The 288,358-nt window shown below is 48.5% G+C and overlaps 2 protein-coding genes across 2 annotated transcripts; one reads left to right on the top strand and one right to left on the bottom strand.

Moving 5' to 3' along the window:
* Positions 1-42,540: 42,540 nt before the first annotated feature.
* Positions 42,541-62,281, bottom strand: LOC134345898 (galectin-3-binding protein-like). Its single transcript, XM_063047242.1, has 6 exons — positions 62,084-62,281; positions 57,993-58,078; positions 57,024-57,215; positions 55,855-55,986; positions 52,963-53,230; positions 42,541-45,884 (listed from the first exon to the last, which is right to left on the bottom strand). Exons 2-6 carry the CDS (start codon positions 58,045-58,047, stop codon positions 44,798-44,800), a joined length of 1,734 nt encoding a protein of 577 aa, XP_062903312.1. The 5' UTR covers positions 58,048-58,078; positions 62,084-62,281; the 3' UTR covers positions 42,541-44,797.
* A 106,945-nt stretch (positions 62,282-169,226) lies between these two features.
* On the top strand, positions 169,227-287,626 carry LOC134345897 (disintegrin and metalloproteinase domain-containing protein 33-like). The gene is made up of 24 exons (XM_063047241.1): positions 169,227-169,358; positions 171,061-171,140; positions 171,539-171,615; positions 180,967-181,045; positions 181,574-181,650; positions 183,718-183,892; positions 188,619-188,684; positions 191,101-191,172; positions 191,897-192,063; positions 194,161-194,245; positions 203,072-203,214; positions 204,988-205,165; positions 205,422-205,511; positions 233,511-233,706; positions 239,015-239,123; positions 251,526-251,727; positions 252,163-252,258; positions 257,023-257,100; positions 258,026-258,134; positions 267,966-268,101; positions 269,422-269,497; positions 272,776-273,285; positions 282,804-282,901; positions 287,426-287,626. Exons 1-24 carry the CDS (start codon positions 169,271-169,273, stop codon positions 287,469-287,471), a joined length of 3,033 nt encoding a protein of 1,010 aa, XP_062903311.1. The 5' UTR covers positions 169,227-169,270; the 3' UTR covers positions 287,472-287,626.
* The last annotated feature ends 732 nt before the right edge of the window (positions 287,627-288,358 follow it).

Raw genomic sequence — 288,358 nt, 5'->3', positions numbered from 1 at the left:
GGAGGTGGCGGAAGTTACGGAGAATAATATGTTGGACCCGGAGGCTGGTGGGGTGGTAGGTGAGGACCAGGGGAACCCTATTCCTAGTGGGGTGGTGGGAGGATGGAGTGAGAGCAGATGTACGTGAAATGGGGGAGATGCGTTTAAGAGCAGAGTTGATAGTGGAGGAAGGGAAGCCCCTTTCTTTAAAAAATGAAGACATCTCCCTCGTCCTAGAATGAAAAGCCTCATCCTGAGAGCAGATGCGGCGGAGACGGAGGAATTGCGAGAAGGGGATGGCGTTTTTGCAAGAGACAGGGTGAGAAGAGGAATAGTCCAGATAGCTGTGAGAGTCAGTAGGCTTATAGTAGACATCAGTGGATAAGCTGTCTCCAGAGACAGAGACAGAAAGATCTAGAAAGGGGAGGGAGGTGTCGGAAATGGACCAGGTAAACTTGAGGGCAGGGTGAAAGTTGGAGGCAAAGTTAATAAAGTCAACGAGTTCTGCATGCGTGCAGGAAGCAGCGCCAATGCAGTCGTCGATGTAGCGAAGGAAAAGTGGGGGACAGATACCCCACATAGATTGTTCCACAAACCCAACAAAAAGGCAGGCATAGCTAGGACCCATACGGGTGCCCATAGCTACACCTTTAGTTTGGAGGAAATGGGAGGAGCAAAAGGAGAAATTATTAAGAGTAAGGACTAATTCTGCTAGACGGAGCAGAGTGGTGGTAGAGGGGAACTGATTAGGTCTGGAATCCAAAAAGAAGCGTAGAGCTTTGAGACCTTCCTGATGAGGGATGGAAGTATATAGGGACTGGACATCCATGGTGAAAATAAAGCGGTGGGGGCCAGGGAACTTAAAATCATCGAAAAGGTTAAGAGCGTGAGAAGTGTCACGAACATAGGTCGGAAGGGATTGAACAAGGGGTGATAAAACAGTGTCGAGGTATGCAGAAACGAGTTCGGTGGGGCAGGAGCAAGCTGAGACAATAGGTCGGCCAGGACAGGCAGGTTTGTGGATCTTGGGTAGGAGGTAGAAACGGGAAGTGCGAGGTCTGGGAACTATAAGGTTGGCAGCAGTGGATGGGAGATCCCCTGAGCGGATAAAGTCGGTGATGGTGTGGGAGACAATGGCCTGGGTCTCCTTAGTGGGGTCACGATCGAGGGGTAAATAAGAGGAGGTATCCGCGAGTTGTCGCTGTGCCTCGGCAAGGTAGAGGTCAGTACGCCAGACTACAACAGCACCCCCTTTATCAGCGGGTTTAATAATAAGGTTAGGATTAGTGCGGAGGGAGTGGAGAGCAGAGCGTTCCGAAGGAGTGAGGTTGGAATGGGGACAAAGGTGAGGCCCTTACTGAGAACAGAGCGTTCTGCCTCCGACAGTTGAAGGTCGGAGGGGATGGTAAAGACCCGGCACGGATGAGAGCTGGGATCAGAGGGGGGAGGGGGGAGGCTGGGGGTGTCAATGGAGAGGGGAGGGTTGGGGTGAGAGGAAGATGGAGCCTCTGAGGGCCCAGGAGCTGACGGTGGGATCTGAGGAAGACGGGGCTGCGGAGTGGTGGTGGGGGAAGGGGAGACGGGAGTCACAACAGACCCGGACTCCAGCAACGACCATGGACACATTCGAAGTGATTACGCAACCACCAACTGCAACTCCAGCCTTGAACTCCAGGCCGGGTCTTTATGTGCTGCTGTTGTGACTCCCGTCTCCCCTTTCCCCACCACCACTCCGCAGCCCCGTCTTCCTCAGATCCCACCGTCAGCTCCTGGGCCCTCAGAGGCTCCATCTTCCTCTCACCCCAACCCTCCCCTCTCCACTGACACCCCCAGCCTCCCCCCTCCCCCCTCTGATCCCAGCTCTCATCCGTGCCGGGTCTTTACCATCCCCTCCGACCTTCAACTGTCGGAGGCAGAACGCTCTGTTCTCAGTAAGGGCCTCACGTTTGTCCCCCTTCGCCCACACCTCAGCGAGTTCCGTGTTCGCCATGATGCGGAACTTTTCTTCCGCCGTCTCCGTCTCCGAGCCTACTTCTTCAGCAAGGACTCTTCCACCCCCACCGATGACCCCTTCTCCCGTCTTCAACCCTCCTCTTCTTCATGGACACCCCGCTCTGGTCTTCTGCCTGCTCTGGATCTCTTTATTGCCAACTGCCGACGGGACATCAACCGTCTCGACTTCACCGCACCTTGTCCCCATTCCAACCTCACTCCTTCGGAACGCTCTGCTCTCCACTCCCTCCGCACTAATTCTAACCTTATTATTAAACCCGCTGATAAAGGGGGTGCTGTTGTAGTCTGACGTACTGACCTCTACCTTGCCAAGGCACAGCGACAACTCGCGGATACCTCCTCTTATTTACCCCTCGATCGTGACCCCACTAAGGAGCACCAGGCCATTGTCTCCCACACTATCAACGACTTTATCCGCTCAGGGGATCTCCCATCCACTGCTACCAACCTTATAGTTCCCACACCCCGCACTTCCCGTTTCTACCTCCTACCCAAGATCCACAAACCTGCCTGTCCTGGCCGACCTATTGTCTCAGCTTGCTCCTGCCCCACCGAACTCGTTTCTGCATACCTCGACACTGTTTTATCACCCCTTGTTCAATCCCTTCCGACCTATGTTCGTGACACTTCTCACGCTCTTAACCTTTTCGATGATTTTAAGTTCCCTGGCCCCCACCGCTTTATTTTCACCATGGATGTCCAGTCCCTATATACTTCCATCCCTCATCAGGAAGGTCTCAAAGCTCTACGCTTCTTTTTGGATTCCAGACCTAATCAGTTCCCCTCTACCACCACTCTGCTCCGTCTAGCAGAATTAGTCCTTACTCTTAATAATTTCTCCTTTTGCTCCTCCCATTTCCTCCAAACTAAAGGTGTAGCTATGGGCACCCGTATGGGTCCTAGCTATGCCTGCCTTTTTGTTGGGTTTGTGGAACAATCTATGTGGGGTATCTGTCCCCCACTTTTCCTTCGCTACATCGACGACTGCATTGGCGCTGCTTCCTGCACGCATGCAGAACTCGTTGACTTTATTAACTTTGCCTCCAACTTTCACCCTGCCCTCAAGTTTACCTGGTCCATTTCCGACACCTCCCTCCCCTTTCTAGATCTTTCTGTCTCTGTCTCTGGAGACAGCTTATCCACTGATGTCTACTATAAGCCTACTGACTCTCACAGCTATCTGGACTATTCCTCTTCTCACCCTGTCTCTTGCAAAAACGCCATCCCCTTCTCGCAATTCCTCCGTCTCCGCCGCATCTGCTCTCAGGATGAGGCTTTTCATTCTAGGACGAGGGAGATGTCTTCATTTTTTAAAGAAAGGGGCTTCCCTTCCTCCACTATCAACTCTGCTCTTAAACGCATCTCCCCCATTTCACGTACATCTGCTCTCACTCCATCCTCCCACCACCCCACTAGGAATAGGGTTCCCCTGGTCCTCACCTACCACCCCACCAGCCTCCGGGTCCAACATATTATTCTCCGTAACTTCCGCCACCTCCAACGGGATCCCACCACTAAGCACATCTTTCCCTCCCCCCCTCTCTCTGCATTCCGCAGGGATCGCTCCCTACACAACTCCCTTGTCCATTCGTCCCCCCCCCATCCCTCCCCACTGATCTCCCTCCTGGCACTTATCCGTGTAAGCGGAACAAGTGCTACACATGCCCTTACACTTCCTCCCTTACCACCATTCAGGGCCCCAAACAGTCCTTCCAGGTGAGGCATCACTTCACCTGTGAGTCGACTGGGGTGATATACTGCGTCCGGTGCTCCCGATGTGGCCTTTTATATATTGGTGAGACCCGACGCAGACTGGGAGACCGCTTTGCTGAACATCTACGCTCTGTCCGCCAGAGAAAGCAGGATCTCCCAGTGGCCACACATTTTAATTCCACATCCCATTCCCATTCTGACATGTCTATCCACGGCCTCCTCTACTGTAAAGATGAAGCCACACTCAGGTTGGAGGAACAACACCTTATATTCCGTCTGGGTAGCCTCCAACCTGATGGCATGAACATTGACTTCTCTAACTTCCGCTAGGCCCCACCTCCCCCTCGTACCCCATCTGTTACTCATTTTTATGCACACATTCTTTCTCTCACTCTCCTTTTTCTCCCTCTGTCCCTCTGAATATACCTCTTGCCCATCCTCTGGGTCACCCCCCCCCGTCTTTCTTCCCGGACCTCCTGTCCCATGATCCTCTCGTATCCCCTTTTGCCTATCACCTGTCCAGCTCTCGGCTCTATCCCTCCCCCTCCTGTCTTCTCCTATCATTTTGCATCTCCCCCTCCCCCTCCAGCTTTCAAATTCCTTACTCACTCTTCCTTCAGTTAGTCCTGACGAAGGGTCTCGGCCTGAAACGTCGACTGCGCCTCTTCCTATAGATGCTGCTTGGCCTGCTGCGTTCACCAGCAACTTTGATGTGTGTTGCTTGAATTTCCAGCATCTGCAGAATTCCTGTTGTTTACCCACCTGTTTCTAATGTTCACTCATTACCCTGTCCATTTAAACCCCGCCTTGACTAGCATTCTCTGCCAGTTTGTCCCAGTTCTGACCTGTGTTGTTCCAGTCGGTCATTGTGACTTCTGCCAACTGATTTTGCCTGATTCTGTGTTTTGGATTTTACCCATTCTTGGACCTGATTTTTGCCTGTGTGCTCTGGATTGTCTGCCCTTGCCTGACTGCCTTTCCTGGTTAAGACCTCTACCTGCCATTTCGGATTTGTGCCTGCCTTCTGTTTTTGAAAGACTGTTGCCTTCGTGTTCCCTAATAACCCTGGTGAAAAAATATTCATTGGTCTGCACTTGAGTCCCACTGAACCCTGACAAATTATACCCAATCATTGGCTTGTCCTTCCTTACATTTGTGTTACATCTATCATCTACTTGTAAACCTGCTGGCTGATCCTCAGCTCTATCATACTGGTTCCCATCCCCCTGCCATAGTAGTTTAAACCACTTCCGGAGATTCCTACTAGTCGTTGATGGATTAGCAGCTTTTTACAGTTCCCCCTGTTTTACTTTACTGTGTCCAACCTGCTTTGAAACCTTACTTTTAAACGTGATATTGTTTTACTATGGCTACAAGGGGTGCCAAAGGTACTAAAGAAGAAGAAGAGCCTCCTGCAACTTTGGAATCTATTATGGATTTGCTTCAAAAACACAGAAAAGAATCTTCTGAGGCATTCCAGCAGAAGATAGGGTCGAGAAAGAGGAAAATAGAAATAAGTCAAAGGTACCGTGCAGCAAAGATGGCAAGAAGGACAGGCAGGTGAATAGACAGGATAATTTGCTGTGCAACAGAAATATAGCAAAATTGGTAACAAATACTGATCTAAATGTACTGTAAAATGCACGCAGCATTAGAAATAAAGTGGATGACCTTGTCGTACAGCTACAGGTTAAAAGATCTGACATTGTGGCCATCACTGAGTCATGACTAAATGATGGATGTGATTGGGAGCTGAATGTCCAAAGATACAGAGTGTATAGGAAAGATAGGAAGGTAGGTAAAGGGGGTGGCGTGGCCCTGATGGTAAGTAACGATATCAAATCACTGGAAAGAAGGAACATAGGATCAGAAGAGGTAGAATCCTTATGGGTTGAGTCAGAAAGAAAATGTCAAGATAATTATGGGGGATTTTAATATGAAAGTGGATTGGGAAAGTTGGGAAGGTAATGGATCTCAGGAGCGGGAGTTTGTAGAATGCCTATGGGATGGCTTTTTGGAGCAGCTTGTCCAGAAGCCCACCGGGGATCGGCTGTTTTGGATTGGGTGCTGTGTAACGAACCTGAGGCGATTAGGGAGCTGGAGGTAATGGAACCCCTTGGAAGTAGTGATCATAACATGATTGAGTTCAGTTTCAAATTTGAAAAGAAGCAGGTATCAGGTGTATCGATATTTCAGTGGAACAAAGGAAATTACAGTGGTATTAGAGAGGAACTGGCCCAAGTCGATTGGAAGAGTAAGCTAGATGGAGGGACGGTAGAGCAGAATTGAATGAAATTCCTACAAGAAATAAGGAAAGTGCAGGTAAAAATATATTCCAAGAAAGAAAATCATGAATGGAAAAATGGCACAAATGTGGCTAAGAGTGGTAGCTGTGTGGAACGAGCTTCCAGCAGAAGTGGTTGAGGCAGGTTCGATGTTGTCATTTAAAGTTCAATTGTACAGGTATATGGACAGGAAAGGAATGGAGGGTTATGGGCTGAGTGCAGGTCGATGGGACTAGGTGAGAGTAAGAGTTCAGCACGGACTAGAAGGGCCAAGATGGCCTGTTTCCGTGCTGTAATTGTTATATGGTTATATGGTTAAGGCTAAAATAAAAGCAAAAGAGACAGCGTACAAGGAAGCAAAAATTAGCCGGAAAAAAGAGGACTGGGCAACTTTTAAAAACTTACAGAAGGAAACTAAGAAAGTCATTAGGAAAGAATAGATGAATTATGTGTCACATACCCCGTGATGGGAATCAAGAACCAGCAGAGATGGAAAACAGTTTGGAGTCCAGTATTGCTATTTACTAATCATATTTATTAGTAACTGGGGCTCCACAGGGGACTGTCTTGTCTCCCTTTCTCTTCACCATTTACACCTCGGACTTCAACTACTGCACAGAGTCTTGTCATCTTCAGAAGTTTTCGGATGACTCTGCCATAGTTGGATGCATCAGCAAGGGAGATGAAGCTGAGTACAGGGCTATGGTAGGAAACTTTGTCACATGGTGTGAGCAGAATTATCTGCAGCTTAATGTGAAAAAGACTAAGGAGCTGGTGGTAGACCTGAGGAGAGCTAAGGTACCGGTGACCCCTGTTTCCATCCAGGGGGTCAGTGTGGACATGGTGGAGGATTACAAATACCTGGGGATACGATTGACAATAAACTGGACTGGTTAAAGAACACTGAGGCTGTCTACAAGAAGGGTCAGAGCCGTCTCTATTTCCTGAGGAGACTGTGGTCCTTTAATATCTGACAGACGATGCTGAGGATGTCCTGCGAGTCTGTGGTGGCCAGTGCGATCATGTTTGCTGTTGTGTGCTGGGGCAGCAGGCTGAGGGTAGCAGACACCAACAGAATCAACAAACTCATTCGTAAGGCCAGTGATGTTGTGGGGATGGAACTGGACTCTCTCACAGTGGTGTCTGAAAAGAGGATGCTGTCCAAGTTGCATACCATCATGGTCAATGTCTCCCATCCACTACATAATGTACTGGTTGGGCACAGGAGTACATTCAGCCAGAGACTCATTCCACCGAGATGCAGCACAGAGCATCACAGGAAGTCATTCCTGCCTGTGGCCATCAAACTTTACAACTCCTCCCTTGGAGGGTCAGACACCCTGAGCCAATAGGCTGGTCCTGGACTTATTTCCTGGCATAATTTATATATTACTATTTAATTATTTATGGTTCTATTACTATTTAATTATTTATGGTGCAACTGTAATGAAAACCAATTTCCCCTGGGATCAATAAAGTATGACTGACTTTAACTACGCAATACAATAATATAAAAGAGCGACTGGATCGATCTGCCTGATCGATCCTGCAAAACCCACTTTTCCTGCGGGCACAACAATGCTCATTCAGTGTCCAAACATGTGTCTGAGGTCTGTATCATCTGACCTCCTATTTATCTCACCGTACTGGGTACCACCTGTCATTCAAATAACTCCTCCTTCCTCTCGGTGAAGAAATGCTTTAAGCAGGGGAACTGTCCTTGAAAAGTGTGAACAACCTGCCTTCGGTCACCATAGCAACTTTCGAGATGCTCGGTGCTGTCTCCAACTCCAAACTCAGCAGAAATCCAAAGTTACTTCCAGTGCCTTAAAGTGACAGTCCCACAGTTAGTCTTCCTTCCTCTCTTTTACAAACAAGCTGTTAAATAACTCTCTCTCTTTCTTTTCAAAAGCACAGTTAATAGGGTACTTCAGGATCCCCTCACATATGAAAGGAAGTTGGCGATTAACATAAAAAAGGATACTAAGAGTTTTTAAAATATATGAAGAGTAGAAGAGTGACATGGGTAGATACAGGACTGATTGAAAATGATGCTGGAGAAATTATAATGCGTAACAAAGAGATGGCAGAGGAACTAAATGAGTATTTTGCATCAGTCTTCACAGTGGAAGACTTTACCAACATACCTGATAGCCAGAGGTCTCAGGGAATAGAATTAGGTACAATCAAGATTACTAGAGAGAAAGTGCTTGGGAAGCTAAATGGACTAAGAATAGATAAGTCTCCCGGCCTGGATGAGGTGCACCCACGGGTTCTGAAGGAGGTGGCTTTGGAGATTGTGGAGGCATTGGAAATGATCTTCCAGGAATCAATAGACTCTGACATGGTTCCGGAGGACCCGACGGTCGCAAATGTAGTTCCGCTATTTAAGAAAGGAGGGAGGCAGCAAAAAGAAAATTACAGACCTATTAGTCTGACATCGGTAGTTGGAAAGTTATTGGAGTCGATCCTCAAGGACGAGGTTATGAAATACCGCGAGGTGCATGATAAAATAGGCCCAACCCAGCATGGTATAATGAAAGGAAGCTTGTGTCTCACTAACCTATTGGAATTTTTTGAGGTAATCTCAAATAAGATTGACAAGGGAGAGGCTGTGGATGTTGTGTATTTGGATTTTCAAAAGGCCTTTGATAAGGTGCCGCATAAGAGGCTGCTTAACAAGATGAGAGCCCATGGAATTGCAGGAAAGGTATTGAAATGGGTGGAGCATTGGCTGATAGGCAGAAAGCAAAGGGTGGGAATAAAGGGATCCTATTCTGATTGGTTGCCGGTTACTAGTGGTGTTCCGCAGGGGTCGGTGTTGGGGCCGCTTCTTTTTACAATGTATATCGATGATTTAGATTATGGATTAAATAGTTTTGTGGCTAAATTTGTGGATGACACCAAGATAGGTGGAGGAGCAGGAAGTGTTGAAGAAACGGAAAGGTTGCAGAGAGACTTGGTCAGTTTAGGAGAGTGGGCAAAGAAATGGCAGATGAGATACAATGTTGAGAAATGTACGATTGTACATCAGGCAGATTATTATTTAGATGGGGAGAAAATTCAAAAATCGGAAGTGCAAAGGGACTTGGGAGTCCTCATGCAGGATACCCTAAAGGTTAATCACAAGGTTTGATCGGCAGTAAGGAAAGCGAATGCTATGTTGTCATTCATTTCAAGAGGAATAGTGTATAAGATTAAGCAGGTGTTGATGAGGCTCTATGGGGCACTGGTGAGACCTCATTTGGAATACTGTGTGCAGTTTTGGGCCCCCTGTCTTAGAGGGGATGTTCTGATGTTGGAGAGAGTTCAGAGAAGATTTACGAGGATGATTCCTGGAATGCAGGGGCTAACACATGAGGAGCATTTGTCAGCTCTTGGACTGTATTCATTAGAGTATAGAAGAATGCAAGGGGATCTCATAGAAACATTTCGAATGTTGAAAGGGTTGGACAGAGTAGATGTGGATAGGTTGTTTCCCTTGGTGGGTGAGTCCAGGACAAGAGGCCACAGTCTTAGAATTAGAGGATACCCATTTAAAACAGAGATGAGGAGAAATTCTTTTAGCCAGAGGGTCGTGGATTTATAGAATTTGTTGCCACATACAGCTGTGGAGGCTCGACCATTGAGGGTGTTTCAGGAGGAAATTGATAGGTATCTAATTAGTCAGGGTATCAAGGGATATGGGGAAAAAGCTGGAAATTGGAACAAGATGGGAGAATAGTTTAGCTCATGGTGGAGTGGCGGAGCAGACTCAATGGGCTGAATGGCCTACTTCTGCTCCTTTGTCTTCTGGTCTTGTGAAGTTCCAGCAACTTAATTTAAAAAATAGTTACAAAATTGGATTCTATTTTAAAAAAAACCTTAACTGAATATGATAAACGAATAGAAGAGAATGAAGCAACTCTGTCGATTTTGGATGTGAGAACTGATGACCTGCAAAAGCTTTGTGTAAAACAATCCAAGTCTAATGAAAAATTAAGACAGAAGATTATCGACTTAGAAAATAGAAGTAGAAGAAATAACCTACGAATTCTGGGCCTTGAAGAGTCAACTGAAAGTGATAAGCCTACGGAATTCTTTGCAAGCTTTTTGGCACAATTATTTCCTAAAATTTAACGTCTTTACCTATGATTGACCAAGATCATAGATCGCCTGTGCCCAGACCAGCTCCAGGAGGGAGACCCAGATCAGTAATAATCTGTTTTCATGAATTTCAAACAAAGGAACTTCTAATTCGTGAATCCCGTCGAAGAGGAATGATTGATTATAATGGCCATAAGATTAGAATTGTGGGGATTTCTCACCCAAGATCATGAATGAGCATTCTAAGTTCAAAAAGGTTATGTTGGAACTTTTTAACAAAGGTTTCAAGCCTTTGCTTCGTTATCCTGTTCGATTCAGAATTATACTGAGGGATGTCTCTAAGGAATGGCTCCATTCAAGTGAAGAGGCTCAGGAATTTTTTAAATCAGAAGATTAAATGTTCAGTATCTTTCTACATAATAATTGCTTTTACTTTTGGTAAACCTTTGTTGCTAACTCTCTTTTTGAATGCTTTATTTAGAGAATAAGATTCTAATGAGTTAACACCTTGTGTGTTCATGTGTTTTAAATTTTGAAAGGTTTTTATGATTTTATATTATACTTGAGGTTTTTCTCTATCAATAAGGCTTAGTATAGGTATTTTTCATTTTTTCATTTTGAAACTGTAATAATTAATTTATGTGTTTTTGTTATGAGGGTTCAGTTTTTCTTTCTGTCTGCTGTTTCATCTAGGTTGGAATGCAGCTAACCTTGAAATTAATTTCGAGCCCAACCAGTAGGTTTTTGGGGGGAATGGTAGTTGTAGCTGCCAACTGTCTATTGGCCGGCCCTCTGACTTTGGGGGGGGGGGGAATGAGTTTTTTTCTGGAGGCTGTTTTGGACTTTTAGCCAAAATCTGTTGCTTGGTTACCCTATCTCAAGGTTCATTATTTGGTTTTAATATACATTCCAGTGGTTATTACTCTAAACTTTCTTTTAAATAGTATTAAAAATGGATCAAACTATTAACTTAGTCTTAACGTGAAAGGATTAAATCACCCTGTGAAATGGAATAAGATTTTTGCCATATTAAAAAAACTTAAGGTCCCAATTATTTTTTTACAAGAAACTCATGTACGTAATTTTGACAATTTATGTCTATTTTGCTGATGGAGAGGGCTACATTTCATTCCTCTTTTCAGACTAAGTCTAGGGGAGTTTTGATTTTTATGGATAACACAGTTCCCTTTATCCAACATAAAGTAGTATCTGATACTAATGGTCATTTTGTTATAGTGTCAGGAAAATTAGATAATAAATTAATGGTATTTGCTAATATGTATGCCCCGAATATAGATGATTCAGGATTCTTTAAGCTTTTTTTTGTTTTTGCCAGATTTGAGTTTTTATTCATTGGTGATGGGAGGAAACTTTAATTGCTGGTTAGATCCAGTTCTAAACCAGTCATCTTCTAAACCAGCAACACTTAATAAATCAGCTTTGTTTATTCAATCTTTTCTAATGAAATGTAATATTGTTGATGTCTGGCATCATTAACATCCAGTAGACAGGGAGTATGCGTTTTTTTTCTCATGTCCATCACACATCTTCCAGGATTGATTATATTTTTATTGATAGCCAAATGATTCCATTAGTTTGATCCTGTGAGTATAAAGAGATTGCTATCTCAGATCATGCTCCTGTGCTTTTATCTTTAAGTCTCCCTGGCCTCCCTCAACTAAATAGGTTTTGGCATTTCAACTTTGCTATCTGATAAGGATTTTTTAAAGTTTCTAGAGAGACAATTTTTTTGAAGAGAATACACTGGAAGAGACTTCTAGTCTTATTATATGGGATGCCTTCAAGGCTTGTATTAGAGGACAAATTATTTCTTATACTGCAAGTGTTAAGAAAAAAGCTAATAAAGAGAGAATTGAATTAACTAATCAGTTGAAACAATTCGACCAAAAATATGCCTTGACTCCAAATCCTGCTTTATATAAAAGGCGTGTTGAAATTAAAACTAAATATGATCTTCTTTTAACTTGTCCAATTGAAACTCAACTCTTAAAAGATAAAGGTCAATTTTATATTCATGGAGGTAAAACAGGTAAATTGTTGCCTAACCAATTAAAAACCTTTATAGCTAAATGGCAAATTATTTAGATTGAAGACACTCAGTCCTCTTTTATTGTCATTTAGTAATGCATGCATTAAGAAATGATACAATGTTCCTCTGGAATGATATCACAGAAACACATGACAAACTGACTGGAAAAACTGACAAAAACCACATAATTATAACATATAGTTACAACAGTGCAAAGCAATACTGTAATTTGATGAAGAACAGACCATGGGCACGGTTTTAAAAAAAAGTCTCAAAGTCTCTCGAAAGTGCCAACATCTCACGCAGACGGTTGAAGGGAGAAACTCTCCCTGCCATGAGCTTCCAGCGCTGCAAACTTGCCGATGCAGCATCCTGGAAGCACCCAACCACAGCCAACTCTTGAGTCCGTCCGAAAACTTCGAGCCTCTGGCACCGAGCACCATCTCTACCGAACGCTTCGACCCCAGCCCTGGCAATAGGCAAAGCCGAGGATTTGGGGCCTTCCCCTCCGGAGATTCTCGATCGCACAGTAGCAGCAGCAGCGAAGCGGGCATTTCAGAAGTTTCTCCAGGTGTTCCTCCGTGCTTCTCACGTCCGTCTCCATCAAATCAGGATTGTACACGGCTCCTAGTTAACACATACGATATCATTTCGGAGTGGCCGCACGCGCTGCGTCTCGCCGCCATCTTCTCCTCCCCCTCCTTTAAATTTAAAGAAATTTGCAAAGCTAATGGTGATAGGATAACTGACCATTTAGAAGTTAATGATACCTTTAGAGAATTTTATTCTAATCTTTATAGCTCTGACCCTCATAAAGATATTACTGAAATGAATAATTTTTAGACCAATTAAACATTCCTACACTTTCTGTTGATAACTGAAAACAATTGGATCAACCTATTTCTTGTGAGGACTTTGCCGAGGCTGTATGTTCATTGCACCCGCGGAAGGCTCTGTATCTTAATGGATTTTCTTGAGAATTCTATAAGGCTTTTTCCTCACTGCTTATGCCTCATTTATGTTCTCTCACCTTATCTCTTTGCCTGCCCTTCGCCTCCCTTTTTTTGCTCATCCCTCCTTTTCTTTCTTCCATGGCCTTCTGTCCTTTCCTATTAGATTCCCCTTTCTCCAGCCTTGTATCTCTTTCACCAATCAACCTCTCTCCTCTTTACTTCACCCCTCCTCCTCCTGGTTTCACCTATCACCTTGTGTTTCTCCCTCCTCTCCCCCAACCTTTTAACTCTACTCCTAATCTTTGTTTCTCCAGTCCTGCTGAAAGGTCTCAGCCCAAAACATCGACTGTACTCTTTTCCATAGATGCTGCCCAGCCTGCTGAGTTCCTCCAGCATTTTGTGTGTGTTGCTCGGATTTCCAGCATCTGCAGATCTTCTCTTGTTTGTCAAAGAAATTCCTCCTCAGCTCCATTCTAAAAGGTTGCCACTCTATTCTGAGACTGTGTCCTCTGGTCTTAGTCCCTCCCACCACAGGAAACATACTCTCCACATCCACTGTCATTGCCTTTCAGCATAGGTTTCAATTCTTCTGAATTCTAGTGAATACAGGCCCAGAGCCATCAAACACACTTCATATGACAAGCCATTTCATCCTGAAATCATCTTCGTGAACCTTCTTTGAACTTTTTCCCATTTCAGCACATCCTTTTGAAAATAAAGGGCCCAAAACTGTTTACAATACTCCAGGAGAGGCCTAACCAGTGCTTCATAAAGTCTCTACATTACATCCTTGCTTTTATATTCTAGTCCTCTTGAAATGACATTGCATTTGCCTTCCTCACCACAGGCTCAACCTGCAAGTTAACCTTTAGGGAATCCTTCACAAGGACTCCCAAGTCCCTTTGCACCTCAGATTTTTGTATGTTCTCTCCACTTAGAAAATAGCCAACCTATTCCTTTCTTCTGCCAAAGTGGATGACCATACACTTCCCAACTCTGTATTCCATCTGCCACTTCTTTGCCAATTCTCCTAATCTGTCAAGTCTTTCTGTAGCCTCTCTACTTCCTCAAACCTAACTACCCCTCCACCTTCGTGACATCTGCAAACCTTGCAAAAAAGCCATCATTTCTATCATCCAATCATTGACATATAACATAAAAAAATCAGTGCCGACAAAGACCCTTGTGGAACACCGCTAGTCACCAGCAGCCAGCCAGAAAAGGCTCCCTTTATTTCTACTTCTTGCTTCCTGCCAATCAGCCACTGTTTTATCCAGTTAGAATCTTTCCTGTAATAGCACGGGCTCGTAGCTTGTTAAGCAGCCTCATGTGTAGCACCTTGAAAATCCAAGTACACAACATCAAGCGACTCCCCTTTGTCTATCCTGCTTGTTATTTGTTCGAAGAATTCCAACAGATTTGTTTGGCAAGAGTTTTCTTTGAGGAAACCATGTCTATTTCATCATGTGTCTCCGAGTACTTCAAAACCACATCCTTAACAATCAATTCCAACATCTTCCCAACTACTGGGTTTTGACTAACAGGGTGATAATTTCCTTTCTTCTGCCTCTCTCCCTTCTTGAAGAGTGGAATGACATTTACAATTTTCCAGTCTTTCAGAACCATTCCAGAATCTAGTGATTCTTGAAGGATTATTACCAATGCCTCCACAATATGTAGAGCCACCTCTTTCAGAGGCATACATCATCTGGTTCAGGAGACTAATCTACCTACAGATCTTTCAGTTTCCTAAGAACCTTCTCTTTAGTAATGGTAACTTCAAACACTTCATGACCCCTGGCAACTGGAACTTCACTGTATTTTCCACAGTGAAGAATGATGCAAAATACTTATGCAGTTCAGTTGTCATTTCCTTGTCCCCCAGATTACTACCTCTCCAACATCATTTTCCAGTGGTCTGACATCCACTCCTGCTTCTCTTTTACACTTAATGTATCTGAAGAAACTTCTGGTATTCTGGTAACATACATCAAAGTTGCTGGTGAACGCAGCAGGCCAAGCAGCATCTATAGGAAGAGGCGCAGTCGACGTTTCAGGCCGAGACCCTCCAGCATCTGCAGAATTCCTGTTGTTTGGTATTCTGGTATCCTGTTTAATATCATACACTAGCTTAATTGTGCATTCCACCTTTACCTTAGTGACTTTTTTAGTTACCTTCTGTTGGATGTTAAAAGCTTTCCAATCCTCTAAATTCCCATTAATTTTTGCTCTATTTTATGCCCTCTCTTTGCCATTTATGGTGGATTTGGCTTCTCTTGTTAGCCACGGTTGTGTCATCTTTCCCTTAGAATACTTCTTCCTCTTTGGGGTGTATATATCCTGTACTTCCAAATAGCTTCCAGAAATTCCAGCCATTGCTGCTGTACCAACATTCTGCCTGTGTTCTTTTCCAACCAATTTTGGCCAACTCTTCTCTCATGCCTCTGTAATTCCCTTTACTCCACTGTAATGCTGATACATCTCACTTTAGCTTCTCCTTCTGAAGTTTCCAAGGAACTTGATCATATTATGATCACTTGTCCCTAAGGGTTCCTTTCCCTGAAGCTAACTAATCAATTCTGGTTCACTGCACAACATCCAATCCAGAATAGCTGATCCCCCAGTGGGTTCAACCATGAGCTGCTCTAAAAAGCCATCTTGTAGGCACTCTAGAAATTCCCCCTCCTGGAATCCAGCACCAACCTGATTTTCCCAAGCTACCAGTATATTGAAGCTCCCCATGACTATTGTAACATTGCCCCTTTGGCATTAACTGTTTTCAATCTCCTTTTGCAATCTGCACACCACATTTTTTCTTCTGCTTGCAGTTCTATATACGACTCCTATCAGGGTCTTTTTACCCTTGCAGTTCCTTAGCTCTATGCCTTCCTGCCTATCCTTTCAATACAATGTGTATCCTTGGACATTAAGCTCCCAACTATAAACTAGCAATAGGTGGTTTGCGATGCGTCCACACCTGGAGTATTGTGTGCAGTTTTGGTCCCCTAATCTGAGGAAAGACATCCTTGCCATAGAGGGAGTACAAAGAAGGTTCACCAGATTGATTCCTGGGATGGCAGGACTTTCATATGAAGAAAGACTGGATGAACTGGGCTTGGACTCGTTGGAATTGAGGGGGGATCTGATTGAAACGTATAAAATCCTAAAGGGATTGGACAGGCTAGATGCAGGGAGATTGTTCCCAATGTTGGGGAAGTCCAGAATGAGGCGTCACAGTTTGAGGATAAAGGGGAAGCCTTTTAGGACTGAGATTAGGAAGAACTTCTTCACACAGAGAGTGGTGAATCTGTGGAATTCTCTGCCACAGGAAACAGTTGAGGCCAGTTCATTGGCTATATTTAAGAGGGAGTTAGATATGGCCCTTATGGCTACGGGGGTCAGGGGGTATGGAGGGAAGGCTGGGGCGGGGTTCTGAGTTGGAGGATCAGCCATGATCATAATAAATGGCGGTGCAGGCTCGAAGGGCCGAATGGCCTACTCCTGCACCTATTTTCTATGTTTCTATGTTTCTATGTTTTTATATCTATTTTAACGCAAGGAGTATTGTGAACAAAGTAGATGACCTTAGAGCGTGGATCAGTACTTGAAGCTATGATGTGGTGGCCATTACAGAGACTTGGATGGCTCAGGGACAGGAATGGTAACTTCAAGTGCCGGGTTTTAGATGTTTCAGAAAGGACAGGGAGGGAGGCAAAAGAGGTGGGGCATGGCACTGTTGATCAGAGATAGTGTCTCGGCTGCAGAAAAGGAGGACGCCAGGAGAGATTGTCTGCGAAGTCTCTGTGGGTGGAGGTTAGGAACAGGAAGGGGTCAATAACTTAAGAAGGAAATTAGGAGAGCCAGAAGGGGCCATGAGAAGGCCTTGGTGGGCAGGATTAAGGAAAACCTCAAGGCATTCTACAAGTATGTGAAGAGCAAGAGGATAAGGTGTGAAAGAATAGGACCTATCAAATTTGACAGTGGGAAAGTGTGTATGGAATGTCACATGTCCAGCAACAATGGATATGAAATTGAGTCAGGTTTTATAAACAAACAACGATATTTATTAACCTCTACTCAAAAACATCGAAAAGTAAACAAACTAGCTTAACTGGATCCAACAGGATCCCAACACCAAGCACATCTTTCCCTCCCCCCCTTTCTGGTTTGCTCCCTATGTGACTCCTTTGTCCATTCGCTGCACCCCCCCCCATCCCTTCCCACCGATCTCCCTCCCGGCACTTATCCTTGTAAGTGGACCAAGTGCTACACATGCCCTTACACTTCCTCCCTTACCACCATTCAGGGCCCCAGACAGTCCTTCTAGGTGAGGCGACACTTCACTTGTGAGTCCGCTGGGGTGATATACTGCATCCGGTGCTCCCGATGTGGCCTTCTATATATTGGTGAGACCTGACACAGGCTGGGAGACCATTTCACTGAACACCTAGGCTCTGTCCACCAGAGAAAGCAGGATCTCCCAGTGGCCACACATTTTAATTCCACGTCCCATTCCCATTCTGATATGTCTATCCGTGGCCTCCTCTACTGTCAAGATGAAGTCACACTCAGGTTGGAGGAACAACACCTTATATTCCGTCTGGGTAGCCTCCAACCCGATGGTATGAACATTGACTTGTCTAACTTCCGTTAATGCCCCTCCTCCCGTTCTTACCCCATCCCCTGTTTGTTTATTTATGTTTTTTTCCTTTCTCTTTTCTCCCTCTGTCCCTCTCACTAATACTCCTTGTCTTCTCTCCATCTTCCTCCGGGCTCCCATCCCCCTTTCCCTCTCCCTAGTCCTGCCGTCCCATGACCCTCTCCCTTCTCCAGCCTCATATCCCTTTTGCCAATCACCTGTCCAGCTCTTGGCTCCATCCCTCCCCCTCCTGTCTTCTCCTATCATTTTGGATCTCCCCCTCCCCCTCCCACTTTCAAATCTCTTACTATCTCTTCTTTCAGTTACTCCTGACGAAGGGTCTCGGCCTGAAACGTCGAATGTTATTCTTCCAATAGATGCTGTCTGGCCTGCTGAGTTCCACCAGCATTTTGTGTGTGTTGCTTAACTGGAAGTTAATCGTGTACGGCTATATCAAACAAACAGTCAAACTTAGAAATACTTCACAAAAAAGGGTAAATTCAAGCACAGTTTTAAAGTAGTAAGTTGAAAAGTCCAAGTGATTTTTACAGTCTTTAAGGAGAGACTTTGCTGCAGCAATAATTTCTCCAAAGAAAATGACAAATCTGCCGATCACAGTGAGCGATGCTTTGTCCAATGCAGTCACGTCGAATACGAAGTTGTAAAGTAACTGACCTTTTCTCTCAGGAGGGTGGACACTGCACAAACTGTCCTGACCTTGCAGGGCTTTAACTCAAACGTGCAGGCCACAATTTCCCGGACAATTCCAATTCCAAACAGTCGATCACTTCCAAATCACCAACCGTCGGTAACTTTACCCAATCCTTTGGGTTCCCGTACATCGGTAAGATCTCCACTCTCCAATACTAGACTGTAAAGGTAAATCAAAGGTGCAACAAACAAAATCTGGCAGCGATTGGCGAAACTGCCAGCACAACGTTTTCGCACCTTAAAATAAAAAGTAAAAACTGTGTCACACTTTGGCAGCTTCCTTAAATACCGTAGGGAACACGCCATCATGTGACATAACATCACCCCACGGCCATGAGACAATTACATCATCCCACTCTCCCATGATCAAAAGGTGGGCAAGTAACAGGAACCGGAGGAAATAACAGAGGTACTTAATGAATACTTTACTTCAGTATTCACTATGGAAAAGGATCTTGGTGATTGTAGTGATGACTTGCAGCAGACTGAAAACCTTGAGCATGTAGATATTAAGAAAGAGGATGTGCTGGAGCTTTTGGAAAGCATCAGGTTGGATAAGTCGCTGGGACCTGATGAGTTATACCCCAGGCGACTGTGGGAAGCAAGGTTTCAAGATAGCTAAGCCTCTGGCGATGATCTTTGCATCATCAGTGGGGACAGGAGAGGTTCCGGAGGATTGGAGGGTTGCGGATGTTGTTCCTTTATTCAAGAAAGGGTGTAGAGATAGCCCAGGAAATTATAGTCCAGTGAGTCTTACTTCAGTGGTTGGTAAATTGATGGAGAAGATCCTGAGAGGCAGGATTTATGAACATTTGGAGAGGTATAATATAATTAGGAATAGTCAGCATTGCTTTGTCAAAGGCAGGTCGTGCCTTACGAGCCTGATCGAATTTTTTGAGGATGCAACTAAACTGTCACATGACAGGCAGCTATGAATATAGAATTGAGTCAAGTTTTATAAAAAACAAACAAACATTTATTAAACTTTGCTCAAAAATAGCAAAATGTATTTAAATGTCTAACTTAACCAGAAGTTAACTACTACACGGCAACTCTGGAACAGTTCTTAAAAGGGTAAAGGCGAAAACAGTTCTTAAAGTGGTAAATTCGAACACAGTTCTTAGAATGGTAAATTCGAAAGTCCAAGAGATTTATGCAGTCAAGTAGGAGAGAATTTCCTGAAGTAAAGAATTCCTCGAGGACGTGTCGTTACTGCTGATCCCAGCTGGAACCTGCCTTGTCCACAGGATTCACGATGATGGAAGTAAACAGTTTAAAAGGAACTGACCTTTTTCCTGGCGAGCAAACCTTGCACGAACTTCCTTGTTCTTTGGGCAGGAGTTATCTCAGATGCAGGTCACTATCTCTTGACCGAAGAATCAATATGGTCGATCCTTTACGAAACTGCCAAACGACACCAACTTTACTCGACTCGGCGAATTCCTGAACTTTGGTAAGGTCTTCACTCTCCAATACTACTTATAATAGAAAGTAGAACTCTAAAACAAAACTGTGTCATCAGCTGAATACACAGCAAAAAGGGAGTATCTAACACAAAACTAAACTGAAAACCCTAACTTTGTCACCAGGGGTCTCCCTTTTATATACCTGTTGAGAACAGGTCATCATGTGACCTCACTGGCGGGAAAATTACATCATGTGACCTCCACAATACCATTACATCATCCTCATAAGACAGTCACAAGACATCCATGAAGTATGTAACAAAACACATTGATCAACGAAGAGCAGTAGATGTAGTGTATATAGATCTCAGCAAGTCATTTGATAAGGTACCCCATGCAAGGCTTATTGAGAAAGTAAGGAGGCATGGGATCCAAGGGGACATTGCTTTGTGGATCCAGAACTGGCTTGCTCACAGAAGGCAAAGAGTGGTTGTAGATGTGTCATATTCTGCATGAAGGTCGGTGGCCAGTGCTGTGCCTCAGGGATCTGTTCTGGGACCCCTTCTCTTCTGGATTTTTATAAATGACCTGGATGAGGAAGTGGAGGGATGGGTTAGTAAGTTCGCTGATGACACAAAGGTTAGAGGTGTTGTGGATAGGAGTGGATAGAGGTTACAACGGGACATTGATAGGATGCAAAACTGGGCAGAGAAGTGGCAGATGGAGTTCAACCCAGATAAGTGTGAAGTGGTTCATTTTGGTAGGTCAAATATGATGGCAGAATATAGTATTAATAGTAAGACTCTTGGCAGTGTGGAGGATCAGAGAGATCTTGGGGTCTGAGTCCATAGGACACTCAAAGCTGCTACACAGGTTGTGTGGTTAAGAAGGCGTACGGTGTATTGGCCTTCATCAATCGTGGAATTGAATTTAAGAGCCAAGAGGTAATGTTGCAGCTATATACGACCCCGGTCAGACCCCACTTGGAGTACTGTGCTCAGTTCTGGTCGCCTCACTACAGGAAGGATGTGGAAACCATAGAAAGGATGCAGAGGAGATTTACAAGGATGTTGCCTGGATTGGGGAGTATGCCTTATGAAAATAGGTTGAGTGAACTCAGCCTTTTCTCCTTGGAGTGACGGAGGATGAGAGGTGACCTGATAGAAGTGTATAAGATGATGAGAGACATTGACCGTGTGGATAGTCAGAGGCTTTTTCCCAGGTCTGAAATGGTTGCCACAAGAGGACACAGGTTTAAGGTGCTTGGGAGTAGGTACAGAGGAGATGTCAGGGGTAAGTTTTTTACTCAGAAAGTGGTGAGTGCGTGGAATGGGCTGCCGGCAATGATGGTGGAAGCGGATACGATAGGGTCTTTTAAGAGACTTTTGGATAGGTACATGGAGCTTAGTAAAATAGAGGGCTATAGGTAAGCCTAGTAATTTCTAAGGTAGGGACATGTTCGGCACAGCTTTGTGGGCTGAAGGGCCTGTATTGTGCTGTAGGTTTTCTGTTTCTACTTCCAGCAATGATTCAGTGATGCGTCCAACATCATACCTGCCAAACTGCAACTGTGCTGCAAGTTCGTCTACCTTATTCCATATGCGCACACATTCAAATATGACACCTTCAGTCCTGTATTCCTCTTTTTTTTATTTTGTTCGCCTTTTACATTTCAACTCATCCCGTTGGCTGCAATTTTTCCCAATCACCAACCTCTCCTCACTACACATTGCCTCTGTTTGTACACCAGAGTTGTACAAACTCATCCTTGGCACTATCATCCTCCGTTCCTACGATACTTCTTGCATTGAGATATACACAGCTCAGGACACTAATGACACCATGCTTAACCTTTTAATTCTTAACTTTGTCTGAGGTCTTACCAACATCTGCCTCCACAACCTCTCCACTATCTCCACTGTTCTGGCCCTCTGGTTCCCATCCCCCTGCAACTCTATTTTAAACCCCACCATGCAGCATTAACAAACTAATATCCCACTAGGATATTAGTCCCCCTCCAGTTCAGGTGCAAACTGTCCTTGCTGTACAGGTCTCATCTTCCTTGGAAGAGAGCCCAATGATCCAAAAATCATATGGCCTCCCTACTACTTCAGCTCATTGATCACGTATTAAGCTGTATAATCGTTCTAGTTCTGGCCTCACTAGTACGTGGCATGGGTAGCAATCCTGAGATCACAACCCTGGAGGTCCTGCCCTTTAACTTAGTACCTAACTCGCTGAACTGCCCATGCAGAACCTTGTCGCTCGTCCTACCCGTGTCATTGGAACCTACGTAGACCACTTCTGGATGTTCATTCTCCCACGTAAGAATGCTGGGGACTCGATCCCAGATACCCCAGACGCAAGCACTTGGGAGTCAGCATACTGTCCGGGAATATCATTCTTACTCACAGAACTTCCTGTCTGTTCCCTTAACTATGTATTCCCTCTCACCACAATTTCTTCTACCTTCCAGAGACCCGACCACTGTACATTTCCTGTGTTAGGTCATTACCCCCACACCCCCCGCCCCCGATATCTAAGGTGATATACCTGTTGTTGAGGAGATGGCCACGAGGTACTCTGCACTGGCTCCTTAACCCCTTTCCCCTTTCCCCTTCCTGTCACCCAGTTTCCTGTGTCCTGCACCTAGCTTTCCATATGTCCTATCTATCAGCCCCTCAGCCTCCCGAAATGCTCCAGAGTTCATCCAGTTCCAGCGCCAATCCTTTAACGTAGTTTATTAGATGTTGCAGCTGGATGCACTTCTCGCAGTTGTTGTCGTCAGGGACACTGGATGTCTCCCTGTCTTCCCACACCCCACAAGAGGAGAATTTCACTATCCCGCCTGGTGTCTCTACTGTTTCAAGCTGAGCAGATAGAAAGAAGTGAAAGAGAAAAGCGAGCTTTTCTTTGCTTTGTTTCTCTGACCGAAACCTCAAAGAACTAAACCCTTAAGATCACCACTCTGACTCTGCCCGCTCAGACGATGGCCACTGCACTTGCCCCCGCCTTCCTTTAATTTGGTCTTACTAATCAGTCTCAAACGCCGATTGGTTGCTGGTCAAAGCCTTGTTTTCACTCTCACGACCCATTGCTGCCTTTTATCCTTTGGCAGTGGATCTGATTGAAGTCCCTTCCTCTCAATACCTCTGATGTTCAGATTGGCCATTGGTCAAAGTTCTTTTTATGTGTTTTTTCCAAACCATTAATATAAATTAACGTAACATAAAAGGCGGGAGGAGGAGATAACAGCGCGCCGTGCGTGCGCAGCCCTCTGGTGAAAATGATATCGTATCCATTAAATAGGGGCCGTGGACAATTCTGATTTGATGGAGAATGGACGTGAAAGCACAGAGGAACACCTGGAGAAATTTCTGAAACACTCGTTCGCTGCTGTCATTACTGCATGGTTGGGAATCTTTCAGAGGGTAGGCCTCAAAATCCCCGGCTTTGCCTGCTGTTGGTGACTGATGTTGAGGTCGAATCGTTTGGACAGAGATAGCGCTCAGTACTCGGTGTCGGAGAGCTGATCAGAGCTTGAAGTTTTCGGATGACTCAGAGTCGGACTGTGGTCGGGCATGGCAGGGAGAGTTTTTCTTCCTTCTCCCATCTGCGTGAGATGTGGGACATTCGAGAGACTTTGAACTTTACTGTGCTCATGGACTTCTTCATCAAGTTATGGTATTGTTGCTCTGTTGTAACTATGTTATAATTATGTGGTTTTGTCAGTTTTTTCAGTCTTGGTGTATACTGTGTTTTGTGATATCACACCGGAGGAAATAATGTATCATTTCTTAATGCATGCATTACTAAATGACAATAAAAGAGGACTACGTGTCTTCATAATCTAAGTTAAAAACAGCAGTAGCCCCAAAACTGATCCCTGCAGAGCCCCACTTTTAACATCTTCTAGGTGTGAAAATTATCCTCTCACCATAACTCGTTTTCTGTTTTTGATCAATTCTGAGCCATTCGCACACCTTACCCAAGATCCCTACCTCCTGTAATTTGATTATTAACCTCTTACGGGGTACCTTGTCAAAATCCTCAAAGTCCAAGAAAATAATATCAACCGCTCTATTGTTACCATACATTTTAGTTGCCTCTTCATAGAACCCTGGCATATTAATGAAAACAAAAGTTCCTCTTTCTGAACCCATGCTGGCTTTCTGCTAACATGCCTGTTCTTATCAGTTGCGTTTCCAGCTCATTCTTTATGAATCTTTCCATTATCTTACCTATGATACACATTAAGCTTACTGGTCTATAGTTACCAGGGTCAGTGCAGTCACCCTTCTTATATACCTGGACGTTAGCCCATTTCCAGTTCTAGGTATTTCACCAGTCTTAAATAACTTTTGAAAAATATGTTAGGGATTTGTATATATAAACAGAGACCTCTTTAAGTAGCCTTGGATGTATATTGTCTGGTCCAGGAGATTTATTAACTTTCAGCCTTTTCAGCTGAAGCAGGACCCCACTTCCTAAGATCTCTAAGTCACTTAAAACAACCTCATGTTTCTCTACACTTACTGGCATAATGCTAACATCTTCACAGGTGAATACTTTAGCAAATTATGGTTAAGAGTATCTGCTACGTTCTTCTCTGCATAATTTATCACCCCACTATTAATCCTAATACACTTAACTCCCTCTTTGACTTTTCATTTACTTCTGAAGTGTTGAAAAAAATTATCTCGGGGTCAGTCTTAGCATTATCAGCAATATCCTTCTCAAGTAACACACACAAAACCCTCAAGGAACTCAGCAGGCCATCAATGGAAAAGAGTACAGTCAATATTTCAGGCCAAGACCCTTCTGCAGGACTGGAGAAAAAAGATCTCTTGTTTGTGATTCTCAACCTGCCTTTTAGCAATCCAAATTTCCTTCTTGACGCTAGATCTCATATTTTCATAAGGCCTACGGTTAACATCATTACTATTTTCCAGTATTCCTTATGTAGCTGTCATTTCTTCAATGATTTTTTTGTATATCTTTATTTATCCATGTAGTTGATCTATTGTTTTTATTGCTTCTCTTGACTTTGGGTATGAACATTTCCTGTACTGCATGTATTACCTCTTTAAATTGACTCCATTGTTCCTCAACTGACTCAACGTCAATTGAATTGAATTGACTTTATTTCTTACATCCTTCACATACATGAGGAGTAAAAATCTTTACATTACGTCACCATCTAAATGTGCAATGAGCAATCATAGTAATTTATAATAATTTATAATAAATTTATAGTAATTTATAATAAATACACTCAGATCAGTGTGAGTTGATCAGTCTGATGGCCTGGTGGAAGAAGCTGTCCCGGAGCCTGTTGGTCCTGGCTTTTACACTGCGGTACCGTTTCCTGGATGGTAGCAGCTGGAAGAGATAGTAGTTGGTGTGACTCAGGTCCCCAATGATCCTACGGGCCCTTTTTACACACCTGTCTTTGTAAATGTCCTGAATCATGGGAAGTTCACATCTACAGATGCGCTGGGCTGTCCGCACCACTCTCTGCAGAGTCCTGTGATTGAGGGAAGTACAGTTCCCATACCAGGCAAAGATGCAGTCAGTCAGGATGCTCCCAATTGTGCCCCTGTAGAAAGCCCTTAGGATTTGGGGGCCCATATCAAACATCCTCAACTGTCTGAAGTGAAAGAGGTGCTGTTGTGACTTTTTCACCACACTGCTGGTGTGTACAGACCACGTGAGATCCTCGGTGATGTTTATGCTGAGGAACTTAAAGCTGTTCCCCCTCTCAACCCCAGATCCATTGATGTCAATAGGGGCTAGCCTGTCTCCATTCCTCCTGCAATCCAGAACCAGCTCCTTTGTTTGTGACATTGAGGGAGAGGTTGTTTTCTTGACACCACTGTCTCAGAGAGATGACTTCTTCCCTGTAGGCCAACTTCTTGCTGTTGGAGATCAGGCTAATCAATTTAGTGTCACCGGCAAATTTAATTAGCAGATTAGAGCTGTAGGTGGCGACACAGTCATAAGTATACAGGGAGTAAAGGAGGGGACAGTACACATCCCTGAGGGTCTCCTGTGTTGAGAGTCAGAGGGGTGGAGGTGAGGGAGCCCACTTTTACCACCTGCCGGCGATCTGACAGGAAGTCCAGGATCCAGCTACGCAAGGCAGGGTCAAGGCCGAGGTCTCTGAGCTTCTTGTCAAGCCTGGAGGGAATTATGGTGTTGAATGCTGAACTGTAGTCCAAGAACAGCATTCTCACACAAGCATCCTTCTTCTCCAGGTGTGTAAGGACCGTATGTAGAGCAGAGCTATTGCGTTGTCTGTCAATCGGTTGTGATGGTAGGCGAATTGTAGGGGGTCCAGTCTGGGTGGTAAAATGCTGCAGATGTCGAGCAGTTCCTTCCAGTTTACTTTCTGAAGCCTTTGCCATATCTGTGCAAACTTTGCCTTTCTGAAATTCAATTTAGTGGCTTTGGTTTTTACTGATAGTCTCGAGGTTTTGGGGAGAGTCTAACAATGAGAATAATAATAATAAGACTAATAATAAGATCACTTATTCCTAAAGGCTCAACAACTTCCATACTCAAAATTCTATCCTGATTGTTCCAGAATATTGAATCTAGCCAGGCCTCCCCTCTTGTATCTCACTTTCCTGCAATCCATTAGTCACTGGGTCCTCCCATTCAATATTTTGGAAATTAATTTCACCCATAACATAGAAACATAGAAATCTCCAGCACATTACAGGCCCTTCGGCCCACAATGTTGTGCCAACCTTGTAACCTACTCTAGAAACTGCCTAGAATTGCCTATTGCATAGCCCTCTATTTGTCTAAGCTCCACGTACCTATCTAAGAGTCTCTTAAAAGACCCTATTGTATCCACCCCTACAGTCTTCGCTGGCAGTGTATTCCACGCACCCACCACTCTCTGACGTCTCCCTTGTACCTACTTCCAAGCACCTTAAAACTATGCCCCCCTGTGTTAACCATTTCAGCCCCGGGAAAAAGCTTCTGGCTTTATAACATCACCCAGATATCTTCACTAAGTCTCAATTCATCTCCCATCATAAGTAGCCTTGCATTTAAATTCTCTGTTACGTTCATGGCTATTCCTCCACCCTTATGATCTTGCCTATCTTTCTGAAGTAAAGTACTAGATTCATCACCATCCTTTGTATGCCAGGTTTCAGTTATTGCAATTATATCATACTTGTAATTCCTTATAATTCCAGCTTATTTATTTTATTCTTAATACTTCTTGCATTTAAACAGCCATCTTTAGTCTATCAAAGAACTTTTTCGTCCTATTCTAAACCATTTTTATATTTTTGCAGCCTATAATCAATTTATGTCCTAATATGTTATTCTCCACTCAGATGTCTAAACAGTTGAGCCTGGTCTGTTATAAGTTTCTTGCCCAACTCTGCCGCCTCCTTCCCCACAATACCCCAGCTTAAACAGTCCTTAACTAACTGAAGAACATGTCAACTAGCTAAAGAACGGACAACCTGTCCTTTCCTATGCCATTTGTTCCAATGTGGACCATGACTACTGGATCCACCTCAGCTCTGGCCAGGAGCTTATCTACTCATCCAAGGGGATCTCCCACTTGTAGTCCTGGTAGGCAACACACCTACAAGACTTCTTGTCGGTACACACTTGACTCTCAGTCCTCCCGATAACAGGTCCCCTACTATCACCACTTCCTTTTTATGGGGTTTAGGCTAAGGATTAGAGAGGGTCCAGACTCCCACCTCTGAGTTTTCATGGACATCATTGAGCATTGCTAAATGTTCAAAATGGTTGGACACTTCCAACTCTGAGGCTGGTGTTCCGGGGCAGTGTGCACCTCTTACCCCACGCTTCCTTCCCACAGCCACCTACCTGTCTCTTTCTTCCTGGTCTGGGGTCTCAACCCGTAGCTCTCTTGGGATGCACACTAGTTCCCTAAAGGACTCCTGGAGCACATCTGCCAATTCTCTAGTCATAGTCATACTTTATTGATCCCGGGGGAAACTGGTTTTCGTTACAGTTGCACCATAAATAATTAAATAGTAATAAAACCATAAATAATTAAATAGTAATATGTAAATTATGCCAGGAAATAATTCCAGGACCAGCCTATTGGCTCAGGGTGTCTGACCCTCCAAGGGAGGAGTTGTAAAGTTTGATGGCTACAGGCAGGAATGACTTCCTATGAAGCTCTGTGCTGCATCTGGGTGGAATGAGTCCACCGCACTACAACATCACAGGTCAGCTACCTCCTCCTCAAGTTCAGCCACCTTGTTCCCGAAGAGTGATGGATTAGCTAACATTTCCCGCATAATAACTCTCCAGGGGAGCAAGTTTCCATTGTTACGTACCCCGTAACTGGGTTGTCAAACCAGCAGAAATGGATCACTCAGTTGGAGTCTGGAGTACTAGAACTAAGAAAGTTTTATTAAAGAAATAAGCAACACAGTAATCAAAAGGATAATAAATGCAACAGTTCAGCAATGATAAACACACATGTGCACAGAATTAAGATAACAGCATCAATCAAGCTCTATCGTTGTCTAGGGGTAAATGACCAAATTTCAAAGTGACACAAAAGTTCAGTCCAATTTAGTTCAGTTCGCAGTAATCGTTGCCATGGCGATGGACAATGTGGGAGGAGAGAGAGAGAGAGAGAGAACGGGAACGACTGATCATTCAGAAACGGCTTCCACTCACAGACCGGCGATATTGCTCACAAGCAGCTTTCGGGCGGGTCCTTGGTGATGTCACCTGAGGTCACCGACTGTGACCTCTCCTCCAGATGCGGTCGATCCTCTGCAGTGAACCCGGCACCCAAGCGAGGGTAGACACACAGCGGGTTCCCGCTGATCGTACCTTTCCACCCTGTGCGTTGTCCGATACTTCCCACCGACTCGTGAGAGACGCACCGCTTCCAGGGTCTCGTTACCTCGGGTGTCGTGTGTGTGTTGCCTTAGCGAACCTGTCCCTTTTTATCCCCCTGCTGGGGTATCGCCTGTCCATCACTTCAAACAGTTCAGGGTTCAAAGGGGGAGCCGCTCCAGACAGCTCTCTCTCCCACGTCCCTTCATTACACATCTCCAGATGCTGTTTCATTGTGTCCCTTATCTCTCTCTTGAAGACAGGTGGCAGACCAACTGCTGATCACACAGGACAGCTAACATCTTATCTATGTGTATTCTCGTCACACCATGAATCCGAACATAATTGTAAGACTGACATTGCAGGGGCTGCATTATTATACTTTGGGGCGGGGGGGTGAAGAGAGAACTACTAAAGATTAAGTGATTGTATTTATTTAAGTTCATGAAAGTAAACTCCTATTTTAACCCCGGTGTACCAGACTGCACCTAACGCCTAACGTGTGTTTGGACCTTCTCCAGACTTTCTCGATTTGCGTCCCCGATCAGGCCTCTACTACCGCTAGTGCTAGTGAGCAGTTTATGCAAAGGCAAGAAAAAACGGCCGCCCAAGACAAGGGATAGGCTGGGGGGAAAAATTTCCTTTACGGCCCCTATAAGACAACCAAACACAAGTGATGTAAGCAGCCGCGTCCAAAGTGTAAAACAAAACAAAATAATGCTACAAACAAATCATTCACCTCACACTCTCCCAAACAACGCACGCAGTAGGCCCGCAGTCCCCAGCCCCAGCCCCCGGATCTGTATTACTACAGCTGTGCTGTTGGGTATTTCATTTTCAGCAGATTTTTTGTTTGTTTATCAGACATCCCACCTCTCCAGGAAGTTCCGGGAGTCTCCCGCATCTCGGTAGTGGCTCCCTGACGCCCAGAAATTATATACAATATCCCAGAAATAGATTTTTTGGAGAGGGTGAGCGAGCATCCTGATTGGTTTCCCTTCATGCTAAGAGTGGCCCCCAACCACCGGGCTACGAGGAAACAATGTGATTTGGCGATATGAAACGATATGAGTCAGCTGCACCTTTCCTCATTCCCTGTCACGCACTGTTGAATTTTAACGCACGCGAGATCATCAGTGACCCGAGACGAGCAAAGGAGTGGATCCGTGACCCATTTGTGAATGTCTCCAGTGAATCATCCATGTCAGTGTGGGAAAAAGATCAACTCCTCAAGCTTGCAAATGATTCAGTTTAAGATTGGGATTAAGATTATTAAACCGATTGAAAAATGGGGGGAAAAATTCCTCAGTTGGTTAATTCATCCTTATATGTGCTTAACAAGTGTTGATACAGTTTAAAGTAGTGCACAGGGCTCATATGTCCAAAGATAAACTATCTCGTTATTATTCTTATATTAATCCTATATGTGATAAATGTCATTCCAAGATAGTTTCTTTAACGCATATGTTTTGGTCATGTCCTTTCTTGGAAAAATATTGGAAAGATATTTTTGATATTTCAACGGTTTTGAATACAGACTTACAATTACTGCTATTTTTGGATTACCAATGATAGACTCAAATCATTTAACCCCTTCAGCTCGTCGGTTGATTGCATTTCTTACTTTAATGGCTAGAAGATCCATTTTGCTGAATTGGAAAGAGATTAACCCTCCTACTGTAATTCACTAGTTTTCGCAAACTATGTTGTGTTTGAATTTGGAAAAAATTAGAAGTGTGGTTTATGACCCTTCCATTAAATTTGAAAAAACTTGGAGGCCATTTATTCAGCATTTTCATATGATGTAATTTGACCATTTCCAAACTCATTTTACTTCTCTGTACTGTTGGTTGAGAGCAATGGAGCCGTCGACACTAAGGTTTTCTTCTTTTCCATTTTTACGTTGTTAGAATTGCCCAAGTCTTTTTAGAGTAGTTGACTAATTCTGTTTAGGTTAGTTTTTTTTTGGGGTGGAGTTTGTTTTTTTCTATTTTTTTTCTTTTTCATGATTTTTCTCCAGTTTTTTTTGTCCTGTATTATTCATTGTTATCCTACATGTTTGGGAGTTCTGTCAATTTATACTATTTGGTCTTACAATTACTCATTTTAAGTATAACAATGTATTTCCAACAATTTTGTATTATTGCTATGTTATGTTTATATTTTATGAAACTAATAAAAAGATTGAAAAAGAAAGAAAGCTTGCAAATGACGACGGGCTGAAAAGTATGTTTGACATAACATCTCTGCCAGCATTCTGGATCAAAGTCAAGGCTAAATATCCTGAGATAGCCACGAAAGCACTGAAAACGTTGCTTCCATTTCCAAAATATCTCTGCAATGAATGCAAGGAAAACTAAATTGTGGAATAGACTGGACATAAGGAACCCCCTTCGAGTATCGCTGTCTCCCATCACCCCTCGATAGGACCGTCTTGTTGCAGGGAAACAAGCCCAGGGCTCCCACTGATTCAGCGATATTGGTGTGTTGCAATGATTTTATATGTTCATATGGGGAAAATATGCGCTGTGTGTTTAATATCCAAACGTTACTTAAAATGTTATGATGCGATTGACTTATCACCTATATTCCGGTTGTGATTAACACCCCCGCCCCCTGTCGGCCGGTCCGCAAGGATATTGTCAATATTAAACCGGTCTGCTGTGCAAAAACGACTGCGGCCCCCTGCTAAGTAGACCTATCCGTTATTTATTTTTATACACACATTTTTTCTCTCTATCTCTCTCCTTTTTCTCCCTCTGTCCCTCTCACTATACCCCTTGCCCATCCTCTAGGTTTTTTCCCCCCTCCCCCTTTCCCTTCTCCCCGGACCTCCTGTCCCATGATCCTCTCGTATCCCTTTTGCCTATTACCTGTCCAGCTCTCGGCTCTATCCCTCTCCCTCCTGTCTTCTCCTATCATTTTGGATCTCCCCCTCCCCCTCCCACTTTCAAATCCCTTACTCACTCTTCCTTCAGTTAGTCCTGACGAAGGGTCTCAGCCTGAAACGTCAACTGTACCTCTTCCTAGAGATGCTGCCTGGCCTGCTGCGTTCACCAGCAACTTTGATGTGTGTTGCTAGACCTATCAGTTTTCTCTGTGGACGGGCTTTACAGTCGACCTCAAAAATAATGACAGTGTTGCTCACTGCACTGTTTGTAACAGTGATTTTTCTATTGCCCATGGTGGGTTAAAATGTAAAAGACATGTTGAGGTGAGTTTAACAGGTGTCATTCGTTCATTAGCATAGCTAACGTTATTTAAACTAGCTAGCTGGCTGCTAAGGAGCTATGCTATTGATGTCCTACATGATGAGGCCAAAGTCCCTGTAGACTTGCTTAAAGTTGAAATAGAATAAACATGATAATATAATATAAGTACATATTTTAATGTCACATTTGCTGCACATACCCAACTTGGTTTACAGATTAGACAAAATCACTAAACAAGGTATTACATCCACCCTTGGAGGTCGACTGTGGGGGGGGGGCGGTGGGGATATGGGGTTGTGGGGGGGGGGCTACCTCCCTGAAATGAGTTTTTGCAGGGTGGGATGTCTTGTATATTTGAAAAATGAATACTCAAATGGCAAAATAGTACAACTGTGGCTGACAAGGGAAGTCAAAGCTAATGTAAGAGCAAAAGAGGGCAGACAACGTGACAAAAATTAGCGGGAAGACAGAGCATTGGGCAGCTTTTAAAACCCTACAAAGAGCAACTAAAATAATAAGTGGGGAGGGGGGAGATTAAACCTGAAAGCAAGCTAGCATATAATATCAGAATGGATAGTAAAAGCTTTTTTTTCAAGTATGTAAAAGAGAAGGGAGAGTGGATATAGGACCTTGAGAAAAGGAGGCAGGAGAAATAATATCGGGGGACAAGGAGATGTAAATCAGTACTTTACTTCAGTCTTCACTGTGGAAGACACTAACACTTTGCCTGATGTTGAAGGGTGCGAGGGAAGAGAAGTGAATGTGGTTACCATTACAAGGGAGAAGGTGCTCAAAGTTGAAATACCCAAGGGCACATAGGTTACCCAGACCAGAGGAACTGCACCCTAGGGTTCTGAAGAGGTAGTGGTAGAGATTGTGGAGGCATTAGTAATGATCTTTTAAAAATTATTGGACTCTGCCATGGTGTCAGAGGACTGGAAAATTGCAAATGACACTTCACTCTTTAACAAAAGAGTAAGGCAGCAGAAAGGAAATTATAGACCAGTTAACCTGACCTCAGCGGTTGGGAAGATATTGGAGTCAATTGTTAAGAATAAGGCTATGGAGTATTTGGTGACACAGTACAGGATACTACAAAGTCAGCATGGTTTCCTTAAGGAAAAATCCTGCCTGATGAACCTGTTGAAATTCTTTGAGGAGATTACAAGTAGGATAGATAAAGGGGATGCTGTGGATGTTGTATATTTGGACTTTCAGAAGGCCTTTGACAAAATGTCTCCCATCAGGCTGCTTACCAAGATAAGAGCCCATGATATTACAGGAAATTTACTGGCATGGTTAGAGCATTGGCTGATCGGTATGTTACAAGAATCACCCCTTGTAATAATGATCAGTGAGGCACAGAGAATCTGTATTTAACAACAAGTAACTTTTATTATTTCAACTAAAAAAGCAGGTGGGTTCACACTCTTAACTGCCTGCGTGCTCCCTACTAGAACCCCTGACATTCCATGAACAGTCAATGAGGAGAAAGAGATTTTACTCAGGAAAGGATAAAATAAAACACTGGCCAGGCATTCCTCATGGTCCCGATCTCCACATGTCCATGGGGTCCCCTTATCCTCAATGGTTGGTCTCTGGCTGCTGGAGAGTTATCGCCCCTGTGTATTTGGAGCTCCTGAGTCTCGTACTGTTCCTGATCAATTGAATCATTGGATCTCCATCCCATTGGCTCAGTCTCACCTGACCTACCTGGGTCACCCTCTTACTGGTCATTGTACAGGGCTACAGCCAACATTGTTTCATGGCTCTGCCCACCCCAGCCTTGTGTATTTGTGTCCTTACACTCTGACTGGTCCACACCAGTTAAATGAGGCAACCCAGACAGAGTCTAATGAGATTACCGATTGCAGGTCTGGCATTTTACATAACAAGTCATTACTCCTCAGAGAATGGTCTCAGATATATTGCTCTGATTAGATTGTCCCAGAGCAAGGATCAGTTCAGAGTCCATCCCTTTATATAATAAATGGTTACTTGTTTGAGACTGGTCTGAGGTGTAGTAGATCATTACTTGAAGCTTCCTGTGTCCACATTCAGCTGCTCTGATTAGATTATCCAAGGGCAAGAGAGGCTTTGAACAGAGTCCACAAAATGGTGGGAGGAGGGGTGGAAACGAAGACAACTGACTTGTCTGCTTCCCGTCCTTGATCAGACTGAAATTTCTTCTGGCCAACAGGTAGGAGGTAGCAAGTGGGAATAAAAAGATCCTTTTCTGGTTGGCTGCCAGTGACTAGTGGTGTTCCATAGGGGTTGGTGTTGGGACTGTGTATGAATGATTGAGATGGTGGAATAGATGGCTTTGTTACCAAGTTTGCAGATAATACAAAGATTGGTGGAGGGGCAGATAATGTTGAAGAAGCAGATAGGCTGCAAAAAGACTTAGACAGTTCAGGAGAATGAGCAAGAATGTGGCAAAAGAAATACAATGTTGGAAAATGAATGATCATGCACTTTGGTAGTAGAAATAATTGTGCAGACCATTTTCTAAACAGGGAGAAAATGCAAAAATCTGAGATGCAAAGGGGCTTATGCAGAACAGCCTACAGACTAATTTGCAGGTTGAGTTAGTGTGAGGAAGGCAAATGCAATGTTAGCATTCATTTCAAGAGGGCCAGAATACAAGAGCAAGGATGTGATGCTGAGGCTTTATAAGGCACTGGTGAAGCCTCACTTTGAGTAATGTGAACAGTTTTGGGCTCCTCATCTAAGAAAAGATATGCTGCCATTGGAGAGAGTTCAGCCGAGGTACACAAGGATGATTCCGGAAGTGAAAGGGTTATCATATGAGGAGTTTTAAAATTCATTTACAGAATGTGGGCATTGCCAGCTAAGCCGGCATTTATTGCCCATCCCTTGTTTGCTTTCAGAAGATAATGATGAGCTGCCATCTTGAACCGCTGCAGTCCCTGAGGTGTAGGTACACCGACAGTGCTGTTTGGGAGGGAATTCCATGATTTTGACCCAGCGACAATGAAGGAATGGTGATATGTTTCCAAGTCAGGATGGTGAGTGTATTGGAGGGGGATTTCCAAGTAGTGGTGTTCCCGGGTATCTGCTGTTCTTGTCCATCTAAATGGTAGTGGTCGTGGGTCTGGAAGGTGCTTCTTTAGGAACTGTGGTGTGTTGTTGCAGAGCATCTTGTAGATAGTACACACTGGAACTGTTTGTCGATGGTGGAGGGACTGGATGCTTTGGGAAGGGGAACCAATCAAGTGGGCTGCCTTGTACTGGATGGTGTCGAGCTTCTTGAGTGTTGATGGAGTTGCACTTACCCAGGCGAGTGGTGAGTATTCCTGACCTGAGCCTTTTGGATGGTGGACAGGCTTAGGGAAGTCAGAGGATGAGTTACACGCCATGGGATTCCTAGCCTTTAACCTGCTGTGGTAGCCACGGTGTCGAAATGGCGAGAGCAGTTCAGTTTCCTGTCGAAGGTAACCCCAGGATGCTGATAGTAGGGGATTCAGTGATGGTGGTGCCACTGAATGTTAAGGGACGATGGTTAGAGCCTCTCTTGTTGGAGATGGTCATTGCCTGGCACTTGCGTGGCTTGAATGTTACTTGCCACTTGTCAGCCCAAGTCTGGAGATTGTCCAGGTCCAGCTGCATTTACTATCTGAGGGGTCATGAAAGGTGAGAATATTGTGCAGTCACCTGCGAACATCCCCACTTCTGACTTTCTGAAGGAAGGAAGCAGCTGAAGATGACTAGTCCTAGGACATTTCCCTGTGGAACTCCTGCAGTGATGTCCTGAGGATGAGATGATTGACCTCCAACCACCACAACCATCTTCCTTTGTGTCAGGTATGATTCCAAGCCGCAGAGGGTTTCCCTCCTAATTCCTATTGTCTCCTTTTTAGCTAGGGCACCTTGATGCCATACTCAGTCACGTGCTGCCTTGATGTCGAGGGCTATCACTCTCACCTCTGAGATTTAACTCTTGGGTCCATGTTTGAACCAAGGAGGTGATGAGGTCAGGAGCAGAATGTTTGATAGCTCTGGGTCTATACTTACTGGAATTCAGAAGAATGGGGGGGGGAATCTCACTGAAACCTTTCAAATGCTGAAAGGCCTAGATGGAGTAGATGTGGAAAGGATGTTTCCCATGGTGGGGGAGTCTAGGACAAGAGGGCACAGCCTCAGGATAGAGGGGTGTCCATTTAAAACAGATGCAGAGAACATTCTTTAGCCAGAGGGTGGTGAATTTGTGTAATTTATTACCATAGACAGCTGTGGCGGCCAGATCATTGGGTGTATTTAAGGCAGAGCTTGATAGGTTCTCAATTGGACATGGCATCAGAGGTTATGGGGAGAAGGCCAGGAGGTGGGGCTGAGGAGGGAGAGAAAAGGTTCAGCCATGAATGAACAGCAGGGCAGACTCGTCAGGCCAAATGGCCTAATTCTGCTCCTCTAACACCATAAGACCATAAGATATAGGAGCAGGAGTAGGCCATTCAGCCTATTGAGTCTGCTCTGCCATTCAATCATGGGCTGATCCAATTCTTCCAGTCATCTCCACTCCCCTGCCTTCTCCCCACACCCTTTCATACCCTGGCTAATCAGGAACCCATCTCTCTGCCTTAACTGCACCCACTGACTTGGCCTCCACAGCCACTCATGGTAACAAATTCCACAGATTTACCACCCTCTGACCAAAGTAATTTCTCTGCATCTCTGTTCTAAATAGACGTCCTTCAATCCTGAAGTCGTGCCCTCTTGTCCTAGACACCCCTACCATGGGAAATAACTTTGCAATATCTAATCTGTTCAGTCCTTTTAACATTCAGAATCTTTCTATGAGATCCCCCCTCATTCTCCTGAACTCCAGGGAATACAGCCCAAGAGCTGCCAAACGTCCCTCATACAGTAACCCTTTCATTCTTGTGAATCTTCTCTGAACCCTCTCCAACGTCAGTATATCCATTCTAAAACAAGGAGCCAAAAACTGCACACAATAATCCAAGTGTGGTCTCACGAGCGCTTTATGGAGCCTCAATATCACATCCCTGCTCTTATATTCTATACCTCTAGAAATGAATGCCAACATTGCATTCACTTTCTTCACCACTTACTCAACCTCTAGGTTAACCTTTAGGGTATCCCTCTGCATCTCCCCATCAAAATAATAGTCTACCCATTTATTTCTTCCACCAAGTGCATAACCATACACTTTCCAACATTGTATTTCATTTGCCATTTCTTTGCCCATTCCCCTAAACTATCAATGTCTCCCTGCAGGCTGTTTGTTTCCACAACACTACCTGCTCCTCTCTTTGTATCTATCTGCAAATTTAGCCACAAATCCATTAATCCCATAAGTCCAAATCATTGACATACGTACATCATAAAAAGAAGCGGTCCCAACACCGACCGCTGTGGAACTCCACCAGTAACAGGCAGCCAGCCAGAATAGGATCCCTTTATTCCCACTCTCTGTTTTCTGCCAATCAGCCAATGCTCTACTCATGCCAGTAACTCCCCTGTAATTCCATGGGCTCTTATCTTGTTAAGCAGCCTCATACATGGCACCTTGTCAAAGGCTTTCTGAAAATCCAAGTATACCACATCTACTGCATCTCATTTGTCTACCCTGCTTGTAATTTCCTCAAAGAATTGCAGTAGGTTTGTCAGGCAGGATTTTCCTTTCAGGAAACCATGCTGGCTTTGGCCTGTCTTGTCTTGTCATGTGCCTCCAGGTATTCTGTAATCTCATCCCTAACAATAGATTCCAACAACTTCCCAACCACTGATGTCAGGCTAACAGATCTATAGTTTCCTTTCTGCTGCCTCCCACCCTTCTTAAATAGCGGAGTAACATTTGCAATTCTCTAGTCATCTGGTACAACACCAGAATCTATTGATTCTTGAAAGATCATTGTTAATGCCTCTGCAATCTCTCCAGCTACTTCCTTCAGAACCTGAGGGTGCATTCAATCAGGTCCAGGAGATTTATCAGCCCTCAGACCATTAAGCTTCCTAAGCACCTTCTCAGCTGTAATTTTTACTGCACATGATTTACTTCCCTGACACTCTTGAATGTCCGGTATACTGCAGATGTGAAGACTGATGCAAAATACGCATTCAGTTCCTCTGTCATCTCTGCGTCTCTCATTACAATATCTCCAGCATCATTTTCTACCTTCAACTTTCTTTACTTTACTCTATTGTCGCCAAACAATTCATACTAGAGCATACAATCATCACAGCGATATTTGATTCTGCGCTTCACGCTTCCTAGATAACAAATCGATAGTAAATATTAAAAATTTAAATTATAAATCTTAAATAGAAAATAGAAAAGGGAAAGTAAGGTAGTGCAAAAAAAAAACAAGAGGCAGGTCCGGATATTTGAAGGGTACGGCCCAGATCCGGGTCAGGATCCGTTCAGCAGTCTTATCACAGTTGGAAAGAAGCTGTTCCCAAATCTGGCCGTACGAGTCTTCAAGCTCCTGAGTCTTCTCCCGGAGGGAAGAAGGACGAAAGGTGTGCTGGCTGGGTGGGTCGTGCCCTTGATTATCCTGGCAGCACTGCTCCGACAGCGTGCGGTGTAAAGTGAGTCCACGGACGGAAGATTGGTTTGTGTGATGTGCTGCGCCGTGTTCACGATCTTCTGCAGCTTCTTCCGGTCTTAGACAGGCCAACTTCCATACCAGGTTGTGATGCACCCTAGAAGAATGCTTTCTACGGTGCATCTATAAAAATTAGTGAGGGTTTTAGGGGACAGGCCAAATTTCTTTTGTTTTCTCAGGAAGTAAAGGTGCTGGTGGGCCTTCTTGGCAGTGAACTCTGCTTGGTTGGACCAAGTCAGGTCATTTGTGATATTGACCCCCAGGAACTTAAAGCTTTTGACCTGTTCCACTTGTGCACCACCGATGTAAATTGGATCGTGCGGTCCGCTACTCCTTCTGAAGTCAACAACCAATTCCTTCGTCTTGCTGAAGTTGAGGGATAGGTTATTGTCTTCGCACCATGCCACCAGGTTCTTAATCTTCTCTCTGTACTCAAACTCATCATTACCCGAGATACGGCCTACAATTGTTGTGTCATCAGCAAACTTATATATTGAGTTTGCTGGAAACTTGGCTACACAATCATGGGTGTACAGTGAGTACAGCAGGGGGCTGAGTACACAGCCTTGTGGGGCACCGGTGCTCAGAGTGATTGTAAAGGAGAGCTTGTCCCCTATTTTTACAGCCTGGGTCTGTCTGTGAGGAAGTTGAAGATCCAGCTGCAGATCTGAGTGCTAAGGCCCAGGTTCCGGAGCTTAGGAATCAGTCATCTCTGTGCCTCTCATTACAATATCTCCAGCGTCATTTTCTACCTTCAGCTCTCTTTTTCCCTTGATATACTCAAAAAAGCTTTTAGTATCTTCTTTGATATTAGTCTCCAGCTTCCTTTCATAATTCATCTTTTCCTGCTGAATGACCTTCTTGATTTCCTTTTCAAATCTCCCCAATCCTCTATCTTCCCACTAGCTCTGGCTTCCTCGTATTCCCTTTCTCCCGCTTTTACTTTGGCTCTGACTTAACTTGTCAGCCACGGCAGTGTCCTTCCATTCAAAAATTTCTTCCAATTTGGAATATATCTGTCTTCCAATTCCCTCATTTTTCGCAGAAACTCCAGCCATTACTGCTCTGCTATCCTTCCTGCAAATATCCCTTTCCAGTCAACCTTGGCCAGTTCCCCTCTCATGCCATTTAATTTCCTTTATTCCACTGAAATACCGACACATTGGAATTTAGTTTCTCCTTCTCAAATTTCAAAATGAATTCAATCATATTGTGATCACTGTTCCCTGAGGGTTCCTTAACCTTAAGCTCTCTTATCACTTCTCGATCGTTGCACAACACCCAATTCAGCACAGCTGATTCCCTAGTGGGCTCAACAGCAAGCTGATCTAAAAAGTCATCCCTTAGACACTCTACAAATTCTCTCTCCCGAGGTCCAGTACTGGCCTGATTTTCCCAATCCACTTTCATATTAAAATCCCCAACGATTATCAAGAGTATCAGATTGCCTTTCTGACACACCTTTTCTATCTCCTGCTGTAATTAGTAATCCACACCCTGGCTGCTGTTTGGAGGCTTGTATACAACTGCCATTAGGGTCTTTTTACCCTTGCTATTTCTTAACTCAACCCATATAGACTCCACACCTTCTGATCCTATATTACCCCTTTCTAATGATTTAATATTATTGCTTATGCACAGGGCCACACCACCCCCTCTGCCTACTAATCTATCTTTCCAATATACCGTATATCCTTGGAAGTTCAGCTCCCAATGGCAGCGATTGTTTAGCCAAGTTTCAGAAATGGCCACAATGTCATACTTGCCAATCTGGTATTTGAATTTCAAGATTGTCCATTTTATTTCTTATGCTGCGTGCATTCAAATATAACACTTTCAGTCCAGTATTTGTTGCTTTCTCTTTTAACTGCACCACACCTCTATTGCCCTGTAACTCATCCCACTGGCTGTGATTATGACTCATCTCCTGCTTGTCCTTTCTATCATCTCTGTTGCACGCTATCTTTGATTTATTTATGTTTCCCCCCTCCTCAGCTCTATCACCCAGGTTCCCATCTCCCTGCCAAATTAGTTTAAACCCTCCCTAACAGCTCTATTAAACCTGCCTGCTAGGATATTGGACCCCATTGGGTCCTGCAGTCACCCGTCCTTTTTGTACAGGTCGTACCTCCCCCAGAAGAGGCCCCAATGATCCAGGAATCTGAAGCCCTGCCCCCTACACCAGTCTCTCAGCCACACATTAATATGCCTGATTATGCTATTCTTGTGCTCATTAGCATGTGGCACAGGCAGCAATCCTGAGATTACTACCCTGGAGGTCCTGCTTTTCAGCTTCCTACCCAACTCCCTGAATTCCCTCTTCAGGACCTCCTCCCTTTTTCTACCAATGTCATTGGTACCAACGTGTACCAAGACTTCTGGCTGTTCACTCTCTCCCTTCAGAATACTCTGCACCTGATCTAAGACATCCCGTACCCTGGCACCTGGACAGCAACACAGTGTGGGTATCTCTATCAGGCTGACGGAACCTCCTGTCTGTTCCCCTCACTATGGAATCCCCTATGACTACTGCATTCCTCATCATCTTCTTTCCCTTCTGCACCACGGAACCAGGCTCAGTGCCAGAGACCGGACCACCGTGGTTGTCCTCTGTCAGGTCACCCCCGCCCCCCCATCAGTATCCAAAATGAGATAACGAATGCAGAGGGGGGTGGCCACAGAGGTGCCCTCTACTATCCCTACTACCCTTCCCTTCTCTGATCAAGCCCACTTGACTAACTCCTGCAGCCTCGGAGTGACTAACTCCCTGTAGCCCCTATCTCCTCCTCGCTTTCCCTAATAATGAAGCCGCAGCTCCAGACCCCCAACACGGTCTCTCAGGTGCACCTGGCGCAGATGTGGCCATCTGGGAGACTGGAAGAAGCCCAGGATTCCCACATCTGACACCCAGGGGAAGGCACTCACCCTACAGACAAGCTCTCTATTCCTCCTATGTCTTCCAGTCTGGTATAACTTTTAACATAACATCCCATCTCCTGTACTCAATACATTCTATGAAGGCCAATGTGCCAAAAGCTTTCTTTACTATCCTATCTGTGATGTGACTGGCAATGAATTATGGGCCTGTCATCCCAGTTCCCTTTGTTTTACCACACCCTTCAGTACCCTGCATTCACTGTGTAAGACCTGCTTTACACTTGTCTGCACTGAGTTCCATCTGCCATTTTTAAACCTATTTTTCTAGCTGGTCCATATCTCACTGCAAGGCATGATCAGTCTTCCTCACTGTCCCCTACATCCCCAACCTTGGTGGCACCTGCAGATCTGCTGATCCAGTGAACCTCATTATAGCAACAAAGGACCCAGCACCAATCCCCCAGTCACTCCACTAGTCACCATTCAGAGAAGTGACCATCTACTAACACTCTCTGGCTTCTCCCAATGTCAAATTGAATTTGCTCCCTCACCTTGAATGCCGAGCGAGCAACTGAACCTAGATCACCATTCTAGATCAAAGGTTTTGAGCAACGTAGATCCAGCCCTCAGTTGACTACAAAGCTCCTGTTTCATCCACAGCCTTTGGTTTGAGTAGGTCTGGTACGTTCTCAAAGGCACAATTCTTGATTGTCGATGATGACTGTGGCATATTCATTCAGATCTGAAGATGAATCTCTGAATATTGTCCAGTCCCCCGACTCAAAGCAGTCTTGCAAGCATTCTTCTGCCTCCCTAGACCGTACCTACTTGGTCCACACCAGTGACACCGCTCCTCCTGGCCTTCCCTCGCCCTGCTGTGTTCCATGATCTCCGTCAGGCACCTGGGAATGATTCCCAAGAGCAAACGCCACTCCCATTCTCATACATCCTCATTGATCCCAGATCCACCCTCCTCCCATCCACCTCCAGAGCCCCACTCTCCTCCCCCACTGTCGCACTGCTAGTGCTACGCATTCCCCACCCCCCCATCTCTCCTCCTCCCACCCCCCGCCTCATCATTATCCTCTCCACATTCTGTGCCCGCGTCCCCAACCTGTTGCCAGGGTGAAGTCCACAGGATCCACGCACAAATGGACAAGGACACATAGCATCAAGCAAGGTCGTTTATTGAAGGAAGCAGACAGCGGCAGCCGAGGAGACGGCAGGGACCAGAGCAGCTGATCATTCGGTAAGATCCCTGTGCACACAGAACAGGGCATGACGCTGACCTCTGGATTGGGGCAGTGAACCAACTTCACCCAGTGAACACACAGCCAGGCAGAGGGAGGGGATGAGCGTACCAGAGTAAGGGTTGGGCTTCATCGGGGCTTGGATGGTACCAATGGACTATTGGTGCCCGTAGGGTGGAGCGGACAACAGAAACAATGTGTGGCCCTGGGGTAGGGATGGAAGGTGGTGGTCTTGGGGGAGAGGGACAGGGAATGGTCAAGAGAGACACTGTATGATCCTGGGGTGGGAGGAGGATCTGGGGAGACGCCATGGTGACAGGGATGAGGGGAGGTGATGAGACGGGACAGTTAGTAGAGATGACGTGTGGGAGAGGAGGGGAAGTGATGGGGGAGGATAATCCATAGAGACGATGTGTAGCCCGGGGGATGTGGCAAAGAGTTTGTTGCTCTAGATTAGTGTGTGGGTCTCTGCTGATCACAGAACACAGATTCTGTGCACCCTCGGGGAGGATATCTGAACTTTTGGTGTACTGAGTTCCATTCTAGTCACTGCATTCAGGAGGAGTGTGAGATACAAAGATTTACTGGCAGGGAGCCTAAGAGTGTGGGGAGGTGTTGTACCTACCAACTTCCATGGGAAATGATTATGGCTGTAGATGCTGGAAATCTCCTGGGATTCTTTGAGAAAAGACAAAGAGTTAATGGATGTTGTGTATTTGGATTTTCAGAAGGCATTTGATAGGGTGCCACACATAAGGCTGTTTAACAAGAGCCCATGGCATTACAGGTACAATTCTAGCATGGACAAAGGTGCAGCTGATTGTCGAGAGGCACTGAGTGGGAATAAAGGGAGCCTTTTCTGATTGGCTGCCAGTGACTAGTGGTGTTCCGCCGATTCTTTTCATGTTATTTGGGTGACAGAATTGGTGGCTTTGTGGCCAAGTTTGTGGATGATTTGAAGATAGGTGGAGGGGCAGGTAGTGTTGAGGAAGCATGGAAGCTACAGAAGGACTTAGACAGATTAGGAGAATGGGCAAAGAAGTAGCAGATGAAATACAGTGTTGGGAAGTGTGTGGTCATGTATTTTGATAGAAGAAATAAATGGGAAGACTATTTTCTAAATGGGGAGAAAATTCAAAACTCTGAGGTGCAAAGGGACTTGGGAGTCCTTGTGCAGAATTCCCTAAAAGATAATTTTCATGTTGAGTCAGTGGTGAGGAAGGCGAATACGATGTTAGCATTTTGAGAGAACCAGAATATTAAAGCAAGGACATAATACTGAGGCTTCATACAGCATTGGTCAGACTGCAATGAAGAAAACTTAAAGGGGACCTGAGGGGTGGAGTGGTTTGAATCAGGAACTCACTGCCAGAGTTGTGAGTGGGGAGGGCAATGGCTGTCACCTAGTTTAAGAAGCCTTCAGACAGCCTTAATATTTAATTAGGATCGGTGTTGATATGGGCGTATGGGATCACTGCAGATGGGCATGGAAGTGGTGGGCAGGAGGGCCCAGGTCTCTCACGTCGCACTCAGTGACCGATGAATTACGCAGGTCCATGGTCTACTGTACACATTGGAGCCCAGACCGTCCTCTGAGACAGAAATGGATGGAGAGTGAGGGGTGAAGAAAGACTGGTGAGGACTGCTGAGGAAAGGATAAACTAGGGGTGGGGAGAGAGTCAGAGGAGAGACACGAAGAGAGTCTGCGGTAGGAAGAGAGGCAGTAGAGAAAGACTGGGGATGGGGCAAGAGACAGATGGACTGGAGGCAGGGAGAAAACTGGCAAGGGACTGGGGGTGAAGATAGACAGAGGGACTTGGGGTGAGGAGAGAGATGGCAAGGGACTAGGGATAGACACAGAGACAGGGGGACTCGGAGTGGGGAGAGAACCAGGGGTACTGGGGGTGGACACAGAGACAGCGGGACTGGGGGTAGGGAGAGAGATGGCAAGGGACTGGGGATGGGGAGAGAGACAGAGGGACAGGGGGTGGAGACAGACGGATGGACTGGGGATGGACACAGAGCCAGAGGGACTGGGGGTGGAGACACAGTCAGAGGGACTGGGGGTGGGGAGAGAGACAGAGGGACTGGGGGTGAGGAGGGAGACAGAGGGATTAGGGAAACGTGCGGGTTTATACTGTTGCTACTGGGCAGTTGGTGGTCCAATTCTGGACGGGTCAAACATAAAAGGGCTGGACGACAAACCGGAGGGTGGAAATGCCGTTATCACAGGCGAAGAGAGAAAAGTCGGTGCTGTTGTTGGAGGGCAGCACGGCTGTCGAGTTCTTCATCTCCTGCACGTAGGAGACCGTGCTGTTGTTGCAGAGCAACAGCACAGAGTTGCGGTAGGTGACGGTTTCTGGGGTGTTGTACGTGGTCAGCACTGCCACGGGGTACGTATCGTACGGACACGAGACGTAGCTGTTGCGGCAATGCTGTGCTGTTTCGTGGTAGTAGCCGGTCCACTGGAGCGTGCTGGAGCTGAACAGCCGGCTCAGGTGTTGCTTGGTCTGAAAGGAGATGCGTGGGGAGGAGGAGTAGTAGTAGGAATTGTAGCCGCCATACCTCTGTCTCCTGTTGTAGTATGAGGCCGTGGGTCCGTACAGACCAGTGCGCTGGTAGGGCGAGTCCATCAGACCGGAGATGGCCAGGGTCCTGCTCCATTGATTGGAGGTGTAGATGCGTGGCTGGAAGTCGGGGTTGTCCAAATCCTTGAAGTACTTCAGCAGCTGTGGACGGACCGAATGGAACTCAAAAGCCTCCAGCAGCCTTTGCGTGAACATGCTCTCAAACTGCTGGTACAGGCTGGAATTGAAGGACAAGGAGATGAGCTCCTCGGGAGACATCATCGGGAAGCGGATACTCTTCATCAACCGGTCAATGGCGGCAGTCTTCCCACTGTGGGAGATCCAAGACTCCACTGCCTGGAACAGCGTGAATTCACTCTCAATGACCAGATCTGAACGCTGGAGCAAGGCAACCAGGTCCGCGACCGACAGCTCATCCCACGCCGCCGTCTGGCTGAAGGTCTCACAGTTCCAGGCGAAGTACTGCAGGCAGATCTCCTGCAGCACAGGGTCCTTCACTCTCTCTGCATACTTGTAAAGCTCCAGCTGCTGCTGAAACGAACTGTCCTGGGGCATGAGTTTGTAGAAGAGCTGATCACAGTAATCGCGCACCGCAATGATCCTGTAGTCCGACGCTATGTTGTGGATGCACTTCACTGAAGACAGAGTGACAGAGATGGTCCTCGTGTAAAAATACCTGTGAGTAAAGAGTGACAGGAAGGGGAGGTGAGTGGATTTCATTCTCCAACTCCACACCTGGCATGGGAACTAGCCATGTTGGGCAGTGAGCACCCTTCCATATTAATCTCATTGCCCAGTATCACAATGACCATGTGTTTGAAATGCTCACAAGACACTTCTCAAACACTGTGCTCCAGACATTCACTGCTCTCTGGCTGAAGAAGACCCCCACACATCCCTTCCAAATCTCTTCCCCTCTACTCTAAACTCACTTCCCACTGAGAGTACTGGAGTCAGGCAGGTGTTTCCACAAAACCCAACAAGGTGTCCGTCTGAGATAGTCTGATCTGCCCACATTCTGGCCACAGATTCTAAATCTTTCCCATCATGCACTTCTTCAAATCTCCGTCTATAAACGTTGCATCTGCCACTTCATGACACTTGGAACAGTGCAGACGATTAGAGAAGCCAGCCAGGATTTGTTACAATCATCTGACCTAGTATATCTGTCCTTCATTATTTTGGTAAATAGTTAAGACGAGAGAGTACAAGGCATGTTTAGTAAGTTTACAAACACCCCAGGTGACAAAAGGTTATAAAAAATCACAGGAGAGTCATGATCAGCTGAGTAATTGGGCCGAGGATTGAGGACTGGGGAAAGGAGTTTGTTTCATAGAAACATACAAAACCTATCTCAAAATACAAGTGCTTCGGCCCACAATGTCACTCCGAACATGTACTTATTTTAGAAATTACCTAGGGTTACCCATAGCCCTCTATTTTATAAGCTCCATGTACTTATCCCGGAGTCTGTTAAAACACCCTATCGTATCCACCTTCACTACCGCCACCGACAGCTCATTCCACGCCCTCACCACTCTCCGCATAATAAAAAAAAAACAAACTTGCCCCTGACATCTCCTCTGTACCTACTTCCAAGCACATGAAAACTGCCCTCTCGTGTTAGCCATTTCAGCCCTGGGAAAAAGCCTCTGACTATCCACACGATCAATGCCTCTCATCTTATACACCTCTATCAGGTCACCTCTCATCCTCCGTCGCTCCAAGGAGGAAAGACCGAGTTCACTCAATCTATTCTCATAAGGCATGCTCCCCAATCCAGGCAACATCCTTGTAAATCTCCTCTGCACCCTTTCTATGGTTTCCACATCCTTCCTGTAGTGAGGTGACCAGAACTGAGCACAGTACTCCAAGTGGAGTCTGACCAGGGTCCTATATAGCTGCAACATTACCTCTTGGCTCTTAAACTCAATCCCACGGCCGATAAAGGCCAATGCACCGTATGCCTTCTTAACAACACTGTCAACCTGCGCAGCAGCTTTGAGTGTCCTATGGACTCAGACCCCAAGATCCCTCTGATCCTCCACACTACCAAGAGTCGTACCATTAATACTATATTTTGCCATCATATTTGACCTATCAAAATGAACCACCTCATACTTATCTGGGTTGAACTCCATCTGCCACTTCTCAGCCCAGTTTTGCATCCTATCAATGTCCCGCTGTTACCTCTGACAGCCCTCCACACTATCCACAACACCCCCAACCTTTATGTCATCAGCAAATTTACTAAAGCATCTCTCCACTTCCTCATCCAGGTCATTTATAAAAATCACAAAGAGTAGGGTTCCCAGTACAGCCTCGTAAGGCATGACCTGTCTTTGACAAAGCCATGCTGACTATTCCTAGTCATATTGTGTCTCTCCAAATGTTCATAAATCCTGCCTCTCAAGATCTTCTCCATCAATTTACCAACCGCTGAAGTAAAACTCACTGGTCTATCACTTCCTGGGCTATCTCTACTCCCTTTCTTGAATAAGGGAACAACATCCGCAACACTCCAATCCTCCGGAACCTCTCCGGTCCGCATTGATTTTTCAAAGATCATTGCCAGAGGCTCAGCAATCTCCTCCCTCGCCTCCCACAGTAGCCTGGGGTGTAAGTCATCGGGTCCCAATGACTTATCCAACTTGATGCTTTCCAAAAGCTCCAGCATATCCTCTATCTTTATGTCTATATGCTCAAGCTTTTCAGTCCGCTGTAAATCATCCCGACAATCGCCAAAATCCTTTTCTGTAGTGAATACTGAAGCAAAGTATTCATAAGTACCTCCGCCATCTCCTCCGTTTCCATACACACCTTTCCACTGTCACACTTGATTGGTCCTATCCTCTTATGTTTTAGCCTCTTGCTCTTCACATATTTGTAGAATGCCTTGGGGTTTTCCTTAATCCTGTCCCCCAGTACTTTCTCATGGCCCTTTCTGGCTCTCCAAATTTCATTGCTAAACTCCTTCCTGCTGGCCTTATAATTTTCTAGATCTCTATCATTACCTGGTTTTTTGAACCTTTCATAAGCTCTTCTTTTCTTCTTGACAAGATTTTCAACAGCATTTGTGCACCATGGTTCCTGTACCCTACCATCCTTTCCCGGTCTCATTGGAATGTACCTATGCTGAACATCACGTAAATATCCCCTGAACAATTTGCCACATTTCTGCTGTATATTTCCCTGAAAACATCTGTTCCCAATTTATACTTCTGAGTTCCTGCCTGATAGCTTCACATTTCCCCTGACTCCAATTAAACACCTTCCTAACTTGTCTGTTCCTATCCCTCTCCAATGCTATGGTAAAGGAGACAGAATTAAGATCACTATCTCCGAAATGCTCTCCCGCTGAGACCTGACACCTGACCAGGTTCATTTCCCAATACCAGATCAAGTACAGCCTCTCCACTTGTAGGCTTATCTGCATATTGTATCAAGAAACCTTCCTGAACACACCTAACAAACTCCACACCATCCTCTTGCTCTAGGAAGATGCCCATCAATTTTTGGTAAATTAAAATCTCCCACCACAACGACCATGTTATTATTACACTTTTCCAGAATCTGTCTCCCTATCTGCTTCTCAATGTCCCTGTAACTATTGAGATGTCTATAAAAAACAACCAGTAGATTTATTGACCCCTTCCTGTTCCTAACTTCCACCCACAGAGACTCCATAGACAATCCCTCCATGACTTCCTCCTTTTCTGCAGCCATGACTCTATCTCTGATCAACAGTACCACGTCCCCACCTCTTTTGCCTCCCCGCCGTCCTTTCTGAAACACCTAAAACTCGGCGCTTTAAGTAACTATTCCTGCCCCTGAGCCATCCAAGTCTCTGTAACGGCCTCCACATCATAGCTCTAAGTACTGATCCACGCTGTAAGCTCATCTGCTTTGTTCATGATGCTTCTTGCATTAAAGTAGACACATCTCAAACCATCGGTCCCAGCGAGTCCCTTCTCTGTCACCTGCCTATCCTCCCTCTCACACTGCCTACAAGCTTTCTTTATTTGTGAGCCAACCATCCCTTCAGTTCAGTTCCCACCCCCAGCAATTCTAGTTTAGACTCTCTGCAATAGCCTTAGCTAACCTCCCTGCCAGGATATTGGTCCCCTTCAGATTCAAGTGCAACCCGTCCTTTTTGTACAGGTCACACCTGTTCTAAAAGAGGTCCCAATGATCCAGAAATCTGGATCCCTGCCCCCTGCTCCAATCCCTCAGCCACACATTTATCCTCCACCTCACTCTATTCCTGTACTCACTGTCACATGGCACAGGCAGTAATCGTGAGATTACTACCTTTGAGGTCCTGATTCTCAACTTCCTTCCTAACTCCCTGTAGTCTGCTTTCAGGACCTCCTCCCTTTTCCTACTTAGGTTGTTCAGTACCATTATGTACCATGACCTCTGGCTGTTATCCTTCCCACTTCAGGATATCGTGGACACGGTCAGAAGCATCCCAGACCCTGGCACCTGGGAGGCAAACTACCATCCATGTTTCTTTCCTGCATCCACAGATTCGCCTGCCTGACCCCCTAACTATAGAGTTCCCTATCGCTACTGCCTTCCTCTTCCTTTCCCTACCCTTCTGAGCCACAGGGCCAGACTCTGTGCCAGAGGTACGATCACTGTTGCTTCCCCCAGCTAGGGCACCTCCCAGCAGTACTCAAACAGGAGTACTTCTTTAGGGGGACAGCCACAGGGGAACTCTCTAGTACCTTCCCTCTCCTGACACCCACTTGTCTGCCTCCCGAGGCCCCGGTGTGACCACCTGCCTATGGCTTCTTTCTATCACCTCCTCACTGTCCCTGACCAGACGAAGGTCATCGAGCTGCAACTCCAGTTCCCTAACGCGGTATCTAAGGAGCTGCAGCTCGACACATCTGGCACAGATGTGGCCATCCAGGAGGCTGGGAGTCTCCTGGACCACCCACATCTGACACACAGTACAGAACACCGGCCTCACAGACATACCTCCTATTCCTCACAGGTAGCTTACCTTGCCTGAACCCACTGTCACCAAAGCCCTGTTGAGCCAAAGCCCTCCTACTCTGTCTCCCTCTACTCCGTCACCTACTCTACAAAGCTGTCTTCTTTTAAATCCTTCCCGTCAGTCTAATTTGCTGACGTCCACATGCTTGCACAGTTGTGCCTCGATAAGTGACAGACGTTACATTTTGGTAAGACAAGTGAGGGTAGGACTTCCACTTCTCGCTGCCTCAGTGAAGCACCAAGTCTCAAAGACCCCAGCCCCCCCAGACACTCTCTCTTTTTCGGGCTTCCATCGGGCACAAGGTTCAAACGCCTGAAAGCACATACCACCAGGTTCAAGAACAGACTTCTATCTCACTGTTATAAGACTACTGAATGGTTCCCTAGTACGATAAAATAGACTCTTCACCTCACAATAAAGGTCTTGCCCTTTGTTGTTTACCTGCACTGCACTCTCTCTCTGTAGCTGTTGCATTTTATTCTGCATTTTGTTCTTGTTTTACCTTGATCGGCATCAACATGTTGTTATAATAAAGTGATCTGTATGGATTGCAAGCAAAATGAAACTTTTCCAAGGTACTTTATTATGTGACAATAATACACCAGTTTACTGTGAATGGCAGGGCCATGGGGACTGTTGTAGAAGAGAGGGATCCTTGGAGCACAAATACGTTTCCCTGGAAGTGGCATCCCAGGTAGACGGAGTGGTGAAAAACGCTTCAACAGTTAGGGATTGAGTGTAGAAGTTAAAGTTGTGCAAGACATTGCTGACATTGGGAGTACTGAGTTCAGTTTGGGTCACTCTGCTACAGGAGGGACAACATTCAGCTGGAAAGAATGCAGAGGAGATTTACAAGGAGGTTGCCAGGATTGAAAGGACTGAGTTATTGGGAAGGCTAAGAGTAGAAAGATCCTACAAGGATGGCACTGGTGAGGCACGGTGATGTTTTTCGGGCAACAAACAAAACAAATCTAACTATTCTGTTAATTACACAGTGGACTACGATCACTACGATCCACAGCCTCTAACTTCCTTTTGGGAGTTGTGCCTTTCAACCATCCGTATGACCTGGCAGCTTTGGAGGATTTGGCAAACTGGACTCTCGAGAATGCAATCACGACCTTGGTGCCCATTGCTGGAATTGGATTCTGGGCTGATTGAGATGGCAGGACCCAGCCCGAGAGCACAGAACAAACTGATGTTGAGTTGATTTAAGTACTGAGCCAGATTAAAAGGATAAAGGCATTGAGGTAGAACAAATCCCTACACCGTGAGGTTTTACTCGCCGTAGCGCTGAGCCGACTCGGTGGCTGTGGCCCGCAGTCCTCGGGTTCTGGGACCAGACACACTACTCAGTCGACTCCACGGCTGTGAAATCAGTTTTGGGGACTCTGTGCTTGATGTTCCGTGTGTTACTCGCTTTATTATCTGCACAATTTGTTCTTTTCTCACACATTGGATGCCTGAAGGATGTTGTGTGGAATTTTTTAAAGGGGTCTATTATGTTTGTTTATGTTGTGGCTGCCTGTTAGAAGTAGGAATCTCAGGGTGTATATGGTCAACATACTTTACCAATAAATGTACTTTGTACTCAGTTCCTGGGTGTGCAGAAGATTGAGGGGTGACCTTGTATGATCACAGCCTTTTACCCATGTTTGGGGTATCAAACACTGAAGAGTACAGTTTTCAGGGGAGGGGAAGAGATTGAATGAGGACACAATGAACAACTACTTCATCCAGAGAGTGCCCAGTACATGAATCAGCTACCAGAGGAAGTGGCCAAGGCAGGTATATTGACAACATTTCAGAGATGTCTGGAAGGGTACATGGACATGAAAGGTTTAGACTGAGAAATGGGCCCGTTGTAGGCAAGTGGGACTAGTTTTGTTGACATAATCCACTTTGCCCAAAGCTGCTGCTTCTCTGCTGTGTGACTCAAAATATTGTGAATGGAAATTGACAGCATTTTGATGAAGTTACAGAATACTCTGAGCACGGTCTACCCCATATTGTGTCTGTACACAATATTCTGAACACAGTCTACTCCGTTTTGTCTGTACACAGATCTCCAAGCACAGTCTACACCATACTGTTTGTACACAATACTCAGAGCACAGTCTATCGCATACTGTGTCTGTACACAATACTCTGAGTGTAGTCTACTCCATACTGCGGCTGTACACAATACTCCAGGCACGGTCTATGCCATTGTGTCAGTACACAATATTCCAGGCGTGGTCTACCCCATACTGTGTCTGTATACGATACTCCGAGCACTCTCTATCCCTTATTGTTTCTCTACATAACACTTCGAGTGCAGTTCATCCTTACTGTTGTTGTACGCAATAATCTAAACATCATCTCCCCGTGTTGTGTCTGTACGCAATTTTCCAACAGCAGTCTACCCTGTGTTGTGTCTGTACAAATACTCCCTTCCCTGCGTACCCTCTCCCTGCCCTGTCTCCACCAAGTGACCAGTGGTCTGAACTGGTCCCTTCCCTGGGGATCCCCTCCCTACCCTGTGCCTACCCAGTGACCGGGGTGACAACTGGTCCCTTCCCTGGGTACTCTCTCCCTACCCTGTGTCTACCCAGTGTCTGGGGTGAGAACTGGTCCCTTCCCTGGGTACTCTCTCCCTACCCTGTGTCTACCCAGTGACCAGGGGTGACAACTGGTCCCTTCCCTGGGTACTCTCTCCCTACCCTGTGTCTACCCAGGGACCCAGGGTGAGGGGGCAAGCAGTAGTTACCTGATGATGTCATCGACGTACTGCACACAGTCCTGAGACACTATCAGATTGAAGAGGTTGCCCTGGGCCTGGCTGAGCAGGTTTCCATCTGTGTGCAGTGACAGGATTAGCCTGTGTACACAGGAGCGCGCCTCTTCACGGCCATCCTCCAGGCTGTTCACCGTGATGTTCATGTCACAGTCCCTGCGACTCTCGTATAACTCTTCTAAAGACTTGTAGAACTCTGAAGTGAGGTCCAGTCTGTAGCCAAACAGCTGGTCCAGCCTCCCTGGAGAACAAAACATACTTCGCATGTCTCTGAAACACGCCCCTCACTGTTACACGCCCTCCCAAACAGGAACACCACACCTCTAAAGGTGGCAGAGTGGTAAAGTGGGGACAGCCAGTCTCATTGACATGGAAGTTGGTGCAGTTGTGGATAGTCTGGAAAGTTGTCATGGGTCACAACAGCACACTGACAACGTGCAGAGCTGGGCTACGGGGTGGCTGAGGGAATTCAGCCAGAAAAGTGAAGGTCAAATTTGAAGGCAAGTACAGGCTCAGTGGCAGAGTTCTCAGCAGTGTGGTGGATCAGAGGGATCTTGGGGTCCACCTTGGTAGATCTTTCAAAGTTGGCACACAAGTTGATAGGGTGTATGGTGTTTGAGCTTCATTAAGTTCAAGAGCCAGGAGGTAACGTTGCAGCTCCATAAAACCATGGTCATGGAATATTGTGTTCATTTCTGGTCGGCTCATTATAGGAAGAGGGTGCAGAAGAGTGTTATCAGGATGTTACCTGGAGTAGAAGGCATGTCTTGTGAGGAAAAGTGCAGCGAGCTCAGCCTTTTCACTTTGGAGTGAAGGAGGATGAGAGGCGACTTGGCAAAAACGTACACAGGAAGCACAAGCAAAAATGCGAACATGAGGGCCATAATTGTAAGGTGATTGGAGGAATGTGTGTGGGGTGGGGGGGGAGGTCGGAAGTAATTTTCTTTTTAAGAAACACAGAGTGGTGGGTGCATGGAACACCCTGCCGGGGGTGGTGCTAGAGGCAGATAGATTAGGGACTTTAAGCAACTCTTCAATTGGCACGTGGATGATAGAACAATGGAGGGCTATGTAGGAAGGAAGGGTCAGATTGATCTTGGAGTAGGTTAAAGGGACAGCACCACATTGTGGGCTGAAGGGCCTGTACTGTGCTGTAATGTTCTATGTTCTCTCAAATATCAAACTGAGAAGTATGGAATGTATGAGGTAGAGAATCACAACCTTTTTACAGGGTAGAAATGCTATGTACTAGAGGAAACTTTGTTTTCGTGATGGAGGGAGGGTAAGGTTTTTTGTTTAATTTTTACGGAGATTGGTGGGTGCACGGGGTGGTGGTGTGAGCTGGTTTGATGGTGGAACTTGAGAGGCTGGTAGACACATGAACAGCAGCAAGTGTGGGAATGTAGACTTCTGCAAGGAGAAGGGATTTACTTTGTATTCAGCACAAATATTGTGGGCAGAATGCCTTCTTCCTGAGCCATACTGTTCCCTGTTCAAACTGAAATGAGAGGGGAATGAACCATGTGCAGGAGGAAAGAATTCAGTTTAATTTGACATCATGCACCGAAGATCCTGTTCAGAGCCATATTCTGTGACTAAACATTGACGTATAATGGGTGGCAATGGAGCGCATGCCTTAGACAGGCTGAAGGGCCTGTGTCACTGACGAAACAAGCCACAAACACAACCATGTACCATCAAACTCCCAACCTCAGATCAGCTGCTGACTCTGCAGCAGTCAGTTCCACCACCCCACCCCACCATCTGTCACATCACCCCTCCCTCATCCCCAACAGTCCAGTCAAACCACACCAGCCCGACCCCACCATCCATCACATCACCCCTCCCTCATCCCCAACAGTCCAGTCAAACCACACCAGCCCGACCCCACCATCCATCACATCATCCCTTCCTCATCCCCAACAGTCCAGTCAGTCACCCCCCCACTACCCCTCCCCAACACTGTCCATCACATCACCCCTCCCTCACCTCCAACAGTCCAGTCAAACCACACCACCCCACCATCCCTCACATCACCCCTCCCTCATCTCCAAAACCCCGGTCACCCACCTCCCAATCACCCTCCACCCCATGTCACATCACCCCTCCCTCATCTCCAAAACCCCGGTCACCCACCTCCCAATCACCCCCCACCCCATGTCACATCACCCCTCCCTCATCTCCAACAGTCCAGTCAGTCATCCCCACCACTGTCCATCATATCACCTCCCAATCACCCCCCACCCCTCCCCAAGATACGAGACATCACCCTCTCCCTCATTCCAACAGCCTGGTCACTCCCCTCCCAGTCAACCCACCCATGACCCCTACCCCCCCATCAATCACGTCACCCTCTCCCCACCGTCTGTCACATTACCCCTTCCCTAATGTCCAACAGTCCGGTCACTCCCCACCGTCCGTCCATCACACCCTCAATAATGTCCAACAGTCCGGTCACTCCCCACCCTGTCACCCTCCCCATCATCTGTCTGTCCATCACACCACCCACTCCCCACCACCCCTCCGCAATATCATCACGTCACTCCCCCCCCCAGTGTCCAACAGACTAACCCCACCCTGTCTCACTCTCCTCTCTGCAATCTATCCCTCTCACCCCCATCTACCCACCCCACCCTTTCTCCATCTCCCTCTCCCCATCTCTTCCTCACCTTCACCTTCCCACGCCCCATTCCCTCGTCTCCATGCTCAGAGCAAATTCCAGCATCTTATGACCCTCATCATATAATTCTGATTCCACACCCCCCCTCGGGCTGGTGCTCATGGGGTCACTGAGAAACCCAGCATCCTCTGACACCCCTCCACACCATTCTCACACCGCCCCCCCATTCACGGGCTGGTGCTCACGGGGGTCACAGCGAACTCCAGCATCCTCTGAGTGTTGGCAGTCGTGGATCTTCCAGCCTTTGGTCTTGCAGTTGGCGAGAGAGGTCTCGGTTCCAGTACAGAACACATCATCCAGCAGGATTGGGCCTGACCCTGGGGGAGAGGCAGATTGGAGTCAGCACAGTCCCAGGGACACCCCTCACCTTAGGGTCATGCCCTCCTCCTCAGGGATCCATACTCTCTGGGTCACATCTCCATGGGGCTGAGGTGTGGGTGAGAGACTGTAGTCTTGTGCTGAAAGAGTGAGGTTGGGGTCTAGGGGAGACAGTGATATCAGGGTTCATGGGGTCCGGGTGAGGCAATAGAGAGGGGCTCAAGTGTCCAATGAGGGGCACTGGGGTCCACGCAGGGACCAGGGAGAGGGGCACCGGGGTCTGGGTGGGGATGAGGGAGCGGGGGGCGCTGGGGTCCGGGTGGGGACGAGGGAGGGGGAACTGGGGTCCGGGCGGGGACGAGGGAGCCGGGGGTGCCGGGGTCCGGGCGGGGACGAGGGAGCCGGGGTCCGGGCGGGGACAAGGGAGAGGCCATTAAATTAGGTTAGATTAGATTCAACTTTATTGTCATTGTGCTGAGTACAGATACAAAGCCAATGAACTGCATCTAACCAGAAACACAAAGAATAGTGTCATTTACAAAATAACTGCAAATAAAAAGTAAATGCTACAGCACACAAATATAAAAGTACTGAGACAGTACAATATGGGTGCAATACTGCTTAGCGCTGTGATGTGAGGTTCAGCAGGGTCACAGCCTCAGGGAAGAAGCTCTTCCTGTGCCTGCTGGTGTGGGAGCGGAGGCTCCTGTAGCACCTGCCGGATGGGAGGAGAGTAAAAAGTCCCTGGTTAGGGTGAGATGCATCCTTAATAATGCTTTTTACCCTGCCCAGGCAGTGTTTATGGTAGATGTTCTCAATGGTGGGCAACTGGGTGCCGATAATCCGCTGGGCAGTTTTCACCACACGCTGGAGTGCTTGGCAGTCTGATATGGGACGATTGCCATACCACACTGAGATTAGGGTCCTCATTCCCCACGACCCAATCAATCTCAGTTCTCAGCAAAAATAATATTGCTCACTGGTCGTTCCCTCCAGTGATCAGGGAAATACAGAGATCCCCATCCAGTCCCCTCACCTGATCCGAAGGCACCTCCACGTACGGCCTCCGTGGCGTTGAGGTAACCAAGGCTGCGGCAGACAACGTGAGCATCAGTGAGGTCCCAACCGTCATCACACACGGTGCCCCACTCTCCATCGTAGTACACCTCGACACGGCCCTCGCTGGGCACTCGGCCCCTGGACAGACGCAGGTCTCCATTCTCCAGCCCTGGGGACAAGCACACGTCAGCACCAGCAGGGTCTGGGGTTGCACTGTGTACTCACCGTCTCCCCGGTCTCTAAGCAGGGTCGGGGACGCAGTGTGGAGAGCGGCTCGACCCCGGTGATGGGCTTGTGGGGAGAACGTCATGCGGCCTGACCCCAGGGTGGGACGTCACGGTCTGACCCCGGGGACAGGCAGGTGAGGGGTGGGATGTCAAGCGGCCTGACCCCGGGGGTGGGCAGGTGGGGCGGTGGGATGTCTCACGGCCTGACCCCGGGGGCGGGCAGGTGGGGGGGTGGGACATCGCGCGGCCTAACCCCGGGGGTGGGCAGGTGAGGGGGGGGGGACATCACGCAGCCTGACCCCAGGGATGGGACATCACACGGTCTGACTCCGCGGACAGGTGGGTGATGGGTGGGGGGGGGGGACATCGTGCAGCCTGACCCCGGGGATGGGCGGGTGTGGGGGGGGGACATCGCGCCGCCTGACCCCGGGGACAGGCAGGTGAGGGGTGAGATGTCATGCGGCCTGACCCCGCGGACAGGCGTGTGATGGGTGGGGGGTGGGACGTCACGCGACCTGACCCCGGGGACGGGCAGGTGAGGGGTGGGACGTCATGCGGCCTGACCCCGGGGACGGGCAGGTGAGGGATGGGACGTCACATGGCCTGACCCTGGGGATGGGCAGGTGAGGGGTGGGACGTCACGCAACCTGACCCTGGGGACGGGTGGGTGGGTTGCAAGGCCGAACTACACTCAGGAATGTACACCAGATGAGTCTCACCTTCACCCAATCCCAGCAGGAGTAACATCAAACCCAGAGCGAATAGGACGGTCATCTTGTTCCTGAGCACAAAGCACAGATGGCAGCTGAAACAGAGCAGACAAGTACTCACACTCAGCCCTCACATCCAAAACCTCTGTGTTGTATATGGTCTGCAGGAGCCTAGTTTCTTGTGATGGTCTACATGTATAGAGAGAGAACAATAAATCTGATCTTGAATCTCCTTGTTGCTAGTCACCTCTCATCCTCCGTCGCTCCAAGGAGAAAAGGCAGAATTCACTCAACTTATTCTCATAAGGCATGCTCCCCAATCCAGGCAACATCCTTGTAAATCTCCTCTGCACCCTTTCTATGGTTTCCACATCCTTCCTGTAGTGAGGTGACCAGAACTGAGCACAGTACTCCAAGTGGGATCTGACCAGGGTCCTATATAGCTGCAACATTACCTCTCGGCTCCTAAATTCAATTCCACGATTGATGCAGGCCAATACATAGTATGCCTTCTTAACCACAGAATCAACCTGAGTGGCTGCTTTGAGCATCCTATGGACTCGGACCCCAAGATCCCTCTGATGCTCCACACTGCCAAGAGTATTACCATTAATACTATATTCTGCCATCATATTTGACCTATCAAAATGAATCATCTCACACTTATCTGGGTTGAACTCCATCTGCCACTTTTCAGCCCAGATTTGCATCCTATCAATGTCCCACTGTAACTTCTGACAGCCCTCCACACTATCCACAACACCTCCAACCTTTGAGTCATCGGCAAATTTACTAACCCTTACCTCCACTTCCTCATCCAGGTCATTTATAAAAATCAGAAAGAGTAAGGGTCCCAGAACAGATCCCTGAGGCACACCACTGGTCACCGACCTCCAGCAGATTATGACCCATCTATAGCCACACTTTGCCTTCTGTGGACAAGCCAGTTCTGGATCCACAAAGCAATGTCCCCTTGGATCCCATGTCTCCTTACTTTCTCAATAAGCCTTGCATGGGGTACCTTATCAAATACCTTGCTGAAATCCATATACACTACATCTACTGCTCTTCCTTCATCAATGTGTTTAGTCACATCCTCAAAAAATTCAATCAGGCTCTTAAGGTGCAACCTGCCTTTGATAAAGCCATGCTGACTATTCCTAATCATATTACGCCTTGCCAAAATGTTCATAAATCCTGCCTCTCAGGATCTTCTCCATCAACTTACCAACCACTGAAGTAAGATTCACAGGTCTATAATTTTCTGGGCTATCTCTACTCCCTTTCTTGAATAAAGGAACATCATCCGCAACCCTCCAATCCTCCAGAACCTCTCCTGTCCCCATTGATGATGCAAAGATCATCGCCAGAGGCTCAGCAATCTCCTCCCTCACCTCCCACGGTAGCCTGGGGTACATCTCATCCAGTCCAGGTGACTTATCCAACTTGATGCTTTCCAAAAGCTCCAGCACATCCTCTTTCTTAATATCTAAATGCTGAAGCTTTTCAGTCTGCTGCAAGTCATCACTACAATCATCAAGATCCTTTTCCATAGTGAATACTGAAGTGATGTTTTCATTAAGTACCTCCGCTATTTCTTCTGGTTCCATACACACTTTCCCACTGTCACATTTGATAGGTCATATTCTTTCACATCTTATCCTCTTGCTCTTCACAAACTTGTATAATCCTCCACCTCATTCTATTCCTATACTCACGGTCACGTGGCACAATCAGTAATCCCGAGATTACTACCTTTGCAATCCTGCTTCTCAACTTCTTTATTAACTCCTTGTAGTTGTTTTTCAGAACTTCTTCCCTTTTCCTACCTATGTCATTGGTACCAATATGTACCACGACCTCTGGCTGTTCTCCCTCCCACTACAAGATATCGTGGATGCGATCTGAAACATCCCAGACCCTGGCACCTGGGAGGCAAACTACCATCCGCGTCCACAGATTTGCCTGTCTGACCCCCTAACTATAAGAGTTCCCTATCACTACTGCCTTCCTCTTCCTTTCCCTACCCTTCTGAGCCACAGGGCCGGACTCTGTGCCAGGGGTGCAGCCACTGTTGCTTCCCAAGGTAGGCTGTTGCCCCCCACAACAGTACTCAAACAGGAGTACGTATTGTTAAGGGGTACAGCCACAGGGGTACTCTCTAGTACCTGACTCTTCCCCTTCCCTCTCCTGACCGTGACCCACTGGTCTGCCTCCGGTGGCCCCGGTGTGACCACCTGCCTGTAACTCCTCTCTATCAACTCCTCACTCTCCCTGACCGGATGAAGGTCATCAAGCTGCATCTCCAGTTCCCTAACTCGGTCCCTTAGGAGCTGCAGCTCGACACACCAGGTGCAGGTATAGCCGTCCGGGAGGCTGGGAGACTCCAGGACCTCCCACATCCGACACCCAGCACAGAAAACTGGCCTCACACACATAGTTCCATTCCGCAATTAACACAAGTAGACTTACCTCGCCTCGTCCCATTACCGCCTAAGCCCGTTGAGCCAAAGCCCCGTCATTCTGCTACCTCTCACTCCTCTGCCCGCTGGATATGGCGGTCTTCTTTGTAAACCTTTCCCGCTCTGCTGGCTGACGTCATGCGCCTGCGCAGTCTTGCCTCTCTTTACCCCGAGACTAAAATGCCTTCGCTCCGGAAATCCTTAGCCGTTCCACTCGCAGCCTTCTTGCTTTTAATTATGATATTGTTAGTTACCTCATTTAATCTCAATTACAAGCCTCAGAAGTAACTCCATCTGAGTAGTTTAAAGAAGAAAGGGTGAGAGACCTACCTGGTGGTAAGACTCTCCATCCGCAGCCTCAAGGTCCCAGTGATCTTCTCCTACAACGACTGATCTACTTTATTTAACTTCCTTTTACTGGCAGCAAATGCTCGACGAGCCACAAACTTTTAGCTCGTTCCTGTTGTCGCTCCTGAGAAGCGAAACTTATCAACAGCGAGTCTTTCAGACTCAAATCTTTCCCAATCTCACTTTCACTTCTGTAAAAACGAAACTCAGCAGCATCGAGACTTGTTAACTCAAATCCTTCCCCAGCTTGCCCTCGCTTGTCTGAAAACAAACGCTCCAGTAACGAGACACTTCTTAGATAGTGACCGTCCCCTTTTTGTTTCTCAGCTCCACCAAATGGTCTCGCTGAACGATCCCCACACGACTGACATTACAAAACCGCTTTCTCTCCTACTGCGCCTCACCCCTACAGCATTCAACTGACAGTCCTGCCCTTCCCTTCCCGTTCTGTTCTACGATAACGTCCCTGTCTCCAGAACCAACCCTCCCAAGTTCATCCACCTCGCCGAGAAGCCTCGTATATGAAAACAAATCCAGTTCACATCTCCTGCCTCTCCTCCCTCTTTGCTCTTGGATGTTCTGTTGCTCGCGTTCTGGCTCTTCGCTGCTTCACTTCCGCGCAGGGAAACACCCCCCGGGCAAGCGGGTTTAAACCCTCAGCAGCAGACCTGCAAATCTTCCCGGGCCCTACCTACCCCAGACCGTGTTTCTACTCAAGGGTTCAGGGACTCCATTCGGTTGTGTTCCCTGAGGGAGATTAAACTACTAAATTGGTTCATGGCTGTCTCAGGTACAGGTACCGTGCTTGTTTTACAGACTGATCGCACAGATCAAGTGCACTGAGGTAGAGCAAGGTAAACATCAATAGAATATAGAACGCAAACACGAGCAATTCTGCAGATGCTGGAAGTTCAAGCAACACACATCAAAGTTGCTGGCGATCGCAGCAGGCCAGGCAGCATCTCTAGGAAGCGGGACAGTTGACGTTTCAGGACGAGTCCTGACGAAGGGTCTCAGCCGGAAACGTCGACTGTCCCTCTTCCTAGAGATGCTGCCTGGCCTACTGCGATCGCCAGCAACTTTGATGTGTGTTACTAGAATATAGAGTTGAGTGTCACAGTTACAGAGAAGGTCCGATGCAGGCAGACAATAAAATGCAGATTTTCATGAGGTAGATTGTGAGGTAAAGATAACCGATAGCGTCCCTAATCGGCGGCAGGCCACAGAAGGAACAAGCCGCTGTCCCAGCTGTACCGTGTTTGCAAAGTATAAGGTTAGAGAAGATTTTACCTGCTCGTCCACCAGCACTTCCTCCTCGAACACAGCCGCTCCCAGTACAGTAACTGCTGTTCCGAAGGCCACTCCGCTTCGCCTTGGCTGCCGCACCTCACAATTAACCAACCGGAAATGTCTCCTGGGCTTTATTCTTCGCGGCCGAAGTACATTTAGCTACTCCCCTCAACTGCGAGGCGCGTCGGGGCTGAGACTTCTTACCTGCAAACAGGCCCTCCCCGTCCAACTCGAGGTCCCGCCTCCATCAGGAACAGCTCCCGCGCCTGCTCCCTGTAAAGTGTCTCCTCCTTCTATCTGCTGCCCGACCTCTGCAAATGACAAATATTCCCCAAAATTTGTCCGGTCGGGTGCGGCAGAGAAACATGGTGAGGGAGGAGTGCACCCAGTGTCAATCTGCAGCAAACCTCACTCCAGAGTTCCACTAAACTGTAAGAATCAGAGCAGAATTAACCAACTTCACCCAGACATCCCACCCTGCAAAAACTCATTTCATGGAGGTAGCAACCCCGCCCCCCGCAACCCCATATTCCCCCCCCCCAGGTCGACCTCCAAGGGTGTATGTATGTACTTTGTTTAGTGATTTTGTCTAATCTGTAAACCGAGTTGGGTGTATCCAAAAGTGTAACATTAAAATATGTACCTATGTTATATTATATTATCATGTTTATTCTATTACAACTTTAAGCAAGTCTTCAGGGAGTTTGGCCTCATTACATAGGACATCAATAGCATAGCTCCTTAGCAGCCAGCCAACCAGTTTAAATAACGTTAGCTATGCTAATGAACGAATGTGTTAAACTCACCTCAACATGTCTTTTACATTTTAACCCACCATGGGCAATAGAAAAGTCACTGTTGCAAACAGTGCAGCGAGCAACACTGTCATTATTTTTGAGGTCGACTGTAAAGCCCGACCACAGAGAAAACTGATAGGTCTACTTAGCAGGGGGCCGCAGTCGTTTTTGCACCGCAGACCGGTTTAATATTGACAATATTCTTGCGGACCGGCCGACGGGGGGGGGGCGGGGGTATTAATCACAACCGGAATATAGGTGATAAGTCAATCGCATCATAACATTTTAAGTAACGTTTGGATGTTAAACACACAGCGCATATTTTCCCCGTATGAACATATAGAATCATTGCAACACACCAATATCGCTGAATCAGTGGAAGCCCTGGGCTTGTTTTCCTGCAACAAGATGGTCCTATCGAGGGGTGATGGGAGAGACAGCGATACTCGAAGGGGGTTCCTTATGTCCAGTCTATTCCGCAATTTAGTTTTCGTTGCATTCATTGCAGAAAACGCCGCTTCAGAGAGATATGTTGGAAATGGAAGCAACGTTTTCAGTGCTTCCGTGACTATCTCAGGATATTCAGCCTTGACTTTGATCCGGAATGCCGGCAGAGATGTTATGTCAAACATACTTTTCAGCCGGCCGTCATTTGCAAGCTCGAGGAGTTGATCTTTTTCCCGCACTGACATGGATGATTCACCAGACACATTCACAAATGGGTCACGGATCCAGTCCTTTGCTCGTCTCGGGTCACTGACGACCTCGCGTGCGTTAAAATTCAACAGTGCGTGACAGAGAATGAGGAAGGGTGCAGCTGACTCATATCGTTTCATATCGCCAAATCACATTGTTTCCTCGCAGCCCGGTGGTTGGGGACCACTCTTAGCACGAAGAGAGACCAATCAGGATGCTCGCTCACCCTCTCCCCCTCCCTCTCAAAAAATCTATTTCCGGGATGTTGTATATAATTTCCGGCGTCAGGGAGCCACTACCGAGATGCGGGAGAGGTGGGATGTCTGTTCACCCATCGAGTCTGCTCTGCCATTCCATCATGGCTGGTTTAATATCCCTCTCAGGTCATTCCCCTGTCTTCTTCCCTTAACACTTCACACGCCCTCACTGCGGGGAAGTCTGATCACCTGGCTGTACGTCTACTCCCTGAGTATAGGCAGAGACTGAAGACTGCAGCACCAACAGTGAGGACCAGGAAGGTTTGGTCAAGGGAAGCACAGGAGCACCTACAGGACTGCTTTGAATCGGTGGACTGGACTGTATTCAGGGATTCATCTTTGAATCTGGATGAGTATGCTGCAGTTGTTACCAACTTCATTAAAACCTGTGTGGATGAGTGTACCTATAAAGATTTACTGTACATTCCCAAACCAAAAGCCGTGGATGAACTGGGGGTACATCATCTGCTGAAGGCCAGATCTGTGGCATTCAAGTCTGGTGACCCAGGCCTGTACCAGAAAACCAGATGTGATTTGCGGAGGGATATTTCAAGGGCAAAGAGACAATTTCAAACGAGCTTGGAGGTGACATCGGATGCACAGCAACTCCGGCAGGATTTGCAAGATATTTCTTCCTACAAAGAGAAACCCAATAGCATGAATGGCAGCGATGCTTCACTACCAGATGAACTCAACACCTTCTCTGCCTGCTTTGAACGGGAGAACACAACTACAGCTGTGAAGATCCCTGCTGCACCTGATAACCCTGTGACCTCTGTCTCAGAGGCCGATGTCAGGCTGTCTTTAAAGAGTGAACCCTCACAAGGTGGAAGATCCAGATGGAGTACCTGGTAAGGCTCTGAAAACCTGTGCCAACCAACTAGCGGGAGTATTCAAGGACATTTTCAACCTCTCACTGATACGGGCGGAAGTTCCCACTTGCTTCAAAAAGACAACAATTATACCAGTGCCTAAGAAGAATAATGTGAGCTGCCTTAATGACTGTTGCCCGCTAGTACTCACATTGACAGCGATGAAATGCTTTGACAAGTTGGTCATGACTAGACTGAACTCCTGTCTCAGCAAGGGCCTGTTGCCACAATAGGTCAATGGCAGATGCAATGTCAATGGCTCTCCACACACCTGCCAAGCACCAGTAGCCCCACTGACACCCCCTTCCATCCTGGAAGGTAAATGTTAAAGATTAATTTGGTTTATGATTGTCACACAAACCATGATAAAGTCAAAAACTCTGTTGTGCAAGCCTTCACAAGACCACAAGACAAAGGAGCAGAAATAGGCCATTCAGCCCATCGAGTCTGCTCCGCCACTCCACCATGAGCTAAACTATTCTCCCATCTAGTTCCAATTTCCGGCTTTTCCCCCATATCCCTTGATAACCTGACTAATTAGATACCTATCAATCACCTCCTTAAACACCCTCAATGAATGAGCCTCCACAGCTGTATGTGGCAACGAATTCCATAAATCCACGACCCTCTGGCTAAAAAAATTTCTCCTCATTTCTGTTTTAAATGGGTACCCTCTAATTCTAAGACTATGGCGTCTTGTCCTGGACTCACCCACCAAGGGAAACAACCTTTCCACATCCACTCTGTCCAACCCTTTCAACGTTCGAAATGTTTCTATGAGATCCTCTCTCATTCTTCTATACTCTAATGAATACAGTCCAAGAGCCAACAAACGATTCTCATATGTTAGCCCCTGCATTCCAGGAATCATCCTGGTAAATCTTCTCTGAACTCTTTCCAACATCAGAACATCCCTTCTAAGAACAGGGGGCCCAAAACTACACACAGTATTCCAAATGAGGTCTCACCAGTGCCCCATAGAGCCTCATCAACACCTCCTTACTCTTATACACTATTCCTCTTGAAATGAATGCCAACATAGCATTCGCTTTCCTTACCACCGATCCAACCTGGTGGTTAACCTTTAGGGTGTCCTGCACGAGGACCCCCAAGTCCCTTTGCACTTCCGATTTTTGAATTTTCTCCCCATCTAAATAATAATCTGCCGGATTATTTCTTCTTCTAAAATTTACAACCGTACATTTCTCAAAATTGTATCTCATCTGCCATTTCTTTGCCCACTCTCCTAAACTGACCAAGTCTCTCTGCAACCTTTCCATTTCTTCCACACTTCCTGCTCCTCCACCTATCTTGGTGTCATCTGCAAATTTAGCCACAAAACCATTTAATCCATAATCTAAACCATAGATATACATTGTAAAAAGAAGCGGCCCCAACACCGACTCCTGCCGAACACCACTAGTAACCGGCAACCAATCAGAATAGGATCCCTTTATTCCCACCCTTTGCTTTCTGCTTATCAGCCAATGCTCCACCCATTCCAATATCTTTCCTGTAATTCCATGGGCTCTCATCTTATTAAGCAGCCTCATATGCGGCACCTTATCGAAGGCCTTTTGAAAATCCAAATACACAACATCCACAGCCTCTCCCTTGTCAATCTTATTTGAGATTACCTCAAAAAATTCCAATAGGTTGCTGAGGCAGGATCTTCCCTTCATGAAACCATGCTGGCTTGGGCCTATCTTGTCATGCACCTCAAGGTATTTCATAACTTCATCCTTGAGGATCATCTCCAACAACTTTCCAACTACCGATGTCAGATTAACAGGTCTGTAATTTTCTTTTTGCTGCCTCCCTCCTTTCTTAAACAGCGGAACTACATTTGCGACCTTCAGGTCCTCCGGAACCATGCCAGAGTCTATTGATTCCTGGAAGATCATTTCCAATGCCTCCACAATCTCCAAAGCCGCCACCTTCAGAACCCATGGGTGCACCTCATCCGGTCTGGGAGACTTATCTATTCTTAGTCCATTTAGCTTCCCAAGCACTTTCTCTCTAATAATCTTGACTGTACGTCATTCTATTCCCTGAGACCTCTGGCTATCAGGTATGTTGCTAATGTCTTCCTCTGTGAAGACTGATGCAAAATACTCATTTAGTTCCTTTGCCATCTCTTTATTACCCATTATAATTTCTCCAGCATCATTTTCAATCGGTCCTATATCTAGCCATGTCACTCTTTTACTCTTCATATATTTAAAAAAAATCTTAGTATCCCTTTTTATGTTGATTGCCAACTTCCTGTCATAATTCATCTTTTCTTTCCTAATGACTTCTGTAAGTTTTTAAAAGTCATCCAGTCCTCAGTTTTCCCACTAATTTTTGCTTCCTTGTACGCTGTCTCTTTTGCTTTTATTTTTGCCTTAACCTCTCTCATTAGCCACATTTGTGCCATTTTTCCATTCATGGTTTTCTTTTTTCTTGGAATAATATTTTTTCTGCAGTTTCCTTATTTCTTGTAGGAATTTCATCCAATTCTGCTCGACCGTCCCTTCATCTAGCTTACTTTTCCAATCGACTTGGTCCAGTTCCTCTCTCATACCACAGTAATTTCCTTTGTTCCACTGAAATATCGATACACCTGATACCAGCTTATCCTTATCAAATTTGAAACTGAACTCAATCATTGCATTTGTGTATCAAAGTTCAAACAAAGTAAATTTATTATCAAAGTATGTCAATGTCAGCATATAGGACATATAACAAATAAACAAGAAATATCGAGAACATGAGATGAAGTATCCTTGAACGTGAGTCCATAGGTTGTGGGAACAGTTCAGTGATGGGGCACGTGAATTTGAGTGAAGTTATTCCTTCTAATTCAAGAGCCTAATGGGTTGAGGGGTAGTAAATCTTCCTGAACATGGTGGTGTGAGTCCTGAGGATCCTGAATCTTCTTCCTGAAGGCAGGACATAAGAACATAAGAAATAGGAGCAGGAGTCGGCCATCTGGCCTGTCGAGCCTGCTCCGCCATTCAATAAGATCATGGCTGATCTGGCCGTGGACTCATCTCCACCTACCTGCCTTTTCCCCATAACCCTTAATTCTCCTACTGTGCAAAAATCTATCCACCTTGTTTTAAATATATTTACTGAGGTAGCCTCCACTACTCCATTGGGCAGAGAATTCCACAGATTCACCACTCTCTGGGAAAAGCAGTTCCTCCCCATCTCCATCCTAAATCTACTCCCTCGAATATTGAGGCTAAATCCCCTAGTTCTAGTCTCACCTACCAGTGGAAACAACATTCCTGCCTCTATATTATCTAGCCCTTTCATAATTTTATATGTTTCTATAAAATCTCATTCTTTTAGATTCCAGTGAGTACAGTCCCAGGCAAATCAATCTTTCCTCATAGTCTAACCCCCTCATCTCTGGAATCAACCCGGTGAACCTCCTCTGCACCGCCTCCAAAGCCAGTATATCCCTCCTCAAGTATGGAGACCAGAACTGCACAACGTACTCCAGGTGCGACCTCACCAGTACCCTGTATAGTTGCAGCATGACCTCCCTGCTCTTAAATTCAATCCCTCCTATGTTTTCTTGTGACATCATTCTGGAGGAACGTTGTATCATTTTTAATGCTTGCATTTCTAAATGGCAATAAACGAGGACTTAGTGTCCTCATAATCTAATCTAATCCAGCAATAAAGGCCAACATTCCACTTGCCTTCTTGATAGCCTGCTGCACCTGCAAACCAACCTTTTGTGATTCATGCACAAGCACCTCCTAAGTCCCTCTATATAGCATCATGCTGCAATTTTTTACCATTTAAATAATAATCTGCTGTTTCATTTTTCCTTCCAAAGTGGATGACCTCATATGTACCAACATTATACTCCAACTGGCAGACCCTTGCCCACTCACTTAACCTATCTATATCTCTCTGCAGACTCTCTGTATCTTCTGTACAATTTGCTTTTCCACTTAATTTAGTGTCAACAGCAAACTTCGATACATTGCACTCAGTTCCCTCTTTCAGATCATTAATGCATATCGTCATATCGTGAACAGTTGTGGGCCCAGCACTGACCCCTGCGACACACCACTCACCACCATCTGCCAACCAGAGAAACACCCATGTACCCCAACTCTCTGCTTTCAATTAGTTAACCAATCCTCTATCCATGCTAATACATCATCCCCAACTCTATGAATCCTTATCTTATGGATAAGTCTTTTATGTGGCACCTTATCAAACACCTTCTGCAAATCCAAGTAAATAACGTCCATCTGTCCCCCTCTATCCACTGTACTCATTATACCCTCAAAGAACTCCAGTAAGTTTGTCAAACAGGATCTGCCCTTGCTGAATCCATGCTGTGTCTGCCTGATGGATCCATTTCTTTCCAGATGCCCACTATTTCTTCTTTAATGATAGCTTCAAGCATTTTCCCAACTACAGATGTTAAACTAACTGGCCTATAGTCACCTGCCTTTTGCCTACATCCTTTTCTGAACAGTGGAGTGAGATTTGCCATCTTTCAATCAGCTGGGACCTGCCCAGAGTCCAGAGAATTTTGGTAAGTTATCACCAAAGCCTCCACTATAACTTCTATCATTTCTTTCAGTACCCTGGGATGCATTCCATCAGGACCAGGCGATTTGTCTATCTTCAGGCCCATAAGTTTGCTCAGCACTACCTCCTTAGTGATACCTATCGTATCGAGGTCCTCACCTCCCATCACATCCATAACATCTCTCTTTGGCATGTTAGACGTGTTCTACACCATGAAGACTGACGCAAAAAAGTGATCCAAAGCCTCTCCCATTTCCTCATTATCCAGTATCAATTCTCCAAGGGACCTCCATTCACTTTAGCCACCCTTTAGTTTTATGTAATTATAAAACATCTACTATCCATTTTTATATTTTGTGCAGGTTTATTTTCGTAATCTAACTTCTCTTTAATTATTGCTCGCTTAGTGGGTTTTGTTGCTTTTTAAACTTTTCCCAATCTTCCAGTTTCCCAGTGAGTATTATGAACAAAGAGGATGAGCTTGGAGCGTGGATCAGTACTTTCAGCTATGATGTTGTGGCCATTACAGAGACTTGGATGGCTCAGGGGCAGGAATGGTTACTTAGAGTGCCAGACTTTAGAAGTTTCAGAAAGGACAGGGAGGGAGGCAAAAGAGGTGGGGGCAGAGCTGCAGAAAAGGAGGAAGTCATGGAGGGATTGTCTACGGAGTCTCTGTGGGTGGAAGTTAGTAACAGGAAGGGGTCAATGGCTCTACTGGGTGTTTTTTATAGACCACCCAATAGTAACAGGGACATCGAGGAGCAGATAGGGAGATAGATTCTGGAAAGGCGTAATAATAACAGGGTTGTCATGGTGGGAGATTTTAATTTCCCAAATATTGATTGGCATCTCCCCTAGAGTAAGGGGTTTAAATGGGGTGGAGTTTGTTAGGTGTGTTCAGGAAGGTTTCCTGACAAAATATGTAGATAAGCCTACAAGAGGAAAGACTGTTCTTGACTCAGTATTGGGAAATGAACCTGGTCAGGTGTCAGATCTCTCAGTGGGAGAGCATTTTGGAGATAGTGATCATAATTTCATCTCCTTTACCATGCCATTGGAGAGGGATAGGAACAGACATGTTAGAAAAGCGTTTAATTGGAGTAAGTGGAATTATGAGGCTACCAGGCACGAAACTGGGAGCATAAACTGGGAACAAATGTTCTCAGGGCAACCTAAGGCAGAAATGTAGCAAATGTTCAGGGGATATTTGCATGGCGTTCTGCATAGGTATGTTCTAATGAGACAGGGAAAGGATGGCAGGGTACAGGAACTGTGGTGTACAAAGGCTGTTGTAAATCTAGTCAAGAAGAAAAGAGCTTACAAAAAGTTCAAAAAACTAGGTAATGATAGAGATCTTGAAGATTATAAGGCAAGCAGGAAGGAGCTTAAGAATGAAATTAGGAGAGCCAGAAGGGGCCACGAGAAGGCCTTAGCGAACAGGATTAATGAAAACCCAAAGGCATTCTATGAGTGTGTGAAGAGCAAGAGGATAAGACGTGAGAGAATGGGACCAATCACGTGTGACAGTGGAAAGGTGTGTATAGAACCAAAGGAGGTAACAGAGGTACTTAATGAATACTTTGCTTCAGTATTCACAATGGAAAAGGATCTCAGAGATTGCCAGGATGACTTACAGTGGACTGAAAAGCTTGAGCATGTAGATATTAAGAAAGAGGATGTGCTGGAGCTTTTGGAAAGCATTAAGTTGGACAAGTCGCCAGGACTGGATGAGGTGTACCCCAGGCTACTGTGGGAGGCAAGCGAGGAGATTGCTGAGCCTCTGGCGATGATCTTTGCATCATCAATGGGGATGGGAGAGGTTCCAGAGGATTGGAGGGTTGTGGATGTTGTTCCTTTATTCAAGACATTATAGACCAGTGAGTCTTAACTCAGTGGCTTGTAAGTTGATGAAGAAGATCCTGAGAGGAGAGGGATCTAGAGAGGTATAATATGATTAGGAATAGTCAGCATGGCTTTGTCAAGGGCAGGTCGTGCCTTATGAGCCTGAATGAATTTTTTGAGGATGTGACAAAACAGATTGATGAAGGAAGAGCTCAAGCTTTTCAGTCTGCTTCAAGTCATCACTACAATCACCAAGATCCTTTTCCATAGTGAATACTGAAGTAAAGTATTCATTAAGTACCTCTGCTATTTCCTCCGGTTCCATACACACTTTCCCACCGTCACACTTGATTGGTCCTATTCTTTCATGTCTTATCCTCTTGCTCTTCACATACTTGTAGAATGCCTTGGGGTTTTCCTTAACCCTGCCCGCCAAGGCCTTCTCATGGCCCCTTCTGGCTCTCTTAATTTCCTTCTTAAGCTCCATCCTATTAGCCTTATAATCTTCTAGATCTCTGACATTACCTAGCTCTCCGAACCATTTGTAAGCTTTTCTTTTCAGTGAAGTTATTGACCCCTTCCTGTTTCTAACCTCCACCCACAGAGACTCAGTAGACAATCCCTCCATGGCGTCCACATTTTCTGCAGCTGTGACTCTATCTCTGATCAACAGTGCCACACCCCACCTCTTTTGCCTCCCTCCCTGTCCTTTCTGAAACATCTAAAACCCGGCACTTGAAGTAACCATTCCTGTCCCTGAGCCATCCAAGTCTCTGTAAAAGCCCACATCACATCTCCAGGTACTGATAAATGCTCTAAGCTCATCCGCTTTGTACACAATACACCTTGCGTTAAAATAGATGCATCTGAAACCGTTGGTCTGAGTGCGTCCCTTCTCTATCACCTGCCTATCCTCTCTCATACACTGTCTCCAAGCTTTCTCTATTTGTGAGCCAACAGCCTTTTCCCCAGTCTCTTCAGTTCGGTTCCCACCCCCCAACAATTCTAGTTTAAACTCTCCCCAGTAGCCTTAGCAAACCTCCCTGGCCAGGATATTGGTCCCCCTGGGATTCAAGTGTAATCTGTCCTTTTTGTACAGGTCACACCTGCCCCAAAAGAGGTCCCAATGATCCAGAAATCTGAATCCCTGCCCCCTGCTCCAATCCCTTAGCCACACATTTATCCTCCACCTCACTCTATTCCTGTACTCACTGTCACATGACACAGGCAGTAATCCCGAGATTACTACCTTTGAGGTCCTGCTTCTCAACTTCCTTCCTAACTCCCTGTAGTCTGTTTTCAGGACCTCCTCCCTTTTCCTACCTATGTCATTGGTACCAATATCTACCACATCCTCTGGCTGTTCTCCCTCCCACTGCAGGATATCATGGACACGATCTGAAACATCCCGGACTCTGGCACCTGGGAGGCAAACTACCATCCGAGTTTCTTTCCTGCATCCACAGAATCACCTGCCTGACCTCCTAACTATAGAGTCGCCTATCACTACTGCCTTCCTCTTCCTTTCCCTACCCTTCTGAGCCACAGGGCCAGACTCTGTGCCAGAGACACGGCCACTGTGGCTTCCCCCAGTTAGGCTGTCTCCCCCAACAGTACTCAAACAAAAGTACTTATTGTCAAGGGGTACAGCCACAGGGGTACTCTCTAGTACCTGACTCTTCCCCTTCCCCCTCCTGACTGTGACCCACTTGTCTGTCTCCCGTGGCCCGGTGTGACCACCTGTCTATAACTCCTTTCTATCACCTCCTCACTCTCCCTGACCAGACGAAGGTCATCGAGCTGCATCTCCAGTTCCCTAACTCTATGCCTTAGGAGCTGCAGCTCGACACATGGGGTGCATATATGGCCGTCTGGGAGGCTGGGAGACTCCAGGACTTTCCACATCTGACACCGAGCACAGAACGCTGGCTTCACACACATATTTCCGTTCTGCAAATAACACAGGTAGACCTACCTTACCTTGTTCCGTTACTGCCTAAGCCTGTTGAGCCAAAGCCCGATCACTCTGCTGCCTCTCACTCCGTTGCCCGCTCCGATGCTGCCCACTGGATATGGCAGTCTTCTTTTTAAACCTTTGGCGCTCTACTGGCTGACATCACGTGCCTGCGCAGTCTTGCCTCTCTTTTACCCCAAGTAGTAAAAAAAAATCCCTCACTCCAGAAATCAGCCGTTCACTCGCAGCCTTCTTGCTGCCTTATGAGAATAGTTTGAGTGAACTCGGCCTTGGAGTGACAGAGGATGAGAGGCGACCTGATAGAGGTGTATAAGATGATGAGAGACATTGACAGTTGGAGGCTTTTTCCAAGGACTGAAATGGCTAACACGAGAGGGCACAGTTTTAAGGTGCTTGGAAGTAGGTACAGAAGGGATGTCAGGGGTAAGTTTGTTTGTTTGTTTGTTTTGAAATGCAGAGAGTGGTAAATGTGTGGAATGGGCTGCCGGCGCTGGTGGTGGAGACGGATATGACAGGGTCTTTTAACAAACTTCTAAATAGGTACATGGAGCTCAGAAAAATAGAGGGCTGTGGGTAACTCTAGGTAATTTCTATAGTAAGGACATGTTCAGCACAGCTTTGTGGGCTGAAGGGCCTGTATTGTGCTGTAGGTTTTCTATTTTCTATGTTCTACTCTTGGTGATTTTGTATGCTTGAGCTTTTCGTCTGATGCCTTCTTTTACTTTAGTTATCCAAGGCTGGCTCCCCACCCTTACTGTCCTTGGAATATACTTTTGTTCAGCACCATGAAAAATCTCTTTGAAAGTCTTCCACTGTTCCTCAACTGTCTCACCATATAGCCTGTGGCCCTCGTCTACTCTAACCAGATCCTCCCTTATCCCATAGTAGTCTCCATTGTGTAGGCATAATACACTGGTTTTAGATTGAACTATTGCACCCTCCATTTGTCAGAGAAATTCAGAGACTGTCTAAAATATTTTCTAATGCTAATAGTCAGTGTGATAGATGTAAAACTGAGACAGCTATATTGACACGTTTTGGTCATGTTCTATATTGAAACAGTTTTGGAAATCTATTTTTTCTACAATTTCTAAAGCTTTAAAAATTAATTTACAACCTAATAAATTAACAGTTTTGTTCAGTATGATCCCTCAATATATTCATGGTATTTCTATATCAGACCAACATGTACAAACATTTGTAATTGCTTTTGTCACATTATTGGCCAGAAGGGCTATTTTATTAAAATGGAAAGATGTCTCTGTTCCCACTCTGATACAATAGTTCTCTCAGGTGATGTTATGTCTTAGTTTGGAGAAAATCAGAAGTCGAACTTTTGATCCTCGATTTGACTTTGAGAAAAGGTGGGGTTCTTTTGTCCACTACTATCATCTGATTTGAGTTAATTAATATGGTTTCCTTGTGATTCTTGTGTTAATGGATTTGGTTGGCGGATTGATGTTTTTGTTTTATGGAAGCTTGTATGGCGTATAGCTCCGGGGTTGTGCTCCCAATGGGGTTTTTTTTTTCTTTTTTTTTGGTAGTAGGGTTTTTTTTTGTTTTAGTTAATAGGGGTTCTTTTTTCCTTCTTTCTTTTTTCCAAAAAAAAAGTTTTAACATTTTGTTTTTTCTTATTATTATTGATATATTGTTTAGCTTGGTTAATCAGTTATTTGATAATTTAATTCTTATTGTACATATTGATATGTTGACTTGATTATTTTAATTTTTTTGTTGATTTTCAATAATAATTAATCAAAAGATTTAAAAATGAAAATGAGAAATTCAATCATACTGTGATCACTCTTCCCAAGATGACACTAACTACAAGATCACTGATTTTACCTGTCTCGTTGCACAGGATCAGATCTAAGATAGCACGTTCCCTTGTAGGTTCATTAACATGCTGTTTATGGATGCATTCTGTGAAGTCCTCTTCAGGAATGCCTCGACCAAGTTGATTCACCCAATCTATATTCAAGTTAGATTCCCCCCATGATAGCTACTGTTCCATTCTGACATGCCTCAGATATTTCTCAGTTTATTGCCTCTGCCACTGTAATCTTATTATTCAGTGGCCAATAGACAACTCCCACCAGTGATTTTTTCCCTTTACTATTTCTAATCTCTACCCAGATGGATTCAACATTCTGCTCCTTAGATCTTATATTGTCTCTCGCTTTTGCCCTGATCTCATCTTTAATTGAGAGCAATACCCCACCTCCCTTACATTCCTGCCTATCCTTCCGTATTACCTGATCTCCTTGGATATTTAATTCCCCATCCTCTCCACCCTGCAACCATGTCTCTGTGATGGCCACTAAATCATATCCCTTTGTATTGATTTGTGCCACATGTTCACTGACCTTACTACGAATACTACGGGCATTCAGATAAAGTGCCCTTACACTCACCGTGCCTTTAAAATCTTGTAATCTTTTACTCTTTTGCACTTGACTTTTCTTCACTCCACTCTTACTTTTCTCTTGTTCATCTTTTGCTTTTTCGTTATCTTGATCCACACTTATCTCTTTTATTTTTCTTCTCCAATCTGTTGAACCCACTTCCCTACTATTTAGTTTAAAGCCCTATCCACAGCCCTAGTTATGCGGTTCACTAGGATCCAGGTGCCATCACGGTTCAGGTGGAGACTGTCTCATTGGAACAGCTCCCTCCTTCCCAATACTGGCGCCAACTTCCCACGAATTCAAACCCACTCCTCCCACACCAATGCTTGAGTCATGCATTTAACTCTTGACCCTCTACCAATTTGCAGATGGCTCAGGTAGTAATCCAGAGATACCACATTTTTCATTCTGCTTTTTAATTTAGTCCCTAGCTGCTCAAATTCCCTCAGCAGAACCTCTTTCCTCATTCTACCTATGACATTGGTCACCACATGGACCACAACAACTGGATCTTTCCCCTCCCACTGCAAATTCCTCTGCAGGTCAGGTAAGATCTCCCGAACCCAGACACCAGGCAAGTAACACAGCCTTCGGGATGCTGTATCCTTGCGACAGAGAACTCTGTCTATTCCCCTGACTATACTATCCCCAATCGCTACTACATTTCACTTCTCACCCTCCTCTTGAATAGCTGCCTGAACTTCGGTGCCACAGTTAGGTTGCTCGTCCTTCCTACAGCCCCCACTCTCATCCACACAGGGAGCAAGAATCTCAGACCTGTTGGACAAGCTCAAGGGCTGAGGCTCCTCCAGCACTGTCTCTTGGATCCCACTACCCACCTCACTCGCAGTTACACCCTCTTTTGTCTGACTACAGACCGAATTTGAGGCAGCTAATCTAATGGGTGAGACTACCTCCTGAAACAGAGAATCCAGGTAACTCTCCCCCTCCCTGAAGTGCCGCAGGGTTTGAAACTCAGATTCCAGGTCCTCAACTTTGAGCCCGAGTTCTTCAAGCAGCCAACACTTGCTGCGGATGTGGTCACCAGGAACCACAGTGGGGTCCACCAGCTCCCACATCATGCAGCTACAGCTCATCACCTGATCCTGCATCATCCCTACTTTATTTAATTAGCTGTATCTTACTGACTTTTTGTTCAACCACGACAAAAGCCTTACCTGCTACTTACCTGTGCCTCCTTGCTGGTCTCTTGAGCCAAAGCCTCAAGTTACCACTCCTATGCTCACACAATGGCTGCTCTTTGACCCTGCTTGACTCTTATCTGCTCCTGTTAATAAATCGCAGATCAATTGGTCTGCTGCTAATGCGCTGAGCCTCATGAAACACGCCTTTCTCAAACCCTTCTGCCCGATCTGTGCGAAACTCTCTCTCTCTGCAAATCAATTGGTATGCTGCTAATGCACCGAGGCCCATGAAATGCACCTTTTTAAAACTCTTCTCCCTGACCTGCACGAAGCTCTCTCTCTCTATGCAAGTCGATTGCTATGCTACTAATGTGTTGAGCCCAGCGAAACTCTTTTTTAATATGTTCAGTTTTAGTCACCTACCTGAAGGAAAGATGTAAACAAGGTTGAAAGAGTACAGAGAAAATTCATAAGGATGTTGCCAGGTCTGGAGGACCTGAGTTGCAAGGAAAGATTGAATAGATTGGAACTTTATCCTGGATTCAGGAAAAGGGTAACCTATGGACTCACTTTCAAGGACTGCTTATCTCATGTTCTTCATATTAATCGCTAATTGAGAGATAGATAGGGTCAATGTTAGCGGGCTTTTTCCACTGAGGTTGCGTGGGACTACAATCAGAGGTCATGGGTTGAAGATGAAAGGTGAAATGTTTAACGGGAACATGAGGGGAAGCTTGTTCACTCAGAAGGTCATGAGAGTGTGGAACGATGTCCCAGCACAAGTAGTGTATGTCAGCTTGATTTCAACACTTAAGAGCATTGGATGGGTACATGCATGTTAGGGGTATGGAGGGCTATGGTACTGGTGCTGATCGATGGGAGTAGTCAGTTAAATGGTGCCATACAGACTAGATAGGCTGAAGATCCTATTTCAGTGCTGGTACTTTTCTCAGTACTCTCTGACTGTATGTGGGGGTGCACAGTTGTTTCTCAATGCTCTAACAGACAAAGTGTGCAGAGAAGGCATTCAATTCACCTGGAAGTGGAGCCCAGCTGTCTCCGATGTCACTTCATTCAACTTTGTAGGAGGTGATAGCACTCATGTCCTGCCACAGCTTTCAAGCATCCCTCATTGATTCAAGTTTGCTCCAGAATTTCCACTCCGCCCCTGTGATGGCTTTCCGGAGGGTTTGCAAAGATTTGGCATGGCATCAAAAACTTTGACAAACTTCTATAGATGTGTAGCGGAGAGTATACTAACTGGTTGCATCATAGCCTGGTATGAAAACACTAACGTCTTGAATGGGAAATCCTACAAAAAGCAGTGGATATGGCCTAGTCCATCACAGGTAAAGTCTGCTCCACCATTGGGCACATCTACGTAGAGTGTTGTTGCAGGAAAGCAGCATCCATCATCAGGGATCCCACCACCCAGACAATGCTCACTTCTTACAGCTGTATACAATACTTCGAATTAGGACTTATACAACTTTAACAAAACCATAAGACTATAAGCTATAGCAGCAGAATTAGACCATTTGGCTCATGAAATCTGCTGCACCATTTCATCATGGCTGATCCAATTTTCCTCTCAGCCCCAATCTCCTTCATTCCACCACCCGCTCCCCCCACCCCCGTATCCCTTCGTGCCCTAAGGGGCTCAAAACTGCTCACAATCTTCTAAGTGTAGCCTCACCAGTGCTTTATAAAGTCTCAACATTACATCCTTGCTTTTATATTCTAGTCCTCTCGAAATGAATGCTAACATCGTATGTGCCTTCCTCACCACGGACTCAACCTGCAAATTAACCGTTGGGGAATCCTGCACAAGCACTCCCAAGTCCGTTTGTGCCTCAGTTTTTTTGTACTTTCTGTCCATTTAGAAAAAAGTCAACCCTTTCATTTCTTCTACCAAAGTGCATGACCATACACTTCCCGAAACTGTTCCATCTGTCATTTTTTTGCCCATTCTTCTAATCTGTCTAAGTCTTTCTGTAGCCTCTCTACTTCCTCAAAACTATCTGCCCCTCCACCTATCTTTGTATTGTCTGCAAACTTTACAACAAAGCCATCAATTCCATCAACCAAATCATTAACATGTAACATAAAAAGAATCAGTTCCAATACAGACCCCTGCGGAACACCACTAGTAACTGGCAGCCAACCAGAAAAGGCTCTCTTTATTTCCACTCTTTGCCTCCTGCCAATCAGCCACTGCTTTATCCCTGCCAGAATCTCTCATGTAATACCACGGGCTCGTAGCTTGTTAAGCAGCTCAAGTGTGCCACCTTGTCAAAGGCCTTCTGAAAAACCAAGCACACAACATCAACCGACTGTTTGTTATTTCTTCAAAGAATTCCAACAGATTTGTCAGGCAAAATTTTCCCTTGAGGAAACCATGCTGACTACTGCTATTTTATCATATGCCTCCAACTACACTGAGACCTCACCCTTAATATTCGACTCCAACATCTTCCCAATCACTGAGGTCAGATTAACTGGCCTACAGTTTCCTTTCTTCTGCCTCTCTCCCTTCTTGAAGAGTGGAGTGACATTTACAATTTTCCAGTCTTCCGGAATCATTTCAGAATTCAGTGATTCTTAAAAGACCATTACTAATGCCCCCACAATCTCTTTAGCCACCTCTTTCAGAATTCTGGGGTGTACACTGTCTGGTCCAGGTGACTTATCCACCTTCAGACCTTTTAGTTTCATACAACATACACAGAAAATCTACAGCACATTACAGGCCCTTCGGCCCACAATGTTGTGCCAACCATGTAACCTACTCTACAACTGTCCAGAATTACCCTACTGTATAGACCTCTATTTTTCTAAGCTCCATGTACCTATCTAAGAGTCTCTTAAAAGACCCTTTTGTATCTGCCTCCACCACCGTCACTGGCAGTGCATTCCACACACCCATCACTCTCTGTGTGAAAAACTTTCCCCTGACATCCCCCTTGTACCTACTTCCAAGCACCTTAAAACTATGTCCCTTCATGTCAGCCATTTCAGTCCTGGGAAAGGCCTCTGGCTATCCAGAAAATCAACGCCTCTCATAATCCTATACACCTCTATCAGGTCACCTCTCATCCTCTGTCGCTCCAAGGAGAAAAGGCCGAGTTCACTCAACCTATTCTCATAAGGCATGCTCACCAATCCAGGCAACACCTTTGTAACACACACAAAAAATGCTGGTAAACGCAGCAGGCAAGGCAGCATCTATAGGAAGAGGTACCTCTTCCTATAGATGCTGCCTGGCCTGCTGCATTCACCAGCATTTTTTGTGTGTGTTGCTTGAATTTCCAGCATCTGCAGATTTTCTCATCTCTGCCACACCTTTGTAAGTCTCCTCTGCACTTTCTCTATAGTATCCACTTCCTTCCCGTAGTGAGGTGACCAGAACTGAACTCATTACTCCAAGTGGGGTCTGACCAAGGTCTTATATAGCTGTAACATTACCTAATGGCTCTTGAACTCAATCCCACGGTTGATGAATGCCAACACACAATACGCTTTCTTAACAACACTGTCAACCTGCGCAGCAGTTTTGAGTGTCCTATTGACACAGACCCCAAGATCTCTCTGATCCTCCACACTGCCAACAGTCTTACCATTAATGCTGTATTCTGTCTTCAAATTTGACCTACCAAAATGTATCACTTCACATTTTTCTGGGTTGAACTCCATCTGCCACTTCTCAGCACAGTTCTGCACCCTATCCATGTCCTGCCATAACCTTTGACAACCATCCAGACTATCCAGAACTCCACTAACTTTTGTGTCATCAGCAAACTTACTAACCCACCCTTCTACTTCCTCATCCAGGTCATTTATAAAAAAAAATCACAAAGAGGAGGGGTCCCAGAACAGATCCTTGTGGAACACCACTGGTCACCAACCTCCACGTAGAATACAAACCATCTACAACCACACTTTACCTTCTGTGGGCACGTCAATTCCGGATACACAAAGTAAGGTCTCCTTGGATCCCATGCCTCCTTACTTTCTTAAAGAGCCTTCCATGTGCAATCTTATCAAGTGCTTTACTGAAATCCATATACACTACATCTTCCTTCAGTTAGTCCTGACGAAGGGTCTCGGCCTGAAACGTCGACTGCGCTTCTTCCTATAGATGCTGCCTGGCCTGCTGCGTTCACCAGCAACTTTGATGTATGTTACACTACATCCACTGCTCTACCTTCATCAATGTGTTTTGTTACATCCTCAAAGAATTCAATCAGGCTCATAAGGCATGACCTGCCCTTGACAAAGCCATGCTGACTATCCCTAATCAGATTATGTCTCTCCAAATGCTCATAAATCCTGCCTCTCAGGATCTTCTCCAACAACTTGCTCTCTACTGGTAAGACTCACTGATCTGTATTTTTCTGGGTTAAGTCTACTCCCTTTCTTGAACAAGGGAACAACATTTTACTACCCTCTAATCCTCCAGTACTTCTCTCGTCCCCATTGATGATGCAAATATCATCGCAAGAGGCTCAGCAATCTCCTCCCTCACTTCCCATAGTAGCCTGGGTTATATCTCGTCCGGACCTGGCAACTTATCTCACTTAATGCTTTTCAAAAACTCCAGCACATTCCCTTTCTTAATGTCTGTATGCTCTAGTTTTTCAGTCCACTGTAAGTCATCCACACAATTGCCAAGGTCCTTTTCCCTAGTGAATACTGAAGCAAAGTATTCATTAAGTACCTCCTCCAACTCCATGCACACGTTTCCACTATCGCTCCTGGTTGGTCCTAATCTCACACGGCTCATCCTCTCGCTCTTCATGTACTTGTAGAATACCTTGGGAGTTTCTTTAATCCTGCTTCTGTAGGCTTTCTCATGGCCCCTTCTAGTCCTCCTGACTTCATTCTTAAGCTCCTTCCTGGCAACCTTGTAATTTTCTAGAGCTCTAACAGTACCTAGTTTCTTGAACCTTCCATAAGCTTTTCTTTTCTTCTTAACTAGATTTTCTACATCCTTTGTACGCATTGGTTCTTTAACCCTACCATTCTTTCCCTGCCTCAATGGAACATACTTACGCAGAACTTCATACAAATGTTCCCTGAATTGAACCTATTGAACACACCTTACAAACTCCAACCCATCTGAACCCCCCTGCTCTAAGTAGATGCTAGTCAATATTAGGAAAGTCAAAATTACCCATCAAAACAACCCTATTATTATTGAACAGTTCCAGAATCTACCTCCCTATCTGCTCCTTGGTATTTCTGTTACTATTGGGGGGTGGGGTCTATAAAAAAACACCCGGTAGAGTTATTGCCCCCTTCCTGTTTCCAACTTCCACCCACAATGACTCAGTAGACAGTCCCTCATGATTTCCTTCTTTTCTGCAGCCGTGACACTATCCCCGATTAGCAATGCCACTCCCCCACCTCTTTTGCCTCCCTCCCTGTCCTTTTTGAAACATCTAAAACCCAGTACATTCAGCAGCCATTCCTGCCCAAGACATCTAAGTCTCTGTAATGGCCACAACGTCACAGTCCATCTGCTTTATTTATGATATTCTTTGCATTAAAATAGACACATCTCAAACCATCAGGCAGAGAGCATCTTTGATCTAACATCTGCCTATCCTTCCTCACAAACTCACTACAAGCTGTCTCTACTTGTGCGCCAACCTCCCCATCCTCTGCCTCTTCTCTTCGGTTCCCACCTTCCTGCAAATCTAGTTTAAACCCTCCCCAGTAGCATCAGCAAACCTCCCTCCCGGGATATTGGCTCCCCTCCAGTCCAGGTGCAACTCATCCCACTTGTACAGGTCACCCCTTCCCCCGAAGATGTTCCAATGATCTAAGAACTTGAAACCCTGTCCCCTGCACCATCTCCTCAGCTACTCATTCAGTTCCCAAGAACTTTCACTCTAGTTATGGTAACTTACAACATTTCATGACCCCTGAGATCTGGAACTTCCACCATACTTCCGGTGTCTTCCACAGTGAAAACCAATGCAAAAGTACTTATTCAGTTCATCTGCCATTTTCTTGTTCCCCCATTGCTATCTCTCCAGCATTACTCTCACTTCTCTTTTACGCCACGTTTGTCCACCTTATTCCGAATACTACGCGCATTTAAATACAGCACCTTCAGTCCTGCATTCTTCACCCTTTTGAATTATGCTTCTGTGGTACAATTTAACTCTTTGCTCTGTCTGCATTTGTACCCAGACATTGGCCTGTCCTTCCTTACATTCATGTTACACCCATCATCCACTTGTAAACCTGTTGGCTCATCCTCAGCTCAATGAAACTGGTTCCCATCCCTCTGCCGTATTAGTTGAAACCACTCCCAACAGCTCTAGCAAACCTGACCGCAAGAATATTGGCCCACTCAGATTCAAGTGCAACCATCCCTTTTGAACAGGTTGTAGCGATGTGCTACACACAGCGCTAGAATAACCACACGGAGTCGGTGAGTTAGAGTTGCGATGAAAGAGATTTATTCAAACTTCGCGGCCCGCTTTAAAGCCTTCCCGTTCCCGCCCTCCCTGGGCGGGACTACCGTGGGGAATGCATATTCCCAGACCCTTTCCGCGCGGGATTTTCCCCTGCTGGTGAAGATGGCCTGGAGCTCTTTTTGCTGCCGGCCCTCTGCCTGCGCGCGCTGTTGTGAGCCGGTTCGTGGGTGCCAGAAAATGGGTCGCCACATAACACCCCCCCCCCCAGAACCGGCGATACCTCCCCCAATGTCCACAGTCTGGATCGGCCTCTGTTTGGGAGGTCTGCCCCTGCGCCGCGGTGCCTGAGCCTGGACCGGTTGTTCCAAGTCCACATGGGCCGGTTTGAGTCGGTCCACCGTGAAAACCTCCTCTCTCCCCCCAATGTCCAGCACGAACGTGGACCCGTTGTTCCTGATCACCTTAAACGGCCCCTCGTAGGGCCGCTGTAGCGGTGCCCGGTGTCCGCCCCGTCGTACAAAACGAAACTTACAGTTCTGCAGGTCTTTGGGTACGCAGGTCGGGCTCTGTCCGTGCTGTGAAGTGGGTATGGGGGCCAGGTTACCGAGCCTCTCCCGTAGTCTGTCCAGGACTGCTGTGGGTTCTTCCTCTTGCCCCCTTGGGGCTGGTATGAACTCTCCTGGGATGACCAGGGGCGCGCCGTACACCAACTCGGCCGACGAGGTGTGCAGATCCTCTTTGGGCGCCGTGCGGATTCCGAGCAGGACCCAGGGAAGTTCGTCCACCCAGTTAGGCCCCTCCAGGTGGGCCATGAGAGCCGACTTCAGGTGACGGTGGAAGCGCTCCACTAGTCCGTTCGACTGTGGGTGGTAGGCAGTTGTGTGGTGTAGCTGTGTTCCTAAAAGTCTGGCCATAGCCGACCACAGGCTGGAGGTGAACTGTGCTCCCCTGTCGGAGGTAATGTGGGCCGGTACCCCGAAGCGGGCTACCCAGGTTGCGATCAGTGCTTGGGCGCAGGATTCGGAGGTGGTGTCGCTGAGCGGGACTGCCTCTGGCCATCTGGTGAACCTGTCTATCATAGTTAGGAGGTACCGCGCTCCTCGTGACACTGGCAGGGGCCCCACGATATCCACATGAATGTGGTCGAACCTCCGGCGGGTGGGTTCGAGCTGCTGAGGCGGAGCCTTGGTGTGCCGCTGCATCTTGGCCGTTTGGCACTGCGCACGTTTTGGCCCATTCACTGACCTGTTTACGCAGTCCATGCCACACGAACCTGTTGGAGACCAGACGGACGGTTGTCCTGATGGAGGGGTGCGCTAAGTTGTGAATGGATTTGAACACCCGCCGGCGCCAGGCTGCTGGGACGACGGGGCGGGGTTGGCCGGTAGCTACGTCACATAGTAGGGTCCTCTCACCTGGACCTACGGGGAGGTCTTGGAGCTGCAAACCGGAGACTGCAGTCCTGTAACTGGGGATCTCAGCGTCTGCCTGCTGTGCCTCTGCCAGCACTGCATAGTCCACCCCCGGGACAGGGCCTGTATGGTAGGTCTGGAAAGTGCGTCCGCCACGACATTGTTCTTTCCAGAGACATGCCGGATGTCCGTCGTGTACTCGGAGATGTAGGACAGATGTCGCTGTTGGCGGGACTACCAGGGGTCGGACACCTTAGTGAACGCAAAGGTAAGCGGTTTGTGGTCTGTGAACGCGGTGAAGGGCCTACCTTCTAAGAAGTACCTGAAATGCCGGATTGCCAGGTATAGTGCCAATAGCTCCCGGTCGAAAGCACTGTATTTGAGTTCGGGTGGTCGTAGGTGTTTGCTGAAGAACGCCAGGGGTTGCCAGCGACCCTCGATGAGTTGTTCCAGCACTCCACCGACTACTGTGTTGGATGCGTCCACCGTGAGGGCAGTAGGAACGTCCGTTCTGGGGTGCACTAGCATCGCGGCGTTTGCCAAGGCTTCTTTGGTCTTAACGAAAGCGGCTGCGGCCTCTTCGTCCCAGGTAATGTCCTTGCCCTTACCCGACATTAGAGTGAATAAGGGGCGCATGGTTCGGGCTGCTGAGGGGAGGAAACGGTGGTAGAAATTCACCATACCCACGAATTCCTGCAAGCCTTTGATTGTGTTGGGTCGGGGGAAGTGGCGGACCGCGTCTACCTTGGCGGGCAGCGGGGTTGCCCCGTCTTTAGTAATCCTGTGGCCCAGGAAGTCGATGGTATCGAGTCCGAACTGGCATTTGGCCGGGTTGATTGTAAGGCCGAATTCACTCAGGCGGGAGTAGAGCTGGCGGAGGTGGGACAGATGCTCCTGCCGACTACTGCTGGCTATGAGGATGTCGTCCAAACAGATGAATGCAAAGTCCAGGTCGCGTCCCACCGCGTCCATTAGCCGCTGGAAAGTCTGTGCGGCATTCTTTAGACCAAACGGCATTCGGAGGAATTCGAAAAGTCCGAACGGGGTGATAAGTGCTGTTTTGGGGATGTCGTCCGGATGTACAGGGATTTGAGATCCCCGGAAGAGGTCTACCTTGGAAAAGATCCTTGCGCCGTGTAGGTTTGCTGCGAAGTCTTGAATGTGCGGCACAGGGTAGCGGTCTGGCGTTGTAGCCTCGTTCAGTCTGCGGTAGTCACCGCATGGTCTCCAGCCCCCGTTGCCTTGGGCACCATGTGAAGGGGGGAGGCCCGTGGGCTGTCGGACCGTCGTATGATCCCTAATTCCTCCATCTTCTTGAACTCTTCCTTCGCCAGTCGGAGCTTGTCCGGGGGAAGCCGTCGAGCGCGGGCATGGAGAGGTGGTCCCTGGGTCGGATGTGGTGCTGTACTCCGTGTCTGGGCATGGCTGCCGTGAACTGCGGTGTCAGTACTGATGGGAAATCCGCCAGGACCCTGGTGAATTCATCGTCGGACAGTGTGATGGAGTCCAGGTGTGGGGCTGGTAACTGTGCTTCACCCAGGGAGAACGTTTGAAAAGTCTTGGCGTGGACTAATCGCTTCCCTTGCAAGTCGACCAGCAGGCTGTGGGCTCGTAGAAAATCCGCCCCCAGGAGTGGTTGGGCCACGGCGGCCAGTGTGAAGTCCCACGTGAACCGGCTGGAGCTGAACTGTAGCCCCACCGTGCGGGTGCCGTAGGTTCGTATTGTGCTGTCATTAGCGGCCCTCAGGGTGGGTCCCGGTTCTCTGTTGCGGGTGTCGTAACTCGTTGGAGGTAAGACGCTGATCTCCGCTCCGGTGTTGACCAAAAAGCGGCGTCCCGACTGCTTGTCCCAGACGTACAGGAGGCTGTCCTGATGGCCAGCCGCCGTAGCGATCGGCAGCGGCTGGGTCTTGGCGTTTCCCGGGAATTTGCAGGGTGGTCTACTGCGGCGGGCCTCTGTGCCCCACCGCTGGTGGTAGAAACACCATTGTTCGTTGGGCTCCTCACTCCCGTCGCCGGGTTTTGTAGGCTCTGCTGCCGGGCCTGGTCTGGTCTGTGGTTGGGCACGCGGCTTGGTGATCTGTGCGACGGATGCCCCTCTCTCTTTCCTGGCATTCCACAGCACATCTGCTCGGGCCGCCACCTCCCGGGGTTTGCTGAAATCTGCGTCGGACAGCAGCAGGCATATGTCCTCGGGCAGTTGCTCTAGGAACGCCTGCTCAAACATGAGGCAGGGTTTGTGTCCTTCAGCCAGGGCCAGCATCTCGTTCATTAATGCTGACGGCGGCCTGTCTCCCAAACCATCCAGGTGCATTAAGCGGCGTGCTCGTTCGCGCCGTGAGAGTCCGAAAGTCCTTATGAGCAGGGCTTTGAATGCTGTGTATTTGCTGTCCTCCGGGGGCGACTGTATAAACTCCACAACTTGTGCAGCAGTCTCCTGGTCGAGGGAGCTCAGCACGTAGTAGTAGCGAGTGGACTCCGAGGTTATCTGCCGAATGTGGAATTGTGCTTCTGATTGTTCGAACCATAAATGGGCTCGCAGCGTCCAGAAGCTTGGCAGTTTTAACGAAACTGCGTGAACAGATGCAGCGTCGGTCATCTCTGGTCCAAATATCGTTTGGGCCGTCGGGGTCACCAATTGTAGCGATGTGCTACACACAGCGATAGAATAACCACACGGAGTCGGTGAGTTAGAGTTGCGATGAAAGAGATTTATTCAAACTTCGCAGCCTGCTTTAAAGCCTTCCCGTTCCCGCCCTCCCTGGGCGGGACTACCGTGGGGAATGCATATTCCCAGACCCTTTCCGCGCGGGATTTTCCCCCTGCTGGTGAAGATGGCCTGGCGCCCGTTTTGCTGCCGGCCCTCTGCCTGCGCGCGCTGTTTCGTGAGCCGGTTCGTGTGTGCCAGAAAGTGGGTCGCCACAAGGTCACAGGGTCGATGTGCCTGATCCATTTTGATTGGTTTTTTTGTGTGCAGGAGGGATTAGGAGAGTTGATGTGCTGATACATTTTTTTCTTTTTTTTTTGAGCACGGGGGATTTGGGGTTGATATGCCTGATACATTTTTGTTTCTTCTTTTTTAAACGGGGAGGTGGGTTTTGGGAGTTGATGATGGTGCTGCCTTTCTTTTCTTTCTTAGTATCATGGCTATCAAGAGAATTGAAAATTTCAGAGTTGTATACTTCGTTAATAAAAGGAACTTTTCAAACCTTTGAACTCTAACTTCCCACTAATTGTTGCTCTATTATATGCCCTCTCCTTGGTTTTGACTTCCCTTGTTAGCCGTGGTTGTGTCATGTTTCTTTTAGAATTCTTCTTCCTCTTTGGGATGTATATATCCTGTGCTTTCCAAATAACTTACAGAATTTCTAGCCATTACTGCCTTAACATCCCATCTCCTTTGATTTCTGAAGACAAATATGCCAAAATCTTTCTTTACAACCCTATCGATCTGTGATACACTTTCAATGAATTATGGACCTCTGTTCCCAGATCCCTTTGCTCTTCAGCACTCCTCAAGTCCAACTATTCATAGTGGAAGACCTACCCGGGTTGGTCCTACCAGTGCACACCTCACACTTGTCTACATCAAATTCCATCTGCCATTTTTCCAGCTGGTCCAGATCCCACTGCCAGGCTCTGATAGTCTTCCTCACTGTCCACTACACTCTCAATCTTGGTGTTATCTGCACATTTGCTGATCCAGTTAACCACATTATCATCCAGATCATTGATACAGATGACAAATAACAAAAGACCCAGCACCGATCCTGCAGCACGCCACTAACCACAGGCCTCCAGTCAGAGAGGCAACCATCTACTGCGACTCTCTGGCTTCTCCCACAAAACCAATGTCCAACCCAATTTACTAGCTCACCTTGAATGCCAAGCGACTGAACCTTCTTGACCAACATCCCATGTGGGACCTTGTCAAATGCCTTGCTAAAATGCAATGCCCTGGTTAAGAATTCTACTGCTGTGCTGTAGATAGTTCATTTTAGCAGATTCTGCAAAAGAAGTTTGTCCAGCTGGGAGAATGTTTTTGTTTCAGCTATAGACAAGAAGCCCTGAAGTTCACTTGGGAATGTTGGGTCAACCCATCAGGATGGTGGAATCAGGAGAAATTTCCAGAGTGAGCTTGGCTGAGGGATGGTAGTCTGATTCAGGGCGTTTGGTGGGATCTATGGAAGAGGAAAAATGCCTTTGGAAGGAGAGTGCCTGCTGCACAAAGTGTTTTGTGCAGATGGAGGAAGGGTCAATATTTCTGAGAAACAGACTGCTTGAGATGGATTTTGAGTGAAGTTCAGAATGTGATGTGTGCCTTCATGCAGACTGTTGGTCCAGTGCGTGAGTAAAACATAGAAACCCTACAGCACAATACAGGCCCTTCGGCCCACAAAGCTGTGCTGAATATGTCCCTACCTTAAAACTACCTAGGCTTACCCATAGCCCTCTATTTTTCTGAGCTCCTTGTACCTATCCAGGAGTCTCTTAAAAGACCCTATCATTTCCGCCTCCACCACCATCGCTGGCAGCCCATTCCACGCACTCACCACTCTGAGTAAAAAACTTACCCCTGACATCTCCTCTGTACCTACTTCCAAGCACCTTAAAACTGTGCCCTCTCGTGCTAGCCATTTCAGCCCTGGGAAAAAGCCTCTGACTAGCCACATGATTAATGCCTCTCATCATCTTATACACCTCTATCAGGTCACCTCTCATCCTCCGTCGCTCCAAGGAAAAAAGGCCGAGTTCACTCAACCTATTCTCATAAGGCATGCTCCCCAATCCAGGAAACATCCTTGTAAATCTCCTCTGCACCCTTTCTATGGTTTCCACATCCTTCCTGTAGTGAGGCGACCAGAATTGAGCACAGTACTCCAAGTGGGGTCTGACCAGAGTCCTATATAGCTGCAACATTACCTCTCGGCTCTTAAACTCAATCCCACGATTGATGAAGGCCAATACACCGTATGCCTTCTTAATCACAGAGTCAACCTGCGCAGCTGCTTTGAGCATCCTATGGACTCGGACCCCAAGATCCCTCTGATCCTCCACACTGCCAAGAGTCTTACCATTAATACTATATTCTGCCATCATATTTGACCTACCAAAGGTGACTCTAGGATGAGCTCCAACTTTATGTGCACATTGGACTCGTTTAACTGTATTCAGCCCTTTTATTATTTTTTCCCATTCCTACTAACTGTTAGATAAAGCTGAAACCTGTAAATATATTCTCTTTATAATTTTATGTCGCATACGACCTGTTAATTCTTGCCGAGTGTTTGGGCGGTTTTGACACAGCATTCCAGACCTGACAATCAGGTGGCAAAAGCAGAGTACCGAGCTGCTTGCAGCTCCCTCCGAGCCAAACTGAGACAGATGAAAAACGATTGGCAGACTGCCCTAGTAGACCGAACGCAGCACTATGCAGATACCGGCAATGCTCGAGCCTTCTATGATTTGCTGTGGGAGCTGTATTGTCTGACTCATCAGGCTCAAGCCCCTCTACGCTTATCCGAAGGCTCTGGCCCGCTGACAGACAAGGAAGCCATCATGAGTTGGCCACTACGAGAGCCTGTTCAGGGATAAACATCATGACATGTACCAGAAGCGTCCATTGAAATGATCCACCAGCATGAGCTCAGGGTTAAGCCTGATGGCCCGCCGACTCTGGACAAGGTCAAGGTCGCTATTTCCAAGCTGAAATGCCATAGAGTGCTAGGAATTGATGGGGTCCTAATGGAAGTGTACAAATGGGCGGAGACCTTCTCCTGAGTGAACTCACAAACTCTCACTCTGTTGCGAGAAAGGTTCAGTTCCAAATGACCTACGTGATGCTGTAGTTGTCTCCCTGCACAAGGACAAAAGGGAGATATCAAGTTGCTCAGACTACAGAGATGTTACCCTGTTGCCACTACCAGGAAGCTCCTCGCCAGAATTCTCTTGGATAGAATCATCCCTACCATTTCCAAAGGCCACCTCGGGGAGTCAGTGCGGATTCAGAGCAAGCAGAGGCACATTCGACATTATCTACGTCCAAGAAGTGTCGTGAACAGAACATGGGACTGCACGTGGCGTTCATTGACCCTGAGCAACACCTTTGATACAGTTAGCCACGATGGTCTCTGGAACATTCTGTCGAAGCTCGGCTGTCCCCCGAAATTCCTCACCATCCTGCAACAGCTCAATGAAGGCCAAAGTGGTCAGGTTAACTACAACGGCAACCTGTCTACCCATTCATCATCAGTACCAGCATGAAACAAGGCTACGTTTTGGCACCAACATCCTTTGCCACCTTTTTCAGCACGACGCTAAGGGAAGTGAAAGAGACCACTTCAGAGAGCATCTTCATTCGGTTCAGCACTGACAGACGTATCTTCAACCTCACCCACCCTCTCGCCCAAACAAAAGCCAAGCAAGAGCCCATTCTCGAGCTGCTATTTGTGGATGACTATGCTCTGCTCACAGACACAGAGGACATGCTACAGGCTGAAGTCACTCAGTTCGCCAAGGCTGGAAGGGCTTTCAGGTTAACGGCCAGGCCATGGCGTTTACAACCCTCCTCGGATCACCATTAACGATCACCCTCTCGCCATGGTCGAGTAGTTCACCTACCTGTGCAGCATCATCTCCAACGACGCTACGGTAGTAGGGGACGTTGACAGTTGCCTCACCAGAACCAGCAGTGCCTTCAGGCGCCTCCAGAAACATGTGTGGAAGAACCACCAGCTATGTCTGTCCACAAAACTCCAGGCGTACAGGGCTGCCATCATCACAACACTGCTACACGGCTCCGAAACCTGGGTCTTGTACCTGTAGCACACTGTAATGTTTCACTGCTAGTGTAATGGCTTCTCTGTAGCAGCAATGTTTAGGTTATGACCAGAGATAACGGGGCATGCTAGCCAATGAGCAGGATGTTGTTCTTTCTTGCATGTCTGGGAGTCAGGAATTTGTGGGTCTTTTGCCAGGGAGAGATGAGGAGAGAAGATGCAAATGGAGAGAGTTGGTAGATCACCAGGACTTACAGCGAGGGTCCGAAGGTCAGTGACAATCGGAGGAGGTCGATGGTGGACGAACAGCTTAGCAGTGAGCTCCAACTTTGCACAATAGACTGTTTCATGAGGATGGGCCCTTTTTCTTCTTGTTTTCTTTACAAACCATATCGTCAAATTAAGAATTATAAAGCTCAATCATTTAATTACATATTGTGTACTGTTTGTTATTTCAAAGTACTGATTTGTAATATCACGCAGCATCCACCCAAATGAGATTTCTAAAGTCTGGCCGGGCCGGGGGCTATAAGCTGCTAGCCGAAGCGAGAGTTACAATTGTGGGGGCTACGTTCGGAATTGATTCCATTGGATGCTGTGTGATTACCCTGAGTGGGGTAGATATTCGCTCTCTGGATGAATTGTTAATTCCACTGCAGGGAGAGTCGTTGGGAAAACCTAGAGGAGACCCAATGAGAAATGGCCTGGTATTTCTGGGGGAGCACATTCCCAGTAATGTACCAATAAACCCTTAAAAGCGAAAGGCCCAATTCTTGAAGGTTTAGTTGCACCACGCTCCAGTGTGTTGCTATGGATAGAGGGTATTTACGCCAAAGCCATACTCGACACCGGGTCACAGGTCATGTTGTTCATTTTACAACCGGTATCTGAAGCATTTACCATTGACCCCATTCAGGGCACTAGAGATCTGGGGGCTTAGTGCTAGTGATTATCCATACGACAGTTATTTGTCAGTGAAGTTGGAGTTCTCAGAATCACGATCAGAATCAGAGTCAGAATCCTTTATTATCGCCGAGTATGTGGACACATACAGGGAATTTGATGCCAGTTTCCCTGAAAAAGGGAGATCTTTGATTATTAGTAAAAACCGAAGCTACAGGGGTATGATATATCAATTTAATCCAAGATATAAATATTGGACTAAAATTAAATTTCTCAAGCACACTAAATAAATATGGCTGTTCAACTCTGTCAAAAGCTTTCTCAGCATCTAATGAAAGGACACATTCTGGAGTACTAAGTGAAGGAGTATAAACAATATTTATTAATCTCCTAATATTGAAAGATGAATAATGATTTTTAATAAATCAAGTTTGGTCCACAGAGATAATTTGAAGTAATACCTTCTCTAACCTAGTTGCTAATATCTTAGAAAAAAATCTTAGAATCTACATTCAGCAGGGATATCGGTCTATATGATGCACAATCTTTTTTTTAGAATTAAAGAAATAGAAGCTCCATAAAATGATTGTGGTAATTTACCTGATCTAATTGCTTCTTTAAAAACTCTACACAACCAAGGAGAAAGAACAGAAGAAAAAAACTTAAAGAATTCTACCGTATAGTTATCTGGACCAGGTGCTTTGCCAGAGTTCATTGAGGAAATAACACCTTTTATTTCTTCATCCATAAAAGGAGTTTCTAATGTCAAACATTCTTCGGGTGATAATTTCGGAAAATTCAATTTCCTTAAAAAGTCATGCATGGTATTGGGATCATGAGGAAATTCAGAGTGGTATAAAGAGGTATAAAATTCTTGAAAAGATTTGTTTATCTCGTCATGATCAACTGTCAAGGTATCATGTTCACAATTCTTGATAATTTGACGTTTAACTGAAGCGGTTTTCAATTGATTAGCTAATAATTTACCCGATTTATCACTATGTACATAAAACTCACATCTGGTTTTCATTAGCTGATTTTCAATCAAGGATGTTAGTAATAAACTATGTTCCATTTGAAGTTCAACTCTCTGTTTATAAGGCTCCTTACTAGGAGCAATGGAATATTTATCAATTTCTTTAATCTTATCAACCAACAGAAGTGTTTCATTCTTAATATGTTTTTTTCAAACTAACAGAATAGGAAATAATCTGTCCACGGATATATACTTTAAAAGTGTCCCATACTGTCCGGCTTGAAATTTCTTCCCTAATATTAGTAGAAAAGAAGAAATCAATCTATTCCTTCATAAACTTAACAAAATCCAAGTCTTGAAGCAGATTGGAATTAAACCACCATTGTCCAGTACGAGGAGATGTATCCATTAACTTGATAGAAAGTTTCATTGGAGCATGGTCAGAAATGGCAATAATGTCGTAGTTACAGTCAATCACAGATGGAATTAAAGGAGAGTCAATAAAACAGTAGTCAATACTAGAATAAGAATGATAAACTGAGAAGAATGAAAGCTCTTTACCCTTAGGGTGTAGAAATCTCTTTTTTTTTCTTTTATTTTTAAAAATTTTTTTAATATATTTATTTTTATTGAAGGAATGACACAATACAGAATATATAATGGATTACATTTTCCTCCATTTTGCTTTAGTATCGTACCCCCAAAACAAACCTCCCCCCCACCTGCCCTCCCCGAACATATCATGGCAGCTAATATATCTACAACACAACAATTCACAAATACAAGTACGGACATTTCACAACCGTACCCCCACACTACTTCAATACGACAGCTCATACACATCTGCAACATGTCAGATGATCCAAAATACACTCATATTTATAATTCATCAACCACCCTGTGAGGTAAATTATAAGTGTGTTAAATGGGAGGCAACTTCCTAAGTACAATCAAATGCCCTCAACTAGTAGGTAATTCCTTAAGACTCCCAAAATATGATAAGAAAGGTCCCCATTTTGAATAGAACTTTTTCACAGACCCCCTCAAAGTGAATTTAATCTTTTCTAATTTCAGAAAAAACATTACATCTTCTAACCAAGCAGCAGCAGTTGGGGGAGTGGCAGATTTCCAAACCAGCAAAATTCTCCTACGGGCCAATAGCGATGTAAATGCAATGATATCCGACTGGCTTGCATTTAAACCCAAATCATCATCTGCCATACCAAATACAGCTATAAGCGGGCAAGGTCTCAGTGTCACCCCCAAAACCTCACTGATAATTTTAAAAACCAGTGCCCAATAGTCATCAAGCCGAGGGCATGACCAATATGCATGATTAAACCAGCCGGAGAGAAGGAACACCTGTCACAGGGTATATGTCTGCCAGTCTGGCTTTACTTAAATGTACCCTGTGTAAAACTTTGAACTGTATGAGCCCCAGTCTAGCACATGATGATGAGAAATGAACCCTATTCAATACTTTTGCCCAATATTTTTCCGCAAGGTCCATACCGAGGTCGTCCTCCCACCTACTCTTAGTTTTGTTTAGATCTTGAACTCCCAAAGACATCAGCTGAGAGTATAGTTCAGAAATCAGCCCCTTATTGTTAAAGCTAAGAGTGAATTTTTCCCATAACATAGCAGGTGGTAGAACAGGAAAAGAGGGAAATTTTTCCTTGACAAAGTGGCGAATCTGCAGGTATTTAAAAAAATGATTATGCAGAAGGCCATACTTACCACGCAGGTTATCAAAACTAACAAATATGTTATCAGTATACAAATCCTTAATGCACATAAGACCGTTCAAACCCCATTGTCTAAAAGCTGAATCGAATGTGGAGGGAGGAAATAAATGGTTTTTATGAATGGGGCCCAAAACTGAAGCTGATATGAACTTATAGTGGCAGCGAAATTGATTAAAAATTTTGAGGGTAGAGAGCACGACCGGGTTAGATGTGAATTGAGAGGATTTCAATGGTAAGGAAGAATACACCAAAGCTGGGAGAGACGAGGAGTGGCAAATCTCCAAATTTCTGAAATTCCAGAATCAATCATAAAAGAGTTGATAAGAGTAGCTGACTTATTTGGTAAAGCCTGACTAGATATAGAATCTATTTGTCAAGGGATTTAAACAACAATTAAAATCACCACCCATTATCAACATATACTCATTTAAATTAGGAAAAGAAGTAAATAAATGCTTAAAAAATTCGGGATAGTCCACATTTGGAGCATAGACATTAACCATAACAACTTTTTTATTAAAAAGTAATCCAGTAATTAACAAACATCTGCCATTCAGATCTGAAATGATGTCATGATGAGCAAATGTAATTGAGGAATCTATAAAATTGAAACTCCTTTTACTTTGGCCTGAGAGTTTGAATGATACTGTTAAACCTTCCAAAAGCTAAAGAAATGCTCATTATCCTCTTTCCTCACATGAATTTCTTGTGCAAAAATAATATGAGCATTCAGTCTTTGGAATACTTATAAAATCTTTTTCCGTTTAATCGGATGATTTCAACCATTTGTATTCCAAGAAACAAAATTAATAATCTGAGCCATATTTTCCCAGAATCAACCCTTTGGTATGTAAAGAGTTAACCATAATGTAAACTCATGAAATCAGAAGAGGAACAAAATTCAGAAAGGCTCCGGATGTCACGACATTGCCGATAATTTTGTAGTTCTAAATCAGCCCAATTGATAGTAAAAATCCCCCCACCCTCCACCCACAAAGACCTGAGACTAAGCCAGAAAAAGGCCAGAGAATAAAGTAACACTAAATCTATCCCCATTTCTCCAGAAGATGACTCCAAAGATATATGTTGAAAAGAGAACCACCTGAAATCCAAAAGAAAATTAAACACTGAGCTATAACAATCTTCATATAAAAGTTGCTGGTGAACGCAGCAGGCCAGGCAGCATCTCTAGGAAGAGGTGCAGTTGACGTTTCAGGCCGAGACCCTTCGTCAGGACTATCCTAGTCCTAGTCCTGACGAAGGGCTCGGCCTGAAACGTCGACTGCACCTCTTCCTAGAGATGCTGCCTGGCCTGCTGTGTTCACCAGCAACTTTTATGTGTGTTGCTTGAATTTCCAGCATCTGCAGAATTCCTGTTGTTAACAATCTTCATATTGTGGTTTCTAAAGTGAGAGAAAAGAGTAAGTGCCAATACATATTATTAGTCAATTACAAACATAAACAATGAAAAATGGCACTTCAAAAGAAAGAAAGGAACACGAAAAACTGGCGCAGTAAAAAAACAAACGGTATTATGAAGAAAGGAAAAAAACCGCCAGCTTAATTAAACGAAGCAAAAAAAACACAAGATATTCCTCCAGTGTAATAGAAATTCACCATCAAATCATTAATGACAATGTCAAAAATCAAATAGTTAGAAATTAGCAAAATAAGAGAAAATGAATTCATCAACAAAGAAAAACTTTAATAGAAATGTGAAAAATACCTACACTACTAACCAAAAACGAAAATCTTGAACTTATTAAGGTCCATCTTCATAAGATAATTATAGACTTTAAAAAGAAGCACGTAAAAACAGAGCCAATACTGCAAGAGCCATACATTAATTAGAGTGAAATATCCATAGCAGTTGGATAGTGCTCATCCAAGAAACTTTGAACAGCACTTGTGGAATAAAAGATACGGCGTGATCCTTCCGGAGGAGAAATTCTTAAATGTGCAGGGTACAATAAAGCTGATCTGAGACCTTTTTGGTCACATTCCGACATCAGAGATTTGAAAACCAGCCGCTCCTTCATCACTCCTGGATTAAAATCCTCCACAAGACGGAATTGATCATCTTGAAATGTAATCATACCTTGCCGATGGGCAATTTGGATGAGATGCTCTTTAATGTGAACATAATGGAAACAGATAACCACTGGTCTCGGTTTAGACCCCGAGTCTGGTTTTTGACAAAATATATGGTAAGCGCGATTGAGCAATGGAGGGTCGTCCGGAAATTCAGAGCTACACGCATCCTTTAAAAGTTGAGAAAAGAATTTTAAAGGGTCCTCTTCCTCAACATCCTCAGGGAGACCAATTATACATAAGTTCTGTCTTCTGGATTGATTTTCAAGATCAATAATCTTGGATTTAAAACTCTCCAGCTGTTTAGACGTCGAAGACAATTTTTGTTCCAAACTCTTAATTTTCAGATCTCTCTTCTGAGCTTCTTCATTCAATTCTGTAATTTTGCTTTGTTGCTGTTTAACTTCGTAATCAAGCAATTCCAAAGAATCCTTAATTGACTTTAAGTCTTCTTTAAAACTTTGACGTTGTTCGTCAAATTTTATACTTAAAAGATTCAACAGTGTATCATAAGTTAATTCAGTTTGCTTAGGTTCACATTTTTAGATCCTGTTACCGTCAGAATCTTTCCCATTTTTAGGATCTCGCCCTTTCGATCTTGTACTTATTTCTTTGCTGATTTCTTCAAATTTCACAGTCAAAGCTCAGGGATAATTCAATAGTATAAATCTTTTAGTGTAGGTAAAAATAAATTAAATAAGGGTGATCATAGGTTAAAAAAAAAAGTAACGGTAATGGAGCAAAGCCAAAATTAACCTCACTCCATGAGTGCCTCCTGGAGAATCTGGTACCAGCAAATTCTGGAAGCAAACATCACACTGTCTGTAAAAAAGCTGAAGATGAAAAGAGGATGGCTTCTACAACAGGATAATGATCCTAAATACACCTCAAAATCCACAATGGACTACCTCAAGAGGCGCAAGCTGAAGGTTTTGCCATGGCCCTCACAGTCCCCTGACCTAAACATCATCGAAAATCTGTGGATAGTCCTCAAAAAAGCAGTGCCTGCAAGACAGCCCAAGAGTCTCACAGAACTAGAAGCCTTTTGCAAGGAAGAATGGGTGAAAATCCCCCAAATAAGAATTTAAAGACTCTTAGCTGGCTACAGAAAGCGTTTACAAGCTGTGATACTTGCCAAAGGGGGTGTTACTAAGTACTGCACAAACTTTTGCTTTCGGCCCTTTTCCTTTTTTGTTATTTTGAAACTGTAAAAGGTGGAAATAAAAAAAGTAATCTTGCTTAAAATATTAAAGAAATGTGTCATCTTTAACTTTATGCCTTTTGAAAATCAAGTCATCTTTTACCCGCTTAGCTATTCACAGTACAGTAACAGAAATTTTGACTGGGGTGCCCAAACTTTTGCATGTCACTGTATATGTCCCCTGGGATTTTTCCAGTTTGAAAGGATGCCCCAGGGCATCTCAGGAGCTCCTGCAACCTTCCAGCAGGTCATAGAGAAGACGGTGGGGATATAAACTTGCTGGAGGTATTGGTGTATCTGGATGACCTCATAGTATTTGGATCCACCTTGGACGAACATGAGGAGAGGCTGCGTAATGTGCTGGGCCGCCTGAAAGCCGAACGATTAAAACTTTCCCTGGACAAGTTGCAGTTCTGTCAAACATCTGTTACCTGTATTGGGCACATAGTCTAACGGGATGGAGTTAAGATAAGATATCTTATCCAGCTAAGATAGAGGCAGTTACCACTTGGCCAAGGCCCCAGACTGTGAGCACACTGCGCTCGTTCCCCGGTTTCTGTGGTTACTATCAGAGGTTCGTGAAAGGCTACACAAAAGTGAGTCACCCGTTGAATCAGCTTCTGTGCAGTTACCCTCCCTTGGGGAATAAAGGGAGGAGGAAGAAAAGGACAGGAGGGTGGAGAGAATCTTAGCCCATCGGAGCCCTTTGGACCGAGGTGGGATGCAAAATGTGAGGAGGCCTTTCAGTCGCTGAAGGACCTGCTGACCCAAGCGCCGGTGCTGGCTTTTGCGGACCCCTGATTGCCATATGTACTGCACACAGATACCAGCCGGGAGGGCTTGGGGGGAGTCCTGTATCAGGATCAGGGCACTGGATTGAGGCCCGTTGCGTTTGTCAGCCGGAGTCTGTCACCCTCCAAGAAAAACTATCCCACTCTTAAGTTGGAATTTCTGACATTGAAATGGGTGGTGGTGGATAAGCTGAGTGACTACCTCTACGGGGCCATGTTTGAAGTGAGGACGGACAACAGCCCCCTAACCTATATCCTGACCTCGGTGAAACTGGATGCCACAGGCTATCGGTGGTTGGCGGCGTTGTCTGCCTATGATTTCAGCCTGAAGTACCAGCCAGGGAGCCGGAACATTGATGGGAATGCTTTGTCCTGATGGGCGCATGAGGGACTGGTCAGGGACGAGGAGTGGGAGAGCGTTCCTGCCCCTGGGGTGAAGGTCATGTGTCAGTTTGCCATCACCGTGAAGGCAGACGGAAATGAGAGGCAGGATTGAGCGGTGGATCAATTGGGAGCTTCTGATGATGCCATCCCCAAGTTTACTGTGACCTGACTGCTCTGAAGACAAATCAGCTGCCGGAATTGAGTTCTGGGGAAGTGGCAGCTCCTCAGCGAGATGACCCGGGCATTGGCACCATTTGAGCAGCAGTCGTAAAGGGAGACGTGGCTCAGGCAGAGAAGACGAAACACGTGTTGGTGCCTCCATTACTGAAAGAATGGCCTCGGTTGGAGTTGAAGAACCTGATCTTATACCGGGTCACATCACCCCCGGACCGACCCTGGCGTTGCCAGCTGGTTTTGCCCGAGAAGTATCAGAGGATTGCGTTGAAGTCACTTCTCAATGATTCTGGACATTTGGGGGTGGAAAAGACCTATGAATTGCTCAGAGACCGGTTTTACTGGCCCCCAATGAAGTCAGAGTTCGAAAAATACTGCAAGTCATGCATTCGATGCATACGGCAGAAGACACTGCCTACGCGGGCAGCTCCCTTGTCCCGCCTGCAGAGTGCAGGGCCTCTGGACCTGGTGTGTATGGATTTCCTGTCCATAGAACCCGATGCCAGCAACACGGTGAATGTCTTAGTCATCACGGACCACTACACCAGATATGCTCAGGCTTTTCCTACCAAGGTCCAGAGGGCGACTACAGTGGCAAAAGTGTTATGGGAGAAGTATTTAGTTTATTATGGCCTTCCCAGGCAGATACATAGTGACCAGGGACGGGACTTCGAGAGCAGATTCATCTATGAGTTACTGGGCATGCTTGGAGTTGAGAAATCGAGGACCACACCCTATCACCTGCAGGGTGATCCCCAGCCTGAGAGGTTTAATTGGACCTTGCTAGACATGCTCAGGACCCTGGAGATCAGCAAGAAGAGCAGGTGGAGTCAACATATTGGGCATCTGGTTCACTGTTACAACTGTACACGAAATGAAGCTACTAGGTACTCGCCATATTATCTGTTGTTTGGGCGTGAGCCGAAGTTGCCCATTGACCTTTGTTTCGGGACTGACGAAGGTGACTTACCACCGAAGACTTATCTGAAGTATGTGTCTGATATGAAAAGAGAGCTGAAAAGGGCTTATGAATTAGCTGGGGTCTCGCCTGCCAAGCAGAATCAAGGGAATAAGAGGAGGTATGATCAAAAGGTGAGGTTCTCCCAACTCCTGCCAGGAGACCGAGTCCTTATAGGGAATCTGAGGCTACCTGGAAAGCACAAGTTGGCTGACAGCTGGGCGGCCACACCCTATGTGGTGGAGAGTCAGATGCCGAACCTACCAGTGAAACCAGAGGAGAGAATGGGCCTGTCAAGATTCTCCATCGGAACCACCTGATGCCCCTGGGACAAGAGGTGCGGGTAGACCCAGAGCCCAACTTGGAGCCTACAACTAGTAAGAGGACTCTACAGAAACGTGGGGCAACTGCAGGGCCCCCAACAGGCGAGGTTAGGCCAGCCCCCATCCAAGAGGAATACTGATTCGGAGGATGAAGACCTGGATGTGTGGTCTATGCTGCCTTTCGCTAACTCCCCAGTGATTGAGGAAGAAACTCCCAGCCCTTCTCCGGGAGCTACCTGTGGGCAGCCTGGGTTACAGTGGGACTCTGCAGGGGAGGAAGCGGGGTTTGATCACGGGACAGAGGGCTCCGAGTTGCAGGTGGGCACGAGTGATAGATCAGGGGAGCCCTCTCCGGGTAGACTGGAAGTATCCCCAGTAGTGTCTGAACCTGAAGAGTTATGTGAGGGGGTCCAAAAGTCTCGGAGAATTCAGAGGCCCCCGGATAGGCTGGCTTACGTAGCACCAGGGGAACACAGTGTGACCCCTACCGTTTTGGCGAGCTGCGTCATTGCCTTGTGCACCTGGATTGGACTTTGTGTTTTGCAGGAAGGGTTGGCAAGTTATCTCAATGTCATGAGGACATGACTAAATTTGGTGGTGGGGAGGGGAGAGTGTAACACGCTGTAAGGTTTCACTGCTAACGTAATAGCCTGTCTGAATGTTCCACTGCTAAGGTAATGGTTTCTCTGTAGCAGCAATGTTTGGGTTATGACTAGAGATAACGGGGCATGCTAGCCAATGGGCAGGACGTTGTTCTTTCTTGTGTGTCTGGGAGCCAGGAATTCGTGGGTCTTTTGCTGGGGAGAGATGAGGAGTGAAGATGGGAATGGAGAGTTGGTAGACCACCGGATGGAGTAGATTTGGAGCAAGGGTCCGAAGGTCAGCGACGATCGGAGGGGGTCGATGGAGAACAATCGGATTATCAGTGAGCTCCAATATTGCACAATAGACTGTTTCGTGAGAATGGGCCCATTTTCTTTTTTGTTTCTTCACTAATCATATAGTCAAATTAAGAATTATAAAGCTTAATTGTTTAATAGCTATTGTGTACTGTTTGTTATTTCGTGGTACTGATTTGTAACAGGGGATACATCACGCAGCATCCACCCAAACGAGATTTCTAAAGTTTGGCCGGGCCAGGGGGGTGGGGTGGGCGGTATCATCCCCTAGATTAAGCCGCTAGCCGAGGCGAGAGTTACATACCACAAGCAAGTCCAGTTGCTCAAGCACTTCCATCAGCACTGTCTCCGCTCCATCATGGGTATCAGCTGGCAGGATTGCGTCTCCAATGACGAGATCCTGGAGGAGGCTCAAGTCCCAAGCACTGCCGCCACTTTGCTGCTCAGACCATGTGTCTTGCATGGACAACTGCAGGTTACCAAAGCAGTACTCCACGGAGAGCTCTCTCAGGGCAAGAGAGATCGTGGTGCCCCTCACAGGAGACACAGAGACCAACTTCAGTAGCAGCTCTCTCAGGCAAGTATCGAGGTCAATGAATGGCAGCAGCCGGCTTGTGACAGAGACCGCTGGAGATTGCTGATCCATGGAGCAGCCAAGAATTCTGAGGAATCCAGAAGAACGACTGCTGAAGAGAAGAGGAGATGCAGGAATGATCCGACTATCCAATCGCCCACATCCCAGCTAATCCCGTGTCACTACAGCTGAAGAGTCTGCAGATCTAGAACTGGCCTCTGCAGTCACCAACAATCGTGCCGTCATTCCTGAGGACTCTTCTTCCTTCCTGATCTTCACAAGCGAAGAACCAGCCATCATCAAACAACATTCGTTCAAATAGAGGTTTCTTTAATCGGAACATGACCATGTTTCCATTTGACTGAACCCCAGATCATACTGGCCCTAGACATACTGTTACATACCTCGTGGGTATCTTGTGACTGTATTATGACCATGATGGAATTGAGTATCTTGTGAGCATGATGTAATTGTCATGTGATAGTGGGGTGATGTAATCTTCCCGCCAGTGTGAGGTCACATGATGTAATTTTCCCACCAGTGTGAGGTCACATGATGGCCTGTTCCAACAGGGATATAAGGGGAAACCCCTGTTGTCACGCAGTTAGTTTGTCAGTTAATTTGTTAGTTAGTTCATTAGTTAATTTTGCTGCGTATTCGTCTCATGACACAGTTTCATTTCAAAGTGGAGTTTTTACTTTCTATTGCAAGGTACAAACACGTTGTACCGGCAGTTTCACCAATTGCTGCCAGTTCTTGTTTTTGGCACCTTTGTTTTACCTTTACAGTCTAGTATTGGAGAGTGAAGACCTTACCGAACTACAGGAACCTGAAGGATTGAGTAAAGTTGGTGTCGTTCAGCAGTTTTATAAAGGATCCACCTTATTGAATCTTCATTCAGGAATAGTGGCCCGCATCTGAGATAACCCCTGCAAGATCAGGAAGGTTTGTGCACTGTTCACCCTCCAGCAAAAAGGTCAGTTCCTTTAAGCTGTTTTATTTCCTTCGTCGTGAATCCTTTGGACAAGGCATCTCTCGGCTGGGATCAGCAGTAATGTCACGTCTTTGAAGAAATCAACTTCAGGGAAGTCTGTCCATACTGACTGTATAAATCACTTGGACTTTTGAATTTACCACTTTAAGAACTGTTCCAGAGTTCAGCTGTTTGTTAAATTGCCGTATAGCAGTTAATTTCCGGTTAACTTAGTCATTTGTTTACTCTTCACTATTGTTGAGCAGAGTTTAATAAATTTTATCTTTGTTTATAAAACTGGACTCAATTCTATATTCACTGTTGCCAACCACGTAACAATATATTGTTTGTGAAAAGCGGCCTTCTCATCATTGAGTCATGTACTCCATGGAGCTCAGTGCTGAGCCATGTTTGCATACAAGCCCAATGAGAGGGTTACGTAAACAGCATCCACTGCCTTTCCTGGCAACTTCCTCGCAAAACTCTGTTAGACATGACCTACCACACACAAAGCCATGCTGATTATCCTTAATCAGTCCATGTCTATCCAAATACTTATATCTGGTTGCTTAGCATACCTTCCTACGAGTTTCCCACAACTGAAGTCAGGCTCACTGGCCTATAATCTACTGGTTTAAATTTAGTGCTTTTCTTGAACAGCAGAACAACATTGGCTATGCTCCAATCCTCTAGTACCCCACCTGTCAGTAAGTATGATATAAATATCTCTGCTAGGGGCCCAGGCAGTTTCTGCACTTGCCTTCTGTAGGTTTCAAGAAAACACCTTGTCGGGCCCTGGGGATTTATGCACCCTGATCTGCCTCAGGACGTCCCCTGATGATCCAGCGATCTCAGTCTCTGAAGCTGATGTAACGGTTGCCTTCAGCAGGGCGAATCCACAGAAAGCATCTGGACAAGATGAGGTACCTGGCCACATATTGAAGACCTGCACCAACCAACTGGCTGGTGTGTTCACTCATATCTTTAACCCTTTGCTTCGGCAGTCTGAGGTACCCACCTGCTTCAAGTAGGCTTCAGTTACACTGCTGCCTAAGAAGACTATGGTGACCTCCCTCCTCAATGACTATCATAGAAACGTAGAAAACCTACAGCACAATACAGGCCCTTCAGCCCACAATGCTGTGCCAAGCACGTATTTACTTTAAAAATTACCTAGGGTTACCCATAGCCCTCTATTTTTCTGAGCTCCAAGTACCTATCCAGGAGTCTCTTAAGAGACCCTGTCGTATCCACCTCTACCACTGTCGCCAGCAGCCCGTTCCACGCACTCACCACTCTCTGCATAAAAAACTTACCCCTGACATCTCCTCTGTACCTGCTTGCAAGCACCTTAAATCTGTGCCCTGGCGAGACAGCAAGTTGAACTACAGTGAAGTGCTTTGAGAGGTCGGTGATGAAACATATCAGCTCCTCCCTGAGACGCAGCCTGGATCCACACCAATTTTCCTGCAGTAGCAACAGGTCCACAGCACATGCCATTTCATTGGCTCAATCCTGGACCATCTGGACAGCGAAGGTTGACCTTCATCAACTAAAGCTCAATATTCAATACCATCATTCCCTCAAAACTAATTAATAAGCTCCAAGACCTTGGCCTCAGTACCTCCTTGTGCATTGGATCCTGAATTTCCTTAATTGTAGAACAACATTTCCTTCATTACCTCAACGCAGGTGCACGAAGGACTGTGTGCCAATCCCCCGCTCCACTCGCTTTACACCTATGACTCTCTAAACTAATTTGGCAGGGGTTGGGAACCGGAGTGAAGGGACCCAGGATCATATGGATGGTCAAAAAGCAAAGATAATCTGCAGTCAGGCTGTCAGGAAGGGCAGGTAGATGATGGCCTTAGGAATGCAGAATCAAAAAGGGTAGCAAATACAGCACTCAAAGTGTGATACCTCAATGCACAGAGTATAAGAAATAAGGTGGATGGTCTTGTTGCACTTTTACAGATTGTCAGGTATGATGTTGTGACCATCACTGAATCATGGCTGAAGGGTGGTTGTAGTTGGGAGCTGAATGTCCAAGGTTACACATTGTATCAGAGGAATAGGAAGGTAGGCAGAGGGGGTGGTCTGGCTCTACTGGTAAAGAATGGCATCAAATCATTAGAAATATGTGACACAGGATCAGAAGATGTTGAATCCTTGTGGGTTGAGTTAAGAAACTGCAAGGGTAAAGAGACGTTGATGGCAGTGATTCTGCAGGCCTCCCAACTGTGGCTGGGATGTGCATCGCAAATTACACCAGGAAATAGAAAACGCGTGTCAAAAGGGCAATGTTATGATAGAGATTTCAATATGCAGGTTGATTGGGAAAGCCAGGTTGGAAATGGATCCCAAGAAAGTGAGTTTGTTGAATGGCTATGAGATCGGTTTTTAAAGCAGTTTGTCATTCAGCATACCAGGGATCAGCTATACTGCATTGGCTGTTATGAAATGAACCGGGGGTGATTAGGAAGCTTAAGGTAAATTGAGTTGGCAGACAGGAAGCAAAGAGTGGGAATAAACAGGACCTTTTCAGAATGGCAGGCAGTGACGAGTGGGGTACCGCAAGGCTCAGTGCTGGGACCCCAGTTGTTTACAATATATATTAATGACTTAGATGAGGGAATTAAATGCAGCATCTCCAAGTTTGCGGATGACACGAAGCTGGGCGGCAGTGTTAGCTGTGAGGAGGATGCTAAGAGGATGCAGGGTGACTTGGATAAGTTAGGTGAGTGGGCAAATTCATGGCAAATGCAATTTAATGTGGATAAATGTGAGGTTATCCACTTTGGTGGCAAAAACAGGAAAACAGATTATTATCTGAATGGTGGCCGATTAGGAAAAGGGGAGGTGCAACGAGACCTGGGTGTCATTGTACACCAGTCATTGAAAGTGGGCATGCAGGTACAGCAGGCGGTGAAAAAGGCGAATGGTATGCTGGCATTCATAGCAAGAGGATTCAAGTACAAGAGCAGGGAGGTACTACTGCAGTTGTACAAGGCCTTGGTGAGACCACACCTGGAGTATTGTGTGCAGTTTTGGTCCCCTAATCTGAGGAAAGACATCCTTGCCATAGAGGGAGTACAAAGAAGGTTCACCAGATTGATTCCTGGGATGGCAGGACTTTCATATGATGAAAGACTGGATCAACTAGGCTTATATTCATTGGAATTTAGAAGATTAAGGGGAGGATCTTATTGAAACGTATAAAATCCTAAAGGGATTGGACAGGCTAGATGCAGGAAGATTGCTCCCGATGTTGGGGAAGTCCAGAACGAGGGGTCACAGTTTGAGGATAAAAGGGAAGCCTTTTAGGACCGAGATTAGGAAAAACTTCTTTACACAGAGAGTGGTGAATCTGTGGAATTCTCTGCCACTGGAAACAGTTGAGGCCAGTTCATTGGCTATATTTAAAAGGGAGTTAGATATGGCCCTTGTGGCTAAAGGGATCAGGGGGTATGGAGGAAAGGCTGGTACAGGGTTCTGAGTTGGATGATCAGCCATGATCATACTGAATGGCGGTGCAGGCTCGAAGGGCCGAATGGCCTACTCCTGCACCTATTTTCTATGTTTCTATAACCCTTCGGAGGAAGTGATCACAATATAAATGAGTTTAAATTGAAATTTGATAAGGAGAAAGTATGTCTGATATAGCAGTATTTCAGTGGAGTAAAGGAAATTACAGTGGTATGAGAGAGAAGTTGGCCAAAGTAAATTGGAAGGAGCTGCTGGCAGGGATGTCAGCAGAGCAGCAATGGTGCGCGTTTCTGGGGAAAATGAGGAAGGTGCAGGACACGTGTATTCCAAAAATGAAGAAATACTCATATGGCAAAATAGTACAACCGTGGCTGTCAAGGGAAGTCAAAGCTAATCTAAAAGCAAAAATTAGTTGGAAGACAGAGGATTGGGAAGTTTTTAAAATGTTACAGAGAGAACTAGAAGAGTCATTAGGTAGAAAAAGATGAAATATGAAAGCAAGCTAGCAAACAATATCAAAGTGGATAGTAAAAGCTTTTTCAAGTATGTGAAAAATAAAAGAGAAATGAGAGTGGATATAGGACTGCTAGAAAATGAGGCCAGAGAAATAATAACAGGAGACAAGGAGATGGCAGATGAATTAATAAGTATTTTGCATCAGTCTTCACTGTGGAAGACACCAGCAGTGTGCCAGATGTTGAAGGGTGTGAGGGAAGAGAAGTGAGTGCAGTTACAATTACAAGGGAGAAGGTGCTCAAAAAGCTGAAAGACCCAAGGGTACAAAGTCACCTGGACCAGATGACCTTCACCCTAGAATTTTGAAAGAGGTAGCGGCAGAGATTGTAGAGGTATTAGTAATGTTCTTTCAACAATCATTGCCAGAGGACTGGAAAATTGCAAATGACACTCTACTCCTCAAGAAAGGAGGAAGACAGCCAAAGGAATTGTTGTGTATGTGGCCTGTTTACACAACTATGTTATTAATAAAAACACTGGAGATGGGAACTAAGTTTCATGATTCTTTACTGGTAGAATCCGGACTTGACACACACATACGGATCAATACGTGCCTAATAACGCATGCAACAACGTGTTACTAAAACATAAAGTAGTCCCTTATTATAATGTAGGCTATATGGTACACTCCTCCCCTTTTATTTTAATAGTGTATCAACTGTCTTTTTTTAACTGGGGCACTATGCTAAACAAATATATTTACCCTTAACATACAAACACCTACCATTTGTTTACAAATTATAACAAAGTAACTTAATAATATCAAATTATAACAAACCTTCTCTTTCTCTTTTTTTTTACTTTTGCTCTAAGACCCATTTAGAACTCAAGTCTCTGGGGGGGCTCTTCTCTGCCTCTCCGGGTAACGTCTGTCCTGAAACGTTTGCTTTGGGGAATGAGTCTCCTCTGGTACATCAGGTGGGTCCTCAGCACTGATGACAGGCTTATCTGTAGATGAGGCTGATGTGGTCACATCAGGAGTGTTTGCTTCTATGTCAGGGGAGTCCGGGCAAGGTGCTGTTGTGTTTTTCACCTGAGCATCCAGGATTTGGTCCGCATGACGTCTCCATACGTTCTCTCCCACCTCCACTGTGTACACCAGTGGCCCTTCTATGGTGGAAATTGTACCCGGCTGCCACTTTTCAGTCCAGTAATCACCTGCAAGAACTGACTGTCCCACACTGAAACTCCCTGTTGAATTAGCATTCAAGTGTTTGAACTGTCTGTTCTCCACATCATGCCATGCATCTGATTTGAGAAGATCCATGTGGGACCTGAGGTTCCCACTCAGAAACATCATCGCTGGAGCCTGATTAGTGGTTGCATGTACTGTATTACAATAGGCAAGGAGGAAGCTGTCTATCTTGTGTTGCAGTGGTCAATTTTTGCTGTCCATTGCCTTGATGGCTTTCTTGAATGTCTGCACAAATCTTTCTGCCGAGCCATTTGTGGATGGATGGTAAGGGGCCGCTGTAAAGTGCCTGATTCCATTGTTCTTCACAAAACTTTGGAATTCTTCAGAGACAAATTGTCGTCCATTGTCTGTGCAGATTTGTTCTGGTATGCCATTCCTGGCAAACATAGCCCTCAGAACTGTAATGGTCTTTTCCGATGTGGTTGTCTTCATTTTGATGACCTCTGGCCATTTGGAATGTGCATCGACGGCGATTAAAATAATAGAGTCCATGAATGGTCCAGCAAAGTCGATGTGCACCCGTTGCCATGGTGACGAGGGCCGCTCCCATGAATGGAGAGGGGCTTGTGGTGGTGTGTTCTGGAGCTTTTGACATCCAGAGCAGTTCTTGGTCAAGTCCTCAATCTGTTTATCGATTCCTGGCCACCACACATAGGCACGGGCAAGACCTTTCATCTTCATGGTACCCAGGTGCCCCTTGTGCAGTTCCTCCAGCACTCTGGTGCGTAGCTTGGGAGGAATCACAACTCGTGAGCCTCACATTAGTCTTCCCCGACACACTGACAACTGCTCCTTCCTCGCTGAGAAGGCTGGAAACAGTGTGTTACCCCGCGTTGGCCATCCCTTTATCATGATGTCATACACTTTTGACAACATAGGGTCATTGCGTGTTTCCCTTTCAATGAGGCTGTTTGTCACTGGTAATTGTTCAACTATTGTTGTGTGAAAGACCTGCTGAATCCATTTGTGTAGTTATCTCAGAAGTCAGCAGTGGTAGACGTGACAAACCATCTGCATTGCCATGTTGCTTGGTCCCCTTGTGTTCAATGTCATACCTGTGACCTCTTAAGAAAAGAGACCATCGCTGCAGCCTTTGTGCTGTATTCACTGGAACGCCTTTTCTTGGGTTGAAGATTGACACGAGAGGCTGACGGTCAGTCAACAGAGTAAACTTTCGGCCATACAGGTATTGACTAAATTACTTGAGTCCCCGCACGAGGCTTAGGGCCTCTCTGTCAATCTGTGCGTAGTTGCGTTCAGCTGAAGTTAGCGTTCTTGAGGCAAAGGCTATTGGTCTTTCTGAACCATCTGGAAACTTGTGCGATAACACAGCTCCTATCCCGTGGGGTGAGGCATCACAAGCCAGTCGGATAGGTAAGGAGGGGTCAAAATGCGCGAGCACCCCCTCTGAAGTTATGAGTCTTTTAGTTTCTTGAAATGCTTTCTCACAGCTCTCAGTCCATTTCCACTCTGTCTCTGTCTGTAATAGTGCATTTAGTGGGTTTAGGACCGTGGATAGGTTAGGCAAGAACTTGTGGTAGTAGTTCACTAGACCAAGATATGCTCTCAGCTGAGACTCATTTTCAGGTGGTGGTGCCTTAAGCATGTGACATGTGTAAGCCATCCTTGTTGATCACATGCCCACGGTATGAGATTTCCTTCTTGAAAATCACATTACTGTCGATTAGCTCTGAGCCCATTGTTATGTACCCCTAGGGTTCATATTTTCTGTGGACTGTCAGTTTAAAATGCCGGGAGAATGAGACTGACTTTTGGACGCTGTTTGAGCTGCTCCAGAGAGAGAGAGAGCGAGAGAGTGAATAAGAGAGAGAGAGAGAGAGAGAGAGAGAGACAGAGAGAGCGAGAGAGAGAGAGGGAGAGAGAGAGAGAGAGAGGAGAGAGAGAGAGAGAGAGGTGGAGTTATTTGATGGACAATAGATGTTATGGTTTCTCTGCAGCGTGTTTTGAATATACAAGGACACAGTTAGTCAAGATGGATTCGGTCAATGGAAGACACCAGCCAGTCGGTCGCTGGTTTAAACTTTCAGTAGCCAAAAAGGGGCGAGTTGAGATCGATCCTGAGTATTGATAAATGACTTTCACAAGTTATTCTGCAACTAGAACAAGATTGCAGGAAGAGAAGAGAGGAGAGATAGGTTTGAAACAGAAGAAACCTAGTGACAAAAAGGTCACTGTTTGGACTCTCTCCAAGTAGCCCGTGAGGGTGAGTTTGTTTCCATTCAACTATGAAAGTGTGATTGTCACATAGTTAATCCACAGGAGTGGGTTCTCTGGTGAGGGGAAAACCTTTCTGAATACCACATGTATTTACCCTTTGTCTGGGTGTGGTAGTTCACTGAAGAAAGGCACCCCTGTGGCAAATCACTGGTGGAGTTATTTGTATGTCGTGGAACTGGATAAGTGGCGATCACGTTGTGTGTTTGGGGTAACCATGTGGAATCTACTGGTGTGTCGACCCTTGCCTGGCTGGTCGTTCCCTTGAAGAGGGTCCCCTTAGTGATAAGCTACTGTTGGTGACAATCCATATGTGGAAAGTCAGTCTCCCCTCTCCATAGCAGAGTGATCCCACCCCTGTCCACTCTCACACCTCTAGCCACTCTCATACCTGTTCACTCTCCCAGCTCTCTCCACTCTCACACCCCCGTCCACTCTCACACCCCCATCCACTCTCACACCCCCGTCACTCACACACCCCCATCCACTCTCACACCCCCGTCCACTCTCACACCTCTGTCCACTCTCACACCCCCGTCCACTCTCACACCCCCGTCACTCACACACTCCCATCCACTCTCACACCCCCGTCCACTCTCACACCCCCATCCAAACTCACACCCCCGTCCACTCTCACACCTCTGTCCACTCTCACACCCCCGTCCACTCTCACACCCCCGTCACTCACACACCCCCATCCACTCTCACACCCCCGTCCACTCTCACACCTCTGTCCACTCTCACACCCCCGTCCACTCTCACACCCCCGTCACTCACACACTCCCATCCACTCTCACACCCCCGTCCACTCTCACACCCCCGTCACTCACACACCCCCATCCACTCTCACACCCCCGTCCACTCTCACACCTCTGTCCACTCTCACACCCCCGTCCACTCTCACACCCCCGTCACTCACACACTCCCATCCACTCTCACACCCCCGTCCACTCTCACACCCCCATCCAAACTCACACCCCCGTCCACTCTCACACCTCTGTCCACTCTCACACCCCCGTCACTCACACACTCCCATCCACTCTCACACCCCCGTCCACTCTCACACCTCTGTCCACTCTCACACCCCCGTCCACTCACACACCCCCATCCACTCTCACACCCCCGTCCACTCACAAACTCCCGTCCACTCTCACACCTCTGTCCACTCACACACCCTCATCCACTCTCACAGCCCGTCCACTCACACACCCCCGTCCACTCTCACACCCCCGTCCACTCTCACACCTCTGTCCACTCTCACACCCCCGTCCACTCTCACACCTCTGTCCACTCTCACACCCCTGTCCACTCACAAACTCCCGTCCACTCTCACACCCCCGTCCACTCTCACTCACTTCCCCGTCACGCACACACCCCTGTCCACTCTCACAGCTCTCTCCACTCTCACATCCCTGTCCACTCTCACACCCCCGTCCACTCTCACACCCCCGTCACTCACACACCCCCGTCCACTCTCACAACTCTCTCCACTCTCACACCCCTGTCCACTCACACACCCCCGTCACTCACACACCCCCGTCCACTCTCACACCCCCGTCACTCACACAGCTCTCTCCACTCTCACACCCCTGTCCACTCTCACACCCCCGTCCACTCTCACACCTCTGTCCACTCTCCCAGCTCTCTCCACTCTCCCACCTCTGTCCACTCTCACACCTCTGTCCACTCTCACACCCCTGTCCACTCTAACACCTCTGTCCACTCTCACACCCCTGTCCACTCTCACACCTCTGTCCACTCTCACACCCCTGTCCACTCTCACACCTCTGTCCACTCTCACACCCCCATTCACTCTCACACCTCTGTCCACTCTCACCCCCCCGTCCACTCACACCCCCGTCCAATCTCACCCCCCGTCCACTCTCACACCCGTCCACTGTCACACCTCTGTCCACTCTCCCAGCTCTCTCACTCTCATACCTCTGTCCAATCTCACACCCCTGTCCACTCTCACACCCCCGTCCACTCCCACACCTGTCCACTCTCACACCCCCGTCCACTCTCAGACCTCTGTACAATCTCACACCTCTGTCCACTCTCCCCCCTGTCCACTCTCACACCCGTCCACTCTCACACACCCGTCCACTCACACCCCCGTCCAATCTCACACACCCCCGTCCACTCTCACACCCGTCCACTCTCACACCTCTGTCCACTCTCACACCCGTCCACTCTCACACCCCCGTCCACTCTCACACCCCCGTTACTCACATACCCGTCCACTCACACACCTCTGTCCACTCTCACACCCCCGTCCACTCTCACTCTCCCGTTACTCACATAGCCCTGTCCACTCACAAACCTCTGTCCACTCTCACACAATTATCCATTCTTTCTTCTCGTCTAATATTGGTGTATCTGTGCCCTTGTTATGCTCCTGTGACACTGTAATTTCCTTTCGGATCAATAAAGTTTCGAACTGACCATCTGTTCGGAGGGGTGAGCTGGAGTCGGTGAGGAGCAGAGAAGACAAGATGTTCAGGTCCCATCAGCAACTGGAGATGCCTAGAAAGAGAATCAGAATCAAATTTATTGTAAATGACCTATGACACTGTGAAATGTGTTGTTGTGCACCAGTAGTGAAGTGCAATACATAAAATCTACCACAAATGAGAACTACACAGAATATATATATATTTTAAATTAAATGTTCTGCAAAAAGAGTAGAAAAATACGTAATATTTATGGACCATTTATAAATCTGATGGCAGAAGAGAAGAAAATCCCCTCACACCTAGGAGTCAGTATCTCACTCATAGTGCTCAGTATCGCAATCCTAGTATCAGTACCCCACTCCTGATGGTCAGTACCTCATCCCTGGTGGTCAGTAGCCCAGACTTGCAGGTCACTACCTCACTCCTGGGGGTCGGTACCTCACTCCTGGTGGTCAGTATCTCACTCCTGATAGATAGATAGATAGATATACTTTATTGATCCCGAGGGAAATTGGGTTCCATTACAGCCGCACCAACCAAGAATAGAGCATAAGTATTGCAATAGAAAAACCACAAACAATCAAACAACAAAATGCAAACTATGCCAGATGATGGACAGTACCCGACTCCTGATGGTCAGTATCTCACTCCTGGTGGTCAGTACCTCACTCCTGGTGGTCAGTACCCCACTCCTGGTGGTCAGTACCTCACTCCTGGGGCTCAATACCTCACTCCTGATGCTCAGTATCTCACTCGTGGGAGTCAGTATATCACTACTAATGGTCAGGGGTGTATGGGGTGTCAGGGAGGGGTAGCACCTCTGGTGAGGTAACGTGTCGCGTCCTTTTCAAGGTGGTTAGTCCACCTTTGGTCCCCACCTGGCACTCAGCTCTCACCTGTGGCTCCCCGTAGCTGTTTGCATGCGACAGCGGCCACACCCCGGGCAACGGCTTCGACAAGCCGGCTAAACCAGGTGAGGGTAGCCGACGGGTCTCAAACCCTCGGTGAGATAGGGAGTTGTCTATCCCAGCATGTGCAGACAGACTCCGGCAGACTGAGCGGACGAGACCAATGGAAGGTCCAACGGTCAAGAAGGCGGTCTCTGCAAGCGTCGTGGAACGTGTAGAGCAGGACAAGACACAGAAGACGTCCTGGTCATCCACTGCGCCTAGTCCCATCTCCTGCCGTCTCGACTCTGTCTTGCCACTGGATCCAGATGGGAATTGGGAAGAGAGAGTGAGACTGACGCTGCGCAACTCTCCCTCACTTAAATCCAAGTCACGCGCTAGTCTCGACACCATCAATAATGGTGTCGAGGTCCTCATCGACGTTGACGATGGATGAACACACTAATGGTCAGATCTCACTCCTGGTGGTCAGTACCTCACACCTGATGGTCAGTATCTCACTCCTGTGGGTCAGTATCTCACTCCTGATGCTCCGTACCTCACTCCTGATGGTCAGTACCTCACTCCTCGGGGTCAGTACCTCACTCCTGATGGTCAGTATCTCACTCCTGATGGCCAGAATCTCACCCCTGGGGGTCAGTACCTCACTCCTGGGGGTCAGTATCTCACTCCAGGGGTTCGATACCTCACTCCTGACGGTCAGTATCTCACTCCTGGGGTTCGATACCTCACTCCTGATGGTCAGTACCTCACTACTGGTGGTCGGTATCTCACTCCTAGTGGTCGGTATCTCACTCCTGGTGGTCCGTACCTTATTCCTGGTGGTCCGTACCTCACTCCAGGTGGTCAGTATCTCACTTCTGGGGGTCAGTATCTCACTCCCGATAGTCCGTACCTCACTCCCGGTGGTCAGTACCTCACTCCCGGTGGTCAGTATCTCACTCCTGGGGATCAGTATCTCACCCCTGGGGCTCAGTATCTCACCCCTGGGGGTTGGTACCTCACTCATGTGGGTCAGTATCTCACTCTTGGTGGTCAGTATCTCACTCCTGGTGGTCCGTACCTCACTCCTGATGGTCAGTATCTCACTCCCGATGGTCAGTATCTCACTCCCGGTGGTCAGTATCTCACTCCCGATGCTCTGTATCTCACTCCCGGTGGTCCGTATCTCACTCCCGGTGGTCAGTATCTCACTCCCGATGGTCCGTATCTCACTCCTGGGGGTCGGTACCTCACTCCTGGAGGTCGGTACCTCACTCCTGATGGTCAGTATCTCACTCCTGGAGGTCAGTAACTCATTCCTGGGGGTCAGTATCTCAATCCTGATGGTCAGTATCTCACTCCTGTGGGTCAGTACCTCACTCCTGAGGGTCAGTACCTCACTCCTGGTGGTCAGTATCTCACTCCTGGGGTTCGATACCTCACTCCTGATGGTCAGTATCTCACTCCTGGGGGTCAGTATCTCACTCCTGATGGTCAGTACCTCACTGCCGATGGTCAGTACCTCACTCCTGTGGGTCAGTACCTCACTCCTGGTGGTCAGTATCTCACTCCTGGGGGTCAGTAACTCATTCCTGGGGGTCGGTACCACATTCCTGGGGGTCGGTACCTCACTCCTGGTGGTCCGTACCTCACTCCTGGGGCTCGGTATCTCACTCCTGGGGGTCGGTACCTCACTGCTGGTGGTCGGTACCTCACTCCTGTGGGTCGGTATCTCACTCCTGGGGGTCAGTATCTCACTCCTGATGGTCAGTACCTCACACCTGATGGTCAGTATCTCACTCCTGTGGGTCAGTATCTCACTCCTGATGGTCCGTACCTCACTCCTGATGGTCAGTACCTCACTCCTCGGGGTCGGTACCTCACTCCTGATGGTCAGTATCTAACTCCTGATGGCCAGAATCTCACCCCTGGGGGTCAGTACCTCACTCCTGGGGGTCAGTACCTCACTCCTGGGGTTCGATACCTCACTCCTGACGATCAGTATCTCACTCCCGGGGGTTCGATACCTCACTCCCGGTGGTCCGTATCTCACTCCCGGTGGTCAGTATCTCACTCCCGATGGTCCGTATCTCACTCCTGGGGGTCAGTATCTCACTCCCGATGGTTGGTATCTCACTCCCGATGGTCGGTATCTCACTCCTGGGGGTCGGTACCTCACTCCTGATGGTCAGTATCTCACTCCTGATGGCCAGAATCTCACCCCTGGGGGTCAGTACCTCACTCCTGGGGGTCAGTACCTCACTCCTGGGGTTCGATACCTCACTCCTGACGGTCAGTATCTCACTCCTGGGGTTCGATACCTCACTCCTGATGGTCAGTACCTCACAACTGGTGGTCAGTATCTCACTCCTAGTGGTCGGTATCTCACTCCTGGTGGTCCGTACCTTACTCCTGGTGGTCCGTACCTCACTCCAGGTGGTCAGTATCTCACTTCTGGGGGTCAGTATCTCACTCCCGATAGTCCGTACCTCACTCCCGGTAGTCCGTACCTCACTCCCGGTGGTCAGTACCTCACTCCCGGTGGACAGTATCTCACTCCTGGGGCTCAGTATCTCACCCCTGGGGGTTGGTACCTCACTCATGTGGGTCAGTATCTCACTCCTGGTGGTCAGTATCTCACTCCTGGTGGTCCGTACCTCACTCCCGATGGTAAGTATCTCACTCCCGGTGGTCAGTATCTCACTCCCGATGCTCCGTATCTCACTCCCGGTGGTCCGTATCTCACTCCCGGTGGTCAGTACCTCACTCCCGGTGGACAGTATCTCACTCCTGGGGCTCAGTATCTCACCCCTGGGGGTTGGTACCTCACTCATGTGGGTCATTATCTCACTCCTGGTGGTCAGTATCTCACTCCTGGTGGTCCGTACCTCACTCCTGATGGTCAGTACCTCACTCCCGATAGTCAGTATCCCACTCCCGGTGGTCAGTATCTCACTCCCGATGCTCCGTATCTCACTCCCGGTGGTCCGTATCTCACTCCCGGTGGTCAGTATCTCACTTCTGGGGGTCAGTATCTCACTCCCGATAGTCCGTACCTCACTCCCGGTGGTCAGTACCTCACTCCCGGTGGTCAGTATCTCACTCCTGGGGCTCAGTATCTCACCCCTGGGGGTTGGTACCTCACTCATGTGGGTCAGTATCTCACTCCTGGTGGTCAGTATCTCACTCCTGGTGGTCCGTACCTCACTCCTGATGGTCAGTATCTCACTCCCGATGGTCAGTATCTCACTCCCGGTGGTCAGTATCTCACTCCCGATGCTCTGTATCACACTCCCGGTGGTCCGTATCTCACGCCCGGTGGTCAGTATCTCACTCCCGATGGTCCGTATCTCACTCCTGGGGGTCAGTATCTCACTCCCGATGGTCGGAATCTCACTCCTGGGGGTCGGTACCTCACTCCTGGAGGTCGGTACCTCACTCCTGATGGTCAGTATCTCACTCCTGGAGGTCAGTAACTCATTCCTGGGGGTCAGTATCTCACTCCTGATGGTCAGTATCTCACTCCTGGGGGTCAGTATCTCACTCCTGATGGTCAGTACCTCACTGCCGATGGTCAGTACCTCACTCCTGTGGGTCAGTACCTCACTCCTGGTGGTCAGTATCTCACTCCTGGGGGTCAGTAACTCATTCCTGGGGGTTGGTACCTCATTCCTGGGGGTCGGTACCTCACTCCTGGCGGTCCGTACCTCACTCCTGGGGCTCGGTATCTCACTCCTGGGGGTCGGTACCTCACTGCTGGTGGTCGGTACCTCACTCCTGTGGGTCGGTATCTCACTCCTGGGGGTCAGTATCTCACTCCTGATGGTCAGTACCTCACACCTGATGGTCAGTATCTCACTCCTGTGGGTCAGTATCTCACTCCTGATGGTCCGTACCTCACTCCTGATGGTCAGTACCTCACTCCTCGAGGTCGGTACCTCACTCCTGACGGTCAGTATCTCACTCCCGGGGGTTCGATACCTCACTCCCGGTGGTCCGTATCTCACTCCCGGTGGTCAGTATCTCACTCCCGATGGTCCGTATCTCACTCCTGGGGGTCAGTATCTCACTCCCGACGGTCGGTATCTCACTCCCGATGGTCGGTATCTCACTCCTGGGGTTCGGTACCTCACTCCTGGAGGTCGGTACCTCACTCCTGATAGTCGGTACCTCACTCCTGGAGGTCAGTAACTCACTCCTGGGGGTCAGTATCTCACTCCTGGGGCTCAGTATCTCACTCCTGTGGGTCAGTACCTCAATCCTGTGGGTCAGTATCTCACTCCTGGGGGTCAGTACCTCACTCCTGATGGTCAGTACCTCACTCCTGGTGGTCAGTATCTCACTCCTGGGGTTCGATACCTCACTCCTGATGGTCAGTATCTCACTCCTGGGGGTCAGTATCGCACTCCTGATGGTCAGTACCTCACTGCCGATGGTCAGTACCTCACTCCTGTGGGTCAGTACCTCACTCCTGGTGGTCAGTAACTCACTCCTGGGGGTCAGTATCTCACTCCTGGGGCTCAGTATCTCACTCCTGTGGGTCAGTACCTCAATCCTGTGGGTCAGTATCTCACTCCTGGGGGTCAGTACCTCACTCCTGATGGTCAGTACCTCACTCCTGGTGGTCAGTATCTCACTCCTGGGGTTCGATACCTCACTCCTGATGGTCAGTATCTCACTCCTGGGGGTCAGTATCGCACTCCTGATGGTCAGTACCTCACTGCCGATGGTCAGTACCTCACTCCTGTGGGTCAGTACCTCACTCCTGGTGGTCAGCATCTCACTCCTGGGGGTCAGTAACTCATTCCTGGGGGTCGGTACCTCATTCCTGGAGTTCGGTACCTCACTCCTGGCGGTCCATACCTCACTCCTGGTGCTCTGTATCTCACTCCTGGGGGTCGGTACCTCACTGCTGGTGGTCGGTACCTCACTCCTGTGGGTCGGTACCTCACTCCTGATGGTCAGTATCTCACTCCTGATGGCCAGAATCTCACCCCTGGGGGTCAGTACCTCACTCCTGGGGGTCAGTACCTCACTCCTGGGGTTCGATACCTCACTCCAGACGGTCAGTATCTCACTCCTGGGGTTCGATACCTCACTCCTGATGGTCAGTACCTCACTACTGGTGGTCAGTATCTCACTCCTAGTGGTCGGTATCTCACTCCTGGTGGTCCGTACCTTACTCCTGGTGGTCCGTACCTCACTCCAGGTGGTCAGTGTCTCACTTCTGGGGGTCAGTATCTCACTCCCGATAGTCCGTACCTCACTCCCGGTGGTCAGTACCTCACTCCCGGTGGTCAGTATCTCACTCCTTGGGCTCAGTATCTCACCCCTGGGGGTTGGTACCTCACTCATGTGGGTCAGTATCTCACTCCTGGTGGTCAGTATCTCACTCTCGGTGGTCCGTACCTCACTCCTGATGGTCAGTATCTCACTCCTGGGGGTCAGAATCTCACTCCCGATGGTCAGTATCTCACTCCCGATGCTCCGTATCTCACTCCCGATGGTCGGTATCTCACTCCTGGGGGTCGGTACCTCACTCCTGGAGGTCGGTCCCTCACTCCTGATGGTCGGTACCTCACTCCTGGAGGTCAGTAACTCATTCCTGGGGGTCAGTATCTCACTCTTGATGGTCAGTATCTCACTCCTGATGGTCAGTACCTCACTCCTGTGGGTCAGTACCTCACTCCTGGTGGTCAGTATCTCACTCCCGATGCTCCGTATCTCACTCCCGATGGTCGGTATCTCACTCGTGGGGGTCGGTACCTCACTCCTGGAGGTCGGTACCTCACTCCTGATGGTCGGTACCTCACTCCTGGAGGTCAGTAACTCATTCCTGGGGGTCAGTATCTCACTCTTGATGGTCAGTATCTCACTCCTGATGGTCAGTACCTCACTCCTGTGGGTCAGTACCTCACTCCTGGTGGTCAGTATCTCACTCCTGGGGGTCAGTACCTCACTCCTGATGGTCAGTACCTCACTCCTGGTGGTCAGTATCTCACTCCTGGGGTTCGATACCCCACTCCTGATGGTCAGTATCTCACTCCTGGGGGTCAGTATCTCACTCCTGATGGTCAGTACCTCACTGCCGATGGTCAGTACCTCACTCCTGTGGGTCAGTACCTCACTCCTGGTGGTCAGTATCTCACTCCTGGGGGTCAGTAACTCATTCCTGGGGGTCGGTACCTCATTCCTGGGGGTCGGTACCTCACTCTGGCGGTCCATACCTCACTCCTGGGGCTCGGTATCTCACTCCTGGGGGTCGGTACCTCACTGCTGGTGGTCGGTACCTCACTCCTGTGGGTCGGTATCTCACTCCTGGGGGTCAGTATCTCACTCCTGATGGTCAGTACCTCACACCTGATGGTCAGTATCTCACTCCTGTGGGCCAGTATCTCACTCCTGATGGTCCGTACCTCACTCCTGATGGTCAGTACCTCACTCCTCGGGGTCGGTACCTCACTCCTGATGGTCAGTATCTCACTCCTGATGGCCAGAATCTCACCCCTGGGGGTCAGTACCTCACTCCTGGGGGTCAGTACCTCACTCCTAGGGTTCGATACCTCACTCCTGAAGGTCAGTATCTCACTCCTGGGGTTCGATACCTCACTCCTGATGGTCAGTACCTCACAACTGGTGGTCAGTATCTCACTCCTGGTGGTCCGTACCTTACTCCTGGTGGTCCGTACCTCACTCCAGGTGGTCAGTATCTCACTTCTGGGGGTCAGTATCTCACACCCGATAGTCCGTACCTCACTCCTGGTAGTCCGTACCTCACTCCCGGTGGTCAGTACCTCACTCCCGGTGGACAGTATCTCACTCCTGGGGCTCAGTATCTCACCCCTGGGGGTTGGTACCTCACTCATGTGGGTCAGTATCTCACTCCTGGTGGTCAGTATCTCACTCCTGGTGGTCCGTACCTCACTCCTGATGGTCAGTATCTCACTCCTGGGGGTCAGAATCTCACTCCCGATGGTCAGTATCTCACTCCCGGTGGTCAGTATCTCACTCCCGATGCTCCGTATCTCACTCCCGGTGGTCCGTATCTCACTCCCGGTGGTCAGTATCTCACTCCCGATGGTCCGTATCTTACTCCTGGGGGTCAGTATCTCACTCCTGATAGATAGATAGATAGATATACTTTATTGATCCCGAGGGAAATTGGGTTCCATTACAGCCGCACCAACCAAGAATAGAGCATAAGTATTGCAATAGAAAAACCACAAACAATCAAACAACAAAATGCAAACTATGCCAGATGATGGACAGTACCCGACTCCTGATGGTCAGTATCTCACTCCTGGTGGTCAGTACCTCACTCCTGGTGGTCAGTACCCCACTCCTGGTGGTCAGTACCTCACTCCTGGGGCTCAATACCTCACTCCTGATGCTCAGTATCTCACTCCTGATGGCCAGAATCTCACCCCTGGGGGTCAGTACCTCACTCCTGGGGGTCAGTATCTCACTCCTGGGGTTCGATACCTCACTCCTGACGGTCAGTATCTCACTCCTGGGGTTCGATACCTCACTCCTGATGGTCAGTACCTCACTACTGGTGGTCGGTATCTCACTCCTAGTGGTCGGTATCTCACTCCTGGTGGTCCGTACCTTATTCCTGGTGGTCCGTACCTCACTCCAGGTGGTCAGTATCTCACTTCTGGGGGTCAGTATCTCACTCCCGATAGTCCGTACCTCACTCCCGGTGGTCAGTACCTCACTCCCGGTGGTCAGTATCTCACTCCTGGGGCTCAGTATCTCACCCCTGGGGGTTGGTACCTCACTCATGTGGGTCAGTATCTCACTCCTGGTGGTCAGTATCTCACTCCTGGTTGTCCGTACCTCACTCCTGATGGTCAGTATCTCACTCCCGATGGTCAGTATCTCACTCCCGATGCTTTGTATCTCACTCCCGGTGGTCCGTATCTCACTCCCGGTGGTCAGTATCTCACTCCCGATGGTCCGTATCTCACTCCTGGGGGTCAGTATCTCACTCCCGATGGTCGGTATCTCACTCCCGATGGTCGGTATCTCACTCCTGGGGGTCGGTACCTCACTCCTGGAGGTCGGTACCTCACTCCTGATGGTCAGTATCTCACTCCTGGAGGTCAGTAACTCATTCCTGGGGGTCAGTATCTCACTCCTGATGGTCAGTATCTCACTCCTGTGGGTCAGTACCTCACTCCTGTGGGTCAGTACCTCACTCCTGGTGGTCAGTATCTCACTCCTGGGGGTCAGTACCTCACTCCTGATGGTCAGTACCTCACTCCTGGTGGTCAGTATCTCACTCCTGGGGTTCGATACCTCACTCCTGATGGTCAGTATCTCACTGCTGGGGGTCAGTATCTCACTCCTGATGGTCAGTACCTCCCTGCCGATGGTCAGTACCTCACTCCTGTGGGTCAGTACCTCACTCCTGGTGGTCAGTATCTCACTCCTGGGGCTCGGTATCTCACTCCTGGGGGTCGGTACCTCACTGCTGGTGGTCGGTACCTCACTCCTCGGGTCGGTACCTCACTCCTGATGGTCAGTATCTCACTCCTGATGGCCAGAATCTCACCCCTGGGGGTCAGTACCTCACTCCTGGGGGTCAGTACCTCACTCCTGGGGTTCGATACCTCACTCCTGACGATCCGTATCTCACTCCCGGGGGTTCGATACCTCACTCCCGGTGGTCCGTATCTCACTCCCGGTGGTCAGTATCTCACTCCCGATGGTCCGTATCTCACTCCTGGGGGTCAGTATCTCACTCCCGATGGTCGGTATGTCACTCCCGATGGTCGGTATCTCACTCCTGGGGGTCGGTACCTCACTCCTGATGGTCAGTATATCACTCCTGATGGCCAGAATCTCACCCCTGGGGGTCAGTACCTCACTCCTGGGGGTCAGTACCTCACTCCTGGGGTTCGATACCTCACTCCTGACGGTCAGTATCTCACTCCTGGGGTTCGATACCTCACTCCTGATGGTCAGTACCTCACAACTGGTGGTCAGTATCTCACTCCTAGTGGTCGGTATCTCACTCCTGGTGGTCCGTACCTTACTCCTGGTGGTCCGTACCTCACTCCAGGTGGTCAGTATCTCACTTCTGGGGGACAGTATCTCACTCCCGATAGTCCGTACCTCACTCCCGGTAGTCCGTACCTCACTCCCGGTGGTCAGTACCTCACTCCCGGTGGACAGTATCTCACTCCTGGGGCTCAGTATCTCACCCCTGGGGGTTGGTACCTCACTCCTGTGGGTCAGTATCTCACTCCTGGTGGTCAGTATCTCACTCCTGGTGGTCCGTACCTCACTCCCGATGGTCAGTATCTCACTCCCGGTGGTCAGTATCTCACTCCCGATGCTCCGTATCTCACTCCCGGTGGTCCGTATCTCACTCCCGGTGGTCAGTACCTCACTCCCGGTGGTCAGTATCTCACTCCTGGGGCTCAGTATCTCACCCCTGGGGGTTGGTACCTCACTCATGTGGGTCAATATCTCACTCCTGGTGGTCAGTATCTCACTCCTGGTGGTCCGTACCTCACTCCTGATGGTCAGTACCTCACTCCCGATAGTCAGTATCCCACTCCCGGTGGTCAGTATCTCACTCCCGATGCTCCGTATCTCACTCCCGGTGGTCCGTATCTCACTCCCGGTGGTCAGTATCTCACTTCTGGGGGTCAGTATCTCACTCCCGATAGTCCGTACCTCACTCCCGGTGGTCAGTACCTCACTCCCGGTGGTTAGTATCTCACTCCTGGGGCTCAGTATCTCACCCCTGGGGGTTGGTACCTCACTCATGTGGGTCAGTATCTCACTCCTGGTGGTCAGTATCTCACTCCTGGTGGTCCGTACCTCACTCCTGATGGTCAGTACCTCACTCCCGATAGTCAGTATCCCACTCCCGGTGGTCAGTATCTCACTCCCGATGCTCCGTATCTCACTCCCGGTGGTCCGTATCTCACTCCCGGTGGTCAGTATCTCACTTCTGGGGTTCGATACCTCACTCCTGATGGTCAGTACCTCACAACTGGTGGTCAGTATCTCACTCCTAGTGGTCGGTATCTCACTCCTGGTGGTCCGTACCTTACTCCTGGTGGTCCGTACCTCACTCCAGGTGGTCAGTATCTCACTTCTGGGGGACAGTATCTCACTCCCGATAGTCCGTACCTCACTCCCGGTAGTCCGTACCTCACTCCCGGTGGTCAGTACCTCACTCCCGGTGGACAGTATCTCACTCCTGGGGCTCAGTATCTCACCCCTGGGGGTTGGTACCTCACTCATGTGGGTCAGTATCTCACTCCTGGTGGTCAGTATCTCACTCCTGGTGGTCCGTACCTCACTCCCGATGGTCAGTATCTCACTCCCGGTGGTCAGTATCTCACTCCCGATGCTCCGTATCTCACTCCCGGTGGTCCGTATCTCACTCCCGGTGGTCAGTACCTCACTCCCGGTGGTCAGTATCTCACTCCTGGGGCTCAGTATCTCACCCCTGGGGGTTGGTACCTCACTCATGTGGGTCAATATCTCACTCCTGGTGGTCAGTATCTCACTCCTGGTGGTCCGTACCTCACTCCTGATGGTCAGTACCTCACTCCCGATAGTCAGTATCCCACTCCCGGTGGTCAGTATCTCACTCCCGATGCTCCGTATCTCACTCCCGGTGGTCCGTATCTCACTCCCGGTGGTCAGTATCTCACTTCTGGGGGTCAGTATCTCACTCCCGATAGTCCGTACCTCACTCCCGGTGGTCAGTACCTCACTCCCGGTGGTTAGTATCTCACTCCTGGGGCTCAGTATCTCACCCCTGGGGGTTGGTACCTCACTCATGTGGGTCAGTATCTCACTCCTGGTGGTCAGTATCTCACTCCTGGTGGTCCGTACCTCACTCCTGATGGTCAGTACCTCACTCCCGATAGTCAGTATCCCACTCCCGGTGGTCAGTATCTCACTCCCGATGCTCCGTATCTCACTCCCGGTGGTCCGTATCTCACTCCCGGTGGTCAGTATCTCACTTCTGGGGGTCAGTATCTCACTCCCGATAGTCCGTACCTCACTCCCGGTGGTCAGTACCTCACTCCCGGTGGTCAGTATCTCACTCCTGGGGCTCAGTATCTCACCCCTGGGGGTTGGTACCTCACACATGTGGGTCAGTATCTCACTCCTGGTGGTCAGTATCTCACTCCTGGTGGTCCGTACCTCACTCCCGATGGTCAGTATCTCACTCCCGATGGTCAGTATCTCACTCCCGGTGGTCAGTATCTCACTCCCGATGCTCTGTATCACACTCCCGGTGGTCCGTATCTCACTCCCGGTGGTCAGTATCTCACTCCCGATGGTCCGTATCTCACTCCTGGGGGTCAGTATCTCACTCCCGATGGTCGGTATCTCACTCCTGGGGGTCGGTACCTCACTCCTGGAGGTCGGTACCTCACTCCTGATGGTCAGTATCTCACTCCTGGAGGTCAGTAACTCATTCCTGCGGGTCAGTATCTCACTCCTGATGGCCAGTATCTCACTCCTGGGGGTCAGTATCTCACTCCTGATGGTCAGTACCTCACTGCCGATGGTCAGTACCTCACTCCTGTGGGTCAGTACCTCACTCCTGGTGGTCAGTATCTCACTCCTGGGGGTCAGTAACTCATTCCTGGGGGTTGGTACCTCATTCCTGGGGGTCGGTACCTCACTCCTGGTGGTCCGTACCTCACTCCTGGGGCTCGGTATCTCACTCCTGGGGGTCGGTACCTCACTGCTGGTGGTCGGTACCTCACTCCTGTGGGTCGGTATCTCACTCCTGGGGGTCAGTATCTCACTCCTGATGGTCAGTACCTCACACCTGATGGTCAGTATCTCACTCCTGTGGGTCAGTATCTCACTCCTGATGGTCCGTACCTCACTCCTGATGGTCAGTACCTCACTCCTCGAGGTCGGTACCTCACTCCTGACGGTCAGTATCTCACTCCCGGGGGTTCGATACCTCACTCCCGGTGGTCCGTATCTCACTCCCGGTGGTCAGTATCTCACTCCTGATGGTCCGTATCTCACTCCTGGGGGTCAGTATCTCACTCCCGATGGTCGGTATCTCACTCCCGATGGTCGGTATCTCACTCCTGGGGTTCGGTACCTCACTCCTGGAGGTCGGTACCTCACTCCTGATGGTCGGTACCTCACTCCTGGTGGTCAGTATCTCACTCCTGGGGTTCGATACCTCACTCCTGGGGCTCAGTATCTCACTCCTGGGGGTCAGTATCGCACTCCTGATGGTCAGTACCTCACTGCCGATGGTCAGTACCTCACTCCTGTGGGTCAGTACCTCACTCCTGGTGGTCAGTAACTCATTCCTGGGGGTCGGTAACTCATTCCTGGGGGTCGGTACCTCACTCCTGGGGGTCCGTACCTCACTCCTGGGGGTCAGTATCTCACTCCTGGGGGTCGGTACCTCACTGCTGGTGGTCGGTACCTCACTCCTGTGGGTCGGTATCTCACTCCTGGGGGTCAGTATCTCACTCCTGATGGTCAGTACCTCACACCTGATGGTCAGTATCTCACTCCTGTGGGTCAGTATCTCACTCCTGATGGTCCGTACCTCACTCCTGATGGTCAGTACCTCACTCCTCGGGGTCGGTACCTCACTCCTGATGGTCAGTATCTCACTCCTGATGGCCAGTATCTCACCCCTGGGGGTCAGTACCTCACTCCTGGGGGTCAGTACCTCACTCCTGGGGTTCGATACCTCACTCCTGACGGTCAGTATCTCACTCCTGGGGTTCGATACCTCACTCCTGATGGTCAGTACCTCACTACTGGTGGTCAGTATCTCACTCCTAGTGGTCGGTATCTCACTCCTGGTGGTCCGTACCTTACTCCTGGTGGTCCGTACCTCACTCCAGGTGGTCAGTATCTCACTTCTGGGGGTCAGTATCTCACTCCCGATAGTCCGTACCTCACTCCCGGTGGTCAGTACCTCACTCCCGGTGGTCAGTATCTCACTCCTGGGGCTCAGTATCTCACCCCTGGGGGTTGGTACCTCACTCATGTGGGTCAGTATCTCACTCCTGGTGGTCAGTATCTCACTCCTGGTGGTCCGTACCTCACTCCTGATGGTCAGTATCTCACTCCTGGGGGTCAGAATCTCACTCCCGATGGTCAGTATCTCACTCCCGGTGGTCAGTATCTCACTCCTGGGGTTCGATACCCCACTCCCGATGCTCCGTATCTCACTCCCGATGGTCGGTATCTCACTCCTGGGGGTCGGTACATCACTCCTGGAGGTCGGTACCTCACTCCTGATGGTCGGTACCTCACTCCTGGAGGTCAGTAACTCATTCCTGGGGGTCAGTATCTCACTCTTGATGGTCAGTATCTCACTCCTGATGGTCAGTACCTCACTCCTGTGGGTCAGTACCTCACTCCTGATGGTCAGTACCTCACTCCTGGTGGTCAGTATCTCACTCCTGGGGTTCGATACCCCACTCCTGATGGTCAGTATCTCACTCCTGGGGGTCAGTATCTCACTCCTGATGGTCAGTACCTCACTGCCGATGGTCAGTACCTCACTCCTGTGGGTCAGTACCTCACTCCTGGTGGTCAGTATCTCACTCCTGGGGGTCAGTAACTCATTCCTGGGGGTCGGTACCTCATTCCTGGTGGTCGGTACTGGCGGTCCATACCTCACTCCTGGGGCTCGTTATCTCACTCCTGGGGGTCGGTACCTCACTGCTGGTGGTCGGTACCTCACTCCTGTGGGTCGGTATCTCACTCCTGCGGGTCAGTATCTCACTCCTGGGGGTCAGTACCTCACACCTGATGGTCAGTATCTCACTCCTGTGGGTCAGTATCTCACTCCTGATGGTCCGTACCTCACTCCTGATGGTCAGTACCTCACTCCTCGGGGTCGGAACCTCACTCCTGATGGTCAGTATCTCACTCCTGATGGCCAGAATCTCACCCCTGGGGGTCAGTACCTCACTCCTGGGGGTCAGTACCTCACTCCTGGGGTTCGATACCTCACTCCTGACGGTCAGTATCTCACTCCTGGGGTTCGATACCTCACTCCTGATGGTCAGTACCTCACAACTGGTGGTCAGTATCTCACTCCTAGTGGTCGGTATCTCACACCTGGTGGTCCGTACCTTACTCCTGGTGGTCCGTACCTCACTCCAGGTGGTCAGTATCTCACTTCTGGGGGTCAGTATCTCACACCCGATAGTCCGTACCTCACTCCCGGTAGTACGTACCTCACTCCCGGTAGTCCGTACCTCACTCCCGGTGGTCAGTACCTCACTCCCGGTGGACAGTATCTCACTCCTGGGGCTCAGTATCTCACCCCTGGGGGTTGGTACCTCACTCATGTGGGTCAGTATCTCACTCCTGGTGGTCAGTATCTCACTCCTGGTGGTCCGTACCTCACTCCTGATGGTCAGTATCTCACTCCTTGGGGTCAGAATCTCACTCCCGATGGTCAGTATCTCACTCCCGGTGGTCAGTATCTCACTCCCGATGCTCCGTATCTCACTCCCGGTGGTCAGTATCTCACTGCCGATGGTCCGTATCTTACTCCTGGGGGTCAGTATCTCACTCCTGATAGATAGATAGATAGATAGATATACTTTATTGATCCCGAGGGAAATTGGGTTTCATTACAGCCGCACCAACCAAGAATAGAGCATAAGTATTGCAATAGAAAAACCACAAACAATCAAACAACAAAATGCAAACTATGCCAGATGATGGACAGTACCCGACTCCTGATGGTCAGTATCTCACTCCTGGTGGTCAGTACCTCACTCCTGGTGGTCAGTACCCCACTCCTGGTGGTCAGTACCTCACTCCTGGGGCTCAATACCTCACTCCTGATGCTCAGTATCTCACTCGTGGGAGTCAGTATATCACTACTAATGGTCAGGGGTGAATGGGGTGTCAGGGAGGGGTAGCACCTCTGGTGAGGTAACGTGTCGCGTCCTTTTCAAGGTGGTTAGTCCACCTTTGGTCCCCACCTGGCACTCAGCTCTCACCTGTGGCTCCCCGTAGCTGTTTGCATGCGACAGCGGCCACACCCCGGGCAACGGCTTCGACAAGTCGGCTAAACCAGGTGAGGGTAGCCGACGGGTCTCAAACCCTCGGTGAGATAGGGAGTTGTCTATCCCAGCATGTGCAGACAGACTCCGGCAGACTGAGTGGACGAGACCAATGGAAGGTCCAACGGTCAAGAAGGCGGTCTCTGCAAGCGTCGTGGAACGTGTAGAGCAGGACAAGACACAGAAGACGTCCTGGTCATCCACTGCGCCTAGTCCCATCTCCTGCCGTCTCGACTCTGTCTTGCCACTGGATCCAGATGGGAATTGGGAAGAGAGAGTGAGACTGACGCTGCGCAACCCTCCCTCACTTAAATCCAAGTCACGCGCTAGTCTCGACACCATCAATAATGGTGTCGAGGTCCTCATCGACGTTGACGATGGACGAACACACTAATGGTCAGATCTCACTCCTGGTGGTCAGTACCTCACACCTGATGGTCAGTATCTCACTCCTGTGGGTCAGTATCTCACTCCTGATGGTCCGTACCTCACTCCTGATGGTCAGTACCTCACTCCTCGGGGTCAGTACCTCACTCCTGATGGTCAGTATCTCACTCCTGATGGCCAGAATCTCACCCCTGGGGGTCGGTACCTCACTCCTGGGGGTCAGTATCTCACTCCTGGGGTTCGATACCTCACTCCTGACGGTCAGTATCTCACTCCTGGGGTTCGATACCTCACTCCTGATGGTCAGTACCTCACTACTGGTGGTCGGTATCTCACTCCTAGTGGTCGGTATCTCACTCCCGGTGGTCCGTACCTTATTCATGGTGGTCCGTACCTCACTCCAGGTGGTCAGTATCTCACTTCTGGGGGTCAGTATCTCACTCCCGATAGTCCGTACCTCACTCCCGGTGGTCAGTACCTCACTCCCGGTGGTCAGTATCTCACTCCTGGGGCTCAGTATCTCACCCCTGGGGCTCAGTATCTCACCCCTGGGGGTTGGTACCTCACTCATGTGGGTCAGTATCTCACTCCTGGTGGTCAGTATCTCACTCCCGATGGTCAGTATCTCACTCCCGGTGGTCAGTATCTCACTCCCGATGCTTTGTATCTCACTCCCGGTGGTCCGTATCTCACTCCCGGTGGTCAGTATCTCACTCCCGATGGTCCGTATCTCACTCCTGGGGGTCAGTATCTCACTCCCGATGGTCGGTATCTCACTCCCGATGGTCGGTATCTCACTCCTGGGGGTCGGTACCTCACTCCTGGAGGTCGGTACCTCACTCCTGATGGTCAGTATCTCACTCCTGGAGGTCAGTAACTCATTCCTGGGGGTCAATATCTCACTCCTGATGGTCAGTATCTCACTCCTGTGGGTCAGTACCTCACTCCTGTGGGTCAGTACCTCACTCCTGGTGGTCAGTATCTCACTCCTGGGGTCAGTACCTCACTCCTGATGGTCAGTATCTCACTCCTGGTGGTCAGTATCTCACTCCTGGGGTTCGAAACCTCACTCCTGATGGTCAGTATCTCACTCTTGGGGGTCAGTATCTCACTCCTGATGGTCAGTACCTCACTGCCGATGGTCAGTACCTCACTCCTGTGGGTCAGTACCTCACTCCTGGTGGTCAGTATCTCACTCCTGGGGGTCAGTAACTCATTCCTGGGGGTCGGTACCTCATTCCTGGGGGTCCGTACCTCACTCCTGGGGCTCGGTATCTCACTCCTGGGGGTCGGTACCTCACTGCTGGTGGTCGGTACCTCACTCTTGTGGGTCGGTATCTCACTCCTGGGGGTCAGTATCTCACTCCTGATGGTCAGTACCTCACACCTGATGGTCAGTATCTCACTCCTGTGGGTCAGTATCTCACTCCTGATGGTCCGTACCTCACTCCTGATGGTCAGTACCTCACTCCGCGGGGTCGGTACCTCACTCCTGATGGTCAGTATCTCACTCCTGATGGCCAGAATCTCACCGCTGGGGGTCAGTACCTCACTCCTGGGGGTCAGTACCTCACTCCTGGGGTTCGATACCTCACTCCTGACGGTCAGTATCTCACTCCCGGGGGTTCGATACCTCACTCCCGGTGGTCCGTATCTCACTCCCGGTGGTCAGTATCTCACTCCCGATGGTCCGTATCTTACTCCTGGGGGTCAGTATCTCACTCCCGATATTCGGCATCTCACTCCTGGGGGTCGGTACCTCACTCCTGGAGGTCGGTACCTCACTCCTGATGGTCGGTACCTCACTCCTGGAGGTCAGTAACTCACTCCTGGGGGTCAGTATCTCACTCCTGATGGTCAGTATCTCACTCCTGTGGGTCAGTACCTCAATCCTGTGGGTCAGTATCTCACTCCTGGGGGTCAGTACCTCACTCCTGATGGTCAGTACCTCACTCCTGGTGGTCAGTATCTCACTCCTGATGGTCAGTATCTCACTCCTGGGGGTCAGTATCTCACTCCTGATGGTCAGTACCTCACTGCCGATGGTCAGTACCTCACTCCTGTGGGTCAGTACCTCACTCCTGGTGGTCAGTATCTCACTCCTGGGGGTCAGTAACTCATTCCTGGGGGTCGGTACCTCATTCCTGGGGGTCGGTACCTCACTCCTGGCGGTCCATACCTCACTCCTGGGGCTCGGTATCTCACTCCTGGGGGTCGGTACCTCACTGCTGGTGGTCGGTACCTCACTCCTGTGGGTCGGTATCTCACTCCTGGGGGTCAGTATCTCACTCCTGATGGTCAGTACCTCACACCGGATGGTCAGTATCTCACTCCTGATGGTCCGTACCTCACTCCTGATGGGCAGTACCTCACTGCTCGGGGTCGGTACCTCACTCCTGATGGTCAGTACCTCACTCCTGATGGCCAGAATCTCACCCCTGGGGGTCAGTACCTCACTCCTGGGGGTCAGTACCTCACTCCTGGGGTTCGATACCTCACTCCTGACGGTCAGTATCTCACTCCTGGGGTTCGATACCTCACTCCTGATGGTCAGTACCTCACTACTGGTGGTCAGTATCTCACTCCTAGTGGTCGGTATCTCACTCCTGGTGGTCCGTACCTTACTCCTGGTGGTCCGTACCTCACTCCAGGTGGTCAGTATCTCACTTCTGGGGGTCAGTATCTCACTCCCGATAGTCCGTACCTCACTCCCGGTGGTCAGTACCTCACTCCCGGTGGTCAGTATCTCACTCCTGGGGCTCAGTATCTCACCCCTGGGGGTTGGTACCTCACTCATGTGGGTCAGTATCTCACTCCTGGTGGTCAGTATCTCACTCCTGGTGGTCCGTACCTCACTCCTGATGGTCAGTATCTCACTCCTGGGGGTCAGTATCTCACTCCCGATGGTCAGTATCTCACTCCCGGTGGTCAGTATCTCACTCCCGATGCTCCGTATCTCACTCCCGATGGTCGGTATCTCACTCCTGGGGGTCGGTACCTCACTCCTGGAGGTCGGTACCTCACTCCTGATGGTCGGTACCTCACTCCTGGAGGTCAGTAACTCATTCCTGGGGGTCAGTATCTCACTCTTGATGGTCAGTATCTCACTCCTGATGGTCAGTATCTCACTCCTGTGGGTCAGTACCTCACTCCTGTGGGTCAGTACCTCACTCCTGGTGGTCAGTATCTCACTCCTGGGGGTCAGTACCTCACTCCTGATGGTCAGTACCTCACTCCTGGTGGTCAGTATCTCACTCCTGGGGTTCGATACCCCACTCCTGATGGTCAGTATCTCACTCCTGGGGGTCAGTATCTCACTCCTGATGGTCAGTACCTCACTGCCGATGGTCAGTACCTCACTCCTGTGGGTCAGTACCTCACTCCTGGTGGTCAGTATCTCACTCCTGGGGGTCAGTAACTCATTCCTGGGGGTCGGTACCTCACTGCTGGTGGTCGGTACCTCACTCCTGTGGGTCGGTATCTCACTCCTGGGGGTCAGTATGTCACTCCTGATGGTCAGTACCTCACACCTGATGGTCAGTATCTCACTCCTGAGGGTCAGTACCTCACTCCTGTGGGTCAGTACCTCACTCCTGGTGGTCAGTATCTCACTCCTGGGGGTCAGTACCTCACTCCTGATGGTCAGTACCTCACTCCTGGTGGTCAGTATCTCACTCCTGGGGTTCGATACCTCACTCCTGATGGTCAGTATCTCACTCCTGGGGGTCAGTATCTCACTCCTGATGGTCAGTACCTCACTGCCGATGGTCAGTACCTCACTCCTGTGGGTCAGTACCTCACTCCTGGTGGTCAGTATCTCACTCCTGGGGGTCAGTAACTCATTCCTGGGGGTCGGTACCTCATTCCTGGGGGTCGGTACCTCCCTCCTGGGGGTCGGTACCTCACTCCTGGCGGTCCATACCTCACTCCTGGGGCTCGGTATCTCACTCCTGGGGGTCGGTACCTCACTGCTGGTGGTCGGTACCTCACTCCTGTGGGTCGGTATCTCACTCCTGATGGTCAGTACCTCACACCTGATGGTCAGTATCTCACTCCTGTAGGTCAGTATCTCACTCCTGATGGTCCGTACCTCACTCCTGATGGTCAGTACCTCACTCCTCGGGGTCGGTACCTCACTCCTGATGGTCAGTATCTCACTCCTGATGGCCAGAATCTCACCCCTGGGGGACAGTACCTCACTCCTGGGGGTCAGTACCTCACTCCTGGGGTTCGATACCTCACTCCTGACGGTCAGTATCTCACTCCTGGGGTTCGATACCTCACTCCTGATGGTCAGTACCTCACTACTGGTGGTCAGTATCTCACTCCTAGTGGTCGGTATCTCACTCCTGGTGGTCCGTACCTCACTCCAGGTGGTCAGTATCTCACTTCTGGGGGTCAGTATCTCACTCCCGATAGTCCGTACCTCACTCCCGGTGGTCAGTACCTCACTCCCGGTGGTCAGTATCTCACTCCTGGGGCTCAGTATCTCACCCCTGGGGGTTGGTACCTCACTCATGTGGGTCAGTATCTCACTCCCGGTGGTCAGTATCTCACTCCCGGTGGTCCGTACCTCACTCCTGATGGTCAGTATCTCACTCCTGGGGGTCAGAATCTCACTCCCGATGGTCAGTATCTCACTCCCGATGGTCTGTATCTCACTCCCGATGGTCGGTATCTCACTCCCGATGGTCGGTATCTCACTCCTGGGGGTCGGTACCTCACTCCTGGAGGTCGGTACCTCACTCCTGATGGTCGGTACCTCACTCCTGGAGGTCAGTAACTCATTCCTGGGGGTCAGTATCTCACTCTTGATGGTCAGTATCTCACTCCTGATGGTCAGTATCTCACTCCTGTGGGTCAGTACCTCACTCCTGTGGGTCAGTACCTCACTCCTGGTGGTCAGTATCTCACTCCTGGGGGTCAGTACCTCACTCCTGATGGTCAGTACCTCACTCCTGGTGGTCAGTATCTCACTCCTGGGGTTCGAAACCCCACTCCTGATGGTCAGTATCTCACTCCCGGGGGTCAGTATCTCACTCCTGATGGTCAGTACCTCACTGCCGATGGTCAGTACCTACCTCACTCCTGTGGGTCGGTATCTCACTCCTGGGGGTCAGTATCTCACTCCTGATGGTCAGTACCTCACACCTGATGGTCAGTATCTCACTCCTGTGGGTCAGTACCTCACTCCTGTGGGTCAGAACCTCACTCCTGGTAGTCAGTATCTCACTCCTGGGGGTCAGTACCTCACTCCTGATGGTCAGTACCTCACTCCTGGTGGTCAGTATCTCACTCCTGGGGTTCGATACCTCACTCCTGATGGTCAGTATCTCACTCCTGGGGGTCAGTATCTCACTCCTGATGGTCAGTACCTCACTGCCGATGGTCAGTACCTCACTCCTGTGGGTCAGTACCTCACTCCTGGTGGTCAGTATCTCACTCCTGGGGGTCAGTCACTCATTCCTGGGGGTCGGTACCTCATTCCTGGGGGTCGGTACCTCACTCCTGGCGGTCCATACCTCACTCCTGGGGCTCGGTATCTCACTCCTGGGGGTCGGTACCTCACTGCTGGTGGTCGGTACCTCACTCCTGTGGGTCGGTATCTCACTCCTGGGGGTCAGTATCTCACTCCTGATGGTCAGTACCTCACACCTGATGGTCAGTATCTCACTCCTGTGGGTCAGTATCTCACTCCTGATGGTCCGTACCTCACTCCTGATGGTCAGTATCTCACTCCTCGGGGTCGGTACCTCACTCCTGATGGTCAGTATCTCACTCCTGATGGCCAGAATCTCACCCCTGGGGGTCAGTACCTCACTCCTGGGGGTCAGTACCTCACTCCTGGGGTTCGATACCTCACTCCTGACGGTCAGTATCTCACTCCCGGGGGTTCGATACCTCACTCCCGGTGGTCCGTATCTCACTCCCGGTGGTCAGTATCTCACTCCCGATGGTCGGTATCTCACTCAGTATCTCACTCCCGATGGTCGGTATCTCACTCCCGATGGTCGGTATCTCACTCCTGGGGGTCGGTACCTCACTCCTGGAGGTCGGTACCTCACTCCTGATGGTCGGTACCTCACTCCTGGAGGTCAGTAACTCACTCCTGGGGGTCAGTATCTCACTCCTGATGGTCAGTATCTCACTCCTGTGGGTCAGTACCTCAATCCTGTGGGTCAGTATCTCACTCCTGGGGGTCAGTACCTCACTCCTGATGGTCAGTACCTCACTCCTGGTGGTCAGTATCTCACTCCTGATGGTCAGTATCTCACTCCTGGGGGTCAGTATCTCACTCCTGATGGTCAGTACCTCACTGCCGATGGTCAGTACCTCACTCCTGTGGGTCAGTACCTCACTCCTGGTGGTCAGTATCTCACTCCTGGGGGTCAGTAACTCACTCCTGGGGGTCGGTACCTCATTCCTGGGGGTCGGTACCTCACTCCTGGCGGTCCATACCTCACTCCTGGGGGTACTCCTGGGGGTCAGTATCTCACTCCTGATGGTCAGTACCTCACTACTGGTGGTCAGTATCTCACTCCTGGTGGTCAGTATGGGTCGGTACCTCACTCCTGTGGGTCGTATCTCACTCCGGTGGTCGGTACCTCACTCCTGTGGGTCGGTATCTCACTCCTGGGGGTCAGTATCTCACTCCTGATGGTCAGTACCTCACACCGGATGGTCAGTATCTCACTCCTGATGGTCCGTACCTCACTCCTGATGGGCAGTACCTCACTGCTCGGGGTCGGTACCTCACTCCTGATGGTCAGTACCTCACTCCTGATGGCCAGAATCTCACCCCTGGGGGTCAGTACCTCACTCCTGGGGGTCAGTACCTCACTCCTGGGGTTCGATACCTCACTCCTGACAGTCAGTATCTCACTCCTGGGGTTCGATACCTCGCTCCTGATGGTCAGTACCTCACTACTGGTGGTCAGTATCTCACTCCTAGTGGTCGGTATCTCACTCCTGGTGGTCCGTACCTTACTCCTGGTGGTCCGTACCTCACTCCAGGTGGTCAGTATCTCACTTCTGGGGATCAGTATCTCACTCCCGATAGTCCGTACCTCACTCCCGGTGTTCAGTACCTCACTCCCGGTGGTCAGTATCTCACTCCTGGGGATCAGTATCTCACCCCTGGGGGTTGGTACCTCACTCATGTGGGTCAGTATCTCACTCCTGGTGGTCAGTATCTCGCTCCCGGTGGTCCGTACCTCACTCCTGATGGTCAGTATCTCACTCCTGGGGGTCAGAATCTCACTCCCGATGGTCAGTATCTCACTCCCGGTGGTCAGTATCTCACTCCCGATGCTCCGTATCTCACTCCCGATGGTCGGTATCTCACTCCTGGGGGTCGGTACCTCACTCCTGGAGGTCGGTACCTCACTCCTGATGGTCGGTACCTCACTCCTGGAGGTCAGTAACTCATTCCTGGGGGTCAGTATCTCACTCTTGATGGTCAGTATCTCACTCCTGATGGTCAGTATCTCACTCCTGTGGGTCAGTACCTCACTCCTGTGGGTCAGTACCTCACTCCTGGTGGTCAGTATCTCACTCCTGGTGGTCAGTATCTCACTCCTGGGGTTCGATACCCCACTCCTGATGGTCAGTATCTCACTCCTGGGGGTCAGTATCTCACTCCTGATGGTCAGTACCTCACTCCTGTGGGTCAGTACCTCACTCCTGGTGGTCAGTATCTCACTCCTGGGGGTCAGTAACTCATTCCTGGGGGTCGGTACCTCATTCCTGGTGGTCGGTACTGGCGGTCCATACCTCACTCCTGGGGCTCGGTATCTCACTCCTGGGGGTCGGTACCTCACTGCTGGTGGTCGGTACCTCACTCCTGTGGGTCGGTATCTCACTCCTGGGGGTCAGTATTTCACTCCTGATGGTCAGTACCTCACACCTGATGGTCAGTATCTCACTCCTGAGGGTCAGTACCTCACTCCTGTGGGTCAGTACCTCACTCCTGGTGGTCAGTATCTCACTCCTGGGGGTCAGTACCTCACTCCTGATGGTCAGTACCTCAGTCCTGGTGGTCAGTATCTCACTCCTGGGGTTCGATACCTCACTCCTGATGGTCAGTATCTCACTCCTGGGGGTCAGTACCTCACTGCCGATGGTCAGTGCCTCACTCCTGGTGGTCAGTATCTCACTCCTGGGGGTCAGTAACTCATTCCTGGGGGTCGGTACCTCATTCCTGGGGGTCGGTACCTCACTCCTGGCGGTCCATACCTCACTCCTGGGGATCGGTACCTCACTGCTGGTGGTCGGTACCTCACTCCTGTGGGTCGGTATCTCACTCCTGATGGTCAGTACCTCACACCTGATGGTCAGTATCTCACTCCTGTAGGTCAGTATCTCACTCCTGATGGTCCGTACCTCACTCCTGATGGTCAGTACCTCACTCCTCGGGGTCGGTACCTCACTCCTGATGGTCAGTATCTCACTCCTGATGGCCAGAATCTCACCCCTGGGGGACAGTACCTCACTCCTGGGGGTCAGTACCTCACTCCTGGGGTTCGATACCTCACTCCTGACGGTCAGTATCTCACTCCTGGGGTTCGATACCTCACTCCTGATGGTCAGTAACTCACTCCTGGTGGTCAGTATCTCACTCCTGGTGGTCCGTACCTCACTCCAGGTGGTCAGTATCTCACTTCTGGGGGTCAGTATCTCACTCCCGATAGTCCGTACCTCACTCCCGGTGGTCAGTACCTCACTCCCGGTGGTCAGTACCTCACTCCCGGTGGTCAGTATCTCACTCCTGGGGCTCAGTATCTCACCCCTGGGGGTCGGTACCTCACTCATGTGGGTCAGTATCTCACTCCCGGTGGTCAGTATCTCACTCCCGGTGGTCCGTACCTCACTCCTGATGGTCAGTATCTCACTCCTGGGGGTCAGAATCTCACTCCCGATTGTCAGTATCTCACTCCCGGTGGTCAGTATCTCACTCCCGATGCTCCGTATCTCACTCCCGATGGTCGGTATCTCACTCCTGGGGGTCGGTACCTCACTCCTGGAGGTCGGTACCTCACTCCTGATGGTCAGTACCTCACTCCTGGAGGTCAGTAACTCATTCCTGGGGGTCAGTATCTCACTCTTGATGGTCAGTATCTCACTCCTGATGGTCAGTATCTCACTCCTGTGGGTCAGTACCTCACTCCTGATGGTCAGTACCTCACTCCTGGTGGTCAGTATCTCACTCCTGGGGGTCAGTACCTCACTCCTGATGGTCAGTACCTCACTCCTGGTGGTCAGTATCTCACTCCTGGGGTTCGATACCCCACTACTGATGGTCAGTATCTCACTCCTGGGGGACAGTACCTCACTGCCGATGGTCAGTGCCTCACTCCTGTGGGTCAGTACCTCACTCCTGGTGGTCAGTATCTCACTCCTGGGGGTCAGTAACTCATTCCTGGGGGTCGGTACCTCATTCCTGGTGGTCGGTACTGGCGGTCCATACCTCACTCCTGGGGCTCGGTATCTCACTCCTGGGGGTCGGTACCTCACTGCTGGTGGTCGGTACCTCACTCCTGTGGGTCGGTATCTCACTCCTGGGGGTCAGTATTTCACTCCTGATGGTCAGTACCTCACACCTGATGGTCAGTATCTCACTCCTGTGGGTCAGTACCTCACTCCTGTGGGTCAGTACCTCACTCCTGGTGGTCAGTATCTCACTCCTGGGGGTCAGTACCTCACTCCTGATGGTCAGTACCTCACTCCTGGTGGTCAGTATCTCACTCCTGGGGTTCGATACCTCACTCCTGATGGTCAGTATCTCACTCCTGGGGGTCAGTATCTCACTCCTGATGGTCAGTACCTCACTGCCGATGGTCAGTACCTCACTCCTGTGGGTCAGTACCTCACTCCTGGTGGTCAGTATCTCACTCCTGGGGATCAGTAACTCATTCCTGGGGGTCGGTAACTCATTCCTGGGGGTCGGTACCTCATTCCTGGGGGTCGGTACCTCACTCCTGGCGGTCCGTACCTCACTCCTGGGGCTCGGTATCTCACTCCTGGGGGTCGGTACCTCACTGCTGGTGGTCGGTACCTCACTCCTGTGGGTCGGTATCTCACTCCTGTGGGTCAGTATCTCACTCCTGATGGTCCGTACCTCACTCCTGATGGTCAGTACCTCACTCCTCGGGGTCGGTACCTCACTCCTGATGGTCAGTATCTCACTCCTGATGGCCAGAATCTCACCCCTGGGGGTCAGTACCTCACTCCTGGGGGTCAGTACCTCACTCCTGGGGTTCGATACCTCACTCCTGACGGTCAGTATCTCACTCCCGGGGGTTCGATACCTCACTCCCGGTGGTCCGTATCTCACTCCCGGTGGTCAGTATCTCACTCCCGATGGTCCGTATCTCACTCCTGGGGGTCAGTATCTCACTCCCGATGGTCGGTATCTCACTCCCGATGGTCGGTATCTCACTCCTGGGGGTCGGTACCTCACTCCTGGAGGTCGGTACCTCACTCCTGATGGTCGGTACCTCACTCCTGGAGGTCAGTAACTCACTCCTGATGGTCAGTACCTCACTCCTGGTGGTCAGTATCTCACTCCTGGGGTTCGATACCTCACTCCTGATGGTCAGTATCTCACTCCTAGGGGTCAGTATCTCACTCCTGATGGTCAGTACCTCACTGCCGATTGTCAGTACCTCACTCCTGTGGGTCAGTACCTCACTCCTGGTGGTCAGTATCTCACTCCTGGGGGTCAGTAACTCATTCCTGGGGGTCGGTACCTCATTCCTGGGGGTCGGTACCTCACTCCTGGCGGTCCATACCTCACTCCTGGGGCTCGGTATCTCACTCCTGGGGGTCGGTACCTCACTGCTGGTGGTCGGTACCTCACTCCTGTGGGTCGGTATCTCACTCCTGGGGGTCAGTATCTCACTCCTGATGGTCAGTACCTCACACCTGATGGTCAGTATCTCACTCCTGTGGGTCAGTATCTCACTCCTGATGGTCCGTACCTCACTCCTGATGGTCAGTACCTCACTCCTCGGGGTCGGTACCTCACTCCTGATGGTCAGTATCTCACTCCTGATGGCCAGAATCTCACCCCTGGGGGTCAGTACCTCACTCCTGGGGGTCAGTACCTCACTCCTGGGGTTCGATACCTCACTCCTGACGGTCAGTATCTCACTCCTGGGGTTTGATACCTCACTCCTGATGGTCAGTACCTCACAACTGGTGGTCAGTATCTCACTCCTAGTGGTCGGTATCTCACTCCTGGTGGTCCGTACCTTACTCCTGGTGGTCCGTACCTCACTCCAGGTGGTCAGTATCTCACTTCTGGGTGTCAGTATCTCACTCCCGATAGTCCGTACCTCACTCCCGGTAGTCCGTACCTCACTCCCGGTGGTCAGTACCTCACTCCCGGTGGACAGTATCTCACTCCTGGGGCTCAGTATCTCACCCCTGGGGGTTGGTACCTCACTCATGTGGGTCAGTATCTCACTCCTGGTGGTCAGTATCTCACTCCTGGTGGTCCGTACCTCACTCCCGATGGTCAGTATCTCACTCCCGGTGGTCAGTATCTCACTCCCGATGCTCCGTATCTCACTCCCGGTGGTCCGTATCTCACTCCCGGTGGTCAGTACCTCACTCCCGGTGGACAGTATCTCACTCCTGGGGCTCAGTATCTCACCCCTGGGGGTTGGTACCTCACTCATGTGGGTCAGTATCTCACTCCTGGTGGTCAGTATCTCACTCCTGGTGGTCCGTACCTCACTCCTGATGGTCAGTATCTCACTCCTGGGGGTCAGAATCTCACTCCCGATGGTCAGTATCTCACTCCCGGTGGTCAGTATCTCACTCCCGATGCTCCGTATCTCACTCCCGGTGGTCAGTTTCTCACTCCCGATGGTCCGTATCTTACTCCTGGGGGTCAGTATCTCACTCCTGATAGATAGATAGATAGATATACTTTATTGATCCCGAGGGAAATTGGGTTCCATTACAGCCGCACCAACCAAGAATAGAGCATAAGTATTGCAATAGAAAAACCACAAACAATCAAACAACAAAATGCAAACTATGCCAGATGATGGACAGTACCCGACTCCTGATGGTCAGTATCTCACTCCTGGTGGTCAGTACCTCACTCCTGGTGGTCAGTACCCCACTCCTGGTGGTCAGTACCTCACTCCTGGGGCTCAATACCTCACTCCTGATGCTCAGTATCTCACTCGTGGGAGTCAGTATATCACTACTAATGGTCAGGGGTGTATGGGGTGTCAGGGAGGGGTAGCACCTCTGGTGAGGTAACGTGTCGCGTCCTTTTCAAGGTGGTTAGTCCACCTTTGGTCCCCACCTGGCACTCAGCTCTCACCTGTGGCTCCCCGTAGCTGTTTGCATGCGACAGCGGCCACACCCCGGGCAACGGCTTCGACAAGTCGGCTAAACCAGGTGAGGGTAGCCGACGGGTCTCAAACCCTCGGTGAGATAGGGAGTTGTCTATCCCAGCATGTGCAGACAGACTCCGGCAGACTGAGTGGACGAGACCAATGGAGGGTCCAACGGTCAAGAAGGCGGTCTCTGCAAGCGTCGTGGAACGTGTAGAGCAGGACAAGACACAGAAGACGTCCTGGTCATCCACTGCGCCTAGTCCCATCTCCTGCCGTCTCGACTCTGTCTTGCCACTGGATCCAGATGGGAATTGGGAAGAGAGAGTGAGACTGACGCTGCGCAACTCTCCCTCACTTAAATCCAAGTCACGCGCTAGTCTCGACACCATCAATAATGGTGTCGAGGTCCTCATCGACGTTGACGATGGACGAACACACTAATGGTCAGATCTCACTCCTGGTGGTCAGTACCTCACACCTGATGGTCAGTATCTCACTCCTGTGGGTCAGTATCTCACTCCTGATGGTCCGTACCTCACTCCTGATGGTCAGTACCTCACTCCTCGGGGTCAGTACCTCACTCCTGATGGTCAGTATCTCACTCCTGATGGCCAGAATCTCACCCCTGGAGGTCAGTACCTCACTCCTGGGGGTCAGTATCTCACTCCTGGGGTTCGATACCTCACTCCTGACGGTCAGTATCTCACTCCTGGGGTTCGATACCTCACTCCTGATGGTCAGTACCTCACTACTGGTGGTCGGTATCTCACTCCTAGTGGTCGGTATCTCACTCCTGGTGGTCCGTACCTTATTCCTGGTGGTCCGTACCTCACTCCAGGTGGTCAGTATCTCACTTCTGGGGGTCAGTATCTCACTCCCGATAGTCCGTACCTCACTCCCGGTGGTTAGTACCTCACTCCCGGTGGTCAGTATCTCACTCCTGGGGCTCAGTATCTCACCCCTGGGGCTCAGTATCTCACCCCTGGGGGTTGGTACCTCACTCATGTGGGTCAGTATCTCACTCCTGGTGGTCAGTATCTCACTCCCGATGGTCAGTATCTCACTCCCGGTGGTCAGTATCTCACTCCCGATGCTTTGTATCTCACTCCCGGTGGTCCGTATCTCACTCCCGGTGGTCAGTATCTCACTCCCGATGGTCCGTATCTCACTCCTGGGGGTCAGTATCTCACTCCCGATGGTCGGTATCTCACTCCCGATGGTCGGTATCTCACTCCTGGGGGTCGGTACCTCACTCCTGGAGGTCGGTACCTCACTCCTGATGGTCAGTATCTCACTCCTGGAGGTCAGTAACTCATTCCTGGGGGTCAGTATCTCACTCCTGATGGTCAGTATCTCACTCCTGTGGGTCAGTACCTCACTAATGTGGGTCAGTACCTCACTCCTGGTGGTCAGTATCTCACTCCTGGGGGTCAGTACCTCACTCCTGATGGTCAGTACCTCACTCCTGGTGGTCAGTATCTCACTCCTGGGGTTCGATACCTCACTCCTGATGGTCAGTATCTCACTCCTGGGGGTCAGTATCTCACTCCTGATGGTCAGTACCTCACTGCCGATGGTCAGTACCTCACTCCTGTGGGTCAGTACCTCACTCCTGGTGGTCAGTATCTCACTCCTGGGGGTCAGTAACTCATTCCTGGGGGTCGGTACCTCATTCCTGGGGGTCCGTACCTCACTCCTGGGGCTCGGTATCTCACTCCTGGGGGTCGGTACCTCACTGCTGGTGGTCGGTACCTCACTCCTGTGGGTCGGTATCTCACTCCTGGGGGTCAGTATCTCACTCCTGATGGTCAGTACCTCACACCTGATGGTCAGTATCTCACTCCTGTGGGTCAGTATCTCACTCCTGATGGTCCGTACCTCACTCCTGATGGTCAGTACCTCACTCCTCGGGGTCGGTACCTCACTCCTGATGGTCAGTATCTCACTCCTGATGGCCAGAATCTCACCCCTGGGGGTCAGTACCTCACTCCTGGGGGTCAGTACCTCATTCCTGGGGTTCGATACCTCACTCCTGACGGTCAGTATCTCATTCCCGGGGGTTCGATACCTCACTCCCGGTGGTCCGTATCTCACTCCCGGTGGTCAGTATCTCACTCCCGATGGTCCGTATCTCACTCCTGGGGATCAGTATCTCACTCCCGATGGTCGGTATCTCACTCCTGGGGGTCGGTACCTCACTCCTGGAGGTCGGTACCTCACTCCTGATGGTCGGTACCTCACTCCTGGTGGTCAGTATCTCACTCCTGATGGTCAGTATCTCACTCCTGGGGGTCAGTACCTCACTCCTGATGGTCAGTACCTCACTGCCGATGGTCAGTACCTCACTCCTGTGGGTCAGTACCTCACTCCTGGTGGTCAGTATCTCACTCCTGGGGGTCAGTAACTCATTCCTGGGGGTCGGTACCTCATTCCTGGGGGTCGGTACCTCACTCCTGGCGGTCCATACCTCACTCCTGGGGCTCGGTATCTCACTCCTGGGGGTCGGTACCTCACTGCTGGTGGTCGGTACCTCACTCCTGTGGGTCGGTATCTCACTCCTGGGGGTCAGTATCTCACTCCTGATGGTCAGTACCTCACACCGGATGGTCAGTATCTCACTCCTGTAGGTCAGTATCTCACTCCTGATGGTCCGTACCTCACTCCTGATGGTCAGTACCTCACTCCTCGGGGTCGGTACCTCACTCCTGATGGTCAGTACCTCACTCCTGATGGCCAGAATCTCACCCCTGGGGGTCAGTACCTCACTCCTGGGGGTCAGTACCTCACTCCTGGGGTTCGATACCTCACTCCTGACAGTCAGTATCTCACTCCTGGGGTTCGATACCTCACTCTGATGGTCAGTACCTCACTACTGGTGGTCAGTATCTCACTCCTAGTGGTCGGTATCTCACTCCTGGTGGTCCGTACCTTACTCCTGGTGGTCCGTACCTCACTCCAGGTGGTCAGTATCTCACTTCTGGGGATCAGTATCTCACTCCCGATAGTCCGTACCTCACTCCCGGTGGTCAGTACCTCACTCCCGGTGGTCAGTATCTCACTCCTGGGGATCAGTATCTCACCCCTGGGGGTTGGTACCTCACTCATGTGGGTCAGTATCTCACTCCTGGTGGTCAGTATCTCACTCCCGATGGTCAGTATCTCACTCCCGGTGGTCAGTATCTCACTCCCGATGCTCCGTATCTCACTCCCGATGGTCGGTATCTCACTCCTGGGGGTCGGTACCTCACTCCTGGAGGTCGGTACCTCACTCCTGATGGTCGGTACCTCACTCCTGGAGGTCAGTAACTCATTCCTGGGGGTCAGTATCTCACTCTTGATGGTCAGTATCTCACTCCTGATGGTCAGTATCTCACTCCTGTGGGTCTGTACCTCACTCCTGTGGGTCAGTACCTCACTCCTGGTGGTCAGTATCTCACTCCTGGGGGTCAGTACCTCACTCCTGATGGTCAGTACCTCACTCCTGGTGGTCAGTATCTCACTCCTGGGGTTCGATACCCCACTCCTGATGGTCAGTATCTCACTCCTGGGGGTCAGTATCTCACTCCTGATGGTCAGTACCTCACTGCCGATGGTCAGTACCTCACTCCTGTGGGTCAGTACCTCACTCCTGGTGGTCAGTATCTCACTCCTGGGGGTCAGTAACTCATTCCTGGGGGTCGGTACCTCATTCCTGGCGGTCGGTACCTCACTCCTGGCGGTCCATACCTCACTCCTGGGGCTCGGTATCTCACTCCTGGGGGTCGGTACCTCACTGCTGGTGGTCGGTACCTCACTCCTGTGGGTCGGTATCTCACTCCTGGGGGTCAGTATTTCACTCCTGATTGTCAGTACCTCACACCTGATGGTCAGTATCTCACTCCTGAGGGTCAGTACCTCACTCCTGTGGGTCAGTACCTCACTCCTGGTGGTCAGTATCTCACTCCTGGGGGTCAGTACCTCACTCCTGATGGTCAGTACCTCACTCCTGGTGGTCAGTATCTCACTCCTGGGGTTCGATACCTCACTCCTGATGGTCAGTATCTCACTCCTGGGGGTCAGTATCTCACTCCTGATGGTCAGTATCTCACTCCTGGGGGTCAGTACCTCACTGCCGATGGTCAGTGCCTCACTCCTGGTGGTCAGTATCTCACTCCTGGGGGTCAGTAACTCATTCCTGGGGGTCGGTACCTCATTCCTGGGGGTCGGTACCTCACTCCTGGCGGTCCATACCTCACTCCTGGGGATCGGTACCTCACTGCTGGTGGTCGGTACCTCACTCCTGTGGGTCGGTATCTCACTCCTGATGGTCAGTACCTCACACCTGATGGTCAGTATCTCACTCCTGTAGGTCAGTATCTCACTCCTGATGGTCCGTACCTCACTCCTGATGGTCAGTAGCTCACTCCTCGGGGTCGGTACCTCACTCCTGATGGTCAGTATCTCACTCCTGATGGCCAGAATCTCACCCCTGGGGGACAGTACCTCACTCCTGGGGGTCAGTACCTCACTCCTGGGGTTCGATACCTCACTCCTGACGGTCAGTATCTCACTCCTGGGGTTCGATACCTCACTCCTGATGGTCAGTAACTCACTCCTGGTGGTCAGTATCTCACTCCTGGTGGTCCGTACCTCACTCCAGGTGGTCAGTATCTCACTTCTGGGGGTCAGTATCTCACTCCCGATAGTCCGTACCTCACTCCCGGTGGTCAGTACCTCACTCCCGGTGGTCAGTATCTCACTCCTGGGGCTCAGTATCTCACCCCTGGGGGTCGGTACCTCACTCATGTGGGTCAGTATCTCACTCCCGGTGGTCAGTATCTCACTCCCGGTGGTCCGTACCTCACTCCTGATGGTCAGTATCTCACTCCTGGGGGTCAGAATCTCACGCCCGATGGTCAGTATGTCACTCCCGGTGGTCAGTATCTCACTCCCGATGCTCCGTATCTCACTCCCGATGGTCGGTATCTCACTCCTGGGGGTCGGTACCTCACTCCTGATGGTCAGTACCTCACTCCTGGAGGTCAGTAACTCATTCCTGGGGGTCAGTATCTCACCCTTGATGGTCAGTATCTCACTCCTGATGGTCAGTATCTCACTCCTGTGGGTCAGTACCTCACTCCTGATGGTCAGTACCTCACTCCTGGTGGTCAGTATCTCACTCCTGGGGGTCAGTACCTCACTCCTGATGGTCAGTACCTCACTCCTGCTGGTCAGTATCTCACCCCTGGGGTTCGATACCCCACTCCTGATGGTCAGTATCTCACTCCTGGGGGTCAGTACCTCACTGTCGATGGTCAGTGCTTCACTCCTGTGGGTCAGTACCTCACTCCTGGTGGTCAGTATCTCACTCCTGGGGGTCAGTAACTCATTCCTGGTGGTCGGTACCTCATTCCTGGTGGTCGGTACTGGCGGTCCATACCTCACTCCTGGGGCTCGGTATCTCACTCCTGGGGGTCGGTACCTCACTGCTGGTGGTCGGTACCTCACTCCTGTGGGTCGGTATCTCACTCCTGGGGGTCAGTATTTCACTCCTGATGGTCAGTACCTCACACCTGATGGTCAGTATCTCACTCCTGTGGGTCAGTACCTCACTCCTGTGGGTCAGTACCTCACTCCTGGTGGTCAGTATCTCACTCCTGGGGGTCAGTACCTCACTCCTGATGGTCAGTACCTCACTCCTGGTGGTCAGTATCTCACTCCTGGGGTTCGATACCTCACTCCTGATGGTCAGTATCTCACTCCTGGGGGTCAGTATCTCACTCCTGATGGTCAGTACCTCACTGCCGATGGTCAGTACCTCACTCCTGTGGGTCAGTACCTCACTCCTGGTGGTCAGTATCTCACTCCTGGGGGTCAGTAACTCATTCCTGGGGGTCGGTAACTCATTCCTGGGGGTCGGTACCTCATTCCTAGCGGTCGGTACCTCACTCCTGGCGGTCCATACCTCACTCCTGGGGCTCGGTATCTCACTCCTGGGGGTCGGTACCTCACTGCTGGTGGTCGGTACCTCACTCCTGTGGGTCGGTATCTCACTCCTGGGGGTCAGTATCTCACTCCTGATGGTCAGTACCTCACACCTGATGGTCAGTATCTCACTCCTGTGGGTCAGTATCTCACTCCTGATGGTCCGTACCTCACTCCTGATGGTCAGTACCTCACTCCTCGGGGTCGGTACCTCACTCCTGATGGTCAGTATCTCACTCCTGATGGCCAGAATCTCACCCCTGGGGTTCAGTACCTCACTCCTGGGGGTCAGTACCTCTCTCCTGGGGTTCGATACCTCACTCCTGACGGTCAGTATCTCACTCCCGGGGGTTCGATACCTCACTCCCGGTGGTCCGTATCTCACTCCCGGTGGTCAGTATCTCACTCCCGATGGTCTGTATCTCACTCCCGATGGTCGGTATCTCACTCCCGATGGTCGGTATCTCACTCCCGATGGTCGGTATCTCACTCCTGGGGGTCGGTACCTCACTCCTGGAGGTCGGTACCTCACTCCTGATGGTCGGTACCTCACTCCTGGAGGTCAGTAACTCACTCCTGGGGGTCAGTATCTCACTCCTGATGGTCAGTATCTCACTCCTGTGGGTCAGTACCTCAATCCTGTGGGTCAGTATCTCACTCCTGGGGGTCAGTACCTCACTCCTGATGGTCAGTACCTCACTCCTGGTGGTCAGTATCTCACTCCTGGGGTTCGATACCTCACTCCTGATGGTCAGTATCTCACTCCTGGGGGTCAGTATCTCACTCCTGATGGTCAGTACCTCACTGCCGATGGTCAGTACCTCACTCCTGTGGGTCAGTACCTCACTGCCGATGGTCAGTACCTCACTCCTGTGGGTCAGTACCTCACTCCTGGTGGTCAGTATCTCACTCCTGGGGGTCAGTAACTCATTCCTGGGGGTCGGTACCTCATTCCTGGGGGTCGGTACCTCACTCCTGGCGGTCCATACCTCACTCCTGGAGCTCGGTATCTCACTCCTGGGGGTCGGTACCTCACTGCTGGTGGTCGGTACCTCACTCCTGTGGGTCGGTATCTCACTCCTGGGGGTCAGTATCTCACTCCTGATGGTCAGTACCTCACACCTGATGGTCAGTATCTCACTCCTGTGGGTCAGTATCTCACTCCTGATGGTCCGTACCTCACTCCTGATGGTCAGTACCTCACTCCTCGGGGTCGGTACCTCACTCCTGATGGTCAGTATCTCACTCCTGATGGCCAGAATCTCACCCCTGGGGGTCAGTACCTCACTCCTGGGGGTCAGTACCTCACTCCTGGGGTTCGATACCTCACTCCTGACGGTCAGTATCTCACTCCTGGGGTTTGATACCTCACTCCTGATGGTCAGTACCTCACAACTGGTGGTCAGTATCTCACTCCTAGTGGTCGGTATCTCACTCCTGGTGGTCCGTACCTTACTCCTGTTGGTCCGTACCTCACTCCAGGTGATCAGTATCTCACTTCTGGGGGTCAGTATCTCACTCCCGATAGTCCGTACCTCACTCCCGGTAGTCCGTACCTCACTCCCGGTGGTCAGTACCTCACTCCCGGTGGACAGTATCTCACTCCTGGGGCTCAGTATCTCACCCCTGGGGGTTGGTACCTCACTCATGTGGGTCAGTATCTCACTCCTGGTGGTCAGTATCTCACTCCTGGTGGTCCGTACCTCACTCCTGATGGTCAGTATCTCACTCCTGGGGGTCAGAATCTCACTCCCGATGGTCAGTATCTCACTCCCGGTGGTCAGTATCTCACTCCTGATGCTCCGTATCTCACTCCCGGTGGTCCGTATCTCACTCCCGGTGGTCAGTATCTCACTCCCGATGGTCCGTATCTTACTCCTGGGGGTCAGTATCTCACTCCTGATAGATAGATAGATAGATATACTTTATTGATCCCGAGGGAAATTGGGTTCCATTACAGCCGCACCAACCAAGAATAGAGCATAAGTATTGCAATAGAAAAACCACAAACAATCAAACAACAAAATGCAAACTATGCCAGATGATGGACAGTACCCGACTCCTGATGGTCAGTATCTCACTCCTGGTGGTCAGTACCTCACTCCTGGTGGTCAGTACCCCACTCCTGGTGGTCAGTACCTCACTCCTGGGGCTCAATACCTCACTCCTGATGCTCAGTATCTCACTCGTGGGAGTCAGTATATCACTACTAATGGTCAGGGGTGTATGGGGTGTCAGGGAGGGGTAGCACCTCTGGTGAGGTAACGTGTCGCGTCCTTTTCAAGGTGGTTAGTCCACCTTTGGTCCCCACCTGGCACTCAGCTCTCACCTGTGGCTCCCCGTAGCTGTTTGCATGCGACAGCGGCCACACCCCGGGCAACGGCTTCGACAAGTCGGCTAAACCAGGTGAGGGTAGCCGACGGGTCTCAAACCCTCGGTGAGATAGGGAGTTGTCTATCCCAGCATGTGCAGACAGACTCCGGCAGACTGAGTGGACGAGACCAATGGAAGGTCCAACGGTCAAGAAGGCGGACTCTGCAAGCGTCGTGGAACGTGTAGAGCAGGACAAGACACAGAAGACGTCCTGGTCATCCACTGCGCCTAGTCCCATCTCCTGCCGTCTCGACTCTGTCTTGCCACTGGATCCAGATGGGAATTGGGAAGAGAGAGTGAGACTGACGCTGCGCAACCCTCCCTCACTTAAATCCAAGTCACGCGCTAGTCTCGACACCATCAATAATGGTGTCGAGGTCCTCATCGACGTTGACGATGGACGAACACACTAATGGTCAGATCTCACTCCTGGTGGTCAGTACCTCACACCTGATGGTCAGTATCTCACTCCTGATGGCCAGAATCTCACCCCTGGGGGTCAGTACCTCACTCCTGACGGTCAGTATCTCACTCCTGGGGTTCGATACCTCACTCCTGATGGTCAGTACCTCACTACTGGTGGTCGGTATCTCACTCCTAGTGGTCGGTATCTCACTCCTGGTGGTCCGTACCTTATTCCTGGTGGTCCGTACCTCACACCAGGTGGTCAGTATCTCACTTCTGGGGGTCAGTATCTCACTCCCGATAGTCCGTACCTCACTCCCGGTGGTCAGTACCTCACTCCCGGTGGTCAGTATCTCACTCCTGGGGCTCAGTATCTCACCCCTGGGGCTCAGTATCTCACCCCTGGGGGTTGGTACCTCACTCATGTGGGTCAGTATCTCACTCCTGGTGGTCAGTATCTCACTCCTGGTGGTCCGTACCTCACTCCTGATGGTCAGTATCTCACTCCCGATGGTCAGTATCTCACTCCCGGTGGTCAGTATCTCACTCCCGATGCTTTGTATCTCACTCCCGGTGGTCCGTATCTCACTCCCGGTGGTCAGTATCTCACTCCCGATGGTCCGTATCTCACTCCTGGGGGTCAGTATCTCACTCCCGATGGTCGGTATCTCACTCCCGATGGTCGGTATCTCACTCCTGGGGGTCGGTACCTCACTCCTGGAGGTCGGTACCTCACTCCTGATGGTCAGTATCTCACTCCTGGAGGTCAGTAACTCATTCCTGGGGTTCAGTATCTCACTCCTGATGGTCAGTATCTCACTCCTGTGGGTCAGTACCCCACTCCTGTGGGTCAGTACCTCACTCCTGGTGGTCAGTATCTCACTCCTGGGGGTCAGTACCTCACTCCTGATGGTCAGTACCTCACTCCTGGTGGTCAGTATCTCACTCCTGGGGTTCGATACCTCACTCCTGATGGTCAGTATCTCACTCCTGGGGGTCAGTATCTCACTCCTTTTGGTCAGTACCTCACTGCCGATGGTCAGTACCTCACTCCTGTGGGTCAGTACCTCACTCCTGGTGGTCAGTTTCTCACTCCTGGGGGTCAGTAACTCATTCCTGGGGGTCGGTACCTCATTCCTGGGGGTCGGTACCTCACTCCTGGCGGTCCGTACCTCACTCGTGGGGCTCGGTATCTCACTCCTGGGGGTCGGTACCTCACTGCTGGTGGTCGGTACCTCACTCCTGTGGGTCGGTATCTCACTCCTGGGGGTCAGTATCTCACTCCTGATGGTCAGTACCTCACACCTGATGGTCAGTATCTCACTCCTGTGGGTCAGTATCTCACTCCTGATGGTCCGTACCTCACTCCTGATGGTCAGTACCTCACTCCTCGGGGTCGGTACCTCACTCCTGATGGTCAGTATCTCACTCCTGATGGCCAGAATCTCACCCCTGGGGGTCAGTACCTCACTCCTGGGGGTCGATACCTCACTCCTGGGGTTCGATACCTCACTCCCGGGGGTTCGATACCTCACTCCCGGTGGTCCGTATCTCACTCCCGGTGGTCAGTAGCTCACTCCCGATGGTCCGTATCTCACTCCTGGGGGTCAGTATCTCACTCCCGATGGTCGGTATCTCACTCCCGATGGTCGGTATCTCACTCCTGGGGGTCGGTACCTCACTCCTGGAGGTCGGTACCTCACTCCTGATGGTCGGTACCTCACTCCTGGAGGTCAGTAACTCACTCCTGGGTGTCAGTATCTCACTCCTGATGGTCAGTACCTCACTCCTGTGGGTCAGTACCTCAATCCTGTGGGTCAGTACCTCACTCCTGATGGTCAGTACCTCACTCCTGGTGGTCAGTATCTCACTCCTGGGGTTCGATACCTCACTCCTGATGGTCAGTATCTCACTCCTGGGGGTCAGTATCTCACTCCTGATGGTCAGTACCTCACTGCCGATGGTCAGTACCTCACTCCTGTGGGTCAGTACCTCACTCCTGGTGGTCAGTATCTCACTCCTGGGGGTCAGTAACTCATTCCTGGGGGTCGGTAACTCATTCCTGGGGGTCGGTACCTCACTCCTGGCGGTCCATACCTCACTCCTGGGGCTCGGTATCTCACTCCTGGGGGTCGGTACCTCACTGCTGGTGGTCGGTACCTCACTCCTGTGGGTCGGTATCTCACTCCTGGGGGTCAGTATCTCACTCCTGATGGTCAGTACCTCACTACTGGTGGTCAGTATCTCACTCCTGTGGGTCAGTATCTCACTCCTGATGGTCCGTACCTCACTCCTGATGGTCAGTACCTCACTCCTCGGGGTCAGTACCGCACTCCTGATGGTCAGTATCTCACTCCTGATGGCCAGAATCTCACCCATGGGGGTCAGTACCTCACTCCTGGGGGTCAGTACCTCACTCCTGGGGTTCGATACCTCACTCCTGACAGTCAGTATCTCACTCCTGGGGTTCGATACCTCACTCCTGATGGTCAGTACCTCACTACTGGTGGTCAGTATCTCACTCCTAGTGGTCGGTATCTCACTCCTGGTGGTCCGTACCTTACTCCTGGTGGTCCGTACCTCACTCCAGGTGGTCAGTATCTCACTTCTGGGGGTCAGTATCTCACTCCCGATAGTCCGTACCTCACTCCCGGTGGTCAGTACCTCACTCCCGGTGGTCAGTATCTCACTCCTGGGGCTCAGTATCTCACCCCTGGGGGTTGGTACCTCACTCATGTGGGTCAGTATCTCACTCCTGGTGGTCAGTATCTCACTCCCGGTGGTCCGTACCTCACTCCTGATGGTCAGTATCTCACTCCTGGGGGTCAGAATCTCACTCCCGATGGTCAGTATCTCACTCCCGGTGGTCAGTATCTCACTCCCGATGCTCCGTATCTCACTCCCGATGGTCGGTATCTCACTCCTGGGGGTCGGTACCTCACTCCTGGAGGTCGGTACCTCACTCCTGATGGTCGGTACCTCACTCCTGGAGGTCAGTAACTCATTCCTGGGGGTCAGTATCTCACTCTTGATGGTCAGTATCTCACTCCTGATGGTCAGTATCTCACTCCTGTGGGTCAGTACCTCACTCCTGTGGGTCAGTACCTCACTCCTGGTGGTCAGTATCTCACTCCTGGGGGTCAGTACCTCACTCCTGATGGTCAGTACCTCACTCCTGGTGGTCAGTATCTCACTCCTGGGGTTCGATACCCCACTCCTGATGGTCAGTATCTCACTCCTGGGGGTCAGTATCTCACTCCTGATGGTCAGTACCTCACTGCCGATGGTCAGTACCTCACTCCTGTGGGTCAGTACCTCACTCCTGGTGGTCAGTATCTCACTCCTGGGGGTCAGTAACTCATTCCTGGGGGTCGGTACCTCATTCCTGGCGGTCGGTACCTCACTCCTGGCGGTCCATACCTCACTCCTGGGGCTCGGTATCTCACTCCTGGGGGTCGGTACCTCACTGCTGGTGGTCGGTACCTCACTCCTGTGGGTCGGTATCTCACTCCTGGGGGTCAGTATCTCACTCCTGATGGTCAGTACCTCACACCTGATGGTCAGTATCTCACTCCTGTGGGTCAGTACCTCACTCCTGTGGGTCAGTACCTCACTCCTGGTGGTCAGTATCTCACTCCTGGGGGTCAGTACCTCACTCCTGATGGTCAGTACCTCACTCCTGGTGGTCAGTATCTCACTCCTGGGGTTCGATACCTCACTCCTGATGGTCAGTATCTCACTCCTGGGGGTCAGTATCTCACTCCTGATGGTCAGTACCTCACTGCCGATGGTCAGTACCTCACTCCTGTGGGTCAGTACCTCACTCCTGGTGGTCAGTATCTCACTCCTGGGGGTCAGTAACTCATTCCTGGGGGTCGGTACCTCATTCCTGGGGGTCGGTACCTCCCTCCTGGGGGTCGGTACCTCACTCCTGGCGGTCCATACCTCACTCCTGGGGCTCGGTATCTCACTCCTGGGGGTCGGTACCTCACTGCTGGTGGTCGGTACCTCACTCCTGTGGGTCGGTATCTCACTCCTGATGGTCAGTACCTCACACCTGATGGTCAGTATCTCACTCCTGTAGGTCAGTATCTCACTCCTGATGGTCCGTACCTCACTCCTGATGGTCAGTACCTCACTCCTCGGGGTCGGTACCTCACTCCTGATGGTCAGTATCTCACTCCTGATGGCCAGAATCTCACCCCTGGGGGTCAGTACCTCACTCCTGGGGGTCAGTATCTCACTCCTGGTGGTCAGTATCTCACTCCTGGTGGTCCGTACCTCACTCCTGATGGTCAGTATCTCACTCCTGGGGGTCAGAATCTCACTCCCGATGGTCAGTATCTCACTCCCGGTGGTCCGTATCTCACTCCCGGTGGTCAGTATCTCACTCCCGATGGTCCGTATCTTACTCCTGGGGGTCAGTATCTCACTCCCGATGATCGGTATCTCACTCCCGATGGTCAGTATCTCACTCCTGGGGCTCGGTACCTCACTCGTGGGGGTCGGTACCTCACTCCTGTAGGTCGGTATCTCACTCCTGGGGGTCGGTATCTCATTCCTGGGGGTCAGTACCTCACTCCTGGTGGTTGGTACCTCACTCCTGGGGCTCGGTATTTCACTCCTGGGGGTCGGTATCTCACTCCTGGGGGTCAGTACCTCACTCCTGATGGTCGGTACCTCACTACTGGTGGTCGGTATCTCACTCCTGGTGGTCCGTACCTCACTCCTGGTGGTCAGTATCTCACTCCCGATGGTCAGTATCTCACTCCTGTGGGTCAGTACCTCACTCCTGTGGGTCAGTACCTCACTCCTGGTGGTCAGTATCTCACTCCTGGGGGTCAGTACCTCACTCCTGATGGTCAGTACCTCACTCCTGGTGGTCAGTATCTCACTCCTGGGGTTCGATACCTCACTCCTGATGGTCAGTATCTCACTCCTGGGGGTCAGTATCTCACTCCTGGGGGTCAGTATCTCACTCCTGATGGTCAGTACCTCACTGCCTGATGGTCAGTACCTCACTCCTGTGGGTCAGTACCTCACTCCTGGTGGTCAGTATCTCACTCCTGGGGGTCAGTAACTCATTCCTGGGGGTCGGTACCTCATTCCTGGTGGTCGGTACCTCACTCCTGGGGTCAGTACCTCACTCCTGGGGAGTCAGTATCTCACTCCTGGGGGTCTGTACCTCATTCCTGGGGGTCGGTACCTCACTCCTGGCGGTCGGTACCTCACTCCTGGGGCTCGGTATCTCACTCCTGGGGGTCGGTACCTCACTCCTGGGGGTCAGTACCTCACTCCTGGGGGTCGGTACCTCACTCCTGGGGGTCGGTATCTCACTCCTGGGGGTCAGTATCTCACTCCTGATGGTCAGTACCTCACTCCTGGTGGTCAGTATCTCACTCCTGGGGGTCAGTATCTCACTCCTGATGGTCGGTACCTCACTCCTGATGGTCAGTACCTCACTCCTGGTGGTCAGTATCTCACTCCTGGGGTTCGATACCTCACTCCTGATGGTCAGTATCTCACTCCTGGGGGTCAGTATCTCACTCCTGATGGTCAGTACCTCACTGCCGATGGTCAGTACCTCACTCCTGTGGGTCAGTACCTCACTCCTGGTGGTCAGTATCTCACTCCTGGTGGTCAGTATCTCACTCCTGGGGGTCAGTAACTCATTCCTGGGGGTCGGTACCTCATCCCTGGGGGTCGGTATCTCACTCCTGATGGCCAGAATCTCACCCCTGGGGGTCAGTACCTCACTCCTGGGGGTCAGTACCTCACTCCTGGGGTTCGATACCTCACTCCTGACGGTCAGTATCTCACTCCTGGGGGTCGATACCTCACTCCTGATGGTCAGTATCTCACTCCTGATGGCCAGAATCTCACCCCTGGGGGTCAGTACCTCACTCCTGGGGGTCAGTACCTCACTCCTGGGGTTCGATACCTCACTCCTGACGGTCAGTATCTCACTCCTGGGGTTCGATACCTCACTCCTGATGGTCAGTACCTCACAACTGGTGGTCAGTATCTCACTCCTAGTGGTCGGTATCTCACTCCTGGTGGTCCGTACCTCACTCCTGGTGGTCAGTACCTCACTCCAGGTGGTCAGTATCTCACTTCTGGGGGTCAGTATCTCACTCCCGATAGTCCGTACCTCACTCCCGGTAGTCCGTACCTCACTCCCGGTGGTCAGTACCTCACTCCCGGTGGTCAGTATCTCACTCCTGGGGCTCAGTATCTCACCCCTGGGGGTTGGTACCTCACTCATGTGGGTCAGTATCTCACTCCTGGTGGTCAGTATCTCACTCCTGGTGGTCCGTACCTCACTCCTGATGGTCAGTATCTCACTCCTGGGGGTCAGAATCTCACTCCCGATGGTCAGTATCTCACTCCCGGTGGTCAGTATCTCACTCCCGATGGTCCGTATCTCACTGCCGGTGGTCCGTATCTCACTCCCGGTGGTCAGTATCTCACTCCTGGGGCTCGGTACCTCACTCGTGGGGGTCGGTACCTCACTCCTGTAGGTCGGTATCTCACTCCTGGGGGTCGGTATCTCATTCCTGGGGGTCAGTACCTCACTCCTGGTGGTTGGTACCTCACTCCTGGGGCTCGGTATTTCACTCCTGGGGGTCGGTATCTCACTCCTGGGGGTCAGTACCTCACTCCTGATGGTCGGTACCTCACTACTGGTGGTCGGTATCTCACTCCTGGTGGTCCGTACCTCACTCCTGGTGGTCAGTATCTCACTCCCGATGGTCAGTATCTCACTCTTGTGTGTCAGTACCTGACTCCTGTGGGTCAGTACCTCACTCCTGGTGGTCAGTATCTCACTCCTGGGGTTTAGTACCTCACTACTGATGGTCAGTACCTCACTCCTGGTGGTCAGTATCTCACTCCTGGGGTTTGATACCTCACTCCTGATGGTCAGTATCTCACTCCTGGGGGTCAGTAACTCACTCCTGGGGGTCAGTATCTCACTCCTGATGGTCAGTACCTCACTGCTGATGGTCAGTACCTCACTCCTGTGGGTCAGTACCTCACTCCTGGTGGTCAGTATCTCACTCCTGGGGGTCAGTAACTCATTCCTGGGGGTAGGTACCTCATTCCTGGGGGTCGGTACCTCACTCCTGTGGGTCAGTATCTCACTCCTGGGAGTCAGTAACTCATTCCTGGGGGTCGGTACCTCATTCCTGGGGGTCGGTACCTCACTCCTGGCGGTCGGTACCTCACTCCTGGGGCTCGGTATCTCACTCCTGGGGGTCGGTACGTCACTCCTGGCGGTCAGTACCTCACTCCTGGGGGTCGGTACCTCATTCCTGGGGGTCGGTACCTCACTCCTGACGGTCAGTATCTCACTCCCGGGGGTTCGATACCTCACACCCGGTGGTCCGTATCTCACTCCTGGGGGTCAGTATCTCACTCCCGATGGTCGGTATCTGACTCCCGATGGTCGGTATCTCACTCCTGGGGGTCGGTACCTCACTCCTGGTGGTCAGTATCTCACTCCTGGGGTTCGATACCTCACTCCTGATGGTCAGTATCTCACTCCTGGGGGTCAGTATCTCACTCCTGATGGTCAGTACCTCAATGCCGATGGTCAGTACCTCACTCCTGTGGGTCAGTACCTCACTCCTGGTGGTCAGTATCTCACTCCTGGTGGTCAGTATCTCACTCCTGGGGGTCAGTAACTCATTCCTGGGGGTCGGTACCTCATCCCTGGGGGTCGGTATCTCACTCCTGATGGCCAGAATCTCACCCCTGGGGGTCAGTACCTCACTCCTGGGGGTCAGCACCTCACTCCTGGGGTTCGATACCTCACTCCTGACGGTCAGTATCTCACTCCTGGGATTCGATACCTCACTCCTGATGGTCAGTATCTCACTCCTGATGGCCAGAATCTCACCCCTGGGGGTCAGTACCTCACTCCAGGGGGTCAGTAGCTCACTCCTGGGGTTCGATACCTCACTCCTGACGGTCAGTATCTCACTCCTGGGGTTCGATACCTCACTCCTGATGGTCAGTACCTCACAACTGGTGGTCAGTATCTCACTCCTAGTGGTCGGTATCTCACTCCTGGTGGTCCGTACCTTACTCCTGGTGGTCCGTACCTCACTCCAGGTGGTCAGTATCTCACTTCTGGGGGTCAGTATCTCACTCCCGATAGTCCGTACCTCACTCCCGGTGGTCAGTACCTCACTCCCGGTGGTCAGTATCTCACTCCTGGGGCTCAGTATCTCACCCCTGGGGGTTGGTACCTCACTCATGTGGGTCAGTACCTCACTCATGTGGGTCAGTATCTCACTCCTGGTGGTCAGTATCTCACTCCTGGTGGTCCGTACCTCACTCCTGATGGTCAGTATCTCACTCCTGGGGGTCAGAATCTCACTCCCGATGGTCAGTATCTCACTCCCGGTGGTCAGTATCTCACTCCCGATGCTCCGTATCTCACTGCCGGTGGTCCGTATCTCACTCCCGGTGGTCAGTATCTCACTCCCGATGGTCCGTATCTTACTCCTGGGGGTCAGTATCTCACTCCCGATGATCGGTATCTCACTCCCGATGGTCGGTATCTCACTCCTGGGGCTCGGTACCTCACTCGTGGGGGTCGGTACCTCACTCCTGTAGGTCGGTATCTCACTCCTGGGGGTCGGTATCTCATTCCTGGGGGTCAGTACCTCACTCCTGGTGGTTGGTACCTCACTCCTGGGGCTCGGTATTTCACTCCTGGGGGTCGGTATCTCACTCCTGGGGGTCAGTACCTCACTCCTGATGGTCGGTACCTCACTACTGGTGGTCGGTATCTCACTCCTGGTGGTCCGTACCTCACTCCTGGTGGTCAGTATCTCACTCCCGATGGTCAGTATCTCACTCCTGTGTGTCAGTACCTGACTCCTGTGGGTCAGTACCTCACTCCTGGTGGTCAGTATCTCACTCCTGGGGGTTAGTACCTCACTACTGATGGTCAGTACCTCACTCCTGGTGGTCAGTATCTCACTCCTGGGGTTTGATACCTCACTCCTGATGGTCAGTATCTCACTCCTGGGGGTCAGTAACTCACTCCTGGGGGTCAGTATCTCACTCCTGATGGTCAGTACCTCACTGCTGATGGTCAGTACCTCACTCCTGTGGGTCAGTACCTCACTCCTGGTGGTCAGTATCTCACTCCTGGGGGTCAGTAACTCATTCCTGGGGGTAGGTACCTCATTCCTGGGGGTCGGTACCTCACTCCTGTGGGTCAGTATCTCACTCCTGGGAGTCAGTAACTCATTCCTGGGGGTCGGTACCTCATTCCTGGGGGTCGGTACCTCACTCCTGGCGGTCGGTACCTCACTCCTGGGGCTCGGTATCTCACTCCTGGGGGTCGGTACGTCACTCCTGGCGGTCAGTACCTCACTCCTGGGGGTCTGTACCTCATTCCTGGGGGTCGGTACCTCACTCCTGACGGTCAGTATCTCACTCCCGGGGGTTCGATACCTCACACCCGGTGGTCCGTATCTCACTCCTGGGGGTCAGTATCTCACTCCCGATGGTCGGTATCTGACTCCCGATGGTCGGTATCTCACTCCTGGGGGTCGGTACCTCACTCCTGGTGGTCAGTATCTCACTCCTGGGGTTCGATACCTCACTCCTGATGGTCAGTATCTCACTCCTGGGGGTCAGTATCTCATTCCTGATGGTCAGTACCTCAATGCCGATGGTCAGTACCTCACTCCTGTGGGTCAGTACCTCACTCCTGGTGGTCAGTATCTCACTCCTGGTGGTCAGTATCTCACTCCTGGGGGTCAGTAACTCATTCCTGGGGGTCGGTACCTCATCCCTGGGGGTCGGTATCTCACTCCTGATGGCCAGAATCTCACCCCTGGGGGTCAGTACCTCACTCCTGGGGGTCAGCACCTCACTCCTGGGGTTCGATACCTCACTCCTGACGGTCAGTATCTCACTCCTGGGATTCGATACCTCACTCCTGATGGTCAGTATCTCACTCCTGATGGCCAGAATCTCACCCCTGGGGGTCAGTACCTCACTCCTGGGGGTCAGTACCTCACTCCTGGGGTTCGATACCTCACTCCTGACGGTCAGTATCTCACTCCTGGGGTTCGATACCTCACTCCTGATGGTCAGTACCTCACAACTGGTGGTCAGTATCTCACTCCTAGTGGTCGGTATCTCACTCCTGGTGGTCCGTACCTTACTCCTGGTGGTCCGTACCTCACTCCAGGTGGTCAGTATCTCACTTCTGGGGGTCAGTATCTCACTCCCGATAGTCCGTACCTCACTCCCGGTAGTCCGTACCTAACTCCCGGTGGTCAGTACCTCACTCCCGGTGGTCAGTATCTCACTCCTGGGGCTCAGTATCTCACCCCTGGGGGTTGGTACCTCACTCATGTGGGTCAGTATCTCACTCCTGGTGGTCAGTATCTCACTCCTGGTGGTCCGTACCTCACTCCTGATGGTCAGTATCTCACTCCTGGGGGTCAGAATCTCACTCCCGATGGTCAGTATCACACTCCCGGTGGTCAGTATCTCACTCCCGATGCTCCGTATCTCACTCCCGGTGGTCCGTATCTCACTCCCGGTGGTCAGTATCTCACTCCCGATGGTCCGTATCTTACTCCTGGGGGTCAGTATCTCACTCCCGATGATCGGTATCTCACTCCCGATGGTCGGTATCTCACTCCTGGAGCTCGGTACCTCACTCGTGGGGGTCGGTACCTCACTCCTGGGGGTCGGTATCTCACTCCTGGGGGTCGGTATCTCACTCCTGGTGGTTGGTACCTCACTCCTGGGGCTCGGTATTTCACTCCTGGGGCTCGGTATCTCACTCCTGGGGGTCCGTACCTCACTCCTGATGGTCGGTACCTCACTACTGGTGGTCGGTATCTCACTCCTGGTGGTCCGTACCTCACTCCTGGTGGTCAGTATCTCACTCCCGATGGTCAGTATCTCACTCCTGTGTGTCAGTACCTGACTCCTGTGGGTCAGTACCTCACTCCTGGTGGTCAGTATCTCACTCCTGGGGGTTAGTACCTCACTACTGATGGTCAGTACCTCACTCCTGGTGGTCAGTATCTCACTCCTGGGGTTTGATACCTCACTCCTGATGGTCAGTATCTCACTCCTGGGGGTCAGTATCTCACTCCTGATGGTCAGTACCTCACACCTGATGGTCAGTATCTAACTCCTGTGGGTCAGTATCTCACTCCTGATGGTCCGTACCTCACTCCTGATGGTCAGTACCTCACTCCTCGGGGTCGGTACCTCACTCCTGATGGTCAGTATCTCACTCCTGATGGCCAGAATCTCACCCCTGGGGGTCAGTACCTCACTCCTGGGGGTCAGTACCTCACTCCTGGGGTTCGATACCTCACTCCTGACGGTCAGTATCTCACTCCTGGCGTTCGATACCTCACTCCTGATGGTCAGTACCTCACTACTGGTGGTTAGTATCTGACTCCTAGTGGTCGGTATCTCACTCCTGGTGGTCCGTACCTTACTCCTGGTGGTCCGTACCTCACTCCAGGTGGTAAGTATCTCACTTCTGGGGGTCAGTATCTCACTCCCGGTGGTCAGTACCTCACTCCCGGTGGTCAGTATCTCACTCCTGGGGCTCAGTATCTCACCCCTGGGGGTTGGTACCTCACTCATGTGGGTCAGTATCTCACTCCCGGTGGTCAGTATCTCACTCCCGGTGGTCCGTACCTCACTCCTGATGGTCAGTATCTCACTCCTGGGGGTCAGAATCTCACTCCCGATGGTTAGTATCTCACTCCCGGTGGTCAGTATCTCACTCCCGATGCTCCGTATCTCACTCCCGATGGTCGGTATCTCACTCCTGGGGGTCGGTACCTCACTCCTGGAGGTCGGTACCTCACTCCTGATGGTCGGTACCTCACTCCTGGAGGTCAGTAACTCATTCCTGGGGGTCAGTATCTCACTCTTGATGGTCAGTTTCTCACTCCTGATGGTCAGTATCTCACTCCTGTGGGTCAGTACCTCACTCCTGTGGGTCAGTACCTCACTCCTGGTGGTCAGTATCTCACTCCTGGTGGTCAGTATCTCACCCCTGGGGGTCAGTACCTCACTCCTGGGGGTCGGTACCTCACTCCTGGAGGTCGGTACCTCACTCCTGATGGTCGGTACCTCACTCCTGGAGGTCAGTAACTCACTCCTGGGGGTCAGTATCTCACTCCTGATGGTCAGTACCTCACTCCTGATGGTCAGTATCTCACTCCTGTGGGTCAGTATCTCACTCCTGATGGTCCGTACCTCACTCCTGATGGTCAGTATCTCACTCCTCGGGGTCGGTACCTCACTCCTGATGGTCAGTATCTCACTCCTGATGGCCAGAATCTCACCCCTGGGGGTCAGTACCTCACTCCTGGGGGTCAGTACCTCACTCCTGGGGTTTGATACCTCACTCCTGACGGTCAGTATCTCACTCCCGGGGGTTCGATACCTCACTCCTGAAGGTCAGTAACTCACTCCTGGGGGTCAGTATCTCACTCCTGTGGGTCAGTACCTCAATCCTGTGGGTCAGTATCTCACTCCTGGGGGTCAGTACCTCACTCCTGATGGTCAGTACCTCACTCCTGGTGGTCAGTATCTCACTCCTGGGGTTCGATACCTCACTCCTGATGGTCAGTATCTCACTCCTGAGGGTCAGTATCAGTACCTCACTCCTGATGGTCAGTACCTCACTCCTGGTGGTCAGTATCTCACTCCTGGGGTTCGATACCTCACTCCTGATGGTCAGTATCTCACTCCTGGGGGTCAGTATCTCATTCCTGATGGTCAGTACCTCAATGCCGATGGTCAGTACCTCACTCCTGTGGGTCAGTACCTCACTCCTGGTGGTCAGTATCTCACTCCTGGGGGTCAGTAACTCATTCCTGGGGGTCGGTACCTCATTCCTGGGGGTCGGTACCTCACTCCTGGCGGTCCATACCTCACTCCTGGGGGTCAGTATCTCACTCCTGGGGGTCGGTACCTCACTCCTGGCGGTCGGTACCTCACTCCTGGGGCTCGGTATCTCACTCCTGGGGGTCGGTACCTCACTGCTGGTGGTCGGTACCTCAGTCCTGTGGGTCGGTATCTCACTCCTGGGGGTCAGTATCTCACTCCTGATGGTCAGTACCTCACACCTGATGATCAGTATCTAACTCCTGTGGGTCAGTATCTCACTCCTGATGGTCCGTACCTCACTCCTGATGGTCAGTACCTCACTCCTCGGGGTCGGTACCTCACTCCTGATGGTCAGTATCTCACTCCTGATGGCCAGAATCTCACCCCTGGGGGTCAGTACCTCACTCCTGGGGGTCAGTACCTCACTCCTGGGGTTCGTTACCTCACTCCTGACGGTCAGTATCTCACTCCTGGGGTTCGATACCTCACTCCTGATGGTCAGTACCTCACTACTGGTGGTCAGTGTCTGACTCCTAGTGGTCGGTATCTCACTCCTGGTGGTCCGTACCTTACTCCTGGTGGTCCGTACCTCACTCCAGGTGGTCAGTATCTCACTTCTGGGGGTCAGTATCTCACTCCCGGTGGTCAGTACCTCACTCCCGGTGGTCAGTATCTCACTCCTGGGGCTCAGTATCTCACCCCTGGGGGTTGGTACCTCACTCATGTGGGTCAGTATCTCACTCCCGGTGGTCAGTATCTCACTCCCGGTGGTCCGTACCTCACTCCTGATGGTCAGTATCTCACTCCTGGGGGTCAGAATCTCACTCCCGATGGTCAGTATCTCACTCCCGGTGGTCAGTATCTCACTCCCGATGCTCCGTATCTCACTCCCGATGGTCGGTATCTCACTCCTGGGGGTCGGTACCTCACTCCTGGAGGTCGGTACCTCACTCCTGATGGTCGGTACCTCACTCCTGGAGGTCAGTAACTCATTCCTGGGGGTCAGTATCTCACTCTTGATGGTCAGTTTCTCACTCCTGATGGTCAGTATCTCACTCCTGTGGGTCAGTACCTCACTCCTGTGGGTCAGTACCTCACTCCTGGTGGTCAGTATCTCACTCCTGGGGGTCAGTACCTTACTCCTGATGGTCAGTACCTCACTCCTGGTGGTCAGTATCTCACTCCTGGGGTTCGATACCCCACTCCTGATGGTCAGTATCTCACTCCTGGGGGTCAGTATCTCACTCCTGATGGTCAGTACCTCACTGCCAATGGTCAGTACCTCACTCCTGTAGGTCAGTACCTCACTCCTGGTGGTCAGTATCTCACTCCTGGGGGTCAGTAACTCATTCCTGGGGGTCGGTACCTCATTCCTGGCGGTCGGTACCTCACTCCTGGCGGTCCATACCTCACTCCTGGGGCTCGGTATCTCACTCCTGGGGGTCGGTACCTCACTGCTGGTGGTCGGTACCTCACTCCTGTGGGTCGGTATCTCACTCCTGGGGGTCAGTATCTCACTCCTGATGGTCAGTACCTCACACCTGATGGTCAGTATCTCACTCCTGTGGGTCAGTATCTCACTCCTGATGGTCCGTACCTCATTCCTGATGGTCAGTACCTCACTCCTCGGGGTCGGTACCTCACTCCTGATGGTCAGTATCTCACTCCTGATGGCCAGAATCTCACCCCTGGGGGTCAGTACCTCACTCCTGGGGGTCGGTACCTCACTCCTGGAGGTCGGTACCTCACTCCTGATGGTCGGTACCTCACTCCTGGAGGTCAGTAACTCACTCCTGGGGGTCAGTATCTCACTCCTGATGGTCAGTATCTCACTCCTGTGGGTCAGTACCTCAATCCTGTGGGTCAGTATCTCACTCCTGGGGGTCAGTACCTCACTCCTGATGGTCAGTACCTCACTCCTGGTGGTCAGTATCTCACTCCTGGGGTTCGATACCTCACTCCTGATGGTCAGTATCTCACTCCTGGGGGTCAGTATCTCACTCCTGATGGTCAGTACCTCACTGCCGATGGTCAGTACCTCACTCCTGTGGGTCAGTACCTCACTCCTGGTGGTCAGTATCTCACTCCTGGGGGTCAGTAACTCATTCCTGGGGGTCGGTACCTCATTCCTGGGGGTCGGTACCTCACTCCTGGCGGTCCATACCTCACTCCTGGGGCTCGGTATCTCACTCCTGGGGGTCGGTACCTCACTGCTGGTGGTCGGTACCTCACTGCTGGTGGTCGGTACCTCACTCCTGGGGGTCAGTATCTCACTCCTGGGGGTCAGTATCTCACTCCTGATGGTCAGTATCTCACACCTGTGGGTCAGTATCTCACTCCTGATGGTCCGTACCTCACTCCTGATGGTCAGTACCTCACTCCTGATGGTCAGTACCTCACTCCTCGGGGTCAGTACCTCACTCCTGATGGTCAGTATCTCACTCCTGATGGCCAGAATCTCACCCATGGGGGTCAGTACCTCACTCCTGGGGGTCAGTACCTCACTCCTGGGGTTCGATACCTCACTCCTGACGGTCAGTATCTCACTCCTGGGGTTCGATACCTCACTCCTGATGGTCAGTACCTCACTACTGGTTGTCAGTATCTCACTCCTAGTGGTCGGTATCTCACTCCTGGTGGTCCGTACCTTACTCCTGGTGGTCCGTACCTCACTCCAGGTGGTCAGTATCTCACTTCTGGGGGTCAGTATCTCACTCCCGATAGTCCGTACCTCACTCCCGGTGGTCAGTACCTCACTCCCGGTGGTCAGTATCTCACTCATGGGGCTCAGTATCTCACCCCTGGGGGTTGGTACCTCACTCATGTGGGTCAGTATCTCACTCCTGGTGGTATCTCACTCCTGGTGGTATCTCACTCCTGGTGGTCCGTACCTCACTCCTGATGGTCAGTATCTCACTCCTGGGGGTCAGAATCTCACTCCCGATGGTCAGTATCTCACTCCCGGTGGTCAGTATCTCACTCCCGATGCTCCGTATCTCACTCCCGATGGTCGGTATCTCACTCCTGGGGGTCGGTACCTCACTCCTGGAGGTCGGTACCTCACTCCTGATGGTCAGTATCTCACTCCTGATGGTCAGTATCTCACTCCTGTGGGTCAGTACCTCACTCCTGGTGGTCAGTATCTCACTCCTGGGGGTCAGTACCTCACTCCTGATGGTCAGTACCTCACTCCTGGTGGTCAGTATCTCACTCCTGGGGTTCGATACCCCACTCCTGATGGTCAGTATCTCACTCCTGGGGGTCAGTATCTCACTCCTGATGGTCAGTATCTCACTCCTGATGGTCAGTACCTCACACCTGATGGTCAGTATCTCACTCCTGTGGGTCAGTATCTCACTCCTGATGGTCCGTACCTCACTCCTCGGGGTCGGTACCTCACTCCTGATGGTCAGTATCTCACTCCTGATGGCCAGAATCTCACCCCTGGGGGTCAGTACCTCACTCCTGGGGGTCAGTACCTCACTCCTGGGGTTCGATACCTCACTCCTGACGGTCAGTATCTCACTCCTGGGGTTCGATACCTCACTCCTGATGGTCAGTACCTCACAACTGGTGGTCAGTATCTCACTCCTAGTGGTCGGTATCTCACTCCTGGTGGTCCGTACCTTACTCCTGGTGGTCCGTACCTCACTCCAGGTGGTCAGTATCTCAGTTCTGGGGGTCAGTATCTCACTCCCGATAGTCCGTACCTCACTCCCGGTAGTCCGTACCTCACTCCCGGTGGTCAGTATCTCACTCCCGATGGTCAGTATCTCACTCCTGTGGGTCAGTACCTGACTCCTGTGGGTCAGTACCTCACTCCTGGTGGTCAGTATCTCACTCCTGGGGGTTAGTACCTCACTACTGATGGTCAGTACCTCACTCCTGGTGGTCAGTATCTCACTCCTGGGGTTTGATACCTCACTCCTGATGGTCAGTATCTCACTCCTGGGGGTCAGTAACTCACTCCTGGGGGTTAGTATCTCACTCCTGATGGTCAGTACCTCACTGCTGATGGTCAGTACCTCACTCCTGTGGGTCAGTACCTCACTCCTGGTGGTCAGTATCTCACTCCTGGGGGTCAGTAACTCATTCCTGGGGGTCGGTACCTCACTCCTGGGGGTCGGTACCTCACTCCTGTGGGTCAGTATCTCACTCCTGGGAGTCAGTAACTCATTCCTGGGGGTCGGTACCTCATTCCTGGGGGTCGGTACCTCACTCCTGGCGGTCAGTACCTCACTCCTGGGGCTCGGTATCTCACTCCTGGGGGTCGGTACCTCACTGCTGGTGGTCGGTACCTCACTCCTGTGGGTCGGTATCTCATTCCTGGGGGTCAGTATCTCACTCCTGATGGTCGGTACCTCACTACTGGTGGTCGGTATCTCACTCCTGGTGGTCCGTATCTCATTCCCGATGGTCAGTATCTCACTCCCGATGGTATCTCACTCCTGTGGGTCAGTACCTCACTCCTGTGGGTCAGTACCTCACTCCTGATGGTCAGTACCTCACTCCTGGTGGTCAGTATCTCACTCCTGGGGGTCAGTATCTCAGTCCTGGGGGTCAGTACCTCACTCCTGATGGTCAATACCTCACTCCTGGGGGTCAGTACCTCACTCCTGGGGGTCAGTATCTCACTGCTGATGGTCGGTATCTCACTCCTGGGTGTTGGTATCTCACTGCTGATGGTCCGTACCTCACTGCTGATGGTCAGTACCTCACTCCTGATGGTCAGTACCTCACTCCTGATGGTTGGTATCTCACTCCTGGTGGTCCGTACCTCACTCCTGTGGGTCAGTACCTCACTCCCGATGGTCAGTACCTCACTCCTGTGGGTCAGTATCTCACACCTGGGAGTCAGTAACTCATTCCTGGGGGTCAGTAACTCATTCCTGGGGGTCGGTACCTCACTCCTGGTGGTCAGTACCGCAGTCCTGGGGCTCAGTACCTCACTCCTGGGGGTCAGTACCGCAGTCCTGGGGGTCAGTACCTCACTCCTGTGGGTCATTACCTCACTCCTGGTGGTCCGTACCTCACTCCTGATGGTCGGTACCTCACTCCCGATAGTCCGTACCTCACTCCCGATGGTCAGTACCTCACTCCTGTGGGTCAGTATCTCACACCTGGGAGTCAGTAACTCATTCCTGGGGGTCAGTAACTCATTCCTGGGGGTCGGTACCTCACTCCTGGTGGTCAGTACCGCAGTCCTGGGGCTCAGTACCTCACTCCTGGGGGTCAGTACCGCAGTCCTGGGGGTCAGTACCTCACTCCTGTGGGTCATTACCTCACTCCTGGTGGTCCGTACCTCACTCCTGATGGTCGGTAACTCACTCCCAATAGTCCGTACCTCACTCCCGATGGTCAGTATCTCACTCCCGATGGTCAGTATCTCACTCCCGGTGGTCAGTATCTCACTCCTGTGGGTCAGTAACTCATTCCTGGGCGTCACCAGCTGAGCTGATTATCTGGTTAGTGGGTGGGGTTGTGTCCAGAGATGGGGGGGATGGGGAGAGGGGAGGCCAGGTCCGGCTGTGGTGTGGACTGGGGACCGGGGAGGGAAGGGGAGAGATCGGTATCCGGGAACGGAGGGCAGAGATGGAGGGGACGGAGACATGGTGGGAGGGGAGGGAGGGGAGTCCTTGCAGGAGCTGCGTCCGCGCCGAACGACGGAAGGCTGGAGTAGCGGGGGCGGCGGGGAGACAGGGCTCTGGGCAGGACGGTGGGAGATGGAGGGGAGGAATAGAGGGGCGGGGCGGGGCGGGGCGGGACCGGGCCGGGCTGGGCCTGGCCTTGGGCTGCGGGCAGTGGCGGCGATCGGGCGGCATGCAGCCGGACACCCAGCTGAACCCCGCCCTCATCACCCTGACTGTCGGACTTGGACTGGCGGCGGCGACCGGGCAGCCGGCAAGTGGTAAGTGGACGCCGACGCGGGGCCGGGCGGCCCTCCACCTCCGATCCCTCACTCCGCCCTTCTCTCCCGATCTCTCACTCCATCCTCACCCTATCCCTCAACCTGACCCCTCACTCTGACCCCGGATTCCCGATCCCTCACTCCACCCTTCACCCCGATCCCTCTCTCCACCCCTAACTCACGATCCATCACCCCGATCCCACACTCCTGACCCCGGATTCCCGATCCCTCACTCCACCCCTCACCCGGATCCCTCACTCCACCCCTCACCCCGATCCCTCTCTCCACCCCTAACTCATGATCCATCACCCTGATCCCTCACTCTGCCCCTGACCCCAATCCTTCACCCCCGATCCCTCCTGATCCCTCACCCCCGACCCTTCGTACCTAATCCCTCACTCCCAACCCAACACCCTGATCCCTCAATCCAACCCCTCATTCTGGCCCCTCCTCCAATCCCTCACTACATCCTTCATTCCTGACCTCTCGCTCTCAGCAAATCAACCAAGACCCCTGACCCCCAATCGCTCAACCCAATACACTCCCGAAACCCTCACCCCTGACCTCTCACTCAGGTTCCTCACCCCGATCCCTCACTCTATCCTTCATCTGCGACTCCTCATCCCCGGCCAATCATCCCTGATCCCTGACCCCTGATCCATTGTCCCCAATACCTAACCACTCAACTTCGAAACCCTCACCCCCAACACTTCACCCCGATCCCTCGTTCTGATCACCACCAACCTCTCACTCCGACCCTTCACCTCTAACCCCACACTCCGCTTCTTCACCCACAACCCCTCATCCCAAATCCAACATACCCAACCCATAATCCCCGATCTCTCACCCTGACCCCTCGCCCCGATCTGATCCCTCACTCCGATCCCTCAATCTGACCCATTCCCCCGACCCCTCATCCTCGATCCCTCACTCCATTCTTCATCCCTGACATCTCGCCCTAGGCCAAACACCCTGACCCCTGATCCTTCAACCCCGATACCTGACCCCTGACACCTGAGCCTGACCCTGCACTCTGGCCTCTCTCTCCCAATACCTCACCATGACCCCTCATCTGACCCCCTACTCCTCCCACCAACTCCTCGCCCTGATCTCTCACCGCTGAACCCTCACCCCAACCTCTCACTCCGATCTTTCACCCCCAATCCCTCACTTCTGCCCCTCACCCTGACCCCTCATCCCTGATCATTCATCCCTGACCTCTCATACCAGGCCAATCACCCCTGACCCCGTCCCCCGTTCCCTCACCCCTGATACCTCACTCAGAATCCTCGGCCTAACCCCTCACCCTGATCCCTCACACCCGATCCCTCACCACAGATCCTTCACTCTGATCCCTCACCTCTGATCCTTCACCCCGATTCTTCACTCCAGATCCCTCACTCAGGCCTTCACCCCCAATCCCTCACTTCTGCCCCTCATCCCTGAAACCTCACGCTGATTCCTCACTCCATCCTTCATTCCTGACCCCTCATCCCATGCCAAACACCCCTGACCTCTGACTCCCGATCCCACTCTCTGATCTTTCAACCCAACTTCTTCCCTCCCTCTCTCCTCCTACCCCTCCCCCTTTTCCTCCTCCTCATCCACTCTTCCTCCTCTTCCTCCCCCTCTTCCCCCTCCTACCCCTCCTCCTTCCTCATTCAGCCTACATGCTCTGAAAAGTTTTTGCTGCTGTTCACAGGGCTACCCGGTGAGGATCTGACCGTCCTGTACTGGCTGGGATCTGGACACAGCCGACACGTGGTCTCTGTGGAGGGCCAGGTTAGTCCAGCTCTCACTCACACACATACACACAAAGACACCGACACACACACACACACACACACACACACACACACACACCCTGACACACACCGACACACACAATCACTTACATAGACACACACACCCTGACACACACACACACACACACACATACACCGACACACACTATCACTCGCACACAAAATTCCACGGATGCTGCCCGACCTGCTGAGTTCCTCCAGCGTGTTGTGAGTGTTGCTTTGACCCCAGCATCTGCAGAGTATTTTGTGTTTACACTCACAGATACAGACTCTGTCCCTCTCCCTCTCCCTCCCACTCTCTCTCTCACTTTCTCTCCCTCCCCCTCACAGGGGAACACTGAGCCCTGTACTGATCTGACTGTCTGTCTATACCAGGGGCGGTGCCCTGATGCCGGTGTGCTGGTATTGTCTGTCGATGGCAGGGAGCTGGTCCTGGATATCACGCGTAACCAGTGAGTACTGACCTCTGTGCAGCTAACACCGGCCTGTGACCCGGAAACTCTCTCAGCACCTACAGTCCTGCTAACAATGGGGACAAATTACAGAGAAACCCTGGGCTGGCAATGGGGACAGTTTACAGAGAAAACCCCTGGGCTGGCAATGGGGACAAATTACAGAGAAAACCCCTGGGCTGGCAATGGGGCCAATTTACAGAGAAAACCCCTGGGCTGGCAATGGGGACAGTTTACAGAGAAAACCCCTGGGCTGGCAATGGGGACAACTTACAGCGAAACCCCTGGGCTGCTGCCCACAGGACACGAGGCAGCTCTGTAGGTTTCCCTATGTGGTGGGGCTCTCCATAAAGCACCGTGACCTGTGCTCAGTTAAAGGTTTCACCAGTGATGCTGGCACCCCTACTGGGCACCGCAGTGTCAGAATCAATGGAGGTCTACTCAAAGGCTAACTCCCTCCAGCCCAAGCGCCTGAGTGCCAGGCACTTAAGGTGAAACAGAGGGCTGACCCCTTTCCTCTGCCTTCCCACTGCCCCCCGCCCCCCGCCCCCCCAGTGCTGACCCTCGTTCGCTGTGTGAAGAGTTCAGTTCCACTCCCAAAAATTGGATGAATCAGGGATCCTGACAGGAGGGCGCAGGAGACGAGTTAATTCTACAGCTGGCTTGCTGACACTCCAAACACTTGAGAACAAGATGTTGTTGAGGCCACATATCAGAATCAAAACCAGGTTTAAAATCACTGACATATATCCTGAAATTTTTATTTTGCGGCAGCAGTACAAAGCAACACACAACAATCAAAATTGTAAATTACAATTAGTACTTTTATATACGTGTGTGTAGATACATAAATTAAACAATTGAGGGAAAATTAAGAACAAAAACATAGTGATGTTGTGTTCACGGGTTCACTGTCCATTCAGATATGGGACAGCAGTGGGGAAGAAGCTGAAAAACTGCGTTGTGTCTCCTGACTCCTGTACACCCTCCTTGCCAGTAGCACGGGGAAAAGAGCCTGTCCTGGGGGATGGGGGTCCTTAATGACAGCTGCCTCCTCTTTGATCCCGTATTATGTTTCGTTTTGGTCACCCTTTTGTCTGAAAGATGCCGTTGAGTTGGAGAGTGTGCGGAGGAGATTAATGAAGATGTTACCAGAATTGAGTTTCACAGAGAGTTTGGATAGGTTGGGACTTCATTCCTTAGAGCATCGGGAACTGAGGGGTGATCGCATGGAGGTGCAGAAGATCACAAAGTATGTTTTCCCCAGGTTTGGGAAATGGAACAGCAGAGGGCATGCAGTTGGTGAGAGGGGAGTGATGCATTTATTTATTTAACGACACTGCACAGAATAGATCCTTCTGGCCCTTTGAGCCAACCCCAATTTAACCCTAAGCTAATCATGAGACTGGGGTAAAGGGCTGATTTATCTATTGCCATTCCCACATGGAATGTGGATGCTAGCAGGGTTGTATGGGAATGGGATGGAGAGCTCACATTTCCCCATCTTCTCAGGCACTGTGATCCTCATTTAAGTGGATTCTCTGCAACATTAAGCTTACGCTATCTGGTGCTCGCCAGCTGTCTGAGGTCCTCATGGGTCACACAGCCGTGGGCCAAATTCTGGGTTTAGTGCGCTGCTGTGTCAGACAGAGCCTGTGGTTGCTGGGGAAGGGTGGATGACAACGGTTGACTGGCTGAGCTTTACGAGCGGCTGACAGGAAGGAAGCTGAGACATGTGTTGTTTTAAGCACATTACACTCCCTGAGAGAATGGGCAGGTTTGTGCGAGTTAGTGTGCAGCCGGCGAAACAGGCGCCCTCGGCCGCAGCAGATGGGTCAAAGTCCAAGAGTCTCGGTCCCTCTGGATTCCACCTCCATCATCAGAACCTGGGAGTCTGTCTGTGGCATGCTGGGGTATCCCCACAGAAAGACAGCATGGCTCTGAGAGTGGATAGATTCTGCTAATCTGTCTCAGTCTTTCTGTACTTCCTCAACACTACCTGCCCCTCCACCTATCTTTGCAAACTTGATTTGTCAACAGATTTGTCAGGGACAATTTTCCTTTCAGGAAACCATGCTGACTATACATACAGCCTATTTTATCACGTACCTCCAAGTAGCCCGGAATCACATCTTTAACAGACAACTCCAACATCTTCCCAGCCACTGAGCTCAGGCTACCTGGCCTGTAATTTGCAATTTTCCATTCTTCTGGAACCATTCCAGAGTCTAGTGATTCTTGAAAGATCATTAATAATGCCTCCACAATCTCTTCAGCCACCTCTTTCAGAACCCTGGGGTGTACACCATCTGGTCCAGGTCACCTATCTACCTTTAGACCTTCCAGTTTCCCAAGAACCTTCCCCCTAGTAATGGTAACTTCACACACGTCTGCCCTCTGACATTCTCAAATGCCTGGCATACTGTGAATGTCTTCCACAATGAAGACTGATGCAAAGTACTTGAAACCCCTTTTTACTCGGCGTCTCTGGAAAACCATCTTGTTAGCCTCTCACAAACAGCCACTGGACTCCGCGGCAAGAAACCCATCTTTCTCAGGCTTCGTACGTCGAGGGTCTATATGTCTTTGGTCCCACCAAACCCGTGAGGTTGGGATGTCTCGCCCACCTAAACCCCCGTTTCTGTGAAAGGTGTGTGATTTACTACCCCCAGCAAGAAATAACAGATTGTACACTGCATACAATTAAAAGGAAGTAGATTTAAGAAAGTGAATTTAAGCAGTTATTAAATATGATAGAATCTTTTAAGAGATTGATTTCTAAAGATTAATTTTTAAAAGAGTGATTTCTAAAGTAAGTACATGTTCGGCACAGCATTGTGGCTGTATTGTGCTGTAGGTTTTCTCTGTTTCTGTGGTATTAAAATCAAAAAGGGCCCATACCTCTTAAAGAGTCAAATGCGCAGTAAATGGAGCTCATCTTGAACTTGTCTGCCAGTCATGCACTGGACCCCGCATCCTTTCGAACATTGCTCAAAATCCATCTTAAACAAACAGGTCTCCCACAGAAGTATTGGTTCTTCCTTCCTGAAGATATTTATCTGTACAAAGCATCTTGTTCAACAGGGACGGCATCTTCAGCCACCTTTTCCCCCGTCTTCTTCTAGCTCCCACCCACAAAGATCAAAGACCCAGCCATCTCCAGAACCTTCTCCCAGTTCCACTGTCCTGATTGGCTGACAGCACATTCCCAAGCTGAATAACAAGCCTCTAATCTTAGCTGAAACTCAAACAAGTTGAAAGCAAAAAAAAACCTGCTGTTACAGAACTGCTGAAATGAAATACCTTCAGCATTGCAGTAAAAATCTTAATCAGGGTGTTACATACTTATTCAGTTTGTCCACCATTTCATTGTCCCCCATTACTACCTCTCCAGCATCGTCTTCCAACAGTCTGATATCTGCTTTTGCCTCTCCTTTCCACTTTATATCTGAAGAAACTTTTTGCATTCTATTTAAATTTATTGGCTAGCTTGCTTTCATATTCCACTTTTTCCTTCCTTATGATTTTTTTTTAGTTGCCTTCTGTTGGTTTTCAAAACTTCCCAATTCTTGAACTTCCCACTAATTTTTGCTCTATTATATGCCCGCTGTTTGTCTTTTATGTGGGCTTTGTAGACCGTGGCTGTGTCACCTTGCCTCTAAAATAATTCGTCCCCATTTGGGATCTATATATTCTCCATCTTCCAAATTACTCCCATTACTGCTTTACCATCATCCCTGCTAGTGTACCCTTCCAATTAATTTTGGTCGGTTCCTCTCTCAAGCCTTTGTAATTCCCTTTACTCCACTGCAATAGTTCAGTACTTTACTTCAGTGGTTGGTAAGTTGATGGAGAAGATCCTGAGAGGCAGGATTTATGAACATTTGGAGAGGCATGATATGATTAGGAATAGTCAGCATGGCTTTGTGAAAGGCAGGTTGTGCCTTACGAGCCCGATTGAATTTTTTGAGGGTGTGACTAAACACATTGATGAAGGTAAGAGTGGTAGATGTACTGTATATGGATTTCAGCAAGGCATTTGATAAGGTACCCCATGCAAGGCTTATTGAGAAAGTAAGGAGGCATGGGATCCAAGGGGACATTGCTTTGTGGATCCAGAACTGGCTTGCCCACAGAAGGCAAAGAGTGGTTGTAGACAGGTCATATTCTGCATGGAGGTCGGTTACCAGTGGTGTGTCTCAGAGATCTGTTCCAGGACCCCTACTCTTCGTGATTTTTATAAATAACCTGGATGAGGAAGTGGAGGGATGGGTTAGTAAATTTGATGATGACACAAAGGTTGGGGGTGTTGTGGATAGTGTGGAGGGCTGTCAGAGGTTACAGCGGGACATTGGTAGGATGCAAAACTGGGCTGAGAAGTGGCAGATGGATTTCAACCCAGATAAGTGTGAAGTGGTTCATTTTGGTAGGTCAAATATGATGGCAGAATATAGTATTAATGGTAAGACTCTTGACAGTGTGGAGGATCAGAGGGATATTGGGGTCTGAGTCCATAGGACACTCAAAGCTGCTGCGCATGTTGACTCTGTGGTTAAGAAGGCATACGGTGCATTGGCTTTCATCAATAGTGGGATTGAGTTTAGGAGCCGAGAGGTAATGTTGCAACTATATAGGACCATGGTCAGACCCCACTTGGAGTACTGTGCTCATTTCTGGTCCCCTCACCAGAGGAAGGATGTGGAAACCATAGAAAGGGTGCAGAGGAGATTTACAAGGATGTCAGGCAACACACATCAAAGTTGCTGGTGAACGCAACAGGCCAGGCAGCATCTATAGGAAGAGGCGCAGTCGACGTTTCAGGCCGAGACCCTTCGTCAGGACGTCCTGACGAAGGGTCTCGGCCTGAAACGTCGACTGCGCCTCTTCCTATAGATGCTGCCTGGCCTGCTGCGTTCACCAGCAACTTTGATGTGTGTTGCTTGAATTTCCAGCATCTGCAGAATTCCTGTTGTTTACAAGGATGTCGCCTGGATTGGGAAGCATGCCTTATGAAAACTGGTTGAGTGAACTCAGCCTTTTCTCCTTGGAGCGACGGAGGATGAGAGGTGACCTGATAGAGGTGTATAAGATGATGAGAGCCATTGATCATGTGGATAGTCAGAGGCCTTTTCCCAGGCCTAAAATGGCTAAAATGAGCAGGCATAGTTTTAAGGTGCTTGGAAGTAGGTACAGAGGAGATGTCAGGGGTAAGTTTTTTACTCAGAGAGTGGTGACTGCGTGGAATGGGCTGCTGGCGAAAGTGGTAGAGGTGGATACAATAGGGTCTTTTAAGAGACTCCTGGACAGGTACATGGAGCTTAGAAAAATAGAGGGTTATTGGTATCTCTAGGTATTTTCTAAAGTAAGTATATGTTCGGCACAGCTTTGGGGGGCCGAAGGGCCTGTATTGTGCTGTAGGTTTTCTATGTTTCAATGTTTTTCTAAATCCCACTGCACTGTCCCTACTCACCAGCAGAAAACCCATTGCACTGTCCCTGCTCAGCAGCAGATATTGCTCTGCATCAATCCCACCAACCAGCAGGAATCCCACTGCACTGACCCACCGACCAGCAGGAATCCTCTGCACCAATCCCACTGACCTGCTGAAATCGCACTGCACTGTCACTACTGACCAGCAGGAATCCCATTACACTGTCCACACCGACCAACAGGTATCCCACTGCACTATATAATGCCCAGCTGGAATCCCACTGCATTATCCCTACTAACCAGCAGGAATCTCTCTGCACCAGTTCCACTGACTACCAGGAATTCCATTACACTATCCCCACTGACCAGCAGGAATTCCTTTCCAATGACCCACTGGCCAGCAGGAATCCTGCTGCACTGTCACCGCTGACCAGCAGGAATCCCACTGTTCCTGTCCCCATTGACCAGCAGGAATCCCTCTGCACTGTCACCACCGACCAGCAGGAATCCCTCTGTTCCTGTCCCCACTGACCAGCAGGTATCACACTGCTCTGTCCGCACTAACCAGCTGGAATCCCACTGCACTGCCCCACTGACCAGCAGGAATTTTGCTGCACTTCCCCCATGACCAGCAGGAATCCCACAGCACTGTCCCCACTGACCAGCAGGAATCTCTATCCACTGACCTCACTGACCAACAGGATTCCCATGGCACTGTCCTCACAGACCAGCAGGAATCATACTGCTCTGTCCCCACTGACCAGCAGGAATCGCTCTGTACCAATTCCACTAACCACCAGGAATCCCATTACACTGCCCCACTGATCAGCAGGAATCCTCTGCACTGTCCTCACTGACCAGCAGGAATCCCACTGCACTGCCTACATTGTACAGAGGTTGTATTGAGAGCATCCTGAGCAGCTGCATCACTGCCTGGTTTGGGAATTGCACCATCTCGGATCGCAAGACCCTACAGCGGATAGTGAGGTCAGCTGAGAAGATCATCGGAGTCTCTCTTCCCATCATTACAGACATTTACACCACACGCTGCATCCGTAAAGCAAACAGCATCGTGAAGGACCCCATGCACCCCTCATACAAACTCTTCTCCCTCCTGCCATCTGGCAAAAGGCACCAAAGCATTCGGGCTCTCACGACCAGACTATGTAACAGTTTCTTCCCCCAAGCCATCAGATTCCTCAATACCCAGAGCCTGGACTGACATCTACATAATGTATTATTATATTGTAACTTGTCCTCAACTGTGCCTATTGTCTTGTTTATTAATTATTGTACTGCCCTGCACTGTTTTGTGCACTCCTGTGCAGGTCTGTAGTCTAGTGCAGTTTTTATGTTGTTTTACGTAGTCTGGTGTAGCCTTGTGCTGTCTCACATAGTCTAGTGTAGTTTTGTGTTGTTTCATGTAGCACCAGGGTCCTGGAGGAACATTGTTTCATTTCTACTGTGTACTGTGCTAGCAGCTTATGGTGGAAATGACAATAAACTTGACTTAACTTGACTACACACCAGCAGGAATCGCTCTGCACCAATTCCACTGACCAGCAGGAATCCCACTGCTCTGTCACTACTGACCATCAGGAATCACTCTGCACTGCCACCGCTGACCAGTAGGAATCTCTGTGCACCAAGCCTTTGGTGCAGAGGGTTCTCAGAGTTCTTCAATGCTGTGAGATCTTGGCTTTCACCTCTCTCTAGTTGCATATCTCCCTCTGGGAGTAACTGTCCTTCCATTTGAGAGACCTCCTCTCCTTTGTTCCATGTGTCTGGTTGGTCACCCTGTACATCAGAGTCCTTGCTGATCGTGTGTGCTGGATGCTAGGAGTTGTTAATGACCAGCAGGCATGCCCTCTCCTACCAGAGACCCGGCTTTGCAGTACCCACTCCCCATCCCCCTCCTCGCTGCTCCCTGCTCTCAGCTCCTGGCCTGCAGACTGTTCTGTACGGCTGCACACTCTTTCACTGGTGGTAAAAGTGCTTTAATCGCACAGCTTTGTGGTTGAAACCACCAGTTCAAGGAACTGAAACACGACAGAGTGACTCTCAGCTGGAAGCCGTGTGCAGTCAGCTCTGGCTAGATGTCAGACACCCACAGCCTGGGCCCGTGTCCTGGTCAGACACCTATACTCTGGGTTTGTGCCTGGTCAGACACCCAGGGCCTGTGTCCATGTCAGTCCTGGTCAAACACCCAGACTCTTTCAGACACCCACACCCTGGTCTTGTGCCCTGGTCAGACAGCCACAGCCTGGGCTTTGTTTTAATTCCTGCTGCAATTACATTGCTTCCTCAGCACTACCTACCCCCCCCACCTACCTTCCTATCATCTGGAAACTTTGCCACAAAGCTATCAATTCCATTATACAAATCACTGACAAACAATGTGAAAATTAGCGGTCCCTAATTACTGACCCCTGTGCAACACCACTACTTACTGGCAGCCAAGCAGAAAAAGCCCCCTTTATTCCCACTCACTGCCTCCTTCTAGTCAGCCATTCCTCTATCCATGCCAGTATCTTTCCTGTAATGCCATGGGATTTTATCTTGTTAAGCAGCCCCATATGTGGCACCTTATCAAATCCTTCGGAGGTTTGCTAAGGCCATTGGGGAGAGTTTAAACTAGAATTGCTGGGGCTGGTGGGAACTGAAGAGGTGGAGGAAGGGGCAGTTGGCTCACAAATAGAGAAAGCTTGGAGACAGTGTGTGAGGGAGGATAGGCAGGTGATAGACAAGGGATGTGCTTAGACTGATGGTTTGAGATGTGTCTATTTTAATACAAGAAGCTTCATGAACAAAGCAGATGAGAGAGTGTGGATTAGTACTTGGAGATATGATGTTGTGGCCATTACAGAGACTCAGATGGCTCAGGGGCAGGAATGGTTACTTCAAGTGCCAGGCTTTAGATGTTTCAGAAAGGACAGGGAGGGAGGCAAAAGAGGTGGGGGCGAGGCACTGTTGATCAGAGATAGTGTCACGGCTGTAGAAAAGGAGAAAGTCATGGAGGGGTTGTCTACTGAGACTCTGTGGGTGGAAGTTGGAAACAAGAAGGGGTCAGTTACTCTACTAAATGTTTTTTATAGATCACCCAGTAGTAACAGGGACATCGAGGAGCAGATAGGGGGACAGATTCTGGAAAGGTGTAATAATAACAGGGTTGTCACGGTGGGAGATTTTAATTTCCCAAATATTGATTGGCATCTCCTTAGAGCAAGGGGTTTAGATGTGTTGGAGTTTGTTAGGTGTGTTCAGGAAGGTTTCTTGACACAATATGTAGATAAGCCTACAAGAGGAGAGGCTGTACTTGATTTGGTATTAGGAAATGAACCTGGTCAGGTGTCAGATCTCTCAGTGGGAGAGAATTTTGGAGATAGTGATCACAATTCCATCTCCTTTACCATAGCATTGGAGAGGGATAGGAACAGACAAGTTAGGAAAGTGTTTAACTGGAATAAGGGGAAATATGAGGCTATCAGGCAGGAACTTGGAAGCATAAATTGGAAACAGATGTTCTCAGGGAAATGTGTGGAAAAAATATGGCAAATGTTCAGGAGTTATTTGCATGGCGTTCTGCATAGGTATGTTCCAATGAGACAGGGAAAGGGTGAGTAGGATAGGGGTGGGTGTATGACTGAGTTGGGTGGCGGTAGGAACTCCAGACCTCAGTGTGTAACGGTAGGAAGAACTCTAGACTTCATTATGTAGCTGAAGGAGGGAACTCCAACAGTTATCACTAAGCCAGCGTTGTCAGGCCTCCATTGCTCAATCTACCAGTCAGAGCCGGAGAACCATTATTCAGATCCTTAGTATGTCTACTCCTTCCTGTCCCTGAATGAGACTCTGTCAGCTGCCCCAGCCCCATCCCTACCCCTGAATAAATCTGTGCCTGACTTCCTGTTGTGATTCCAGGAGGCTGCTCACACACGGTTACACGGAGACACACTATCATCTGGATGGCAGTCGCGTGACCATCAGTCCAAACCACACGGTGAGGGAATGGGAGCCTCAGTGGGTTGGTGATGTGGGTATGGCTCAGCCCGTGTGTGGGTGGAGTGGGTGAGGATCGTTCTTGGTGGTGGGGGAGGATGGGTAAAGGTCGTGTGTGTCGGGGGAGTGGGAAGGGAGAGGTCATCGGGGTCTGGGACACCCCAGGGGTTTATTCGATGGGAAGGCGAGGTCATCGGGGTGGGGTGAATGGGAGGGGAGATGTCACGTGCCTCTGGGGAATGGGAGGGGTGTAGGTTATCCTGGGGCTGGGAGATGTCAGTGAGGTGTGGGTTATCCCAGGGGTGTGGGTACAGGCTGGGTCACATTGAGGGTTGGATCACCCACGGGTGCGGAGCGGGTCCCTCAGGTGTGACGGTTTATCATCCGGCCTGAGGGATGGATCACCCGGGGGCACCAAAGGTGAAGATCTTGGCCCCCCAGGGTGCCGATTGGGTCACCGTGCGGTGCTGCTGTGAGTGTGTGGGTCGCTCAGGGGTGCGAGGTGATGATGTCTGTCTTGTCCCTGCAGGACCACTGCCTGTACCATGGACGTGTCCGTAGCCATCGGCACTCCTGGCTTGCCCTCAGCCTGCGCTACGGTGTCCGGTGAGAAGCCGCAGCGGGGAGGGCAGTGTGGGGCTGGCAGGGAGAGTGCCGGATGGGTGGGGGGTGGTTGGGTGTGAGGGGTGTATCTGCGATTATCGATCGAGGGGAGTCAGAGGGTGATTGGTATTGTAGGGAGTCAGGTGTATGTGAGGGTGAGTGGGTGTGAGGTGTGAGTGTGGGGGTGTCAGGGGCAATTGGGGTGTGTGGTTCTCAGGGTGAGGGTGTGAGGTGTGAGTGTGGGGGTGAGAGTGGGAATTAGGGGGTGTGTGCTTCTCTGTCAGGGTGAGTGTGAGTGTCAGAGTGGGTTGTTGGGAAGTTAAGGAAAGGCTAGGGGTGACAATTGGAGTCGGTGGGTGGGTGTCGGTGGGAGACAGTTGCTGAGTGTGCGTAGTGACTGGGGGTGTCAGTGGGAGTCAGTCAGTGAGCGGCTGCTGGTGATTGTGGAGGTGTCTGGTTGTCAGTCAGTGGGTGGGTGCAAGTGGTGACTGTAGGGGTGACAGTGGGAGACAATCAGTGGGGGTGTTGGTTGTGACTGTGGGAGCTGTCTGGGGGAGTCAGTCGGTGAGGGTGTCTCTGGGAGACATTGGTGGGAGTGATAACTGTGGGGGGTGTCAGTCCGTGGGGTGTGTCTCTGGGGTGTCGGTCGGTGGGAGTGATAACTGTGGGGGGTGTCATTCAGTGGCGCTGATAACTGTGGGGGGAGTCAGTCAGTGGGGAATGTCTCTGGGGGTCAGTCGGTGGGGGTGATAACTGTGGGGGGAGTCGGTCAGTGGGGGTGATAACTGTGGGGGGAGTCAGTTGGTGGGGGTGTCTCTGGGGGTCGGTTGGTGGGGGTGATAACTGTGGGAGGAGTCAGTCGGTGGGGGTGATAACTGTGGGGAGAGTCAGTCGGTGGGGGTGATAACTGTGGGGGGTGTCAGTCGGTGTGGGTGTCGGTGGGGGTGATAACTGGGGGGGTCGGTCAGTGGGGGTGATAACTGTGGGGGGTGTCAGTCCGTGGGGTGTGTCTCTGGGGTGTCGGTCGGTGGGGGTGATAACTGTGGGGGGTGTCAGTCGGTGGGGAGTGTCTCTGGGGGTCAGTCAGTGTGGGTGATAACTGGGGGGGTGGCAGTCGGTGAGGGTGATAACTGTGGGGGGTGACAGTTGGTGGGGTGTGATAACTCTGGGGGGAGTCAGTCATTGGGGGTGATAACTCTGGGGGTGGCAGTCGGTGGAGGTGATAACTGTGGGGGGTGACAGTCGGGGTGTGATAACTGTGGGGGGAGTCAGTTATTGGGGGGTGATAACTCTGGGGGTGGCAGTCGGTGGGGGTGATAACTGTGGGGGGTGTCAGTCCGTGGGGTGTGTCTCTGGGGTGGCAATTGGTGGGGGTGATAACTGTGGGGGGTGTCAGTCGGTGGGGAGTGTCTCTGGGGGTCAGTCGGTGTGGGTGATAACTGGGGGGGTGGCAGTCGGTGAGGGTGATAACTGTGGGGGGTGACAGTTGGGGTGTGATAACTGGGGGGAGTCAGTCATTGGGGGTGATAACTGTGGGGGGTGACAGTCGATGGGGTGTGATAACTGTGGGGGGAGTCAGTTATTGGGGGGTGATAACTTTGGGGGTGGCAGTCGGTGGGGGTGATAACTATGGGGGTGTCAGTGGGGAGTGTCTCTGGGGGTCAGTCAGTGGGTGTGATAACTGTGGGGAGGGTCAGTCGGTGGGGGTGATAACTGTGGGGGTGTCTCTGGGGGTCAGTCAGTGGGTGTGATAACTGTAGGGGTGGCAGTCGGTGGGGGTGATAACTGGGCGGGGTGGCAGTCGGTGGGGGGTGTCTCGGGGGGTCAGCATGGACTTGTAGAAATGTGTTGTAACATTTGTGATTGTACCCACACCCTGTGGCATCTCGTTCCACATTCCCACTGCCGTCTGGGTGGAAACAGTTGCCTCTCAGGTACCTCTTTTAAAACCTGTTGCCCTTCAATGTAACCTATGTTCTCTGATTTTGGAATCCCCTCCAGCTGCTGGTGGAGGTGATCAATAAACCTTGTCAGTTCTAGGGTAACTGTTGTTGTTGTCGTACTCCACAGTGGGGTTGTTGCCATGGATACCACTAATGGTTATTACCTACAACCAATCGGAGAGAATCTGCATCGGGTGACCCGGATGGGGAGCCTGACTGTTGGCCACGGCCGGTGTGGACGGGGCGACGACCGGTGGACAGACAGGGACTTGATGGGACGCCTGGTGCAGCACTTCCACAGGGTGAGGTTCACTGCCATCTTACCCTACCTGACCCTCGGAGCCTAGCTTCCCACTCTGTCGCACTGCCCGCAGTTTCCCCTATGTACACCCCGCCCTCCCACCTCCATCCACCTCCCTGGACTGACCCCTGACCCCCTTCTTCTAACCACAACAGGTGGCCCCAGTAGAGCACTGACCAAGAATCCTTGACCACCCCTGGGCCCCTGATCTGTGATGGACTTCTCAGCTATTCTCTAGACCATTGACCACGACCCTGTCGGAGCCCGTCCCTGACAGGACCCCATGACCCTATCCCACAGCCCAGAACCTGAACGCACGTTGGTTCCTTGGAACCCAGAGTCCCTGAGAGACCCTGGCCCTGCAGTCACCTTGACCCCAACTTCCTATTATTTCTGACACCCCCCCACCAATCCTCAATCCGCCAACCCGCTGAACCTTGACCCCAATTCCCTGCTGACCAATTTACTCCTACCAGCCCCTGTCTGCCTCTGCTCAGCCAAACCCCTGACTATTCCTAAAGATCTAGAACATAGAATCTTGCCAAATAGTACAAGCTTTTTATAGAGATCTGGAACATGGAACTGTGCAGAATAGAACAGGCACTTCATGCAGATCTAGAACATAGAACAGTGATGAATGATAGAGTCCATTCAAAGACATCTAGAACATAGAACAGTATTGAAAGTGAAATGCCCTCTATAGGGATCTAGAACATAGAACAATGCCAAAACGTAAAGGCCCTTTGTAGAGATCTAGAACATAGAACAGAGCCAAATATTACAGGTGTTTCAGATTGATCTAGAATATAGAACAGTGCTGATCATTACGGGCCTTTCATAAGATCTACAGCATAGAAAAGTGCTGAACAGTACAGACCACTCATAGAGATTTGGAACATAGAATTGTGCGGAACAGACTATTCATACAGGTCTAAAACATACAACAGTGCTAAATACTATAGGCCTTTCATAGAGATCTAGGACGCAGAACAGTGCCAAACAGTACAGTCCATTCATAGTGATCTAGAACATAGAACAGTGCCAAACATCACAGGCCATTCAGATTGATTTGGAACTTAGAACAGTGCTGATCATTACAGGCAGCACATAGAATCTGGAACAGAGCTGTACTGAGAAGTACAGGCCCTTCACAGAGATCTAGAACATTGAAGAGTGCCATACAGTATAGTCCTTTTATAGTGATCTAGGACATAGAATTGTGCCGAATAGTACAGGCCCTTCAGAGGGATTCTGAACATCCAACAGTGTAGGTTTTTAACACCATGTGTGGTGAGTACCCAGAACAAGTTGTTCGGTGTGCTGTTGGAAACTGATTTGATAGTGGTGTTGGAAGCTGGTTTGATGGTGGTGTTGGATGCTGGTTTGATGGTGGTGTTGGAAACTGGTTTGATAGTGGTGTTGGAAACTGGTTTGATGGTGGTGTTGGAAACTGGTTTGACGGTGGTGTTGGAAACTGGTTTGATGGTGGTGTTGGAAGCTGGTTTGATGGTGGTGTTGGAAACTGGTTTGATGGTGGTGTTGGAAACTGGTTTGATGGTGGTGTTGGAAACTGGTTTGATGGTGGTGTTGGAAACTGGTTTGATGGTGCTGTTGGAAACTGGTTTGATAGTGGTGTTGGAAACTGGTTTGATAGTGCTGTTGGAAACTGGTTTGATAGTGGTGTTGGAAGCTGGTTTGATGGTGGTGTTGGATGCTGGTTTGATAGTGGTGTTGGGAGGGAGGAGAAGATGGCGGCGCAACGCAGCACGCGCGGCCGTTCCGAATGAATATCGTATTTGTGAAGTAGGATGCTGTGCACATCCCGGATTTGATGGAGACAGCCGTGAGAAGCGCGGAGGAACATCTGGAGAAAATTCTGAAATGCCCGCTTCACTGCCGCTGCTACTGTGCGATTGAGAATCTCCGGAGGGGAAGGCCCCAAATCCTCGGCTTTGCCTGTTGCCTGTTGCCAGGCCCGGGGTCGAAGCGCTCGGCAGAGATGGTGCTCGGTGCTCAGTGTCGGAGAGCTGGTCGGAGGCTCGGAGTCGGACTGTGGTCGGATGGTTCCGGGATGCTACATCGGCAAGTTGGCGGCGCTGGAGGTTTACCGTCTGCGTGAGATGATGGAACTTCCGAGAGACTTTGAGACTTTTACTGTGCCATGGTCTGTTCTTATCAAATTACAGTATTGTTTTGCACTGTTGTAACTATATGTTATAATTATGTGGTTTTTGTTAGTTTTTAAGTTGGTTTGTCATGTGTTTTCGTGATATCATTCTGGAAAAAACATTGTATCATTTCTTAATGCATGCATTACTAAATGACAATAAAAGGGGACTGCATGTCCTCATAATCTAAATCTAAAAAAACTAGTTTGATAGTGGTGTTCGAAACTGGTTTGATAGTGGTGTTAGAAACTGATTTGACAGTGGTGTTGGGAGCTGGTTTGATAGGAGTTTTGGAATCTGGTTTGATGGTGGTGTTGGAAACTGATTTGACAGTGGTGTTGGGAGCTGGTTTAATGGTGGTGTTGGAAGCTGGTTTGATGGTGGTGTTGGAAGCTGGTTTGATGGTGGTGTTGGAAGCTGGTTTGATGGTGGTGTTGGAAGCTGTTTGACAGTGGTGTTGGGAGCTGGTTTAATGGTGGTATTGGAAGCTGGTTTGATGGTGGTGTTGGAAGCTGGTTTGATGGTGGTGTTGGAAGCTGTTTGACAGTGGTGTTGGAAGCTGATTTGATAGTGGTGTTGGGAGCTGGTTTGATGGTGGTGTTGGAATCTGGTTTGATGGTGGTGTTGGAATCTGGTTTGATGGTGGTGTTGGAAGCTGTTTGACAGTGGTGTTGGAAGCTGATTTGATAGTGGTGTTGGGAGCTGGTTTGATGGTGGTGTTGGAATCTGGTTTGATGGTGGTGTTGGAAGCTGGTTTGATGGTGGTATTGGAAGCTGGTTTGATGGTGGTGTTGGAAGCTGGTTTGATGGTGGTGTTGGAAGCTGTTTGACAGTGGTGTTGGAAGCTGATTTGATAGTGGTGTTGGAAGCTGATTTGATAGTGGTGTTGGGAGCTGGTTTGATGGTGGTGTTGGAATCTGGTTTGATGGTGGTGTTGGAAGCTGGTTTGATGGTGGTGTTGGAAGCTGGTTTGATGGTGCTGTTGGAATCTGGTTTGATGGTGGTATTGGAAGCTATTTGACAGCCACATGAACAGTAGGGAATGGGGGATGTGGACATTTGCAGTGAGAAGGGATATACTTTAATTTGGCATTTTGTTCAGCACAGACCATAAAACCATAAGCTATAAGAGCAGAAGTAGGCCATTTGGCCCATCGAGTCTGCTCCACCATTCAATCATGGGCTGATCCAATTCTTCCAGTCATCCCCACTCCCCTGCTTTCACCCCATACCCTTTGATGCCCTGGCTAATCAAGAACATATCTATCTCTGCCTTAAATATTCCCAATGACTTGGCCTCCACCGCTGCTCGTGACAACAGGCTCGTGACATTGTGGGCCATAGAATCTATTGCTCTGCGGTATTGTTTTGAGTTTTGTGTTCTGAATGGGTATGACAGGAAATGACACTTTGATCTTCACCGCAACTGAGCTGCAGTTCAACAGCAGGAGGTTTTGTTCCTGCTGCACAGGGAGCTGGTGAGGCCACTCTGGGGTTCTGTGCACATCTCTGCTTTTCTTACCTAACAACGGCAGAGCAATGCTAGAGGGAGCTGAGAGGAGATTAACCAGGCTGATCCTGGGATCTGTGGGTTGTGTGATCAGGACAGACTGAATAGTTTGGGCATGCTGGAGCTCTCTGACGGGTGGTGTCTGAAAAGAGGATACTGTCTAAGTTGCATGCCATCTTGGACAATGTCTCCCATCCACTACATAATGTACTGGGTGGGCACAGGAGTACATTCAGCCAGAGACTCATTCCACCGAGATGCAACATAGAGCATCATAGGAAGTCACTCCTGCCTGTGGCCATCAAACTTTACAACTCCTCCCTTGGAGGGTCAGACACCCTGAGCCAATAGGCTGGTCCTGGACTTATTTCCTGGCATAATTTACATATTACTATTTAATTATTTATGGTTCTATTACTATTTAATTATTTATGGTGCAACTACAACGAAAACCAATTTCCCCTGGGATCAATAAAGTATGACTATGACTATGAAGTGGGGGGGGTGACACTAATCACACATCTCAGACCATGAGTTCGGCTTGGCAGCTCAGATGTTGGGAGAGTCAGGGGTAGGGATCATAACGACATAATGAGGACTGGTTCGTGTAAAGCCGAAGGACATAGATATTTCTTCTGTCAGGCACTATAGAATCTGTGGAACTTTGTGCCCCGACCATCGGTGAGAGACACACATTGGAAGTGTTTAAGGTGGAGGGGTGTGGGGCCTGGTGCAAACGAGGCCTTGTGAAGACTCACCATCACCCCGTCGAATGGTGGGGCAGGTCTGGGGGGCCTGACCACCACCTCCTGCTGCCAGCATTCTGTCAACATGGGACTGCCATGGGGTCCAGGCTCGATGGGCCGAGTGGCCTCTCTCCTGCTGATGTTTTGGGGGTGGGGGCTGCAGTTGAATTGCATGGGGCCCAGATCTTCCGTTAACCCACAACACCGGGCTGACCGGCCCCTCGCAGGGCAGGAGAACAGTCCCTCAGGAATTCAGTGTTAACCCACGAGACACTCCCTCTCCTCCCGTCTCCTCTCCCACAGGTCCGGCGCGATTCCTGGGACACAGAGAAATTCATGGAAATCTATATTGTAGCCGACCATGCCGAGGTCAGAGGTTGCTGGCTGGGTGAGGGGTGAGGGGTCAGGGAGGGGGGATTACTGGCTGGGTGAGGGGTCAGGGAGGGGGATTGCTGACGGTGTGAGGATTACTGGCTGAGTGAGGGGTCGGGACAGGGAGGGGGATTACTAGTGGGATCAGGAGACAGGGAGAGCGATTACTGGCATGGTGAGGGAACAGGGGATGGGGGGGTTTACTGGCATGGTGAGAGGACAAGGAGGGGGATTACTGACGGTGTGAGGGGTCAGGGGACAGGGAGGGGGATTACTAGCGGGATCAGGAGATGGCGAGTGATTACTGGCAGGGTGAGGGAACGGGATGGAGGGGGATTACTGGCAGGGTGAGGGGACAGGGAGGGGGATTACTGGTGTGGTGAGGGGTAGGGTGAGAGGTTACCATAAGACAGGAGTAGTATTAGGTCATTTGGCCCATTGAGTCTGCTCCGCCGTTCAATCATGGCTGATCCTTTTTTCTCCTCCTCAACCACACTGACTGGCCTTCTCCCCGTAACCTTTGATGCCATGTCCAATCAAAAACCTATCAATCTCTGCCTCAAATACACCCAACCACCTGGCCTCCACAGTTCTTGTGGTAATAAATTCCACAAATTCACCACCCTCTCGCTAAAAAATTTCTCCACATCTGTTTTAAATGGACACTCCTCTATCCTGAGGCTGTGCCCTCTTGTCCTGGACTCTCTCACCATGGGAAACATCCTTTCCACGTCTACTCTGTCTAGGCCTTTCAACATTCGAAAGGTTTCAATGAGATCCCCCCTTATCCTTTTAAATTCAAGCGAGTACAGACTCAGAGCTATCAAACATTCCTCACATGATAACCCTTTCATTCCCGGAATCATCCTTGTGAACCTCCTCTGAACCCTCTCAATGCCAGCACATCTTTTCTAAGATGAGGGGCCCAAAACTGTTCACAATACTCAAGGTGAGGCCTCACCAGTGTCTGACAAAGCCTCAACATCACATCCTTGCTCTTGTATTCGAGACCTCTGGAAATGACTGCTAACATTGCATTTGCCTTCCTGCCGCCGACTTCACCTGCAAGCTACCCTTTAGAGTGTTCTGCACAAGACCTCTCAAGTCCCTTTGTACCTCCCATTTTTGGATTTCCCTAGTCTGCACATTTATTTCTGCTACTAAAGTGCCTGACCAACATCGTATTTCATTTGCCACTCTCTTGCCCATTTGTTACATAACACACAATCCAGTATAGCTGATCTCCTCATAGACTCAGTGACAAACTGCTCTAAAAAGCCACCTCGTAGGCATCAAACAAATTCATTCTCTTAAGATCTATTTCCAACGTGATTTTCCCAATGGACCTGCATGTTAAAATTTCCCGTGACCCACCATAACATTGCCCGTTTGACTCGCCTTTTCTATTTCCTGTTATAATCTGTGGTCCACCTCCCAGCCATTGTTGGGAGGCCTGTATATAACTGCTGTCAGGGTCCTTTTACTCTTGCAAGTTTCTTAACTCAACCCACAAGGATTCAACATGTTCTGGTCCTCTGTCACATCTTTCTACTGATTTGATGCCATTCTTTACCAGCAGAGCCACACCACCCCCTCTGCCCACCTTCCTATCCCTCTGGTACAATGTGTAACCTTGGACATTCAGCTCCCAACTACAACCATCCTTCAGCCACGATTCAGTGATGGTCACAACATCATACCCGACAATCTGTAAAAGTGCAACAAGATCATCCACCTTATTTCTTATACTCTGTTCATTGAGATATAACACTTTGAGTACTGTATTTGCTACCTTTTTTGATTCTGCATCCCTAATGCACTGATACTCACCCTGTTGATGGTCACTGGGTGAGGGGGGTCACTGAGTGAGGGGGGGTCACTGAGTGAGGGGGGTCACTGGGTGAGGGGGGTCACTGAGTGAGGGGGGGGTCACTGGGTGAGGGGGGTCACTGAGTGAGGGGGGGTAACTGGGTGAGGGGGTCACTGGGTGAGGGGGGTCACTGGGTGAGGGGGGTCACTGAGTAACGGGGTCACTGGGTGAGGGGGTCACTGGGTGAGGGGGGGTCACTGGGTGAGGGGGTCACTGGGTAAGGAACAGTTTCTGTGTGAGGTGGTTACTTGGTGGGGGGTTACTGCATGGGGGGTTACTGGGTGAAGGTGTTGTTATTGAGAGAGAGGTAGTTACTGGGTGAGTTAGGTTACGAGGTGAGGGGTTACTGAGTGGGTGTAACTGGGAGAGGTTAGTTACTAGGTGAGTTAGGTTACGAGGTGAGGGGGTTACTGGGTGAGGGGGTTACCGGGTGATGGGGGTTACTGAATGAGGGGGGATACTGGGTGAGTTAGGTTACTGGGTGGGAGTTACGGTGTGCATGTCCTGCCCCATTTGCTGCAGTCTGACTTCTTGCCACCCCAGTTCCAGAGCCAGAACCGCGACCTCGGGAAAACCAAGGACAGAATCCTGGAGATTGCAAATTATGTGGATAAGGTACGAGCTACCTCTGTCCCTACTTCCTGGCCCAGAGAGGGTCCACTATCGTACATGCTGTAGTGAAAGTTTGTGGTTTCCAGAACCTTCCACTGCTTCTGGGAAAGCTGATGTTATTGTCAGAGCACCGAACAGAAACAGCCCTTTGGCCCACATTGTCTGGCTGAACTAATTCATAACTTAGTTGGGCATGAGGCCCAAACAAACTAATCCCTTGTGTCTACACCCTTTCCATTTTCCTCTCATTCATATGTCTGTCTAAGAGCCCCTTGAACACCTTCATCTTATCCGTGTCTACCATGACCCCAAGAAGCACATTCCAGGCACGCACCACGATCTGCCCCTTGCATCTCCTTCGAAATTACCCCTTCTCACCTTAATCGCACGGTCTGGTATTCAACATTTCAACCCTGGGGAAAAGTTACTGTCTGTCTACTCTATCATAATTTTTCACCCTCTATCAGCCTCCAACGCTCCTGGGGAAATCACCCAAGTTTGTCCAAACTCTCGTTATAGCACGTGACCATGGGTGGGAGTTACGGTGTGCATGGAGGGATAGTGTCAGCTAGACAGGCTGAGCGGCCTTCACAGGGCAGTTTCCTCAGTCAGTTCCACAGTGTGTGAATGTCACTGAATCTCAGGATTGTACATGGTGATATATACGTACTTTGATAATAAACTAACTTTGAATTTTGAACTTTGCATGTCCCGCCTTTCCCGGCAGTTTTACAGAAGTCTGAATATTCGGATCGCACTGATCGGGCTGGAAGTGTGGACCCACAGGGACCAGATCGCCGTCAGCACAGACCCCAACGCGGTGCTCTCCGCCTTCCTGAAGTGGAGACGGCAGCTTTGGGCGCGGATGCAACACGACAACGCCCAGCTCATCACGTAAGTGGTGGGGGGGGGGGGAGATTTCTGCAGGAGTGTGTGTAGGAGGGGCTATGGGCTTTCTCTGCATATCTACCCGTGTGTGCGTGTGTGTGTGTATATGTATGTGTCTGTGTTTTTGTGTATCTGTGGGTGTGTGCTTATGTTTGTGTGAGTCTGTGTGTGTGTCTCTCTGAGTATGTCTGTGTATCTGTATGTGTCTGTGTGCATGTGTTTATGTGAGTGTCTGTGTTTGTGTGGGTGCGTTTGTGAGTAAGTATATGTGTGTTTATGTGAGTGTGTGAGTTCGTGCTTGTATGAGTGTGTGTTTATGTAAGTGTGTGTGTGGGTGCTTCTGTGAGTTATTATATGTCTATGTGTGTTTGTGTGATGTGTGTGTGTATATGAGTGCGAGGGAAACCCATTCCCCTGTGATGGCCTGTGTGTTTGTGTGAGTCTCTCTCTCTCTCTGTTTGTGTATATCTATGGGTGTGTATGTTTGTGTTGATGTGAGTGTGTGTCTCTCTGAGTGTGTCCATACGTCTCTGTATGTCTGTGTGTCTCTGTGCGTGTCTGTGATTATCTGTCTGTGAGTGTTTTTGTGTGAGTATGTATGTGTGAGTGTGTGTGCGTTTGTGTGTGTGCGTGCTTGTGTAAGTGTGTGTGCCTGTTTGTGTGTTAGTGTGTGTGTTTGTATGATTGTGTGTGTGAGTGGGTGTGTGTGAGTCTGTGTGTTTGTGTGAGTGTGTCTCTATGTGTGATTGTGTGAGTGTGTGTAGGTATTTGTGTGAATGTGTGAGCCTGTGTATGTGTGTCTGTGAGTGTGTGTGTGTGTGTGTGTGTGTGTGTTTGTGTGAATGTGTGTGTCTGTGAGTGTGTGTGTCTGTATCTGTGTGTGTGAGTGTGTGATTGTGTGTGTGTGTGTGTGAGGGTACATGTGAGAGAGTGTACATGTCTCTGAGGGTTTTGTGTCTATCTGTGTGTGTGTGTGTTTCTGTGTGTCTCTCTCTGAGTGTGAGTGTGTTAGTGTGTGTGCATATGTATGTTTGTGTGAATTTGTATGTGTATTTGTGTGTGTGTGTATGTATGAATGTGTGAATCTGTGTGAGTTTGTATGTATGAGTGTCTGGGTGTTTGTGTGAGTGTGCATGTATCGGTGTATCTGTGTGAGTGTGAATCTTTGTGCAAGTTTGTGAGTGTGTGTATGTGTGTTTGCATGATAGTGTATGTGAGTTGGTTTATGAGAGTGTGTGTGCTTGTGTGATAGTGTGTGCATCTGTGTATGTGTGTGAGTATGTTTGTGTGTGACTGTGTGCGTGTATGAGTGTGTGTGTGTGTGTGTGTGTTTCTGGTATGTGTTTGTTTTGTGAGTGTGTGTGTGTGTGTGATTGTGTGTGCATTTGTGTGATTATGTGTGTAGTCATTGTGTGAGTTTGTGTGCCAGTGTGTGTGAGTCTGTGTGTGTTTTGTGAGTGTGTGTGTCTATGTGTGCCTGTGTGTTTGTGTGTGGGTTTCAGTGTGTGTTTATATGAATGTGTGAGCCTGTGTATGTGTGTCTGTGCACGTGTATGACTTTGATTGTGTATGTGTGTCTATGAGTGTGTGTGCATTTGTCTGTGTGTGTACTTGTTTGAGTGTCTGTGTGTGTGATTGTGTGTGTGTTTTTTGTGAGTGTGTTTGTGCATGTTTGGTGAATGTGGCTATGTATGTGTGTATGTGAGTATCTGTGTGTATCTGTGTGTGTGAGTGCGTGTGTGTGTGTGTGTGTGTGTGTGTGCATGTGTGTGTCAGTGTGTGTTTGTGTATGAGGATGTGTGTGAGAGAGTGCATGTGTCTCTGAGTGTTTTGTATATGTCTGGGTGTATGGGTGTGTGTGTGTGTGTGTGCTTCTGTGTGTCTCACGGAGTGTGAATGTGTTAGTGTGTGTATATGTAGGTTTGTGTGAGTCTGTGTGAGTGTGTATGTTTGTGTGAGTTTGTGTGCATGAGTGTGTGTGAATGTGTGTGTGTTCCCATGTGTATGTGAATGTGAGTGTGTATGTTTATGTATGTGTGTCTGTCTGTCTGTGTGTGTGTGTCTTTGTGAGCTGAGCTCTTTTTACCCTCTTCCCTGCTGCAGAGGTGTGACGTTCCGGGGAACGACCATCGGGATGGCGCCACTGGAGGGGATGTGCTCGCTGGATACCTCGGGAGGCGTCAGCATGGTGAGCCTGCAATCTTCCTGCAAGGCTGTGCATTGACTGGTGGTGGGGAACGAGGGAGCATGAGGACTGGAAAGAGTGAGTGGGGGGGGGCAGGGTGGATGGGGTCTCTCTTTCTATCTATCTACCTACCTATCTAAATACAGTGCCTATAAAAAGTATACACCCCACCTTGGAAGTTTCCATGTCTTACTGTTTTATAACATTGAATCACAGTGCATTTACTGGGGCTTTTTTGACAACAGAAAAAGACTCATGTCAAAGTGTAAACAGATCTACAAAGTGATCTAAATTAATTACAGATATAAAACACAAAATAGTTGATTGCATAAGTATTCACCCCCTTTAATATGACACACCAAATCGTCACTGATGCAGCCAATTGGTTTCAGAAGGCACATAATTAGGTAAATGGAGATCACTGTGTGCAGTCAAGGTGTTTCAATTTAATGTAGTAAAAATACACCCGTATCTGGAAGGCCCAGCTGCTGGTGAGTCAGTATCCTGGCAAAAACTACACCATGAAGGCAAAAGAACAGTCCAAGCAACTCCATGAAAAGCTAATTGAAAAGCACAAGTCAGGAGATGGATACAAGAATGTCCCTTGGACAGTTAAGTCAATCATCAAGAAATGGAAAGAGTATGGCACAGCTGTAAATCTGCCAGGAGCAGGCCGTCCTCAAAAGCTGAGCGACCGTGCAAGAGTGGGACGAGTGAGGGAGGCCACCAAGAGACCTATGACAACTCTGGAGGAGTTACAAGCTTCAGTGGCTGAGATGGGAGAGACTGCACATACCACAACTGTTGCCCGGGTGCTTCACCAATCGCAGCTTTATGGGAGAGTGGCAAAGAGAAAGCCACTGTTGAAAAAAAAACTCACATGAAATCTTGACTAGAGTTGGCCAGAAGGCATGTGGGAGACTCTGAAGTCAGCTGAAACCAAAATTGAGCTTTTTGGCCATCAGACGAAACACTATGTTTGATGAAGCCAAGCACCGCACATCATCAGAAACATACCATCCCTAAAGCTACAGAGGAATGGTTTAAAAACAAAGTAGTCCTGGAGTGGCCAAGTCAGAGTCCAGAAGTTAATTCAATTGAGAATTTGTGGCTGAACTTGAAAAGGGCTGTTCACTTAATCCCCATGCAATCTGACAGAGTTTAAGCAATTTTCTAAAGAGAATGGGGAAAATTTGCAGTGTCCAGATGTGCAAAGACCTATCCACACAGACTCTAGGCTGTAATTTCTGTCAAAGGTGCATCTACTAAACACTGACTTGAAGGGGTGAGTAATTATACAGTAAGTTATTTTGTGTTTATTAATTGGGATAAATTTAGACCAATTTTTAGAAATTTGTTTTCAATTTGACACAAGAGTTTTTTGTTGATCAGTGTCAAAAAAGCTAAATTCAACCCACTGTAATTCAAAGTTGTAAAACAATAAAACATGAAAACTTCTAGGGGAGCGGAGTGCACTGTATCTTTCTCTCTATAGTTATCTATCTATAACTTTTGACATATTGACTGGGAGTCCTCCACTTTAAAAGGACTAGGTGGGATAGTGTTTGTCAAATGTGTTCAAGAAAGTTTCCTTGTCAATATGTAGAAGTCCCAAGGAGAGTGTGCAATGCTCGGTCTGCTTTTAGGGAACGAGATGCACAGGTGCCAGAGATTGTGTAGGGGAGCATTTTGCATCCAATGACCACAATATGGAAAAAGATTGGTCTGGTCTGCAGATTGAGTTTCTAAATTGGAGAAAGGGCGATTTCGATGGTATCTGAAATGATCTGGCAAGTGTGGATGAGGAAATTGTGGATTATGATCACTTTCCCTTCGGGAACACTGATCACAATATGATCGAGTTCACTTTGAAATTTGAGGAGGAGAAACTAAATTCCAATATGTCAGTTTGTCAGTGGAATAAAGCAGTGGTCCCCAACCACCGGGCCGCAAAGCATGTGCTACCGGGCCGTGAGGAAATGATACGAGTCAGCTGCACCTTTCCTCATTCCCTGTCACGCCCTCTGTTGAACTTGAACATAGGGTTGCCAAATGTCCCGTATTTGCCAGGGCACCCCGTATATTGGGCTAAGTTGGTTTGTCCCGTATTTCCCCCGCTAAGGTAGAGCATTCCTATGAAACCTCTGGTTCCAAAATGGCATAAAGCGAAGAAGCAATTACCATTAGTTTATATGGGAAAAATTTTTGAGCGTTCCCAGACCCAAAAAATAACCTACCAAAATAACACATAAAACCTAAAATAACATTAGATGAAGGCAAAACCGATTTGGCGGGGGGGGGGAAAATCGGCACATACGGGCATGCGCACAATTCGCACATCACGCACGCGCACACAGGTGCCTGCGCAAGGCTTCATGGGTCATGGTAGTCTTTCCTGGGGTAAAGTGTCCCGGGATTTGACTGCTACTTTTGTCCCATATTTGGGAGTGAGAAAGTTGGCAACCCTAACTGTAAAAGACCTGTTGAGGTGAGTTTAACCCTACTTGAACACCCGCCCCCCCGGTTGGACGGTCCGCAGTGCAAAAAAGGTTGGGGACCCCTAGATTAAAGGAAATTACAATGGCAAAGTTGACGGGAAAGAGACACGAGCAGGAAGGACAGCAGAGCAGCAATGGCTGGAGTTTCTGTGAAAAATGAGGAAAGTGCAAGACTGATATATTCCAGATAAGAAGAAATTTTCAAAGGGAAGAAGGACACAACCGTGAAGTCAGAGCCAAAGTAAAAGCAAAAGAGAGGGCATACAAGGAAGCCAAACCTAATGGGAAGATACAGGATTGGGAAGCTTTTAAAAACTTGCAGTAGGAAACTAAGAAGGTCATTAGAAAGGAAAAGACGAATTATGATAGGAAGCTGGTGACTAATATCAAAGATACAAAGCTTTTTTAAGTATATAAAGGGTAAAAGAGAGTTGAAGGTATATATAGGACTAATAGAAAATAACGTAGGAGATATTGTAATGAGAGATGCAGAGATGGCAGAGGAACTGAATGCGTATTCTGCATCACTCTTCACAGTGGAAGATGTCTGCAGTATACCGGACATTCAGGAGTGTCCGGGAAGTGAAGTATATGCAGTGAAAATTACAACTGAGAAGGTGCTCAGGAAGCTTAATGGTCTGAGGGTGGATAAATCTCCTGGACCTGATGGAATGCACCCTTGGGTTCTGAAGGAAGTAGCTGGAGAGATTGCGGAGGCATTAGCAATGATCTTTCAAGAATCGATAAATTCTGGCATGGTACTGTGCTCAGTTCTGGTCGCATAGAAAGCATGCAGAGGAGATTTGCAAGGATGTTGCCTGGATTGGGGAATATGCCTTATGAGAATGGGTTGAGTGAACTCGGCCTTTTCTCCTTGGAGCGACGGAGGATGAGAGGTGACCTGATAGAGGTGTATAAGATGATGAGAGGCATTGATCGTGTGGATAGTCAGAGGCTTTTTACCAGGGCTGAAATGGCTAACACAAGAGGGCACAGGTTTAAGGTGCTTGAAAGTAGGTACAGGGGTAAGTTTTTTAGACAGAGAGCAGTGAGTGCATGGAATGGGCTGCCGGCAGCGGTAGAGACGGAAATGGTAGGGTCTCTTAAGAGACTCCTGGATGGATACATGGAGCTTCGAAAAATAGAGGGCTATGGTAGTTCTAAGGTAGGGACATGTTCGGCACAGCTTTGTGGGCCGAAGGGCCTGTATTGTGCTGTAGGTTTTCTATGTTTCTATGTACCAAATGACTGGAAAATTGCAAATGTCATTCCGCTATTTAAGAAGGGTGGGAGGCAGCAGAAAGGAAACTATAGACCTGTTAGCCTGACATCAGTGTCTGAAAGTTGTTGGAATCGATTGTTAGGGATGAGATTATGGAGTACCTGGAGGCGTATGACAAGATAGGCCAAAGCCAGCATGGTTTCCTGAAAGGAAAACCCTGCCTGACTAACCTACTGCAATTCTTTGAGGAAATTACAAGCAGGGTAGACAAAGGAGATGCAGTGGATGTGGTGTACTTGGATTTTCAGAAGGCCTTTGACAAGGTGCCACACATGAGGCTGCTTAGCAAGATAAGAGCCCATGGAATTACAGGGAAGTTACTAGCATGGGTGGAGCATTGGCTGATTGGCAGAAATCAGAGAGTGGGAATAAAGGGATCCTATTCTCTCTAGCTGCTGGTTACCAGTGGAGTTCCACAGGGGTCGGTGTTGGGACCACTGCTTTTTACGATGTATGTTAATAATTTGGAATATCGGATTAATGGATTTGAGGCTAAATTTGCCGATGATATAAAGATAGGTGGAGGAGCGGGTAGTGTTGGGGAAACAGAGAGCCTGCAGAGAGACTTGGATAGTTTAGGGAAATGGGCAAAGAAGTGGCAAATGAAACACAATGTTGGAAAGTGTATGGTCATGCACTTTGGTGGAAGAAATAAACAGGCAGACTATTATTTAGATGGACAGAGAATTCAAAATGCAGAGATGCAAAGGTACTTGGGAGTCCTTGTGCAGGATACCCTAAAGGTTAACCTCCAGGTTGAATTAGTTATGAAGAAGGCAAATGCAATGTTGGCACTCATTTCTAGAGGTATAGAATATAAGAGCCGGGATGTGACGTTGAGGCTCTATAAAGCACTCATGAGACCACACTTGGAGTATCGTGTGCGGTTTTGGGCTCCTTATTTTAGAAAGGATATACTGACATTGGAGAGGGTTCAGAGAAGATTCATGAGAATGATTCCAGGAATGAAAGGGTTACTGTTTGAAGAACGTATGGCAGCTCTTGGGCTGTATTCCCTGTAGTTCAGGAGAATGAGGGGAGATCTCAGAGAAACATTCCAAATGTTAAAAGGCCTGAACAGATTAGATATGACAAAGTTGTTTCCCATGATAGGGGAGTCCAGGACAAGAGGGCCTGACTTTAGGATTGAAGGATGTTCTTTTACAACTGAGATGCAGAGAAATTACTTTAGTTAGAGGCTGGTAAATCTGTGGAAATTGTTGCCACGAGCAGCTGTGGAGGCCAAGTCATTGGGTGCATTTAAGGCAGAGAGAGATAGGTTCTTGATTAGCCAGGGCATCAAAGGGTATGGGGAGAAAGCAGGGGAGTGGGGATGACTGGATCAGCCCATGAATGAATGGCGGAGCAGATTTGATGGGCCGAATGGCCCACTTCTGTTCCTATATCTTATGGTCTTATGGATTGGGACAGGCTGTTTGCTGGCAAAGTTGTACTTGGTAAGTGGGAGACGTTCTAAAGTGAAAATTTGAGAGTGCAGAGCTTGTATGTGCCTGTCAGACTACAAGATTAAGATAAGAGGTACAGAGAACCTTGGTTTTCAAGAGATCCTGAGACGCTGGTTAAGAGAGAAAAGGAAGTGCCCAGCAGGTATAGGCAGGTAGGAACAAATGGGGTGCTTATGGAGTACAAGAAATCCTGGAGAACATTGGAGAAATAAATCAGGAGGGCTAAAAGAAGGCATGAAGTTGCCCTGGCAGCAAGGTGAAAGAGAATCCTAAGGAATTCTACAGATATATTAAGAGCAAAAAGATTGTAAGGGACAAAACGGATCCTCTGGAAGATCAGAATGGTAATCCATGCGTGGACCAAAAGAGATGGGGAAGTTCTTAAATGAATTCTTTGCATCTTTATTTACTCAGGAGACAGACACAGTCCATAGAAATGAGGCAAGATGGCTTCAATTTCACGAAGCCGATACAGATTACAGAGGAGGAGGGGTTTGCTACCTTGAGGCAAATCAGGGTGGATAAACCCCCAGAGCCTGACAAGGTGTTGCCTCAGACCCTAGGGGAGGCAAGTGCAGAAATTGCAGAGGATTGGAGGATGGCCAATGTTCTTGCACTGTTTAAAAAAAGTTCTTCAAATAAACCAAGCAATTATAGGCCAGTGAGCCTTACATCTTTAGTGGAAAAATTATTGGTAGATATTCTAATGGACCTGATATATCAGTATTTGGATAGACGTAGACTGATTAAGGATAGCCACCATGGCTTCATGTGTGGAAGGTCATGTATAACCAATCTTACAGAGTAGTAAATTGGATTAGACATTGGCTTTGTGGGAGGCCAGAGAGTGGTAGCAGATGGTTGCCTCTCTGACCGGTGGAATGACAGTGGCGTGCGGGGTTCATTGTTGTTTGTCATCTATATCGATAACCTGGATGATAATGTGGTTAACTGGATCACAAATTTATGGATGACACCCAGACTGGGGGTGTAGTATACAGAGAGGGAGACTGTCAGAGCCTGGCAGTGGGATCTGGACCAGCTGGAAAAATGGCAGATGGAATTTAATGCAGACAAGTGCAATCATGGATAAAGCAGTGACTGATTGGCAGGAGGCAAAAATTTGGAATAAAGAGAGACTTTTCCAGCTGGCTGCCAGTGATAAGTGATGTTCCACAGGAGTCTTTGTGGGGACCAATTCTTTTTATGTTATATGTCAAAGATTTGGGTGATGGAATTAATGGCTTTGTTACAAAGATTGCAGACAATATGAAGATTGGTGGTGACTTTGAGGGAGTAGAGAGGCTACAGGAGGACTTGGATGAGGAGAGTGGGTGAAGAACTGGCAGATGGAATACAGTGTCAGGAAGTGTATGGTCATGCACTTTGGTACAAGAAATGAAAGGGTTGACTATTTTCTAAGTGGAGAGAAAAAAAAAAGATTGAGGCACAAAGGGATTTGAGTCGTTATGCAGGATCCCTTAAATGTTGATTTGAAGGTTGAGTTTGTGGTGAGGAAGGCAAGTGTGAATTTAGCATTCATTTCAAGAGGACTAGAAAATAAAAGCAAGGATGTAATGTTGAGACTTTATAAAGCACTAGAGAGGCCTCACTTGGAGTATTGCAAGCAGTTTTGGGCCCCTTTTCTTAGAAAGGATGTGTTGAAACCAGAGAGGGTTCAAAGGAGGTCCACAAAAATGATTTTGGGATTGAACGTCTTGTTGTATGAAGAGAGTTTGATGGCTCTGGGCCTGCATTCACTGGAATTCAGAAGAATGAGGGGTGACCTCATTGAAACCTATCGAATGGTGAAAGGCCTCGATAGAGTGGATGCGGAGAAGATGATTCCTGTGGTGGGAGAGTGTAAGACCAGAGAACACAGCCTCAGAAAAGAGGGGTGTCCTTTTGGAAGGGAAATGAGGAGGAATTTCTTTAGCCAGAGAGTGGTGAATCTGTGGAAACCATTGCCACTGGCAGCTGCAGGAGGCTAAGCCTTTATGCATATTTAAGGCAGAGGTTAATCAATTCTTGGTTAGTCTCGATATGAAGGGATAAAGGGGATGGTGGGGGGTGGCAGGAGACGGGAGCTGAGAGGAAAAATGGATCAGACATGATGAAACAGTGACACAGACTTGATGGGCCAAATGGCCTGATTCTTCTCCTATATCTTGTGGTCTTATGGTGTTGCATTTTGGTAGGACCAGCCAGAGTAGGGCTTACACAGTGAACGGTAGGGCACTGAGGGGTGCTGTAGAGTAAAGGGATCTGGGAATACAGATCCAAAGTTCGTAGAAAGTGGTGTCACAGGTAGGTACAGTCGTAAAGAAAGCTTTTGGCACATTGGCCTTCATAAATCAAAGTATTGAGTACAGGAGAAGGGATGGAATGAAGTTGTGTAAGACATTGGGGAGGCCTAATTTGGAGAATTGTGTGCAGTTTTGGTCACCTACCTACGGGAAAGATGTAAACAAGGTTGAAAGAGTACAGAGAAACACTCACAGGGGTGTTGCTGGGTCTGAAAGACCTGAGTTATAAGCACTTCATTGCTCAGAACGAAGAAGATTGAGAGGAGATTTGATGGAGGTATACAAAATTATGAGGGGTACAGACAGGGTAAATGCAAGCAGGCCTTTTTCCTTGAGCTTTGGTGAGACTACAACCCGATGTCTGGGTTAAGGGTGAAAGGTGAGAAGTTTAAGGGGAACATGAGGGGAAACTTCTTCACTCAGAGGGGCATGAGAGTGTGGAACGAGCTGCCGGCACAGGTAGTGCATGCGAGTTCGATTTCAATGTTTGAGAGGACATTGGATAGGTGTGTCGATATTAGAAATATGGATGGCTGTGGTCCTGGTGCAGGCTGATGGGAGTAGACAGTTTAAATAATTTGGTATGGACTAGATTAGCCAAAGAGCCTGTTTCTGTGCTGTACTTCTGTATCTCTCTGTGCCTGTCTCCTCTCTCCCTCCCCTCTGGTACAGAAGCTGGGCCCCAACAAACCCCACCAGCCCCCCCTCCCCCAGCATGGCCACTCCTGAGGCACACCCGCTCCCATACCATCGCCCTGCCCCAAGCTCTGATCCCTCACACCCACACAAACTGACGGGGTACAGTCCACGCCGTCTTTGCCACCATCCACCTCTCCACCTTGCCTCTTGGCCTCCTGACTGCAGCAGGGACGGACCAGCGGTTCTGGCCAGCAGAGAGCGGAGGGACTGAATGGTATGCATAGTATGACATTCGCCAGAGCAGCTGACTGAAGGTGGTATGACCAAAATGGGGAGTTTGTGTATTTGGGAGACGGTCACCATTTCGGGCTTGGAACCTTCATGAGGTTGCATTCCCCCTCCCTCCCTCCACAGACCCTTCACCCCACCCAACCCTGTGGACCCCCCATCAGCACATGTCTCCCCAATCCTCCTCCACATCGTGTTGTGAAGGGAGGCACCGGGCTGGGGGAGGAGGAGGGAGAGTGGGAGGCGTTGGTGTCGGGGGTGGGGGAGTGTCTGCAGAGGGGAGTAGGTTGGATGGGGTGGCTGTGTAGTGTCTGTTCTGTGTTTAAAACTGATGGGTCCCTCATCCTCAGGATCACTCGGAACCGGCCATTGGGGCGGCTGCCACTATGGCCCATGAGATTGGCCACAACCTGGGACTGGCCCACGATGGCGTTGGCTGCTGCAAGCAGGCCTCAGCTGAGCAGGGAGGCTGCATCATGGCGGCTGCCACAGGGTGAGGACATGGAGACACTCCTGACACCCCCACCCCCTGAAACCCCTCCAACACCCCCACCCCCTGAAACCCCCGATGGCTTGGGTGGATGACGGACCTGCCGCTTTGTGGCGAAGTCTGCAGACAGTATGAAGAGAGGAGGTGAGAAAGCAGAGGGGCCACAGAGGATGTATACAGATAGGGAGAATGGGCCAAGAAATGGCAGCTGGAATACAGTGTCGGGAATTGTATGGCCATGCACTAAATTCAAGCAAACTGTTTTCTAAATGGAGAGAAAATTCAAAATTCCGAGAAGCAAAGAACTTGGGAGTCCTTGAGCTGGATTCCCCGAAGGTGGATTTGCACAGTGAGTCTGTTCTGTGGTGAGGAAGGCAAACGCAGTGTTAGCATTAATTTCTTTTCAAGAGGACTAGAATATTAAAGCAAGGAAGTAATGTTGAGACTTTACAAAGCGCTGGCGAGGCCTCACTTGGAGTATTGTGAGCAGGTTTGAGCCCTGTATCGTAGAAAAGAAGTGCTGAAACTGGAGAGAGTTCAAAGGAAGTTCACAAAGCTGTGGAGGCCAATTCTTCAGGTGTATTTAAGCAGATGTGGATAGATTCTTGATTATACAGGGCACGAAGAGATAAGGAGGTAAAGTAGGAGGAGCTGAGAGGGAAAATGGATCAGCCATGAAGAGATGATGGAGCAGACTCGATGGGTCAAAGGCCTATGATTATGCTGTAGTATCTCATGGTTTGATGGTCATCCCAGGGACTACACTGACTTGCCAACACAGAGACACTGCTGACCACCTGGCATGCACAGCAAGATTCCAGAGACACCGTCAACCACCTCGACGTCAGTCACTCATCTCCCTCTCCCTCAGACACTCACTCTCCCGAAGATCTTCACTTCGCACTCCCTGGCCCTCGGGCACCCATTCCCGAGGGTCTTCACACCGCTCAGCGTCTCCCTCTCACTCAGACACCCATTCTCCCAAGGAGCTCTTCCACACCATCGGTCACCCGTTCCCGGGGGTCTTCACTCCGCTGTTCTTCCCCCTCAGAAACCCATTCACCCAGTGGTCTTCACTCCGCACTCCCCTCTCTCTCCCCCTCAGATACCTGTTCCCAAGGGTCTTCACTCCACTCTCCCTCTCCCTTTGACACTCATTCACCCGAGGATCTTCACTCCGCACTCCCTCGCCCTCAGACACCCATTCCTGGGGGTCTTCACTCTGCTGTCCCTCTTTACGTCCCTCGGACACCCATTCTCCTCAGGATTTTCACTGACCTCCCTCGCCCTCAGACAGTCATTCCCGAGGGTCTTCACTTCACTCTCCCTCTCCCTCAGACTCCCATTCACCCGAGGATCTTCACTCTGCACTCCCTCTCTCAGACACCCGTTCCCGAGGGTCTTCACTCCGCTCTCCCTCTCTGACACCCGTTCCCGAGGGTCTTCACTCCGCTCTCCCTCTCTCAGACACCCGTTCCCGAGGGTCTTCACTCCGCTCTCCCTCTCTCAGACACCCGTTCCTGAGGGTCTTCACTCCCCGCTCTCCCTCCCTCAGACACCCGTTCCCGAGGGTCTTCACTCCCCGCTCTCCCTCCCTCAGACACCCGTTCCCGAGGGTCTTCACTCCCCGCTCTCCCTCCCTCAGACACCCGTTCCCAAGGGTCTTCACTCCCCGCTCTCCCTCCCTCAGACACCCGTTCCCGAGGGTCTTCACTCCGCTCTCCCTCCCTCAGACACCCGTTCCCGAGGGTCTTCACTCCACTCTCCCTCCCTCAGACACCCGTTCCCGAGGGTCTTCAGCTCCTGTAGCCATTCGGACCTACGGTTTTACCTTCGGCGTGGAGGAGGTGTGTGCTTGTATAACCGGCCGGATATGGAGAGACTGTACGGAGCTCGACGCTGTGGTAATGGCTACCTAGAGGCCGAGGAAGAGTGCGACTGTGGAGAGGTGCAGGTCAGTGGGGTGTGGGGCGATAACCGAAAGGATGGGAACGACAGTAGCAGGGGTTTGAGATCCTGATGGGGGCTGTAATTGGCGGGAAGGTTGGGGTGACTGAGAGAGGTGATGTGGTGTGATAAATTTAATAGTGATTGGTACGGGGACAGTAACCTGACCAGTACAGGCACAGGGCAGTGTGCAGAACCTGTCTGTACGGCGAGGCCGGTGTACGGCCACTTCCGGACATTAATACTCTCTGCTTGTGTTACAGGAGTGTGCGAACCCGTGTTGCAACGCCAATAACTGCACCCTTACTCCAGGCGCCCAGTGTGCACACGGAGTGTGCTGCAGGCAGTGCAAGGTACGATTCCAGGATGCTGTCTTTCCCAGGAACACCCCTGACTGCCCCTGGGCCTGGGGTCAGGTGGCTTATTATGCCCTCACTGCCCGCAGATCTTTATTACCATAAGATGTTGGAGCACAATTAGACCATTTGGTACATTTTGTCTGCCCGCCATTCCATCAAGGCTGATTTATTGTCCCTCTCAACAGTCTCTTGCCTTCTCCCTGTAACCTTTGATGTCCGGACTAATTAAGAACCTATTAAGGTCTGCTTTAAATATACCCAATAACCGGGCCTCCACAGGTGTCTGTGGCAATGAATTCCACAGATTCACTCCCCGCTGGCTAAAGAAATTCTTTCTCATCTCTTATCTGAAGGGATGTCCTTGTATTTGGAGGCTGTGCTTTTTGATCCCACTGTATTCAGGCCTTTCAGTATTCAAAAGGTTTCAGTGAGATCCACCCTCACTCTTCTAAACTTCAGCAAGTACAGGCCCAGAGCCATTCACACAGTAACCCTTTCATCCTGGGATAATTCTCGTGAACCTCCTCTGAACCCTCTCCAATGCCAGTAGATCCTTTCTTAGATTAACCCTGATCCTTGCTGCTCACATACATTTATTACCCTGAATATTTATTAAGCCCCAGCCCCCCACTTGTGCAACAGTCACCGTGGCCGTGTGCTGTCTCACAATGTGATGTTGGTTTGGAGGAGGTGATAATAGTGATTGCTGAGAAGAGGATGGTGTGTGTTGTCAACGTGGACATCAGTGAAGCTTTGGCATGGATCCTCGTGTTAGGCTGGTCCAGGAGTCACCAGGGATCCACACCGACTTGGGAAGTTGTCAGGCACTGGAGCTAGAGAGTGATGGTGATGTTCAGTAATCAATCAATCCACTCACACCACTGTCAGGCACTGGCTTGTACATGCCCTTGCCCACCCCGGCGTCAGCCTCTGGGAACACAGAGACTATTGAGTTGTAATCAAATCACAAAGGAGAAAATCTGCTGATGCTGCAAATCCAAGCAACACACACAAAATGCTGGAGGAATTCAGCATTCATTGGCTTCGTCGGTATAACCACCGGCCACTTTGAATGAGCATCCTCAGCCATCACAAACATGGAGTCCAGGAATGGCCCAGCAAAGTCAATATGTACTCTTTGCCATAGTGATGATGGCCACTCCCACGGGTGTAATGGTGCTTGTCCAAGTGCATTTTGAACTTTTTGGAATCGTGAACAGCTTTTGGTCAAGTCTTCAATCTGTCTGTTGATTCCTGGTCACCACACGTAGCTCTGGGTGAGACTCTTCATCTTGACTGTACCCGGGTGTCCTTCATGTACTCTGGTGTGCAGTTTCGAGGAACCAGAACATGAGATCCACACATCAGCGTTCTTTAACATACTGAAGTTGATCTCATCTCACTGAGAACTCTGGAAACAGGATTGCCATGACCTGGCCAGACTTTTGATAATGTTGGGTCATTCATTGTTGTTCTTTGTATTTCAGAATTTGTTACTGGTGACTGGTCCACCAATGCTGTGTGAACCATTTCTGCTTGGTCATAGAATGAAAACTTTTCTTCTTCAGTTGTCAACAGTGGAAGATGTGACAAGCTGTCAGCATTGCTGTGTTGTTTGGTACCTTGAACTTTATGTCATCAGAGTGGGCTCCTGGGAAAGGTGCCCAACGTTGCAACCGGGCAGCAGTCGTCACTGGAATTCCCTTCCTGGCACAAGGGGCTGGTGATCTGTCACTAGCATAAACTTTTGTCCGTAAAGGTAGTGGTTGAACCTCTTTATTCCTCATACTGGACCAAGAGCCTCTTTGTTGATCTGTGTGTAGTTGTGTTCTGTGCTCATCAGTGATCTTGAAGCAATCAGGCATTCAGATCCATCTTTCAGAATGTGTGAGAAAATAGACCCAGTGCCATAAGGGGACACATTGCACGCCAGTCTGATGGGCAGAGATGGATCACAATGGATGAGCAGTTTGTTGGATGTTATTAGTCTCTTTATTTCCTTGAATGCTCTTTCACATCTTTCTGACCATTCCCGCTTAGCTTCTGTCTGCAACAGTGCATTCAATGGGTGCATCACTGTAGCAATGGTTTGGGAGAAACCGGTGGTAGTAGTTTACAAAGCCCAAGTATGACCAGAGTTGTGACACATCTTCCAGTTGGGTGCCTGTCGCACTGCTTCAATCTTGTCTTGTGACTTGTGTAAGCCATGTTTGTCCACAATATGAGATTTCATTCTTGAAAAACTCACATTTCTCACTCTTTGCGCACAGACCTTACCAAGGTTCTGGAGGTGCTCTTCATCAATCTTGCCATTGACGATGATGCCATCGAGGTAACATTGTGTTCCTGGGATATCTTGGAACACTTGGTCCATTGTTCTTTGCCAAATTTCTGGAGCTGATGCGACGCCAAAGACGAGACGATTATACTGGAACAGTCCCTTGTGAGTGTTGATTGTGAGGAAATTCCTGCTTGATTCTCAATCTCCATTTGCAGATAGGCTTGTGACAAGTCAATCTTTGAAAACCTCTCCCCACCTACCAAAGGTGCAAAAATGTCTTCTATTTGTGGCAGGGGATACTGCACAGTACACAGCACCGGGTTGATGCTCACTTTGAAATCTCCACAAATTACGAACTGTTCCGGACTTCCCTTTCTTGATCACTGGGTCAATGGGCACGGCCCAGTCACTCCACTCTATGCTTGAGAGAATTCCAGACACCCCAAGTCTGAAGTTCAGTGTCCACTTTAGGACGTAGTGCGTAAGGCACTGGACATGCTTTTGGAATCTTGCTGTTGCTGTTTTAGGCAGTTCGTTTCTGTTCTGCTAGCCTTTGAGTTTACCAATCCCCTTCTCAAATACCTTCTCAGAATCAGAATCAGGTTTATTATCACTGGCACGTGTCGTGAATTTTGTTAACTTAACAGCAGCAGTTCAATGCAATACATAATCTAGCAGAGAGAAAAAAAAATAAAATAAATAAGTAAATCAATTACAGTATATGTATATTGAATAGATTAAAAATAGTCAAAAACCAGAAATAATATATATTTAAGAAGTGAGGTAGTGTCAAGGGTTCAATGTCCATTTAGGAATCAGATGGCAGAGGGGAAGAAGCTGTTCCTGAATCACTGAGTGTGTGCCTTCAGGCTTCTGTACCTCCCACCTGATGGTAACAGTGAGAAAAGGGCATGCCCTGGGTGCTGGAGGTCCTTAATAATGGACACTGACTTTCTGAGACACCGATCCCTGAAGATGTCCTGGGTACTTTGTAGGCTCATACTCAAGATAGAGCCAACTAAATTTACAACCCTCTGCAGCTTCTTTCGGTCCTGTGCAGTAGCCCCCCCCCACCCACGCCATAGCAGACAGTGATGCAGCCTGTCAGAATGTTCTCCACAGTACACCAATCATGGGATTGAGTTTGAGCCGAGAGGTAATGTTACAGCTATTTAAGACTGTCGCGGAAAAAGAATACTCGGACCCGGAGGGAGAGTGTGGTAGAAAATTCTTTATTTGTCACATGATATCACGGGGAGCCCAGCACCTAAAGGTGCGGTCCTGGAGCTCCGTCAAACAAGAAAACTCAGTCATATTTATACATGAATGGTACGTGACAAGAGACACGTAGGTGGATTTTTTTTACAGAAGTAAAGGTCACGTGCCTCAGGACATTGTATGATCAGATAATTCCTTATTTGAACATTTGTCGAGCATTTTCAGAGAATGCTACAGAATAGGGAAGTAGCAAAAATATGTTCTTGAGAAGCAACACATTTTACTTAAGTGTCAGTTTTCAAAAACTATATCAGGCAAGCTGGCTCAACCACAGACATCTAAAAATTCTCAGAACAAAGAAGTACAGATACAGTTAATTTTGTGTCTCGGTTGCAAGTCACATTTCAATCACTGAGTACATTAGTTACAGATAAATGCTTGTAGACTTCAAATTCACATTTTTAAACAGATCATTAACCCCTCAATGCCCATTACAATGTAAGGCCTTCATATTTTCTCCCACAAAGACCCTGGTCAGACCCCACTTGGAGTACTGTGCTCAGTTCTGGTCACCTCACTACAGGAAGGATGTGGAAACCATAGAAAGCGTGCAGAGGAGATTTACAAGGATGTTGCCTGGATTGGGGAGCATGCCTTATGAGAATAGGTTGAGTGAACTTGGCCTTTTCTCCTTGGAGCGACGGAGGATGAGAGGTGACCTGATAGAGGTGTATAAGATGATGAGAGGCATTGACCGTGTGGATAGTCAGAGGCTTTTTCCCTGGGCTGAAATGGCTAGCACGAGAGGGCATAGTTTTAAGGTGCTTAGAAGTAGGTACAGAGGAGATGTCAGGGGTAAGTTTTTTATGCAAAGAGGGGTGAGTGCATGGAATGGGCTGCTGGCGGTGGTGGTGGGGGCAGATACGATAGGGTTTTTTAAGAGACTCCTGGATAGGTACATGGAGCTCAGAAAAATAGAGGACTGTGGGTAACCCTAGGTAATTTCTAAGGTAAGGTCATGTTTGGCAGAGCTTTGTGGGCCAAAGGGCCTGTATTGTGCTACAGATTTTCTATGTTTCTATGTTTTTGAGAGTATTTGTTGACATACCAAATCTCCTCAAACTCCTAATGAAGTATAGTCGCTGTCTTGCCTTCTGTGTAACTGCATCAATATGTTGGGACCAAGTTAGATCCTCAGCGATCTTAACACCCAGGAACTTGAAACCACTCACTCTCTCCACTTCTGATCCCTCTATGGGGATTGGTATGTGTTCCTTCGACTTACTCTTCCTGAAGTCCACAATCAGCTCTGTCTTACTGACGTTGAGTGCCAGGTTGTTGCTGCGACACCACTCCACTAGTTGGCATATCTCAGTCCTGTACGCCCTCTCATCACCACCTGAGATTCTACCAACTATGGTTGTATCGTCAGCAAATTTATAGATGATAATTAAGCTATGCCTAGCCACACAGTCGTGTATACAGAGAGTAGAGCAGTGGGCTAAGCACACACCCCTGAGGTGTACCAGTATTCATCGTCAGCAAGGAGGAGATGTTATCACCAATCCACACAGATTGTGGTCTTCTGGTTAGGAAGTCCAGATTCCAATTGCAGAGGGAGATGCAGAGGCCCAGGTTCTGTAACTTCTCAGTCAGGATTGTGGGAATGCTGAGCTGTAGTCGATGAACAGCATCCTGACATAGGTTCTTGTGTTGTCCAGGTGGCCTAAAGCAGTGTGAAGAGCCATTGGGATTGCATCTGCCATTGACCTATTGTGGCAATAGGTCCAGGTCCTTGCTGAGGCAAGACTGACTAGATCAACCTCTCTAAGCATTTCATCACTGTAGATGTGAGTGCTGCCGGGTGATAGTCATTAATGCAGCTCACGTTATTGTTCTTAGGCTGTGGTACAATTATTGCCTGTTTGAAGCAAGTGGGAACTTCTGCCCATAGCAGTGAGCGGTTGAAAATGTCCTTGAATACTCACGCAGTTGGTTGGCACAGGTTTTCAAAGCCTCACCAGGTACTCCATCGGGACCTTCCACCTTGCAAGGGTTCACTCTCTTTATAGACAGCCTAATATCGGCTTCTGAGACAGAGATCACAGGGCTGCTCATTAGCATTAAGCAGCTGGACAGTCTCTGGTTAGTGCTACCTGGTTAGGCTGCAGTTGCCTGTTGAGGACAGATGAGAGCTTTGATTCAGTGACAGTCTAGTTGGATTTTTCTCAACCATTCATGTCCAAAAGGAGCTGGCTTCCGCTTTTCAATACGTAGAGCTCTAACTGCTGTGTTTGGCCTGCACGTGTTACATTCACCTTCAGTTTGCTGTTGAGAGACACTTCTTTGCCTGTGTAGGTCTTCAGCAGCACTGAAGTTTCCTCTGATGATATCTCAGAAAGCAGTCTGTTGTAGTCAGCCACTGAAGTTATTGACAAAGCTGACCCTGTGTCCAGCTCCATTTTCAGTTTTACACCAGACACAACTATTGTGATCCAGGTGACTTTCTGATCCGTCAGCCATACTATGCAGTTCCAGGTATGAGAGTTCACTTTCGTCAGGCTCTGTTTTATCTGTTTCGGTTTTACATTTGGTTAATTTCGTGTCTGAAACTTTTCACTCAGTGTGTTCTTCCTCTTTGGTTCTGCTTTTTGTCTGCCTTGCACATTCTTTCTGTGACCTTGTCTATGATACTTCCTGCAAACTTTTTCTTTGAAACAACGGTCACTTGTTTCATGGGAGGATTTGCTACATCGATAACATTTTTGGCTTGTTGCACTATTCAGGAACATTTTGTGCACTTCACATTCTAACCTCCTTTTCTGTAGTTCTGCGGCATCATTTGCTGTAGTCTCTATTGCAATGGTCAATGTCCATTCTAAGGTTAGGTCTCTTACTGACAGTAGCCTCGTTTGAGTGCTATGACTATGCATGCCACATATAAGCCTGTCCCTTGATGCATCAGAAAGTCAATCTCTGAAGTCACAGTACTGGGAAAGTTTGCACAGTTCTGCAATGTATTCTAAAATGCTTTCATCCTTTGATTCCTTTTGTAAAATCTATATCTCTCAGCCATTACCAGTGGTTTAGGGCTCAAGTGATTTTGTAAAATTGTAACAATTTCATTGAATGTCTTGCTTGCTGGCTTTTCAGGAGTTACTAAGTTGCATAAGAGACTATACATCCTTGCATCCATTAAGCTAGGAAGTGTGGGGGCTTTCTTTTTGTTACTCCACGTTGCTCATGTTACAATACAGTTCCACCCTCTTCAAATACAACATTCAGCTTTCATTAGCATGATCAAATTCATCAATTTTCCTGACTAAAGCCATCACCAGCTTAGTTACACTTTAAATTTGCTAGTTGCATCTTGCTCTGTGTACTATGCAGTGTTACTCACGCATCCCTTTGTTAGCGTCTGTGACGCAGCCTACTCTGTACTCTTTAACTCTTAACTCTCGTTTTGTCCCATAACTGTCGGTGCAGTTCGTGATATTTTCTGATATTCAGATCCGTACTTGTCGCCAATTTGTTCTGTCTGTGCACAACTATATATTGATTAAACAGAAGAACACATGCAGGAGATGGCTTCAACTGGTATATTCATGTTGCAGTGCGAGAGAGAGAGAGAGAGGAGATCAATATGCAGCAGTGAGTCTTGGCTGAAAGAAGGCCATAGTTGTGACCATTACATCAAAAGATATATCTTGTGTCGAAAGGACAGACAGGAAGGCAGAGATGGTGGTGTGGCTTTGTTGGGAAGAGATGGAATTATATCATTAGAAATGGGTGATATAGGGTCAGAGAATGTTAAATCTTTGTGTTTCTTAGAGTTAAGAAACTGCAAGGGTAAAAAAAAAAACCCATTATGGGAATCATATATAGGCCTCCAAATAGTAGCCAAGATGTGGGGTTGAGATTGCAAAGGGAGCTGGAAAGGGCATGTAATAAGGGTAATGACACAATTGTAATAGGGGACTTCAATATGCAAGGGGATTGGGAAAATCAGGTTGGTGTCGGATCACAAGAGACGGAATTTGTTGAATACCTACGAGATGGCTTTTTAGAGCAGCTTGTGCTTGAGCTGTCAAGGAAAGGCCATCTTAGATTGGGTGTTGTGTAGTAACCCAGATTTTGTTAGGGAGCTGAATGTAAAGGAACCCTGAGAGGGCAGTGATCATCATATGATTGAATTCATAGTGCAATTTGAGAGGGAGAAACACAAGTCATATATATCTGTATCAGAATGAAATAGAGGGAATTACAGAGGCATGAGAGAGAAGCTTGTCCAGGTGGATTGGAAGACGATACTGGCGGGGATATCGGCAGAGCAGAGATGGCTGAAGTTTCTGGGAATAGTTCACAAGGCGCAGGATAGATATGTCCTACAGAGGAAGAAGTTCTCAAATGGCAGGGGTAGGCAACCGTGGCTGACAAAGGAAGTTAAGGACTGTATAAAAGCCAAGTAAAGGGCATACTAGGTAGCAAAAGTGAGTGGGAAGTTGGATGATTGGGAAGCTTTTAAAATCCAACAAAAGGCAACTAAAAAAGCTATAAGAAGGGAAAAGATGTAATATGAGAGGAGACCAGCCAATAATATAAAGCAGGATACCAAGTTTTTTTTCAGTTTTATAAGGAGTAAAAGGGAGGTGAGAGTTGATATAGGACCACTGGAAAATGATGCTGGTGAGGTAGTAATGGGGGACAAAGAAATGGCAGATGAACTTAATGGGTACTTTGCATCTGTCTTCACTGTGGAAGACACTAGCAGTATGCCAGAGGTCCGTGAGTGTCAGGGAGCAGGAGTGAGTGCCATTGCTATTACAAAGGAAGAAGTGCTAGGCAAACTCAAAGCTCTTAAGGTGGATAAGTCACCTGGACCAGATGGACTACATCCCAGAGTCCTGAGACAGGTTGCTGAAGAGATAACAGACGCAATGGTCATGATCTTTCAAGAATCACTTGTTTCTGGCATGTCCCAGAGGACTGGAAAATTTCAAATGTTACTCCACTCTTTCAGAAGGGAGGAAGGCAAAAGAAAGGAAGTTTTGGCCAGTTAGCCTAATCTCAGTGGTTGGGAAAGTGTTGGAGTCTATTATTAAGGATGAGGTTTTGGGGTACTTGGAGACTAATAATAAAATATGTCAAAGTCAGAATGGTTTATGTAAAGGGAAATCTTGCCTGACAAATCTGTTAGAGTTCTTTGAGTAAGTCACAAGCAGGGTGGACAAAGGAGAGGCAGTGGATGTCACTTACTTGGATTTTCAGAAGGAATTTGATAAGGTGCTACACATGAGGCTGCTTAACAAGATAAAATTCAGTGGTGTTGCAGGAAAGATACTGGCATGGATAGAGGAATGGCTGACAGGCAGGAGGCAACAAAAGGGAATAAAGGGGGCCTTTTCTTGTTGGCTGCCACTGACCAGTGGTGTTCCTCAGGGGTCAGTATTGGGACTGCTACTTTTCACATTGCTTGTCAGTCATTTCAATAATGGAATTAGAAACATAGAAAACCTACAGCACAATACAGGCCCTTTGGCCTACAAAGCTGTGCTGAACATGTCCTTACCTGAGAAATTACCTAGGGTTACCCATGATTCTCTATTTTTCTGAGCTCCATCTACCTATCCAGGACTCTCTGAAAAGACCCTATCGTATCCATCTCCACCACTGTCACTGGCAGCCCATTCCAAGGACTCACTGTTCTTCATTGGTTTGATTGAGCCACAACTGCGCAAGTGTGTGGACATCAGCCAGTGAAAAGAGTTTAAAAGGAGACAGCCTTATAAAGTGTGTGTTGGAGGAGTGGGCAACAGAGTAGAGCGAGACAGAGTAGGAAGGCTTTGGCTCAACAGGGCTTCAGCGTTAACAGGTCGAGGCGAGGTAGGTTACCTGAGTAGAATACAGACAGGAGGTATGTGTGTCAGGCCGGTTGTCTGTGCTCGGTGTCAGATGTGGGAGGTCCTGGAGACACCCAGCCTCCCGGACAGCCACATCTGTGCCAGGTGCATCGAGCTGCAGCTCCTTGGGGACCGGGTTAGGGAACTGGAGATGCAGCTCGATGACCTTCATCTGGTCAGAGAAAGTGAGGAGTTGATAGAGACGAGTTATAGGCAGGTGGTCACACCGGGGCCACGGGAGACGGACAAGTGGGTAACAGTCAGGAGGGAGAAGGGGAAGAGTCAGGTACGAGAGAGTACCCCTGTGGCTGTCCCCCTTAACAATAAGTACTCCTGTTTGAATACTGTTGGGAGGGACAGCCTACCTGGGGGAAGCAACAGTGCCCGTGCCTCTGGCACAGAATCCGCCCTGTGGCTCAGAAGGGTAGGGAAAGGAAGAGGAAGGCAGTAGTGATAGGGGACTCTATAGTTAGGGGGTCAGACAGGCGATTCTGTGGACACAGGAAAGAAACTCAGATGGTAGTTTGTCTTCCAGGTGCCAGGGTCCGGGATGTTTCAGATCATGTCCACGATACCCTGCAGTGGGAGGGAGAACAGCTGGAGGTCATGGTACACATTGGTACCAATGACATAGGCAGGAAAAGGGAGGAAGTTCTGAAAACAGATGACAGGGAGTTAGGAAGGAAGTTGAGAATCAGGACCTCAAAGGTAGTAATCTCGGGATTACTGCCTGTGCCACGTGACAGTGAGTACAGGAATAGAGTGAGGTGGAGGATAAATGCGTGGCTGAGGGATTGGAGTAGGGGGCAGGGATTCAGATTTCTGGATCATTGGGTCCTCTTTTGGGGCAGGTGTGACCTGTACAAAAAGGACAGATTACACTTGAATCCCAGGGGGACCAATATCCTGGTGGGGAGGTTTGTTAAGGCTGTTGGGGAGAGTTTAAACTAGAATTGCTGGGAGGGTGGGAACCGAACTGAAGAGACAGAGGAATGGGCAGTTGGCTCACATATAGAGAAAGCTTGGATACAGTGCGAGAGGGAAGATAGACAGGTGATCGAGAAGGGACACGCTCAGACCGATGGTTTGAGATGTGTCTATTTTAATGCGAGGAGTATTATGAATAAAGCAGATGAGCTTTGAGCGTGGATCAGTACTTGGAGCTATGATGTAGTGGCCATTACAGAGACTTGGATGGTGCAGCGGCAGGAATGGTTACTTCGAGTGCTGGGTTTTAGATGTTTCAGAAAGGACAAGGAGGGAGGCAAAAGAGGTGGGGGCGTGGCACTGTTGATCAGAGATAGTGTCACGGCTGCAGAAAAGGAGGAAGACATGGAGGGATTGTCTACAGAGTCTCTGTGGGTGGAGGTTAGGAACAGGAAGGAGTCAATAAATCTACTGGGTGATTTTTATAGACCGCCAAATAGTAACAAGGACATCCAGGAGCAGATAGGGAGACAGATTCTGGAAAGGTGTAATAACAGGGTTGTTGTGGTGGGAGATTTTAATTTCCCAAGTATTGATTGGCATCTTCCTAAGTGAGGGGTTTAGTTGGGGTAAAGTTTGTTAGGTGTGTTCAGGAAGGTTTCCTGACACAATCTGTAGATAAGCCTACAAGAGGACAGGCTGTACTTGATCTGGTGTTGGGAAATGAACCTGGTCAGGTGGCAGATCTCTCAGTGGGAGAGCATTTTGGAGATAGTGATCACAATTCTATCTCTTTTACCATAGAATTGGAGAGGAGTAGGAACAGACAAGTTAGAAAAGCGTTTAATTGGAGTAAGGGGAAATATGAGGCTATCAGACAGGAACTTGGAAGCATAAATTGGAAAGAGATATTCTCAGGGAAATGTACAGAAGAAATGTGGCAAATATTCAGGGGATATTTGCGTGGAGTTCTGCATAGGTACCTTCCAATGAGACAGGGAAAAGATGGTAGGGTACAGGAACCGTAGTGTACAAAGGCTGTTTTAGTTCTAGTCAAGAAGAAAAAGAGAGCCTATGAAAGATTCAAAAAGCTAGGTAATGATAGAGAGCTGAAAGATTATAAGACGAGCAGGAAGGAGCTCAAGAAAGAACTTAGGAGAGCCAGAAGGGGCCATGAGAAGGCCTTGGCGGACGGGATTAAGGACAACCCCAAGGCATTCTACATGTATTTTAAGAGCAAGAGGATAAGACCTGAGAGAATATGATCAATCAAGTGTGACAGTGGAAAAGTGTGTATGGAACCGGAGGATATAGCAGAGGTAGTTAATGAGTGCTTTGCTTCAGTATTCACTACAGAAAAGGATTTTGGCGATTGTAGGGATGACTTACAGCGGACTGAAAAGCTTGAGCAGGTAGATATTAAGAAAGAGGTAGATATTAAGAAAGAGGATGTGCAGGAGCTTTTGGAAAGCATCAAGTTGGGTAAGTTCCTGGGACCGGATGAGATGTACTACTGTGGGAGGCGAGGGAGGAGATTGCTGAGCCTCTGGTGATGATCTTTGCATTATCAAAGAGGATGGGAGAGGTTCCGAAAGATTGGAGGGTTGAGGATGTTGTTCTCTTATTCAAGAAAGGGAGTAGAGATAGCCCAGGAAATTATAGACCAGTGAGTCTTACTTCAGTGGTTGGTAAGTTGATGGAGAAGAACCTGAGAGGCAGGATTTATGAACATTGGGAGAGGTATAATATGATTAGGAATAGTCAGCATGGCTTTGTCAAAGGCAGGTCGTGCCTTCCGAGCCTGATTGAATTTTTTGAGGATGTGACTAAACACATTGATGAAGGTAGAGCAGTAGATGCAGTGTACATGAATTTCAGTAAGGCACTTGACAAGGTACCCCATGCAAGGCTTATTGAGAAAGTAAGGAGGCATGGGATCCAAGGGGAATTGCTGGCTTTGTGGCAAAATTTGCAGATGATACGAAGATAGGTGGAGGGGTAGGTAGTGCTGAGGAAGCAATGTGATTGCAGCAGGACTTAGACAAATTGGAAGAATGGGCAAAAAAGTGGCAGATGGAATATAGTGTTGGGATATGTATGTTAATGCACTTTGGTAAAAGGAACAATATTGCAGACTATTATCTGAATAATCTGCACTATTGTCTGCACAACAAAGAGAGATGTTATGGATGTGATGGGAGGTGAGGACCTCGATACGATAGCTATCACTAAAGAAGTAGTGCTGAGCAAATTTCTGGGCCTGAAGATAGAAAAGTCCCCAGGTCCTGATGGAATGTATCCCAGGTTACTGAAAGAAATGGCAGAAGTTATAGTAGAGGCTTGGTGATGATTTACCAAAATTCTCTGGATTCTGGGCAGGTCCCAGCAGACTGGAAGGTGGCGAATGTCACGCCACTGTTCAAAAAAGGTTGTAGGCAAAAGGCAGGTAACTATAGGCCAGTTAATTTAACATCTGTAGTTGGGAAAATGCTTGAAGCTATCATTAAAGAAGAAATAGCGAGGCATCTGGAAAGAAACAGATCCATCAGGCAGACACAGCATGGATTCAGCAAAGCAGGTCCTGTTTGATAAACTTACTGGAGTTCTTTGAGGATATAATGAGTGTAGTGGATAGAGGGGAACAGATGGACGTCATTTACTTGGATTTCCATAAAGCGTTTGATAAGGTGTTGTATAAAAGACCTATCCATTAGATAAGGGTACATAGAGTTGGAGGTGATGTATTAGCATGGACAGAGGATTGGTTAATTAATATAAAGCAGAGAGTTGGGACACATGGGTGTTAGTCTGGTTGGCGATCAGTGGTGAGCAGTGTGCCACAGGGGTCAGTGCTGGACCTGCAGCTGTCCACGATATACATTAATGATCTGGAAGAGGGGACTGAGTGTAGTGTATCTGAGTTTGCTGATGATACTAAATTGAGTGGAAAAGCAAATTGTGCAGAAGTTACGGAGAGTCTGTAGAGAGATATAGATAGGTTAAGTGAGTGGGCAAGGGTCTGACAGATGGAGTACAATGCTGGTAAATGTGAGGTCATCACTTTAGAAGGAAAAATGGAAGAGCAGGTTATTATTTAAATGGTAACAGATTGCAGCATGCTGCTGTGCAGAGGGACTTGGGAGTGCTTGTGCATGAATCACAAAAGGTGATCTTTTGGACAGAGGTAAGGAGGAATTTTTTTAGCCAGAGAGAAGTGAATCTGTGGAATGCTGTGCCACAGAGTGAAGTCCATGGGTATATTTAAGGCAGGTTGATCATTTCCTGATTGGTCAGGGCAACAAAGGATATGGTGAGAAGGCAGGTGTATGGGGTTGAGCGGGATCTGGGATCAACCTTGAGCAAATAGAGTAGCAGACTCGATGGGCTGAATGGCCTAATTCTGCTCCTTTGCTTTATGATCTTATGGTTCTTACGTAGCACTAAAAGGGAGTCATTGCTGTAAAAGAAATAGATCCATACATTACTGGGGCCACAGGGAAAAAGGCAGCGGGCCAAATGGCTTCCTCCCAAGTGTGACTGGAAACTTCGGCCACCCTTCCTCCTCAGCTGTGGTTTTGTCTAATGGGATCCAGACACCCCATGTCCTGTTACACATGACTCAGCCATATCACAGTCACGTTAACCATCGCTTTAACCCCTGCGCTGCCATTCTTCAGGATATCTGTCTCAAACTTCTCTTCCCTGTTTGTTCAACATGCACGGGGAGGGAGTTAACAGCTTCCTTCCTTCCTTACTGAACCCCTGGCCTGTCTCTATCTCAACTTTAACTGCCTCCCCAATCATGAGACAGATTCACCTTCATGCAGCTCCCTCTTGCCGAAATACTTCTTCGCTCTGTAGAATTGACTTTACCCCGGTTATAGAGTCGTAGATTCACAGAAAAGTACAGCACAGAAACAGGCTCTTCGGCCCATCTAGTCCATGCTGAACCATTTAAACTGCCTACTCCCATCAACCATGGCCGTCCTTACCCCTACCATCCGCGTGCGTATCCAAACTTTGTTTAAACATTGAAATCATGCTTACATGCAACCACTTGTGCTGGCAGCTTGTTCCGCACTCTCTCCACCCTCTGAGTGAGAAATTTCCCCTCATGCTCCCCTTAAACTTCTCAACTTTCACCCTTAACACGTGACCTCCGGTTGCAGTCCCACTTAACCTCAGTGGAAAAAGCCTGCTTGTATTTACCCTGTTTATACCCCTCAGAATTGTTATACAACCTCAAGATAACATCCAATCTCCAGTATAGTACTGAAAACATTGATTTATGAAGGCCAGTGAGTTAAGCAGCGCACACAAAATGTTGGAGGGATCGAGCAGTCCAGGCGGCATCTAGGATAAGAGTAAAGTCGACATTTTGGGCTGAAACCCTTCGGCAGGACTGGAGGGAATAGCTGAGGAGTAGGTTGGGGAGGGGAGAGAGAAACACCAGGGGATAGGTGAAACCTGGAGAGGGGGATAAAGTAAAGAGATGGGAAGTTGATTGGTGAAATGGTGAAGGTGGGCGGGGTAGTGTGGGTTCATTACTGGAGGTTTGAGAAATCAATGTTCATACCATCAGGTTGGAGCCTGCCCAAATGAAATATAAGGTGTTGTTCTTCCATCCTAAGTGTGGCCTCATCACGACAGGAGGCCATGGATGGACATTTGGGAATGGGAAGTGGAATTAAAATGTTCTGGCAGACAGAGCATGGATGCTCAGCAAAGCGGTCTCCCAATATATGTCGAGTCTCACCTATGTACAGGAGGCCACACCGGGAGCCTCCAACCTGATGGCATAAACAAACACGGTAATGCCCCCCTTCACCGTTTCCCATCCCCTTCCCTCTCTCACCTCATCTCCTTGCCCGCCCATCACCTCCCTCTGGTGCTCCTCCCCCTTTTTCTTTCTTCCATCTGTCTCTTTCACCACTTTACTTCCCAGCTCTTTACTTCATCCCTCCCACTCCAGATTTCACCCATCTCCTGGGGTGTTTCTCTCCCCCCTCCCTCCACCTTTTAAATCTACTCAGCTTTTTCCTCCCGCCCTGCTGAAGGGTTTCGGTCCGAAACATTGACCATACTTTTTTACATGGATGCTGCCTGGCCTGCTGAGTTCCTCCAGCACTTTGTGTGTGAAGACATAGTTCGCTTAGCTTTGCTGATTGAATAGAAAAGTCAGCGACTTGCGGTAGTTTGGAGCTTTGAGCAGCACCCAATCAGCATTCAGGATTGATTGGCAAGAACAAATTAAAGTAAGGCAGGGGCAAGCAGAGTGGCCATTGTCGTAATGGCCACTGTTGGAGTGGTCAGTGTCCCGAGTGAAGATGTTGAGGCTTTAGCTCTACGAGGCTTCGGTCAGAGAAGGTAAAAAAGTTGTAGGTAGATTTTATGCTTCCCCTACAGTTTATTAGTTTTCCTTCTTTATATCTGCTCAGTGAGGACAGTAGAGATGCCAGGCAAGATAGTTGAATGCTCCTCTTGTGGGAAGTGGGAAGGCAGGGAGACCTCCATTGTCCATGATGACTACAACTGTGAGAAGTGTGTCCAGCTGCAACTTCTAACAATCCACGTTAAGGAGTTGGAGCTGGAACTGGATGAACTCTGGATCATTCGGAGGTTGAGGGGGTGATAGATTGGACATATAGAGAGATAGTTACACCCAAGGTGCAGGACACAGGAAACTGGATAACATTCATGAAGGGGAAAGGGGTTAGGAGCCAGTGTAGAGAACCCCTGGAGCCATCCCCCTCAACAACAGGAATATCATTTTGGAGACTGTTGGTGGAGATGACCCAGTAGGAGGTCAGTGTGGTCATGTCTCTGGCACTCAGAGGGGAGGTGGGGGTGGTGGGGGGTTGAGGAAAGAAGCACGCTATGGTGATAGGAGATTCATTACTTGGAGAAACAGAAAGGAAGTTCTGTAAACAAGAACAAGATTCCTGGATGGTATATTGCCTCCAGGTGCCAGGGTCCAGGATTCCTCGAATCAAGTCCTGAGCATTCTGAAGTACCCACCTATTGAAACCTATTGAGTAAGTGGGTGGACAGCCTGTGAGTTCAGGAAGTTCGACGCTAAGTGAAAGGGCAGGACCTTCAGGGTTGGGGTATCAGGATTGCTGCCCGTGCCACGCACTGGTGAGACTGGAAGTAGGAGGATTATAGTTTAACACATGGCAAATAGTAAGAGTATAATAGTTTAAGGAGTTGGTGTAGGAGGGAGGGCAGAAGATTTTTGGATCATTTGGCTTTCTTCCAGGGATGGAAGGGATGGAATTACATCTTTGGAAAGAGGTGACGTGGGGTCAGAGAATGTTGCATCTTTGTGAGTGGAGTTAAGAAACTGCAAGAGTAGGGGGAAAAACCCATTACGGGAATCATATATAGGCCTCCAAATAGTAGCCAAGATGTAGGATTGATGTTGGAAAGGGAGCTGGAACAGGCATGTGATAAGGGTAATGGCACAATTGAAATGGGGGACTTCAATATGCAAGGGGATGGGGAAAATCATTTTGGTGTTGGATCACGAGAGGGAATTTTTAGAGCAGTTTGTGCTTGAGCCTACTCGGGGAAAGGCTATCTCAGATTGGGTGTTGTGTAATAACCCAGATCTGATTAATCAGCCTAACGTAAAGAACCCTTAGGAGACAGTGATCATAATATGATTGAATTCCTACTGCAATTTGAGAGGGAGAAGCAAAACTCACACGTATCAGTATCACAATGGAAAAGGGAATTACAGAGGCATGGGAGAGGAGCCTGTCCAGGTGGATTGGAAAAGGATACTGGTGGGGATGACGGCAGATGGGGAGCTGACTGAAGTTTCTGGGAATGTTGTTGTTCGTCCTTCGTAGTCGAAGATGACCATGGCTTCCAAGTCAAATGGGAGATTGGTGGCTGTGGGTCCGGAGGTGACTGATGAGGCCAATCCGGGCCCTGAAGGCTCGCCCACATGTGGGACACAAGTGGGAAGGGGGCTGTTGTGGCAGTGGATGCTGCTCGAGCCTTGCGCACAGCACGCTTTCGTTGCACCTCGATGATGCGCCTGACTTCAGCTGCACGGGCTCCTGTGGTAATCTTGCTGCGCCAAGCTGGACAGTCGAGGGCAAGTGTCTCCCCCGTGTTGATGTCGACGCCCAGGCCTTTGAGGGACGCTTTGAGGCAGTCTTTGTAACGTTTCTTCTGCCCCCCGACTGAGCGCTTGCCCTGACACAGTTCTCCGTACAGCAGCTGCTTAGGCGATCGGCTGTCTGGCATTCTGACCACATGTCCAGCCCACCTGGCTTGGGCTTTCAGCAGGAGGGTGTAGACGCTGCAGAGCCCAGCTTGTTCCAGGATTTCCGTGTCGGGGACTTTGTCCTGCCACCTGATGTGGAGGAGTCTGCGGAGACAGCTCAGGTGAAAATGGTTGAGCTGTTTGGCGTGTCTGCTGTAGACAGTCCAGGTCCCGCTGGCGTAAAGGAGGGTGGTAAGGACTACTGCACAGTAGACCTTCAGCTTGGTGGTAAGGCTGAGTCCTCTCTGCTCCCAGACGTTCTCACGGAGTCTCCCAAAGGCGGCGCTGGCTTTGGCAATCCTGTTGTTGACCTCAGCGTCTATTTTCACTGCGCAAGAGAGTATGCTGCCCGGGTAAGTGAAGTTGTCGACTGCCTGGAGGTTCTGGCCTTTCACCGTGATGCACGGCTCCTGGTATGGCTTTCCTGGGGCAGGCTGGTACATAACTTCGGTCTTTTTGGTGCTGATAGTGAGACCGAAGTTGTTGCAGGCTTGTGAGAAGCAGTCCATTTCACGCTGCATCTCCTGCTCTGTGCTGGCGTTGAGTGCGCAGTCATCAGCAAACAACAAGTCTCTGATGACAGTCTCTCGCACCTTTGTAACTGCCTGCAGGCTCCTAAGGTTGAACAGCCTGTCGTCAGTCCTGTACCTGACGTGGATTCCTTCTTCGTAGTTACAGAAGGCATCTGTCAGCATGGCAGAGAATACCATACTGAACAGTCGGGGCAAGAACGCAGCCTTGTTTGACGCCATTTGTCACTGGGAAGGCCTCCGACTCGTCGCCGTCATCCAGAACTTTCACCATCATACCGTCGTGGAACTGCCGGACGATTGTGATGAACTTGCTGGGGCAGCCAAACTTCTCCATGATCTTCCACAAGCCTTCTCTGCTGACCGTATCAAAAGCCTTGGTTAGATTGACAAAGGTCACGAAGAGGTCGCTGTGTTGCTCCTGGCATTTTTCCTGGAGTCGGCGCGCAGCAAAAATCATGTCCGCAGTCCCACGTTCAGCACGGAAGCCGCACTGGCTTTCTGGGAGCAGACCTTGCTCAAGATGTTGGAGAAGGCGGTTGAGCAGGATACGGGCCAGAATCTTCCCCGCAATGGACAAGAGGGAGATGCCTCGGTGGTTGTCGCAAGACTGGCGGTTGCCTTTCCTCTTGTAGATGTGGACTATGCTGGCACCTTTCAGCTGTTGCAGGACCTGTCCCTTTTTCCCCATGGACTGGAAGAGAACAGTCAGCTTTTGCATCATGACAGGGACTCCTGCTTTGTATACCTCAGCAGGGATTGCATCGGGTCCTGGCGCTTTGCCACAGTAGAGTTGCTTCACTGCCTTTCTGACTTCATCTACTGTGGGCAGGGTGTCGAGGTTCTTGTTGACCTCTACCTGGGGCAGGCGGGCAATGGCCTCGTCGTTGATCTCGACAGGGCGGTTAAGGATGTTGTTGAAGTGCTCAGCCCACCGATCCAGAATCTGCTTCTCTGTCAGTAGCTGCGTCTCATCTGCGTTGAGGAGGGGTGAGGAGCCGGAGGGCTGGGGTCTGTATACAGCCTTAAGCGCATCGTAGAAGCGCTTTATGTCGTGGCTGTCTGCATAGCCCTGGGTTTCATCGGCCTTCTTGCTGAACCAGCTGTCCTGCATCTCGAGAAGTTTTTCCTGCACCTTTCTTCTTGCGTTGGTAAAGGCATCTTTCTTGGCTAGTGATGTGGGGTCATTCTGATGCGCTCTGTAATGTTGATGTTTCTCCGTTAGTAGTGCCTGAATTTCTTCATCATTCTCATCGAGCCAGTCTTGGTTTCTTCGGTTTGCTGGTCCGAGATGTTCGAGGGCGGTAGTGTAGACAGCGTCTCTGAAGGTCGTCCACTGTTCCACTGAATAATACACAAGGCGCAGAACAGAAAAAGTTGTTCTCAAATGGCAGGGCTAGGTGACCATGGCTGACAAGGGAAGTTAAGGACTGCATAAAAACCAAGGAAAGGGCATACAAGGTAGCAAAAGTGAGTGGGAAGTTGGATGATTGGGAAGCTTTCATGATCTAATAGAAGGCAACTGAAAAAGCTGTAAGATGCAATATGAGGGCAGACAATCCAATAGTATAAATCAGGATACTGAAAGGTTTTTATGACTTGTATAAAGAATAAAAGGGAAGTGAGAGTTGATATTGGACCACTGGAAAATGGTACTGGAGAATGAAAATGTTACTTCCTAGAGTTACCAGTGGAGTTCCACAGGGGTCGGTGTTGGAACCGCTGTTTTTTACGATGTATGTCAATGATTTGGACTACAGTATTAATGGATTTGCGGCTAAATTTGCCGATGATACAAAGATAGGTGGAGGAGCGGGTAGTGTTGAGGAAACAGAGAGCCTGCAGAGAGACTTAGATAGTTTTGGGGAATGGACAAAGAAGTGGCAAATGAAATACAATGTTGGAAAGTGTATGGTCATGCACTTTGGTGGAAGAAATAAACAGGCAGACTATTATTTAGATGGGGAGAGAATTCAAAATGCAGAGATGCAAAGGGACTTAGTAGTCCTTATGCAGGATACCCTAAAGGTTAACCTGCAGGTTGAATTGGTTGTGAAGAAGGCGAATGCAACGTTGACATTCATTTCAAGAGGTATAGGATATAAGAGCCGGGATGTGATATTGAGGCTCCATAAAGCGCTCGTGAGACCACACTTGGAGTATTGTGTGCAGTTTTGGGCTCCTTAGAAAGGATATACTGATGTTGGAGAGGGTTCAGAGAAGATTCACGAGAATGATTCCAGGAATGAAAGGGTTACTGTATGAAGAACGGCTGGAGTTCAGGAGAATGACGGGGATCTCATAGAAACATTCCAAATGTTAAAAAGCCTGAACAGATTAGATATAAGACCATAAGAGCAGAAGTCGGCCATTTGGCCCATCGAGTCTGCTCCGCCATTTTATCATGAGCTGATCCATTCTCCCATTTAGTCCCACTCCCCTGCCTTCTCACCATAACCTTTGATGCCCTGGCTACTCAAATACCTATCAATCTCTGCCTTAAATACTCCCAATGACTTGGCCTCCACTGCCGCCTGTGGCAACAAATTCCACAGATTCACCACCCTCTGGCTAAAAAAAATTCTTTCCATCTCTGTTTTGAATGGGCGCCCTTCAATCCTTAAGTCATGCCCTCTCGTACTAGACTCCCCCATCATGGGAAACAACTTTGCCACATCCACTCTGTCCATGCCTTTCAACATTTGAAATGTTTCTATGAGGTCTCCCCTCATTCTTCTAAACTCCAAGGAATACAGTCCAAGAATGGACAAACGTTCCTCATATGTTAACCCTCTCATTCCCGGAATCATTCTAGTGAATCTTCTCTGAACCCTCTCCAACGTCAACACATCCATTCTTAAATAAGGAGCCCAAAACTGCACACAGTACTCCAAGTGGGGTCTTACCCATGCCTTATAGAGCCTCAACATCACATCCCTGATCCTATACTGTATTCCTCTAGAAATGAATGTCAACATTGCATTCGCCTTCTTCACCACCGACTCAACCTGGAGGTTAACCTTAAGGGTATCCTGCATGAGGACTCCCAAGTCCCGTTGCATCTCAGAACTTTGAATTCTTTCCCCATTTAAATAATAGTCTGCCCTTTTATTTCTTCTACCAAAGTGCATAGCTTTACACTTTTCAAAATTGTATTTAATTTGCTACCTCTCTGCCCATTCTTCCAATCTATCCAAGTCTCTCTGTAGACTCTCTGTTTCCTCAGCACTACTGGCCCCTCCACCTATCTTTGTGTCATCAGCAAACTTAGCCACAAAGCCATCTATTCCATAATCCAAATCGTTGATGTACAACATAAAAAGAAGCGGCCCCAACACTGATCCCTGTGGAACAACAATGGTAACCGGCAGCCAACCAGAATAGGATCCCTTTATTCCCACTCTCTGTTTCCTGCCAATCAGCCAATGCTCTATCCACGTATGTAACTTTCCCGTAATTCCATGGGCTCTTATCTTGTTAAGTAGCCTCATGTATGGTACCTTGTCAAAGGCCTTCTGAAAATCCAAATATACATCATCCACTGCATCTCCCTTGTCTAGACGACTGGTAATTTCCTCAAAAAATTGCAATGGGTTTGTCAGGCAGGATTTTCCTTTAAGGAAACCATGCTGAGTTCTGTCTATCTTGTCTTATGCCTCCAGGTACTCCGTAACCTCATCCTTGACAATTGACTCCAACAACTTCCCAACCACTGATGTCAAGCTAACAGGTCTATAATTTCCTTTTTGCTTCCTTGCCCCCTTCTTAAATAGCGGAGTGACAATTGCAATCTTCCAGTCCTCTGGAACCATGCCAGAATTTATTGACTTTTGAAAGATCATCACTAATGCCTCCGCAATCTCAACAGCTACTTCCTTCAGAACACACGGGTGCATTCCATCTGGTCCGGGAGATTTATCTACCTTTAGACTATTCAGCTTCCTGAGTACTTTCTCTGTCATAATTGTGACTGCACACACTTCTCTTCCCTGACACCCTTGAGTGTCCGGTATACTGCTGTTGTCTTCCTCTGTGAAGACCGATGCAAAATACTCGTTCATTTCCTCTGCCATCTTCTTATCTCTCATTACAATTTCTCCAGCATCATTTTCTATCAGTCCTATATCTACTCTCACCTGTCTTTTACTCTTTATATACTTGAAAATGCTTTTAGTATCCTCTTTGATATTATTTGCTAGCTTCCTTTCATAGTTCATCGTTTCCCTCCTAATGACCTTCTTAGTTTCCTTTTGTAGGCTTTTAAAAACTTCCCAATCCTCTGTCTTCCCACTAATTTTTGCTTCCTTATATACCCTCTCCTTTGCTTTATGGCGAAGTTATTTCCCATGGTAGGGGAGTCTAGGACAAGAGGGTATGACTTCGGGATTCAAGGACGTCCATTTAGAACTGAGATGCGGAGAAATTACTTTAGTCAGAGGGTGGTAAATCTGTGGCATTTGTTGCCACGAGCGGCTGTGGAGGCCAAGTCATTGGATGTATTTAAGGCAGAGATAGATAGGTTCTTGATTAACCAGGGTATCAAAGGGTATGGAGAGAAGGCAGGGGAGTGGGGATGACTGGAAGAATTGGATCAGGCCATGATTGAATGGAGGAGCAGACTCGATGGGCCGAATGGCCTACTTCTGCTCCTATATCTTATGGTCTATGGTCTTACAGTTCTTCAAGGAAGTAACAAGCGGGGTGGACAAAGGAGAGACAGTGGATGTCATTTACTTGGATTTTCAGAAGGCATTTGATAGGGTGCTAAGTGAGACCATTTAACAAGATAACATCCTATGGTGTTACAGGAAAGATACAGGCATGGATAGTGTAATGGTTGACAGGTAGGAGGCAGTGAGTGGGAATAAAAGGGGCCTTTTCTGGTTGGCTGCCAGTGACTAGTGGTGTTCCTCAGGGGTCAGTATTGGGACCACTACTCTTGGGATCACATTCTTTGTCATTGTTTTTCACATTGATTGGCCTAATCTCAAATAATAATGAGGTGGCCTACAGGGAAGAAGTCATCTCTCTGACACAGTGGTGTTAACAAAACAGCCTCTCCCTCAATGTTGCAAAAACAAAGGAGCTGGATGTGGACTACAGGAGGAATGGAGATGGGCTAGCCCCTATTGACACCAATGGATCTGGGGTTGAAAGGGTGAACAGTTTTAGTTTCCTCGGCATCCACATCACTGAGGACCTCACGTTGTCTGTACGTACCGGCTGTGTGGTGAAGTTTGGTATGAGCCCCCAAATCCTAAGAACTTTCTACAGGGGCACAATTGAGAGCATCCTGACTGGCTGCATCACTGCCTGGTCTGGGAACTGTGCCTCCCTCAATCGCAGGACTCTGCTGAGAGTGGTGCGGACAGCCCAGCGCATCTGTAGTTGTGAACTTCCCACTATTCAGGACATTTACAAAGACAGGTGTGTAAAAAGGGCCCATAGGATCATTGGGGACTCAAGCCGTCCCAACCACAATCTATTCCGGCTGCTACCATCCGGGAAATGGTACCGCAGCATAAAAGCCAGAACCAGCAGGCTCCGGGACAGCTTCTTCCACCAGGCCACCAGACTGATTAATATATGCTGATACAATTGTATTTCTATGCTATATTGACTCCTGTTGTACATACTATTTATTACAAATTACTATAATTGCACATTTAGACGGAGACGTAACGTAAAGATTTTTACTCTTCAGGTATGTGAAGGATGTAAGAAATAAAGTCAATTCAATTCAATGATTTAGATAATGTAATTGATGGTTTTGTGGCAAAGTTTGCGGATGATATGAAGATAGGTGGAGGGGTAGGTAGAGCTGAGGACTCAATGTGATTGCAGCAGGACTTGGACAAATTGGAGAAATGGGCAAAGAAGTGTCAGATGGAATACAGTGTTGGGAAATGTACGATAATGCATTTTGGTAAAAGGAACAATAGTGCGGACTATTATCTAAATGGGGAGAGGTTTCAAACATCAGAGGTGCAAATGGACTTGGGGGTCCTCCTGCAAGACTCCCAGAAGGTTAATTTAAAGGTTGAGTCTGTGGTAAAGAAGGCAAATGCAATGTTGGCATTTATTTCAAAGGGAATAGAATGTAAAATCAAGGAGATAATGCTGAATTTTATAAGACACTAGTCAGGTCGCTCTTGGAGTATTGTCGACAGTTTTGGGCCTCATATCTCAGAAAGGATGTGCTGTCATTGGAGAACATTCAGAGGTGGCTCATGAGAATGATTCCAGGAATGAAGGAGTTAATATTTGAGTGTTTGGCGGCTTTGGGCCTGTACTCACTGGAATTTAGAATAATGCTGGGGGACCTCATTAAAACCTATCGAATATTGAAAGAACTAGATGAGATGGTTGTAGAAAGGATGTTTCATATGGTGGGGGTATCCTGAAGTGGAGGGCACAGCCTCAAAGCTGAGGGGCCATCCTTTAGAACAGAGGTAAGGAGAAGTTTTTGTTGGACAGAGAGTAGTGAATCTGTAGATTGCTCTGGCACAGACTGCAGTGGATGCCAAGTCCATGGGTATGTTTAAGGTGTAAGTTGATCGTTTCCTGATTGGTCAGGGCATCAAAGGATATGGTGAGAAGGCAGGTGTGTGGGGTTGAGTGGGAATCTGGATTCAGCCATGATGGAATGGCGGAGAAGACGAGATGGGCTGAATAGAAACATATAAAAACGTACAGCACTCTACAGGCCCTTCGGCCCACAAAGCTGTGCCGAATGTGTCCCTACCTTAGAAATTACTGAGGCTTACCCATAACCCTCTATTTTTCTAAGCTCCATGTACCTATCCAGGAGCCTCTTAAAAGACCCTATCGTTTCCACCTCCACCACTGCCGCAGACAGCCCATTCCATGCACTCACCGCTCTCTGCGGAAAAAACCTACCCCTGATATCTCCTCTGTACCTGCTTCCAAGCACCTTAAAACTATGCCTGCTTGTGGCAGCCATTTCAGCCCTGGGAAAAAGCCTCTGACTATCCACACGATCAATGCCTCTCATCATCTTATACACCTCCATCAGGTCACCTGTCATCCTCCGTCGCTCTAAGGAGAAAAGGCCGAGTTCACTCAACCTATTCTCATAAGGCATGCTCCCCAATCCAGGCAACATCCTTGGAAATCTCCTCTGCACCCTTTCTATGGTTTCCACATCCTTCCTGTAGTGAGATGACCAGAATTGAGCACAGTACTCCAAGTGGGATCTGACCAGGTCCTATATAACTGCAACATTACCTCTTGGCTCCTGAACTCAATCCCAAGATTGGTGAAGGTCAATGCACTGTATGTCTTCTTAACCACAGAGTCTATCTGCATAGCGGCTTTGAGTGTCCTGTGGACTCGGACCCCAAGATCCCTCTGATCCTCCACACTGCCAAGAGTCTGACCATTAATACTATATTCTGCCATCATATTTGACTTACCAAAACAAACCACCTCACACTTATCTGGGTTGAACTCCATCTGCCACATCTCAGCCCAGTTTTGCATCCTATCAATGTCCCGCTGTAACCTTTGACAGCCCTCCACACTATCCACAACACCCCAACCTCTGTGTCATCAGCAAATTTACTAACCCATCCCTCCATTTCCTCGTTCAGGTCATTTATAAAGCCAGTTCTGGATCCACAAAGCAAGGTCCCCTTGGATCCCATTCCTCTTTACTTTCTCAATAATCCTTGCATGGGGTACCTTATCAAATGCTGTGTTGAAATCCATATACACTACATCTACTGGTCTACCTTCATCAATGTGTTTAGTCACATCCTCAAAAAATTTAGTCAGGCTCGTAAGGCACGATCTGCCTTTGACAAAGCCATGCTGACTATTCCTAATCATATTATGCCTCTCCAAATGTTCATATATCCTGCCTCTCAGGATCTTCTCCATCAACTTACCAACCACTGAAGTAAGACTCGCTGGCCTATAATTTCCTGGCCTATCTCTACTCCCTTTCTTGAATAAGGGAACAACATCCACAACCCTCTAATCCTCTGGAACCTCTCCCGTCCCCATTGATGATGCAAAGATCATTGCCAGAGGCTCAGCAGTCTCCTCCCTCGCTTCCCACGGTAGCCTAGGGTACATCTCATCCGGTCCTGGTGACTTATCCAACCTGATGCTTTCCAAAAGCTCCAACACATCCTTTTCCTTAATATCTACATGCTCAAGCTTTTCAGTCCGCTGTAAGTCATCCTTACAATCACCAAGATCCTTTTCCCTAGTGAATACTGAAGCAAAGTATTCATTAAGTACCTCTGCTATCTCCTCCGGTTCCATACACACTTTTCCACTGTCACAGTTGATTGGTCCTATTTTCTCACGTCTTATCCTCTTGTTCTTAACATACACGTAGAATGCCTTGTGGTTTTCCTTAATCCTGTCCACCATGGCCTTCTCATGGCCCCTTTTGGCTCTCCTAGTTTCATTCTCAAGCTCCTTCCTGCTAGCCTTATAATCTTCTAGATCTCTATCATTATCTAGTTTTTTGAACCTTTCGTAAACTCCTCTTTTCTTCTTGACTAGATTTACAACAGCCTTTGTACACCATGGTTCCTGTACCCTACCATCCTTTCCCTGTCTCATTGGAATGTACCTATGCAGAACCCCACACAAATATCCCCTGAACATTTGTCACATTTCTTCTCTACATTTCCCTGAGCACATCTGTTTCCAATTTATGCTTCCAACTTCCTTCTTGATAGCCTCATATTTCCCCTTACTCCAATTAAACATTTCCTTAACTTGTCTCTTCCTATCCCTTTCCAGTGCTGTGGTAAAGGAGATAAATTATGACCACTATCTCCAAAATGCTCTCCCACTGAGAGACCTGACAAGGTCCATTTCCCAATACCAGATCAAGTACAGCCTGTCCTCTTGTAGGCTTATCTACATAAATTGAGGGGCTACCCTTTAGAACAGAGGTAAGGAGGATTTTTTGTTAGACAGAGTGGTGAATCTGTCACAGACTGCTGTGGATGCCAAGTCTGTGGGTGCATTTAAGGTGGAAGTTGATCATTTCCTGATCGGTTAGGGCATCAAAGGATATGGTGAGAATCGCCTAATTCTGTTCCTATACCTTATGGTCTAATCCATGCCTTCTCAACCTCAATGAAAAAAGCCTGCTTGCATTTACCCCATCTTAACCCCTCGTAATTTTGTAGACCTCTGTCAAATCTCCCCTCAATCTTCTATATTCCAAGGAATAAAGTCCTAACCTATTCATTCTTTCCATATAACTCAGGTCCTTCAGACCGGCAACATCCTTATAAACGTTTCTCTGTACTTTTTCAACCTTGTTTATATCTTCCCTGTAGGTAGATGACCAAAACTGCATACAATACCCCAAATTAGGCCTCACCAAAAGTCTTATACAACTTCAAAATAACATTCCATCTCCTGTAGTCAATACATTGATTTATGAAGGCCAATGTGCCAAAAGCTCTCCTTACGACCCTTTCTGCCTGTGACGCCACTTAGAATGAATTATGTACCTGTATTCCCAGATCCCTGTGTTCTACCACACTCTTCAAAGCCCTACTGTTCACTGTGTAAGACCTACCCTGGTTGGTGCTACTGAGATGCAACACCTGACCTGGCCTGCTGAGTTCCTCCAGCATTTTGTGTGTGTCTCTGTACTCAGTAGGCTGACTGACGAAGGCCGAACAGCTTCCACGTCGCTCTGCCCATTTGTGATGGCATTTTCAGGGAACTGTACTGCGTTACCCTGATGCGATCCCAGGGTGGGGCAGGGAATTGTATGGCAGCTTGTGATGTGAGATTTTTCCACTGTTATAATGTGCTGATTAAGGGGGAACGTTGCAAGTAACTTCTAATCAAATATTTCAGTTAAAGTCAGCGGGGACGGTTTGCCGCAGGGCTGCTGGATCGTGTGACCTCCCCGAATACTGCACGGGAGCTTCGGCATTCTGTCCTTCCAACGTTTACCGAGCAGACGGCTCCAGCTGCGAGAACGGCCACGCCTACTGTTACAACGGAATGTGCCAGTCCCACCAGGAGCAGTGCCAGATGCTGTGGGGCTCAGGTAGGGCTCTCTCCTTTACAACACTGTACGTCGGCCAGGTAGACTGAATACTACTGGAGCACACGAATGCATTGGGGCATGCAAGCGCTGCGGTTAGTGTCCTGCTATTGCAGCCCCAGTGCCCTGGATTCAATCCCCATTGCTGTCTGTAAGGAATCTGTCCATTCCTGCGGGGGTTTCCTCCGGGTGCTCTGGTTTCCTCCCACAGTCGAAGACGTACCGCTTTATAGGCTAATTGGTCACACGGTTGGAACTGGGCAGTGCAGGTTGATTGGGCCGGAAGGCCTGTTACTGTATTGTATCTAAATAAAAAGAATACCGTACCTGACAGCCTGTACCTTTGTACATTGGAACACCGTTACTGGTCAGGATTCCGGTCTTTGGAGCCTGTTTTGGCAGGTCAGTCCAGTGAGCTGGATTCCCAGGACTCAATCAGTGCAGTGTGATATTGATATAGGAGAAAATTCCAAACGAATACACACCGAAACGAGTGACCTGTTACAGGACTCTGCCCCCATGTAGCGGGTGGCTTTATTGGGCTATGGCTCGTGTTATCGACAGCTTGACAGGACTCTACCTTAGTGTAGTAAGGTCAGGTTACGGGAGTGAGGCAGCGTGATTTACGGGGGGGGGTGGATTTACGCCATCGCCCCCCCCCCCCCCCGTAAACCATCACATCAGGGACTCGTCCTCACACAGTTCTCACTTGCCATCACCCCCCCCGACTGTAACAATCACATCAGAGGCTCGTCCTCACACTGTTCCCCTGCACCAACACTCCTGTTCTCCCTGTGCAAACAACTCTGCCCCCTGTCTGGGTCCATTCTGCCTGTCTCTGTGAGGTGTGGTGGGGTGGAACTGCCCATCTGTCAGCTCCCCTCAGGCCCCCACCACCCATCAAGTGTCAGTGGATTGGGGGGAATGATTGTGTGTGGATGGGGGGTGTAAACCCGTCGCCCCTAATTCTCGATTCCCCAGTTATTGAATAAAGTCTCTGTGTTTTCTCCCGTCTATTCTTCTCTGTAAAACCACCTCTCAGTTTCCTTTGATCCAAGATACGAAATACAATGTAAACCCTCAAGTCCTGACACAATCTCGTAAAAGGTTCTGCGCTTCACTTTATTATCGCCAAACAATTGATACTAGGGCGTACAATCATCACAGCAATATTTGATTCTGTGCTTCGCACTCCCTGGAGTACAAATTGATAGTAAATATTAAAAAATTTAAATTATAAATCATAAATAGAAAAGGGAAAGTAAGGTAGTGCAAAAAAAACGGAGAGGCAGGTCCGGATATTTGGAGGGTACGGCCCAGATCCGGGTCAGGATCCGTTCAGCAGTCTTATCACAGTTGGAAAGTTTTCAAGCTTATTGACTTTCTTCCTATCAGGGTGACCGAAACCCTACCCGTCACTCCATGTGCCACTTCACCAGCCTGTCCCGTACCACTGTGACATACCAGCCTGTCCCGTACCACTGTGACATACCAGCCCAGGTGCCTGAGTGATGAAGCACAGGTAAAGAGTAAAGGGCACTCAGTCCCTTGTTCCTCTCCCACACGGACTCCCTCCCCCTGCTGGGGAACCTCAAGCAGTATCTTTGGGGCTGGGGGGGGGAGAGCTCTTGACGTTTTGGTCACGGCCGCGTTCCTAAAGCAGAGACTATGTTGATTCGCGTGCAGTATCCATTATGTCCTTCGCCCAACCCAACCCTTTCCAGTCTATCAGTCACCCTCAGACCGGCGTGGGAAATGAATAGCAAGGCTTCCAGCAGATCGGTGAGCAGGGTTGCAAGTTCAAACTGCCTCTACGACCTTTCATCACAAGGGTTCCATTCAGATCTGAAGGGAGGGTGAATCTACTGTGGGGGTGTGGTGAACACAAGGGCACATCAGTCATCCCAGGAATGTGTGGGGGAGAGTCAGTGTGGGCACACAGGCATTACATGTGAAATTCCAGAAAAAAACCTGCAATTATGGAACACTGGGCCGGAACATGGTCACCAGCGACTATACACCGGGTCAGAATGGTGGTCACCAGAGGCCTTCAGAACGGTGGTCACTAGCAATTGTTCAATGGGCTGGAACAGGGATCACCAGAGGCCAATCACAGGGCCAGAACGGGGATCACAAAAGGCCATTCAAGGTCTTTACTTATTTAGAGGTACAGTGTGGAACTGGCATTGCTACCATGCTACCCAGCAACCCTAGCCTAATCACGGGACAATTTACAAAGACCAACTAACCTGCTAACTGGTACAGCTTTGGACTGTGGGAGGAAACAGGAGCACCTGGAGGAAATCCATGCGCACGCAAGGAGAACAAACAACACACATCAAAGTTGCTGGTGAACGCAGCAGGCCAGGCAGCATCTGTAGGAAGAGGTACAGTCGATGTTTCAGGCCGAGACCCTTCGTCAGGACTAACTGAAGGAAGAGTTAGTAAGAGATTTGAAAGTGGGAGGGGGAAGGGGGAGATCCAAAGTGATAGGAGAAGACAGGAGGGAGAGGGATGGAGCCAAGAGCTGGACAGGTGATTGGCAAAGGGGGTATGAGAGGATCATGGGACAGGAGGGTTTTTTCACCCTCTCTCCCTTTTCCTTCTCCGGTGTATTTGAACTCAGATGCCCCAAGCTATAATTTCCTCATACTAAGCACTACTTATTAAACTCATTCATAAGGCCAGTGATGTTGTGGGGATGGAAATGGACTCTCTCACGGTGGTGTCTGAAAAGAGGATGCTGTCTAAGTTGCATGCCATCTTGGACAATGTCTCCCATCCACTACATAATGTACTGGGTGGGCACAGGAGTACATTCAGCCAGAGCCTCATTCCACCGAGATGCAACACAGAGCGTCGTAGGAAGTCATTCCTGCCTGTGGCCATCAAACTTTACAACTCCTCCCTTGGAGGGTCAGACACCCTGAGCCAACAGGCTGGTCCTGGACTTATTTCATAATTTACTGGCATAATTTACATATTACTATTTAACTATTTATGGTTCTAGTACTATTTAGTTATTTATGGTGCAACTGTAACGAAAACCAATTTCCCCCGAGATCAATAAAGTATGACTATGACTATGACTAGAAGACCCTGAAGTATCTGTATCACCAAGATCAGTTTTTCCCTCAGCTCAGGTGGGCCTGTGTGAAGAGGCAGGAGGGAGACACACAGTTAGAGGGCAAAGGCTGTCTGGGCATGGCCAGGTATTGTGACAGGACATACTGCAGGAGTCTGTCTATGCATTGGCACCATGATAGCAACAGAAACAACAGGAATTCTGCAGATGCTGGAAATTCAAGCAACATACATCAAAGTTGCTGGTGAACGCAGCAGGCCAGGCAGCATCTATAGGAAGAGGCGCAGTCGACGTTTCAGGCCGAGACCCTTCGTCAGGACTAACGTCGACTGCGCCTCTTCCTATAGATGCTGCCTGGCCTGCTGCGTTCACCAGCAACTTTGATGTATGATGATAGGAACAGAATTAGGCCACCTGGCCCATTGGGTCTGCTCCGCCATTCCATCGTGTCTGATTTATTATCCCTCTCTCAACCCCATTTGAATCCCACTTCCCACTCCCTTTGGCCACCCATTTGAATCCCACTTCCCATTCCCACTGGCCACCCATTTGAATTCTATTGCTTTTGCCTTCCTCACTACAGACTCAACCTACAAATTAACCTTTAGGAAATCCTGCACAATGTGAAAAGAATCGGTCCCAACACAAACCCCTGTGGAACACCACTAGTCACCGGCAGCCAGCCAGAAAAGGCTCCCTTTATTTCCACTCTTTGCCTCAGGCCAGTCAGCCACTGTTGTATCCATGCTGGAGTCTTTCCTGTAATACCATAAATGCATAGCTTGTTAAGCAGCCTCATGTGTGGCACTTTGCCTTCTGAAAATTCAAGTACACAACATCAACCGATTCTCATTGTCTATCCTGCTTGTTACTTCTTCAAAGAATTCCAACAGATTTGTCAGGCAAGATTTTCCCTTGAGGAAACCATGCTAACTACAACCATGAGGTCAGACTAACTGGCCTATAGTTTCCTTTCTTCTGCCTCTCCCCTTCTTGAAGAGTGGAGTGACATTTGCAATTTTCCAGTCTTCTGGAAACATTCCAGAATCTAGTGATTCTTGAAAGATCATTATTAATGCCTTCACTATCTCTTCAGCCACCTCTTTCAGAACCCTGGGCTGTGCACCATCTGGTCCAGGTGACTTATCTTCTCTCTGGTAACTTCATACACTTCCACCATACTGCTAGTGTCTTCCATAGTGAAGACTGATGCAAAATACCTATTCATACTTCTGCCATTTTGTTGTCCCCCATTACTACCTCTCCAGCATCATTTTCCAGCAGTCTGATATCCACTCTCATCTCTCTTTTACACTTAATGTATCTGAAGAAGCTTTTGGTATTCTCTTCAATATTGGCTAGCTTACTTTTGTTTCCATCTTTACCTTAATGACTTTTTAGTTCTTTCTGATGGGTTTTTAAAAGCTTCCCAATCCTCCAACTTCCCTCTAATTTTGCTGTATTATACAAGACCTCTCTTTGGCGTTTATGTTGGCTTTGACATCGTTTATTAGCTATGGTTGTGTCATCTTGCCTTCAGAATAGTTCTTCCTCTTTGGGATGTACATACCCTCTGCCTTCCGAAATGCTTCCAGAAATTCCAGCCATTGCCGCTCTGCCATCATCCCTGCCAGTGTTCTTTTCCAATCAATTCTGATCAACTCCTCTCTCATGCCTCTGTTACTCTCTTTACTCCACTATCATACTAATACTTCTGACTTTAGCTTCTCCTTCTCAAATGTCAGGGTGAATTTGATCATATTATGATCACTTCCTCTAAGGGTTCTTTTACCTTAAGCTCTATAATCAATTCTGGTTCATTGTGCAACATCCAATCCAGAATGGCTGATCCACTAGTGGGCTCAACCATGAGCTGCTCTAAAAGGCCATCCTGACTTTGACTTATTTTATCATTAGTCTCCAAGCACCCCAGAACCTCGCTATCACTGTCCCACTGCAGGGACAGGAGTTTGCAGTACGTCCTGTCACACTACTGTAGTGAATGATGTCAGACTGACCGGCCTGTCGCTCCCTGCTTTGTCTTTGCTGCCCTTCTCGTATAAAGATACAACGTTACCCACATTACCCTTCTGATCTCCCAGTACCCAGCAAGTGTATAAAAATCTCTGCCAAGGTCACAGCAGTCTCCTCTTTTGCATCCTTGCACGTACATCGAGGGGTGTGAGGCTGTCTGCTCTGTCTGGTTTTAATGTCTCCATTTTCCAGGTGCCCAGCCTGCCCCACCAGCCTGCTTCGAAGCTGTTAACGCTGCTGGCAATGAGTACGGCAACTGTGGCAAGCACGGAGATGGGACCTTTGTTAAGTGTTCCAGTGGGTGAGTGTGGGGGAGAGGGGGGACAGGAATGGTTTTCCCTCTGTTATACCCGACCGAGCCCCCACCAGTTCCTGCTCCATTCCCCAATGAATACCCCACCTCAGAGAGAGCAGCAGGGCATGCATCACTGCAGGAGTCAGGGACGGAGCACAGTGGTTACCATGATGCCAGCAATCCGTGTTCAAGCCCACTGCTGTCGACGTTTGTATGTTCGCCCACGACCATGTGGGTTTCCTCCGGGTGCTCCAGCTTCTTCTGGCAGTATGACATAGTAAGTTGTGGGCATCCCTCTCAACAACAGGTCTGTCACTCTGGATAGTGTCGGGGTGGGGGTGACCTAACAGAGGAAAGTCACAGTGGTCGGGTCTCTGGGACCGAGTCTGGCTCTGTGACTCAGAAGAGAAGGGGGGAGATAGGGGATTTGCTTGGTGTACGAGAACGAGGTTCCCGGATGTTATGTTGCCTCCCGAGTGCCAGGGTCTGGGATATCTCGGATTGAGTCCTCAGCATTCTTAAGTGGGAGGGTGAACAGCCAGAAGTCATGGTCTACGTAGGTACTAATGACATGGGTAGGACGAGTGACGAAGTTCTGCGTAGGGAGTTGGGTGCTAAGTTAAAGGGCAGGACCTCCAGGGTTGTGATCTCAGGATTGCTACCTGTGCAACGTGCTAGTGAGGCCAGAACTAGGAAGATTATACAGTTTAATACGTGGCTAAGGAGTTGGTGTAGGAGGGAAGGCATAAGATTTTTGGATCTTTGGGCTCCTTTCCAGGGAATCTGGGACCTGTACAGAAGGGGCAGTTTGCACCTGTACTGGAGGGGACTAATATCCTAGTGGGAAGGTTTGTTAATGCTACACAGTGGGGTTTAAACTAGAGTTGCAGGGGACAGGAAACCGAATGCCAGAACAGTTAGTGGGGAGGTTGTGGAGGCAGATGTTGGTAAGGTCTCAAACAAAGTTAGGAGTCAAAGGGTTGAGCATGGTGTGACTCGTGCGACTGCATATATTTCAATACAAGGAATATCGTAGGAAAGGCTGATAATAGTGCTGAAGATGAGGCAATGTGTAGTGAGGAGAGGCTGTTGACAGGGCAAAATTGCAGTCAGTGGCATGAGTTGAAATGTAAAAAGGCGACAAAATCGAAAAGGGTGAATAGAGGACTGAAGGTATTGTATAGTTCACAGAATAAGGTGGATGAACTTGCACCACAGTGGCAGATTGGCAGATATGGTGTTGCAGGCATCACTGAATCATGGCTGAAAGAAAATTATAGTTGTGAGCTTAATGTCCAAGGGTACACATTGTATCGACATGATAGGTGGTGGTGTGGCTCTGTTGGTAAGAGATGGAATTACATCTTTGGAAAGAGGTGATGTGGGGTCAGAGAAAGTTGAATCTTCGCGGGTGGAGTTAAGAAACTGCAAGGGTAAAAAAAACATTATTGGAATCATTTATAGGCCCCCAAATAGTAGCCAAGATGTGGAGCTGAGATTGCAAAGAGAGCTGGAAAGGGCATGTAAAAAGGGTAATGTCACAATTGTAATGGGGGACTTCACTATGCAAGGGCATTGGGAAAATCAGGTTGGTGTTGTATCGCAAGAGAGGGAATTTGTAGAATATCTATGAGGTGGCTTTTTGGAGCAGCTCGTGCTCAAGCCTAGTAGGGAAAAGCTGTCTTAGATTGGGTGTTGTGTAATAACCCAGATCTTATTAGGGAGCTTAACATAAGGGGACCCTCAGGAGGGACTGATGATAATATGATTGAATTCATACTGCAATTTGAGAGGGAGAAGCAAAACTCACATGTATCAGTATCGCAATGGGATAAAGGGAATTACAGAGGCTTGAGAGAGGAGCTTGCTCAGGTGGATCAGAGGGGGATACTGGCAGGGATGACGGCAGAACACGGGCTGAAGTTTCCAGGAATAGTTCACAAGGCGCAGGATAAAGAAATCCCACAGAAGTTGTTTTCAAACGGCAGAGTGAGGCAATTGTGGCTGACAAGGGAAATAAAGGGCTGCGTAAAAGCCAAGGACTTAACCCAGCTAAGTGTGAGGTGGTTATTTTGGTAGGTCAAATATGATGGCAGAATATAGCATTAATGGTAAGACTCTTGGCAGTGTGGGGGATCAGAGGGATCTTGAGGTCCGAGTCCATAGGACACTCAAAGCTACTATGCAGGTTGACTCTGTGGTTAAGAAAGCATACGATGTATTGGCCTTCATCAATCGTGGGATTGAGTTCAAGAGCCGAGAGGTAATGTTGCAGCTATATAGGACCCTGGTCAGACCCCACTTGGAGTACTGTGCTCAGTTCTGGTCGCCTCACTATAGAAAGGATTTGGAAACCATAGAAAGGGTGCAGAAGAGATTTACAAGGATGTTGCCTGGATTGGGGAGCATGCCTTATGAGAATTGGTTGAGTGAACTCGGCCTTTTCTCCTTGGAGCGACGGAGGATGAGAAGTGACCTGATAGAGGTGTACAAGATAATGAGAGGCATTGATCGTGTGGATAGTCAGAGGCTTTTTCCCAGGGCTGAAATGGCTAGCATGAGAGGGCACAGTTTTAAACATAGAAACATAGAAAACCCACAGCAAGGGTAAAAATACCTTGATGGGAGTTGTACACAGAGCCCCAAACAGTAGCATGGATGTGGCCTACAAATTACAACGGGAGATAGAAAATGTTACAATAGGGCAATTTTACAGTAGTCAAGGGGGAAACTTCAATATGCAGGTAGATTGGATTCCAAGAGGGGGAATTTCTAGAATGCCTACAAGATAGCTTTTTAGAGCAGTTTGTGGTTGAGCCCACTAGGGGATCAGCTATTCTGGATTGGGTGTTGTGCAATGAACTATAATTGATCAGAGAGCTTAAGGTAAAAGAACATTTAGGGGAGAAGGGAACATAATGTGATCAAATTCACCCTGAAATTTGAGAGAGAGAAGCTAGGTGTATCAGATATATCAGTATTACAGGGAATTACAGAGGCATGAGAGAAGAGTTGGCCAGAATTGATTGGAAAGAACACTAGCAGGGTTGATAGCAGAACCACAATAGCTGGAGGTTCTGGAAGCAATTCAGAAGGCATAGGGTATATATAAGGGAGGTCAAAGCCAAAGAGAGCTCATATAACGGAGCAAAAATTAGTGGGAAGTTAGAGGATTGGGAAGCTTTTAAATACAAACAGAAGGCAACTAAAAAGCCATTAAGAAGGTAAAGATGGAATGTGAAAGTAAGCTAGCCAGTAATATTAAAGTGGATACCAGAAGTTTCTTCAGATATATAAAGTGTAAAAGAGGGGTGAGAGTTGTTATCGTACCATTAGAAAACGATGCTGGAGAGGTAGTAATGGGGTACAAGGAAATGGCAGATGAACTGAATAAGTATTTTGCATCGTTCTTCACTGTGGAAGACACCGTCAATTTTCAGGCGTCAGGGGTCATGAAGTGTTTGAAGTTACCATATTATTTTAGGAGTTGTGGGGATGACTTACAGCGGACTGAAACACTTGAGCATATAGACATTAAGAAAGAGGATGTGCTGGAGCTTTTGAAAAGCATTAAGTTAGATAAGTCACCAGGACTGGATGAAATGTACCCCAGGCTACTGTGGGAAGTGAGGGAGGAGATTGTTGAACCTCTTGTAATGATCTTTGCATCATCAATAGGGATGGGAGAAGTACCAGAGGATTGCAGGGTTGCAAATGTTGTTCCCTTGTTCAAGAAAGGGAGTAGAGATAACCCAGGAAGTTACAGACCAGTGAGTCTGACTTAAATGGTGGGCAAGTTGTCAGAGAAGATTCTGAGAGGCAGGATTTATGAGCATTTCGAGAGACATAATCTGATTAGGAATAGTCAGCATGGCTTTGTCAAGGGTAAGTGGTGCCTTACGAGCCTGATTGAATTCTTTGGGGATGTGACTAAACACATTGATGAAGGTAGAGCAGTGGATGTAGTGTATATGGATTTCAGTAAGACATTTGATAAGATTCCCCATGCAAGGCTCCTTCAGAAAGTAAGGAGACATGGGATCCAAGGAGACCTTGCTTTGTGGATCCAGAATTGGCTTCCCCACAGAAGGCAAAGGGTGGTTGTAGATGGTTCCTATTCTGCATGGAGGTTGGTGACCAGTGGTGTTCCACAAGGATCTGTTCTGGGACCCCTCCTCTTTGCGATTTTTATAGATGACCTGGATGAAGAAGTAGAAGGGTGAGTTAGTAAGTTTGCTGAGGACACAAAATTTGGGGTGTTGTGGATAGTCTGGAAGGTTGTCAGAGGTTACAGCGGGACATCGATAGGATGCAGAACTGGGCTGAAAAGTGGCAGATGGAGTTCAACCCAGGTAAGTGTGAGGTGGTTCATTTTGATAGGTCCAATTTGAAGACAGAATATAATACTAATGGTAAGACTCTTGGCAGTGTGGAGGATCTAAGAGATCTTGGAGTCCATGTCGATAGGACACTCAAACCTGCTGCGCAGGTTGACTCTGTTGTTAAGAAGGCATATGGTGCGTTGGCATTCATCAACAGTGGGACTGAGTTTAAGAGCCGTGAGGTAATGTTACAGCTATATAAGACCTTGGTCAGACCCCACTTGGAGTAGTGTGTTCAGTTGTGGTCACCTCACTACAGGAAGGATGTGGATACTATAGAGAGTGCAGAGGAGATTTACCACAATGTTGCCTGGATTGGGGAACATGTCTTATGAGAATAGGTTGAGTGAACTCGGCCTTTTCTCCTTGGAGTGACAGAGGATGAGGTGACCAGATAGAGATGTATAAGATGATGAGAGGCATTGATCGTGTGGATAGCCAGAGGCTTTTTCCCAGGGCTGAAATGACTAGCACGAGAGGGCACAGTTTTAAGATGCTTGGAAATAGGTAGTGAGGGTATGTCAGTGTTAAGTTTTTCACACAGAGAGTGGTGGGTGTGAGGAATGCACTGCCAGTGACAGTGGTGGAAGCTGATACAACAGGGTCTTTTAAGAGCCTCTTAGATCGGTACATGGAGCTTAGAAAAATAGAGGCTATGCACTAGGGAAATTCTAGACAGTTTGTAGAGTAGGTTACATGGTTGGCATAACGTTGTGGGCCTGTAATGAGCTGTAGATTTCTATGTTCTATAAAACCAAGAATGTAATGTTGAGACTTTATAAGGCACTGGTGAGGCCTCACTTGGAGTATTGTGCGCAGTTTTCAGCCCCTTAGAAAGGATGTGCTAAAACTGGAGAAAATTCAAAGAAAGTTCATGAAAATGATTCCAGGATTGGATGTTGTCATATGAAGAGTGTTTGATGGCTCTGGACCTGTACTCACTGCAATTCAGAAGAATGAGGGGTGCCCTCATTGAAACCTATCGAATGGTGAAAAGCCTCAACAGAGTGGATGTGGAGAGGATGATTCCTATGGTGGGAGGGTCTAAGATGGGGGGCGTCACGTGATGACGTGGGATTGAGACGTGTAAATCCAGCTCTCCTGCAACAAGTCAGTAAAGTACCGTTTAAACAAAACAAAGTTAGTAAATATTTCCTGAAAACTATTTATAAACTTTGTAAGATTACTTTACGATATGCCTCCTAAACCGCAACAAAAGAAGTCTGCTGTTGTGAAGCAGCCGCGAGACGGGAAGCAAAAAGGGCCTACTGCAACGATGGAGCCTCGGACTCAGGTTGGATCTCCTTCGGTAGAACAGGGAGCAATGGCGGTGGCAACGGCTTCTTCGAAGAAGACACCGGAAGTGTGCTTGCGCAAAGTAGAGCGCATGCGCAAATCGACACAACGCAAACTACAAGAACCGACAGCCACTGCAATTGAAAATGACTCAGAGTCAGAATCGGATTCTGCAGAGAACACAGATGAAGAAGAGGAGGAAGAATTGGAAGCGATTGGAAGTAAAGGAGATGATAGAGACATGAGAGAGGCTTTATTGCAATTAACGGCTGAATTAAGAAAAGTAAGAGAAGAGCTTAGAGATATGAAGATGTGCTATGATAAAGTTATGGCAAGACAGGACAAAATGGATAAGAAGCTTCAGAAGATGGAAAGAGCAATGGGGCATATGAATGATAGAGTGGAAAAAACAGAAAATGATTTGCTTGTCTGGAATTCGGAAAGAAACCGAATCTTGGAGAAAGTGGACATGTTGGAAAATTTTAGTAGATGTAATAATATTAAAATTGTTGGTCTTAAAGAAGGTATGGAGGGAGATAAACCAATAGAATTTTTTCAAAGATGGATCCCGGATGTTTTGCAAATGGAAGAGGAGGTTCGATCAATTGAAATTGAGCGGGCACATAGAGCTTTAAGACCAAAACCAAAAGATGACCAATATCCACGATCGATTTTAATAAAATTCTTAAGATTTCAAGACAAGGAAAGGATTCTGCTTGAGCTGCCAAAGATAAAAAAGGGCCATTGATAATTGAAGGGAACAAAGTTTTTTTCTATCCTGATATAAGTTACGAACTTTTGAAGAGAAGGAAGAAATTTAATCCAGTGAAAAAAACCCTATGGGATCATGGTTATCAATTTACACTGCGTTATCCTGCAACCTTGAAGATTTTTTTGCCTGGTGGAGAAAAAAGATTTTTTGATGATTACTAGAAAGCAGAGCAGTTTGTGCGAGATTCTCTGAAAACTCACCAGATACAAGAACAAACCCAGGAGAGCGAGATAGATTGAAGATGAAGATTGGGTTAAAGAATGGACTTGATGGATTTTTGAAGCTGGATGAATGTATAAATATATTATTAATTATACGAGGGGGGTAAGAAAGGTTAAAACTGGAGGAATATTAGTTGGGAATAGTAATACTAATTTTGTCTATATATATATAATGTTTTTTTGTTGCGGGGGAGCTGGAAGAAGCACTGATCGATTGCTACGCTAGTCATGTGTGCAAGCGTGGTTTTTGCCACGACCCGTAAAATGGAGGGGGGTAGTGTTGTGTATCTTTTCATTCACAACATTAGTGGGGGGGTATTTTGTTTTTTCTTTTTTTGTACTTTTTCTATCTTCTTTTTTCTTTCTGCCTGGAAGGTTGGGAGGGAGACACATAGCAACATGGTGAAGTTTAAAGAGATTCCCCAAGGAACTATGAAAGTTGAGAAGATAAATAATGTTTTAGATTGGAGTAACTTTGTTAAGAATAATGACTAATTTATTGAATTTTTTGAGTTTTAATGTTAACGGGCTTAATGGACCAGTGAAAAGAAAAAGAATCTTAACACATATTAAAAAAATGAAGATAGATTTAGCTTTTTTACAGGAAACGCAGCTAACAGAAACAGAACATCAGAAACTAAAGAGAGATTGGGTGGGTAGTGTTGTTGCGGCTTCATTTAATTCAAAAGCGAGGGGAGTAGCAATTTTGATCAATAAAACGTTACCAATTAGAATACAAAATGTAATAACTGATTCTGCGGGGAGATGTGTGATTATACATTGTCAACTTTTTTCTGAACTATGAAAATTATGCAAAATTCATACAAGAAGCTTTTCTGAATTTGGTGGATGCGCATGAAAAAATATTAATTGGAGGAGACTTTAATTTTTGCTTAGACCCAGTCTTAGATAGATCAACCAAGGCTGTTATAAAATCGAAGGTAGTAAATTTAACTTTATCATTGATGAAGGATTTAAATCTGATTGATATATGGAGAAGAATCAATCCTAAAGAAAGAGACTATTCGTTCTACTCCCATAGACATAAAACTTTCTCAAGGATAGATTTGTTTCTATTATCAATGCATATTCAACACAGAGTGAAAAATATGGAATATAAAGCAAGAATATTATCAGATCATTCCCCTTTATTAATGACAATAATAATGGCTGATAAGGAAGTGGCTTATAGATGGAGATTTAATTCAACATTATTAAAACGTCAAGATTTTTGTGATTTTATGAAAAAGCAGATTCAATTTTTTTTGGATACAAATTTTCATTCAGTGGATGATAAATTTATATTATGGGATGCGATGAAAGCATATCTTAGGGACCAGATAATAAGTTATACGTTTAAAATTAAGAAAGAATATATGGCAGAACAAGATCAATTGGAAAAAGAGATTACAAAAATAGAAAAAAATCTCAAAGATGTATGTCAGAAGAAAAACGAAAACAACTTGTCAATAAGAAGTTACAATATAATACACTTCAGACATATAGAACGGAAAAAGCAATTATAAGAACTAAACAAAGGTATTATGAGTTAGGTGAGAGAGCACATAAAATTCTTGCCTGGCAGTTGAAAACAGAACAAGCTTCCAAAACAATAAATGCAATTAGAACAAGGGCAAATAAAATATCTTATAAACCTCTTGAAATAAATGAAACTTTAAAAAATTTATATTCTGAATTATATCAATCAGAATCCCAAAATGATGTTAATGAGATAGAAAGGTTTTTATCACAGGTTTCTCTTCCAAAATTGAATTTGGAAGAACAGAAGGGATTAGATATGCCTTTTACATTAAAAGAAGTTGAAGAAGCTTTAGGATCACTCCAAAGTAATAAATCTCCAGGAGAAGATGGTTTTCCACTTGAATTTTATAAAAAATTTAAAGATTTATTATTTCCTCTTTTTATGGAACTAATACGTCAAGCAGAAAAAATACATAAACTTCCAGAATCTTTTTCAACAGCGATTGTAATAGTATTGCCAAAAAAAGACAGAGATCCTATGAAACCAGCATCATATAGGCCTATTTCTTTATTGAATACGGATTATAAAATAATAGCAAAAATTTTATTGAATAGATTATCTAAATATTTACCAAAATTAATACATATGGATCAAACAGGATTTATTAAAAATAGACAATTGGCAGATAATGTAACTCGGCTACTCAGTATAATTCATTTGGCACAAAAAAAGGGATGAGAAGAGTATAGTAGTAGCTTTGGATGCAGAAAAAGCATTTGATAGATTAGAATGGGATTTTTTATTTAAAGTACTAGAAAAATATGGGTTAGGAAGATCTTTTATAAATTGGATTAAAACTTTAAATTCTAATCCTAAAGCTAAAGTAGTGACAAACTCTCAAATTTCAACACCATTCCATTTAAAAAGGTCAACTGGACAAGGTTGTCCACTATCACCTGCTTTATTTGTATTGGCGATAGAGCCATTAGCAGAACTAATTAGAATTGATCCAGATATTATGGGTTTTAGAGTTAATCAGGAGGAATATAAAATTAATCTTTTTGCCGATGATGTTTTGATCTATTTAACAAATCCACAACATTCGTTACGTAAATTATGTTCTAGATTGGATGAATATGGGAAGGTATCAGGTTACAAAATAAATTGGGATAAAAGTGAAATTTTACCTCTTACTAAAGGAGACTATAGTCAATGTCGATTAGTAACCCAATTTAGATGGCCGGTAAATGGTATAAAGTATTTAGGTATAAGACTTGATAATGATCTAAAGAATTTATATAAATTTAATTATTTACCACTATTGAAAAAAATTCAAGAAGATCTTGACAAATGGATGATATTACCAATAATATTAGTAGGTAGAGTCAATGTTGTAAAAATGAATATATTTCCTAGATTACACTATTTGTTTCAAACATTACCAATACAATTGCCACAGAAATTTTTTCAAGAGTTAAATAAATGTGTGAGAAAATTTCTTTGGAAAGGTAAAATGTCAAGAAATCATTGGAAAAATTGACATGTAAATTTGGGTTAGGAGGGTTACAACTTCCAAACTTTAAAAACTATTATAAAGCAAATCAACTTAGATTTATTGCATCTTTCTTCGATGATCGAAAACCAGCATGGATTAAAATAGAACTAGACAAGATAGGAGAAAATAGACCTGAAGATTTTATATATAAATGGGAATCTAAATTGATACGGGAAAAGAAAGAATCTCCTATATTAACACATTTGATTGATCTATGGAATAAGATAAATGTTGATAATGAAACACAGAAATCTCTATTAGCAAGGAGACCTTTGTTCCAAAACAGACTTCTTCCTTTTACAATGGACAATCAACTTTATATAATTGGTACCAAAAAGGGATTAAATTTATAGGAGATTGTTTTGAACGAGGTATATTGATGTCATTTGAACAATTAAAGGATAAATATAAAATATCTAATAATACTTTCTTTTGTTACTTTCAATTAAGGGCTTACTGAAAAGGTAAGCTGGGTCAAACAATGTTTTTGCCAAAACCTAATGAAATTGAAATTTTAATTCAAAAAGGGAAAATTAAAAAATTTATTTCTTGTATGTATAATTTGATTCAAGAACAGACAATTAAACAAGGAACCCATAAGTCAAAGCAAAAATGGGAAACAGATCTGAATATTATTATTGATGAAACAAATTGGTCAAGACTTTGTCTTGACAGTATGACAAATAGAATAAATGTTCGACTTAGACTAGTACAATATAATTTTTTACACCAATTATATATTACACCGCAAAAAATACATAGATTAAATTCAAATCTATCTGATAAATGTTTTTGGTGTAATCAAGAAATTGGTACTTTTTTGCATTCTACTTGGTCTTGTTTTAAAATTCAACCCTTTTGGATAAATTTAAGAATCTTATTGGAACAAATTACTGCAACTCAACTTCCACATAACCCTGTATTATTTTTATTAGGTGATATTGAAGGGATAAAACCAAAACTTAAATTGAATAAATATCAGAAAGAATTTATAAAAATTGCATTGGCAGTAGCTAAGAAGACTATAGCAGTTACTTGGAAATCTGATTCGTATTTAAGTATGGATCGTTGGAATAATGAAATGGCTAGTTCTATTCCACTCGAAAAAATTACTTATAATTTAAGAGATAAATATGTAACATTTTTGAATATTTGGCGCCCTTATTTACAAAAGATAGGATGGCATATTTAAGTGCTCCGATAAAGACTTTGGTCACTTGGGGAAAGTAACGAATAATTGTACCAAATTTATTTTGAATCCCATGGAGCATGTGGAAACCTTCCAATACCCAGGCGGCTCTTCTTTTTTTTCTTTTTCTTTCTTTTTAGGTAGGACTATATATATGGGGGGGAGAGGGTTAAGGGGAGGGGGGAGGGTAGATTCTATTTTTTCATGTATTCTTTTTGAAAATTCAATAAAAATTATATTACAAAAAAAGAGAGGGTCTAAGACCAGAGGACATAAGCCTTACAACAGTAGGGCATCCTTTAAGATCGGAGATGAGGAGGGATTTCTTTAGGCAGAGACTGGTGAATCTGTGGAATTTTTTGCCACAGGCAGCTATGGAGGCCAAGTCTTTATGTATATTTAAGGCAGATGTTGATAATTCTTGACTGGACAGGGCATGGAGGGATATGTAGATTCAGGCTGAGAGGAAAATTGGATCAGCTGTGATGAAATGGTGGAGCAGACTCGATGAGCCAAATTGCCTAATTCTGCTACCATATCTTCCGGTCTTATTTTGAAAGGCTACGATAGAGTGGATGTAGGAGGATGTTTCCTGTAGTGTGGGGAGTCTAGGACCAGAGGGCACAACCTCAGAATAGAGGGACGTCCACTAGGACTGCATGTGAAGTTTACTGACACATGCCAGTGATAATAATTCTGATTCTGATTCTGAAATGAGGAGGAATTTCTTTAGCCAGAGGGTGGTAAATCTGTGGAATTCGTTGCCACAGGTGGCTGTGGAGGTCAAGTCATTGAGTGTATATAAAGCAGAGATTCTTGATTGGACAGGGCATGAAAGCTTATGGGGAGAAGGCAGGGGAATAGGACAGAGAGGGAAGGAATAGCTATGATCAAATGGAGGAACAGATTCAATGGGCCGAATGCCTAATTCTGCTCCAATGTCTTTGGGGCAAATAAAGCTAATCTTTATTTCACTTATTCGGGCATACATCTTGGAACAGGCCCCTCCAACCCAGCAACCCACTGACTTAACCCTAGTCGAGTCACGGGACAATTTACCATAACCAATTAGCTTCATCTTTGGGGTGCGGGAGGAAAGCAGGGCACTCATCGGAAACCCACGTGGTCACGGAAGAATGTACAACCTTCTTGCAGACAATGCTGGAATTGCCCCGAGCTGTAACAGTGTCCCATTAACCGCGACACCCCAGTCTTTCATCTCTGGGTGATCCTTGACGATTTCTGCTCCCATCAGCAGGCACACTTTCCGCTCAGCCCACACCCCATCACCCTCATCCCTTCATTCTTCACCCCTCCCTCTGTCAACCCATTGCCTCATCACCCCGTCCACCCTATCGCCTCCTCCCCTCCACTCTCTGTCCCCTCACCCCCTCTCCTGTGTATGCTGGCCCTGTTCCTATCAGTGTGAGGGTGGGTATACTGTGGACGGGTGACCCTGGCGTGGCCTCAGGCCTCCCTAGGTTTTATTGGAGTCGTGCTGTGTCCACAGTGACGCCCTGTGCGGCAAAATCCAGTGCCTGAGCCCGGCGGAAAACCCCCGGGAGCGCAACACCGTGCCCATCGACACCACCATCCTCCACCACGGCAGGGAGCTGAGATGCCGAGGCACCTACCTGTACTCTGCCCAGGACGGAGGGGACGATGCTGACCCTGGCCTGGTGAGGACGGGCACCAAGTGTGGTCACGGCAGGGTGAGTAGGAAGATGTGATTAAGGGGTGTGTCACGATCCTGTCACCTCAAGCTGCCAGAAGAGAGGGAGCCCAGGGAGGGAGGGCGACGGAGGTCAGGCATCAGTGGGGTGGAGTGCGGTAACCGGATCAGGTAAAAGCAGGGAAAATGAAGGATCTGGAGGTCAGGAGGTGGGACATCCCTCTTGTACTAATGGAGAGGTTTTTTCCTATAGTGGCAAATGTTGCATGGACGAGGGCCTCATTCTGTGGCATCGCCTGGTACAGCTTCCCCGGGGAGGAGGTACCGGGGGTTACGTAGGAGAGAACAGGCGGGCTGCACTCGGTGCTGGGTTGGGGCTGGCTCCACAGTGATTGCTCCCTGGAAAGCAAGCTGGATTGACTCCGTCCGTGGCTGATGCAACACGAGATGAAGAACTGCGTGCTTATTCCTGCAGAAGCGTGGCTTCAGGACAACATGTGACGCACTTCGATCTTCAGGCCGTGGCACACGGGGAAATGGGCTTGTTGCCAAGTCTGCAGATGGTGGAGGGGCAGGTAGTATTAAGGAAACAGGTAGGATACAGACGGATTTAGACAGATTAGGAAAGGGGCAAATTAAATGCAATGTTGGAAAATTCATGGTCACGCACTTTAGTAGAAGAAATAAATGTTCGGACTATTTTCTAAATGGGAAGAAAATTCAAAAACCTGAGGTGCAAAGGGGCTTGGGAGACCTTGTGCAGATCACCCTAAAGGTTAACTTGCAGGTTGAGTCGGTGGTGAGGAAGGCAAATGCCATGTTAGCGTTCATTTCAAGAGGTCTAGAATACAAGAGCAGGGATGTGATGCTGAGGCTTTATAAGGCACTGGTGAGGCCTCACCTTGAGTGCTGTGAACAGTTCTGGCATCCTTATGTCAGAAAGGATGTGCTGGCATTGGAGAGGGTTCAGAAATGATTCGCAAGGATGATTCCAGGAATGAAAGAGTTCTATTAGGATCATTTGATAGCTCTTGTCTGTACTTGCTGGAATTTAGAAGAATGAGGGGCAACCTCATTAAAACCTTTTGAGTGTTGAAAGACCTAGACAAAGTAGATGTGGCAATGATGTTCCCCATGGTAGGAGAGCACAGCCTCAGGACAGAGGAGTGTCAACTTAAAACAGAGATGCAAGGAAATTTCTTTAGCCAGAGGGTGGTGAATTTGTGGAATTTATTACCACAGACAGCTGTAGAGGCCAGATCGCTGGATGCATTTAAGGCAGAACTGGATAGGTTCTTGATTGGACACAGCAGCAAAAGTTATGGGGAGAAGGCTGGAGAGTGCAGCTGAGGAGGGAAAAAAAAGGATCAGCCATGATTGAATGATTGAGCAGACTTGATGGCCAAATGCCTAATTCTGTTCCTTTGTTGTATGGTCTTCTGGTCTTATGATCATTGCCTCCTAAGGGTTCCTTTACATTAAGTTCCCTCATAATAACTGGGTTATTACACAACACCCAATATATGAGAGCCTTTTCCCGAGTCAGCTTAAGCACAAACTGCTCTAAGAAGCCATCTCGTACGCATTCAACAAATTCCCTCTCTTGTGATCTGATAGCAACCCAATTTTCCCAAATACTTTGCAGATTGAAGTCCCCCATTACAATCGTGTCTTTACCCTTATTACATGTCTTTTCCAGCTCCCTTTGCAGTCTCAACCCCACATCTTGGCTACTATTTGGAGGCCTATACATGATTCCCATAATGGTGTTTTTACCCTTGCAGATTCCTAATTCCATCTACAAAGATTGAACATTCTCTGACCCTATATCACCTTTTTTTAAAGATGTAATACCATCTCTTACCAACAGAGCCACACCACCGCCTGTGTCTTCCTGCCTGTCCTTTTGATACAAAGTATATCATAAGACCATGAGACACAGGAGCAGAATTAGGCCATCTGGCCTATTGAGTCTCTCCGCCATTCAATCATGGCTGATCCTTTACTTCTATCTCCTCCTCAACCCCTGTTTCCGGCCTTCTCCCCGTAACCTTTGATGCCATATCCAATCAAGAACCTATCAATCTCTGCCTTAAGTACACCCAACAACCTGGCCTCCACAGCTGCCTGTGGTAACAAACTTCACAAATTCACCACCTGCTAGCTAAAGAAATTTCTCCGCATCTCTGTTTTGAAAGAGCGCCCCTCTATCCTGAGGCTGTGCCTTCTCGTCCAAGAATCTACCACCAAAGGAAACATCCTTTCCACATCTACTCTGTATAGGCCTTTCAACATTCAAAAGGGTTCAATGAGATTCCCCCCCCCCATCCTTCTGAATTCCAGTGGGTACAAACCCAGAGCCATCAAATGTTTCTCGTGTGATAACACTTTCATTCCTGGAATCATCCTTGTGAACCTCCTCTGGACCCTCTCCAATGCCAGCACATCTTTCTAAGATGAGGGGCCCAAAACTGTTCACAATACTCAAGGTGAGTCCTCACCAGTGCCTTATAAAGCCTCAGCATCATATATCTGCTCCTGTATTCTAGACCTCTTGAAATAAATGCTAACATGGCATTTGCCTTCCTCACCACTGACTCAACCTGCAAGATAACTTTCAGGGTGTTCTGCACAAGGACTCCCAAGTCCCTCTGCATTGCAGATTCCTGGATTTTCTCCCTGTTTAGAAAATAGTTGCACATTTATTTCTACTACCAAAGTGCATGACCATGCATTTTCCAACATTGTATTTCATTTGCCCCTTTCTTGGCCATTCTCCTAATCTGCCTTAGTCCTTCTGCATTCTTCCTGTTTTCCTCAGCACTACCTGCTCTTCCACCAATCTTCTCTTATCAGCCACAGTTGTACTATTTTACCATTTGAGTGTTTCTTCATTTTTGGAATACACATGTCCTGCACCTTCCTCATTTTTCCAGAAACTCACACCATTGCTGCTCTGCTGACATCCCTGCCAGCAGCTCCTTCCAATTTACTTCGGCCAAGTCTCTCTCATACCACTGTAATTTCCCCTACTCCACTGAAATACTGCTGCATCAGACTACTTTCCCCCTATCAAATTCCAAGTTGAACACAATCATATTGTGATCACTGGTTTCTCAGGGTTCCCTAATCACCTCAGGTTCATTACATAATACCCAATCCAGTATAGCTGATCCCTTTGTAGGATGAATGACAAACTGCTCTAGAAAGTCATCTCCTAGCATTCAACAAACTCGCTCTCTTGAGATTCATTACCAACCTGATTTTCCCAATCGACCTGCATGTTAAAATCTCCCATGACTACCATAACATTGCCTGTTTGACTCGCCTTTTCTATTTCCTGTTGTAACCTGTGGTCCACCTCCTAGCCACTGTTGGGAGGCCTGTATATAACTGCTGTCAGGGTCCTTTTACCCTTGGAGTTTCTTTAATCAACCCACAAGGATTCAGCATCTTCCAATCCTCTGTCACTTCTTTCTACTGATTTGATGCCATTCTTTACTAGTAGAGCCACAGCACCCCCTCTGCCTACCTTCCTGTCCCTCGATATTACATGTAACATAGAAACATAGAAAACCTACAGCACAATACAGACCCTTTGGCCCACAAAGCTGTGCCGAACTTGTAGTTACTTTAGAAATTACCTAGAATTAACAATATCCCTCTATTTTTCTTAACTCCATGTACCTATCCAGGAGTCTCTTAAAAGACCCTATTGTATCTGCCTCCGCCACCATCGCCGACAGCCCATACCACGCACTCATCACTCTCTGCGTTTTAAAAAAAGCCTCCCCCTGACATCTCCTCTGTACCTACTCCCCAGCACCTTAAACCTGTGTTCTCTTGTGGCAGCCATTTGAGCCCTGGGAAAAAGCCTCTGACCATACACACGATCAATGCCTCTCGTCATCTTATACATCTCTATCAGATGGGTGGGTGAGGGTGGAGGGGTGATGAGTGGGTGAGAGTGGAGGGGTGATGGGTGGGTGAGAGTGGAGGGGTCATGCGTGGGTGTGAGTGGAGGGGTGATGGGTAAGTGACGGATTTTGATGGTTTGGGTTGATGGGTGGGTAACAGTGTAGGATGATGGGTGGGTGACGGTGGAGGGATGATGGGTGGGTGATGGTGTGGGTTGGGGTGGGTGAGAGTGGAGGGGTGATGGGTGCGTGAGAGTGGAGGGATGCGGTGGGTGATGGTGGATGATGGTTTGGGGTGATGGGTGGGTGATGGATGATGGTTTGGGGTGATGGGTGAGTGATGGTGGGTGATGGTTTGGGGTGATGGATGATGGTTTGGGGTGATGGGTGAGTGATGGTGGATGATGGTTTGGGGTGAAGGGTGGGTGAGAGTGGAGGGGTGATGGGTGCGTGAGAGTGGAGGGATGCGGTGGGTGATGGTGGATGATGGTTTGGGGTGATGGGTGGGTGATGGATGATGGTTTGGGGTGATGGGTGAGTGATGGTGGGTGATGGTTTGGGGTGATGGGTGATGGTTTGGGGTGATGGGTGGGTGATGGTGGATGATGGTTTGGGGTGATGGGTGAGTGATGGTGGATGATGGTTTGGGGTGATGGGTGGGTGATGGTGGATGATGGTTTGGGGTGATGGGTGAGTGATGGTGGATGATGGTTTGGGGTGATGGGTGAGTGATGGTGGATGATGGTTTGGGGTGATGGGTGAGTGATAGTGGATGATGGTTTGGGGTGATGGTGGATGATGGTTTGGGGTGATGGTGGATGATGGTTTCAGGTGATGGGTGAGTGATAGTGGATGATGGTTTGGGGTGATGGGTGGGTGATGGTGGATGATGGTTTGGGGTGATGGTGGATGATGGTTTGGGGTGATGGGTGAGTGATGTTGGATGATGGTTTGAGGTGATGGGTGAGTGACAGTGGATGATGGTTTGGGGTGATGGATGAGTGATGGTGGATGATGGTTTGGGGTGATGGGTGAGTGATGGTGGATGATGGTTTGGGGTGATGGGTGGGTGATGGTGGATGATGGTTTGGGGTGATGGGTGAGTGATGGTGGATGATGGTTTGGGGTGATGGGTGGGTGATGGTGGATGATGGTTTGGGTGATGGTGGGTGACGGTTTTTGATGGTTTGGGGTGATGGTGGATGATGGTTTGGGCTGATGTGTAGGTGAGAGTGTGAGGAGATGATCAAGTGTGGGTAATGTGGTTTGACAGTGGAGGGACGAAGTGATGAGTCAGGTGATGGAGGAGATGTTGGGGGTTTCTGGACTGGAGAAGGGTGTGGGGACAGTGTGGGTTGGTTATGGTGTAGGAGTTGGGCTCATTGTCACCCAGTGCCATTGCCATTGCCCTGGATCAGGTATGCCTGCAGAACCGATGTCGAAATGCCTCTTTCCCTCACCTTGCTGCCTGTGATGAGAAGTGCCATCACCATGGGGTAAGTCCTCACGTTGCCCCCAGACTTGCCCGCCAAATTCCACCATCCTTCCCTAGACTCCCCCCCCCCACCAACTCCCCCAGATTCCCCCCATCCCACCAAATTTCCACCCCACCAAATACACCCCCCATGGTACTCTCCCTCCAGGACTCTTCCCTCCCCCCCCCGGACTGTTCCCCCTCCCCCAGGGCTCACCCCCCCAGACTCCCCCCACCAAATCTGCCCCCCAACCCCCCCAATACTGCCCTTGCACCCAGGCTCTGCCCCCCCCGTACTTCCCCCACCAATTCTGCCCCCTAACCCCCCCAAATCCACCCCTGCCCCTGGATTCAGTCCCCCACCCCGAATTCATTCCCCTCCACTTTGAGTTCATTCTCTCCCCCACTGAATTTCCCCCTGAAGTCCCCCACCCCGAGCACAGCCCCCGCCACACTGGACTTTCCCCATCAGACTCCCACCCCCGAACTCACCCCAAGCAACCCCCCAGACTCCCTCCCCAAACTCCCACTAAACCCCCCTCCCCCACGATCTCTCCACCCCTAACTACCCCCATGAACCCCCCCCCGCCCCCCGAATTTTAACCACTCTCCTCCTGAGACTCTGCCCCCTACCCCTGCCCCCGGGACTCTGCCCCGCCAGACCCTCATGCCCCTCCCCATCACCCTTCTCTCTCTCACCCCTCCCTATTACCCTCCTCTCTCACCCTCCTCTCTCTCTTTCTGTCTCCTCCCCATTACCCTCTTTGCTCTCCCCTCCATCTCCCTCCTCCAGCACCCCGAAGGGGTACTGTGGGAATCAGGTGGGTAACCCTGTCACACCGAGGGAGGGGGAGAGGTGGGGTTATGGTCTTGGAGGGGTGATGCTGTCACACTGAGGGTGCTGGTCTGAACTCTGCGTTGACGTCTCCACCTCCATGCTTTGTCAGGTGTGTAACAGCAACGGGAACTGCCACTGCGACCCGCACTGGGCTCCACCGTTCTGTGATAAACCCGGCCTCGGAGGCAGCATCGACAGTGGACCTGTTCACACAGACAGTAAGGACCACTTGTTCCCTCGGACCCTGGCCCCACTGGTGGGTGGGTGGTCTCACAGTCACACCTCCACTGCAGAAACTGTGGGGGCGTCTACAGGAACCTACAATGTTGTTGATGAACATTGGAGCAGAATGAGGCCATTCAGCCCGTTGTGTTTGCCCTACCTCTCCATCATGGCTGACTTCTTATCCCTCTCAACCCCATGCTCCTGCCTTATCCCCATAACCTTTGACACGCTGACTAGTCAAGAAGCTGTCAACCTCCACTTTAAGTATACTCACTGACTCAGCCTCCACAGCTGTCTGAGGCAACTAATTCCACAGACTCACCACCCTCAGGCGAAAGAAATTCCTCCTCATCCCCATTCTAAATGGACGTGCCTCTACACTCCCCAGGTTCCATCCGCCATTTCTTTGTCCATGCTCCCAATCTGTCTAGTTCCTTCTGCAAACTCCCTGCATCTTCAACACCACCTGCTCCTCCACCCTGTTATTGGGTATATTTCAAGTGGAGGTTGATAGCCTCTTGATTAATTAGGGTGTCGGAGGTTACGGGGAGAAGGCAGGAGAATGGGATGGAGAGGGACAATAAATCCGCCACGATGAATTGTTGGAGCAGACTCGACAGGCCAAATGGCCTAATCCTGCTCCTATGTTTTATGGTCTTATGGTTTGTCTTCATATCATGCAGAAACTTGGCCAGAAGGTTGTCAATTTTGTCATCCGTCAGTGACATAAAACCGGAAGAGAAGCAGTCCCAGGTCCGACCCATGTGGAACACCACCAGTCACCGGCAGCCAATTGGAAAGGCTTCCTCTATTCCCACTCTTTGCCTCCTTCCAGTCAAAGTTCAAAGTAGATTCCTTTCCAAAGTACATAAATACCCTGGGATTCATATTCATACGGGGCTTCCCAGTAAATGCCCAATAGAACACAACAGAATCAGTGAAAGACCACACCCAACAGGACGGACAAACGATCAATATGCAAAAGAAAACACACTCTGCAAAAACAAGGGAAGAAAAAATAACAAATAAACAAGCAACAGATTTTGAGAACATGAGATGAAGAGTCCTTGAAAGTGAGTCCATAGGTTGTTGGAAGAGTTCAGTGATGGGGCAAGAAGTTCCATTTAATATCAGAGGAATGTGCATCCGGAAATTCTTGTTCTTTGCACACGTCTACAAAAACAGAAGAATGAATGACAGTAAAAGCATTAGAACCCAAAGACCCCTACCCCCTTCCCCTCCCACACAAGCCACAAGCAGCAGTAAAGAAATTATACTCCCTGACCCCCCCCATCCACCCACTTCCGCAAAAAAAGCATCAACACTCTCCGCACAACAAGCAAGCAATAGCAAGCCCCCAAGAAAGACCGTGATCTGCAGCACAACAAAAACTAATTGTTCACCCGACAATTCAACATACCAGAGGAGCTCTCTCTCCCAATAAAGGGACAGCGAGAGGGGAGACACAACAAAAATAACTGAAGATAAAAGCAAGAAGACCATACTGAGGCTTTTTATAAGACACAAGTCAGGCCGCAGTTGGAGTATTGTCAACAATTTTGGGTCCCATATCTCAGAGAGGATGCGTTGTCATTGGAGAGAGTCCCGAGGACTCACGAGGATGATTCTGGGAATGAAGTGGTTAACATATGAGGGAGCGTTTGTGAGCTTTGGGCCTGTACTCACTGGAATTTAGAGGGATTCGGGATAGGGTGGATGTGGAGAGGATGTTTCCTGTGGTTGGGGTATCCAGAACTAGAGGGCACAGCCTCAGAATTGAGGGGTGACCCTGTAGGACAGAGGTAAGGAGGAATTTTTTTAGCCAGAGAGTGGTGAATCTGTGGAATGCTCTGCCACAGACTGCGGTGGAAGCCAAGTCTGTGCATATATTTAAGGCGGAAGTTGATCGTTTCCTGTTCGGTCAGGGCATCAAAGGATATGGTGAGAAGGCAGGGGTATGTGGTTGAGTGGGATCCAGGATCAGCCATGATGGAATGGCGGAGCAGACTCGATGGGCTGAAAATGGTCTAATTCTGCTCCTGTGTCTTACGGTCCTAACTCGCTGATTTGTGATGATGAAGCCTGTCGTATCACTTTTCCTGAGTTCTCCAACATGAGAATCAGCAACAGACTCTCTCTCACCACTGAGAGAGAGAGAGAGAGAGAGCACACACACGCAATTTGCCGAGTACAGAGCCTCTGATAGCTGATCCTGCTGTTCCTGATCTTCCATTTTCTTCCGTGAGGCTTCAGTTGGTGGCTCCAGCATAGAATCAGTCCGTGCACAGGGCCGTGAACCTTGGAACTCCGAAGGTGCGCTCATCCTCGAGGTCGTGTTCTTGGGATTCCGAAAAGCAGCTGGTAGCAAGACTCCGGGATTGGGTCCCACTACCACAAAGTACAGAAGTCTGAGCATAAATCAAGGTCAGGATCTTCAACAGAACCCCATCCACTCTGAAAAGGAATAAGACCATAATTAGGCCATTTGGTCCATCGGGTCTGCTCCACCATTTGATCATGGCCGATCCAATTTTTCTCTCAGCCCCATTCTCCACCCTCTCCTCCTGTTCGATCAAGTATCTATCAATCTCTGCCTTAAATGTACATAAAGACTTGGCCTCCACAGCTGCCTGTGGCAATGAATTCCACAGATTCGCTAGTTTCTAGCTAAAGAAATTCCTCCTCACCTCCGTTCTAAAAGGATGTCCCTCTAGTCATTGACATATAACGCAAAAAGGATCATTCCCAACTGTGGAATGCCACTCGTTGCTAGCAGCGAACCAAAAAAGGCTCCCTTATTTCCACTCTTTGCCTCCTGCCAATTAGCCACTGCTTTATCCATGCTAGAATCTTGCCATGGGCTTGTAGCTTGTTCAACTGCCTCATGTATGCCACCTTGTCAAAGGCCTTGGTGAAAATCGAAGTACACAACATCAACCAATTCTCCTTTGTCTATCCTGCTTGCTATTTCTTCAAAGAATTCCAACAGATTCATCAGGCAGGATTTTCCCTTGAGGAAACCATGCTGTCTACAGCCTATTTTATCAAGTGCCTTCAAGTACCCTCATATCTCATTCTTAATAATTGACGTCAACATCTTCCCAACATCTTTCTTCTGCCCCTCTCCCTTCTCGAAGAGTGGAGTGACACTTACAAATGTCCGGTCTTCCAGAACCATTCCAGAATCTAGTGATTCTTGAAATATCAAAAAAAAAAATGCCTCCACAATCTCTTCAGCCACCTCTTTTAGAACTCTGGGCTGTACACCATCTGATCCAAGTGACTTATCTACCTTCAGGCCTTTCGCTTTCCCAAACAACTTGAGTCTTCCACAGTGAAGACTGATGCAAAATTGTTATTCAGTTCATCCACCATTTACGTGTACCCCACTACTACCTCTCCAGCTTCGTTCTCCAGCAGTCTGATATCCACTCTCGCCTCTCTTTTACATTTTATGTATCTGAAGATACCTTCTTTAATATTATTAGCTAGCTTACATTTGTATTCCATCTTTACCTTCTTAATGACATTTTTAATTGCCTTCTGTTGGTTTTTAAAAGCTTCCCAATCCTCTAACTTCCCACTAATCTTTGCTCTATTATATGCCCTCCCTTTTGCTTTTATGTTGGCTTTGACTTCTCTTGGTAGCCATGGTTGTTATCTTTCCTTTAGAATACTTCTTCCTCATTTGAGATGTATATACCCCGTGCCTTCAAATTTGCTTCTAGAAATCCCAGACATGGTGCTCTGCCGTCTTCCCTGCCAGTGTTCTTTTCCATTCAGTTCTGGCCAACTCCTCTCTCATGCCTTTGAAATTCCCTTTAGTCCACTATAATGCTGATACACTGACTTTAGCTTCTCCTTCTGAAATTTCAATTATTTCTGATCACTTTCCCCTGAGGGTTCTTTTACCTTAAGCTCTCTAATTTATTCTGGTTCATTGCGCAACACCTAGTCTAGAATAGCTGATCCCCTAAGGTTCTCAACCACGAGCTGCTCTAAAAAGCCATCTCGTAGGCACTCTAGAAATCCCCCTCTTGTAATCGAGCACCAACCTGATTTTTCCAATCTAACCTGCACATTGAAGTCTCCATGACTATTGTAACAAGAGAGGGGGATGGGAACCAGCAGGTATACAAGTAGATGATGGATGTAACGTGAATGGAAGGATGGACAAGCCAATGATTGGGTGCAAATGCAGACAGAGGAAAGAGTTAGATTGTACCACAGAGGCAAGATTCAAAAGGGTGAAAAATGCAGGACTGAAGGAGCTGTATTTAAATGTAGGTAGCCTTTGGAATAAGGTGGATGAACTCGTGGCACAAGTACGGATTGGTGACTGACATTGTGGACATCACTGAGCCGTGGCTGAAAGAAGGCCATAGTTGGGAGCTTAACATCAAAGGATATACTTGGTATCGAAAGGACAGGCAGGAAGGCAAAGGCGGTGGTGTGGCTCTGTTGGTAAGAGATGGAATTACATCTTTAGAAAAAGGTGACATGGGGTCAGAGATTGTTCAGTCTTTGTGGGTGGAGTTAAGAAACTGCAAGGGTAGAAAAAACCATTATGGGAATCATATATTGGTCTCCAAATAGTAGCCAAGATGTGGGATTGAGATTCCAAAGGAAGCTGGAAAAGGCATATAATACAGGTAATGAAACGATTGTAATAGGGGACTTCAATATGCAAAGATTGGGGAAAATCAGGTTGGTGTTGGATTGCAAGAGAGGGAATTTGTTGAATGCCTACGAGATGGCTTTTTATAGCAGCTTGTGCTTGAGCCTATTCAGAGAAAGACTATCTTAGATTGGGTGTTGTGTAACAACTCAAGTCTTATTAGGGAGCTTAATGTAAAGGAGGAGGGAGGCAGTGATCATAATATGATTGAATTCATACTGCAATTTGAGAGGGAGAAACAAGTCACATGTTTCAGAGTCATAATAGAACTACAGAGGCATGAGAGAGGAACTTGCCCTAGTGGATTAGAGGGGGATATGGGTGGGGGTGATGGCAGAACAGAAATGCTGGAATTTCTGGGAATAGTTCATAGGATAGATATGTCCCACAGAAGAAGTTTTTCTCAAATGACAGGGGTAGGCAACTGTGGCTGACAAGGGAAGTTAAGGATTGCATAAAATCCAAGGAAAGGGCATATAAGGTAGCAAAAGTGAGTGGGAAGTTGATACAATAGGGTCATTTAAGAACCTCTTAGATAGGTACATGGAGATGAGAAAAGTAGAAGTCTATGCACTAGGGAAACTCTAGGCAGTTTCTAAAGCAGTTTACATGGTTGGCACAACATTGTGAGCCAAAGGGCCTGTATTGTGCTGTAAATTTCTATGTTCTATGTAAAAAAGCTATAAGAAATGAAAAGGTGAAATATGAGGGCAAACTAGCCATTAATATAAAGCAGGATTGCTAAAAGTTTTTCAGTTATTTAAAGAGTAAAAGGGAGGTGAGAGTTAATATTGGACCACTGGAAAATGATGCCGATGACATAGTCATGGGGGACAAAGAAACGGCAGATGAACTTAATGGGTACTTTGCATCTGTCTTCACTCTGGAAGGCACTAGCAATGTGCCAGAGGTCCGTGTGATTCAGGGATTGAGTGCCATTGCTTATTGCAAAGGAACAAGTGCAAGGAGAACTGAACGGTTTTAAGTTGGATAAGTCACCTGGACCAGATGGACTACATCCCGGAGTCCTGAGAGAGGTTGCTGAAGAGATAACAGATGCATTGGTCATGATCTTTCAAGAATCACTTGATTCTGGCATGGTCCCTAAAGACTAGAAGATTGCAAGTGTCACCCCACTCTTTAAGAGTCTGTTGTTAAGGATGAGATCTTCCTGTACCTTCTTGAAGTCAGCAGTGAGAAGAGAGCATGCCCTGGATGCTGGCTGTCTTTGTTGACGGATGCTCCTTTCCTGTGACAGTGCTCAATGGAGGGGTGGGCTTTACCCCGATGGACTGGGACCTATCCACTCATTTTTGTAGAATTTTCCATTCAAGGCCGTTGCTGTTTCCATACCAGGTCGCGATGCAACCGGTCAAAATACTCTCCACTACACATCTATAGAAGTTTGGTAAAGTTATAGATGACAAGCCAAATCTTTGCAAACCTCTAAGAAAGTAGAGGCGCTGCCATACGTTCTTCGCAATTGTACTTGCGTGCTGGGTCCAGGTCAGAATCCCTGACAGGATGTGATAGTGGCATCCGTTAGTCTCGTGAGACCACGGATCTGCGCCTGGAAAGTCTTGCTTCAGTCTGTGTTAGAGCAGCGTCTGTTGTGGCTGTAGAGGCCCACATGGGAGTGACAGTCTCGGCTGCAGCGACTGCTCTTGAAGGCACTGTCCTCCAGTGTTGTCTTGGTGCTGTTTTTCCGACGAGTGCGCTTTTCTTCAGCAGCAAGCCTCAGCTTCTCTTCTCCTCTTTTTAGACCTCTGCGTAGTTCCAGCCTCCAGTGAAAGTGATCACTTGTGATGTCCTCCCACCTCTCGACGGTCATTTTCAGTGACCTCATGTCTCTCTTGCAAACGTCTTTGAAACGACAATGGGGCCGCCCTTGTGCTGTCTTGCCGGAGGCCAGTTCCCCATACAGCAGGTCTTTCGGGGTCCTCCCGTCTGACTTACGGTGTACGTGGCCCAGCCAGCGGAGACGGCGTTGTTGGAGCAGGGTGAAGAGGCTGGGTATCTGGGCATGGGCCAGGACCTCATTGTTGGTGACTCGGTCAGTCCACATGATGTCCAGGATGTGTCTCAGGCTGCGAAGGTGGAAGGCGTCGAGACGCCACTCTTGTCTGTGGTAGAGGCTCCAGGTCTTGCTGCCGTAAAGCAGTGTGCTGAGGACGCAGGCCCTGTAGACTGCAACTTTGGTGTGTGTTGTCAGCTTTCTGTTCTCCCAGACTCTCTTTGTCAGCCTGGCGAATGTTGAGGCTGCTCGTCCGATCCGTCTGTTGATCTCGGGGTCTAGGGAGAGGCTGTCCGTGATGGTGGAGCCAAGGTATGTAAACTCGTGAACTATCTTCAGCTCAGAGTTGTTGATGGTAATGGCAGGAGGGTTGCTCAACGCGTTGGCCCAACACATTGGTCTTCTTCAGGCTGATGGTCAAGCTGAAGTCCTGGCAGGCTCTTGAGAAGCTGTCCATGAGGCATTGCAGTTGCTCTTCAGAGTGTGTTGCCAGTGCCGCGTCATCTGCAAACAACATGTCCCTGATGAGTACTTCACGAACCTTGGTTTTCGCCCTCAGCCGGGACAGACTGAACAGCCTCCTGTCTGATCTGGTGTGGAGGTAGACACCATCAGTTGATGTTCCAAAGGCGTGCTTCAGCATGAATGTGAAGAAGATGCTGAACAGGGTGGGGGCAAGCACACAGCCCTGCTTCACTCTGCCGCGGATGTTGAAGGCCTCCGAAGAAGAGTCGTCGAACTGAACGACGCCCTTCATGTCTGTGTGGAATGACTGAGGAGCCTCGCGGGACAACCAATCCTGATGAGGATTTTGAACAGGTTGTCTCTGCTCATGAGGTCGAAGGCCTTCGTAAGGTCAATGAAAGCGACGTAGAGTGGTTGTCTTTGCCCTCTGCATTTCTCTTGTAGCTGTTGAAGTGAGAAGAACATGTCGATTGTGGAGCGTTCTGACCTGAAACTGCACTGAGACTCGGGAAATACCCTTTCGGCTATTTTCTGCAGTCTGTTCAGGACCATGCAGATGAGATGATAACACCAAAGAATTTAAAGTATCTCTGATACTCCGATGAGGACTGGCTCGTGGACCTCTGGTTTCCCCCTCCTGAAGTCTACAATCAGCAATATGGTCTTGCTGACATTGAGTAAGAGGTGGTTGTTATGGCACCCCTCAGCCAGATTTTGATTCTCCCTCCTATATGCTGATTCGTCACCACCTTTGGTTCGACCTACGACGTTAGTGTCATCAGCAAACTTAAAATTGGCATTAGAGCTTTGGTTCGCCACCTGGTCATGTGTAAAGCAAGCAGAGCAGGGGGCTAAGCACACAGACTTATGGGCATCTGTGCTGATGGGGATTGTGGAGGAGAAGTTGTTGCCAATACAACCTGATTGGAGTCTACAAGTGAGGAAATTGAGGTTACAATTACACAAGGAAGAATTCAGGCCAAGGTTTTGGAGCTTATTGATTAGTTTTTGAGGGGATGATTGTATTTAAGGCTGAGCTGGAGTCAAAAAGAGCATCCTGATGTATGCATCTTCACTGTCCCGATGTTCCAGGGTTGAGTGAAGAGCCAAGGAAGTAGCATCTGCTGAGGACCTGTGGCTCCAGTTGGAAAATTGGAGCAGATCCAAGTCACTTCTGAGGCAGGAATTGATATGCTTCACCACCAGCCACTCAAACACGTGGTCACAGTGGATGTACAGTGAGCACTACTGGACAATGGTAACTGAGGCAAGTCACCATACTCTTTTTAGGCACTTATATAATTCAAGCCTGCTTGAAGCAAGTGAGTACCACACACTGCTGAAGCAAGAGATGAAAGATCAGTGAACACTCCAGCATGTTGGTCAGCATGGGACTTTAGTACTTGGCCGGGTACCCTGTCTGGGCTGGAGGCTTTCCGTGGGTTCACGCTTCTGAGGGATTCTCTCTTGTCAGATCCAGGAAACCACGCTGACCATGGCCTGTTGTATTGTGTCAGATACAGGAAAACCACACTGACTGTGGCCTGTTGTATTGTCAGATCCAGGAAACCATGCTGACTGTGGCCTGTTGTGTCAGATACAGGAAACCACGCTGACTGTGGCCTGTTGTGTCAGATACAGGAAACCACGCTGACTGTGGCCTGTTGTGTCAGATACAGGAAACCACACTGACTGTGGCCTGTTGCGTCAGATACAGGAAACCATGCTGACTGTAGCCTGTTGTATTGTGTCGGATACAGGAAACCACGCTGACTGTGGCCTGTTGTGTCAGATACAGGAAACCACGCTGACTGTGGCCTGTTGTGTCAGATACAGGAAACCACGCTGACTGTGGCCTGTTGTGTCAGATACAGGAAACCACGCTGACTGTAGCCTGTTGTATTGTGTCAGATACAGGAAACCACGCTGACAGTGACCTGTTATATTGTGTCAGATACAGGAAACCACGCTGACTGTAGCCTGTTGTATTGTGCCAGATACAGGAATCCATGCTGACCGTGGCCTGTTGTATTGTGTCAGATACAGGAAACCACGCTGACTGTGGCCTGTTGTGTCAGATACAGGAAACCACGCTGACTGTAGCCTGTTGTATTGTGCCAGATAGAGGAATCCATGCTGACCGTGGCCTGTTGTATTGTGTCAGATACAGGAAACCATGCTGACTGTGGCCTGTTGTGTCAGATACAGGAAACCACGCTGACTGTGGCCTGTTGTGTCAGATACAGGAAACCACGCTGACTGTGGCCTGTTGTGTCAGATACAGGAAACCACGCTGACTGTGGCCTGTTGTATTGTGCCGGATACAGGAAACCATGCTGACCACGGCCTGTTGTATTGTGTCAGATACCGGAAACCACGCTGACTGTGGCCTGTTGTATTGTGCCAGATACAGGAAACCATGCTGACCACGGCCTGTTGTATTGTGTCAGATACAGGAAACCACGCTGACTGTTGCCTGTTGTATTGTGTCAGATCTAGCGAGTGTATCTCCACTTTCACCCCTGGGGCCGAAAGGATAGAAGCATGGGTGGGGGGAATGTGCATGTGGTCGGGGGTGGGATGTGGATGCTGAGATAGGTTTTCAGGGTGAGGATGGTGTTGGGGTCCGGTGGGGCTGAGGACTGACATCATCTCTTTGCCCCGCAGGTTACCGGTTACTGGTGCTGGGATTACTCCTGACCTTCCTGCTTGTCCCGGCTCTGGTGATGGCTGCCCTCTGCTATCGGAAACACCAGGAGCGGCTCTGTGCCCAGATCGGTATCGCCCCACCTTTCACACACAGGTATCCCTTCCCTCTCCGTCCCCCTCCCCCCTCCTCCATCTACCTCCTCCTCCAATTCCCTCTTCCCCTTTCTTCTCTGTTCCCACCTCCCTTCCTCCCTCAACCCATCCCCTCCCTTCCCTTCCCAATCCTCCCTCCCCTCCTGTCCCCACTCCTCCCCATTTTACCTTTCTACCGCTTGTGCTGGCATCTCATTCCACACTCTCACCGCTCTCTGTGAAGAAGTTTCTGCTCATGCTTCCCTTAAACTTTTCACTTTTCACCCTTAACCCATGACTTCTGCTTGCAGTCCCACCGAACCTCAGAGGAAAAAGCCTGCTTGCATTTACCCTATCAATACCCCTCATAATTTTGTCTACCTCTATCGAATTTCCCCTCAGTCTTGATCGAATAAATTTGGACTTTATTCCATGTAAAATAGAAGATTGAAGGGAGATTTGACAGAGGAATGAAGTCCTATCTTATTTAACCTTTCCTTATAACTCGGGTACCCCAGACCCAGCAACATCCTGGTAAATTTTCTCTGCACTCAGTCACCCTTGTGTATGTCTTTCCTGTCGGTAGGTGACCAAAACTGCACACAATGCTCCAAATTAGGCCTCACCAATCGTCCCAACTCCTGTACTCAATAGCAATGCAGACAAAATGCTGGAGGAACTCAGCAGGCCAGGCAACGTCTATGGAAAGGAGTAAACATTCGACGTTTTGGGCCAAGACCCTTCATCAGGCACAGGCAGAGAGGGCAACCATCTGCAAGGCCTCGCCGGCTTCTCCCACAAAGCCAGCGTCAAATCTAGTTTAATACCTCATCCTGAATGCTGAGAGACTGAACCTTCCTGACCAGCCTCACACGCGGGACCTTGTCAAATGTCTTGCTGAAGTCCATGTAGACAGCATTAAATGCCTTACCTTCATCCACTTTCCTGGTAACTTCCTCGAAAAACTATATGGTTGGTTGGACGCGACCGACTGTGCATGAAGCCATGCTGACTATCTTCAATCTGTCCACATCCATCCAAATACTCACACATCCGGACCCTTAGAATACCTTCCAATAACTTTCCCACAGCTGACGTAAGGCTCACCAGTCTATAATTTCCTCATTTACTTTTAGTGCCTTTCTTAAACAATGGAACAACATTGGCTATCCTCCGACCCTCCGACACCTCACCTGTCTCTAGGGATGATTTAAATGTCTCTGCGAGGGCCCCTGCAATTTCTGCACTCGCTTCTCAGTGACTCCTGACTCTGTCGCTGTTGACCTTTTCCCGGCACCGCCTCCTATTCCATACCCTCAGTAACTCTGTTATCTCTGTACAGGGGTGCGGGGTCCCCTCCCCCCGAACACACGACCATTCCACTGAGGGAGCTGCGGCCAAGTAAAGCCCCAAGCAGGGTGAGTACAGAGAGCGAGCCTGCTGTTCTGACAGGGAACAAGGGTTGCCAACCCTATCCGAACCGTCTAGAACTTTCCAAGGGTGGTGGTAGGGGGAAGGAGTAGGAAACCTCCCCGTGCTCTGGCCAGAAGGGGCCGCTGTTAATGAAGGGTTGTCATTCGTGGCAGGTTTGACCGAAACCTCCCCATGGGTAGATTCCACAACAGAAGCAGGTTGGGAGGGGTCGAATCTGCGGCCCTGACTGACCAATGAACTGCAGGTGACCACTCCTCCCCGGGCATCGCCCCACTCCATCACGGAGTAGATTGTGAGGTCAAGAGTCCTTATGGGATGAGGAAACAGTTCAGTAACAGTGAGATAGAAGCTGAGATTGAGCCTGGAGGGACGTGCATTCAGACTTTTGCATTTCCCGCCCATTGGGAGAGCACAGAAGAGAGACTGTCTGGGTCTGAGGTTATGCAGACTGCGTTACCGAGAGTTAGAGAGACTGTGTGGGGTCTGAGATTACGGAGACTGCGTTACCGAGAGTGAGAGAGACTGTCTGGGTCTGAGATTATGGAGACTGCGTTACCGAGAGTGAGAGAGACTGTCTGGGGTGTGAGATTACGGAGACTGCGTTACCAAGAGAGAGACTGTGTGGGGTCTGAGATTACGGAGACTGCGTTACCGAGAGTGAGAGAGACTGTCTGGGGTGTGAGATTACGGAGACTGCGTTACCAAGAGAGAGACTGTGTGGGGTCTGAGATTACGGAGACTGCGTTACCGAGAGTGAGAGAGACTGTCTGGGTCTGAGATTATGGAGACTGCGTTACCGAGAGTGAGAGAGACTGTCTGGGTCTGAGATTACAGAGACTGCGTTACCGAGAGTGAGAGAGACTGTCTGGGTCTGAGATTACGGAGACTGCGTTACCAAGAGAGAGACTGTGTGGGGTCTGAGATTACGGAGACTGCGTTACCGAGAGTGAGAGAGACTGTCTGGGGTGTGAGATTACGGAGACTGCGTTACCAAGAGAGAGACTGTGTGGGGTCTGAGATTACGGAGACTGCATTACCGAGAGTGAGAGAGACTGTGTGGGGTCTGAGATTACGGAGACTGCGTTACCGAGAGTGAGAGAGACTGTCTGGGTCTGAGATTACGGAGACTGCGTTACCGAGAGTGAGAGAGACTGTCTGGGTCTGAGATTACGGAGACTGCGTTACTGAGAGTGAGAGAGACTGTCTGGGTCTGAGATTACGGAGACTGCATTACCGAGAGTGAGAGAGACTGTCTGGGTCTGAGATTACGGAGACTGCGTTACTGAGAGTGAGAGAGACTGGGTCTGAGATTACGGAGACTGCATTACCGAGAGTGAGAGAGACTGTCTGGGTCTGAGATTACGGAGACTGCGTTACCGAGAGTGAGAGAGACTGTCTGGGTCTGAGATTACGGAGACTGTGTTACTGAGAGTGAGAGAGACTGTGGGTCTGAGATTACGGAGACTGCGTTACTGAGAGTGAGAGAGACTGTCTGGGTCTGAGATTACGGAGACTGCGTTACCGAGAGTGAGAGAGACTGTCTGGGTCTGAGATTACGGAGACTGCGTTACCGAGAGTGAGACAGACTGCCTGGGTCTGAGATTACGGAGACTGCATTACCGAGAGTGAGAAAGACTGTCTAGGTCTGAGATTACGGAGACTACGCTACCGAGAGTGAGAGAGACTGTCTGGGTCTGAGATTACGGAGACTGCGTTACTGAGAGTGAGAGAGACTGTGTGGGTTCTGAGATTACAGAGACTGTGTTACCGAGAGTGAGAGAGACTGTCTGGGTCTGAGATTACGGAGACTGCATTACTGAGAGTGAGAGAGACTGTCTGGGTCTGAGATTACGGAGACTGCATTACTGAGAGTGAGAGAGACTGTGTGGGTCTGAGATTATGGAGACTGCGTTACCGGAAGTGGGAGAGACTGTGTGGGGTGGGAGGGGTCTGTCGGGTTTGACTTCTGGACCACTTCCAGGGAAGCTATGACTGAACCAGAGGGGGACCAATATCTTTGCGGGTAGGTTTGCTAGAGTTGTTTTGAGGGTTTAAGCTAATTTGGCGGGGGGATGGGAACTGGAGTGACAGTGCTGAGGATAAGGTAGTCGGTTTACAAACAGGCAGTGTGTAGTGAGACAGTAAGCAAGGAGTGGTTGATGACAGGGCAAAACTGCAGTCTACAGGGTGAGTTGCAATGCAAAAGGGGAACACGGGACTGAAGGTGTTGCATTTGGATTCGTGCTGTGTGCAGAGTAAGGTAGATGACCTTGTAGCACAGTTAGAGATTTACAGAGGTGATGTGGGCATCACCGAGTCGTGGCTGAGGAAAGGTTATAGAAGTGATTTTAACATCCGAGGATACTCATTGTATCAAAAGGACAGGCGGGTAGGCAGAAGGTGTGATGTGGCTCTGTTGGTAAAAAATGAAATCAATCCTTAGAAAGAGGTGACATAGTATTGGAAGATGTAGCATCCTCTGGGGTAGAGTTAAGAAACTGCAAGGATGAGAAGACCCTGGTGGGAGTTATATACAGCCCTCCAAACAGTAGCCAGGATGTGGGCTACAGAGTACAGCAGGAGAGAGACAATGCAGGTCAAAAGGGCAATACTCATGGGGAATTTCAATATGCAGGTATATTGGAAAAATCAGGTTGGTGTTGGATACCAAGAGATGGCATTTGTAGAATGCCGAAGATTGATTTTTAGAGCAACTCGCTGTTGAAACCATTCTGGATTGGGTGTTGTGCAATGAACTGGAATTGACTAGAGAGCTTAAAGTAAAGGAACCCTTGGGGGTGAATTGTCAAAATGTGGTTTTGGGGTACTTAAAGGCACATGTCAACAAATACACTCAAAAAACTTCTATAGATGTACCGTGGAGAGCATTCGGACAGGTTGCATCAGTGTCTGGTATGGGGGGGCTACTGCACAGGACCGAAAGAAGCTGCAGAGGGTTGTAAATCTAGTCAGCTGCATCTCAGGTACCAGCCTACAAAGTACCCAGGACATCGTCGAGGAGCGGTGTCTCAGAAAGGCAGCGTCGACTGCCTGTATGCCGACTGCTTTATCGAGGCAGCGAGAGAGAATGTCTGGAGTGTGTTCTGTGTGAGATTTTACCAGCTGTTTTACTCTGGCAGTGTGAGAGAATATATGTATTTCTTCAGTATTATTGTGTCCTGGACAGATCATCCATGTTGGGTCAGATTTGAGGGTTCGAATGGCCTACTCCTGTGTTCTAAAGTTTAGTTTCTGCACACAGCCAGCGTCTTGTCGTCTTCCAGCTCCGTCTGGTTCTCCAGCTCCGTCTCGCCCTCCGCCTCCGTCTGATTCTCCAGCTCCGTCTCGTCTGATACTTCCGTCTGGTTCTGCAGCTCCGTCTCGCCCTCCGCCTCTGTCTGGTTCTCCAGCTCCGTTTCGTCTGATACCTCCGTCTGGTTCTCCAGCTCCGTCTCGCCCTCCGCCTGCATCTGGTTCTCCAGCTCCGTCTCGTCTGATACCTCCATCTGGTTCTCCAGCTCCGTCTCGCCCTCCGCCTGCATCTGGTTCTCCAGCTCCGTCTCGTCTGATACCTCCATCTGGTTCTCCAGCTCCGTCTCGTCTGATACCTCCGTCTGGTTCTCCAGCTCCGTCTCGTCTGATACCTCCGTCTGGTTCTCCAGCTCCGTCTCGCCCGCCACCTCCGTCTAGGTGTCGTCTGCTGAAGCCCGGTCTGCATCAGTTACAGCCGGTCAGTGTGGTCGGGCCGAGGCTGGCTGTGGATGCTGAGAAGGTGAGTGGGCAGCTAACCGGAGAGTGGGGGAGGGGCAGTTTCCCCATGGTGGGAGGGGCAGTACAACGCAATATACAGATGTTCTCAGGGAAATGTATGGCAGAAATGTGGCAAATGTACAGGGGATATTTGCGTGGCGTTCTGCATAGGTACGTTCCAACGAGACAGGCAAAGGATGGTAGGGTACAGGAATCATGGTGTGCAAAGGCAGTTGAAAATCTTGTCAAGAAGAAAAGAAAAGCTTACGAATGATTCAAAAACCTAGGTAATGATAGAGATCTAGAAAATTATAAGGCTCGCTTAAGAAAGAAATTAGGAGAGCCAGAAAGGGCCATGAGAAGGCCTTGGCAAGAAGGATTAAGGAAAACCCCAAGGCATTCTACTAGTATCTGAAGAGCAAGAGGATAAGATGTCAGAGAATAGGAACAATGAAGTGTGACAGTGGGAAAGTGTGTATGGAACCGGAAGAGATAGCAGAGGTACTTACTGAATACTTTGCTTCAGTATTCACTATGGAAAAGGATCTTGGTGATTGTAGGGATGACTTGCAGTGGACTGAAAAGCTTGAGCATGTAGATATTGATCATCAGTGAGGAGGAGATATTATACTTTATACTTTATTGTTGCCAAACAATTGATACTAGAACGTACAATCATCACAGCGATATTTGATTCCGCACTTCCTGCTCCCTGGAGTACAAATCGATAGTAAATATTAAAAATTTAAATTATAAATCATAAATAGAAAATAGAAAAATGGGAAGTAAGGTAGTGCAAAAAACCGAGAGGCAGGTCCGGATATTTGGAGGGTACAGCCCAGATCCGGGTGAGGGTCCGTTCAGCAGTCTTATCACAGTTGGAAAGAAGCTGTTCCCAAATCTGACCGTACGAGTCTTCGAGCTCCTGAGCCTTCTCCCGGAGGGAAGAGGGACGAAAAGTGTGTTGGCTGGGTGGGTCGTGTCCTTGATTATCCAGGATATTGGTCCCCCTGGGATTCAAGTGCATCCTGTCCTTTTTGTACAGGTCACACCTGACCCAAAAGAGGTCCCAATGATCCAGAAATCTGAATCCCTGCCCCCTGCTCCAATCCCTCAGCCACGCATTTATCTTCCACCTCACTCTATTCCTGTACTCACTGTCATTGATGGAGAAGATCCTGAGAGGCAGGATTTATGAACATTTGGAGAGGCATAATATGATTAGGAATAGTCAGCATGGCTTTGTCAAGGGCAGGTCATGCCTTACGAGTCTGATTGAATTTTTTGAGGATGTGGCTAAACACATTGATGAAGAAAGAGCAGTAGATGTTGTATATATCGCTTTGAGCAAGGCATTTGATAAGGTACCCCATGCAAGGCTTATTGAGAAAGTAAGGAGGCATGGGATCCAAGGGGACCTTGCTTTGTGGATCCAGAACTGGCTTGCCCACAGAAGACAAAGAGTGGTTGTAGACGGGTTATATTCTACATGGAGGTCGGTAACCAGTGGTGTGCCTCAGGGATCTGTTCTGGGACCTCTTCTCTTCGTGATTTTTATAAATGGCCTGGATGAGGAAATGGAGGGATGGGTTAGTAAATTTGCTGATGACACAAAGGTTGGGGGTGTTGTGGATAGTGTGGAGGGCTGTCAGAGTTTACAGCGGGACATTGATAGGATGCAAAGCTGGGCTGAGAAGTTGCAGATGGAGTTCAACCCAGATAAGTGTGAGGTGGTTCATTTTGGTAGGTCAAATATGATGGCAGAATATAGTATTAATGGTAAGACTCTTGGCAGTGTGGAGGATCAGAGGGATCTTGGGGTCTGAGTCCATAGGACACTCAAAGCTGCTGTGCAGGGTGACAGTGTTGATAAAAAGGCATACAATGCATTGGCCTCCTTCAACTATGGGATTGAGTTCAAGAGCCGAGAGGTAATGTTGCAGCTATATAGGACCCTGGTCAGACCCCACTTGGAGTACTGTGCTCAGTTCTGGTTGCCTCACTACAGGAAGGATGTGGAAACCATAGAAAGGGTGCAGAGGAGATTTACAAGGATGTTGCCTGGATTGGGGAGCATGCCTTATGAAAATAGGTTGAGTGAACTTGGCCTTTTCTCCTTGGAGTGATGGAGGATGAGAGACGATCTGAGAAAGTTGTATAAGATGATGAGAGGCATTGATTGTGTGGATAGTCAGAGGCTTTTTCCCAGGGATGAAATGGCCAGCACGAGAGGGCACAGTTTTAAGGTGCTTGGGAGTAGGTACAGAGGAGATGTCAGGGGTAAGTTTTTTACTCAGAGAGTGGTGAGTGCATGGAACGGGCTGCTTGGCGATGGTGGTAGAGGCGGATACGATAGGGTTTTTTAAGAGACTCCTGGATAGGTACATGCAGCTTAGCAAAATAGAGGGCTGTGGGTAACCCAAGGTAATTTCTAAAGTAAGTACATGTTCAGCACAGCATTATGGGCCTAAGGGCCTGTATTGTGCTGTGGGTTTTCTATGTTTCTCGACACAGCAGTGTCTGTACATAGGTGACTGTGACAGGAGATGATAAAGTAGTGGAGGGGTGGGTTAGTGGGTGGAGGTGTTGATCAGCCTCACTGCTTGGGGAAAGTAACTGTTTTTGAGTCTGGTGGTCCTGGTGTGGATGTTTGCAGCCTCCTCCCTGATGGAAATGGAACAAACAGCCCATGAGCAGGGTGGGTGGGGTCCTTCATGATTTTATTGACCCTTTTCTGGCACCTTTCTGTGTATAGTGTCGTAAAGTCAAAGAAAAGTTCAGCATAGTAACAGGCCCTTCCGCCTATTTAGTCCATGTCGAGCCATTTAAGCTGCCTACCCCTATCAAACTGCACCCAAACTATAGCCCTCCGTACCCCTACCAGTTTCTCCCCATCTCCGTCCTAAATCTTCTCCCCTGAATCTTGAGGTAATGTCCCCTGGTTCTAGTCTCACCTACCAATGGAAACAACTTTCCTACGTCTATCTTATCAATCCCTTTCAAAATTTTGTATGTTTCTATAAGATCCCCTCTCATTCTTCTGAATTCCAGAGAGTATAGTCCCAGGCGACTCAATCTCTCCTCATAGGTTAACCCCTTCATCCCTGGAATCAACCTGGTAAACCTCCTCTGCACTGCCTCCAAAGCCAGTATACCCTTCCTCAAGTATGGAGACCAGACTGCACACAGTACTCCAGGTGCGGCCTCACCAGTACCCTGTATAGTTGCAGCATGACCTCCCTGCTCTTGAATTCAATCCCTCTAGCAATGAAGGCCAACATTCCGTTTGCCTTCTTAATAACCTGTTGCACCTGCAAGCCAACTTTTTGCGATTCATGAACAAGCACTCCCAAGTCTCTCTGCACAACAGCATGCTGCAATCTTTCACCATTTAAATAATAATTTGCTCTTCTATTATTCCTTCCAAAGTTGATCTCGCATTTACCAACGTTGTGTCCCATCTGCCAGACCTTGGCCCACTCACTTAACCTATCTATATCCCTCTCCAGACTCTCCACATCCTCTGCACAATTTGCTTTTCCACTCAGTTTTGTGTCATCAGCAAATTTTGCTATGCTACACTCAGTCCCCTCTTCCAAATCACCAATGTAAATGGTAAACAGCTGCGGGCCCAGCACCGACCCCTGCGGCACCCCACTCACCACTGACTGTCAACCGGAGAAACACCCATTTATACCAACTCTCTGCCTTCTATTGGTTAACCAATCCACTATCCATGCCAATACACTTCCTCCGACTCCATGCATCCGTATCTTATTTATAAGTCTCTTGTGCGGCACCTTATCGAACGCCTTCTGGAAATCCAAGTATATGACATCCACCTGATCCCCTCTATCCACTGCACTCATTATGTCCTCAAAGAACTCCAGTAAGTTTGTCAAACAGGAGACCTGCCCTTTCTGAATCTATGCTGCGTCTGTCTAATGGAACCACTCCTTTCTAAATGTTTTCGCTTCCTTAATGACAGTTACAAGCATTTTCCTGACTACAGATGTTAAGCTAACTGGCCTATAGTTGCCCGTCTTTCGCCTACATCCTTGTTTAAAAAGCGGCGTGACATTTGCTGTCTTCCAGTCCACCAGGACCTGACCAGAGTCTAGAGAATTTTGGTAAATGATTACCAACGCGTCTACTATAACCTCCGCCAATTCCTTCAGCACCCTGGGATGTATCCCATCAGGATCAGGGGACTTATCTACATTTAGGCCCTCTAGTTTGCTCATCACTATCTCTTTAGTGACAGTGATTTTACTGAGGTCCTCGCCTCCCATTTTGTCCATAACATCATTCGTTGGGATATTAGACGTACCTGTCCAAACTTCTCTTAATCGTTGGAATTGAACTCACCTGCACCACTTGTACTGGCAGCTCGTTCCAGTCTGTCATGACTCTCTGAGTGAAGAAGTCTCCCTCATGTTCCCCTTAAGCTTTTCACCTTTCACCCTTTACCAATAATCTGTAGTTGTAGTCTCACCCAACCACAGAGGAAAAAGCCTGCTTGCATTTACCCTATCAATACCCCTCGTAATTTTGTAGGCCTCTGTCAAATCTCCCTTTGATCTTGTATATTCCAAGGAATAAAGTTCTAACCTATTCACTCTTTCCATATAACTCAGGTCCTCCAGACCCTGCAACATTCTTGTAAATTTTCTCTGTACTCTTTCAACCTTGTTTACATCTTTCCTGTAGGTAGATGACCAAAACTGCACACAATACTCCAAATTAGGCCCACCAATGTCTTATATAACTTCAACATAATATCCCATCTCCTGTACTCATTATTTTGATTTATGAAGGCCGATGTGCCAAAGCTTCCTTTACAACCCTGTCTACCTGTGACACCAGTTTTAATAAGTTATGTATTCCCAGATCCCTTAATTTCTACCGTACTCTTCAATGCCTGGGCGTTCATTGTGTAAGACCTGCCCTGGTTGGTCCTGCCAAAGTGCAACACCTCGGACTTGTCTGCATTAAATTCCATCTGCCACTTTTCAGCCCATTTTTCCAGCTGATCCAGAACCCACTGTAAACTTTGATAGTCTTCCTCACTGTCTGTAACAATTCCAATCTTGGTGTCATAGGCAATGGCTGATCCAAGTTACTACCTCATCTCAAATACTGAACAATTGAAGCTTCTTGTCCAACCTCCCATGTCTTGTTACAGTCCATGTAGACAACATCTACTGCCTTGCCTTCATCAACTATCTTGGGAACTTCCTTGAAACTCTAAGACTGGATAGACATGACCTATCACACACAAAGCCATGCTGACTATCCGTAATCAATCCACATCTATCCAAATACTCACCTATCCAGTTCCTTCAAGTTTCAAAATTTCAAAGGTACAGCTAATGTCAGAGAAATGTATACAATATAAAAATAGAAAAATAGAGGGAAATGGGGAGGTCTAGTAATTTCTAAGGTAGGGACATGTTCAGCACAGCTTTGTGGGCCGAAGGACCTGTATTGTGCTGTAGGTTTTCTATATTTTTCTATGGACATCCTGAACTACTTTTTCTTCACAACCATCCATGAAAACAGAGGAGTGCTCCAAAGAATGAATGACAGTTAAATATAATGTTTAATGAATGACGGCTCCCCCCACCCACGCATAAGCAGCAGCAAGGCAACGATCCCCCTCCCCACCAGCAAAAAAAAACATCAGCGCCCACCTCCCCCACCGAGCACGCAAGCGTGCAGCAACAGGAAAGACACAGACTTGCAGTACCCCAAGACTGCTTGTTCACACGCATTAGGAGTTGACTAATTTTACAATTGCTGTAGCTCGTTTTGATCCTGTACAGTAGCAGTCCCCATCAGACACAGATGCAGCCTGTCAGAAGGCTTGTCAGAGTACAGAGTATATAGTCTCTCCATAGACACTGTGTCTGTGTGAGCCTGTGTACTATGTGTCTGTGTGTGTCAGTACATGTCAGTGTGTGTGTGTGTATATGTGTGTGCATGTGTGTCTGTGTGTGTGTCCCGGCATTTGTGTGAGTGTGTGGCTGCCTCTGTGTGTGGTGTGTGTGTGTGTGTGTGTGTCTGTCTGTCCCTGCGTGTGTGTGGGTGTGTGTCCACGTGGGGCCCTGCACTTCTGTGAGTGTGTGTGTCTGAGTGTGGGAGTGTGTGTCTCCACTCTTTAAGAAAGGAGGAAGGCAGCAGAAAGGAAATTAAGTTAACCTGACCTCAGTGGTTGGGAGGATGTTAGAGTCAATTGTTAAGGATGAGGTGATGGAGTACTTGGTGACACAGGACAAGATAGTACAAAGTCAGCATGGCTTCCTTCAGGGAAAATCCTGCCTGACAAACCTGTTGGAATTCTTTGAGGAGATTACAAGTAGGATAGATAAAGGGGATGCAGTGGATGTTGTATATTTGCACTTTCAGAAGACTTTTGACAAGGTGCCACACATGAGGCTGCTTACAAAGTTAAGAGCCCATGGTATTACAGAAAAGTTACTAACTTGGTTAGAGCATTGGCTGAGTCGTAGAAGGCAGTGAGTGGGAATAAAAGGATCCTTTTCTGGTTGGCTGCCAGTGACTAGTGGTATTCCGCAGGGGTCAGTGTTGGGACCACTTCTTTGTAAGCTGGATATAAATGATTTGGATGATGGAATGGATGACTTTGTTGCCAAGTTTGCATATGTTATGAAGATTGGTGGAGGGGCAGGCAGTGTTGAGGAAACAGGTAGGATGCAGAATGGCTTTGACAGATTAGGGGAATGGGCAAGAAAGTGGCAAATGAAATACAATGTTGAAAAATGCATGGTCATGCACTTTGGTAGTAGAAATAAATGTACAGACTATTTTCTAAACAGGGAGAAAATCCAGGAATCTGAGATGCAGAGGGACTTGGGAGTCCTTGTGCAGAATACCCTGAAAGTTAACTTGCAGGTTGAGTCAGTGGTGAGGAAGGCAAATGCCATGTTAGCATTCACTTCAAGAGGTCTAGAATACAAGAGCAGGGATGTGATGCTGAGGCTTTATAAGGCACTGGTGAGGCCTCACCTTGAGTATTGTGAATAGTTTTGGGCTCCTCATCTAAGAAAAGATGTGCTGGCATTGGAGAGGGTTCAGAGGAGGTTCACAAGGATGATTCTGGAAATGAAAGGGTTATCATACGAGGAACGTTTGATGGCTCTGGGTCTGTACTCACTGGAATTTAGAAGGATGGGGGAGGAGGTCATTGAAACCTTTCAGATGTTGAAAGGCCTACACTGAGTAGATGTGGAAAGGATGTTTCCCATGGTGGGGGAGGATTGTGTGGGTGTGTGTCTGTCTGTGACTCTGTGTGTGTGTGTGCGCGCGTCCCTGTGTGTATAGGTCTGTATGAGTGTGTGTGTCAGTGTGTGCATGTGTGTCTCTGTGTATGAATGTGTGTGTGTGTGTCTGTGTATGGGTGTGTATGGCTGTCTGAGTCTGTGTGTGAGTGTGGATGGGTGTGTGTCTGTGTGCGTGTGTGCACATGTGGGTGTGGCTGTAGGTGTGTGTGTGTCTGTGTGGCTCTGGGTGGGAGTGTGAGTGTGGGTGTGGTTCTCTGTGTGTGTGTGTGTGTGTGCCAAAAGAAATGGCCTCCTATAGAAAGCTGAGGGTGATTGTAGATGGAATGTATTCTGCCTGAAGTTGGTGGCCAGTGGTGTTTTGCAGGGATCTGTTCTGGGACCCCTGCACTTTGTGATTTTGATAAATTACTTTCATGAGGTAAATTGAAGAGTGGGTTAGTAAGTTTGCAGATAACACAGACGCTGGTGGAGTTGTAGTTACTGTGGACGATTCTCATACTGTCGGTTATAACAGGACACTGACAGGATGCAGACCTGGGGGAAGGAGTGGCACATGGAGTTCAACCTGGAAAATTGTAAAGTGACTCACTTTGGAAGGTCAAAGTTGAAAACAGTTAATAGCAAGATTACCAGTGTGGAGAAACAAATGAATCTTTGGGTTTACAACTATTGTCATCATCATCGTTATCTGCTGTGTTATATGACATGGGCCATCATGTCTATCCATGACTGTGATTGTTCTCCGCAAATGTTTCAACAGAAGTGGTTTGCCATTGCCTTCTTCTGGGCAGTGTCTTTACAAAACCGGTGACCCTAGCCATTATCAATACTTCAGAGATTGTCTGCCTGGTGTCAGTGGTTGTGTAACTAGGACTTGTGATATGCAGCAGGTACTCATACGACCATCCACCACCTGCTCCCACGGCTTCACGGGATCCTGATCAAGGTGGGGTGAGGGTGAGGGGACAAACAGGTGTTACACTTTGCCCAGGGTGACCTGCAAGCTGGCAGAGGGAAGGACCACCTTACACCTCCATTGGTAGTGATGCCAACACCCCCATCACCCACATCTGTAGATCCCTCAAAGTGGCAGTACAAGTTGACAGGGTGGTTAAGAAGGTGTATGGTGTGTTGGCCTTCATTAATCAGGAGATTGTGTTAAGAGCCGTGAGGAAATATTGTAGCTCTTTTAAGACTTTGGTTAGAACGCACTGGAATATTGTGTTCAGTTCTGGTTGCCTCTTTACAGGAAGGATGTGGAAGTTTTAGAGAGGGTGCAAAGGAGATTTACCAGGCTGCCGTCTTCTGAGGAAAGGTTGAGCGAGCTGTAACTTTGGAGTGAAGGAAGTTAGACCATAAGATATAGGAGCAGAAGTAGGCCATTCGGCTCATCGAGTCTGCTCCACCATTCAATCATGGGCTGATCCAATTCTTCCAGTCATCCCCACTCCCCTGCCTTCACCCAACACCCTTTGAAGACCAGGCTACTCAAGAACCTATCTGTCTCTGCCTTAAATGCACCCAATGACTTGGCCTCCACAGCCGCTCGTGGCAACAACTTCCACAGATTGACTAAAGTAATTTCTCCTCCGCATCTCAGTTCTAAATGGATGTCCTTCAATCCTGAAGTCATTTCCTCTTGTCCTAGAATCCCCTGGGAAATAACTATGCCATATCTAGTTGAGAGTTGAGAGATGACTTGATAGAGATGTACAGGATGATGAGAGGCATAGAGAGGATAACCAGAGGTTTTTTCCCAAAACCAGAGAATATCATTTAAGGTGACGGGAGAGAAGATTAGGAGGGATGCCAGAGATCTGATTTGTTTTACACAGAGATTAATGGTTGTCTGAAAGGCACTCTTGGGTGAGATGGCACAGGCTGTTACAATAGAAACATTTACAGCACTCCTGGGTGAGATGGCACAGGCTGGTACAATAGGGACATTTACAGCACTCCCGGGTGAGATGGCACAGGCTGGTACAATAGGGACATTGAAGAGGCTCTTAGATGGGTGTAAGAAAAATGAAGGCTTACGGGCTGAGTAGGAGGGAAGAGTTAGTTTGATTGTGGATTAGGTTTGTACAGGTTGATCCAACATTGTGGTGCGGAGGGCCTCTCCTGTACTGTGCTGGGCTGTGCTGTGGTATGGTCTAAATGTCAATTAAGAGCTCTGTGCTCCTGATTGCCCGTGTGGCTCTGACGCTGATGCTATGCCGTTGTGTTTGTGTTTCAGAGGGTGACACCCAGCCCTGGTGTGTCAGCACAGGACCCCGTGTCCCCATACCCAGCTCTGCCCACAGCGGCTGTCACCTTCTCCCGCTCTGTACTCAGGTATGTGCAATGTACCTGCCTGTTTACCTCCCACCCCACACTCCCTGCCCGTGTACCCCACCCTGCATAATCCTGCCCCCGTACCCTGAACACTGTGCACCCCTGACTGCGAGTCCTGCCCACAGAGGGAGCTGTGTCTCCAATGGTGGAGGTCTGGGTTCTTCATGTACGGTGCATGTGCTGAGCCGCTGTACTGTATCACACCCAGTGCATCACAGCTTTCAGGACTGGACACACAGACACGGGACTGGACACGCATACACATTGTACCAGAGACGCACAGTACCAGACACACACGCACATGCACGCTGTACCGGACACACATACACGCTGTACCTGAGATGGACGTGCACACAGACACGATACTGGACACGCACACGCTGTACCGGAGTCGCACACGGTACCGGATGTGCACGCATGCGATACCAGGCATACTGGACACACACACAAATGACACTGGATATCTTCAACCTCCCGCTCTGGCAGTGTGAGGTACCCATCTGCTTCAAACAGGCTTCAATTGTACCGGTGCCCAAGAACAGCGAAGGGCGTGATAATCTGTCACCCGGTGGAACTTGTATCCACAATGACGAAGTGTTTTGAGAGGTTAGTGTTGAAGCATATCAGTTCATGTCTGAGTGGTGATTTGGATCCACTCCAACTTGCCTACCAAAACAACCGGTCTACAGCCGATGCCATATCACTGGCCCTTCACACAACCACAGCTCAGCATTTAACACCATCACCCCCTCAAAACTAATCAGTAAATTTCAACTCCCTTGTGCAATTGGATCTTGGATTTCCTCACTTGTAGACCCCAGTCAGTTTGGATTGGCAAAAACATCTCCTCCACAATCTCCATCAGCACAGGAGCACCACAGGAATTGTACTTAGCCCCCTGCTCTACTTTTCCTCACTTGTAGTGCCCGGTCAGTCTGGATTGGCAAAAGCATCTCCTCCACAATCTCCATCAGCACAGGAGCACCACAGGAATTGTACTTAGCCCCCTGCTCTACTTTTCCTCACTTGTAGTGCCCGGTCAGTCTGGATTGGCAAAAGCATCTCCTCCACAATCTCCATCAGCACAGGAGCACCACAGGAATTGTACTTAGCCCCCTGCTCTACTTTTCCTCACTTGTAGTGCCCGGTCAGTCTGGATTGGCAAAAGCATCCCCTCCACAATCTCCATCAGCACAGGAGCACCACAGGAATTGTACTTAGCCCCCTGCTCTACTTTTCCTCACTTGTAGTGCCCGGTCAGTCTGGATTGGCAAAAGCATCTCCTCCACAATCTCCATCAGCACAGGAGCACCACAGGAATTGTACTTAGCCCCCTGCTCTACTTTTCCTCACTTGTAGTGCCCGGTCAGTCTGGATTGGCAAAAGCATCTCCTCCACAATCTCCATCAGCACAGGAGCACCACAGGAATTGTACTTAGCCCCCTGCTCTACTTTTCCTCACTTGTAGTGCCCGGTCAGTCTGGATTGGCAAAAGCATCCCCTCCACAATCTCCATCAGCACAGGAGCACCACAGGAATTGTACTTAGCCCCCTGCTCTACTTTTCCTCACTTGTAGTGCCCGGTCAGTCTGGATTGGCAAAAGCATCTCCTCCACAATCTCCATCAGCACAGGAGCACCACAGGAATTGTACTTAGCCCCCTGCTCTACTTTTCCTCACTTATAGACCCCAGTCAGTTTGGATTGGCAAAAGCATCTCCTCCACAATCTCCATCATCACAGGAGCACCACAGGAATTGTACTTAGCCCCCTGCTCTACTTTTCCTCACTTATAGACCCCAGTCAGTTTGGATTGGCAAAAGCATCTCCTCCACAATCTCCATCAGCACAGGAGCACCACAGGAATTGTACTTAGCCCCCTGCTCTACTTTTCCTCACTTGTAGACCCCGGTCAGTCTGGATTGGCAAAAGCATCTCCTCCACAATCTCCATCAGCACAGGAGCACCACAGGAATTGTACTTAGCCCCCTGCTCTACTTTTCCTCACTTGTAGACCCCGGTCAGTCTGGATTGGCAAAAGCATCTCCTCCACAATCTCCATCAGCACAGGAGCACCACAGGAATTGTACTTAGCCCCCTGCTCTACTTTTCCTCACTTGTAGACCCCAGTCAGTTTGGATTGGCAAAAGCATCTCCTCCACAATCTCCATCATCACAGGAGCACCACAGGAATTGTACTTAGCCCCCTGCTCTACTTTTCCTCACTTGTAGACCCCGGTCAGTCTGGATTGGCAAAAGTATCTCCTCCACAATCTCCATCATCACAGGAGCACCACAGGAATTGTACTTAGCCCCCTGCTCTACTTTTCCTCACTTATAGACCCCAGTCAGTTTGGATTGGCAAAAGCATCTCCTCCACAATCTCCATCATCACAGGAGCACCACAGGAATTGTACTTAGCCCCCTGCTCTACTTTTCCTCACTTATAGACCCCAGTCAGTTTGGATTGGCAAAAGCATCTCCTCCACAATCTCCATCAGCACAGGAGCACCACAGGAATTGTACTTAGCCCCCTGCTCTACTTTTCCTCACTTGTAGACCCCGGTCAGTCTGGATTGGCAAAAGCATCTCCTCCACAATCTCCATCAGCACAGGAGCACCACAGGAATTGTACTTAGCCCCCTGCTCTACTTTTCCTCACTTGTAGACCCCGGTCAGTCTGGATTGGCAAAAGCATCTCCTCCACAATCTCCATCAGCACAGGAGCACCACAGGAATTGTACTTAGCCCCCTGCTCTACTTTTCCTCACTTGTAGACCCCGGTCAGTCTGGATTGGCAAAAGCATCTCCTCCACAATCTCCATCAGCACAGGAGCACCACAGGAATTGTACTTAGCCCCCTGCTCTACTTTTCCTCACTTGTAGACCCCGGTCAGTCTGGATTGGCAAAAGCATCTCCTCCACAATCTCCATCAGCACAGGAGCACCACAGGAATTGTACTTAGCCCCCTGCTCTACTTTTCCTCACTTATAGACCCCAGTCAGTCTGGATTGGCAAAAGCATCTCCTCCACAATCTCCATCATCACAGGAGCACCACAGGAATTGTACTTAGCCCCCTGCTCTACTTTTCCTCACTTGTAGACCCCGGTCAGTCTGGATTGGCAAAAGCATCTCCTCCACAATCTCCATCAGCACAGGAGCACCACAGGAATTGTACTTAGCCCCCTGCTCTACTTTTCCTCACTTTACACCTACGACTGTGTGGCTAAGTACAGCTCCAACAGCATATACAAGTTTGCTGATGGCACCACTGTTGTGGGCTGTATCAAATGTGGTGATGAATCAGCAAACAGGAGGGAGATCGAAAACTTAGCTGAGTGGTTTAAGAATTAGGGGTAGGCCATTTAGAACGGAGTTGAGGAAAAACTTTTTCACCCAGAGAGTGGTGGATGTATGGAATGCTCTGCCCCAGAAGGCTGTGGAGGCCAAGTCTCTGGATGTTTTCAAGAAAGAGATGGATAGAGCTCTTAAAGATAGCGGAATCAAAGGTTATGGGGATAAGGCAGGAACTGGATACTGATTGTGGATGATCAGCCATGATCACAGTGAATGGCGGTGCTGGCTTGAAGGGCCGAATGGCCTACTCCTGCACCTATTGTCTATTGTCTATTGGGACAATAACAACCTTTCACTCATGTCAGTAAGACCAAGGAATTGATTATAAACTTCAGGAGAGGAAAACCAGAGGTCCATGAGCCAGTAATCATCCGAGGGTCAGAGGCAGACATAGTCAGTAACTTTAAATTCCTGGGTGTCACTATCCCAGAGGACCTGTCCTGGACCCATCATGTAAATATTATTGTGAAGAAAGCACGACAGCGCCTCTCCTTCCTCAGGAGTCTGTGGGGATTCGGCATGTCGTCAGAAACCTTAGCAAACTTCTGTTGGTGTGTGGTGGAAGGTGTGCTGACTGGCTGTGTTACAGCCTGGTATCCTCACCACCCGGGCCACGCTCTTGTCTCACTGCTGCCAGCAGGTAGAAGGTACAGAAGCCTCAGGACTCGCCCCACCAAGTTCAAGAACAGTTACTACCCCTCAACCAACAGGCTCCTGAACGAAAGGGGATAATGGCACTCAGTTAAGGATTCTGTTATACTGTTATTTCATACTCATTATTTATTACTGCTTATTTATATCTCCATTTACACAGTTTGATTACAGTTTTCAATTACTATTCTGAAGATTTGCAAGGTATGCCCTCAGGGAAAGAATCTCAGGGTTGTATGTGGTGACATGTATGTGTTCTGATAAATTTTACTTTGAAATTAGAACATGCACACTACCAATCACGTACGCAGTTCTGAACACACACAGACACAGTATCAGGTGCACAGTCCCCACCTCTCTATCAGACGCTGTCCTGAGCTCCGAACCAGACAATAGAGAGCTCCGTTCTGCCTCCTGTCGACCATGAGGGCGAGGCGGGTTTGTCTGGCTGCCCGCCTGTCAGCGGGTCTCCCAGCTCACAATTCAGGACAGTGACCATTCATCTTGTCTTCCAGAACCACTCCAGATGTCCGGCATGGGAAGGGGAACATCAGGCACTGAAGTGGCTTCGATCTACTGTCAGAGCCTCCTGACACCACCAGCAGGCTGAATGGACTTCACTGGCTACCCAGCGGAGCCCCACTGTAGCAAAGGGACACAACTCCTTGCCGGGGACATGGTGTGCGTGCAGCTCTTCACCACGGACAGAGGGTGTGGTGAGAGCTCCAAACTGGGTTCACAGGCTGTGGTTCAGCTCCAAGCTGGAGACACAGGGAGAGGCTACAGCTCAGTGTGGGGACACTGACCACACCACGCTCCGGACACTGGGTATTGGGTATCTCCGTGCTCCGGACACGGGGTGTCGTGTCTGTCCGTGCTCCGGACACAGGGTGTTGGGTCTCTCCGTGCTCCGGACACGGGGTGTTGGATCTGTCCGTGCTCCGGACACTGGGTGTTGGGTCTGTCCAAGCTCCGGACACGGGGTGTCGTGTCTGTCCGTGCTCCGGACACAGGGTGTTGGGTCTCTCCGTGCTCCGGACACGGGGTGTTGGGTCTCTCTGTGCTCCGGACACGGGGTGTTGGATCTGTGCGTGCTCCGGACACTGGGTGTTGGGTCTCTCCAAGCTCCGGACACGGGGTGTCGTGTCTGTCCGTGCTCCGGACACAGGGTGTTGGGTCTCTCCGTGCTCCGGACACGGGGTGTTGGGTCTCTCCATGGTCGGGACACTGGGTGTCGTGTCTGTCCGTGCTCCGGACACAGGGTGTCGGGTCTGTCCGTGCTCCGGACACTGGGTGTCGGGTCTGTCCGTGCTCCGGACACAGGGTGTCGGGTCTGTCCGTGCTCCGGACACTGGGTGTCGGGTCTGTCCACTCTCCGGACACGGGGTGTTGGGTCTGTCCACTCTCCGGACACAGGGTGTCGGGTCTCTCCGTGCTCTGGACACTGG

The sequence above is a fragment of the Mobula hypostoma genome, chromosome 4 (assembly GCF_963921235.1).
Source record: "Mobula hypostoma chromosome 4, sMobHyp1.1, whole genome shotgun sequence".
NCBI classification, from domain to species: domain Eukaryota; kingdom Metazoa; phylum Chordata; class Chondrichthyes; order Myliobatiformes; family Myliobatidae; genus Mobula; species Mobula hypostoma.
Note: the sequence above shows the minus strand (reverse complement) of the source record. Positions and strands in the feature narration are given on the sequence as shown.

Bases quoted from the DNA above. Each gene is read 5' to 3' on its own strand.
- LOC134345898 (XM_063047242.1), bottom strand. From the start codon at position 58,047: ATGACCGTCCTATTCGCTCTGGGTTTGATGTTACTCCTGCTGGGATTG. The intron at 57,216-57,992 runs GTGAGACTCATC...GCTTGTCCCCAG, and splicing joins CCTGCTGGGATTGGGTGAAG to GGCTGGAGAATGGAGACCTG. The intron at 55,987-57,023 runs GTGAGGGGACTG...CCTCTCCCCCAG, and splicing joins TGGAGGTGCCTTCGGATCAG to GGTCAGGCCCAATCCTGCTG.
- LOC134345897 (XM_063047241.1), top strand. From the start codon at position 169,271: ATGCAGCCGGACACCCAGCTGAACCCCGCCCTCATCACCCTGACTGTC. The intron at 203,215-204,987 runs GTGAGGACATGG...TCCCTCCCTCAG, and splicing joins ATCATGGCGGCTGCCACAGG to ACACCCGTTCCCGAGGGTCT. The intron at 269,498-272,775 runs GTGAGTACAGAG...TTCTGCACACAG, and splicing joins CAAGTAAAGCCCCAAGCAGG to CCAGCGTCTTGTCGTCTTCC.